A 288358-nucleotide genomic window follows, 5' to 3' on the forward strand; every position below is an offset into this window, starting at 1 on the left:
AACAACGATTTTATATTTGATTCTGGGCTTTCCCCCCTGCCATATGAAGTTAGTCCAGTCCTTCTTCCATTGTTTGAAGTGATTCATGTTTCCTAATACAGGTAGGTAATGCACACCTTTTTTGGCCAGATTACGTCACAAAAATTAGGGTGTGCATTAGAGTTGATGGTGCCAGCAAATACTTTTTGGGTTTCAAGGTTCTGAAAATTGAGGTGCACGTTAGATTTGATGGCACATTAGATTCAAGTAAATATGGTACATCATTAGGCAGCTCCATCCTAACAGGGTCTAGAGCAGATGCTGTCGCTCCTTCTGTAATGGATCACTAGACCTGTAGTTCACCTGCCACTAATGCCCCCAACTTAACATGGGTCTAATAGGGGTACTGTCTTAATTTCCCACAATGCTCCAGACAGCAAGGGCATTGTAATTAAAATGATAGCTGGGATGCTGCTGCTCAACATCTCCAGCAGGAAAGACTCCTTGGGGGGAAACTGATATGGGAAGGAGCCCGATAGAGGACAGTTTGAACTAGGATTTTTTTAGGGGGCGGAGGGGGAGTCCAAGGGTGGCACCCAGTGGTAGCAGAGCACAGTTAGCAGAAAATATGTTGCTTATCTAATAATTATAGTTGTTGTTGTTATTATTAGTTATTGCTGTTATTATTGTCATTATTATTTTTACTATAAGGTCTTAGGGCAAGTTACACCAATTTAAAATACAAAACATGTTAAGGGTACTGGGAATTGTAGCTCTCTGAGGGGTGAACTATGGTTCCCAGGATTCTTTGTGGGGAAACCCATGTGCTTTAAATAGATGACTGTGTACACAGCCAGAGAAAAAGAACAAAAATCTTGTTGGCACCCTGCCAGGAAGGAGAAAAGCAATTATGTGGAAAAGACCCACACATCCTGCCTCATTTATGCATAATTCACATGCAGCCCTTAGCTGTGTGAGTGTGTGTGTGCTTGTGTGCACATCACACTATATAAAAGGCTCCCACACAGATGAAGCTGCATGTGAAGGATATTGCAGAGAATTGTCACACAGAGAAGCGAATTAAGCAACTTGTTAAGCATCTTATAAGAAGGGGGGGGGAACCACCCTGTAAGAGAATTCTTCTTAAGACGATCCCAGTGGGATAAATAATAGTAATCAGCTGCAAATAATGTGCCTGAAAACAGCTCTCAAATAACCCCTTGTTGCTGCTGCTGTAAAGATCTGGTACTATGCATGTTTACTCAAAACAATGGAAGGTACCTTATATCAGATCAGACTACTTATCCATCTAACTCAGTATTGTCTATTCCTGTCCTATTTTCTCTCAGATTGGGGTCGAGGGTGTGGGGTGAAATGTTGCAGCTGTAGGGACTCACTTTTAGGATGGAGGTGTCACATCTCAAAGAGCAAGGGCATATTGTGCAACAGATCAGTCAAGGCTATTAGTAACATCCAACCCAATAGTTCTTTACAGACAGGTACTGATAGGTCAGGACCTTTGAGAGCTTCTGGTGGCCATTGTTAGTGAGAACAGGGACTGCTGTTACCTTAACAGCATGCTTAGGTGTTCTAAAGGCTGGCTATCCCATTAGTCCTGCCCCCCCCAGGAGTGGTGTGCTCATTTAAAGAGCTAGTAATCTGTTCCGTAACTCGTGGCTTCTACAGCCTGGAGGCAGCAAGTACTGCCTTGTCCTATGAACTGGAGGAGTTAAGCAAGGCCACATCTCTGGTCTAGATGGTCTGAGAAAGTAGGAGTGATGGCTCGGCACGTGATGCCCCTTTTCCCTTCAAGTCTGCCCCAATGGAGGATCTGGTCCTGAGAACAAAATAATTCCAACTGACATTGGATCTCCAGGGTCTCAGACAGAGTGCTCACCAATCACCTGGTACTTGATCCATATTTTAACTGATGATGCTTCACAATTTAGCTTTAGCACTTATCCTCCCCATTAAGTGAGTCAATTCAGTGTGGCTTACTCTCAAGTAAATTTATGCAATATTTCAGCATTAGCTGCATTTGACTGTCCTTTCAATCAGCAGCTGGGAAAATGGCATTAGCTGGGAAAATATACTAGTAGCATATATACTTATTCGGGAGCAAACCCCACTGAATGTTGTGCAACTTACTTCTGAGTAGACATGCACAGGAATATGTGGTTTTGTTATTGGATGGAGCTATTGGATGGAGCACTGGAAATGTTGAAATGTACCGTATATACATGTATGTGGTGCAGGACTTTCTGTTCAGCTGAGCAATTATTGTTTTGTTTGCCATTTGCCATTTGTTGTGGCTGGTGTGTGTGTGAATTTACAAAACAGCATTGAGGTCATTTCAGATGACACAATTAAAATGATAAGGGGATTCCTAAGGGAAATTTTGCTTTACATGTTTATCTTCCCTCACTTAAAAAAAAAAATTTTTTTAATACCTGCCACAAATTTCTTTATACTAATTGGGCTGTTTGCCAGCAGCAAGCTGAAAAGAGCATCTGGACATCTGCAGCAAACCTCTTTCAGTCAGTCTGCCAGGGCTGAGTCTTACATTGCTTCTGGCTATTTTCATTTTGACATGTGGTCACTCATTACTATCCTCAAAAACACATACACAAAACCAACCAGCAAAACAAAACATATACTTTCAAGTGTGTCCAAGTCTTGAGGCACATACAGCTTGTGCTTATCCAAAATGTATTATTATAGCTGGAATGATAGCAAGGGGCAAACCCTTCTCCCAATTAGAATTTATTCCTATGACGCAAGGCGGACTGGCAACAAAGTGTTGCAGCATAGAGTTCTTGAGTTGACAGTTCAGGCCAGCCAGCCATGTCTCCTTTAAGGCTCCTCCTTTCTCCATTTACCTGCCTCCCTGGGATGTTTTGGAGGCTCCTTTTTAGGTCTCCCCAAGGTAAAGGTAAAGGGACCCCTGACTGTTAAGTCCAGTCACGGATGACTCTGGGGTTGCGGCACTCATCTCGCTTTACTGGCCATGGGACCCGGCGTTTGTCAGCAGACAGCTTCTGGGTCATGTGGCCAGCATGACTAAACCACTTCTGGAAAACCAGATCAGCGCACGGAAACGCCATTTACCTTCCCGTCGGAGCGGAACCTATTTATCTACTTGCCCTTTGAACTGCTAGGTGGGCAGGAGCTGGGACCGAGGAATGGGAGCTCACCCCGTCGCGGGGATTCAAACTGCCAACCTTCTGATCGGCAAGCTCTAGGCTCTGTGATTTAGACTACAGCGCCACCCGCATCGCCCCAAGTTATTCTGCAAACCTTTACTTCTGAATGTGTTTTTTTTTTGTGTGTGTGTGTATGGAGTTTCTGGGCAAATGGAGGAGTGCTTGTGATTGCTCTACTTGATCACAAGTGTTTGTTTTGCTCCATAGTTAATGTTGGCTATAACTGGGATACTTTAATTTAAACGATTCTGATGGTTAATAAAACTAAAACAAGTGATACTATTTCTCCATTTCAATATGCCCTGTAATGAAATAAACCGTGAAGCTTTGGCACATCCATCTTTTACTTGCACACAGACACCAAGTGAGCCTTCAGGTATGATAATAAAACTTGCCCCTCTGTCCCCCCAGTGATCCAAGGAAAAGCGGCACCTTATAGGCATGCAGTCTTGGGCAAATCTTATTAAAATAATGAAATGGCAATAAAGTTCATTTTCTTTCATAAAAGCTATATTCATTGGCAAACAACGGAGCTGCCTTTGTCATTTAAAAGTCAAATTTCCCCTGCTTCTTGACAGTTTAAAATAGATCAGAGCAGTTACTCTTCAAACCTGGAGATTATTCAAGGTAAATATTAAGTCTGTAACAGAATAAGACTCAAGGCATGATTCATTGCCTCTGGCTGTGGCACTGCAGGGCACAATAGGAGCCCCTTCCTAACTATGTTTGCACAGAAGTGAGCCTCATTTATTTCAGCAGGATGTACATCAAAGGAAGGCTGCAATCCTATCGGCACTCACTAAGTAGTAAGTCCCACCAAATCCAGTTACTTTGCTAAGGATCAGGCTTCGTGTGCCTAAGATTGCAGCCTATGCTTGCAGAAACCTCTGAAGCAGGTATGCGGGTAAGTGAGGAGGATGTCACAGTAGATGCCAAGGTTCCTCCTGAGTGCAATAGGCCCGCACTGGCCCAAAGCCCAGAACAGTGCCAGCTCCAGATTTTGGACCATCCTTGGGCAAGAAAGACACCCTCTGTGGTGCCCTTCATGAACCTCTCCTCATTGCAGCAGATACATAATGGCTTCTGTCAGCCCCCCTGCTGGGTTAGGGTTGGGATCGGGAAGAAATCTGGATCGGTTCATGTTTAAAGGCAGGTTTGCCTCTGAATTTTGCAATACGGTTATCCAGCCAAGTACAAAAATGCATATACTAGGGTAAAGTGTGCATTAAAATGTACACATTTTTTTAAAAATGATTACTTTAAGAAAAACATTAAACTGATGTAGAAATGTGGAGAACTGAACATAAGACTAGGAGAAACAAAAATTGACATATTCAACACTGTAAGTGTGCACCATCAGAAGGTGCTCAACCAAGATGCTCCTTGATGTTAGCTCTGGACCAAAAGCTGGCTTAGCAAAAAAAGAAAAGAAAAAAAGAAAAAGATACCGAAGGAAGAGGTCAGACCCTTACCATAAGGTGTAGTAGAACAGTGCAAGATATCTCCCTAACCTACATGGAATCTAGGTCAGCTGCACTAGGTTAGCTGCACTCGATGTGCACAAAAATGGATTCAGGTATCTATAGAGAGCTGATTCCCAGTCCATTCAGTGTTAGACTGCAAGATATATAAAGTTGTTATAGAAAAAGATAGTGAAACGTGAAAAAACTACTGGTACTTCACGAGAATCCAGTGCAATAGGCAAAACATTTTAGCACACCAATTAGGCTTTGCAAAAACTCTTATTCTGCTTTAGAAAAAACGAGAAAAAAAAATCCTTCTAGTAGCACCTTAGAGACCAATTAAGTTTGTTATTGGTATGAGCTTTCATATGCATGCACACTTCTTCAGATTTACTTTAGACATTTAGGTAAGTGAGGTGTTAGTGTGAAGACTCAGGTCAAAGATGCTGTGATTGGGAAATGAACAGAAGAAGAATGGAATGGAATGGAAGCTGGCCCAAGCAAAGGAAGTTGCCTTATTCCGAGTCGTACCACTGACCCATCTAATGGATGGCAACAGTTCATCAGGGTTTCAGATAGGGGATTTTGCCAATCCAACTGGAAGATGCAAAGGATTGAGCCAGGGACCATCTTAATGCAACACATGCACTCTACTACTAAGCTATAGCCCTTCCCCTATGGGGATTTTAAGGTGTAAAAACATTTCATTTAAGAGGCAGGATAATTACCAATTCACTTAAGTATCAAAAAGCAGGGAAGTTAAAACACCTGGGCTTAGCTTACTAGGGCTTATCCTAGTTTGGTCCTAGTTAGATAAATTTTGCCCAGAGGATCTGACCTTTAGCTCACCTTAATAGGGGTTTTGTCATCTGCTCTGCCCTAAAGATTCCACCATCGTCTGTGCCTTTTTCCTGCTGTTAGCAAGCACCCACACAATGGTCTCTGGAAGTCTTGACTGTGCATATGATTTGTGGTTTGCTGATGAGACCATTAAGCTCATGGTCAAACAATTATGGTGCTTTGGGGTGGCGGGGGGAGGAGAGAGAAGAAGCAAAAATGATGCAATGCTGCATCAAAAACACAATTTAAAAAACCCCAACATCCCAGTGCACTGTATGTTGTAAATTCTAAATTTGTTAAAAGCAGGATGTGTTGTTTACAGCTGTTCAGTTCTACTAAATATTTGGATTTGCTTCCTCAGCGAGAGCAGGAACTGACTGGCTATAACTCCCTGCCTTGTTCAATAACTTCCAGTAATTATCAGGAAGAAAATGTAATAAATTTGTGTAATGGACTGCCCCTTTGCTATAATATACAATCAGAGACGATCAATGCTTCTTACAATAAGGAGAAGAATTACTACTGTGTTTTATTTTATAGCATTGGCAATACAGCTTTGGAAACCACAAGAGGGAGTAAAGGTAAACTCAAGTGGTCAAATTCCAGAACCATAAAGCACAGCCCAGGGCTGACAGTTTACAAAGTAGCTACACAACCAGGCATTAATGTACTACCTTTACTTGTTCACCCATCCAGCACATGCAAAATCCCTTGGTGACTGCTCTTTCACTTTCCCGTGCTTGGAAATCGGTATATAATTAATAACAATCAAGATCAACCTTTTGCCAGAAGCATTACAGGAAATATGTGGAAAGCTGAAGACAGATCAGAAAGAGTTCTCCAAAGGGGTTTGGAAACCAGATATTCTTCCATGGCCTTAATATATAGTTTTATACTTACTTAAATCAAAGGACATATTTGAGCCTTGCCTACTTATGCTTAAAGTATAATTACACGCCATATATATTGGTACATAAATGAAAGCTGTTTCTTGGTTACTTGTTATACTTTTTTTTTTTGCCTGTGGCCAAGAGAAGGCCAAGCCTCTGAAGTGTTTCAAGGATAGTGCACTGTGAACATAAAACAGTCAATTAATTGGGATAATAGGTCCCAGCATGTAATTGCATTGCTAAGGTATTATAGTTCCTGAGCTGAACTGAAATAGTATTTATTCAAGGCTGTTAGTCACCCATAGATAACTTTACTTGCCCACTGATGCTTAAATAAGTGCATCATCCATCAGTTATATTATATATGGAGGAATTTATAACAAAAAAAAATCATTATCGTGTCTCAACATTATGACAGAAAACAGTATATAAAAATTACTGAAGAGTCATACCTGCAAAACACCACTCAAGAGCATAATTCAGTGAGAAGTTTGCCCAGCTGCAGTACTTAGTCATGAGTTGCATAAATCCCAAGTTGTGCTAAAACAGATCATAAGGTTGGGTGTTCAGTTGTTACATTTTGTGTTGGATGTCTCTGCTGGAATCTAATATGTTGGGTCCAGAGAGCTCATGAGTGAAGTTCTGCTCATGGCATGTTCTAATTCACAGAAGGGTGAGGTGACTATTTCCCAAGATTCCCCCTGCACCACCAGCAAATTACTCTGGATGTTTGGAAGACCCTGTAGAACAGCTTGGGACAAGAGGGAAATTGACAAAAGCCAACTCTCTTCTCCTTCTGTGAGTGGAATATCACAGTTCCTTCAAGGCAAGGACCTTTTCTGAAGTTTAATTCTGAACTTGAGTTGGTTGGTGCATGGTCAATACATGCTACATGATGTAGTTATGGCAGCCAGCTTAGATGACTCTAAAAGGAGATTAGACAAAATGCAGGATAAGGCTATCCATGGCTACTAGATGGCTATATTGCCACCACTGTCAGCAGCCTCCGAATACTAATTTTGGGGGAACATGAGTAGGACAGTGCTGTTCCCCATAGCTTCTGACCATGGACTTCCATCGGCATCTGGCTGGCCAGTGTAACAAACTTAATGCCTCCATCATAACCACCTCATATTATAGACAAATTCTAGCCACAGAATAGGTGGCACTGTGGGTTAAACCACAGAGCCTAGGACTTGCTGATCAGAAGGTTGGCGGTTTGAAACCCTGCAACGGGGTGAGTTCCCGTTGCTCGGTCCCTGCTCCTGCCAACCTAGCAGTTCAAAAGCATGTCAAAGTGCAAGTAGATAAATAGGTACCGCTCTGGCGGGAAGGTAAATGGCGTGTCCGTGCGCTGCTCTGGTTCACCAGAAGCGGCTTAGTCATGCTGGCCACATGACCCGGAAGCTGTACGCCGGCTCCCTCGGCCAATAAAGCGAGATGAGTGCCGCAACCCCAGAGTCAGTCACGACTGGACTCTAATGGTCAGGGGTCCCTTTACCTTTACCTTATAGTGGTTAGAGTGGTGAATTTAGTTTTAGGAGACCTTGGTTTAAATTCTCTCTTATCTACAAAATGCTGCTCTGAGCTCATTGGATTAAGTATAAGCAAACAAACAATGGAAATGAAAGTTATGCATTTGAATCCACTTTTGTACAGCATAGAGGCAACCCATCACTATTAGACATTATGACTATTAGACACTGAGGGCTACTGTGGTATAGCAGCTGGAATGTTCGTTGGATCTGGGTGACCAGGGTTCAAATTTCCACTTAGCCATGAAATTCACTGTGGGAGTTTGAGCCAGTTACTATCCTTCAACCTAGTCTTCTTTGCAAGGTTGCTGTGAGGATGAAATGGACAGCGGGTAAGAAAACATGCCACCTTCAGTTGCTTGGAGGAAAGGTGAGATCTAATGCCTACACTACTACTATGACTTCTACTACTGCTACTAGAAATCATCTAGAAAGTGTAATTCAATAAGATCAATAAGTGAATGTGTATCATATACGATTTCAGCCTTAGTTTGATCCTATGAACTATAACACTTGAGGTACCATTATTATACTGAAAATTTCATGCAGAATATTGGGAATGTTGCCCCAAGTTCCTACACAGGAACACAGTTCTCTTAAGAGTACATTTTTTATGCAAGTTCATTATCATTTATCTACTGGATATGTGAGCTTTTGGTGCACTGGGCCGAATACTTAAATGCCTCAATCAACATACTTTTGTCTCCTCTCCCCTATTAAATCGATATGGACTGCTCTACACCAATGCATCATTTAACACTTAGATCCCTTACATTCCATATTATGCTCCTTGATGCTTTTCACAAATATGTCGGGGCTACACCATAAACCAGCCATGTCCTATTGAGCTTTACTGCTCTTCTGATTTTAGTAGCATCTGCAATATTTATCAGCATCTTACATGTGTTGAGTTTAACTAAATCAATAATTAAAGTATCGAGGGGTAAATGGCTGCAGGATAGAGAGCATGTGGAATTCCTCAACCTTTTAACCACAACACATGGCTTGCTTTTTCGTCTCCTGTAAAGTGTTTCATCAAATATATTCACCTCTTGCCTATATTTGGAAGGTTTATGCCATGGTCTATTTATGTGAGACATTATCTTAGCCTTCTGCTTTCACTGAATATTGAGCGCTGGTTCATATATATTAAGGAACAAATTGTATTTCCTTGACTAACTTTGTATTTCCAATTCCTTGGCTTGCTTTCTACAACTGATGCTGAAGTTTCTAAGAATACTAAATACCTGTAAAGATACCAAAGTTTTCTCAAGCTGCTGAACAAAGGAGGGGTAGTTGACATGGTACCCTTCAGAGGTTGCTGGACTGCAGCTCTGAACATCTTTGACAACTGGCCTTCCTGGATAAGGCTAATGGGAGTTGTTGTCCACAATAACTGGAAAATACCATGTTGGTTACTCCAGACATGGAGCATGGACACTGGCTAGCCCAGGACTGAAGGGCTTGCAGGGATTTGAGGAGTCTCTGGAGGCAACACTGGAAAGAAAAATATGTAGTAAACTTTATACACAAAGACAAAAGGAGACCCTCCCCCCACTAATATACAATATACAGAAAGAGTCTATGAGGCCCATAAACAAAGTAAAAAATTACTATCGCTATTTCCAATAACATTCACTGTACAGTGGTACCTTGGTTTGCAACCATAATCCGTTCTGGAGGTCCGGTTGTAAACCAAAACAGGTTGTAACCCAAGACGCGCTTTTGCCAATGGCCTCCCTACCCCCCAAAAAGGGTCGTAATAATAAAAAAAGGTTGTAATCCAAAAAAAGGAACACACACTTCCAGGTTTGACGTGGTTGTAATCCAAAATGGCTGCAAACCAAGTTAAGGTAAAGGTACCCCTGCCCGAACGGGCCAGTCTTGACAGACTCTGGGGTTTGTGCGCCCATCTCACTCAAGAGGCCGGGGGCCAGCGCTGTCCGGAGACACTTCCGGGTCACGTGGCCAGCGTGACAAAGCTGCATCTGGCGAGCCAGCGCAGCACACGGAACACCGTTTACCTTCCCGCTGGTAAGCGGTACCTATTTATCTACTTGCACCCGGGGGTGCTTTCGAACTGTAATCCAAAATGGCTGCAAACCAAGTTACCACTGTGTATATGTATGTATATTTATCATAGAATCATAGAGTTGGAATAGACCACAAGGGCCATCGAGTCCAACCCCCTGCCAAGCAGGAAACACCATCAGAGCACTCCTGACATATGGTTGTCAAGCCTCTGCTTAAAGACCTCCAAAGTAGGAGACTCCACCACACTCCTTGGCAGCAAATTCCACTGTTGAACAGCTCTTACTGTCAGGAAGTTCTTCTTAATGTTTAGGTGGAATCTTCTTTCTTGTAGTTTGGATCCATTGCTCCGTGTCCGCTTCTCTGGAGCAGCAGAAAACAACCTTTCTCCCTCCTCTATGTGACATCCTTTTATATATTTGAACATGGCTATCATATCACCCCTTAACCTCCTCTTCTCCAGGCTAAACATGCCCAGCTCCCTTAGCCGTTCCTCATAAGCCATCGTTTCCAGGCCTTTGACCATTTTGGTTGCCCTCCTCTGGACACGTTCCAGTTTGTCAGTGTCCTTCTTGAACTGTGGTGCCCAGAACTGGACACAGTACTCCAGGTGAGGTCTGACCAGAGCAGAATACAGTGGCACTATTACTTCCCTTGATCTAGATGCTATACTCCTATTGATGCAGCCCAGAATTGCATTGGCTTTTTTAGCTGCCGCGTCACACTGTTGGCTCATGTCAAGTTTGTGGTCAACCAAGACTCCTAGATCCTTTTCACATGTGCTGCTCTCAAGCCAGGTGTCACCCATCTTGTATTTGTGCCTCTCATTATTATTTTTTTGCCCAAGTGCAATACTTTACATTTCTCCCTGTTAAAGTTCATCTTGTTTGTTTTGGCTCAGTTCTTTAATCTGTCAAGGTCGTGTGTGTGTGTGTGTGTGTGTGTGTGTGTGTGTGTATAAAAGCAATCCCACAATATTCTCATCTAAGATTCAGCTTCATAGGGGAATTCTGTATATTCAGTTCATTCAGTGGCCTTTTGACTACAATATGAGTCTCTCTCGCATGTGTTTTTATGTAGCATTGTTGCAATTTATATCATACAGTACACACTTTTATGCATTCCTGTTACTATAGATTGTATTGCTATTTCCAGCAATAACGTCCACTGTTTATTATATTCTTCACGGTCCCCATTGACTTTCTGTGTGGTATTTTTGAATAGCTAACTTTATAAAAAGGAGCAAACACTCTGTATGAAGATAGAAAAACCTCAGCTCCCATTGCCCTCCTAACTAAAGTGAAAGTCCAGCAAAGAGTTACTCTTTCATCATGGTTACAGTTAAATCTTTGTAACACATGCAATAATGATTAGGAATGGTAAGCATATCTCATTAAAGGAAAAAGAAAAATCAAAGGCACACATCCTGACCATTGGACAAGCTTTAAAAACATTTGGAGAAGCTTGGTAGTTATCTTCTAGGAAGCTGAGATCAGGCTCCTTTTTATCATTTTCATCATTCTACTGCCAAGATCACATTGCAATGCCTGCATGTCAAACGATGAAACACTGGGCAATATGATGCCTCAGTGTTACGACTGCCAAGGGGGAAATTTCATCAACCTGCAACAGTTAGCCATCCCTCTCCTGGCTTTCCCTTTATTGTTCATCCCTTGGAACTAATGGGAACAGCACATGGTGCCATCATCACTTCCACAGGAAGAAAAGAAGCAAAGATAGTCATTAATAAAACAAACAAAAAACAAGACAAAACAACAACAACAACAACAACAATCATTAGAGAAAATAAAAACTGGAGACTTGAAGGCTTTCTTATCTCATTAGACAGCAGATCCGCAGAAAACTCAGAAAAATCTCGACTCCCCCTCTCTCCTGGAAGAACACGGTGGAGCAAACCATTTTTATGGATGTGAGCTGTATGGGGTGCAATCTCCAAAGCGGATCATGAGCAGCATGGCTGCTGCTGCTGCTGCTGCTGCTGCTAGAGACCTGAAGTCACATTGTGAATGTTATGCTGTTTTGCTTTCTTTCTTAATGTTAGTGGTTCAGATTTTTTTTTTCACAATCATGGAATATGAGTGGGCAACAATGGGCTGTGAGTAGGACCTTTCTCTTCCCCATTTTACTTTATCTGCTAGAAATTACTGGTCTGAAGATGATAGTATGGTATTGGACCCTGGAGGCAGCTGATCGTAGATAGATAGCTGGATAGGCAGGTAAGTACAGTAGGCAGGCAGGTACTGTATTTTTCGCTCTATGAGATGCACCAGACCACAAGACGCACCTAAGGTAGTTTTTGGAGGAGGAAAACAAGAAAAAAAATATTCTGAATCTCAGAAGCCAGAACAGCAAGAGGTGAAAGCAGCAATCCCTCTTGCTGTTCTGGCTTCTGGAATAGCTGCGCAGCCTGCATTCACTCCATAAGATGCACACACATTTCCCCTTACTTTTTAGGAGGGAAAAAGTGAGTCTTATAGAGCAAAAATTACGGTACTTCTTTGCATCAGCCACTGGCCTTTGAAATGTGAGTTAGAAGAAACAATACATACTCAAACAACTAAACAGGTAAAATTGCCAAACGAAATTAAAACACCAGTCACTGCAATCTGAGTAAAAATACAAGTGGAAGAACACTACTGAGAAACTAAAATTACCAAGCTCAATCAGAATTTTCAGATTAGCCACCTAATAAACTATAAGTAAGAATGGAGTAATTAACTCTTGAAGTTACTCACTCTGTACCAAGAGCAAAATGATGATACATGAGCAACAGTTCCAGCACTTCTGTTTCTCTCTATCTGGTATCTGAAGAAGTGTGCATGCACACGAAAGCTTATACGCAGAACAAACTTAGTTGGTCTCTAAGGTGCTACTGGACAATTTTTAAATTTATTTATTTATTTATTTTGCTGCATCAGGCCAACACGGCCTACCTGAATCGCTCTCTCTATGTCATGTACACATCTGGTTTTGCAATGTGATTCTCTTACAATGATCTTCCAGCCAGTGGCATAGTGTGTATGTGGGGGGGGGGGTACTAAAGGGGCCATTGCCCTGGGTGTATTTTTTGGAGGTGGAGCAACCAGGTGCCCCCACCATCAGAGCCTGGCTTCAGCGTGTGAGGGAGCTGTTGAGGCAGCTTCCTTGTATCCAACTGCTGCTCCACTCCCAGGTCATTTCTGACCTGGGGGCGAAGTGGAAAGTTGGCAACAGAGAGCTGCTGCCCCTCTCCTCTACTGGGCTGCGGCAAGCTGCAGTGGGCTTTTTCCATGCCTTGCGCCCCTTGGGGGTGCTCCCTGCGAATGCACCCAGGGTGGCAGAAGCATACGCTCCACCACTGCATCCAGTACTGCTGAAGGAAGTCCATTCAGTCATGCACATATATGATCAGTAGTGGTGCATTTGGTAGAATGATGCCACCCTCTCAACACCTGTGTCACCACTGTTTGCCTGGACTGGGGTGGCAGCGGGGAGGGGCATGTAGCTGCACTTGCTGTACTATCTGATTGACAGTGGCTTTCCCACTTGTGCAACCATGTTGCATTGGCTTCGCCATCACCATACTTTTTATTCAGGAAGCAAGAGCAATAAAATAAAATGCTGCCCTACTTCACCATGCACTGCTACTGTATACAATGCACCCAAAGAGGCTGTGAATCATAGGTGACAATGACACTCAAGTATAAGCTAAAGGAAAAAGCATAAGGCATTGTATAATCATTCTATTAATTTGTCTTGATGTCATTGTGGAAGTATCGTCTCAAGGATACGTTTAAGTGGGAAAAATCTTATAGCTGTGTTATAGAAATACTGTTTAGGAAGCTGATAACAATATACTTATGCCTGTATCTGCATCACCAACAACAACACAGCACATATTGAGGTCAATGAATGCAGTGTGTGTGTGTGTGTGTGTGTGTGTCTCCTGTTATCTCTCCCCCTCAAGCTTTCAACCATTTCAAATTCTGACCTTATATTGGTAAATTTAAGGTTACCTCTTCTCATTGTGCTTTCGGGTATTAATTTCCAACCTGCCTCAACTTCAGATCCAGCTTCAGAGACAGAAACTCTTTTTCCTGAAGAACATAACAATGAAAATGACATGTTGAGAGAGACTCTATAGTACCAGATTGCTTTCAAAGCATCTTTCAACACTGTAAAGTGAGAATTTGCAAAGTAGTTTGATTCTACAACAAGTGGGTCAGTAGCAAACTCTGTTGAATTCATTGGGCCTTATCCCTGGTAAATGAAGTTAGGATTGCAGTCTAAGTCAGCCTCCTCCACCCTGATGCCCTCCAAATGTTTTGAACTACAAGGTCAGTCAAACATCTGGAGGATACCAAGTTTGGGATGTATATCTAAATGTTAGGCAATGTACACATATATTTAGGCGGCACAAATGATAACAGCTTATTTTGTGTTTATTTAGAAAAAGAGGGAGTAGTCAGTCCGACTTCCATGCTGTGACCCTCCAGATACCAGCGGTTTCCAACTCCCATCAGCCACAACCAGCATGGCTAATGGCCAGGGAAGATGGGAATTGAACAATATTTGGAGGGTCACATGTTCCCCTTCCTGGCAAGATAATCAGGGAAGGGGTCAGATGGATCTTCCAGATCAGAATTCCATAGTCTGAGGACACTTCCAGACTTGCTACATTCAGATGGGATTCAGTCAAAACCAGAAAATTCACGCTGTAGAATTATTGGTGATTGGGAGGTCCTCTGCAACAAAACTACTTGCTCAAAAGTTTATATTTGTTGTGGTAAGGAAAGTGAAGGGAAAATGCATTGCAAAATGTGGGATTACCTATGTTATGAAGCAACATAATCTAACCTCCTTGCAAACAAATCAGAAGGAATGCTCATTATATAGCCAACATCATCTAATAGCCCTGCAAATAAATAAATATTTTCATGGCAAATGCTTACTAAATAGCCAACATCATTTAATCTCCCTATAAACAAATCAGGATGAATGCTCAATAAACAGGTCACCTGGAAGCATTCTGGGTGCTATAACTGAGGTACTCTGTCCTGCCTGCCAACAAACCATGCATTGGTGAGGCTCAGAACAGGGCCTGCGTTGAAGATCTGAGTAGGTGGGTAGGAACACACGGTTGGAGGTGAGCCTCAGTATGTTGACACCAACTACTTAAGGCTTCGAAGATAATGGATGGCAATTTGAATTGCAAACAGACTCAGAAACAGACCAGAGACTGGCATTAGTGTTCACCTTTAGACAATGTACACGTAATCTGAAATATTCTGGTAAGTGGGTCAAACAGCTTCCATCTGATGGCAAATCTGCTTCTTACTTTGTAACCATATATTCACAGTTTTTTAAAAATCAAAACCTTCCACATGGACTGGCTTACATAATGATTTGTAAAGTGTAAAAGGATGCACAAAGTGGTATCCATATTCAGACACTGAACAAGAACCCATTATTTGGGTCTGATGAACAGAGAGAGATAGACAAAGACAGAAAAAGTTGTGGCCTCATCACCAGCTAGCTGTCTAGAGCATAAATGGTGGAACACCAAACCCAAAGTTCCTACACATAGCATAGAGAATTATGTTTCAGCAACCCACTATGACATGTCTGCTAGGGATTTTTCAGATTGTCTGGAAACATCTGCTGTGTGCATAATTCTTTAACTATCTATCATCACCATCCTCTGTTACAATTATACCTGAGGATGCTGTGAGTAATAAAAAGGGGAGCTTTTAAAAGTGAGCTCTCGCTTTAATTGCTTATGGAGAGATGTGAGTTGAACACGGCTCGACCACAGGCTATAGGAAGAGCTCAAGCACAAGAAAAACCCAATAGGACCAAATCAAAGGTCTATCTAATTCAGCATTCTGCCCCCACAGAGGCTAGACAGATGGGAAGTCCAGAAGTAGGAGGTCAGTACAATGTGCTCTTGCTATTGTTCCCCAGCAACTGGCAGTCAAAGTCAAGCTATCTTTGACCCTGTAAATAACATACAATCATTGTTAGTAGTAGCCACTGGGCACTTCAAGTGCCCTCCATCACTTCCATAATAGCCTTTCCTTTTTGACCCCCTTCCCAATAAATTTCACAATGCAAACGAGGTGGGATTTTAATCTGTGACTATAATCAATGAAAGGTTTCATTGCCCCACTCCCAAATGCTGAACAGTTTTAATAATTGGCAATTCAACACAGGCACATTAAAATTAGGGGATCCTACACTTTACATTTTGGCATTCCTTAAGTGGGATCCATGAAGGATAAGGAGCCTGAAGTCAAGAGTGTGATCTTACGGTATTTCCATTGCAATGACTTTATCCCTTAGGCTACCAAGAATAAATTCACAAGTATGACAGATGGAAGGCAAGCTAGTCATACTGAATATATGTGTTTGATGATGTCAGCAATATAGATTATGGCTTCTATCCAGAATAAAAATGTGTGATAAAGAGGTTCATTTACAAAGGGAATTCAAGCAAGACCTTCTCAAGTCCACAATCACCTTCTGTCTGAATTGCTTTTCAGTTATACCTAATGTAGTTCATACATTCTTTCTTATTAAGTCACACAGAAAGAGGGAGATATTTCCCCCCCTCTTTTCTCGAAGGATGGTTAGTTGGAGGTGTAACTGTTGAGAAGAAGGTATTGGGACATTTAAACAAAGCTCAAGAATTCCTGGTCAGAGGTGTCATAAGTTAATGAAAATCACACAGTTGGACAAAATGACTTGGAAATGTGTCCTCGTGAATAGGTTGATAAAAGCCGGCCCTCAAGATGCTGTTGCGTGGCAATACTCCCCCCCCCATTGTGAAATGAAGACACGGGACACAGTATTTTCGGTTAATGGGCATAAAAAAGGCCACAACTTTATTGATTACAGAATTGAAAGGTATTGGCTTTAGGCATTGGCTCCTATCGACTACCCGGCATGGTGACCGGGAGGGTTGTCCACAAACCGTGGGGGGTCCTGATGGAGTACGCCAACTAGGATCCCACGGGTGTCACCGCTCGGGGGCGTGCCGGCGGCCCTTACCTCCGTAGGTTTCGGACAAGGCAACGCCCCCCGGAGTCCTCTACCGGACTACCCCTTTTATTTGGGGGAAGGTGATGGCGCTTCCTTCCCCCCCTCTCATTTGCGTATCAATTCCCCCTGCCAATGCCTAACCGCCAACACCGGGGAAGTTGTGACGTTTGCTACGAGGTAGGCGAAAAAACCAAAAGGCACGAAGTGGGCCAACTTGGAAAAATTCCTACCAGGCCCCTTGCGGCGACCAACCGAAGTCCATAGCAAGGCCAAGACTAGCTAAACCTACGGGTGGGTGGGATGGGAGAAAAAACCTCTCTGGGGTCCAGGTGGGAAGAGGGCGATCCCCGGGCGTGCCTGGCCTTAAATAGGCAAGGTCCCGCCTCCCCGGCCAGCCAATAGGCTGGCCGGTTCAGTGACACGCCCGGGGATTCCCTGTTCTCGCGCGGGGGAAGAGCCAGCCCCCGCGCGGGAGTGGGGGTGGAGCAAGCCCGCAACCCCATCTCCTTGAAGCCGGAAATGGCTTTGCGTGGCAATACTCCCCCCCCCATTGTGAAATGAAGACACGGGACACAGTATTTTCGGTTAATGGGCATAAAAAAGGCCACAACTTTATTGATTACAGAATTGAAAGGTATTGGCTTTAGGCATTGGCTCCTATCGACTACCCGGCATGGTGACCGGGAGGGTTGTCCACAAACCGTGGGGGGTCCTGATGGAGTACGCCAACTAGGATCCCACGGGTGTCACCGCTCGGGGGCGTGCCGGCGGCCCTTACCTCCGTAGGTTTCGGACAAGGCAACGCCCCCCGGAGTCCTCTACCGGACTACCCCTTTTATTTGGGGGAAGGTGATGGCGCTTCCTTCCCCCCCTCTCATTTGCGTATCAATTCCCCCTGCCAATGCCTAACCGCCACTCGAGCAAAGCTCGCCGCCAATACCTTTTAAACCTGCAACCAATCCCTAATCCCTGCAATAATGTCTCCCAACCACAAGTCATTTCCCTCATTGGAAAGATGCACGCCATCACATCTGTAGAGGGCCTCGTTGCTGTGCTGGATGCTTGGGTGGTCAATGACGCACCCGCCCAGAGCCGCCACTCTACGCTGCACTGCCCGCTCTAAAACCTTTCGAGCTTTATTGACCCCAGCCGGGTTCGCACAGTCCCTCCAAGTCCTTCTTTCCAGCAGTGAGGACCACAAAATTGTGATGCTCGGGTAAGCCACCAACAGTTCAGCCAGATCGTCAAATATGTGCCATCTCAGGTCAATCGCCTTGCGATAAGCTAAATCATTCTCCCCCAGCTGGATAACTAGTGCATCTGGGGGGCCGTCCACGGCAGCTCTCGCCATCACCAGGGGCCTGAATTCGCTCCAGCGCATCCCCCTTCTTGACAACCACTTCAGCTCGACATAAGCAGGCAAGTTTAAGTTAGGCCCCAGCCCGGTAGTCCTGGCTCGAACATTGGCCCAATGTACAATGCTGTGGCCCACTAACCAGATGTGTATCTTTTGTGATTCTGTAAGGAAACAAATAAGGAGATCGAGGTCAGGTTTGTCACCATTCTAAACTTACTTTCTTAAGTAGGCCCTGTATGCATTGGACTTCCACCGACCCAGCTCTTTTATCCTCTCCAGCGAGAGACCAAGGTGCACTGCAGTAGTTGCAGCACCAATCCTGAATGAATGAGCGGCAAATTCCCCCGCGGGCAGGCCGCAGGCAGACAAAGCTTTGCGCATAACTCTAGTAAACTGGTGTCGCGCCAAGGGGGACCCGTCGGCATGGATTAGGAAGGGGCCCTGACCACTTGGTCTTAAGCATAGGAAACGGCGTGTATCCCTAACCGGGCAGGGCCCAGTACCTTGGGCAGCTGGTAAGCGCAGTAAGGCCCCCCTACCCTGTTGATCCGTCTTGGAGCTGCGCACCTGGACTAACAATTCACTAGCCGCTAGGGTTATATCACTTATGTGGATGCCCCTCAAGCCGAGGGCGGCCCCGCCCTCGCAAACCACCTCCCCAACGCGGAGGGCCCCGAAGAAGGCTATGGAAAAGGCAGCTGAAAATAAGCGCGCTTCATACTTAGACCAGCAAATTTCGCGTAATTTTACGTGTATTTGAGCTAAAATATCATAAGTTATGGGCCTCCTCTTATCGGAGCAGGAAGGCTGGGCCCGACGCCAGCCCTCAAGGGTCTTCCGTACTATGAACTTGGCGCACGGGTCAGTGTCGAAAAAGCTTTTACAGAAATATGAAATCCCGGCGGACTGAATATTGAGGGTCCTGGGTGCCCGGCCCAATTCCTTCAGGTATGCCAAATAATGTAAGACCTCCCTCGTGGAGGGGATGGCCTTTTGGCTGACTTTAGATGATCTACTGCGAAATTTAAGGAAGTCAGCCCACGCTTTCTTGTAGGATCTCATAGTGGAGGGGGCAACTGCACCGAATACTCCCTTCAACACTTCCTGCTCCCAAGACTCCAGAGGTGTTCCGGGAAAGGCATCGATGACTGCTCCGCCTCCGGCGCTAACGAGCGGAAACGCTCCATCTGAAAGCGAGACAGAGCATCCGCAATATCGTTATTAATCCCGGGTACAAATTTGGCTGAGAAGTATATATTGTGCTCAAGACATTGGAGAATGAAGGACCGTAAAAGGTTCCCAACCCTAGGGGAACGGGCAGACTGCCTGGACAGAACCGCCACCACTGCCTGATTATCTGTGTTGAAGCAAACTCTGTGATTGCGGAATTGCTCGGTCCAAAGATGAACTGCCACCAAGATAGGGAAGAATTCCAGAAAGGTCATGTCCCGAGAAATGGGTTGACCCCGCCACTCTTCTGGCCACCTTTTTGCGCACCATTGCCCTCTGAAATAGACCCCAAAACCTAAGGACCCCGCAGCGTCCGATTGCACCTGGAACTCCGCGTTGAGTGTCATGGAATCCTGCCATAGTGATACACCGTTGTAATTTTCAAGGAATTGTAGCCAGATTTCCAGATCATTTTTGACCTCTTTGGGGAGGCGGACCCTATGCTGGGGTGCCCTTAGGCCTGCAGACAATCTGGCTAGCCGTCCGCAAAAGGGCCTGCCCGGTGCCACCACCCTGCAAGCGAAATTCAGGTGGCCCAATAGGGATTGGATCTGCCTTAGTGTAACCTTCTTTAGGGGCAGAAGCTGCTGAATCACCTCCTTGAGAGCTAACAACTTTTCTTTGGGTAGTTTGGAAGTTTGGGCCACGGTATCCAATTCAATGCCTAAGTAAATTAAGGTGGTGGCGGGACCCTCGGTTTTTTCAGCAGCCAGGGGCACCCCAAGCTCATCTGCTAAAGCCATGAAGGCGTCCAAGAGCGCTGTGCATCGTGGCTTGTCCTCTGCCACCAAAATAAAATCATCGAGGTAATGAGACACGCCCGATGACCCTGTCCTGGCGCGAAGGGCCCAATCGAGAAAGGTACTGAAGGTCTCAAAGGCAGAGCAGGCCACGGAGCATCCCATGGGCATCGCTTTGTCGATGAAATATGCCCCCTTAAATCGGAAACCCAACCAACGGAAGTCAGCCGGGTGAACCGGGAGTAGGCGGAATGCAGACTCAATGTCGCATTTGGCAAGGAGTGCCCCAGGCCCAAATCTGCGGATCATTTTAACAGCCTGATCAAAGGAGGCGTATTTCACCGTGCAAAGCTCTTGAGGGATCGAATCGTTAACGGAGCTTCCCCTTGGGAATGAGAGATTGTGGATCATACGAAACTCCCCTGGGGCCTTCTTCGGCACTATACCCAATGGGGACACGTGAAGACCCTCTACTGGAGGTTCTGTGAAAGGACCTGCCACCCTGCCTGCGCTAATTTCCTTCGCAATCTTTTTTTGGGCTATTTCAGGCCTCTCCCTAACAGATTTTTGATTTTGGGGGTCCCCGGTGGTAGGGGGGGTGGACACTGGGATTCTAAATCCCAGGGAGAACCCCTCCCACAGGTACTGTGCAGCCTTCCGGTCGGGGTACAGGTCCAGTAAGGTCTTAAGGGGCTGGAGTTTGATGGGGGAGGCGGCTAAACCCAGGTAGTGGTTATTGACGGTTAGCAGGTCCCTGATGTGCGGATCCGGGGGCACCCCTATTGCTGCTGTGGGAGAACCCCCTACCCCCCCGAAAGGGCTGTTGCTTGTTCTTGAAGCAGGCCGAGGCGGGGTGGCTACCCCAACACCGCTCGCACTCGTGCAAATACTTACAGGAGGGGCGCGAACAAACGCCCCTGTTGTATTCCCAGCATTGTCGGCGGCGCTTCGTCTCTGTCTTACCCGCCTTGGAGGGCTCCAGGTTTCTCTTCTCGATGTATGGGTTGACTTCTTGGCCCCAGAAGTTAGGATCCGTTAGATCCCAGCGGGTAGAAGGCAGGAGAGAAGCGTTTCTACGGAAATACTCATCGTACGTCAGGGCCGCGTTTTCCCCCGCGAGGGCGTGAGCCCTCCTGACGTGGGCCAAATAGGCGACTAAATCCATCGCACGCATAGGATAGGCTGCGCACACAACTCCCATAAATACTTGGTACCCGTCCAGCCAGTTCTCAAAGGTGCGCTCCGCCCTCGGCGTCCTGTACCTTCGCTTACCATAAGAACGCCTCTTCTCCCCTTTTCCCGTAAGCTTGGTTGGAGGGAGAAGGGTGAACATGTCTACGTAGTCCCCATTGAGGATCTTATTCCTCTTCTTATGGGACAAGTGGAACCCCAGTATGAAATCGGTGGATTGATGGGTGGCAACTTTAACGTCCTCCACCAATGCCCCATTCCTCCAAGACAATACGCCATTAAAGGCCTTACGATGTGAATTGGCCCTCCTTTCGTGTGCCCAAAGTGGGAGCCCATGATTCTCCTCCCCTAAAACCCAGTAGCCATCCATGGGTCCCTCTCCATCCGAGTCAGATGATGACGTACCTGAGTCATCCTCGGTCTCTGATTGTCTACTTCTCTTCTTCTTAGAGGACGTGTGCTTCTTCTTAGACTTTCTCTTCCCGCCTTGCACCTCGTCGCTAGCCGCGTTCGCGGTTACCACCGGCTGGGGGGTGCTCGGCTCAACGTGTTCTTCTTCCAGCGCGGATTCCGCGCTGTCCTCCGTAGAGCTGTAGTGTGCCTGCTGTTCCTGGAAGACACTAGGAATCCCTGGCGTTTTTGAGCCGCGGCTCCCCCTGGTGCCCTTGGCCGTGGCCGCCCCCCTGCTAGCACCCTTGGCCGGTGCCTTACCTTTGCCCAAGCTGTTGGTTGGTTTCTTAGCGGTAGCCGACCGGGAGCGGGTATTAGGGCGACACACGCTCACTGTTTCCGCCTGGCTACTGCAGCCTGCAATAGCGGGGGTGTCCTGCTGGCTGGGAGGAGTGTCGGGTATGACTTCCTGCGAAGGTTCTGGTGCTGAGGGCACCGAACCGCCGTTAGACTTATATCTTTTGTAGAACGTTTCAAAGGCCACGAACAATTGGGCAAAATCTTGGAGGTTGCCAGGCAGGGCAGGCGATTGGGCGCCACTATTGCCTGCAGGAGGAGCTGGCGGATTGGCTGAAGTAGATGCCTGCTGGTCTCCTCCAGAAGCCATTACCACTGGATGGGAAACGACTCACTAAATAAACTGGCGAGATTTGCGGACTGTGCGAACTGTGAATGCTGTAGTATCCTGTTGCCAAGTACCGCTGTCAGTTCAGTATTCTCAACCCTGGCTTAGCAGCTTACCGACTAAACTAGTTCAATAGCCTACTCACGTACCCCCGCCTCCTGGGTTTTATTTATTTATTTATTTATTTATTTATTTATTTATTATTTTTAAGTTATTATTGTATTTATTTATTTATTTATTTATTATTATTATTATTATTATTTTATTTATTTATTCTAATTTCTTTATTTATTTCTTTTATTTAAATATCTGAATTATATTTATTATCTATCTATCTGTATTTGTTTATGTATTCCAGTGTAATGCAAACACTATTGTTGAAACCAAATGGAGAATCCTATGCTGCTCTGCAAACAAACTAATTCTTTTTTTCTTTTTTTTTTAATTATATATATGCTTGCTTGGGGCAAAACTACTAAGGCCGCACAGAACAAGGAGGTGTGTCAAAGCGGGTGGGGCTGCGATGGGAGATGACCAACCTAAAATGGCCTCCGAGGCTCGAGGCTTGACACGTGGCCCCTACCGATATGGCGGCCGCTGCTACAGAAGGTCACGTCAAAAGGACACACTCAAAATGGCCGCCGAGCTTTGGCACGTGGCCCTTGCCAGTATGTTGCCCGCTCCCAGACCGCGGTAGCCCGCAATAGAGGCAAAGCGGTAAATTAGCAGGCAATAGAAATCCTCCCCGCGGCAAAAGCTAGATTTAAGGCAGGGTAGACTAGAGCCGAAAACAACAAAAGGGGGCACCTAAAATGGCCGCCAGGAGAGTGTGGACCTCCCCAAAATGGCCGAAAAATAAGCTAGGAAAATGGACTATCACTGTTCCTGAAGGCAGGCCAAACAGTGAAGCGGACACCTAAAATGGCCGCCGGGGCTAGACACGTGGCCCCTACCAATATGGCGGCTGCAGCGGCACAGGAAATCCCGGCCCCCGGACCTGCTCAAAATTGCTGCCGAGCTTGTACGCGGACTGGCCGCAAGACCGACGATCCCTATCACTCAAGGAACGCTCCTCCCTCAGCCCTCACTCCAGCAGTCCCGGGCAGGGGGCTGCGGCGCCAACGCGCACGCGCCGCAGGCGGTAGCCTCAGAATCCCGGGAAACCAAAATAAATGCCGCGAACGCACAGCCGAGAACAACGGAAGGGTACGGTAAGCAGGGACCAGGCTTTAGGCGGCCGATGAGGAGGAGGGGAAGCGGCAGGCAGACCGTTAGCAGAGCGGAGGAGAACGGGAGGACAGATGATGGTCGTGGGACGCTGGGGAGCACAGGACAACAAAGGCAGGCAGGGAAAGACACTTGCAATTAAGGGGGTGAATGAACGAAAGCGGGGAGGAGACGACCCGGGGCGGCACAAAGGGAGGAATTCAGGAGCGGAAAGAGGCTGCCGGGTGTACTTTACCCCTCTTCCTTTCCTGGAGCAAGGGCGATGTCGGGTCCCGGTGGCGCCCTGTCCTCTGTGCCCGGTCCTGGATGACTTGTCCGGCGCACCGATCACCCTGCCTCTCCTCCGCTTTCCGGATTGGAGCGATGCAAAGGGAAAAAATTCCTGCGCAGCTGCTGGCGCCTCACGACCTGCTTGCCGGTACACCCCCGCAGCACCAGTGATTTCAGCTCAGGAAGAGACCGTGGTCTCCTCAGTGATTTAGCTCAGGCGGGGGCAAGCACACGCGGCAGCCGGTAGGGTCCTCAGCAGCTGAACGCAGAAGCGAAGGCCAAACGTCCCGACGAAAAGCTCTCCAACGCTCAAAGAAAACCTCTAGAAAGAAAAAACCTCTCTGGGGTCCAGGTGGGAAGAGGGCGATCCCCGGGCGTGCCTGGCCTTAAATAGGCAAGGTCCCGCCTCCCCGGCCAGCCAATAGGCTGGCCGGTTCAGTGACACGCCCGGGGATTCCCTGTTCTCGCGCGGGGGAAGAGCCAGCCCCCGCGCGGGAGTGGGGGTGGAGCAAGCCCGCAACCCCATCTCCTTGAAGCCGGAAATGGCTTTGATGGAATACCTGTTCAAATCACAAAATGTTGTGTTAGAGGCTTCATATTTCTTCTGCTGCTGTCAGCACCACCATTAATGTATTAATGTTCCCATTTTGATAATAGTGTATAGAAATTGTAAAAGGAATTTTGCAGGGATGAACGAATCAGTCTATTACACATCTGTGCAATTTTCAGTTTTTAAAAAGCATACCCATCCCTTCCCATTTCTATATTAATCTGATTTTTTAAAAAACAACAACAACCCACACAAGCATTCACGTTTATATTTAAATAGGCATCCACACAGGCACTCACATTTAAATAGGCATTTTCCCCACCTCACCATATGCATTTCTAAACAAAAATCATCTCAAAATAATAGATTCTTAAAACATGTTGATACACTTTGTATCCAGGAACTGCATCACAACATTTGGAGAAATGTGATATGTTATGGACAGCTCCTTTCTGACCTACGCATTATGCTCAGAGTTGTAGTCAGATCAGCTTAATAATGATAATAATTACATTCCCACCCTTCACTATAAGGTCTCAGGATGACTTACAACAATGTAATAATAAAGTAATAGTCAGTTAAAACAATTTACAGTTCATTAGTATTGGAATTCACAAACAGCAAATTGCTCAAGCGTCATTAGAATTTTGCCGCTTTAACCACAGTCCGATGTTTAGCTGAAACCCACTTTCCTGCACTTTTCACCTAATAGTTTTGGTTAAGTAATCACATTTCATTCCTTTAAACACCACTTTTAATTGCACTAATTTTCTGATAAGTAGCTGCAATGTAATGGTGCCCTTTCCCATTTAAAACTTATTTCTGTGTTGCTTTGGCAGAGACTAGAGGAGTATTTTTCTTTTTACCAGATTACCCATCATTTAATAATAAATAACACTGGACACTCATTAAATATAATAATAAATAACACCGGACACTCATTAAATATTTACTGCCTTTAAAGCAAGAAATCAAGCATTTTTGAAGAAGACACCAAAAGATATTGTATTCACTGGTATTCCTCAGAGTGATGGAAGACTCTGTCATCCATTGGATGGCTCTATTTACAGAACAAAAGGGAAACAGATTCTGGCAATTGCCCCTCCAGCTAATACCCCCCCCTTCTGCCCCTCCTTCTCCAGAAAGTTGGGGGACCTGTCAGAACTGTGTGGGAGATGACATGAGGGAGGGAAGTTAGCAAGATTTGACTCCCCCTTCCTTTTAACGGAGGCTTCCCCTAGATAAAAGAGGCTTCTCTCAACACAGGAGACACTACCTGAGCTGGGCCTGTCATGAACTGCACTGAAGAACAAGACTCAAGGGCAGATTGATTGGGGCTGTGGAATAAATGTCTCCCATGTGCTTTGAGCCTAAACTGGTGGAATAAGTGTTGACTCATCACACAGTTACAGACACATTACTCAAGTTTTGAATGGCTAGCAGCAGCTGTCTGGCAGAGCTCTAAAGCAAAAAAAAAAAAAAAAGGAAAGGAAAAAAGGACCTTCTTGGTGGCTGCTCCCAGACTCTGGAATTCTCTCCCTAGAGAAGCTAGACTGGCTCCCTCCTTGCTGTCCTTTTGCTGGCAGGTGAAGACCTTCTTGTTCCAACTGCTTTTAATGAAAGAGCTGGTGCCACACTGTTTCTACTGTACTCATTTGTATGTTCTAAACAGATTTTATATATGTACCGTATTTTTCGCTCTATAGGATGCACCCGACCTTAGGATGCACGGAGCCCCTTCCATTTCTCCTGCCGCTTCGCTGAAGGGGCGCTGCGCAGAGAGGGGGAGATTTTTTTTTCTTGTTCTCCCCCTCTAAAACAAGATGCGTTCAGTGCATCCTTTCAACCTGCTCTTTGGGGCTGGCGGGGGGGGGGAGCCCGGCTTTCCCCCACCGCCAGCCCCAAAGAGCAGGTTGGGGAGCAGTGGAAAGGCTGCGAGCTTGTCGGACTGGCGGGGAAAGCCCAGGTCCCCCCCCAGCCCCAGGGACCACACATTCGCTCCATAAGACGCACAGACATTTCCCCTTAGATTTCAAGAGGGAAAAAGTGTGTCTTATGGAGCAAAAAATACTGTATGTAGGTTTGATTCTGTTAATAGGTTTGATTCTGGACAGGCGGAGTCCCCAGATCCTGCACGGTCCCCCCGTCATGTGGAATAACGACTCAAGACTGTGGGATGTAAACATAGGAGCAGTCAATGACAACATTCCTAGAGTGTACATGTTACAACATGGGGAGGGATGTCTGTCCAGCAAGCAGGTAAACTTCCTGGGGACGGACTTCCTCCGCATGTGACCAGAGGTGGGTGTGGTCTCACCTGTGCAGGTAATGACAAAAGCACAGGGCAGGCAGCCATCTCTCTCTCTCTGCCATCACCTTTCGAAGAAGCAGGATGCCCTCTTGGCTCTCAGCCAAGAGAGGAGAGGGCTATCTTCCTATAAGATAGATTCTAAGTGTATTTTATCTTTTTAAGCCTGTCTGCCGTCTGGGATCATATTGTGAACAGATCGTGAGTAAACTCTTTATACTTTTATAAAGACTGTGTTGTGTCTTGTATTTTAAGAGGGAACAAAGGGGAAATTACCAGAGTAATTATTATAGAGGTTCTAGCGAACCTGTGCACACGTTACCGTTGCGAACTTAAAGGGGAATGTCTATAAACTCTGCTGATATTTTGGGAACTTGTTAGCACAAGTTGGACAAGGATATAATTAGTCAATATATCCTCTCCTGCACCCCAGAACATTCCCACAAAGGGTTAGTGGCCCCAGTATTGCATATTTCTGCGTATTTTTGAAGGATTACATTGGATTGTGATTTTGAGTTGAGTAGTATTTTTCTGAGTTAACTTCCTGGTAAGCACATGGTCCTTTGTTCCATTGTGCAGTGGGGATTAAGCACCCCCCCTTCCCTCAGAGTTCACAGTGACCCAAGGCAGTGAAGAATTGTTTTGTATTTTGAGATTTTTGAGATTTTGATTTTAAAATTTTGAGAAATTTTGAAATTTTGAAGAATTTTCAAATTTTTGGATTTTAAGATGGCTAGAGCAGCTTTTGATAGTGATGCAAAGCTAGGAATGCCTGTGCTGAATGAGTACAATTTCATGCACTGGAAGCAGCGCTTGATAGCATGTTTAGATTATAAGCATATTTTGGAAGCTTTAAAGCCTCAACCCACAGGATCGACTGAGGAAGATTTAGCCGAGATAAGTGCTTGGAAACGCATGAACAGCGAAGCTAGACACATAATTTTGAGTGGACTTCGTGATGAGCAGCTATCATTAATAAATAGTACAGATGATGCATCTCAAATCTTAAGAGATATTGAGCGCGTGTATGGAGAATCTAGCATAAACAGCTTCAGAAACTTGGTGTGTAAATTAACCAGATTGAGGATGAATTCAAAAGAGGAATTCACAGAGCACATCAACAAGTTTACTGAGATTATTCAAAGAATTGATCTGACTCCCAAAGCTTTTGATGAGGATACAAAGATAGCATTTTTGTTATCATCACTTGGACCACGCTTTAGCGCATTTGTAAGTTTGATGGCTCATAGACAAGGTCTGACTTTTAAAGACTTGATTGGTTATTTAAAAGAAGAATGCAGAGATAGAGCTGAATCTCCAGTGAGAAATGCTAGAAGCATGGACAGCAGTTATGCATCTAGGCAATGTACAAAGTCCAAAGAGATGCCTAAGAAAGCAATTTGCTTCAATTGTAACAAAGAAGGACACATTGCAAAGAACTGCAGAGCTCCTAATGCGAAGAAACCCCACCCCTTTCGGCCAAAAGGGGAAAAGAAGGGGAAATGTGAATGCACATGGCTACTGCAAGAAAGGAATTTAGCTGTCCAGAATCGTGAAAATAAACGTAATAAATGGATTTTAGATTCAGGTGCCAGTTCGCATTTTTCATATAAAAAGGACTATTTTAATGAGATTAATGAAATAAATGATGAAGAAGGACCTGAAATTGAGATTGCAGATGGCAACATTGTTAAAGCAAAAGGTGCAGGTTCCATGAGCCTAAAATGCAATATAAACAATGAATGCATTGAGAACACAATCTCTAGAGTTTTGTACGTTCCAGAGCTGAGCTGCAATTTAATCAGCGTGTCCACTTTGGACAAGAAAGGTTTCCAGGTCACATTTGGAAATGAAGAATGTAAAGTGACTAGAAATGGCAAAGTGTTTGCTCAAGCAAAGCTAATAAATGGTGTATATGAGCTTGATCTTTCAGAGAACCAGTCTGCAAAAGTGGCACATTCCAGCCAGAAGGATGAAGCAGATCTGGACCTGTGGCACAGAAGGCTTGGACACAGGGACACCAACGTCATTCTGGATCTACAGAAAAGAAATCTTGTAAGAGGTTTGCAGGTAAAGCAGAGCAACAAAGCTCCAGCAAAGTGCATAAGCTGTATTACTGAGAAGGCTATAAAACCTTCATTTCCACGTTGTGCAGAACAAAGAAGCGACAAAGTGTTTGACATAGTGCACACTGACATATGTGGACCCATGAATGTTCCCTCACTGGGAAAGAATAGATATATTTTAATATTTCTGGATGACTTTTCAAGATTTTGTGTTGTATATTTCCTCAAAGAGAAGAGTGAAACAGTGGAGAAGCTCCAGGAATACATTGCCATGGTCAAGAACAAATTCCAGAGAGCTCCAGCTGTGTTAATGAGCGACAATGGAGGTGAGTACTGCTCAAATGAAATGCAGGCTCTCCTGGCCAAGGAAGGAATTGCACACGTAACCACAATTCCTTACACACCACAGCAGAATGCCATAGCTGAGAGAAAGTTTAGGTCCATTATGGACATGACAAGGTGCATGCTAAAGGATGCACGTTTGCCACAGAAGCTGTGGGCCGAAGGAGTATACACGTCGGTCTATTTGCAGAATAGACTGCCAACTAAAGGTGCAGAGCGCACACCGTTTGAACTTTGGCATGGGAAAGCTCCCAATCTGTCGCACATACGTGTGTTTGGAAGTCCGTGTTACTTCCACGTGCCCAAGGAACACAGACACAAGCTTGACTCCAGGGCAAAAGCAGGTATCCTTGTGGGATATGCTTCTGGAGGCAAAGGATACAGAATTATGGACTTACAAACTGGTAAGACAAATGCATACCATGCGGTTTATTTTGATGAATATGGAAAAGTAGACACTAAGAACACTGTTGTGGATTCTTCCAGTGAGTCAGAAAGGACTCAAGAATTTGTATATTTCCCTTTTGAGACCCCACAAAGTAATTATCTGCCTTCGAGTGTTACAGTGTCCCCTACAGGCGACGCACCAGAAGACGCAGAGGACCAGAACCCTGGCGGCACCAGAGACGAAGATGAGGACTCAGATGGGGACATGCCTGTGTTGGAGGAGGATGAGGAAGCTGATGCTGTCGCAGAACCAGAAGTCAGACGCTCATCCAGAACCAACAAAGGTGTCCCACCATTACGGTTGTCCTACCTTGCAGGGTCGGTGTTTCCACAGGAACCTTCCACTTGGGAAGAGATACAGGAGATGCCAGCTGCAGAAGCCAGTCTCTGGAGGAAGGCCGCGCAGGAGGAGATGGATGCACTGCATCAGAACAAGACCTGGACACTCACTGAGCTGCCTCCCGGTAAGAAGGCCATTGGCAGTAAATGGGTTTTCAAGGTTAAGAAGGGGTCAGAAGGAGAAGTGCAGCGCTACAAAGCTAGACTTGTAGCACAGGGATTTTCACAGCGTTTTGGTGAAGACTATGATGAAGTTTTTGCACCAACTGTGAGGTACAGCAGTGTAAGAATGCTTTTAAGCATTGCAGCCTCCAAGAAAATGAGGGTGAAACACATTGACATTGCTACCGCTTTTCTACATGGGCAGATTTCAGAGGAAATTTATATGAAACAGCCCAAAGGTTTTATAAAACCACATGAGGCACATCTAGTGTGCAAAATGCAGAAAGGACTTTATGGACTTAAACAGGCTGCCAGAGCCTGGAACCAGAAGTTGCATAAAATGCTGACGCAACTTGGGTACAAGCAAGGCAACGCTGACAAGTGCTTGTACAGTAAGTCAAATAATGGACAATTCTCATATATCCTAGCATTTGTTGATGACCTGATTATTGCCACAGCAAGTGAGAAAGACTATACACAGATAGTAAAACACCTTAGCAAAGAGGTGGAGGTCAAGGAGCTAGGAGATGTCCAGTACTACCTCGGGATCCAGGTGGAAAGAGAAGAGGATGGCTCATTTCTTCTCAGCCAAAGACAGAAGATCCACGAGCTAATTGAGCACATGCAGATGCAAGACGCACATCCAGTTGCTACACCGATGGCTACTGACTTCCTGAAGAATCAGCAGGATTCGAAGCAGTTGCCAGACAACAATGACTACAGGTCGGCAATTGGTAAACTTTTGTATTTAGTTACCACATGTAGACCTGACTTAGCTAATGCTGTGGGGATTCTTAGCAGAAAAGTGAATTCTCCCACTGAGCATGATTGGGCAGGTGTAAAGAGGGTGGTGCGATATTTGAAAGGTACCATGAATTGTAAATTAAGGTTACCAGCCGTCAGAGACCCTAAGTTGGTTGGGTATACTGATGCGGATTGGGCTGGGGATAATGCTGATTATAAATCAACAAGTGGTCATGTTTTTATGTTTGGGGATGGACCTGTTGCATGGGGCAGTTATAAACAGAGCTGTGTAGCATTATCTTCCACAGAATCAGAATACGTTGCAGCAACAGAAGCCTGCAGAGAGATCGCCTGGCTTGATCAACTCATAAAGGACTTTGGGTTGGTGAGAAAAGGGCCTGTCAGCTTGCTAGAGGACAATCAAAGTTGCCTGAAGCTGACGCAGAGTGAAAAGTTCCTGGCCAGAACAAAACACATTGGGGTTAAATACCACTACATTCGCCAGATGATCCAGGATGGACTTGTGGAGCTATCCTACTGCAGCACCCAAAAGATGACTGCTGACATCCTGACGAAACCCCTACCAAGAGAGAGTTTCCAGAATCTACGTGTCAAGCTGGGACTCTGGGTGGTTGAATAAAGTTGTTTATGTTTTGTATATGTTGTATTTCCTGAGAAGGGGTATGTGGGATGTAAACATAGGAGCAGTCAATGACAACATTCCTAGAGTGTACATGTTACAACATGGGGAGGGATGTCTGTCCAGCAAGCAGGTAAACTTCCTGGGGACGGACTTCCTCCGCATGTGACCAGAGGTGGGTGTGGTCTCACCTGTGCAGGTAATGACAAAAGCACAGGGCAGGCAGCCATCTCTCTCTCTCTGCCATCACCTTTCGAAGAAGCAGGATGCCCTCTTGGCTCTCAGCCAAGAGAGGAGAGGGCTATCTTCCTATAAGATAGATTCTAAGTGTATTTTATCTTTTTAAGCCTGTCTGCCGTCTGGGATCATATTGTGAACAGATCGTGAGTAAACTCTTTATACTTTTATAAAGACTGTGTTGTGTCTTGTATTTTAAGAGGGAACAAAGGGGAAATTACCAGAGTAATTATTATAGAGGTTCTAGCGAACCTGTGCACACGTTACCGTTGCGAACTTAAAGGGGAATGTCTATAAACTCTGCTGATATTTTGGGAACTCGTTAGCACAAGTTGGACAAGGATATAATTAGTCAATATATCCTCTCCTGCACCCCAGAACATTCCCACAAAGACAACGTGCTATGGGATTAAATTGGCCACAACTTTATTAAATTTCAAATGTGGGTAGACCTTGGCTCAGGCATTGGGCGTTCTCCCTCCCCGGTCCCCAGCCGGGGACCTAGGGAGCATCAGGCTTATCCAGTGTGTGTGTGTGGGGGGGGATGGGCCAGCTCTGGAGAACATATGTTCAAGCAGAGATGGCCGCCCCCGTAACGCTGCCGCCGCAGGAGAGAGCAATGACGATCTTTCGGTATACGGCCAAAGCCTCCCTTCAGAAAATCCCTTTAACAGGGAACCCTGGTATCGCCGCCGCAAGAGGAAGATGGACAAAAGGATTCCGCCCAAGGCCTGATACCGCCAAAGTTGTGACATTTTGCTACGGGAAAGGCGAAACCTGCCAATGCAGGGAAATTCCTTTCCGGCCCTTTAACAGCGACCTTAACGTAGCAGCGCCCGCATACCTGTGAAGATAAGTTAACCTGCAAAATAAGACATTAACTGAGGGTGGGTAGGGTGGGAGAAGCTCTGGAGCCAAGTGAGGATTCCTAGGTAAGATCCTCCCTCTATTGTGTGGGCAGGTAATCCCTCCCCTACCTGGCCTGGTCTCCTTGGCAACGCTTCCCCCAGGTGGGATTGGACAATTGACTGAGGTAGGCGGAGACCTCCAGGTATCCCACCTGAGGGAAGGCAAACCAAGCCTATGCTGTTGGGGCCGCTCCAGATCTAGGGGCTGCATGCGTCCACGCAAAGGCCTCCCCCCGTTTTAAGCGGGGAGCGGTCATTATTGATTTTCCTTTTCCTTTTCTTTTTATTGATTATTGTTTTTCTCTGTAAGCCATATTGAGTCCCATCAGGGAAAAAGTCAGAATATAAATAAATATTTAATAATAAAGTGAGGCCCCATCTACACTGTACATTTAAAGCACCATTATGCCACTTTAAACAGTCACAAGACAGTCTTTGAAACTGAAGTTTGCTAAGGGAAAGGGATTGGTTGTAAAATCAGTCTGGGAACTGAGCACCCCTTTCTGAAGTTTGTCTTCCTGGTATCTACCACCCACTGTAAACATTTCATGTTTCGAGTGAATGAGGAACAAAGCCCCTCTTCCAGCCCCAACTCTCCTTACATTTTTAGTCTTGTACTGGATTATAAGATCGAGGGTGAAATCCAAGACTGTAGGGGTGAGGAAATGATCTCCAATATAATTAGGAGCTGCTTCACTTCTGTGGTCTTCATGAGAATAAGTCACCATGATTCTGACAAGGTGAGAATTGGCTACCTTTCCTTCTTTTATTTGCTATCTGACATGCTGTCTCTTTCCCACCAACTGGGAATGGCCTGCAGTTATTGCTTAGTAGTGAAGTAACACCTGAAAGAGCACCTCAGCATGTCTTTCCATAGCTTCTAAGAGTGCAAGCAAGCCTTTAAGTGCCCTTACCAAACTCAGCCGTGGTGCTGTTCTTTTTCTTTAACAAACATTATGCACTTGCACAGCAAGTTTACATTTCCTATTAAGATAGCTGAGAGGAATAAGCCAGCATTCAGTGAACCACACACAAACATTGTGTTGTCTATTGCATTTAGAAGAGCAATGCAGCTTCTCAGATATACAATCTTAGAGCAATAGTAGCTCTGAGGAAGGTACGGATCTACTCCCCAGTCCTTCTGGAATAAATCTGTCAACACTTGAATCTGAACTCAATCCCCTGAAACTCAAGGAGGTGCCTCTGCCATTGGGCTCTGATTAAAGGATCTCAGTGGATCAGTAAAGCCTTCCGGAGTTTTCTCCAAAGACGTTTCTGCAGCTCAAAACCCTGTTGCATAGAAGGAACCAATGACTGCATAAATTGGCACTGGACATTTAACTATCCAGACATAGGACAGCACTTTGGTATTAACTTTCTAAGCCAGGCTATAAGATCCATGACTGTTAAAATGTTCCTCCTATCTCAGCTTCAGGGTTGCTAACTATGCTCCTGAGCCCTAGCTCCTGAACTCAGTACCTCTGTCCTAGCCTTGCCTCATTACTAAAAGAGGCTTTGGAACCCTGGGACTACTCATTTCCATATTGTTTCGGCCTCCCTGCAGTTATGGAAATTCAAATTTATTTGATTGAATGCTGAGTATATTGATATGGGAAAGACAGGAGTCTCTCTCATGCGCGCGTGCACACACACACACACACACTTCAGAATGGTAATATAACTAGAAACTTGGGGTGCTATCCAGTGTTAGTCATATACAGATTAGGTTTATTGAAATCAATTTACTTAAGTAATTGAGTTCAATGGTTCTATTCTGAGTACAGTCATACCTCGAGTTGAATGTGCTTCCGGTTGAGCGCATTCGAGTTGTACTCTGCAGCAACCCGGAAGTAACGGAGTGCGTTACTTCTGGGTTTCACCGCTCACGCATGCGCAGGTGCTCAAAATGACATCATGCGCATGCTCGGAAGCGGTGAAACGCGACCCATGCATGCGCAGATGCGCTGTCGCGTCTTGTGTTCCGTTCGGGATGCGAACGGGGCTCCGGAACAGATCTCATTCGCATCCCGAGGTACCACTGTACAACTTTGCTGAATATTACTTTTTTCAGTTGTCCACACCTGCGTTATCTGTAAATACTTCTGTATTTTTACATATAAAAACCATACCTAATTTATTTTTGTTAATAGGCTTCCAAATATTAGCCCCAAAAGTGTTGGAATGTTAAATTTTGAACAGATCTTGTGGCAGAACTCTGAAAGCAGTGGTTCAAGATGACACTAGGGGAAGTTGATGCTGCTCTTGGAGATTTTGATTAAAGAATCAGATTCAATTTTTAGAAACTTATATGTCTTGGTGTGTATAACTCACAGAAGTTGAAACAGCAAGAAGATAAACTGGAGAGCTCAATCGCTCTGTGATATCTTATCATAGCCAGCAGCATTATTAATGTCCCTCAAATTAAGTGATTTAGGAAACCTACAATTGCATTTCAGCTGGAAAATTTGACCAAAGAAATCAGACTTCTCAAGGCCCCTTGAGTGCCTTTGAATATTATTGCTATCTATCAACTTTCTGACAGTTTGCATATTAGTGTCAAATTTTAGTTACCAACAGCATCACATTTTAAAAACTGAAAGACACTATGGTTTCCATTTCTTTTGATGGACAGGATCTTAGCAAGGATATTTCTACCCCAACACAAAAAAATGTTTTCTACCTTTTTTAAGAAGAAGAAGAAGAAGAAGAAGAAGAAGAAGAAGAAGAAGAAGCAGCAATATCCCAATTCCAGCCATGCTTCATTTTTTGTAGCAGTGTGGTCGAAGAGGGTAGACTGTCAGTCATGGATATTAGAAACCGAGTTTCATATCTCATAAGCACAGTGACCCATAACAGATATTGGCAAATGACTATTCATTAATTTGGACATTTACACCATACCCTTGAAATAACTTTCACAAAGTGGCTTGCAACAAAATAAAACTCACAAAATTAATGCAGTAATAAGACAATCAAGCAGCAGATAAAATCAGTACATCAACCGTTAAGAATAAAAAGTCTTTGGGTCCAGAGGTCCCAAAACCCTGAGCAACAAGTCTAGAGAATCCCTTTTCATCACAATAGTGACTCGAGGACTACACATGTTAGTGGATCTATTCCAAACAGGACTTAGTAGCATACAACCCACTGAAATTAATAGACATTACACTATTTCAATGAATCTCCTCCAAGTAGAAATTAGATGGGTACAACTTTCCATTTGTATATGTTCCCACAATACCCTGCCACTGTGACCACCCTGCCTAATTATTCAGTGCCACTCAATATAAAATTCTTGTCCCATTGAATTAGTATGGTGTAATGAATTAGTATGGTTATGTCCATGAGCCGAACATTCCATAGATGACAAACTGCTGTACCTACTTTACCACTGTTGGATGGATGGATAGGTAAGTACCATGAAGAGGGCCAATGAAGGAATGGCTTGGATTCTTACAGCTCTTTGGCCCTGCCACATTTGCCAGCTTGTGTACAGATGAAATATGACTTCCACATGGTTTCAGATGCCCCTCCAGCATTGACACAAGTCTGTCCCGACCTGATGCTCTTGATTAACTGACTACTGACAATAATGGAAGCCACCAAGGTTGAAAAGGAGGACTTGCCATAGGTTATTTGTTTTCTACAGTGTACTTCTAGGTGCCAGTAACTTGACACTGTCTACAAATAACTATTGGTGGTTTCAAAATGAAAGAGCAAGTGTCAGAATAACCTGTATCAGTACTGCAAGCAACACGCATATATTTAATACCAAATTGTGCAACTCTTAAAAGTGATCTACAAATGTCTCTGTCCAGTTGGAAAATATTGGCTCTTGGTCTTTAACCAGTTTATTGCTAGCTTGGAAAATTACTGGCAATGGACTCATCTGTCTCCTTCTGTCGGAGAAGGTCTATTTATAATTACGGACTCATGGCCTTTAGTGGATGAAATATTCATGTAAACTCAACTGCCAAACTGCACTTAACAGCACTGTAAACTGCAAGCATTACCATATTAAAAGTGATTCAGCAACGCGCCCCATGCCAACTTCATAAAACTATCACTTTCAATGTTGTTTAGGAACACTAATTCTAACAACTCTTCAACAGAAAGACCACCAAAATATGTTTATTCATCCTGATATATTTGGTGACACTAGAGTTTAAATGGGAAAGAAAAGGTTGACGCCAAGCATATCACTTCCAAGTCATGAAAAGCAATAAGGGGAAAGCTGTTCTATATGGGGAGGACATCCCTCTCTTCAATTGCCCCTCAATGTAATACTGTATCTTCTTTGTTTATTTTTGAAGAGTTCTCTACTTGGCAGACATATGATAAGAATCGCTTGCCATTTTCTATGCACAATAAATTTAGACAATGTGGATCATCCAGGAGATATATCTACAATGTGTTGTTTACACGAAGCATTCATAAATCTGTATTTAGTCCACATGTCAACTGTCAAGATCTGCTATCTCTCTGAAAACCAACTAGGTATAGAGAAAATGGGTGAAAAGAGTGACATATCTGATGCCAGCTGAGCCTGCAGTGGAGGCATGTAAATAAGGATGAATGGCGCACTGACCCAGCAACCTTAGTCTGCCCTCAACCAGCACCTACCTGCTTACTTATGTCCAGCTCAGGGGGTGGCTTTGGCTGTTAGGTTCCTCCTCCTTAGTCTTGATGTTTCCCTTGTAGAAATAATTCGGGAGGTGGATGGAAACAAAACCAGAAATAGTCGGCTCTTCTTGTCATTGGCTCTTGGCTCTGTCTCTCACTGGCTCTGGCTCCACCTACTCTTGGCCTCTCTGGCTCCTGCCCTACCAGACCCAATGGTCGCCAACCACCGGTGTGTGCTCTATCCTGGGTTCTTTGTGTCAAGCAATACTGCCTTGCAGATTCAGGCTGTCATCCTACATACCAAGGCTAGGGAAACTTTATTCAGCCTGCGGCTCACAATATCATGTTCAAAACATTGGAATGGTTTTTGAACCTCCAGAATTACTATTTTTTGCTACCGTATCCAACAGTGGGATTTGTTTCTGAAGGTCCTTGTGATTTTTATTTTTTGTCAAGGAGCTGCACAATTGAATTATTGTGCAGGCGTAGAGGCAGCTTGCACCATAGGGAAGGTTGATAGCTTTGTGTGTTATCCCTGGTCCCAGTTCAATCCCCAGCATACTGAAATAGGACTGGGAGAGATCCCTGTCTGAAACGCTGGACAGGCGCTGCTGGTTAGTGTAAATAATACTGGGCTAGATGCAGAGACGTAGCTAGGTGATCTTGTGCCCCTGGCAGAACCGTCCAGACTGTGCCACCTAGCCATGAACAAATTAGCTCTTCTTTGTGCCTCTCCTCCAACCCGCCCCCCAATTCAATTCACCCTCTATTCAAAACCATTTCTTATGAGGCAATAATCAATATTTATATTTATGGACATATTTTTAGCCGATTTAGCCGACACCCCCTAGCTACATCCCTGGTTAGATGGACCCAGTTTGTCTCTGAATACCTGTTGTTCTGGATGGCTACTGTGGTGCTCAGACCCTGCTTTTGGGTCTCCAACATTTCTGGTGCCTGTATAAAACTTTATTGTTTAGGCAAGCCTATTCAGGCACATAGGTGCTGATGTTTTAATCTCTTTTTAGTCTACTGTTAATTTTAATTGTCTTTTAAACATATTAGTTATTTGTTTAAACCTTTTTTATTGACAATTTTAATATTTGTGGTAAATAGGTTATGTTAATTAATTAAAAAAACCACACAGAGAGACACAAAGAAGTTTCTGGGGAACACATGGGGAGGAGCTGGATGTGGGCACCCCGCAGGTATGTTTGGCCATTGTGAGAATAAGATGCTGGATTAGATGGGCCTTTGGCATCATCCAGCAGGGCTTTCTTTACATTGTTAACCTCAAAAGGAGACACTAGGGATTGAACCTTGACCTTTGATATCCAATGTGTGCACTCTAGCACTGAGTTTTTGCAGCATGGACTGGATATGGGTGCAAGTATATTTTCCCTTGTGCAGCTAATAGCAGCTTGAGGAGAGATAATTCACAATGGTGAGTAAGCATCAAGAAAAAATTAGATTGTCTTCTCATTATATAGTGGTGGATTTCGGGGCTTTCAAATTTCAGTGTTCCCCCGTGCAATGCCAAAATTCAGCAACCCTCACCTCTTGCCTTCCAGTCCACATCATTGCTGTGGTATACCCTGTGGCACCCTCTTGGCTTGCCGGGTGAACCTGTTGTGCTCCCCTAAATCTGCCTCTGTCCTCTACTTCAGATTACATCCACATCAGGGATCCTCATGGCTGCCTTTGGAATAAGTAAATTACATGTACTGTTTAGCTGGGCCCGTAGTTCTTGCCCTGTTTTTGGTGCTACTGTTAAAACTTCTATGCCTTGTTTTGGGGTGCATTGCCCTTGTGCACTGTTGATGTCCATATGCACAGGCATAATCAGAAACTTTTTCTCCCGGGTTGTTGCTTGAGTTTATTATTTCTGTGTGATGCAAGACCACTTCCAGCATCAAAGTTGTATGCCAAATAATTCCTTTGAGTGTCATCATGACTTTAATTTAATCACAGCAGTAATTGATTCGGATAGTAATCTTCATGTTCTTATCACTTAGCTGTTTTGGAGAAGCTCAGAAGGAACCCTTCCTGGCTTGTGACAATGAAACAAAAACACGCTCTGCTCTTAAATACCACATTCTGTTTCAGATGTTCCTGTGTTATTGGCATATTATGAGGCTCTGGAGTTGACTGCAGATGGCATTAAAAGTTGCCAAAAACCCATGACAATGAAAAAGAACCCTAGTTCAAAACTTTAAATGAACCTGCTCTGTTGTTCCATAAAGCTAGTTCGTGCAGCAGGGTCAAAAAGCGATAGCATTCCCACAGAAAAGTATTTTCATGTGATGGAGAACCGCTATCCATGATGAAAGATTTTGAGAACAAGCCTATCTTTTGATAATTGCAGTTCATGAAAATGGCAAAAATAGCAAAAAGAAAATAGAAACATATTTCAGATGCTGTTTATCTATAAATCTATAAATCTGTACTTACATACTTAGTTTGCATGCCAGCTGTCACTGTGTGCTGAATCTCCAAAAATACAGGTGAAATAGTTGAATTGTGCATTGTGTAGAACAATGCACTTATATTGATCCATCTATTAAAAAAATAATGTATTGCCCACCTTGCCTAGCAAGGACTGAAGCACAGGTCCCACTGGCAAAACAATAATAGTTGTAATAATAGTACTGAAATTTGGGAGGCTTCATACCATCTGAAGGGGTGACCATGCCTGTAAATTGTATCTCTCTCTGTGTGTGATATAGAAAGACATTTCCTTTTTAAAAAATCCTGATCAAAATCTATAGGTGACTTGCACACAAATCACCCAAAATATGTCTGTCTGCAATATGGCAGGCTTAATCCACTCTGGGGTGGCTCCTATACCTGCAAATTTCACCCACTTCTGTCAATAAGAGAAAAAGCTATAGCCATTATTGAGTCCCTATACTAGTAAACAATGGAAACAGATCTTCATTTTTAATGAAGCTGATTCAGACTCAAACTACAAGTTTAACCAACAGACGTCAGAACTCAGAAACTGATTGAACATTCTATGGCCTTTTAAATGTGTAATGGTAAGGCTGCTTGTTTTGAGAATGAATTTTTACCTGATGACCTGATTGCACTTGGGGTAGGAATGGATAAACTTGTCAATTTCAGTTTCTCTGAGTTTCTTGTTTTTCTAAGCTTATGATCAGTTAACCACATTCCCACGTCAGTTTGTGATTTATTTATTTTTAGGAAAAGACGTCTTCATATAAATTAATCAGCATTTTATTGCACATTTTATTACACAGTTTTCCCCAATATAATGCATGTTTTGTATTGTATTTTCATCAATATGTGTGTTTTTATGCACACTTCTTCCTAATATAAACAGTTCTTGACTGGAGCACTGTATCACAATATTTTCCAAGAAGTGCAGATTTTGAAAGACCGCAGGCATCGTGGTTTGCTTGTGGTTTTGGGAAGTGTAAGAGTTAATTAACTAGGTCACAATTTAGGCAGGGCCATAAAATGACTAAGCAGGGTAAGATGATCACCCAGAGGAACCTTTATAGTGATAGGGAAATTGCCCAGACTTACACCTCAGTGCAATAGGAGCCATAGGTAGTGGTGATGAAGAAACATATTAGAAGCCTACCCAGAGCACACAGCCAAAGTTGTGGAGGTTGGGGAAAATGATTTGTTAGATCCTCTCTCAACACCTGAAAAGTGACACATACTACTCAGGTCACATCCTACTCCTACAGATGCATTATTTGTGTGTTGGGCAATGCTATATTTACTTAGGAGCACAATTGTACTTTTTGGTCATGTCAACAACATCCCATCAGCTTCTTTAAACAATTAAATATTCCATGTGGACATCTGTAAAGCAGCACAAAGGCATCATTCCCTTCCAGTGGCTACATGCCAGTGAAGCAGGAGCAAAAGTGAGTGGATCAACCAATGGTAAATTTCACTTTTGTACAGTAGGTTAGCTTCTACGCCCCTCACACAATTCTCTTTAGTCTCCATCCAGGGAAGCAAGAAGCATCATCATAGTTCAAGGTTTAGCCAGGCAAAAACACTCCAGGAGTATGTGAAACAAGGTCAGTGAGTGGTGTGGTCTGTGAAGAGGGGGTATAGCTGGGGGGGGGGGTAGTAGCCTGAGGAGAGTCCCAACAGTCAGTTAAAGAAGAATGGGGAGATGCATTTGGCCCCCAGGCCTGAAATCCCCCATACCTCCATACCTAATCTTGGTCATGTTTAAAGGCTCCAGGTGATCCAGGCACCCAGTTGTGCAGGTATTGCCCCCCAAACTTTGGACAATGTCTTTCCTACACTGCACTGCCATACACCTGAAAAATGCATGTATCCCTTCTGGCTTGGGACAGAGCTAGGTTGACTCATTATACATATGTGAAGAGAAGATTGACCAATATATCCATCCCTAGTGATGAGCATAGGGATGCGGGTGGCGCTGTGGGTTAAACCACGGAGCCTAGGACCTGCCAATCAGAAGGTCAGTGGTTCGAATCCCCGTGACAGGGTGAGCTCCCGTTGCTCGGTCCCTGCTCCAGCCAACCTAGCAGTTCGAAAGCACGTCAAAGTGCAAGTAAATGAATAGGTACCGCTCTGGCGGGAAGGTAAACGGCGTTTCTGTGCGCTGCTCTGGTTCACCAGAAGCGGCTTAGTCATGCTGGCCACATGACCCGGAAGCTGTACACCAGCTCCCTCGGCCTATAAAGTGAGATGAGAGCTGCAACCCCAGAGTCGGCCACGACTGGACCTAATGGTCAGGGGTCCCTTTACCTTTACCTTATAGTGATGAGCATAAATGCATAGGTGAGTTATGTACTTATGGTGAGTTAGACTATTGGCAATGCATAATTCTTAAAATGGCTCTCCGTGGATTGAAGGAGGGGTCTTTCCTAGCCCTATCTGCAGATTCAGCCTGAGACTTTCTGCATGCAGGGAAAGTGCTCTACAACCCCCATGTTGAAAAGAGTGATATATGCCAGGCAACTAAGTAGTTTTTGCACGAACGTATCATTCTGGACTTCCGGCAGATTCAAACTTGCACCTGGGACAAAGCTGAAATCAGTCTCCCCTCCTCCTCTTCAATGTGGGATCAGTCAAAATAGTAACATCCCTTTGTCTCAACAGGGTGACTGTGACAAAATCTGAGAACTCTTTCTCTACTTATACCTAGCTGTCTAAGCTGTCAATTAAGTGAAGGGTAAAATAAATGAAGGAGGGAAAAAAGAGTTGTAGATATTTCTGAAGTGTTGGCGAAACGGCTTTCATTTGTTTGAGTTCACCAGAGGGTGCTAAGCATGATTCAATACCTCAGCTCAAATGCCCTGTAAAATGGCCTCGTCATCTCCCTCCATTACAGACTGTGAAATGGAGTCCTAGATTTTCCTAAGCTACTCTTAAAATTGTTCCAATCTTCTTTAGGACATATGTCAAATAGCATATTCAACCTCTGCCCAGAGCAGTGGGAGATTGAACTCATTACATACAGTATTGCTATATCCTCTGATCCTTTTAAGGTATTCATAGCCAAATAGATCAAAAACTGAATGCACATTCTCTCTCTCTTGGTCTGATTTGATCCTTGACAGCAAACAGTTATATTATGTGGACTGCCAACTAACCAGGATTTTTGCTCTGTAGTCTAACCAGCTGAAATAAATATTATAATATTGAGTTGTGGGTGATGCAATCAGAATGCTTAATCAGAATGAGAGCAGGGGGTTCCCTCTCCTTTAATGAGACAGGATTCAAAGGGACCCCCCCACACACCTTAAGCAATATTGTTGTTTTAATCATGAAAAGCATGGCTATTAGGCTAGCAAAGAAAGAAGTTATATTACTTCTGCTTGGATAGCTCAGTTGGTTAGAGCATGATGCTGATAATGCCAAAGTTGCAGGTTTGATCCTTGTATGGGACAACTGCATATCCTTGCATTGCAGGGGATTGGACTAGATGATCCTCAGGGTCCCTTACAACTCTGCAATTCTATTATTCTCCCAGGGCCTTTTAACTGGAGTTGCTGGGGACTGAACCTGGGACCTTCTGTTTGCTAAGCAGATGCTCTATCACTGAGCTATGGCCCCTTCCATAACCATGCCCCAAATTATTATTATTTCATTACATTTACACCCTACCATTCAAGGTGGGTTTATTCCATTTTATTCTCCAAACAACTCTATGTGTTAGATTGAGAATGTGTGACTGGACCCAAGTCACTTAATGAACACCATGACTGAGCATGTTCAAATCACCGTTGTTCTGGTTATAGTCTGACATTCCAACACAGCACACTGAGATAAATATTTTGTGCTCAGGGAACGCTATAGGCTTCTGGGAAACAGGATAGGGGGACACTGACAATTCTTGGGCTACAGATGTCCTATTCTCCACAAGATTGGACCAACAAATATGGGCAGTGTTCATGCTAACCGACACTATCTGAATCCCCAAAACAATGAAAAACTGGCCTTTGGAATTGCAGCTGCAATTTAAATACTTTCTTGTTTACACCCATCAAGTTGTGTTTTGTAAGTTTTATGATGGCAGTAACACTCTTTCATGAAGTATTTCAAACCCTCTATTCATGGGGTTAGGTCCATCTCTCATTTTATAATGTGACGGTTGGGACACATTGTAAATAAAATGATTCTGATTTGTGTGATTTACACAGTATAATCTGGATTTTGCAAATTTGTCTTTCCCAGTGTCGATATGAATCATATCACAAGGTGAGTGTGTGTACATTTACAGCATTGCTACATTAAACTCACTGATACTGCAAGAAGATTCAGATGAATGAATGTGTTTGTCCCTGAGACATTCTGCTGATCAACTACTTCAGTTTAAAGCTCTCTAGCTGTCGGATTTGCTTCCCTGGTTTTCTGAAAACAAAAAGACACTCTGGAAAGAAACTTAAGGGGAAATAAACATTTAGAGAGAAAGAAAACAGTGAGATTTGACTGAATTTAATTATATATATGGAAGTTGCTAGATTAATAGAAATGGTATGTTCTTCTTGTTGTAAGGGAAGGGGGCATAGCTAAGAGGTACAGCGTCTACCTTGCGTGCAGATTGTCTCTGGTCCAATCCCTGGCATCTCAATGAGTGGGTAGAAGAGAGCCCCTTCTCAAATCCTGGAGAGCTGCTACCAGTCGGTATAGATTATACTGAGCTAGGCAGATCAGTTGGTTTGACCTGGTCTAAGGTAGGTTTGAGGACGAGTTGGTTAGATAGTGTTCTTGAAGCTACGAGCATGAGTTTGATCAAACTGTGGGAGGCAGTGGAAAACAGGAGTGCCTGGCGTGCTCTGGTCCATGGGGTCACGAAGAGTCGGACACGACTAAACGACTAAACAACAACAAAGGTAGAGTTGGCAAAAACGGCACTACCAATATGGGCTGCCAAACATCCAGATTTTCCCAGACATATCTGAAATACTGCTGTCTGCAGCAGTATTCGGATATATCAGGCAAATGTCCGGGAAAATCTAGACATATGGCAGCCCATATCGGTAGTACCGTTTTTGCCAATCCCCGCTCCCCCCCGCCAAAGCTCAAAAATGGCAAAGTTTTCTTTTGCAAATTTGCTAGAAAAGCTCAACAGCTTTTGGCAAAAATAAAAGCTCAACAACTTTTCTGTCCAAATTGTCACTGTTTGAAATATGGCAACCCTATCTAAGGCAGCTTCCGAGGAAGCCCACAGATGACATCCAACGATGTCCTTTTGCAGCAGAATAGACTTCTACTTCCTCTCCTCCCTCTGACGCCCTCTGTTCAATGGCTTAGTTAGGAAGTCATGAAGAACTGATGGTTTGGTTGATTAGACCTCCCCTGGGATTTCATACTCCTTCCTCTCTCCTTTTTTTCTCCTCCCCTTCTTCATATGCTTCAGTTCCCTCCCTCTGTCCCTAGTTTGCAATAAGGATAAGTAGGGATGGAGGAGCAGTGTGTTTTAAATGGATTTATATATGGAATGTGAAAGTTCTGACCTAATCTAGTTTGACTGCATAGGACTACCTCTTCCATTGTGTGCCTACTTAAGTCCAAACTGCTCATGCACCACTTTTTTTAAAAAAGTCCAATTTTGTGCAAAATTATAAACAAAAAAATGCATTTTGTACATATAATATGTATGAAAAGTCAGTCCTGCTTTATTTCTGCTGCATAATATTATAAATTTTAATGCATAAGTATTTTTACAGAGTTGTATGCATTGCTCTCTGCATCTGTTTATGTGAGGGTTACTGTAGGAAATTTGTATATGTGCACAATATTATATGTATAATAATGGATACCATAGGCAAGAATTGTTCCTATTTTAAGCAGACCCAGTTAAAAAAAATTGAACTAGTGTTTTAAAGTTAAGAAGTGAAATGGAAACAAGGGAAAAAACAACCTGTGCTACAAGCTTAACATTGAGATTTTGAGCAAGGTCCTTCCCCAAGATATATTTTATCTTACTTGGGCAGACTATGCTTACTGCAAATCATAGCTCATCGCCAAACCTGAATTGGTAACCCAGCCCAAACTGCGTTTCAAGATTGCTTAAGACTGTGTATAGTTGTAAAATAATGACAATAGCATGGTATAATATACTTGGGAAGAAGAATGATCATGCTTAGTAGTCTTTGATTTCTCTATCTTAAAATTTAAGGAGTCAGTTTGGTGTAGTGCTTAGGGTGTTGAACTATGACCTGAGAGACCAGGGTTCAAATCCCCACTCAGCCATGAAGCTCAGTGGTTGACCTAAGGCCGGTCACTCCCTCTCAGTCTAACCTACCTCTCAGATTGCTCTGAGGATAAAATGGAGAGGAGGAAAACTACATATGCCTTCTTCAGCTTCTTGAAGGAAAGGTGGGATACAAACGCAATGAATCAAATCAAATGAACGCGAACATGAAAATTCCTATATACAGAAGACAATTCTGTGCATCTCAAAAATATAAATACCAACAAGGGAGACAAAGAATCAAGGGGATGTAAGGGGTCTTGCAAGAAATTCAGCATAGGAGTGTTCCTAACAGGTGGCTGCCCAATGGGGAACCTCTGTTGAGGGGTAGCCTTCCCTAAGTATTGTATTTCAAGGATACAAATATCTTAACTAAAACCCATCTCAACCTGTTAAGTTCACTTCTTCAGTACAAATGTTCAATTGGTGATCACATCAAAAATGTTATAATTACTTAAGAAATTAATTACTGTCGCTGCAGTGTTCAGGGACTTTGAGTATTCCCCAAACTAAGTAATGTGAATGCAAAAGGGAATCCAATCTAATTGCAAAGTCAAAACTGTTAAGATGTCAGGGCAACCATTCTATATACATCTGTTAATTTCCTATCTGCATTGCAAACATCAATTAATTAACACCAACCCTTGCAAGCATGCTCCAATTTTTGGCTTCAGTACTCAAACCATTTCCACTGAAGCAGGTCCACCAATTTAAGAGAGTTTCATCTTCAGCCAAACAGTGTTAAAGGTTCAGTGTAAAAGCAAGTTAATGCAAATATCTAACACTTAATGTTGCAACCCAAATCCCAAACCCACTGTTCTGGGTGGGGTGGAAGTCTCCTTCCACTAAGCCCAAACAACTCTGCCATTCCCCACGTGTAGAATCATCACCCATCCAGGGTGGAGTTCCTTGTTTCACCTGCTGAAAGTGCAGATGGGTGGAAGTACCACCAAGGAGATTCCAAATGGCAGTATCCTATGGAAAGCCCCCAAATGAGACATTCATTGGCAGGGAGGTGCTGAGCTAGCTCGGGTTCCACTGGATCCCAGGCCTGACCCATTGCCATAGCTTGATGGCACTGATCCTCATAGGGCCCTGATCACTCTGTCAGCTCCAGTATGGAACAGGCTTTTGCCTCCCTCCCTCCCTCCCCTTTTACCCCAGCTGGCATGAGTGGCATGGGTTCAGATGCAGTATTTGCTATGCTACACTTGCTGCTGCCTGACTAAGGTTATGTTTGCTGTGTTAGTCTGGTTTTCCCAAAAAGACCTATTGAGCCTATTATGCTTCATATTACCGACATTTTTTGCACCAAAATCTACCAGTATTTATTTATTTATGATGAGTTCAAGGTTCATTTAAGTTAGTGGGGAAGAAGTGAAATTCCTATAATTATTAAATAATTTGATTTTGTTTCCTCAATTTACTTCCTTGCAATTTCAATGACTTGATTGCTCAAATTATCTTGTTATGTTGAAGTTTGCTAGCGAATAGTAGGAACTGAATTAAAATTTGGATGGTGAGGAAAAAAAGGTGTTGCTTTTGGGGGGCAGCCAAGTTAACTTTAAAGCATAAGCAAATATGTGAAGTAATTCGTCAACAAAACATGGGGGGGGGGGGTGTTTCCTGCTGGCTTTGAAGTTCATTCTTCATAGGGCAAAATTGTCCCAGAAACCCTAGTGAAGGATTTGCTTTATCAGCTCTGCAACCTTTACAGATCAATGATCATTTTATTAGTTATATAATGTAGACTGCTTTCTTGTAGAGAAGAATTCCCCATCATATATCCTTTGCTCTTAATTGATTCTTGCAGCACTGCAACCAAAAGCTAAATGGATAACTTTTACTACATCCCTTGTCTGCAGGAGAGAGGCTGGGTATTAGAGGAACATTATCTACTTGGTGTCTCAATGTTGCAGGAACCATGTGTCTGCAGAGAGCCAGTGTGGTGTAGTGGTTAAGAGCGGTAGTCACGTAATCTGGGAAACCGGGTTCGTGTCTCCGCTCCTCCACATGCAGCTGCTGGGTGACCTTGGGCCAGTCACACTTCTCTGAAGTCTCTCAGCCCCACTCACCTCACAGAGTGTTTGTTGTGGGGGAGGAAGGGAAAGGAGAATGTTAGCCGCTTTGAGACTCCTGAAGGGGAGTGAAAGGCGGGATATCAAATCCAAACTCTTCTTCTTCTTCTTCTTCAATAGTAGTTTATGTTCCAAAAATAAATAACTGGCACCAGCAATGGTGCATTCTGGGCCAGAATGACAGTTTTGCCCCCCTGGTGGCAATGGCAAGATTCCAAGGGTTCCAGGCACTCACCCAGGGTCTGTGTTTCCTTTTGGAAATGTGGCACAGCCGAGACTGTGGTGTCTTTATGATATATGGTTTATGTGCACATATATACAACCTGAACATATGGTGGAGGTGTTCACAGTACAATGGTACCTCGGGTTACATACACTTCAAGTTACATACTCTTCAGGTTACAGCCTCCGCTAACCCAGAAATAGTGCTTCAGGTTAAGAACTTTGCTTCAGGATGAGAACAGAAATTATGCTCTGGTGGGGCGGCGGCAGCAGGAGGCCCCATTAGCTAAAGTGGTGATTCAGGTTAAGAACAGTTTCAGGTTAAGAACAGACCTCTGGAACGAATTAAGTACTTAACCCGAGGTACCACTGTATCAGCATTCCAATAGGGTCTTGCTTCCCCCATAGGCACAGCCTAGGATTCAAGCAGAGATCCAACATCACGCTCTGCCTCTTCCTCTCTAGTGCGCATCACAGCTCTCACCTTTGTTGTCCTAATAGCCTCTGTTGTCCTAATGGTCCTAAAGGAAACCTGGTTTAATTAGCTAATTAAAGCCTGGTTTAATTAGCTGTTAACACATGCTGATTCCAGAGGATTTAGAAGTGTCTAGTTCACAGCCTAATACACAGGATCTTGCTGCCATTTCACACAGTGTCAGGGACTGGACTGAGGAGGAATGGTGGGGGTCCTGAACCTTTCCCGAGAAGAGGGGGACAGTATAGATTTACAACAGTGATTTGCAGAAGATCATAGTTCTGAGGCTTCAGAGGGGAGAAATTGGGAAGAAGCAGCAGGTAGAAGACGCTCCCGGGGAGAGACAACTGACAGACTCAGTGTCTTTAGAAAGCATTCCTGACACCCCCTCTCCCAGGACTAGGCATGCATGAGAGTACAGCAGTGCCTCGCAAGACGAAATTAATCCGTTCGCGAGTCTCTTCGTCTTGTGGTTTTTTCGTCTTGCGAAGCACGGCTATTAGCGGCTTAGCGGCTATTAACGGCTTAGCGGCTTTAAGAAAAAGGAAACAAACTCGCAAGAAGCCCATAGGGAAATTCGTCTTGCGGAACGACCAAAAAAACGGAAAACTCTTTCGTCTAGTGAGTTTTTCGTCTTGCGAGGCATTCGTCTTGCGGGGCACCACTGTAATAGAACAGAAAGCTCAGAGGCAGAAAGCACAGATCATCCGATGCAGGGATGACATATAACAGGAGAGACGGAGGGGGTGGCACTTTACTCGGAGCAACGCCATTATCTAAGAGAGATGGCATTTTTACGTTCTCTGTGAATATCAAATAAAAGGCTTGGTAAGAAATCTTCTTGTTTATCTGCTTCTTGGCTGACACTGTGGGAGGGATCAAATTCCCTGAAGCCCACCACACAGGAGGCTAGGCTAGCTTAGCTTTTTGACACCCCAAGCCTTAATTAAATTATAGCACCTACTGGATCAGGAATTTAAGGGAGTTTAGCACCCGCACACTCCTAACAGCAGTACTGTACTGATGTTAACATCAAAGTTTGTAGCAGAAAACAAAATCTGAATCAGAGTTCATCATTCAGTGGGAACCAGGGCATTGAGATATACTCACCCTATACCATAACAGGATGAGCCTGGACTCTGGCTGAGTAGTATTTGTATGTAAAGGGGGCCCTGTTTCAATCTGTGGATTTTCCAGTCTGTTTATTATCTCCTTAATTTACAATCTGCCTGTCAGGGTTGGTCCTCTCAAGGTGGCTCCCAACATACGAAACAAATCTATAACATTACAAATCATCAAATAATAGACGCATCATCTAAAACAGGACAATACATCTACAAATCAACACGGCAGGAGCTGAAAACCATACCAATAGACAAAAACTGATAGAAACATCTAAAATAGCACATCCACAGATCCACCAGCAGAAAAGCACCAGCATAAATGCCAATTAAAAACACTTTGGAATACTACTGAGAGTCATTAGCAGAAGGGCTGATGTAGTGGGTGGGGAGTTCCACAGGCACAGGGTGTCAGGGTGAGTGCCAGGAGCAGGCCAGCAGTAACTCACAATGTGTCAGTGAAGGTAAATTTATTCAAAGAAACAAAACAGCTCAGGCCTGCTGAGCACAGCAGCTCCTCCCAGCAAATTTTGCCCCAATGAGGGACTTGAAGGTCCTTCTCCCCTGGGTCCTTCCCAAGTAATCTGAGATGGCGGGGTGGGGGAAGGAAAGCTGATCATAGCAGGAGGGGGGAAAACCCCTGACTTCTTCAGCAGCCTTCCTAATCTCTGCCTCTTAGTCTTACTCTGCTTCTGCCTCTGCCTCAGACTGCTCTCTGCCTCAGACTCTTCATGCTCACTAAACTATGTTACCACTTCTGACACCTCCTCCTCCTGGTCTTCTCCCTCTGACCACTCATTGTCATCCCACCACCAATCCCCTGGCTCTCGGCCTTCTTCCCCTGCAATCAGCCAGTCCATGACAGATGCTCAGTAAGGTGTGGTATAGCGGTTAGGGTGTTGGAAGAGAACCTCACTCACCCATGAAATGGACTGGGAGAACTTGGGATAATGGCTAGGGTTGTATTCAACAAACCTTTACTCAGAGTAGCCTCATTGACATTAATGGTCCTTTTTTAGTCATGGTCATTAATTTCAATAGGACTGCTCTGAGTAAACATCAGTTGTATACAACCCACTGCCTCTCTTAGCTTCATCTAGAGATAAAATGGGGAAGATGAGAATCCTGTATAACACCTTGAGTTCCTTATAGGAAGAATAAGTAAATGATTGGTGGCACTATTGCCAAATTAATGAAATGTTTAAAGAGGACTTAAAGAAGAAGGGATTAGGTTATACTAAGTTGAAATTTGAAATGGAAATTTTAAATAATAATTTTAAAACATTGTCTAAAATGTATAAATTGCTGTTGGAATGGCATTTGAAAGACGAAGAGGTTAAGTCGGTTATAATACATTGAGCCAAAGATTTTGGTTATAATATAGAGTTAAAAGACTGGGAGAAATTGTGGAAAGAAGGAATAAAATTTACTGTATGCAATACCTTGAAAGAAAATATGATGAAAATGATGTACAGATAGAATATTACACCAGTGAAATTAGCTAAAATGTATAAAATAAGTAACAAATGTTGGAAATGTAAGGAAAAAGATGGTACTTTTTATCATCTGTGGTGGGAATGTAAAAAGGTGAAAGGTTTCTGGGAAATGATTTACAATGAGATGAAAGAGATGTTGAAATATACATTTATAAAAAAGCCAGAAGCATTTTTACTTGGGATTGTAGATATGGATATTAATAGGCAAGATAAAAAACTGTTTTTATATGCGACAATGGCAGCAAGAGTATTATTGGCACAGAAGTGGAAGCAGGAAAAATTGCCAATGAAAGCCGAATGGCAGATGAAATTAATGGACTACACAGAATTGGATAAGATGACAGGAAGAATTTGAAACCAGCAGGACCAGAAATTCTTGAAGGATTGGAGTAAATTTGCGGGTTATTTTAAAAACAATTGTAATCAGCTGACTATGCTTGTAGGACTACAAGAAGTTTTGTAAGGAGAAATATATGAAATATTACAGGAAAAAAATTAGGAGAATGGACTTTAAAGTATGGATTATTAAAAGTAATTGTTAAGACTAGGAAATGCAAGGTTGAAAATCACTAGACATGGTTGATGGAAGTCTTAGGCTTATAGCCAAAATGTAGTATAAGATGAGAGATGTTATGTTTTATTTGGAAAATATATATAAAAACCAATTAAAATATTATTATTTTTAAAAAGAGTTCCTTATAGGAAAGTTGGGATATAAATGTTTTAATAATGACAGCTGCTTCCACTATGGGGAAATGAAGAGTTAAAATATGACTTTCTGTTGGATTTTCCTCATAAATAAAGCAATATAATAAACTAAAGAACTGATAAGTCTGAAAAGAGGGACATCCAAAGAGAACCACCATTACAGTTGCTATTTTTAAAAATCCAGCTTAGGTAATTGAATCTATTTTTTTTAATGAATTCCCAGTGGCTCCTTTTATTGATTCCTCTGTATGAATAACTGAATAATAACATTTTTTTCTGGTGCTTAAATTGCTGTAGAATTTGTATCCTACGCGGACACACCGAAACAGCAATTCCAATAATTGCTTTTTTGCCAATGATCATACAATTTGCGTATTTATGCTGTGTTTTAATAAAGCAGGAAGAAAACAGTTGGCAATTAATGTATAGATGGCACAGGAGTTTTTTTTTTAAAAGAACTACATTCTATTCATATAATGACAAAACCACATTCAAATATATAGTTATCTTTGTCAATGTCCCAAAATTCACAAAAAGCAAATGCATGAGGTGCATTAGTAATTTGAACTTTGCTGTAACTGTATAGCAATTTAAAGTATCATAACAGGGATCTATAATGTTAAGCAAGGATAGCCAATGCGAGCACTTGACTACAGCATCCCCAGTCAGGGATGACAGGTGTTGTGGAACAGCAGCATCTGGAGGGCACTGCATTGGCTACCCCTGCCGAAAAGCACTCAGGATTTTGTGGTGGTGATGAAGGCTCTAGCCAGTGGTGACTGGTGTTTACTGGGGCTGCTGGGGTGGACCAGCAAGTGGAGACAAAGCCAACAACAAGTGGAACAAACTAGCTATTGTCTTGTCCCTATCCTCTTCCCTGATTAGTTCTACAAAGGCAACTCAGAGACTAAGGATGAGGAAGCTGACAGACAGTGGCAACCTCTGGACAGGTTGTAAGTAAGAAGGCAGACAGGTAGGGGCAGGCTGAGGTTGCTGGGGAGACAACTGTCAATGTCTCTTGCAACAACTGGATGAAGTGTTATGATAGTATAAATGAGTTCCTTCGCATTAAGAGAGGAACTGAAACCAGTGTTACCAGAACTACTTATTACAGCCATTTTGGACTGCCTCATATACTAGAAATGTAAAACATTTTTGCCTGGGGAAATTACTTACTTAAGAAATACTATGGAGAAAATGAATGGATGAATTGGTCAATATATGGTCCATGCCGCTTTCCCATGTGTTCATTCATAAATTTGTTCTGTTCTGTTCTTTTCCAGCGTTAATGCGATTTTAAATAAATGCTTATTTTTTTAAAAAAAATCTGCATCAAAAGTATTTACATACATATTTTGGAGTGTGTTCCCCCACCCTTTTAAGTACGTTTGGATATTTATTTATTTATTTATTGCACTAAGAACTGTGTCACAAGATCTGGAGCAGCATAAAATCTGACAGGCAGCTATGTTTCAATGCTCACATTAGCCTAGCAGGCAGGGGATCAGGTCAGTTCATATCACGATTCGCAAATACTGAATTCCTCAAGCTTCCCTACTAAGAACTACAGGCCAACAGCACTCTATGTATTGTTAGAAGTGACATTTTACTCTGACACGAGCCCATTGTTATAATTACGACCTATTGCTGAATGGCTCGTTTTGCCTAGGATATGTCAACATGAGAGCAAGGCATAAAAGGAAATAAGATGAGTACACATTTTTAATTTTTTTTTTTGCAAGGCTGGGCTGACATTAGGAGTGGGGGGTCTCGGAGCCAGACTTCTCATCTGTTTCCCTTTCTTTGCTGCTGTTACCTGCAGTGACTTCAGTGCTCATTGTCGTGTGCAAGAGTCTCCATTTCTGCCTCTAGAATAACAATCTGTACATTGGGAGTTGCTTTATGCCAGGTCAAACCATTGGTCACTTTTGGCTCAGTATTGTCTACATTGGCTAGCACTGACTCTGCCACTGCCAGCTCAATGGTCCATCTAGTTCAGTACTGTCTACACTGACTGACAGCATCTCTCTAGGTTTTCAGGCAGGGAGTGCCTCCCATCTCTAACTGGAGACGCCAGGGATTGAACCTGGGACCTTCTAAGCAAAAAGCAGGTGCTCTGCCACAGAATCATAGCCCATCTGGGAGCTGCAGTTTGTTAAAGGTGCTGAGAGTTGTTTCCCTGTCCCAGAGATAAAATTCCTAGAGTTCCCTGAGAAGATGGATTGATTATTAAACCACTCTGAGGTCTCCTCTTAGCATGCTTAATGAATGAGAGCTCCCACGATTCATTGAGGAACATCAAGACTGTTTAAACTGGTTAACATACTGCTTTAAACGTATGGTGTGAATGTGGCCCAGGTGGTGCTGGGCAGAGAGATATTTGGTAAGAGAGCCACTGCTGGTTGGTACAGTGGTACCTCGGGTTACAAACACTTCGGGTTACAAACTCTGCTAACCCGGAAGTAGTACCTTGGGTTGATAACTTTGCCCCAGGATGAGAACGGAAATTGCATGGCGTCAGTGGGAGGCCCCATTAGCGAAAGCGCACCTCAGGTTAAGAATGGTTTTGGGTTAAGAACAGACCTCAGGAATTAATTAAGTTCGTAACCCGAGGTACCACTGTATAAGCAATGCTGCATTTAGGATCAGTATAGGACCAATGATCTGACTCAGTGTCATCTGAGTCTTGTGTTCTTAAATGTGACATTGATGGATGCATTTGTTTATTCATGTGTCTATCCCATTCACATGTAATGCCTAGCCAAGAAAGAGGGTAATCTTCTTCCCTGAAGAAAAAGGGAAGGGTGATTGGAACTGAACCCTCCGCTTCATCTAAACATGTCTTTCATCCCAGATAGAGAAGGATAGAGCTGTGCATAAATCATTTCTCCTATTCCTGGATTGATAATGTTTCTATTTTTCCAAAAACAAGACAAAACAAAAAACCTGCCCGAAAACATACAATCATAGAATCTTTGAGTTGGAATGGACCCCAAGGATCATCTAGTCCAACCCCCTGCAGTGCAGGAATTTCAGCTAAAGAATCCATGACAGATGGCCATCCAACCTCTGCTCAGAAACCTCCAAGGAAGGAGAGTCCATTCCACTGCTGAACAACTCTTATTCTTAGAAAGTTTTTCCTTATGTTTAGTCGGACTCTTTCTTGCAACTTGAAGTCATTGGTTCAAGTCCTACCCTCCAGAGCAGGAGAAAACAAGCATGCTTCCTCCTCCGTGTGACAAAGATATTTGAAGATGGCCGTCATATCTCCTCTCAGTCTCTTCTTTTCCAGGATAAACATACCCAGCTCCTCTAACCGCTCCTCATAAGGCTTGGTTTCCAGACCCATGATCATCTTGGTTGCCCTCCTCTGCACACATTCCAGCTTGTCAACATCCTTCTTAAATTGTGGTGCCCAGAATTGGACACAGTATTCCAAGTGTGGTCTGACTAAGGCAGAATAGAGTGGTACTATGAATTAATTAGGGACGTAGGTGGCGCTGTGGGTTAAACCTCAGAGCCTAGGGCTTGCCGATCAGAAGGTCGGCGGTTCGAATCCCCGTGACATGGTGAGCTCCCATTGCTCGGTCCCTGCTCCTGCCAACCTAGTAGTTCGAAAGCACATCAAAGTGCAAGTAGATAAATAGGTACCACTCTGGCGGGAAGGTAAATAGCAACCCCAGAGTCGGCCACGACTGGACCTAATGGTCAGGGATCCCTTTACCTTTATGAATTAACTAAAAAGTATTTAAATGTGTAGATCACTTTCATCCAAGTCCAGGTCACTTTTAGTAAAATGGCAGAGGGTCGTGAGGGCCTATTCTTTCTTCCTTTGTACTGTGTCTTTCAGGTTTTAAGTCAAATATTGTCACACATTTCTCTCTCTTTCTCTGTGTATATATTATGTACAGATTGTTATTCTAGAGGCAGAAAAAGCTCAACAACTTTTGCGGTGTTTTTATACCTACCTTCATCTGAAGATATAGTAGTTGCTTGGGAGAGCTCAGTCAACAAAGCATGAGACTCTTAATTCCAGGGTTGTGGGTCTGAGCCCCACCTTAAGTAAAATATCCCTGCATTACAAGGGGTTGGACTGGGTGACTCTCATGGCCCTTCCAGCTCTGTGATTCTGTGATCACAGGGTGGTTCCCAATATAAAAATACAAAACAAAAACACAAAATAAAATAATAATAAAACAAAACAAAACAATAACACCCCTCCCACAGACATATCATGTTAGTGGTGTGGGTTCTGTGCTGGCTGCCTATTAGCTATTGACCCAGTTTTAAGGTCCTGCTACTTACATAGAAAGCCCAAAATAACTCTTGACCAGGTTACCTGAAAAACTGTCTTGTGCTATCTGGTAAGGCCACTACAATCAGCTGATGGAACCTAATTAGTTTTGCCAAGGCCTGATCATTATCAGCTTGTGGTAACATAGAGAAGAGATCTTTCACTGATGGCAGCTAGTCTTGTTGAACACCCTTCCCTACTGGAAAATGAGAGGCCCTATCTAAGTTGGCATTTGGCTGGCTCCTATAGACCTGTTTAGGCAAGAAGTCCCCTGAACTTCTGGTTATACTGTTTTAACTCCCCCCCCCCAACTGTTTAATTCTTATGTTTTTTAACTGTCTGTCTTTTAATTAAGGATGTTTTATATGATCTCAGTGCTATAAAAAGGGGTGTCAAAACTCACCATGATGAACTTCTCCCTTGCTCTCTTAGAATGGCAATGGCACCCACCTGAGAGGTGCTAGAACTGAGTTCTGGCTGGAAAAAAAAGCCCTGATTGATCTTATAAGTTGTAAACTGCTTAGGAGCCATTTTGGCAGGTAATCAATATCTGAGGAGGATGGTATGTGCAGCCCACAGCTGGCATCAGTGATGGACCCTGAAGCAGCACTGTGGCATCAACAGAGGACGAGGGAAGCTGTGTGCTGCTGCTGGTGTGACAGATCCCAGGTGACTGCTTCCCACCATTGCTTCAGCCATTTAACAGAGAACTTCAAGAGGAAAACCATTTTGGTGCCCATTTAGGAATAAATGAATAGTGTGAATCTCAAGGGAATGTTGGGGGACTGCCAAGTCTGAATGTTATTTTGATGCCTGATATGAAAACCACCAACTCAGCCTAGCTTTGCATGCTTGAGTTCTAACTGAGATAGTAACCAAGGTGTTCAATGCCTTCATCAAAGCAAGGGGAGAGGGAGAGAGAAGGATTTGAAATATGAGACTGGAGGAAGCAACAGATGCGCATCTATTTGCTTACCTGCATTGTTATTAAGAAGATTGGATTTTATCAGAGAAGGGAAATTAATGAATGAATTAAATCAGCATAACTATTGACTTTTGATCTATTCTTGTATTTGACCTTTTGATCCTGCTTGTTTTATACAAGAAGAAAATGTTTTAAAATAAAAGGCTAAAGTAAATAGAACAGCCCCCATTCTTCTTTTCCTGGGCAATGCTATTTATTTCTGTTCTACTCAAGATTATAGCTTCCTTACTAGTGAAACTGGTAGCTGTTCGAAAGCACGTCAAAGTGCAAGTAGATAAATAGGTACCGCTCCGGCAGGAAGGTAAACGGCATTTCCATGCGCTGCTCTGGTTTGCCAGAAGCGGCTTAGTCAAGCTGGCCACATGACCTGGAAGCTGTACACCGGCTCTCTCGGCCAATAAAGCGAGATGAGCGCCGTAACCCCAGAGTCGGTCACGACTGGACCTAATGGTCAGGGGTCCCTTTACCTTTATAAAATAAGTAACAAATGTTGGAAATGTAAGGGAAAAGAAGGTACTTTTTATCATCTGTGGTGGGAATGTTAAAAGGTGAAAGGTTTCTGGGAAATGATTTATAACGAGATGAAAAAGATGTTCAAATACATTGGTACCTTGGGATGCGAACTGGATCCGTTCCGGAGCCCCATTCACATCCCAAACAGAACGTAAGATGCAACAGCATTTCGCTGCTTCCACGCATGCGCATGACGTCATTTTGACCATCTGTGCATGCGCGAGCAGCGAAACCAGGAAGTAATGCACTCTGTTACTTCCGGGTCGCCATGGAGCGCAACCCGAAAATACTTATTTAATACTGTTAATGCTGCATACTCCCCAACTTCTAGGAAAATGTTGTCACTCAGGTAGGAGGTTTTGGCCTTTTACACTGGCCCTGTGGGCGTGCAAATGTGCTTGCCTCCATCATGTGTCATTTGGCCTTAGATCAACACAACATGATTAAATCAAGGAATGCAATTTTAAAGTTAAATGTTCACTAGCTCAGATGTTCATCAGAGTTTTATGTCTTTGGTCTATCATTCAGTCTGTATCTATGCAGTCCATGTTCCTGTTCTTAAGCAAGCTTAGTTTAAAAGGAAGAACATTTGAGTTCTTAGGCACAGTTAGTTAAGGAAATTTTACTTTCCCATCTCTCTGTATCTTGATTCCAGGTCCAGTCAGGTGAAGCGGCAGAAACCTTCCTTTCCATTCCAATACCCATGCCTAATCTCTCCTCAGCAGGGACTTTAATTTTAAATTTGGTATAAGAACTAGTTCAAGATTAGAGGAAACTGTATATTCAGTTAGGCTGAATGTGTAAAGTAAAATGGAATTTACAATGTGGTCTTACTTTTCCCTTAAGCACAATTATGAGACCAATGAACCAGCATTTTCATAGAAGGCTTCAAGTGTGTGCTTATTGATTTATTTCAAAGATGTATATGCCACATTTCAAAACAAATGTTTTTTTCAAGGCCTTTTATAGTCAGTATCATAAAAACCCTTTAAAACAGTATCTGTAAATATTCTCCACTAGCTGAGGACTGAAGTTCAGTGGTAGAGCATCTGCTTTGTGTACAGAAAATCCCAGGTTCAATCCCCAACAGCTCCAGCTAGGGCTAGGAGAGGCACCTGTCTGAAACGCTGGAGAGCTTCTGGCAAACAGTGTAGGCAGGACTGAGCTAAATGGACCAATGGCCTGATCTGGTATAAGGCAGCTTCCAAGATTCCTATGCAACCATCTTTAAAGGAGTGTATTTAATAAACATCTCATGCAGTATGCTTCCTTACCAGGCTTGGATCTCTATTGCCTGCTTAATCTCTATTGGCATAGTGTTCCACAATACTAGCCCGATGAAACTTAAGACTTGGTTTTATCAAATGAGTCTCGCCAACTTGGGTAACACCAGTGGTGCTTCTGCAGACAATCTCAGTGATCGAGCTGGGATATAAGGGCTGAGGCAATCTCTGAGCTACCCTGGACCTAAGTTGTACAAGGCTTTGTAATTAATACAAGGACCTTGAGCTTGACTCGGTGGAAGATGGGAAGCCATTACACCTGTTTTAATCATGGTGTCACATGTTGTCAGCCAGTCTGGCCACTGCAGTCTGCGGCATCTTCCATAGAGATTTGCTCTTTTTCAGACCGTCTCTGCCCATTGTTTTTGTTGTTTGGGGGAATACATTTCCTTTACATCTATTTTGTTTTATTGCAATAGTTATTTGTGTTTCCAATTCTTGCTGTTATCTCATGAGATGTTATTCCGCCCAGTTTTCTGTCCTATGTAGGTGAATTATTGCCCTTTCCTCTGTGCACCTTGTTCTTGGCTTGCACTTCAGTTTTCTCTATTTCTACCTTCTTTCCTCACATCTGGACATTCCTTTACATCGGTACTGCACAATGCAACTAATTGGTTTTGACAACTATACCTGTAAGGTGAACAGCCATTCTTACCATTTGACAGATGAGTAAAACTAAGGAACAAAGATTATGCATCTTAACAAGACCACTGAGGAATTTGCTGCTGGTAGCCAAACACAGTGATTCTTAACACATTAGAGTTCCTCATTGGTATCTCTCCCTTCATTACTGTGGCTTAGCAAAGGAAAGTAGGGCTAACAAAGAATGCCAAATGCACTGTGCTGCTCACAACAGCTTTCTCCAATTTTCCAATGCTCTTAGCTGTTTTGAGAAGGCTAATTAGGTCCCACCAACACCACACCAAATGAACAAAACTGCACCTTAAGAACACTCCAGGAATTCAACATGGAAACCAACAAGGAAAAAATAGCTAACTGGAAACATTTGCTTATTATTTTCAGGCAAAAAAACTAGTAGAAAATGTAAATTGATCTTGTTGCTAATAGAGGTTAAAGCTCAGCGAACAATGGAGAAACCAAAGTGTAGTCTTAATGAAGTTTAAAAACTGGTTGCATAAGGTCCAGTTTGATCTGTAAAGCATTTTTGCACTTTTGTATGAGGCTTATATTTCCCAGGAAAAACAGACTCTCTAAGGGGGGTGGGGTGGAGTTTCTTAGCTTTCCATTTTTAGAGAAACAAATTCATCTGAATTCAGCAGTGGAACAGGATTGGGATATCATAAAGCAGAGGCTGGTGAACCTTTCTAGTCCAGCAGACCAAATTGTTATCTACCTATTGCTAAGGGCCACCTTTGGCAGGTGAACAGAGCCACTCATCTGTCAATCACTTTTATATTTTTATTTACTTATTAAAACACGTTTATTCAAAAGTTACACCAGCTTTGTCCACAGTTTGTCCTTTCTCACAGTTACACAGATTTTAAAAGCTTTAACTTTTTTCCCTTGAACTTTTTATCCACTCATGTTCACCCTTCCAAAACCTCTCAACGTTCCCCATTGCATTTTGTACATGGCTATAAACCACTCTGGGACCATGTTGACATGATGAAGGGCGGTCTACAAATTTGGTGGAACCAAAGTACAAAAGAGCAGTTTTGTTGTCAAGTTTTAACATTTTACCCTCAAAGACCCTGAAGGACAGATTAAGGGCTCGTTGACACTTCCTCTTGTCCTGTGCCTCGAATATTATGTTCTGCGCAACATTATGTGCTGCACAATTAGACTCCCTTGTCTCATGTAAAAATGAGAGTTTGTCATCAGCTGGCCGGCATAGCTCAGTATCTTTTGTTGAGAGCTGAAATTGGAATGGAATGAAATCTAGCTTCACGTATGTGAAGAGAAAGGAGGCTGTAAATTTGAAGGGAGTTCTTAGTCTCTGGAGACCGAACTGGAATTAATTATTCTAGCGCACTAATTTTTATTAAAGTTAAGATCTTTTTATGTACCTTCTTCAATTCTGGAGAAGTGAAGGGCCCCATATGATAAGCCCACAATTTTCTCAGGGGTGTAATGCTCAGTTGATCCTTATGCCCTCGTTTCCAATGGCCCATTAAAAGGCCATTCGAGAAGGGGGGTGGAATCATTTTTGTCCAGAGTTTAATGGAATACATTTTCCTCTGTTGTGAACAAACTGCCCTCTGGCACAAGAACCTCAAAAATATTTGGCAACAGCCCTTCTGAAACCCATCTGTTTTTGAAATTAATTTCTTGGTAATGGATACATTATATTTACATATTTGGTTTTTATTTCTCAATATCTAATTTAGGGAGGGAATAGTCTCTTAGGTAATTCATATAAAGCTCTCGACAGAGCCTTATATTTTTTTAAAAACAGAGCAATCTAGAAAGCATGCTAGTCTGTGTTAGACCTTTAGCACTAGAAATCTTTCAACTGAAGGTCAGCATTAAACCAACCAACCAACCAAACAACCAAACAACTTCTGTTATCAAACACTGCTGGGGATCCTGGAAAGCTGTCACTGTCCTTAAATCCCTGCCCCCATTTCAACCTTTTTTCTTTCTTTTTTGTAGTAGTTTGGGAGTTAAGTTCACACAGCACCAAACTATTTGTACTATTTCAATGGTGGGGAATCTTTAGGTCCAGGTACCAAATGCATGTTCAACTCTTGCGCCTCCCCAAAGAGAACACCTCAGCTGTCCTGCTCAACACCCTACTTTTGGCCTTATATTGGCTGAAATGTATCACTGAACTGTGATAATTCCTATTCTGCACCTTCTTACACCTCTAATTTTGAGTAATGGAAAAGCCCTCATCCAATCCACCCCCGAGTAGGAAAGGCTATGCTTGAGAAGGCAGCACGGTTGCACAAACAGAATACATTTTATTGCCTCTTCCAATATTAATGAAGGGAGCGCACGCGCGCGCGCACACACACACACACACACACACTGCCTTTGAAGAAGCATAAATGTTTAGGATAGTGACAAACAGGTGTTGCCACAGTATCCAGTAGAACAGAAAAATACAAAACTGAACAGCAGTTAAGATGTCACCCAGTGCTCTAAGTGGACAAGTGCAAGGCAGCAGTTCTGGCAAAAGGAAGAAAATGAATTTTGTGCTCTTGAATGCAGTGATAGGTCTTGATATTTAATTTATTTTCTGGATGCTTTAGAGAAAGGTTCACACATCATTATGGACAGCTCAATGCCAACATCTCAGTTTTTATACTGATGGTCAAGCAAATGGAATATCCTGTCATGTAGGCTTCATAAGGGGAATGGCAATGAGTAGACTGCTCAGCTATTTGTTTGTTTCTTTGATGTGGCTTATTGCAGTAGATGCCAAACATTGTCTCTACATACTATCAGTGGCTCTACATGGTTTCAAACAGTGGCTCTCCATGGTTTCATACAGGGGTCTTTCTCAGCCCTACCTGGAGATGACAAGAATGCAAAGCAGACGCTGTAATGCTGAGCTATGGCCCCCATTGCATCCTCTATTCATTTTCTGTCAGGGGCTGTTGCGTTCAAGGGAGCTTCCCGTTGCTGATTTCCTCCCACAAATGAAGTTCTCGGAGTGGGAGGTTTGTGCATGCCTGATGGTGTACTGTATGGTATTGTACTTTAGTGTGATTGTATTATCCCCCATGAGGAGATAAGAAGAGGGTCCTTCCTGGATCAGAACCTTAACCAAAGATATATTACCACCTGAGCTAAAGGATAAGACAGCATTCTCAGGCCCACCACCCTTCCATGTGCAGCTGGCAGCTGGTTGGCAACTGAATATTCAATTCTGACAACAGCACAGCATCATCCAGTGCAGATGTGGGCAGCGGTCTAGTTTAGGGGGTGACACACCTCTGAAACACATTATTCTAATCTCTGGCAAAGAGGAATGTGCTGGGAAATTATGAAGGGGACTGCCACTGCTACTCCACCTGACCCCGGAATCATAGCCAGCCCTCAGAACATAAATCCATCTAGTCCAAAATCCCCATTTCTCCACGTGACTAAGGCATGCTTCATATATATTTGAACTTTTAAATCTGTGATAGGGATTTATTATTATTATTATTATTATTATTATTACTCACCTTTGCATTGAAAAGACCAGAGATGATAACATTACATGGTTTATAGGGTGGCCAGAAGCACAGGTTGCACACAATACTAGTCCTACTCAGAGTAGACTCATCAAAATTAACAGGCATGGCTAACTTAGGCCCATTAATTTCAATGGGTCTGAGTAAGACTTACTTGGACCCCCTTGCTTTTGAAATCCCACTGAGCTCAACTGAGTTCTCTTCAAAAAATGTGCATATGATTGCAAACTTAATGTGCAATCCTATGCATGATTACTCAGAAGAAATACACATTGCATTCAGTGAAGTTTGCTCTCCAGAAAGTAAGGAATGCACACTTACCTGGGAATAATCAGTACTGAACATGGCGGGGCTTACTTCTGTGTAAACATGCATAGGCTTGCGCTGTCAAGCTGTCATCATCCATCTGTTAAGTTTGTTTTTAGCCCATATTCATAAGCTCTAGTTATAGCAGTGGTGTGTGTCTTTTGAGCACCTATGCAAATGAACCATATTTATCCCATCCCAGCTCTTCGCTATGCACTCACTCTAGCACATATAATAAGGATAATAAATACTTGAAGATGTCTATTTCTGCATTATTCATTCTGGCTCACTACAGTATCATCAAGGTATCAATGCTTGCACTTTTATCTCCCAATGTGACTGACAGTAATTTGATTTCTTTTGTTTCTGCTGTCCCCCCCCCCCCCACAAATATGCTTTTCCTTGCTGTTGTCAAATCCTTTTCATATCTACCACTTCACTCTTTCCTTTCCCTTTCTTTCTGTTATGTTAGCTTTAGTCCTTGGCTACAGTTAGACCATTCGTTAAGAAAAACTCATGAAGGAGAGGTATACCTGAAGAGGCGTCTCCACCCCCATCATTCAGCCCGGACACTGAGGTCCAGCTCCGAGGGCCTTTTGGCGGTTCCCGCACTGCAAGAAGAGAGGTTGCAGGGAATCAGGCAGAGGGCCTTCTTGGTAGTGGCACCTGCCCTGTGGAACGCCCTCCCATCAGATGTCAAGGAAATAAACAACTATCTGACTTTTAGAAGACATCTGAAGGCAGGGCCTTGCAGAGCCAGGCTGAGGCCCAGGCCAGGTAGATATGTGCCCCCCCTTTTTTTACCCTGGGGATAAACGCCTCCGCATTCACCCCAGTGCATCCCCTGCGATTGTGAATATGCTGACTGAGGCCCCCTTTGGAATCAGAGGCCCAAGCCAAGTGCCCCACATGCCCCCCCCCTCTGTCTGGGCCTGTCTGAAGGCAGCCCTGTTTAGGGAAGTCTTTAATGTTTGGTGTTTTATTGTGTTTTTAATATTCTGTTGAGAGCCACCCAGAGTGGCTGGGGAAACCCAGCCAGATGGGTGGGGTATAAATAAATTATTGTTGTTATATCAGTGGTGCACAATCATGGAACCTCCATGAGCAGAATTAGTCTATCTCTGAATACCAGTTGCAGTGCAGAGGCAACAGTGGGCAAGGATTAGTGACTTCACATCTTGCATATGTGATTCTTGGAAGCATCTGATTGTTGACAGCTGGAAAGAGAACATGTGACTTGATGGACCTTTTGATCTTATCCAGCACAGGCAACAACCAATTAATGTGCACCCAAAAGACACACAATTTCACACATGCACACAGTGCCGAACCCAGAAGTGACCGAAAACATCACAAAACAAGTCATTAAAAGGTTAGAATGGTGGCGGAATGGGAGCATGGCACACTTATATGCGCTCCACCAATGTGTGGGGGGGGGAGGGGGCAGGAACAGAACTCTCGCACAAAATGAACATTGACTGTAAGGATCTTCTTGTGCAGCATAAGGCCACTAACTGTTTTCCTTCAGGAGAGATATTTGAAGAAAGGTTAAGCATCCCCTTCCCCACTCCAAATTCCCAAATTTGGAAGTTGCTTTTTCCTAGGAAATGGGTTTGTCTGCCTCTTGAGTCTCTTAAGCCAATATTTTGAGTCCAGCTATTTTTTGGAAATCCATGGGCAGAGGGGTAAAAGGGATGGCGGGGAACATTCAGAGCATTTTACAAGATTGGATGAATGGCTTTTCCTTAGTTTATTGGATAACGTGGCCTTTTTGGGGGGGTGGGAGTCTAGCTTTAGGCCCCATCTACACTATACATTTAAAGCAATATCATACCACTTTAAACAGTCATGACTTTCCCCCAGAGAATCCTGGGAGCTTTAGTTTGTTAAGGGTTCTGGAAGTTCTTAGCTGGACCGTATTCATCTCACAGATCTACAATCTGCAGAGTGGTTTAACACTAGAAGATCATCTGAACCCTTATATATTTAGCTGATCACTATTCTTTGCAGGAAGGGGCCTCTAGCAAGATCCCATCTCATCAGAACTCTATATTATGTAGGAATTAGGCCTTTAGCATAGTGGTCCCTCCCCAGCACCAGAGTACAGTGCTGATAACACCAAGGTTGCAGGTTTGATCCCCATATAGGACAGCTGCATATTCCTGCCTTGCAGCTGGTTGGACTAGATGATCCTCAGGGTCCCTTCCAACTGTACATCTCCACTATTCTACAAATGCTAGATAGGTACTGCCCTTACTGTGTTTTTCAAGCTTATTTCTGTTTTCAACAAGTCTTAGTGGAGTTCTTTTTCTCAGTCTATATTGGAATTGGAATTGTTTTTACATATCAAATTGTTGCAATTGTTTTTATATATGAAATTGTTGTTTTTATTGTGAAATTGCTTTGAGATATTTTATGCAAATTCCTATAAAAACAAACAAACACATCTATATATATATATACACAAGCTCTTCACAAGCTCAAGAGGTCAAGACACGAAAGCTTTAGCAACTAATCTACACTTAATGACCCACCCAGTGGTATTCAGAATATCACTCATGAAATCACTCAAGATATCCCTCAAGTAATTAAGGAACAAAAGAAGAAAAGGCACACTAATCTAGGAACTTCCTCTCTGCCCAGAACGTTGGAGGCTATACACCACACCCCTCAACAGTATTTATAGGAACTCAAACACCAGATTCTGCTCTGTTCCAGTAACAAGAAGCCGAAAGCACCAGCCTGAAGATGACGAGTGAGACCTCGTCGAAACGTCGCACAGACACCCCGACTCTTACACGGGAAGACACCCGAAGACACCAAAACCTGCATTCCTGTACCCGTGAAAATCTACGAAAGCATATATATATATATAATCTACACACACACAAAATTTTGTTCTCTTGATAATGTTGCAGCTTTAACATTTTATGTTGATTTTTAATAACCTCTATCCACCTTATGGATTTTTTTTTTAATGGAAGGATGTTTCAAATAGATAAATAAACGTTCCTGTGCACACACAGAGGTGCAAATGGGCAATATGTGGCACATAAATCATGAAGCCTTATTCCATTAATGTATTATAGATGAAAAGAATGCAATATGAACTTCTGAAGTACAGCTTTCTCTTGTATGAACCTGCTGATTCCTTAAGATCTTCATCTAAGGCAGAGTGAGAAACCTTTGCCCCTCCAGATATTTCTAGACTACAAGCAAGCATGGCCAGTGACCAAGGATGAGGGCACTTACAGTTCAGCAACATATGGCAGGCCAAAGGTTCTCCATCCAAGTTTTAAGTCTGGAAATCCTACTTTCAGGAAGCTAGGCAAGTGGCAATGGGAGTAGAAGCTTTTCTGTGTAGGTGACCCACCCCACAGAAATGCCCCTCACCTACTTTCATTCACAATTACATCCTTACATCAGCAGCAAGCCCCAGTGAGTTCCATGGGACTTATTCCCATTTCATGTAGATGTGTGCACAGCTGCAATCTTTGATACTAAGTCAAAAGAATCTTGAGAATTCAGCAGGTATTTCTTCCTCTTCTTCTTTTTCCTATTATTATGTTGCTGCTGTTGATATTTCTCTTCCAGGATTATGGTACTTGGATAGATTTTAGTTTGGTTTCATTTGTATAATATCATGAATGGTTTTATTTTGGGTTCCTAAGCTGCCTTGAGTGGGACGCGAGTGGCGCTTTGGGTTAAACCACAGAGCCTAGGACTTGCCGATCAGAAGGTTGGTGGTTCGAATCACCGCGATGAGGTGAGCTCCCATTGCTTGGTCCCAGCTCCTGCCAACCTAGCAGTTCGACAGCACGTCAAAGTGCAAGTAGATAAATAGGTACTGCTCCGGCGGGAAGGTAAACAGCGTTTCCGTGCACTGCTCTGGTTCGCCAGAAGCGGCTTAGTCATGCTGGCCACATGACCTGGAAGCTGTACACCGGCTCCCTCGGCCAATAAAGCGAGATGAGTGCCGCAACCCCAGAGTCGGTCCCTTTACCTTTAAGCTGCCTTGAAGGCTCAACAGAGGAGAGGACCTTACCCACCTGTGCAACTTCCACACACATTCACTCATAGGTTTGCTGAATCCCATTTCCACATGCTCTTTTTTAAAAAAAACAAAACCTTTCACATAAATTTGCATTTAAATAGGGGTTTTTAATTAAATAGTTATTTTTATCATTCATTTTCTCTCAAGATATTTTAAATTCATCATGCTACTTGGGAGTGGGAGTTGAAACCCTTTGTTAAGGGTGGGGCTGAAACTGCTTTGAGGTTTTCCTTACCATATGAAATAAACGAAATAAAATAAACCTGAAAGAGAACATTCAGGAAGTATGAAAGAATGGATCACTAAGCATTGCATCCCATGTCAGTTTGTACAAGGCAGTGCACCAACTGAAGCCTTTCAGGTTTCTCCACAGATTGTGGAGCCTCATTCCCTGCTCTTCCATTGTCTCCTCTCTTCAACAGGTGATTCTGCAACCCATTAAAGATTCTGCAGCTGCTTTCCTTGCAGAAAGTTGCTTGTGGAATCCCCCCCCCCCATCATCCACTCCAAATAACTGCTTGCAGATTATCATCCCCATTGTCAGATCAATTGCTCAACTGGTGGGTCAATCCTGTGGTTGGTGGTGATGTTCCACAGGCAGATTTCGTAAAGGAATGTTGTTTGTGTGGCATGCCCACCCTGTCCCCAGGACTGTCTGAATAGTTAAGTAATTGATGGGTCGTGGTAGTGGTGGTGATGCTCCACAAGTAGGTTTATTTTATTTTATTTTTATTTTTAGGAAAGCTATTTGCAGAGCCTCACTCAGAACCTGCAGGATCACAGCTGCTATGGGGAGTGGGAAATGTGGGGGGAGAGATTCTCCTGGATCTCTCTGCTTATCAGCTGTTCAGCAAACTGGATTCTGATATGTAATCTTCCTTTCACACTGCAGTACCTGCTGGTGTGAATGAAATTTTGTGCAACATGGAGGTATACAGGAACTTACAGCTGTAAGTTCTGATCCACACATTACTCTGGAGGTGCAGGTCAGCACAGCTTGGCAATCTTTGTATCAGAACCAGAACTGTGGGGTGTGTTGACCTCTTCAAATCAATACAATCCAATGTATCTAATGTGAACTTAAAGCAACAGAGCTATCTCTCAACAGGCAAAACGAATATTACAGAGTGATACAAACACTATCTTAAGTATTCGTATGGGTCTTGCAAAAAGCCAATGCAATTCTGGGCTGCATCAATAGGAGTATAGCATCTAGATCAAGGGAAGTAATAGTGCCACTGTATTCTGCTCTGGTCAGACCTCACCTGGAGTACTGTGTCCAGTTCTGGGCACCACAATTCAAGAAGGACACTGACAAACTGGAACATGTCCAGAGGAGGGCAACCAAAATGGTCAAAGGCCTGGAAACGATGGCTTATGAGGAACGGCTAAGGGAGCTGGGCATGTTTAGCCTGGAGAAGAGGAGGTTAAGGGGTGATATGATAGCCATATTCAAATATATAAAAGGATGTCACATAGAGGAGGGAGAAAGGTTGTTTTCTGCTGCTTCAGAGAAGCGGACACGGAGCAATGGATCCAAACTACAAGAAAGAAGATTCCACCTAAAAATTAGGAAGAACTTCCTGACAGTAAGAGCTGTTTGACAGTGGAATTTGCTGCCAAGGAGTGTGGTGGAGTCTCCTACTTTGGAGGTCTTTAAGCAGAGGCTTGACAACCATATGTCAGGAGTGCTCTGATGGTGTTTCCTGCTTGGCACGGGGTTGGACTCGATGGCCCTTGTGGTCTCTTCCAACTCTATGATTCTATATTTTCTGTATTTCTAAAAGCAAACATCGTCACAATATTTTTTTTGGGGGGGTGGGAGGGAGTGATCAGGTTTTTTGTTTCAAAAGCCCCCTTTAAAAAACCTATCCGTCCATACAAATTGGTAAAGTCTGTGTTGAGGAATTCGGTCTTTCTCTCATCTGATTCACCGCACAGGCTTGAGAGACCATAGATTTAGTAGCAGTATTTGAAGAATCTCAACATATGAACTCGCCCAATGCCCAGAGGGATTTGTTTTTGAATGAACCAGATGCTCCCCTTCCTGTACTGTCAGAGACTATGAGCTTTGCAGGCCACTGCGCACAAAACTACACAAGATTCTGAATTGTTTTTAATTTTAGGAGGGCAGCTCTTATGGTTTTTTATAATCTTATGCTCCAGGAAATCTATTCTGCAAAGAAGTCCAGCAACAATTCACAAAAAATAGGTGTGTGTATGTATGCCTATTCCTGTAGTGGAATGCCCTCCCATCAGATAAGGAAATAAACAACTATCTGACTTCTAGAAGACATCTGAAGGCAGCACTGTTTAGGGAAGTTTTTAATGTTTGATGTTTTATTGTGCTTTTAATAATCTGTTGGGAGCCACTCAGAGTGGCTGGGGAAACCCAGCCAGATGGATGGGGTATAAATAAACTATTGTTGTTGTTGTTGTTGTTATTATTATTATAATTATTATATAGGGACACGGGTGGCGCTGTGGGTTAAACCACAGAGCCTAGGACTTGCCGATCAGAAGGTCGGCGGTTTGAATCCCCGTGACAGGGTGAGCTCCTGTTGCTTGGTCCCTGCTCCTGCCAACCTAACAGTTCAAAAGCACATCAAAGTGCAAGTAGATAAATAGGTACTGCTCTGGTGGGAAGGTAAACGGCGTTTCTGTGTGCTGCTCTGGTTCGCCAGAAGCGGCTTAGTCATGCTGGCCACATGACCTGGAAGCTGTCTATGGACAAATGCCGGCTCCCTCGGCCAATAAAGCGAGATGAGCACCACAACCCCAGAGTCGGTCACAACTGGACCTAATGGTCAGGGGTCCCTTTACCTTTTATTATTATTAGGCATAATGCACAACTACATCTTCAAATGTATTCGGTAATCAAGACATTACTCGACAACACATGTACTAAATTTTAGTTCTCTAAGTTATGGATGGGGAACCTCAGGCAAATGCAGCCCCCCAGATCCCTCTATCTGAACTCTCTCCAAGTCACTGGTCCTGCTTTGAACCCTGAGTGCCTTGCTGGAAAGTGCATTTAAACTCTAATAATGGTTCTTGCTTGCCTGCATGGAGGATGGATACATAAATGTTGCTCCATCCACTGTTGTGTACAACCCACTGACATGTGACTATCATGGGCAATTTCCACTCCTGTTTTTGTCAAACATCTCAGACATCTTTAGTTTTCCATTCCTGATTCTTGGCTGACCACACATGTGGAGGGAACTGAGACAGTCCACGTGTGTGCAGCACAAAGCCGGCAGCTTCAGCCACTTATTGCAGAGAATGGATTGACTACCCCAGATGCTGACATTGGCACTTATTTATGGTCTATTATCCTGAGATGACAAAAGAGCTGAGGACGCAGCTTCCAGTCACTGCCTTTTAACTCACATCAGTACTGGATTTATGTCCTTGATTGTGAAGCTAAATCAGATCTTGACATGAAGACTTCTCCCTCCAACCCCCAGGATATTAATGTCAAAAGGCTCTTATTGGGTCCATAACATAAGTGATGTTAATTTTCAAAGGCAAAGAGGTAAAGATGCAAAACTGTGAGGCTAGAACGGCAATCAGAAAAGGTAACTAGCGATGCTTGACGCTTTTGTGCCAAAGTTGGGGGATGGGAAGAAGACCACCTTATCACGAGCAACTCCACTCCAATCTCTAATCTCTAAAACATGTTGCTCCCTTTTCCTGATTTTTGTTGCTGCTCTTCTCCTGAGTTGCATAATAAACATTGTCATGACCTACAACCAGGGATGTAAAATGTTTTTTTGAATCAGCTTGCATTTAAAGGTGAACCCGCCTAATTCTCACTTTCTGAAACAATATGCGAACCAAAACAACTAACCTTCAAAATTCACACTCTTCCAAATTTTGCAATGCAGTTCTCCAGCCAAGTCATGTATACTAAAATGAATAAACTAGGGTGACAAGGGCATACAAATGCAAGTACAGTGGTACCTCTGGTTAAGAACTTAATTCGTTCCAGAGGTCTGTCTTTACCTGAAACTATTCTTAACCTGAGTACCACTTTAGCTAATGGGGCCTCCAGCTGCTGCTGCTGTGCTGCCACCGCACGATTTCTGTTCTTATCCTGAAGCAAAGTTCTTAACCCGAGGTACTATCTCTGGGTTAGCGGAGTCTGTAACCTGAAGTGTATGTAACCTGAAGCATCTGTAACCCGAGGTACCACTGTATTAGGGAGAAGAACATACACAAAAAAGGGCATTGTGTTAGGAAAAGCAGGATTGCAAGAATTTTGTATATTAGGTAAAATGGGTACATTTGGAGAAAATTGTGCTAAAATGTGGATAACTGAACATAAGATTGGCAATGCTGTTGGCAAGTTTTGAAATGCTGTTCTCCAGCCAAGTCACGTGTACTAAATTGCATAAACTAGGGTGATAAGGGCATACAAATTCAAGTATTAGGGGAAAGAACATACAAAAAAGGCATTGTGTTAAGGAAAGCAGGATTGCAAAAATTTTGTGTATTAGGCAAAATGGGTACATTTGGAGAAAATTGTGCTAAAATGTGGAGAACTGAACATAAGATTGGGATACCTACCTCTCTCTGGGATAGGCTTCTGGCTGCCGGGAACCTCATTGTTGCATGTAATTGGGTGAAATTGGATGACATGTTCCCTGGTAAGTCCCATGCATGTGCAGGGAAGTGGCAGCAATATTGTGCCTTTCCTTCATGCCTACCCATCTGACCTACCACACTGAATTGACTGCAAAAGCTGGGCCTATAACTGCAGGATTTCATATGTGTATGAACTACTGGAATCTTACAACCCTGAATGGACAGCTGATGATGTTGCAGATTGGGGAGGCATGTTGGGCAGATAGAGGGCAAGTGTGCATCTCACTCCTACATGAGTGATTGGCAACACTTGTGACTCAATCAGCTGTCTATGTGGATATGGCAAGCTATGTGTCTGCATGTGGTTACAGGCTCTCAGTGGTGATTGGTGCTCTTTCTGGGCACATGCAGACTTCCTTTTGCACTGCACTTTCCAGGCACAGGTTTGTGCTCTAAAGCTCTGTGTTCAAGCAATGCTTTTTTCTTTGTCTCAGTGCTTTCCTCAGCAAAACCCATGTCTTACTGCTGAATCAGAGCAAATCGCAATCAGAGATAAAATGTGGGTTTTCCCAGGGAAAGCACCAGTACAAAAAACAACAACCACCCAGACATGGAGCTTTAAATTTCAGCCCTGTGCCTGGAAACACAACAAAAAAGAAGTCTATGAGCCGGCAGAAATCAGGGAGGCAAGTGGTAGGTGGAGCTAGAGTCAGTGCTATTTTTCTAGAAAAAGAGGTGCCGGAACTCACCATGAACACATCCCTTGTTCTCTGAGAATAGCAACGGCGCCCACCTAAGCCTTAGCTGGAGTCAATGATAGCCAGAGGTGGAGCCAGTGACAGAGTTAACTAATTCTGGTTTTGTTTCCATCCTACTTCCTGCTGAGTTCTATAAGGGCTAAACTGAGACTTTAAGGAGCAGGAAGCTGAGAGCCAGGAACACACACTGGACTAGTGGTAAGTAAGAACGCAGGCAGGTGGGGGCTGTCTTAAGGCAGGGACGAAAGTAGGCTTTATTTCACCTGGGCCAAATACCCAGTTTGGCATATCCCCACACACGTGCTTTTGCATGCACACACACAGGCTGGGAGCCTCAATGGTGCTTCTCTGGAGGCAGGGCCAGATTTAGGTTTGATGAGTCCCTAAACTACTGAAGGTAATGGGGCCCTTTATATAGCAGGCGGGCCCATTACTTACATCACAGGAGCCTACTCAGCACAAAGCACTGTTGCTGTATGTAGGTTTTATTTTATTTGTTTTTTACCTTATATTTTGGAAATGTACATTCAGTTGTTGTTTTTCCTTTAATTTTTTTGCCCCCCCCCCAAGAGAGTGGGGCCCTAAGCTATAGCTTGTTAAGCTTATATGTAAATCCGGCACTGTCTGGAGGCTTCACCCAGGGCAAAAAAACAGCCACCACCCCCATCTCTGTAGCTACAGCACTGCTCAAGGAAAACTGAGATTGGTGGGGCAGTAACCCACCCGTCCTAATTGAACTGCCTCCACTGAACACTCAACCATTGCATAAAGAATATTCAAGGTGGTTAATAAAAAAAAAATCCATAATGGAAAATAACTTGTCCTCACAATGTATTAAGCAAAAACATAATAAAAATCTGATAAGAGATGATTAAAAGGTTTTTTTAAGCAGGCTTTTAAAAACATAATTAAATTAAAATGCAGATTAAAACACAGGGCAGAAGAAAAGAACAGTAGGCTAAATACCTATGTAAATTAAAAAGGAGGATGCCTGCTGGCAACATCCATGGACAGGGAGAGAAACCTCCTTCATGGAGAGTTCCAAAGCCTTCTTCAGCTTGCAGAGAATAAATAGGGAGATTTATGAAGGCTTTGGAGATGATGTTGATGATAATGATGACTTTGCAACTCAGCAAACAGCAATGAACCATGTAGTTCATGGGCAGGGGAACTGTGGTCCTGGACTGCAGCCCCATTATCCCTGACAATAGACCATGCTTGCTAGGGCAGTTGGGAACTATAGTTCAGCATCATCTGGTGGACCCCAAGGACTCCATGCCTGATACAGTACACCAGACCCAGACAGCTCACCAATAAAAACCTCTTAATTTTACTACACAGGCTTCCATCTAAGGTATTTCCTTCTTTGCACAACAAAGCGTGTTCTCCTTCATGGAGAGCACGTGTTGCGGTGGGGGCTGCCAGGACACTCCAAAGTTGGGGGGCGGGCTAATTGATTGTTGGCCACTGATACGATTGGGGCTTCCCTTGTTGTTGGGAAGAAGTTAATGTTGCCATTTTTTGATTGACAGCCAGAAATAGTAAAACTCCTTGCACGAGGCTAGAGCTTCCTCTTTTCGCCCGTGCATCAGATTGCCCGTCCCTCCCTCCCTAGAATAGGGTTGTTTGCTTTGACCTTGCTATGCCTGTCATGGGGTCGTCTGCTTTGGAGCGGGGGCCTGGTAGGAATTTTGTCCATCTGGCTGATTGGCTGGGGCCATTTGGTTTTTGCCTACTGCGTAGCAAATCGTCACAACTTGTAAGGTTCGCGGTTAGGCATTGGTTTATGGTTTGGTTGGTTGAGGGGCATGGATTGGCTGTGCCTGCCCCTCTAATGCTGCTGCTGCAAGGGATTCCGTTAAAGGAATTGGGGGCTAACTATTGCTTGTCCACTCTGTCAAGGGGGCTCGGGCCATAGCAATGAGCTCCTGGTTGCACTTGGGGTGAGGGCAGGTTCCCTGCTCCGCGTAACCCCCAAGTGTATTCCCCCATTCTGACTTCCGCATCGTGCGGAATGTCAGACTGTCCCCCATGGTAGGGGCAGATAGTCGCAACCAATGCCTACGCAACCACTCACAAATTTGTATTTTAATAAAGTTGTGGCCAAAATTATGCCAAAAATCTTAAACAAAAACTTCTGTGTGATGTGTGAGTTATTGGGGTGGACCTGGGGACCTCGACACGTAAAAACATAGCATAAGTTCCTCATCTTTTCCCATTAGCTTTTAATACATCTCGCTGCAATGGCGTCTGCGTTCCCCACCCTGTTGATTTCATTTGAATAGCAAGGCAAATGAAACACATTCCTATTTGGAGTGGCTCAGAATGATGCCTCCTTTTCTATAAATTCACGAAGAAAATGATTATCATTTGTTGCCTGATGGCTTGCAAATGAAACAAAAATAATAACGCTTAGCAAAATCCATTAGAATACTTTCAGCATGAGTCATACTGCCCTTGAAGGTGCAGCTTAAAAAAGCAGAGAAATAGATTTGACACCACTTGGACTTGAAGCTCGGACATGCTGCATTAAACTGTTCAAAATTAATTTAATCTGAGCATGGAGAATAATAGCCTCTCAGTTCAAGACTTCAGATAGCAGCAATTTGCACCTGAAAGTACTTCCAAAGGGAAAGAATAAATGAAGGACGACTCTCCAAAACCGAGTGAGCAAATGTATTCAACTCAATAAAAGCCACTTGATCACCCTGTAAAAAGATCAGCCGCCGAAGCATCTTTGGAGGGTTGGGTGGCTGTGTGACAGTGCATGAGCTGGGAAATATTCTCCTTCAAAGTCTGAATCATTCCTGAGGTGCATATATAACAGATCATTCAGGGAGTTTCTTTGAATATACCCTTTCAAAACCAGCCTTTCCAACAGGTAGAGTGATACGGCTTCCTGTAACCACCTAATTTGGGATTTCATAAAATGGAAGCAAAATCACTGCATTTTTACTGCCAGGCGAGGGAGAGGCACTTGTGCGCTTTTCTGGACCTGACCATCCTTGAGGTGCCATGCAGTTTGACTTGGGAGGAGGGTGCTATCTGTTGGGGCCAGCTCTAACAACAGGCAGAGTGAGTCAGCCATCTTAGGCAACTGATAGGCGGTGTCAATAAAATTCAATTTGTTGTTGTAATTTTACTTCCTGGGGGAAGACTATTTTTGTTTCCTCACCACCACCATCCCATCTCAGATGTCAGAACAACTTGTGTCAGAAGCCTACTGTACTATGTTGATAGACTTAAACAGGTGGGTAGAGAGTGGGATGCCATTTGCTATTGCACCTCAGGGACCAAAATGACTTTGGCTACCACTGCACACTCAGAAGCAGGGATGATGTGGGGCCTGACTTAACTGTGAGTCTAGCCACAGGCAAAGCTCCTATGGGGTGTGGAGAGGGCACTCCCCCAGGACAATTAGTTACAGATGGGCTTGCTGCTAGGGAAGAGGCTGGATCAACTGGGGTTGTCGTTGGGCATGTGAGTTAACTTGGCTTCTGAACGAGAATTGGAATGCTGATAAGCTGCACCTGGGATGAAAGCATGAGTGTGACTGGTGAGTATTTCATGATTTAGAAATTGGTACTTGAGTTTTGATTTTCCTCTTCCTTCCTTGTCCCCTTTCCCTTGTGTGCCATATTTTTTAGATTGTATGTCTTCAGGTAGGGACTGTCTTGTTTTGATCATTATATAAGCTGCTCTGGGAGCCTTTTTGGCTGAAGATGGGGTTACAAATGCTCCGGATAAATAAATATTTGCCCAGGCTTTTGAGTGACCACTAAAAAGATATGTTGACACATTGCTTGTATTGCCATGCTGCATTTAATTTCAGTTTTTAAAAAAATATTTATTTTTTCATTAATTTTCAGTAAAACACTGTTACAAATAATTTAATTTCTCATGTTTTAAATCTCTAGAACCTGATGAGCTATACTCAAGGGTACTAAAGGAGCTAGCAGGTGTAATCTCAGAGCCTCTGTCTACCATCTTTCAGAATTCGTGGAGAACAGGTGAGGTCCCTGCAAACCGAAGGTGGGCAAATGTTGTCCCCAGCTTCAACAAGGGGAACAAAGCAGACCCAGGTCTGCTGGACCAGTCTGCTTGACCTCAATACTAGGAAGGGCCCTCCATCAGATAAACAGTCTGCAAGCACTTAGAAAAGGATGCTGCGATTACTCACTCGGCATGGGTTTCTCAAAAACTTTTTTCTTTTATAGAGTTACAAACTTGGTGGATTAGGGGATTGCTGTTAGGTTTTTGATAAAATCCCCCTTGTTATTCTTTCAGAGAAGCTGACAAAGTGTGGGCTGGATGAGACAAGTGTTAGGTGGATTTGTTGCTGGGTTGACTCACTGAACCCAAAGAGTGCTCACTAATGGTTCCTCATCATCAGTGGGATGCCAAAGGGTTCTGTCCAGGGCCCATTGTTGTTCAATGTCTTAATAAACAAGCTGGATGAAGGAACTTTAGTGGATGATCACCCAATTTGCAGATGGCACCAAGCTGCAAGGGGTAGCTAAGACACAGAAGTCAGAATTGAGATTCAAAATGACCTTAACAGATTGGCGAACTGGGCCCAAACTAACAAAATGAATTTCAATAGGGACAAAGGTAAGGTTAGTCAGGAATAGCCAGCTGCACAACTACAGTGGTACCTCAGGTTACATATGCTTCAGGTGACAGGCTCTGCTAACCCAGAAATAGTGCTTCAGGTTAAGAACTTTGCTTCAGGATGAGAACAGAAATTGTGCAGCGGCGGCGCAGCAGCAGCAGGAGGCCCCATTAGCTAAAGTGGTGCTTCAGGTTAAGAACAGTTTCAGGTTAAGAATGGACCTCCGGAATGAATTAAGTACTTAACCCGAGGTACCACTGTATAAGATAGGAGACATCTAGTATGTAAATGGAATCTTAGTAGACTACAAGCTTAATATGAGTCAGCAGTGTGAAGAAGCAGCAAAAAAGGCTTATGCTATTCTAGGCAGCATCAATAGAAGTATAGCATCCCAATCAAGGAAAGTAATAGCATCATTCTACTCTGCCTTGGTCAGACAGCACATGGAGTGCTGTGTCCAGTTCTGGGGAACACGATTTAAGAAGGATTTTCACAAGCTAAGGTGTATGCAAAGGAGGTTTTACAACTATGATCAAGGGTGCATTGTGGGGGGTGGTTACTTGGTGCACAGTTTTATGGAACACACAGTATTTTTCTATAGAAAATAAAAAGAATGAGATTATGCAAATAAGCATTCACCAGCATTTTGATGAAATAGAATGATAAAAAGAGCTAACAGCAGTTCTTTCTCCCCTTTTTACCTATTCAGTGTATATGCAGAATGTTGATATATAGTTTTGGTATATTAATTGTGAAGGCTTTTCTTCTGTTCAGAGATATTATGACTCTGTGCAAATGCACAGCAGAAGTTCCATCAAGTGGCAAAGGGCACATATCATATCCACATTAAAGTTTCATTTCTAGTCCCTTACTTGCCTTTTCCTTTTTGCAAATTTGCAAGAAGGAAATGCAAAAGGTCTTTTAAATTCTCAAACACCACATAATTTCTTCCGAATTGCCTGCCACTTGCTGTTTGTTCTATAATAATTCAAAGAAGACTGGTTATGCCAAGAACCTAAGAAAAAGTGACTTTGGAACATATTAGAAAGTTAAAGGAAATTGAAAGCCTTCATGATGTTAAACTGCACAACACAGCTGGGGCTGAAGCAAACTGTCAATTACAAGTACTTGTAAAAGTACAGAAAGATTTAAAAGAAGAAGAAGAAGTATGATTGTGGTATTTCCTGCTAGGTCCAATCTAGAAGCTATATCACTAACTCTGCTGGTTTCTTTTTTGCTTATATCATAGCCATTTTCATAATGAAATATCAGGTTCACCAAAAGCATTGGGTGGGGGGAAGAGAGAAGCACCACACTTGTTGTGCCCCCCTCCCCACAACCTCCAAGTGCATAGTTTCTGTATGTGCTCTTGGGGACCTTGAGAGGCAATCAGCTATGTTTTACTCAGAGTAGACCCTTAAAAATAATAATTAATGTGACTAAGGCTGCATTCAGACATGTAGTTTAGTGTGTTACAGTGCTTTTCTTCTGGGGGTACTCAAGGGTTTGAGGGACCAGCACACAGAAGCAAGTGCTTCTGTCCCAATGTCTTATTGTTCCTTTTACACAGCAACGTTTGTTGCTTTATGGAACTGTGGAACACCAGGTCACACCAAATTTTAAATGGCAGGAAAGAACCGTATGCTGGGATTCTGCCCCAAAATTAATCCACGTGAAATTACAATGCTAAACTCCCATGCTCTTCTCAGTTGAAACAGTTTCCCCGCCCCTGGCAGCAAGCTGGATAGACATGGCAGGACAAGACAACACGATATGCAAACAGGACCATAAGGAAAGCAATGCCCTAGAGACTGTCACACCAGTCTCTACATCCTTGAACCAATGGGAGGGTGAATGACCCAGCAAATCCTACACTCAATCTCTGAACATCCAGAGGTGGGAGATATGCTAAGTCAAGACATGGAAGAAGTCATTGTTCACATTACACCAACAATGTGGAGGTTGGGAGTGGGTGCAGTCAGTGAAGTCTAGCCCATTAGGGTGGGTAGGATGGTACGTCACAGTATAAGCCTGCCAATTTTCCAGCCCCCAACCATCTGCCCTCTTATGCTGGTTCAATGGACAAGTTCACCCCATTGATCACAGAACAGAATATGGGGCATGTTCTTCACAGATGTTTCCCCCCCACTGCACTGTTGCACGGAAAAACAGGACTTTATGTTTCCCCATAGACATGAATGGTAATAATTCTCTATGGTGTTCACTGTGGTGAGGACTTTATCTGTTCCTGGGTGGTTTGCAGTATAAAAACATAAAAAATACATATCATAGTAACAAACGAAAACAATACCCCACCTAGATTTAAAAGGCCATGGATTGTTTAAGTAGCCAAAGGCTTAGGAGAAGAGGAATGTTTTGCCTAGTGCCTAAAGATATGTAATGAAGGTGCCAGGTGAGCCTTCCTGGGGGCAGCATCTCACAAGCATGGAGCCACTGCAGAAAAGGCCCATTCTCATTTTTCTGTCCTCCAGATGACAAGGAAACATTCAGTTGCATAATAACAGGACCGAGCTCCTGACCGAAGCTGAGACTATACATTTAGGCCTTTATAAGGTACTAAACTCACACACTGAAGTCCTGTATGCACTTCAGCTCACATTAAGGAGGATTTAAGCATCTGAGCCATATGCACAATGAACAGCCATAGGCTTTAAAATAAAAGCACTGTGTAGTTCTAAAATACTGCAGCATAACACTCCCTGTTCTATTCTGAAACGTGAAATTAGGAGCTACTTTTTTATAGGTTTGGAAACATTCTTCAGTCTTGGCTTTACCTTAAGTATTTATAGTTTAGAGAGGTAAAAATAGGTATGTTCCCACTGCTAGTCGTAACACCTTAATTTTGTTATACCATAAAATTTGATAGCCCTTGTACATTTAGAAACTAAATGCTGTAACACCAGTTGTCAGGGATTAAATGCTTTAAAGGGGTTTAGTCTAAACATCATAGCTCAGCCTTAAAAAGATAAGTGGGTGCAATTAACCCATTCAGTGACCTATGGCTCTAACATCTAAAAAAGGAATTCCCTCGTGGCTTCACGCAACCATCCCTCATTCTATTCAGGTTACAGTGGCTACATTAAAGCAAGCCGAGACCCAGAGTTCATCTAATGTATGGGTGCTCGAGTAGTTAATAATGCAGGTTGCTGTGGAGATTTATTTCTCCTTGTGGTAGCTGGTGGGGTGAGGTGTGTTTGGGGTGTGTGTGTGTGGAATTTGTACTCTCAGGGATTCTGCAAAATCGCCACCACATTTATACTCACTGGGGAACAAGATCTTGTAACAAGTTATTCCATGGGCAGGGCTATTTCAAGAGGTCTGGTATCCATGTTGTGAGTACCTTTGTTCCTGTAGTGACAACCACTGAACAGTTCAGTTTACGATTGTTTCTTAGGCACAGGATATTAACATGAATGCGCTCCAGCAGTTTCTTGTTGGATATAGTCTGAGGCATCACCCTGTACCCTGCCAGCCCCTCAAGTTCCTTCCCAGCACCTTCTGCCTTCTGTGCTTTGGTTCAATGGCGGACACATTGGCACTATACATTTAAAGCATTATCATGCCACTTCAAACTGCATCCCTCAAGCAACCCCCAAAGAATCCTGGGAAGTGTAGTTTGTTCAGACTGCTGAGAGTTGTTAAGGTACCCCTGTTTCTCTTTCAGAGCTACCATTCCCAGATTTTCCTGGGAAGAGATACACACTGTTAAATGACTCTGTAAACCATAGTTCCGTGAGAGGAATATCTTAACAAGGCCCTCTTTTTGTCTCATGCTTTCACTTCCCGCTTGGTTACAAGAAACTCTGATGTCTCACTGTCCACAGCTGCATCTCTCCCCAGCTGTTTCTTACCTGCCTTATCAGGCCTCCCTGCATGGAGGAGAAATAACATGGTTTCTCTAGCTGCAGGCTTGTCTGTATGTTTGGACATATGATTTATTAAATGATTTATGACAGCAGTAGCAGCAAAATACTGTATTTGTCTCTGGTGGTGATCAAGGAGGAGAGATTACTTACTTGGATCGTGGTTTAGGACCAAGCTTCACTTTATGCAGCTTGCCCATACCTCGATATCTTAATATACATGGGTGTAATTCAACATCTTGCTAACCTGATCGTTCCACATGCCTATGCAATATATTGTGAGGCTGGTTAAGCCCACACCCTGGTGGCCCATGCCCTCTCATGATTCGCTGATTAGGCTAGCAGGTGGGACCAATTACCGAGGCAACAAGCTCAGCCCAGACACTTCCTTTCCTTGGGAAACAGTCCCCGGGACTTCCCATGTCGGATTCCAGTGGGGGGGAGGGGAATGCCAGACTGTATTGGTGCCCACAAGAGAGGGTGAGTGGACTTACCAGATGGAAAACAAAACAATCCCCCCTCTCCTCCTGTCTCTCCAGAATGAATTTGGGGGAGGTGGGAGCAGGAGACAGAGAAACCCCCATTATATTTATGGGAGTGCTTCCACTAATGCACCATGTTAGTTAAACCTGGTCCATTATTTCTTTTCCTAAAATCAGCTGAGGGCACAGGTGCCATCTTGCACCGAATATTGTGGCTGCCCGCAACAAAGTGCTTCAACTTTGCACACTGACTTTGAGGAGGCCCAGCCCCAGCAAATATATTATTGTGGGTGTTGAATCACCCACGGCCCCCTGGAGTTGGCTCCAGTGGCTGAGGGAGGGGAGGTGAATTTAGGACTGTCACTTTCATGCCTCAAAAACAATAACCAGAACAAAGTAGATGCAGATTTGCATAAGCCTTGCATATGCTGATTTACATGTATAGATAAAATCTAGAAATATATACAATAATGCATATGGAGATGCAATATATCTCACTGCATTGGGGAGCTCTGTGACCAAATATGTCTACTCAGTTTGCTGTCCAGAGGCTCACTGTTGATGGGCAACATCAAGGCCCGTGTAGGCTCCATTCTCAACATCTATCATTTTATCTGGATTTACACTGGGCAGCCCATCAAACAGAGGATATCTTCAAATGATGAGCAGTCCTCCAACCACCCTTCAAATAGAGGATTGTCCTCTGTGAACTAGGGATGGGAGAAAAATCCCATTTGGCTGGCATTTTAATATGAACCCATGTAAATCTCATTGCCCGAAATAATACACAAACTGAAATGCAGCTAGCCTTTGAAATTCACATGATGCCAGATTTTGTGATGCAATTCACCAACTAAAAATGGGTATGTAAATTAGGGGGGAAGCTCATAAAAATCTATACATTGATGAAAACAATCTACATAAATGCATTTTATTAGGGAAAATTGTACAAAAAAAATGAATCTATTAGGATAAATGTCCACCAAGATGCTGAGTTCTCATGAAAGAAATATTAACAAACAGATGCAGGAATGTGGAAAACTGAACATAAGAATGAAAGAAACTGTAATTGACAGCTTTGTTCATCCTTAACTGTAAACTATGACACATAGCCACCCGGACCCTACATTTTGGATCAGGGCTGCAGTGTGAAAGGAGGGGATTTATTCTTTCTGCTTTTCCTGAATCTCCCTTGAGCCACAACAGGAAAATACAGAGCTATAGTAATGGGTACAGAAAAGCAGAGAACATATCAGTGAGGGTTGGGGTGTTTTGTTTTTGTTTTAGGGTGGAGGGAGCTTGTGTATCTTTGAAGGCTTCATTCACACACTTAAAGCCAGTAGGCAGAACCAGTTCTTAGATGGGATGACTGGGCAATTGAGAAATACATGCCAGAGTGAGCTATGCAGTAATAAAGCAATGGAGGATCTGCCTGTACTTTCTGGGTCACACAATGCAACCTCGCAGCCAGCTGGGAGAAGGAGACTGATCACGCTCATCTTCCATTACCCACTTCCTCTGTGAGTCTAGGGCATGAAAGCAATTGCCATTATACTCTGACTTCAAGGCCTAGAAGTTAAATATTGACTGTGTTGTTGTATACAACTGTAAAGGACAGGAGTCCATTTTGAATCAACTATCCACTCATCCAGTATCAACATGGTCTCAGAAACCAAGTTTGCAGCTTATCAGAGCCTTACAATGTAATGTGGAGTGTAGGGCAACCCAGAAAACAAGATGACATCTGGATAAGACCAAAGGCTTCTCTAGTCCAGCACCCTCTTTTCTCCAGACACATATGGGAAGCCCAGGAATCAAGAAAAGAGCACAACAGCACTCTCCCTACTGCGTTCTCCAGTGACTCGTATTCAGAGATTTACCACCTCCAATACTAAAGGTAAAACACAGCAATCCTAGCTAGAAGGCATTGAGAGCCTTATCTTCCATTAATTTGTCTAAAACTCTAAAGTCTTCTAAGGACTCATCCACACTTCCACTTGTCCCATGCCTAGAATGCATGAGTCCAAGCGGTTTTCCGCTTGACCAACACTTTCCAGGCATGGGTTTGAGTGGTTTTCACTTTGGCCTGCTCCTTTCTAAGGGAAAACCCACTTTCCAATCTGGAGAAAACCCAACTGACCTTTGCTAAAGATTGGGTTTCTCCAGGGGAAAGCAGTGGGGCAAACAGCCCTAGGTTTGTGGCCATCACTACATCTTGAGGAAGTAAATTCCATAGTTTAACTATGTAATATGGGAAGAAGTGCTTACTTTTGATTCTCCTGAATCTTCCATTACTGAGCTTCATTGGATGTCTCTGGGTTCTTACATTATGAGAGTAAAAGAACTCTCTAACCACTTTCTCCACACCAGGGATAAATGTCTGCACCTTTATCAAGTACCTGCTTACCTTTAAGAAAGCCCCAAATGTTGTAACCTTTCCTCATCTAGGAATCGTCCCAGCCCCTTGAAAATTTTGGTTTACCTTTTCTGAGCCCTTTCCAGCTCTACAATATCCGTTTGGAGATGCAGCAAGCAGACCTGAGCACAACAGTCAAATGCAATTGCTCCAGAGATTTGAATAACTATGTTTAATTTAAATTGGGTTAACTGGGATGCATAACCAAATAAACAATGACTCCTTCCCAGTCCCCATATAACTACAAAATCTAACTGTTACTTGAATCTGCACAGTTTGGATTTGCACAGTTTGGCTTGTCATGACCATGCGATCAGATTCACCTTCTTCAGGGAACTTCATCAGAAGAAGAATTGCACACAGGGCCACACCCAGAAGAACATCCACAAGATGAGTCGATAATACCAGTGCCCCTCTGTCCTTGCCATTCTCCAACTCAAAAGCTCTACTACAACCTGGGTCTCATGCACTGTGTTGATTAGCTGATCAGTGGTGCCTCAACCCTTCTTTTGCTCAGACGTTTCTCTGCCTGCTCCACATATAGCATCAGGTGTAGGGCAGGTGGGCTTGCCGTAGCATAAATGGCCTCATGTGCAAAATAAGGAAGTTCCTCACTCTTGCCTTGGCCAAAAGTGGTCAGGGGCCACATACCGATGGCAATGGATGGGGTCAAAGCAAAAAATATATGAATGGGACACTCCTTCTCTCCCTGCCTCCCTTTCATTAATCACCCATTATAATATTTTATCTCTTTCTCACACACAAATGTACATTCATACCAGGTAGAGGGCCTTTTTGGTGGTTGCACCTGCCCTGTGGAATGCCTTCCCAACAGATGTCATGCAGATAAACAGCTATGTGATTTTTTAAAGACATCTGAAGGGAAATTTTTAGTGTGTGATGTTGTATTGTGCTATTACTATTTTTTGTTGGGAACCACCCAAAGTGGCTGGGGCAACCCAAACAGATGGGAGGCATATAAATCATCATCTTCATTATACACACTTATTCATTCATCCAAATGAACCACAGTCATCCTCTCCAGTCATTTATCCATCACTTATTCATTCTTTCTTGGCTGGTGGTGGGGGTGAGGAGTGCACCAAAGTAAGTGGAAGGCTGTGCACTTTTATGTCATTTTTACTTTATAGGCTCCTGGGATGATGAAAAGCAAGGTACACTTTTTAAATGACTACAACACACCTTTTTATGGAATTGTGCGACATAGGGTGTATCTGGGCAGGTGTTCCAGCACTGATAGCCACTGTTATGAACAGTATGACCCCCAAACAAACATGGTGTGATACTTGATGTTATCTCTGAGTGAGGGATAAATCACAATGTAAGGCAGGAGATATCCAACAAACACCACAACAAAAACACAACTTGCTTCTTGCTTGCATAAAATCTAGTTGCTATTTTTGCTAGGTATTAATTGTTTTATGATAGCTTTTCAAACTGCTAAAGAGCTGAAATGATGGGCATACTCTGTCTCAGACAAGAGGCTTAATTGTAAAATTGCACAGTGTTTATTGATTCTCCCTGACCATGCCATGTAATTATTTGTCTGGCAAAAGCTCTTGTCCTAGTAGGCATCTGAAGAACCAGCTCTCCTTGAATATTAATATGAGGTCATCATTGCAAAAATAAAAATAAAGAATCCCACAGCAATAAACCTGTTTATGCACTGCCTGCAGAGAAAGGAATATAACCACAGCTTCCCACAGCTTCTTACTCAAAGCCTTAGATCACAAAGTGAGACCCTCTTGTGGGGGGTACATGTCCAGGAAGTATATTTAGTGTGATTCTATCCATTACTTTGGAATACACTCCCCTTGGAAATTCAGGTAGGACATCCTTTTCCCCCCAACCAGGCTTTTTCAGGGCAGCATTGTTAGATATGGTTCCTATAAGCTTTGCAAATGGATTTAATATTTTTATTTTTGTTTTAGCTCTTTAATTATTTCAATCCTTTTGTTGATGTTGTTGTACACTGCTACAATATTTTCAAATGATGGGTATAGAGGTGGATTTAGGGCAGTGTAACTGGTCCTCCCCGGGGCACAGAGGCCAACTGGGCAGGGCACCTTTCTGCTTCCTTCCCAAAGCCTAGTTGTGCGTGCTCTGCTTTGGGAAGGAAATAGAAGGGCTCTAGAACCCTGCCAGAGCCTCACACCTCTACGCCAAAGCCCAAAGCCTCTCTTACAGGCACCAAATTTTGGCCTTGCACATGGCACCTGGTAGGAAGCTTATAAACAATGGAAGGAAGGAAAAGGCAAGAAATTTGAGAATGTGGTAGTGCTGCAATTCTCAAAACACTGGGGATGAGCTTATTAGTAGCCTCATTCTTAACACTTATTCTTAACACTAAAACCCGGAGTTTTCCAAAGAAGCTCAATTTTGGAATATGAGCTCTGGAATTTATCACTGCAGGGTGTTCTGAGGGTCTTCAACCTGAATGACTTGAAGAGGATTAGACAAATGTGTTGGTTTATGTATGGATGAAGAAATATCTACTCAGAAATAAATCACACTGAGGGTGATTGGTCAGTCTTACACTTGGGTAAGTGGATAGAAGATTGCAGCCCAAATCTACTAGAGTTCTAATTGGAAACCACTGCTGGCTTGCATGAAAAATAGGGCAAGGAATGCCTAATTAGTCCTAATTAGTGAGATATTTGCCTAAAAGTCTCTAATTGGAAGCTTTCTGCAACAAGTGGTACAGTTGTTTACTTCCATGAAATACTCAGCAATCAACTGACAGTATGAAGGATAGAGCAGGTTTTTGTTGTTGTTTGTGCACAGTTCCATCACAAACCTATGAAAATATTTTCAGAAGGAGAATTAGATCATGTTGTAATTTCAAAAATAGCAGGGACCTTCTTGAACTTTTCTTACAGTAATTGGGCATGCATAGCACAAATTGGGGACTGTACTTTAATTCCTCATTGGGCCCTTTCTTGTTGTTGATAAAATGACCCAATAAATTAGCAAAAAATGATTTAGCATTCATATGGAAGGCATGCTACAGTATCCTGTCTATATAAAATAAAAATAAACATAGCATGCAAATGTGTTTCAGAATATAATGCATAATGCAAGGACAGAGAATATCTAGAAAGTGGTAATATTAAGATAAATAACTTTAAAAATCTGCTTTTTCGAAACAAAACAAAACCTGAGTGATATTGTGGCCTTGCATATCAATCAATTTCTCAAAAGCCTATCAAAGATGGTGTTCATGGTCTATTTCTGATCCCTGATTTCCCATTCTATGATTTCAAGAGAAAATTCTATTTCACCAGAGAAGACACCCCCCACACTTCCTCAAGGACCTTTAACGTTAGAGAAGTGTTTGCTCTTCTCTTTTTCCCTCCTAGGGAAAAGCTTTGATGCCCACGACACTTATAAATATTTGCAAGAGGCTTCAAAGAACAAATTCAACCCATAAAGTACTGCATGGAAGCCCTGGGTTTTAATGACTTCTTGGTCAAGATTACAACCAGTCTGCAACCGAAGCTCTCTTTTGAACTGTGCTGACACAAGGTGAATGCAAACTACAAATAACCAATTTTAAGACCTCTGCAGAGATACATTCCTTTGACAATTGACAGAAAGGCTGCAAAATTAGCATTGTGGTAAAACCTTTATTTGTATAAGATGCCTCTTTGCCAAGGAGAGTGTCTGTACAAAAGGATTAACCTATTGACAATGACTTTCAAAATCCAAACTCATTGAATAACAAGTACTGAATATGTTTACCTTTCTAACACCCACAATTCACAATGAAGCAAGCTTTCTCTAAAAGGTCAACTTCCATGAAGAGCTGAATCTCAATAGAAAAACACATACACATCCAAAAATTCACCGCCAGGGAAAGCATTTTAATTCAAGAGACGCAACAGTGGGACTAAATGAATTGTAACTCTCCAGACAGATGGAACATTTTCAAAATTGCAAGAAAATAAAACCCCAGACTTTTTCCTCTTTTGCAACTGTGCTGGCAACACATTAGAAGGAAACAAAGACAAACACTTAATCACCGAGGTCCACATTCATGGTGACCTGGAGGGCTTGATTTACATTTGCATAATCTGCACTTTTTATTTCCCCATCATAAAATCCATTTGCATAATATGTGTATGAATGTAGTAGAGTGCAGGTCAGTGGATTTGGTGGAGACCCAAGATTTTCAAGGTATGAAACTGGCCTCCCTAAGGAGTCCTAGGCAATTGCTAGGGGAAGCAAAAACAAACAAAAATCCTCCTCTCTGACACTTTCAAAGCTGATGCATACTCATGACATGCATATATATATATATATATATATATATATATATATATATATACACACACACACACACACACACACACACACACACAACACACACACACACACACACACACATATGCACTCACTTTGAGGAATATATACCTAGGCAATGGTATGCATTTCATCAATCAGATGTTTATTACAGTTGACCCTATCATTAAACTGTACTAAATATAAAGTACTGTAATTTTATATTTTATATATGTGTGTGTGTGTGTGTGTGTGTGTGTGTGTACTATAATAAATATAAAGTAGTAGAGAAGCAGAGTTGCAGTAAAAACAAGTATTAATTATTAAGACTGATAAGCTTAAGCACTAATAATCATGGCAGGTCTGGGAGATATTGCAACATTCAGATATATTCAGTAATAGATTTATTAGACCACCTCAAGGAAGATTCTCCAAATGCTCTCTAAGGAGGTATGAATCTCTTTTTTAAAAAAAGAAATTGACAAACAGAAGTGATGGTATAATTTCTTGTTTTGCTATGTGCTATAAAGATTCTACTTTAGGTTTCAGGGTTGTACCCAACCCCAAGCACCCAATACCACCAAGGTCTTCTCCCTTTGCAGTGGGACTACCTCTCCTTCCACTCCCCTGAAATCTGTTATGGGGGTTCTACAAATACCCCAAGGCAGATTGGTGGGGATGTTGGGGTGAACAGGGAGAGGAGAGGAAGTCCTTGGAATATTGGGAAAATTATACTGAATTCAACCCTCTGGGTTGTATTCAGCTAAGTCCTACTCAGAGTAGACTAACTGAAATTAATGAACTCAAGTTGGTCATGTTTATTACCTTCAATGGGACTATCCTGAGTAAGGCTAGCATTGAATACCATCCTCTGTTTCCAACTATTCTGATTTTCTTTTCTTTTTGGGCCCCAACACCTGGTACAGTGGTGCCTTGCAAGACGAAATTAATTCGTACCGCGAGTTTTTTCGTCTTGTGGTTTTTTTCGTCTTGCAAAGCAAGCCCATAGGGAAAATCGTCTTGCGAAGCAACTCAAAAAACCAAAAACCCTTTCGTTTTGCGAGTTTTCCGTCTTGTGAGGCATTCGTCTTGCGAGGTACCACTGTATTCGGAGAGCTCTTCTTATGCATGTGGAACTTCAAATTGGTTATCATCAGTAATACTAATTTAGGCTAGACCTGACCTCCAGGAAACAGCCTAAACTTGCCATGTCCCATCACCATCCAGGCATCACCAGCCCAGAGCTGCTTAAAATCTCAAAAGGAGCTACTGCCACCCTAAAAGGAGACTATAAGTGATTTTGTAATATGTGTATAATATATGTCCTCATATGTGTGTACACTTATTTTTGAGGAAAGGAATAAGCATTGGTCAGGGTGTAGCCTGCGAGCACTATACTACACCAGTGCTGCTCTCTGTTGCCTAAATAAGCTCTTTCTCTACACTTAATGACGACAATAAGTGGCTGAACGTCTTCACACAGCACGTAATTAAACTATGGGATTTGCAATATGTAATGATGGCCACCAACTTGGATTGCTTTAAAAAGAGCTTAGACAAATTCATGGAGGTTAAGGCTGTCAGTGGCTAGTAGCCATAGATGTGTTCTACCTCCACAGCTGGAGGCAGCATGCCTCATCGTTTGCTGGGAATCACACATGAGCAGAGTGCTATTGTACCCAATTCATGCTTTTGGTTTCTCACAGGCATCTGCTTGGTAACTGTGAGATCAGAAAGTTGGACTAAATGTGCCTTTGGTCTGATCCAGCAGGGCTAGTACATTCTTACGATAGCTACCAACTTGTATAGCTAGAAACTTTGTATACTCAACACTGGGAATGATTACAAAAGGGATTGAAAATCAAAATGACAAGTAACATCGTGCCATTATAAGAATCTATAGTTTTTCCAAAAATCACTTATGAAATTGCAGAACTGGAAAGCAATTTGCTGTGATTTGTACATAATGTGTCCTAAGATAATATTTTGTTATTTGTGAGTCATTAAAGGTCCTATTAATTGGTTCTACCACATTGCTTGAACAGTTTGCTTAACTTTATCTTATAATTCTGCCCCCCCCCAAAGTAATGAGATATCCCTCGAGCCAGCATCACTTCTAGGATTATATATTGCTACAGCCTGTTGACTATACAATAATATCATGATTGAGAAAACTGGGAAAGGTACAGGAAAGAGCAAGTTGAATGATGGAGTACTTTCTCAAGTGACATAAAAATTAGAGACCCAAGGTGTATATTTTTGATTTTAATAATGTTTCAGTGTTTCACTTATAATTGCATTGAAACTTTTAGATAGAATGCACAAAGGGAGAGGTTTGATTTCTGTATGAGGTCCTAGGTTTTTTTGTTATGGCCTAGAGAGTAAAAGGTTGTAAAATGCAGGCCCATATGGACCTCAGGAAAAAAGGCGAAAGTGTTTGTGGCATTCTAGTTTAGGAGGTTTTTTTCGTTTTTTTTAAGCAGATAGTGGAATGAGCAATCATACCAAGACTACTAAAGAGCATGGGAAAAAATGACATAATGCAACAAAAGCCACAGAGTGGCATTACTATGTGGTTTTATTCAAGTAGCCATTGCATTCTGTGCAGTGTAAGCAAGTTGCAGTCAAGTTCTTTTTTAATTGCTTAGGATTCTTTTTAATGAAGCATGTGGTGTTGATTAAAAACCCATACATGCCCCAATTTCAAAGGATGTGTGCGAATATTTATATACACACTAAATTTGGCATCTTCAATCTGCCTTTAATCTGATGTTCAAAAATAGCTGGCACATTCTCACAGATTTTAATGAAAAATACACATTTAAAGCACATTTAAATACTCATCTAAAACATACAATTCCTAGCACCCTTAACAAATTCCACTCCACAGGATGCTTTGCAGGAAAACATGTGCTTTGAATATATGGTGTCGATCTGCCCTTTCATCCGAAAGAGCTAAAGATTAGGGGAATTGCTGTATTTTTCGCCCTATAAGACGCACCGGCCCATAGGACGCACCTAGTTTTCTGGGGGGAGGAGTAAAGAAAAAATATATACCGTATTTTTCACTCTATAACACGCACCCGACCATAACACGCACGTAGTTTTTAGAGGAGGAATATCTGTAGGCATGCCACCCATAGGCATTCCCTCCATAACACACACAGACATTTCCCCTTACTTTTTAGGAGGAAAAAAGTGAGTGTTATGGTGCAAAAAATACGGTATATTCCCCCCCTCCCCAGCCGCGGCTTCAGCGCGTCCTGCGCTCCAGGCAGCAGGCTGCTATCCGCAGCCTAGGGAGCCCTGCGGGAACTCCCGCGGGCTCCCCAGGCTTGCTGATAGCTTCCTGAAGCCTGGAGAGCGAGAGGGGTCGATGCGCACCGACCCCTCTCGCTCTCCAAGCTTCAGCGAAAGCCTGCATTTGCCCCATAGGACGCACACAGATTTCCCTTTCATTTTTGGAGGGGGAAAAGTGCGTCCTATAGGGCGAAAAATACGGTACACATTTATGGCAATCCATTTCTGGTCAGGGATGTACTAAGTAGCCTAACTTAGTTTCATTTTGATAGATGCTCAATCATAGGTGCTCAGTCATAAAAGATAAAAATCTGTTTTATGCAGACTTTTATCTTTAAGAAAATATTCTAATGAAAAGTCTGAATTTAAATTGCAAATATTTTTGCATGTACGTTTTATAAAGTACAGTAGTACCTCGGGTTACGTACGCTTCAGGTTACATACGCTTCAGGTTACAGACTCCGCTAACCCAGAAACATTACCTCGGGTTAAGAACTTTGCTTCAGGATGAGAACAGAAATTGTGCTCTGGCAGCGCGGCAGCAGCAGGAGGCCCCATTAGCTAAAGTGGTGCTTCAGGTTAGGAACAGTTTCAGGTTAAGAACGGACCTCCGGAATGAATTAAGTACTTAACCCGAGGCACCACTGTACATATTTTCCTATAAAATATGCATTCTGATCACCTTAAAAAAACATACTTATGTGCACACTTCCTATTTTTGCACCAAAACTGTATTGTAAGATTGAGAGAAGTGCATAATCTGCCTGTGTTCTGACCCGCAAAGCATGTTCATCCCTAATGGATGGCCACAGGCAGTCATTGGGGAATTGAGTTTCTGGGGAGATGTTGCCAATTTGGGGGTGGGGCACAAAGGTTTTAAATACAGGACACGCAGCTTTGGGCATTCTCTTTTGCTGCGTGCACCGGATTACCTGCCCACACTCCCTGAACTGGGGGTTTTCGCTTTGACCTTGCTATGCCTGTCATGGGGTTGCCTGCTTTTGGGGCAGGGGCCTGGTAGGAATTTTGCCCATTTGGCTGATTGGCTGGTGCCGTTTGGTTTTTGCCTACTGCGTAGCAAATCGTCACAACTTGTAAAGTTTGCGGTTAGGCATTGGATAAAAAATTGGTTGGTGGAGGGGTAAGTGCCTACCCATCAAATGCTGGTGCTGCAAGGGAATTCCATGCTTTTGTCCAAATCCCTGGCATCGGGCTTGGGCCGTGCAAGCCCCTGGGAGCATGCGGGGAGAGGTGAGGGTCTGTTACCCAGCTTCATTTCTCCCCAATATTGTTTTCCCTGACTGACTTCCGCTGGAATCCGGAAGTCAGTTCTGACCCTGGGGCAAGGACAGATAGTCATAACCAATGCCTAAGCAACCACTCACATTTGTGTACTTAAATAAAGTTGTGGCCAAAATTACGCCAAAAAACCTTAAACAAAAATGTGTGAGTTAATTTTGGGGCGGCTTGGGGACCTTGACACACAAACAAATCTAAAGCTGTTGAATCAGGTTAGTCCACTGTGAAAAGCAAACCTAGGTTTGAGGGTCTTGTCACTTCAGTCCAGGCATGTCCAAAGTCCATTTCAGGGGCCTAATCTGGTCGGTTTAATCCAGCCCCTTTGGCATTTCCTGGGGTAAAATCCTAAAAACCCCCTCAAGAATTTCAACCTGTGGCCCTGTGGTTGGCCTTCACTGCCCTTCACTTCATCAAATCTGGCCCTCTTTGAAAAAAGTTTGGACATCACTGCAGTTTAGTCCTTACGAAATTCTTACTTTACTTTACTGTTGTTGGCACTTAAGCAGGAGATGCTGCGTGGATAGGAGCACATGAATGGGGTCCCCCCTCCAATATGTGACACATCACTCCCCCTCCAAAGACGGTCACCTGGCACCAGTTTTTGTAGAAAATGAGGTGTCAGTATTCCTTCAATGACAAAAGTGGCAGGGGGGCCAGCAGAAAATGGCTGCCATGAGCAGCAAAAAACCCCTGAGGTTCTGGTGAGTAGTGTCACAAAAATAGCCCTGATTATTATTAGATAGTTGAATGCTTTGCAGCAGTAACAAAATATAGCGACCTCTGCAAATTACATTTGAATGTCATTTGGAATGTACCTAAAAATACTCAAATACAAAAATACACAATTGGTTGATTGCTATTTAGATTTAGATTTCTCTGCATTCTGAATACTCTTGAGGGTATCAAAGCCAAACCCAGCCAAATGGAATAACAGTTCATCTAACTCAGTGAACTGTCGGCACTGTTTCCTAAGTAACCTATTCCCAATTCTAATGCCAAACGCCAGCTTTTAAGGTCTTAACAAAGCTCCCGAAAGGTGCTCAGGCTTGAATCTGCCCTGTGTGTGTGTGTTACGGGGAGGAGGTGGGATGCAAGCAACCCACTAAATATAAATCTTTGTACCGCTTGCTGATTAAGCCCTAAAGTGTGGATGGTATCATTAAAGCAATTTTAAAATACACCAGCTGAGTACAAAAAAGAGGAAAAAACCAGTTTCAGTAGTGTGAGGGAAAGCTATTTTACGTAAAAAGGCTTTCACATGTCAGATAATGCAGATGCTCTCAGCATATTATCTCATCAGTAAGAGCTGGGTTCTCACAAGGAACCAATTTCTTTATTACCTAGAGACCTGCAAGGAACCAAATCTTGGTCAAGAGGAAAACCTTTTCTTGGTAGGGGCGGCTTTCAAACAGCCCCACACTATTCCTTGAAACTCTGGTTTCCAGAGGTTTGAGGAGCAGCGTTGGGAGGCAGAAGTGGCTTCCAATAAATGGAAACTGCTTCCTGCTTCTGGAAACTGCTTCCCTCCCCCAGCTGATGGGTAGTGGAAGCAACTCCATTAAAGGGGCAACCGGGAGCTCACTTTTTGCCACCAATGCTGCCCTTGAAGCCTCTTCCTTACCTGCCCAATCCCTGGTGCCATCTTTAGTGGATGGGTGTGGCTTGCCCTTATGGTGCCATGAGCCAAATGGGGAGGTCTGGTGGGCCATGTTTGGCCTGTGGGTTGGAAGATCTGCAAATGTGCCACATACAAAGCTGAGCTAGGGTTACCAATGGTCTGTCTTGCTATAAAGCAGTCTCCTGTATCCCTGTGTCAGTAAGGCCACTTTGTCATAGCTCCATTGCAACAATAGTTTCCTAAGCAAATTATTCCTCATTGATTTGGGCTCATAACCCATAAAAGAAGCCATTCATGGGCCATTTCTGCTGCTACCAGATGAATTGATATGTGTGTGTGAGTGTGTGTGTACACACACACACACACACACACACACATTTTTAAGCAAACACACTTGGTGACATAACTAGTAATTAAAGCATTTCACAGCTTGGGAGGAATTTATTTCTTAACAGATGGCTGGATATTGTATTGAGACCCTCCCTCCCAAAAAGCAAACAGCCCTAAAACAATAACTATATGTCTTTCAAAGCAATTAAAGTCAACGCATATTTATTATGGAAATTAAGCAGCTGGGTTATATTTTATTATTAAAACAGATTTGGATATTATTTATCTTAATAGTTCTTCTACTTTGTGTTGTATTCTTTCATCCTTTGTGAAGCGTCATTTTACTAAATATTGCATGACAGGGTGAAATCTAAAGTCACCCCAATGTCAACATGCGTCAGTGAGAATGATTGATGGATCTTAACTATCCAGTGCAGTAGCTAGAACTTGAGATATGCAAAACTTATTTTGTGATCCTCCCCCCCCCCGCCAAACTCCTCACAAACGTTTTCCAGCATTTTAGTTCATATTTCCGCATATATACTTTTTTCACAATATTTTCTGTGTATATGTGTATTAACTGAAGTATGTGTTTTGATGCAAAGTTTCCCAATACATACTTTTTATTTTAAGTTGGAGAACAGCACTGCAAAATTCAGAGAAATCCAAATCTTGAAGGATAGAAAGCTGCATTCCAGTTCACCTTGCGTTTGGAGGTGAAATGTAGGTTCATATTTAAAAGTGAAATCAAATATCTCCCTTACCTCTACTTCTGATCAATGACCAACCCCTTGTCTGTTAGTAATGACCAATCCCCACATCAAATGGGGGACACCTTTTGCATGATCACACACAGCCCCTCAGATCCCAGTGCAGCTCCCGGTAGTTCGGGCTGGATACCTGGAGGTCTCCACCTATCTCAGCCAATCACCCAAACCCACCTGGGGAGGTGTTGCCAGGGGATCAGCCAGGTAGGGGGAGGGACCGCCCTGCCCACACAACAGAAGGTGAATCTTACCTGCGAAGCGTCAGTTGGCTCCAGAGCTTCTCCCACCCTGGCCTCCCTCAGTTAAGCCTTCTTTTGCAGGTTAACCTTTTCTCCACAGGTATGCGGGTACTGCTACGTCATGCTTGCTGTTGAAGGGCGAGAAAGGAATTTTCCTGCATTGGCAGGTTTTGCCTTTCCCGTAGCAAAACGTCACAACTTTGGTGGTTTCAGGCCTTGGGCGGAATCCTTTAGTCTATCTTCCCAAATGGGGGGTAGGTGGGCGTGAAGCGGTGATCCCAGGTTCCCTGTTAAAGGTGTCTTGAGGCGTACGGCATTGGCCGTATGCCTAGAGGTTGTCATTGCTCTCCCCTGCGACGGCAGTGAAACGGGGGGGGGGGGTATCTCTGCTTGAACATATGTTCTACAGAGCCAGCCCAATCCCCACACATTCTGGATAACCCTGATGTCTTCCAGATCCTGGGCTGGGGACTGAGAAGGATAAACGCCCAATGCCTGAGCCAAGGTCTCCCTACACCTGAAACTTAAGAAAGCTGTGGCCAATTTTAATCCCATAGCATGTTGTCTTGAGTCATTATTCTGCTCGGGGGTCGCCTGGGGTTGGGGGGACCCTGCCTGTCCACGCAAATGAGCCATCATTTTTATACTAAAGATAAAACAGTGCTCTAATATTTAATACCCCTTATACAGTGCTTTTTTCTGGGGGGACGCATACCCCTAAATATTTTGTGAATCTTTGCGCTTTTGTCCATTTACTGTATTTATTTTCCCCGATTTGAACTATAAAATGGTGGTTTTCTTGAGTCAAAATGAGAGTATGCCTAAATATATATTTTTTAGAAAAAAAATGTATCATAATATGTATCATAATAGGATAATCCTTCCACAAGAACATACGCAGCCCTATCCAGTACAATGGTTCACCCTCAGGCACCTTCTCTATACAGAGCAGTATGGGCAATATGAAAGCTAGAGCTCTCTCTCTAGCTGTCTTTGGCATATTCTTCTCTCTGTTGCTCTCCAGTGCCCTCAAGTCAACTGAAGACAGTGTGAGAAGGAGTGGTGGAAGTTTGTTCACACCAAGACAAAAGTGTGGTAGGTCCTTTTCCAAGAGATGTTGTTTGCAGATAACGTAGCCTTGACAGCACACACTGAGGGAGCTCATCAACTGTTTTGCCCAAACCTGCTTGGAGTTTGGCCTCACCATCAGCCTGGCAAAAACCAACATCCTGGGTCAGGACATCCCCAGCACTCCACATATCAGCATTGGTGACCACATGCTTGAGGTGGTAGACAATGGTTCTACCTGGGCACCACCTTTCTATCGACACTGAGGTAGATAAGTGTATCGGCAAGGCAGCTATGGCAATGGCTCGCCTCTCCAAAAGGGTATGGAAGAACAACTAATACCAAGATGAAAGTCTACTTTGTGGAAGTGAGTTCTGGACAACTTATAACCATCAAGAGTGTGGCCTCAATGCCTTCTATATGCACTGCATCAGGAAAATTTTGGGCATCGCATGCAGGGTAGAGTTTCAACGAAAGATATGCTCTCCCAAGCCCACATTCCCAACATGTTCATACTTCTATCTAAGCAACAGCTATACTGGCTTGGTCATGTACAGAGAATGGAAGGTGGCAGGATGTGCTCTATGGACAGCAGTCTTCAGGCACCAGGCCAATTGGAAGACCAACTCTGTGTTACAAAGATGTCTGCAAACATGACATGAAGGCTGGTAACATTAACCCCACTGTGTGGGAATCCCTTGCAGATGATCACAATGCCTGGAGAGAGACAGACAGACAGGTCATGTATCCATAACAGTGACTAGAGGATGAATGACTGCTGGGAGAAGCATAGAGAGAAGAAATGCCAGGGTATACCTTCATCTGCCCCAACTACAATAAAACATGTGGTAAGGTGGTAAGGGGACAGAAAAACCAAGATAATTTTTATACTGTATGGTATGATTTTATTAAATATACACATGAAACAATACATGAACAAGAAACGCCTACAACATATACTGCAGTATGGCATAGATAAACAGGCAATTGTTTTCCAAGATGATTTATTGAAGAATTCATTGAACTGGTTTATTGTAATCAGTTCATTATTATGTACTGTAAAGTAATATGTTTTGTATTTAGCACCCTAGTGATCCTTTTTTTCTGTCTTGTCAAGTTTTATGATTTATGTACAGTATGCACAAAGAAATGATAGCAATTGTTTTGTTACAGATTTTGTAACAGTAATCAATAAAAAAACTAAAAATACATATCAACATTTGCAGAGGAACCTTATTTTATTTATTTATTTAAAGTGGCAAATAAAGAAAAGACATGAAAAATCCTGTATAAATAAAATTAATATAGGAAGCAGAGTTGTGGAAAACCCTGAAGAAATAAGAAGTCAATTTGTGAGTTTCTATACAAAATTCTATCAAGCTAAACGGGTAATATAGAAGAAATACAAAAATATCTAGAGGACAGTGGAATATCTATAATATCAAAAGACAAACTGACCATCTTGAATGGACCAGTGACAGTGGTGGAATTACAGCAAGCAATCTCACAGGAAAAACTTGCAAAGGCACCTGGACCTGATGGACTCTCAGCAATATATAATAAGAAGTTACAAGATTACCTAATACAACCATTAAAGTACATTATGAATATGATTTTAAATACAGGTGTGCTCCCAGAATCTTGGAAGAATGCTTATATAACTCCACTTCCTAAACAAAATAGAGACCCTGAGCAGCTCAAAAATTATTGACCTATATCTTTGTTGAATAATGATTACAAACTTTTTGCAGATATATTAGCAAATAGGCTGAAAATGGTACAAAAAGAGATAATCCACTATGATGAGGCTGGATTCCTGCCAAGAAGACAAATGAAGGTCAATATTAGGGATATAACTGATATACAGTGGACGCTCGGGTTGCGAATGTGATCTGTGCGGGATGCATGTTCGCAACCCACAGCGTTCACAACCCACAGCAGTGCTTCTGCACATGGGCAAAGCGCGATTTAGCGCTTCTGCACATGCGCGGCCGCTGAAACCCAGAAGTAACCTGTTCCGGTACTTCCGGGTTTCGGCGCGTCCGTAACCTGAAAAAACGCAACCTGAAGCGTCTGTAACCTGAGGTATGACTGTAATAGAATAGAATGAGAAATGAAAAACAAGCAGCTTAAAAACAATTTAGATGCAGACAAAGCATTTGACAACGTCTCCTGGGATTTTATGTTTAAAGTTTTATAATAAATGAGCTGTGGAGACACTTTTATAAAAGGAGTCAGGGCAATACAGTGGTACCTCAGGTTACATACTCTTCAGGTTAAAGACTCCGCTAACCCATAAATAGTGCTTCAGGTTAAGAACTTTGCTTCAGAATGAGAACAGAAATCGGGCTCCAGTGGCACGGCAGCAGCAGGAGGCCCCATTAGCGAAAGTGGTGCTATAGGTTAAGAACAGTTTCAGGTTAAGTACGGACCTCCGGAACGAATTAAGTACTTAACCTGAGGTACCACTGTATATACTGAGCAGTCAGCCAAATTGATAGTAAATAATGTCCTGACTGAGAATTGCAAAATAACTAAAGGAATGAGACACCTGTTGTCTGTTGTCACCCTTGTTGTTTATATTAGTTTTAGAAGTATTGGTGCAAATAATAAGTTGTAATCAAGAAATTAAAGGTATCAGAGTGGGACAGAGACAATATAAATTAATTTTTATTGTAAATATAAATTTACAGACAACGTGGTGATATCTGTAGAAGAACCAACAGAGTCAATCCTGAAAGTATTATAAGAGATGGAAATGCAAATAGAAAGAAGGTATTTTTTATCATATGTGGTGGTCTTGCAGTAAGGTTAAAGCTTACTGGAAAATGATATATAATGAATTGAAAAAGATGTTTAAAGTAACATTTGTAAAACAAAAAACAAACAAATCAGAAGCTTTCCTTCTGGGAATTATAGGGGTAGAACTACCTAAACAGTATAGAAAATTATTAAGCAACAACAGCGGCAAGATTGTTATTTGCCCCCAAATGGAAAGAGATCCTGACTAAAGAAGATTGGATACAAAAACTCATGGATTATGCAGAAATGGCAAAACTTACCAGAAAAATAAGAACTCAAGGCAACAAACTGTTTCAAAAAGGCATGGAAGTGGTTTATTGAGTCTTTACAAACAAACTATCAACAGATTAATAATAATAATAATTTTTTATTTATACCCTGCCCTCCCCAGCCAAGGCTGGGCTCAGGGCAGCTAACACTGAATATAAATACAGTAAGAACATTTAAAATGAAACAAAAAACAAAAGATTAAGATATTGGCAGGATTATTGTAAAAACCTGCAGTTTCATAAGAGTAAATAATTAAAGTTGATGAATAAAAGAATGAGTTAAGTTAATTTAGAATATGCAGGAAATGATAAATATAAATTTAAGGAACAACTGTAAATGTAGGAAATAGGTCGAGTTTTGAAATATTAAAATGACTATTGAAATATATATAATTGAAAATCACAAATATCTTTTTTTAAAAATAAACATTTGCAGAGGAACTGCTCCCCAATGAAGCAGTGCTTTTTGATGAGAATCACACCATGGTTATGTGTGTGTGTGTGTGTGTGTGTGTGTGTGTGTGTATTTGAGTGAACTATTGAAGAAAACCCCATCCTTAATTACATCTTTATAGAAAAGAAGATCAAAAAGAAGGCTCAGGTTGCAAGCCACAAACAAGTCAAAACATGATGCCTGAGCTTAAATAAGCATACTCTCATTGGGACTAACCTACTTTAAAAACAAACGCAGAAGAGGAGTCTTGCACTCAACCTGCTACACCTGTGGTTTTCTATCCCTGTGTGCTTTTTTTTTAAAAAAAACTCCTTTCAGGAAGGTTAGTCTGCAGCATATAGATAGAGCATAGAAACAGTAGTCAAGCTTGTAAAAAGTCCTGTTTTCTTCAATGGTGTCTACACAAAGATCACTCTCTTCCTATATACTCAGGAAACAACATACAATTCACATGATTACAGACCTGAACACACTACTTTTTCCAGAGATTTGACTGTCAACAGTGTGTTATGAGAAACCACAAATGATGTTTCTATATAATACTGTATATCTGTGGGTATGCGTGCATACTTTTTTTAAAAAAATGGATCTCCCCCTCACCAGAACCCTGTGAGGTACATTAGGCTGAGATACAATGACTGACCCAAGGTCACCCAGCGAGTTTCATGGTTAAGTGGGTCCCTAAGTCCAACACTCTGACCACTGCACCATACTAGCTAGCTCTCACTGCGCCAGATACAGATAGTAAGCTGCATACAACTAAATTCTACCCAGAGGAGAGCCATTAAAATTAATGGACCTATGTTAGCTGTGTTTATTAATTTCAATGAGTCTATTATAAGTAGAATTTACACTGGATAGGACTCATTGGTCTACTCATTGCGCTTTGAGGCCCCCAAGCCCTTTCCCTGAAAATAACTTCACACTGACATGTAATTTTAGTTTACATTATTGGGCAAAATTTATTGATTACAGCAAAGTGAGCGTTGTTGGCTTAGGCATTGGCAACAGACTATAACTGACTCCTGCCTCTCTGGCTGGAAGTCTGAAAGGGTAAACACCAAACGAGGGAGCAACATTGATGAAGACCAACCAAAGCTCACCCTGGGGTTCCTGTGGTCCTGGCATGGCCCTAGCCCCTCAAGCGGACTGGACCAGACCCCAGATTCCTTTACTGGAATACCCTTATTCGTGGAGGGGCAGGTGTATACAGGTCGGAGCCAAACAGTACAAATTGAAAGCTTTTGCAGATGACTTAGTATTGATGTTACAGGAGCCAGAATCTAGTACTAAAAGAGTATTAGAATTAATTCAGGAATTTGGTCATGTGGCAGGATTCAAGTTGAACAAGTTTAAAACTAAGGTGCTTGAGAAAAATTTAACACCGATTGAGAAAGAGAGGTTTCAGAAGGAGACAGGTTTAACATTGGTTAAGAAAGTTAAATACTTGGGGGTTATTATGACCGCTAAGAACTTAAACCTATTTATAGACAATTATGAGAAATGTTGGTCAGAAGTGAAAAAGGACTTAGAGATATGGTCAAATTTGAAGCTTTCCTTGTTAGGTCGAATTGTTGTTATAAAGATGAATGTATTGCCAAGAATGTTATTTCTGTTTCAATCATTGCAAATTTTGGACAAAGTGGACTGTTTCAAGAAGTGGCAGAGAGACATTTCTAGATTTGTCTGGCAGGGCAAGAAGCCCAGAATAAAATTTAAAATATTAACTGATGCAAAGGACAGAGGTGGATTTGCCCTGCCAGAACTTAAACTTTATTATGAATCAGCAGCATTTTGCTGGCTGAAAGAATGGCTGCTTCTTGAGAACACAGACATTTTGGATTTAGAAGGTTTTAATAATGTTTTTGGGTGGCATGCATACTTGTGGTATGACAAGGTTAAAGCACATAAAGCATTCAAAAACCATATTGTCAGAAGAGCATTGTTTAATGTCTGGACAAGATATAAAGACTTAATTGAAAACAAAACCCCAAGGTGGCTATCACCAATGGAGGCGAAGGCTCAGAAAAAACTTAATAGGGAGGCTAAATGGCCAAAATATTGGGAAATTTTGGAACAAGGAGACAAATTGAAATTGCAGAGTTTTGAGAAATTAAAAGATGAAAGTGCGAGACTGGCTACATTACTATTAGATAATGGAGGCATATAATTTGGATAAGAAAATTGGCTTCCAGGGGAAAAAATCAAAATTAGAAACAGAACTGTTAGAACCTAAAACTAAGATTTTGTCAAAGATGTATAACTTGCTGTTGAAATGGAATACTCAGGATGAAACGGTCAAATCTGCTATGATTAAATGGGCACAAGATGTTGGACATAACATTATGTTTGCTGACTGGGAACAGTTGTGGACCACAGGTATGAAATTTACGGCATGTAATGCCCTAAGAGAGAATATTATGAAAATGATATACAGGTGGTACATGACACCAGTCAAGCTTGCAAAAATCTATCATCTGCCCGATAATAAATGTTGGAAATGTAAAGAAACTGAAGGTACATTCTTTCACCTTTGGTGGACGTGTCCAAGGATTAAGGCTTTCTGGGAGATGATATACAATGAATTGAAAAAGGTATTTAAATATACCTTCCTGAAGAAACCAGAGGCCTTTCTCCTGGGCATAGTCGGCCAATTGGTGCCAAAGAAAGATAGAACTTTTTTTATGTATGCCACAACAGCAGCAAGAATACTCATTGCAAAGTATTGGAAGACACAAGATCTACCCACCCTGGAAGAATGGCAGATGAAGGTGATGGACTACATGGAACTGGCGGAAATGACTGGCAGAATCCGAGACCAGGGAGAAGAGTCGGTGGAAGAAGATTGGAAGAAATTTAAAGACTATCTACAGAAATATTGTAAAATTAATGAATGCTAGAATGATGTTGGATAGAAACTAAGTGGTCTTTAGCTGTAATGCCATAAGAAAATATGAGAAAATGGTTATTAATTGGTAAAAACCTAATGTTATAATATTTTAAAATTGAAGATTAAGATGATTGAAGAGGGGGGGGGGATCTGCTGAATTAACAATTTGAATTGGAATACAGAAAAGGGAGGCGTGAGGAGGTCCGGGAAATAAGCAAATGAAAATATGTGATGGAAAGACTGAATTGTTTTTAACTATTTTTACTTTGTATCTTTCTTTTTTTCTTTTTTCTTTTTTCTTTTTCTTTTGTAATTTTTTGAAAATCTCAATAAATATTGTAAAAAAAAAAAAAAATCATGGAGGGGCAGGTGATGGCCGCACCTCCCCTCCCACACACTTCAATAAGCCAATGCCTAACTACCAAACCTTACAAAGTTGTGACAATTGCTAAGGGGGTAGGCAAAAACTAAACTGATACAGCCAATCTGCCAAATGGAAAAATTCCTACCCAGCCCCTGCTCCAAAGCAGGTGACCCAATCCAAAGCAAGGCCAAAGCAGCACTGACTAAAATTAGGGAGGAAGGGCGGGTGATTGCTAGCGCGAATCAAGTACCCCCAGTTACGTCACGCTGCCACTTTTACACGCCCCAGAAATTGCGCCAACTGCCCTGATTGGCCCAAACAGCCTGGTGTGATCCTGGGGCGTAACGGTTAAGCCTTGGGCCATGCCCAGCAACAACTCTCCCAGCAGGGGTGCCTTAGGGGCCCACGCGCAACCAGGACCCTCATTAAGGAGGATCCCATTTGTATGACCAACATACGATGCAACATACACACCAGAACATGATGCGTTCTCAGGAAATCATTTGCATAATGAGTCAACAATTTCCATTGGTTCCTATGGGAAAAACTATAATCTGTTCCCAACCATTGAATTTTGAACCCCAAATGTCCCCAAAACCACACACGAAAAAGGAAAACCCAAGGAAACCAAGGAGCTTGGTAAGCAAGGCACAGAGTTCAAAGCTCTTTTTGCGGCAGGAAGACCTGCTAGGTGTGTGGGATGAGAAAAAATAGAGAGTGAGGAATGGCTCCATTTATTTACCCTCCCTCTCCCCCTCCCCAGTATAAGACAGTGATCATGTAAATAAAGTGAGCACAAATTGCGAGCTCACTGTACTTAAGACTTTCAGAAAGCTTTTGGTGAAGTACTTTGCCATAGATCCTGGACTAAGTTTAGCAGTCATGGATTATTATTTTTTAAAGGTGTCCTCTTGCAAATCAGGAGCTCATTAAGAAACAGAAAGCAGAGAGAATTAATAAATGAACAGATCTCCCAATGGAAAGTTGGAAGAGCTGGAGACCTCCAAAAATTCCACCTTGGGACATTAGAAAAGGAATTGAAAATAAATTTGTTACTGTCTTAATGACATTATGCACAACTTGGTTCCAAGCTATCTAAAATACCACATTCCCTCATATGAACCTGCCATGGTTTTGAGATCTTCAGGGAAGGCTAATCTCTCGGTCCCACCACCCTCATAAGGCACATTTGGTGGGGGCATGGGATAGGGCCTTCTCAGTGGCGGCTCCCCAACTTTGGAACACCCTCCCTAGAGAAGCTAGACTGGCTCCCTCCTTGCTGTCCTTCCGATGGCAGGTGAAGGCTTTCTTGTTCCAAAGGAATTTTGGTAACTGACATCTTTTAATGAAAGTGCTGATACCACGCTGTTTTTTATTGTAATAATTGGTATGTTTTAAAGAGATTTTATAGATGTATATAGTTTTAACTCTATCAATTTTTAATTGTATTTTAAGGATTGGTTTTTCTGATTTTTAGTTCTTATTTTTATCTGTAATGGGAAAAGGTGGAGTGTAAATAAGTATATAAATAATATTCAAATCTATGGTATGTTCACACTTGGAATTCTGCATACAGTTCTGCTTAAGAAAAACGGATATAGTAGAGGTGGAAAAGATTCAGCAAACAGCAACCAAAATGCTCAAGGTCTTGGAGCAACTCCTCTGTGAAAAAACATTACAGCATTTGAGGTTTTTTAGTTTAGAGAAAAGGCGAGCAAGAAGAATAAAACTGTGAATGGTGTGAGAGAAAGTGAATAGAGAAAAGTGCTCCCCCCCCGTGAAGCCCCTAACTCTAGGCATTAGGGCAGCCAATTAAGCTGAATGTTGGAAGATTCAGAACAGACAAAAAGGTGTTCAGAATACTCATAGTTATACTATGGAAGTTGTTGCCACAAGATGCAATGAAGACCACCACCTTGGATGGCTTTAAAAGGGGATTAGATAAATTCATGTAGGATAGGACTATCAATGGCTACTAGCCATAACTGCCATATTCTGTCTCCACTGCTGTACACATTATGCCGCAGAAAACCAGTTGCGGGAAATCCAGTGGCGTAGCGTGGGGGTGCAGGGGGGGGCCGGTCGCACCGGGCACAACATCTGGGGGTTAGGGTTAGGGGGCGCAAATCCACGGGTTAGGGGGTGCAAATTACTTGCCTTGCCCCGGGTGCTGACAACCCACGCTACACCACTGGGGAAATCACAAGTGGAGCGAGCTAGTGAGTACTGTTGCACTCAGATCTAGCTTGAAGCCTTCCCTTCAGCCACTGTGAGAACAGGATGCTGGACCACATGGGCCATTGTCCCAGTTCAGCAGGATCTTTGTCTGTTCTGTTCTGTTGGGTTTCTTAGAGAAACAGAATGTTCCAAGTAAGCAATGTAAATAAATTGGCTTTTTGTTAAATTTCAGCAAAATTTCAAGAGGCTTCACTGTAGAAATGCCTCCATGTATCAAGAAAGGTTTAACAAAATATGGGAATTGCTTACATTGGTGAAAATATTGCCCAGTAATAACGTTTATATTGTGGTTTTTAAATGTGTATTATCAATTAAGTTGATCCCTGGCAATTCTGAAGAGAAAATATGTAAGTGAAAACTGGCCTTTGCATTTTAAACAAATGCTTAGGTGTAACCAGCGGCCCTTTAATAAACCCACTGAAAGCAATGAATCTAGTTTAGTCATGTCCATTAATTGCAATGGTTCTACTCTGAGTAGGCCTAACATTGGCTACAACCCATTGCTAGTTTGTTCTTGAAAAAACATAAAAATGTTTATACTGTAATAACAACAAAAACGCTGCCTAACAGTATAGGGAAGTGGAACAGCTCCACATTTTGTAAAATGTTCAAATATTGTCAAGCATGAAGTTCCAGGAATACACTTCTTTGATTGCCCATCTTCATTGAATGCACATCAATAAAGTTATAAAACCTCATTCACTTCTCAGTTTGCAGCGGTTAAAATGAGTAAGAGGCAGTGAGAGGGAGAAGAGAAACTCATTACAAGTGGGAAACTGTACCTAGCTATGGCAACAGGGATGGGTGGAGGGACAGGCGATAACACGAGCTGGTCAGGGCTCTCAATTGTCACAGGAGAAAACTGCCTGCACTGAAACCTTTATGATAGTCTTGGCAGTGCTTGCCATTTCCTAGGTGGAGGAAAAAAGAAGCTAATATTTGAGTGTTGGACATAGGTGAACAAAGTCAAGCAATGTTATTTCCTCTCGTTTTATGCAGGAAAGAATTTGAGCTTTCATTTTAGGGTTGCCTTGTCTTCTGAGTGCCATGTGCCAGTGGTGAGCAAGGCCAGAAGCAAAAGTGGGTGCAGCGATCAGTGGAAACATTACCTTTGTACAGTAGACAAATTTCTACACATATTCAAACACTGCTTTCCATCCTCCATCTAGGACACATTCTAGCCAAGCAAGGATGAAGTGAACCAAGACTGGTGAGGGATGCATGCTAGCAATGCAGTACCATTTTCTAAACTGCATTGGAATATGCATTCAAGATATGTACCTCTGGAAGTATAAAAGACAGGCTGTAAAAGAAAAAAAGTGTAAATCATATGATTGTTTTTGGATTGCTTTACAAAAATCTTCTATCCATATATTAGCTTTATGGGGGGTGGGGGAAGACATTTCCCTTTCATTGCCTTAACTAAATCTTAGCTTTATGCAAATAAACATCTGCTCTTTAAAACAATGCTGGATAAATAATCCAGATTTCCTGTGAAACAGTGAAGCATCCAAGGGTATTGCTATGTAAGTTCGGTTTTTAAATTATTTTCTCTGAGCGGCATCAAAGGTCTAATGGTGATTAATTTTATTGCTGTTCTCCTGACAATAAACATATTTCTTCAAAGGGTGAGAACCGTAATTAGAGTAAATGCATACGAAGGGCATGCTATGAGCACCACTCGGAATCTAAATGCGGCAGATCTAGTGAGAAAGAAGGGAGACATAGCTGAGTGTCAGAGCACATACTTTGCGTGCAAGAGCTTCTAAGTTTAGTCTCTAGCTTCTTCATGTAGGTCTCTGAAATCCATGTAGGCCTTAGATCTTGGAGACCTTCTGGTCAGAAAGAACAGATGGATGTGCCTATTTCTGGTTCATCTCAGTTGTGAGTGTGTTCACATCCTGTTTGTGCATCATTCTGGATCTTGCATAAAACAACAGCAAAGAAACACACAAAACCGTTGCCTCTCAAAATGTATTTTGCACAAAATACTCTTCTTTGCACAATTTTTATCCATGTACTTTTCCATGCAACTTCAAACATTCCAGTACATCTGTAGATGTGCTAAAAATCAAGGGATAACTGTCCCAACCTGCATTAGTCTAGGAAGTGTGAACGAAGCTGGTTCACTTCAAGGTGTGGACCAGGGGTCACCAACCTTTCTGGGACTTTTGGGCACATTTGCAAACCAGAGAAACTGTTGTGGGTACCACATGTGCACAACTGTCCCCTCCCAAGCTGTATTCTGCCCCAAGGAAACACTCCAACACCACACTTAGGCTTGCAAAGAAGAAGAAGAAGAAGAAGAAGAAGAAGAAGAAGAAGAAGCCATTTGCTTAAAAAGGACTTCTTTTGGTGGAGAGAGAGGCAAGAGAATGCAGCCATGTGGGCATGGGGAAATGCCTCTTAAGGGCACATGGGCTTCCATGGCTGCCACAGTGCTGCCACATGACCAGAATAGCCTTACTATTCTGTGTTAACAATACTGGAATTGATGGACCAGTGGCGACAGCTACTTAAATGCATAATACTTTTGAAAAAAGAATGCCTCAAGAAAGTGAATCTATATACAAAAACACAGCTTGGCTGCTCTTAGTTCAAGCAGAAGTTTGGGTAGGGGAAGTAAATAAGGGGAAATATGAAAGAGGATTATGAAATGATGCAGTCTGTGTTCTTCCTCAGTTGCTGAGGTCTTCTGTCGTGGACATGTCTGGAGGTCCCACATGCCCCTAAAGTCTGGCCAGCATTTCCCCTGGGTCTGAACATTTAGAGTGACAGGCCCTGTCCTGTGGAACTCCTTGCCCACAGAGATTCTGTAGGAGTCATCTCTACTGTTTTTTATAGGTTTTCTAAAAACTATTATTTAGACAGGGCTTTCAAACCACATTTGTTTTGTCTACCATCTTGTGCTAATGTGGCTCCCCTCCCCCCAATTATAATAAAATTTTAATTGAAAGTTTTCAACACAGAATACAATAAAAGCCAAACTAATCTAAATAAAAACAAAGAAGAGAAAAAAGATAGGAAAAGAAGAAGATAAAAAGCCCTCTATAGAGGTTGTATCTTAACTGTTATTTCACACAAAGAAGAGTCAGGTTTTTGTTGGAAGCCACCCAGAGTGGCTGGGGAAACCCAGCCAGATGGGTGGGGTATAAATAATTTATTATTATTATTATTATTATTATTATTATTATTATTATTATTATTATTATTATTTTATTGTTTCTTAAATTTGTATACCATCCTTTATCCAAAGATCCCAGGGTGGTTCACAACAGAAAAATACAAAAGGTGATGGGTTTGATCTTGTTCTTGTAATAGTGTGTTTTTAGTCTGTCTACTGCCTTGTGATATTTTATATAAAACTGTGGTTGAGTGGTATTTAAAATGGAAAGATTTAAAATAAAAAATGATAGAGGAAAAATTGATGTTTTGGGTACTCCACAGTGCCTTCATAGGAAGGATTTGGTTAGTTCAGATAGATTATTGGCAATGTAACACTGAACATGAACACTGAAGCATGTGGCAAGGGCATGTCTTTTGATGGTGTCTTATTTCTGGTCAGAAAGTATTGTTTGCATTAACTTTGTATTTGAGGAATCTTAGATATTTGTGGATGTCACACACTCTGAAATTATATCATTGCGGTGTGGGAATTAACAGATGTACAACAAAAGTGAACCCCGTGAGCCTCTGTGGTAGCTAAGAAACTTCTGTTGCAAAAGCTGGACAGATGAACACCCAACAGTGGTCTGCAGATGTCACTGCCCTTTCTGTTTTCGAACACATGGCTTATTATCACCAGTCTTGTTTACACTCCTGTTTGGACTGCTTTTATTAATCTATACATTTGAATAAGGATTCTTGGAGTGTTCGGGTTGTTAATGTAGGCAGGCAATGTTTTTGTTTTGTTTTTATTTTGTTCTGTTGTTCTGTTGCATTTTTAAAAAAAAGAAATTTAAAATAAAATTAAAAGAGAATTAAGGTTCTCTGAGCCTAAAAACTGCAAGTTCCTTCTAATCTTTACAAATATTTTTCATTACATTTATTAATACATTTCATTTACATTTATTAGCACAGCATGTTCAATCACAGCATTTTAATTATTTATTTTTTTAAAAAAGAAATGGGGCTCTGTTTTAAAGTTTTGTATGCTCAAGATTAGGCAAAGTTATACAACTCTTCTTGGGAAAAAATCGATGAGATATTTATTATCATTTATATTAATCTATTTGTGATATAATGAGGAGAACGGCTGACCTCATTGCCCAGCAATGCAGGATGTGTGTGAAGTGACAGACTAATTTGACTACTGGAAGTTTCACTGTAAGCTAATTACATGTGGTAATTTAGTCTGGAGGAAGACCAACTTGAAAGCGAATCCAATTTAACGGTGGGGAGATTGTTATAAGAAACATCTCATTGTGAACTCAGAAGGCCCTTAAAGTGCTAATTTTTCACTTCAATAACCAGATTGCTGCAACTAGGATTTGAAAATTGCTTAATATTCACAGTGTATTACTGGCACTAAGAGGAAACAGAAAGTAAGAGAGTGGGGACTTTTTAAATTCCAATTTTATGTGGGCTATTAAAATGGCTGAGAGGAATTAGTAATATGCATTTTAGAAATTTCGCATAGCTTGCATACCAAACTTAGGAGGATTAATAGTAATAGTAAATAAATTATATATAACATGTCATGATGGGCAGACTCCATCTATCATGTATAGATTTGAAAGAGTCCCATTAAACTGGATTAATTTGGAGAATGTCCACTGGACATTTGAAATCAATTCAATTTTATATACCTGTTATTTCAAATCAGAGAGGCTTCCAGGCTTTGGGGGATACCCATACTTAAAACCAAACCATTCTAGATTGACTCAGACATCAAGGAAGGGTGTGGAGTAGCTCCAAAATTGTTCTGGGAAATGGATGCATGAAATCTTGCATCAGACTGACCTTCACTCACTAACAGAAGATTTGTCTGTTTCATCAAACAGCAAATACACCTGTGATAGCATCATCTTAGGAGTTAGAGGTGTTTAGTTCAGGTGTGGGAAACCTGTGACCCTCCAGATGTTGCAGAACTTTGATCATCCCAAGCAAGCATAGCCAATGGTCAGGAACAATGGAAGTCGTAGTTCAGCAACAGCTGGAAGGACAAAGATTACCTACAACTGATCTAGTTAGCCACCCTTTTAGCTCAGTGACAGGGCTCATGCAGTGCTGAGATTCCAAAGAGAACAGGGATCTTGCATTTTTAATAGTTAACAGAACAGGGAATTATAGCAGACATAGTTTGTCATGAAAACTAGACCTGTTGAAATTCCCTCTTCTGCACATCTATTACAGATGCAGTAGCCTGATCTTCTTTTGCATCTGGCCCCCTTTGCATTGTACCCAAAAGATCTCAGTTACAATCCCTGGCATCTCTTGTTAAAATAATTAGGGAGCAGATGGAAAATATATTTGTCTGCTTGAGACCTTGTGGAGCTGCTGCCAGTCAGAGTAGGCAGAACTGGACTATGTTTTTAGAAGTTCTATTATGGACATGTGCACTGCATTGGGGTCTTTTGGGAGGAAAGTTAGGATAATAAAAAGATAAATTCAGGAGTCTCCCCACTTACGCAGGGGTTACATTCTGGGGTACCATGCGTATACAGTGGTACCTTGGGTTACAGACGCTTCAGGTTACAGACTCCGCTAACCCAGAAATAGTGCTTCAGGTTAAGAACTTTGCTTCAGGATGAGAACAGAAATCGCGTGACAGCAGCAGGAGGTCCCATTAGCTAAAGTGGTGCTTCAGGTTAAGAACAGTTTCAGGTTAAGAATGGACCTCCAGAACAAATTAAGTTCTTAACCTGAGGTACAACTGTACATGAAATCACATATAGTGGGGAATACTATCTAAAAAACCAATCTCCACCAAAAATCCACTACAATCACTCCCTCAAAACCTCCTTTCTCAAACCCCAACTCTCCACAGGCCTCAAAGGTTGGTGCAAAGGCTTATGGGATGGCAGTTGCAAGGGCTCCTGGAACTGCTAGCTGTTTCACCACTCTTTTCAGTCCACTTTTGTCCTTCTCAAACCTTTTTACAGTTTTAATCAATTTATTTAATTATTTCCCAACACCACATGTGTACGCAGACGATTGTGCATAAGTGGCGAGACACCTGTATATTTTTACACTTGTAAATTTTAACACTCCTCTATTTGAAGGGCTGTTCAGTCCAAGTATGGTATAAATATAACACTAAGAAGTGAGCAGTGGCGAAGCTTCATGCTCTGGCACCGGGGAGGTGGAGAGCAGGCGGGGGCAAGACTGGTGCACATCCCGGGGAATGGTGCACCACCCGCAGAGGTGCGGCGCGCGTCCTGGGGGTGGGGCATGCCGCCTGCAGGGGCATGGCGCCCAGTGTGGGTGGGGGCAGAGCCGCGATGGCACCCTACCAGGATTGCGCTGCCGGGAGCGGTGCACTCCCCCCGCACTCCTCTTCCTCTGCCAGTGGAAGGGAGAACAGGCTAGGCTGGGGTCTTGAGGTTGCCCATCAACAGGCAGGAGACTGAGCAGGCTCACAGATCACCTGCTCATAATCGTTCCCACTCTGGTGAGGTGTATTTCTATTTAAATTGCAATACACATAAAGCATATGCACATTTAATGACAAAACATTCTCTCCAGTGCTTTTTTCTTTCTTTCTGGGGGCACTCAAGGGTACATAGTAGCGGCACCCCCCCCCCCCAAAGAAAAGCACTGGTTAAAAATGTGCCACTTACCGAAATACCTTCACGGTGAGTGCTGGCACCTTTTTTTCCCCCTAGAAGAAAAACACTGGTTTTCTCTTTCCCTAGTGATGCTTCAATGGCCACCTACTCTATACTAGACTGAACCAATGGATTAAATTAAATTAATTAAATTAATTAATTAATTATTAAATGAATAAAAGTTCAACCTGGTACAAGGCATCTTCTTATTTTTCTTTCATTTTTTAAAAACAAAGAAGCAAACAAGTCTCACTTGCCCTGAATATCGTTAGAGCAGTGTGCCTTTTTTCCATAAAAAATGTTTAGGGGTACTCTCATTTTGACTCTAGAAAATCACCATTTTATAGTTCAAGTCAGGGGAAATAAATACAGAAAATGGACAAAAGTACAAAGATTAACAAAATGTTTAGGAGTATGCGTACCCCTGCGTACCCCCCAGAAAAAAGCACTGCTTTAGACTGAGTGTCATTCTTTGAAAGCTTAGCCCCAACAGAAAAGTAGCTAGAAATTAAAGTTTTAGAGCAGCTACATCATGTCAGTGTGCTGAGGCTACTATGAATGTTGCCGCATTTAAGTATGTAAGTACCCTCCCGGAAACCAACTGTGGAAGGACGTGTGGATCTAGAATTGGCCTCCACAGTCACTTACAGACTCATTGTTAAAACTGTGTTTATGGAAGACAATCTTACTTGGCTACGAGTGATCGCCAAAGAAGAAAGAGACCCTCTCTCAGTGGGCTATTGCAAACACTCATTTTTTTCCCTCTTGAGCAAATTCTTACTTCTGTGTGTTCCGTCTTTAACTTTCGTTTATGATCTCCAAGACATATTAAATTAATTTTAATAGCACAATATTTTCATTTGTACTCCCAGGCAATGCAGATTAAACTAATTTATTTAAAAGATACAGTTTAGTGTTTTTTGTTATTAGATGCTAGCACAGGACATATACAAAGTCATTTGTTCACACATAACGTTTTATCTTGATCGCTCCAACAAAAGGGCTTTGTTTCTCTTGGTGCAGAAGGCCTATAGAGCAATAGCCATGGCTGCACAAAGAATTCCATGGCGAGGGGGACACACTCACAGTTTCTTAATTATGAGTGTATATGGCGCCTACAGGGTTACATGGGCAGAAATTAAACGTCTCTGCTCTCAAGGAACCTGCAATCTGAAATAGTCAACTGGGGAAAACAATGGTGGTGGCTGCTGTATGGGGCAAATGGGGCACTGCTGCACCAAGCTCAGCCTGGTCTCAGAGAACCCCCATCTGTATGCTTCCTTCCTTTCATGAGACATTGCATGTGACATTGTTTGTCAGCCTCCTCATCCATCTGCCATTGGCTCTGCCTCCTCTTGGCCTCCCTGCCTTCTCACTGGGCACCAGTCTCGAGAGGGAGAAGCCAAGGGACTAAGTGGAGGAATGTGGGTAAATGCAGTCACAGGTGCTTAACAACTGCTTACAGTTTGAAATGAGGATTGAGAATTTTAGGCTATATGGGCCACATTCAGAAATTACATTAAACGTGTATGTATGGAGCAGGGCTGGTCCAAGACATTTTGCCACCTGAGGCAAACCACAAGATGGTGCCTCCCGACCAGGGAAGAAGGTGTGAATGAAGTTTTCCATCATGAACAAGGGAGGAATAAAGATCTACATCGGGAACAAGGGTGAGACTCTTGCCCAGCAGCACCTACTATTCATGAAGAGGCTGCTGTAGGGAAAACCATAGGCGGGATGCTGAGGAGGCAGCGGATCCAGCCTCCAAGGAGTGTGCCGCAGCTGTCGCTGCTACTACTGCTACAGCAATGGCAGCAGCAGTGGGTGATATATTCCTTGGTGGCTGGATCTTTTGCCCCTGTGGATCCTGCTGCCTGAGGCAGTCACCTCACCTTACCTCATTGGGCGGGCCAGCCCCAGGCTGCAGAATGAATGCACTCTCAAAGTTGCATGCCCCACAGACCACATTTCAAATGCCCATGCATAGAGCAGAGTGTCTGCAAAGCCAAGGGGAAGCAATGCATCAATAGAGGTTCGTACATTGGATCAAACTGGGTGCTTTTCCACCAACCTCATTCTGCCCACCTGCCTGGCTTCTTACAGCCACTGTTAGGGGTGGCATATTTGTCCTTAGTCTCAGTGTTATGATTTGTAGAACTCAACATGGAGGAGCAAGGGGACACACTAGGATTACAGGCAGGCAAGCATTGATTTACGCATGTCCAATTGCTTTCAACTGCAACCGCACACATTGTGGCGACCTGGAAGTGGCCGGAAAACTCTAAGTGGTATACAAACAGTATATCATTCAAATGTTAAACCTAAAACATAACCAAAAACCAGTAAAACAGCTGTATAAAAAGCCGGTGTGCTATAGTGGCAGCCATTCTCAACCTTGGGTCCCCGGAGGTTGTTGGACTACAACTCTCATCATCCCTAGCTAGCAGGACCAGTGGTTAGCATGTCTGACCAAGACCTGACCAAATCCCCACTCAGCCTTGAAGCTCACTGGGCAACATTGGGTCAGTCACTGCCTCTTAGCCTAACCTATCTCATAGGGTTGTTGCAAGGATAAGATGAGGACCAGGGCGGGGGGGGGGGGGACGACAACAACAACAATATGCCACCTTGAGTTCATTGGAGAAAATGGTGAGATATAAATGCAATAAATAGAACAATAAATAAATAAATAACATGGGGAAAGCAAGTTAAACAGAAACTCAGAGGAGTCAAATACATAAAACAGGGCATGAACATATGGGTCGGGGAAAGTCTGGGCAAAATGTGCAAGATTTCTGAAGCAACTGCAATGCATATGGGAGAGGGAAGGGAATTGACAGTGCAAAGGGGTAATGGCAGAACATGTTGATTCTTTGGTCCCTGTGAGATTCTGCAAGGTGTGGTACCATGAGTATTATAAACTACTTTGAGGTTTTTTTCAACAATCAAGTTGCACATAAACTTTATTGAACATTTATTTATTTATGTGCAGTGGTACCTCGGGTTACATATGCTTCAGGTTACATACGCTTCAGGTTACAGACTCTGCTAACCCATAAATAGTACCTCGGGTTAAGAACTTTGCTTCAGGATGAGAACAGAAATTGTGCTCCGGCGGTGCAGCGGCAGCAGGAGGCCCCATTAGCTAAAGTAGTGCTTCAGGTTAAGAACAGTTTCAGGTTAAGAACAGACCTCCAGAACGAGGTACCACTGTATTTATTTATTTAAATATTATTTCTCCAGATAATCTAGTCATCTTACAGGTCTATACAGGGGCAGGTAGTCTTCAGGTAACCTGGTCCTTAGTTGTCCAGAGCTTTGTATGTTAACAACACGGCTCAGTAGCTGACTGGTGGCCAGTGCTGTTGACTCTGGCTGCTTAGTCAAGGTTTCTGACAGAGGCCTTTCCCACCACTTATGCTAATGTCACTCCACAAGTGGTGGTTGGCAGAAGCCAGCAGGACAGTGAAGAGAGATACCTTCACCCAACCCTACAGCAGCCTGCCCTCCCCACTGCACAGAGAGGGTTTGGATTATGCCTCAGAAATTAAAACATTTCCTGCTCCTCTCGTTGTTATAAACAGCACTCTCCATTGGCTCCCATGAGATCAACATAAATGATGATCTGGATAAAATGAATACAGTGATCAAAAGCTATTATCTAATGGGGAAAGGAGAAAGAAAGATACCAAGGAGGTAGCAGTGTTAGTTTGCTGCAACAAAAACAGAGTCCTCTTGTGACACCTTAAAATACTAGAAACTTTTAATACGGCATAAGCTTTCATGGGCTAGACTCCATTTCATACCATAATAAAATTTGTTAGCCTTTAAGGTGCCACAAGCCTCTTGATTGTTTCTGTTGCAACGGAAATACATAACCTTAATCTCTGAGCCTGGATTTTCTTTTCTGTGAAATTCACCCAGCAGCTCCTGTCACCATGCAGTTAAAGAAAGATACCCCTTGGTAGCCAATTCACATCACGTTGGGAAAGCCACTAGCAAGCCTCCAATTCATTGCTTTCTAGTCTCCAGATCTATGCAATTTACTTGTGAGCACTGAACTATAACCACCTATCATCCATCCTGATTGTGTTATTGTGAATTCAATCATTGTATCACTTATATTTATCTTAGGGAAATTGTCACCTTCAAAAGCCGAGTGACTGGCAAGATCTATTACATTACACAAAACATCACCTGAAACTCTAAGCATTGTAATATATGTTATAGACTGCAAGTGCCCTGGGAAAAACATCTATGGACTCCTCCCCAGTTTATTGGTAGGGCACATGCTTGGCGTGCAGAATGTTCAGCATCCAGTTCCTGGTATCTCCACGTATAGCATTCTCATCTTCAGAGCAGCTGCCAGCCAGGGTAGGCAATACTGCACTCAATGAAGCAATTCAATTTAATAAAGCCATTTCAGATATCACGTCAGCAACTAAAATGTTGACAGTATATTGCAAGTTACTGTAATTTAGATGACCACAACCTGTTAGGTTTGGGGAAACTGTCTAATCCTGAGTTATCAGAAGAAGGAGAAACATTTTGGCTCATCCTAAGATGTAATGGCCTTAATTTTAAACTTTCCCCTATGATTTCAATCATCGGCAAGCAGAAATAATGAGTTGAGACACCCTATATGCGCAGAGCAGGGCCACAATTGAAATATGTGCAGGGTTGATATTATTTGCAAACTAACTGGTTTATGAGTTCCCAGAATTCTTTGGGGGAAGCCATGGCTGTTTAAAGTGGCATCCTAATGCTTTACATGTATGTTGTGAATGCAGCCTAGGACATGCTTCCTCTTGCCTCTGCCTGCAAATTTACTCACCAGACACTATACAGTAGGTTGGGGAGTGTATTAATGTTAATGATAGCCTCTCCTTTTTCAAGAATGAATCATATTTTGCATTCCATGCTTGTCTCAACTGTCTCCAAGTCACCGAAATTATGCTCTCGTTTTGAATATGATCTCATATTTATTATGAAGTATCTGGAAAGATTAAAACACAATAACTTGCAGGGAAACATAAAACTGTGCTGGCATTAACTCCTGCATATGATTACAGTGGTATACAAATTATTGTTTCCTTTGACAAAAGAATCAATGAAATGGATGTTTATGTAGTCTTATTTCTTCAGCATAACAATGTGATACTATCTATATTTTGCTTGGCTATTGTATTCGTTATTAAATTTTCAAACAGTAATACCCCCCCAAAAGTTAAAAATTCACAGGCGGTTGTAAATACAAAATAGCTGTAAGATGGAAACTCAAGGGATCACTAAATTATGCATTACTTACTGTGGGTTGTCCCCCCCCCCACTTTTGACCAGACTATTCAGTGCAGACTGTTAAGTGCAGTGCCGCCTATAAATAAGTAAACTTGATGGTCCCGTTTTATTCTATTTTCACTAGGAAAATAAATCCACATGCTCAAATTTAAAAATAATTTCCACTGGCTCTGAGAAGGGATGAGGAGCACTTCTGGCACTCCAGATGTCATTGGATGGCCAGCGATCATGGATGATGGGAACTGTAGTCCAACAACAAAGAGGAAGGGCTATTACAATAATGACAATCGGAACGGGGAGAAAATCACCCTTTGAGATTCACACATCTCGAAATTTTGCAATGCAGTTCTCCAGCCAAGTACATGCACTGTACTTTGTTAAAGTATGCACAAAAATGCATGCATAAGTGAAAATTACATATGAAAATACATTATACAGTGGTACCTTGGGTTACAGATGCTTCAGGTTACAGACTCCGCTAACCCAGAAATAGTACCTCGGGTTAAGAACTTTGCTTCAGGGTGAGAACAGAAATTCTCTGTTAATGGGAGGCCCCATTAGCTAAAGTGGTGCTTCAGGTTAAGAACAGTTTCAGGTTAAGAACGGACCTCCGGAATGAATTATGTTCTTAACCCGAGGTACCACTGTACTAGGGAAAATATGCTTTACAAAAATGTGAATATTAGAAGAACTTCACTTTTCATATTTTTTTACAAAATTGCAAACTTAAGTTGAAATCTATTATTGTTGTTGTTGTTGTTTGAATTTATATACCGCCCTATACCCAGAGGTCTCAGTGTGGTTCACAGAAATGTGTGTGTGTATGTATCTAGTGCTCTAAGTGAGTAGGTGGTGGCAGGCCCTGAACTCACACCTGCCTTTTTGTAAAACATCTGAGGCAGACCTGTGTGTGTGTGTGTGTGTGTGTGTGTCAACTGATTTTATTCTTGTTTCATCACCAATGTGTCTTTTCTCACTACATTAGCTTGCTTTAATGGCTTTCTAAAAAACATTTTGTTAGTTGTCTTTTTGTTTTTAAAGACAGAAAAGAGGGATGAAAAATATGCATTATTCGTTACCTCCTCTCCCCACTCCCAGAGCAGAATGTTGGGAAAGTATAGAAACCAGTATTAGTTGCATGTCAGTGGTGGTGAAATGGTAAGTGGCCAGCAGAGGGAGACAGGTAGGGCTATAGGGCCAGTCTAGGCCTTTGTCAAGGTCAGTGGGCCAGACACAGCTGTCCTTACAACAGATACACACATGTCAAACAGAGTGAAAAATTTAATGTGTGAACACTCAGTAATGTGAAGAACTGGACTTAGGACTGGAAGGTTGAGAAACTGAGAAAAACTGCAGTGGATTCTGTTGTGTATTGAGTCAAAGGATTTTATATCTGTATTATTATTGTCTGTATTTGCATTAGGGTAAAGTGACTGCCTTTTGGTTCCAGAGGGTACAGCTACTATTGGTTCATTTAAGCTGCTGTATTTGGATCCTCTGTCTTATTGGTTTCCTCCAAAAGGCAGGACTGTGATTGCCTGATATTGTTCCCTCCAAAATGTATCCTTTCTTGCTAGTTCCCTGTCCCTATAAATGTAGCTTTCCTCTCCCCAGTCTTTAGTCTTGTTGCTTTAATAAAGAAGTGTTACTAGAGAACTGTCTCCAGCATGTTATATCAAGAGAGCTGAAATCACAAACCCCACGTCACAACAGATTCATGTGTTCAGAATGGAGAAACATGTGCACTTCATTTGTAGCTCCAGAGAAGAAAGTAAATGATTTAAGGATCATGATCTGAGGATATCCCAGGACCCCAATCTGTGTTCCGAAGCTTTCAAAACAGCATAGGCAAATGTACATTGGCTTGAGATAGTTAAATTGGTTGAGCTTGAGGCTCTTAATCTCAGGGCTGTGGGTTCAAGCTTTGGGCTTTGGGCGAAAGATTCCTGCACTGCAGGGGGTTGGACTAGATGATCCTTGCGGTCCCTTCCAACTCTATGGTTCTATGATTGGATTATGATCAGTGTTATCCTCAGCTACAGGAATAAATGTTTCTGCAGTTCTGTATCAAGATATGCCGTGTACAATGTAGTTGAGATTCCTGCATTGCCAAAAGGTTGGACTAGATGACTCTCAGGCTCCCTTCCAAATTCTACAATTCTATGATTCTACATGGAAGCTCTTTGTGGCAAAAATCCTTCAATACAATGGTACCTCGGGTTACATACGCTTCAGGTTACAGACTCCGCTAACCCAGAAATAGTGCTTCAGGTTAAGAACTTTGCTTCAGGATGAGAACACAAATCGTGCTCCGGTGGCGCAGCAGCAGCAGGAGGCCCCATTAGCTAAAGTGGTGCTTCAGGTTAAGAACAGTTTCAGGTTAAGTACAGACCTCCGGAACGAATGAAGTACTTAATCCGAGGTACCACTGTATGTCTTATTATAGCATTGCTTGAAGGAGGGGATGTGTAAGAGGATAGGGGCAAGAGAGCATGAAACTTGCTAAATAATCAAACCAAATACATAGCAGTCTGGAAGGCGGAATTAAGGTCAAAAGTCTAAGAGGAATGGAACCACTGGCTGAAATGAAGAGTTCATCAAGTGTACTGTACCATATTTAGGCCCCATGATAGGGGAGGAGGAAAGAACTTCGATACAGGGGTCATGTGAGGGACACTTCACAGAAATATTGCATTAAGGTTGGGAAGTGGAGAAATATGTTCCTTTTAATGCATCACCCACAGTAATGGGCATATATAACGGCAACCTGTACTCCCCCCCAGTTCTTTCAGAGTCTGCTTTTCAGAGTGTAATATAATGGAGACTAAAATACATTTCACAGCAATCTTTTTTTGGTCTCACGCATCAGGATAACTGTGGTACCTTTTTGCTTCCCAATTCTCCGCCCCCACCCAACAGACAGTAAGAAAATCAGTGCACAGAACACTTTGGCCTTTAACCAATGCTAGTCCTACTGAGATTAGACCCGCTGAAGTTACTGTACATGGTCCACTTAGATCCATTAATTTCAGTGGGTCTACTATGAGTAGAGCTTTGTTATAAAGTGAAACTTATTAAGAATAAAGCCCAACAATGCTGTGCAGAATGTTGTTTAGAAGGGTTGCGTATGATATAGGTATCAGAAGTCTCAGACAGTGTGAACATCAATCAATTTTGACACAATTAAGTCCCCATTACATGAGGCTTGACTTGCCACTCTGAGAGGAAAACTTTTTTAAAAATCCACCCCCATATGGATGCAGGCCTTGACCATTCAACTGAGAGTGTGTAAAACCTCTCCAATTATTTTTGCAGATATTTTTTCCTTGCCTTGAAATAGGCATTTGTTTGGGGATCTTACTTCCAAAACAGGATATGTAGTTTTCACAAAAATAAGGGTTACCCCTCCCCCCCAATGGTTACTTACTGTGGTCTTTTGGTGTGTTTTTTTAAGTCAGAATGCAATAAATGGCTTGCCATTTCAATTAGTGCTGGGCTATTGCTCCTTACCATTTGACCTTCCAATATCTGACAATTCTCCTCACGGTGCAATAAAATCTTCCATAACCATTTGTGGGTGCATATATACAGACTAACAGCGCATTATTTTCTATGAAAGCCTGACATACATAATAAAATAAACAAACCTGTAGCTCTGTTTAGTCCCTAAAACTAGACATATGTGACTTTCACCCCCCCTTCTCCTCCCAAATATTTTTTTACATATCTGTCAATGGACTGTCCAAAGCACGTCAGCTCTGCAAAGGGAAATACCCACAAACAGAAATCTTATAATAACGATTTTACATTTGAAAAATAAATGTGAGAGTAGGCTATAACTACACTCTTTTTAATTTCTACACTTCTATTTTATTGTAGTATCCCTGGAGGTTTGGGGGGGGGGGTGTTAGGGGATGCTGCCATATAATGTTGCTATCTTTCAGCTATTATGCAATAATGTGCTCATAAAATCACTTTTTCTTACAACATTTCTGAAATATACGGTATGCATCCTCAGTATTTTCCATTTGTGTGGAATATGTTTGTGTATAGTCCCATTTTCTGTGTGGAGGGGTTGGCGGGCACTGCCCTATGAATTTTAATCTGTCAGACTCGGCGTTGCACTGAGAAACTACTCAGGCAGATACTGGTATTGTTTCAACATATTACCCATGGCAGCGATCAGTGACTGAAAGTAAAATGTAATCGTGATAACTTTTCATGTGCTTGTTGCAGTATTGTGAAATGAATTCTACTGCTTGGAGAATTCCTGGACCCTAGGAGGAGGGTTTTTTGATCAAGCGGTTTATACACTTTCTAAACAAATAAGTAAGAACAGAAGTATTGCTGTTCTGAGACACATGGATCCCTTTCACAGCTCAGCTGAATTGCTCACATGATGTCTGGGGGTTGTACCTCCCAGACTCACTTGCCAAATTCTGATTCTAAAACAGACTCACCAGATCAACACCTCCTGAATTAATGTGCAGGTCAGACTTGAGTGCTGCTTCACAATTCATAGCCCCAGATAATGTCTTACAAAGTGATGCAAGGGAAGGGCTAGTTCCTCCTTCTTTATTTTGCCACACATTGTGAAAATGGGGCACACATGCCCGCTGGAAGTCATAGGATAGAATGAAGTCCTCTTGTTGGCAAAGACCACCATAAGGATACTGCCCTCAAGGGACAGCCATATATTTCCTCCCCATACAGTGTTCCTGTGAGATTGTTTCAAGATGCACATGTTTGAATTCCCAGAGCATCCCAACACCCTACATCTCACTGCATTTTCTCATATGGATTGTACTTAAGGAGAGAGTATACCATTAATTCACTGCACCTGGATGCAACACAAACTGAAAGATGAAAGTGTATCTGAAGATGTGTGCATGCATACGAAAGCTTATACCCAGAACAAACTTAGTTGGTCTCTAAGATGCTACTGGACATTTTTTTAATTTATTTTGACTGTGTCAGACCAACACGGCTACCTACCTGAATCTTGAAAGATGAGATGTTATTTATTGTGTACCAATAGAAGCTTCTGCCTAAATCCCTCCAAACTCTTGTAAATTAATAAATATTTCTTGTAAATTAATAAATATTTCTAGTTTGTCAAAGAAGTGTATTAGGGGTGTTCTGCTCATCTCAATACAATATAAAATTTCAACTTGCACAATTATTCAGTGTGTGTGTGTGTGTGTGTCAAAAGGCTAAGAAGGAGTAGCATCAGTGATGTTAAGTTAACTGTGTATCATCTCTCCCTCCTCTCCTCTCTCTCTCTCTCTCTCTCTCTCTCTCTCTCTCTCTCGCCTTAATAGGAGATTCTCTTGGGATTATAAACATATTAGGCTATTAAATTCTCAGCAGTTTACTATAAATAGCTCACATTACAGTGGATTCAAGACCCATAAATCCATTTCTACTGGGATCCATAATACACAGCACTAAATTGGTGTGTTTTTACTTCCACAGCGCAGTCTAATAGATTCACATGTGTACTGAGAAAGTAGAACAAAAATAGTGCTCTATTACCAAAATTGGAGAAAATGTTCAAATCACACAGGAATTCGAACCCTCACTTTTTCACTTTTCAAAATTGCAGAAGCTTAAAACGGGAGCTGTTGGATACAATTTCCAAAATGGTACACATTTTTCCCCCCAGCAACAGAACAACCTTGTAAACTTGGCTGCTGGGAAAGATAATTCCCCAGCTGTTGATGTTTTGAAGCATTGTCAAGCCATTTCAGTTCACATTACATGGGAGACCAGGCATTTATAAACACATATGTATAAGGAAATGTAGTATTGTATACACACCAGGGCTAAATCAAACCCAGTGACCTCCTAGGCTGAACGCTGTCTACTTGCCATGTATTCTATAGTAGTCTGTCTTTTGCTTTGTTTTCACAGTCCCCAGGAGGAACCAAACATAGGCCGTTTATTGAACCACAAGTGCCCTAACATGGATTGAGCTTGCCTTCCTGGGTCACAGCTGTCACTTCCTGCAGATTTGTGAAGTAGAGGGGAGGGCCAAAGAGGCAGGTGAAAACATAGAATAGTAGAAATAAAAACCGAACAGCAACAGGAGACACAGAGCAAACTTTCTTCCTGAAAGACAGGAAGGAAGAAAAGAAAGTGCCCTGGTGCACATGGGAGAAATTGAAGGGAGTCCTTTATGCAAGTGGACAATTGCATACCTGCCAGATGCCCTGGAAAAAAATGAGACATCAGATTTTTTGTGTGCAAGACTGTGGTAGCCATTTTAGGTGTTGTACTCTTGCCCCCAAAATGCACTGTTTTCAGGGTGAGAGAGAGAAGCATGGGTCACATGACTCATCCGGGAGCACGTCCCGGAAGACGCGCATCCCAGTTTTGGTCTGAAAAAGTTGGATGGTATGCAATTCTGGCAGCCTTCTTCAAAGCTTTTAAAATGTGGATGGAGGGTGCCTCCCCTCCAGTTAAATGGATTTGGGGCAAGGGTACAGGCCTGTGGTGGGTGAGGCCAGAGGTAAAAATGGGAAGAGACAAACAAATGTAAGGCTAGTTTCTACACAAACATTCTCTATATTCACCACCTAGACCAGGGGTCTGCAACCTTTAAGACAAAAAGAGCCACTTGGACCAAAGAAAAAAACCTGGGAGCCGCAAAACCATTGCGACATTTAAAACAGTGGGGAGTGTCGGGGCACACAATGCGCCTCCTCCCCTTGCTAGTATCCGCCCCGGAGCCGCGGCAAAGGTGTAAAAGAGCCACATGCGGCTCCGGAGCCGCGGGTTGCTGACCCCTGACCTAGACAACCAAGATGCAATATCAGAATTCAAGGAACATCCCAGCTGGGCAAAAACATTCAGGAAATGAGGCAAAGCTAGTGACGGATGTCCTAAGAAAAAGAGGGACATTCTGGGATTGAATCAGAAACTGGGACGGCTGCTGTAAATCCAGGACTGTCCCTGGAAAATAGGGACACTTGGAAAGTCTGTTAATGTTTTATTATGTTTTTATATATGTTAGAAGCTGCCCAGAGTCTCGGGGCAACCCAGTCAGATGGGTGGGGTATAAATAATATAATTATTATTATTATTATTATTGAGTAGAACACCACTATTTTCGTTGGAGAAATGTTGGAGGGTATGTGATAATGCCTCTTGCTTGTCTGGCTAGAGGATGGAAATATGTGTGGGGTGTTGTGTATGAAGGATCCTCTGGTTTTTGTGCAGCTGGAATGCAGCCTGCTGAACAGAGGCAAAAATCACATCTATCGCTTCACTGATTCACTAAAATGTGGTCCCCAGAAAGCTTCCCTATAAAGGAATGGAGCCCTCAAACTGAAAATCCTTCCTTACCCAGGAGCTAAGGTGTGTACATGTGACATCCTATTGAAAGATTCCGTTCATTCCTAGGGGCAGGCCTTTCTCTCAGTCCCACCACCCTCACAGGAATGTTTGGCAGGGATGTGGGAGAGAGCCTTCTTGGTGGCTGGTCCCACACTTTGCAACTCCATTACTAGAGGTGCTAGCCTGTTTCTCTTCTTGTTGTCTTTATGCCAGCAGGGGAAGACCATTTTATTACAGCAGGCTTTTCGGAACTTACTGCTTTAAAGGAAAGGGCTTTTAATGGGGCTTTTAATCTATCTATCATCTACCTATCTGTCATCATCATCATCTATCATCTGTCTCTATTATCTCTCTCTATATCTATCTATCTATTTCACTTATAGTTTAATTACTTTTTATCTATTATTTTTTATATGTTTTAGCTATTTGTGTTCATCTGTGTTTGTTTTAATGTTTGTGAGGCACCTTGAGTCCTTGTCCTGGAAAAAAAAGGAGGGATATAAATAAAGTAAATAGAATCAATAAATCAATAAAACACCTACTTACCTGGAAGGAAGCGTCATTGAAATCAACGGGACTTACTTCTGTGTAGACATGGTCACTGTTATAATACATTTCATCCATTAAATATTTCTGAGGGTCAGTGATTATTTTCATTGTCAAGCCGTTTTTAAATTGCAAATGCCTCTGTCCAGATCCCATGCATGCAAGCAAATTCCACACACATAAATCAGATGCATGGTCTCATAATGTCCGTCTATCCACACCACATTGATTTCAGTGATATGTGCATCTGGATGCTTATCTGAGCGCATTTTTCCATCCTGGTCCTGATGTGATTCAGGAGGCATACTCAAATGAATATAGCACTAAAATCGATGCAGCATCTGAACTCAAACATTCCTATCCATGCGATTTACATGATGGAAAAACTAGAAACACTGCTCATGTCTTTTTCTGGGTCAAGGTGGCATTGTTTTAATTGGGACATATTTGTCATTTAATATGTTAGTTCTTACATTTGTAAAGGGGTCAGCAAACTTTTCAGCAGGGGGCCAGTCCACTGTCCCTCAGACCTTGTGGGGGGGGGGTTGGACTATATTTTGAAAAATAATAAGGATGCAAGAACACCACAAGCCCTGGTGGCTGCTTACCTGTGTCTTGCGAGTGGCAGGGGCTGGCAGTGGTGGCAGAGGGATGATGAGCGGCGCACGAAAGGGCTCCAGATAGAGGCTACTTAAAATGGTGGCCGCTCGAGTGCTACTGCTGCTGGCACCAACAAAGCCCAGCCCCCTTCCTCCTCTAGGCAGGGCGTGAAGAAGCCAGGAGGAGGGAGGGAGGAGCTACCGCCGCTGCTGTGTGAGGGAGGGAAAGAGAAAGAACGCCCGCGCTGGCGATCCATGCGGTGATCCCTGGACCGTCCGCGGGCAGGATCCAGGAGGTAATTGGGCCTGATCCGGCCCGTGGGCCTTAGTTTGCCTACCCATGCCTTAAGGTATGTATAAATAAACTGCTAAGTAAAGACTTGGACTACGTTTCTTTCAACAGCAGAACTGCGGGCTCATCCACCCATGCTTTCTAGGCACAGGTCCCTGCTTTAAAGTGCTGTCTGTGTCTGTGTGATTTTTTGTTATTATTGCCCTCTGTAACCGCTCTTTAATGCTGCATCAGAACAAACAGTAATTTGGGTTTTCTGTGGGTTGCCATTTGCTCCAAATCAGAGCTAAAGAGTGGGCTTCCCCAGGGAAAGCACTGGGGGGAAACAAAAAATGCTCTGATGTAGAGATTTAAAGCCTAGAAACACAGTCTGGATTAGTCTAGAGTCTCAAGCCGACTAAAGTCACTTCCTCCTTCCTTTGCTGAGCAGATATGATAAATTGAAGAAATTAATCAGATTTATTATGAGAAAAAAGTAATGGTATAGAAAATGTTCTTTTGCATAGTCACAGCTATCAGGGTATATAAAGCACCAGCCACCAGTAGATGTGCTGAAATAGATATGAAGTGGGTTTATGATATTTTCCTCCATTTTTGCACATTGTACATCCAGTTCTGCAGGGAAATGGGACTACACCTAGCAATGCTGCTTAAATGGAAGTGTCACGGATGCTGCTGTTATAGATGCTGGCCTCTCCAAGCCCTATCTTTTGTTAGGGATACTGCATTTAATGGCTCTGAATCTCAATGGGAGCTAGTGGTCAAGATGCACAGAGATCATCCCATGAATGCAAGAGCTCTTTTGGGAAGGTGACTCATCCTCCCTGGAGCCCCAGTGATGGGTCTTAAGGGCTTTGTGTAAAAGAAGCAGCAGTTTGGAGAGAGAGAGTATGAGACAGGAGCTGAAGGGGAGATAAGAAGTGAAGGTAGCTGCGAAAGCTGAATAGTGGGAGATTCATGATAGACAAAAGGAAGTACTTTTTCCACACACTACAGAGTTAAACTACTGAATTTACACCCATAAAATGTAGCTGGTCACTATTCTGGTCAGCTTCAAAAGGGATTAAACAATTAAGCAAGGAAAAGGTTATCAATGGCTATGAGTCATGATGGCTAGAATGTTGTTATGAATTTTGGGGCGGGGGCGGGGGGCGGGGCAGAGAGTTCCAAGCAACTCCAGACAAGAGATAATATTTGGGAAGGACAAAAATACTAAAGTATACAGGGGGTGGTGGTAATAGAGAACAATATTATTTCTAAAAATTGTCTTCATTAGTACTGCAGTTTCTACAAGGCTCTTAAAAGGAAAAAATGGAGACTATCAATTTATCCCAAAGAAAATCAAGTAAAGCAGACATGACAGAAAAAAATTAGTTTCAGTGAGAACCAAAATCCCATTAGAAATGAAATCCTTAGTGGAAAAAGAAAGGAAGAAAAGTCTTCACACTGACATTTCTGCATTAAAAACTGGTCACATTATATTCCATCTCACTCTTACATTATGCGATGTAGATGTTTCTGCAGCAATATTTAAAAGACAGAAGGAAAGGGTTCTCTTGGTACTTCTACCAGTGTCAGAAATGTAGGGAATTGTGGCCTTGAAGAGGGCTTTCTTTGAATTGTGAAACTCTCCCCACAGAGCTGTGTCTAGCATCCTCATTATACAGTTTCTGTCATATGTTGAAGATGGACCTCTGCACCCTAGCCCTTAGCAAATAAAGTATTTTTGTGGAACCCATAAGTCTTCTCTTCTCTTCTCTTCTCTTCTCTTCTCTTCTCTTCTCACCTCACCTCACCTCACCTCACCTCACCTCACCTCACCTCACCTCATCTTATCATCTTTACTGTGCTTTTTTTTGCTTGAAATTGTTTTACTTGCTTATATAATTGTGTATAAACTACTTGTATGGTTATAGTTACAGATAGGTAGCCGTGTTGGTCTGTGGAACAGATGCGGCTGTAACGTAGTGCCTGGCTATATACAATGGACTGTTTGGTATGTTTGGGATGGTAGCTAGACTTAGCTGGTACTTAACTTAGTTGGTCTTTAAGGTGCTACTGGAAGGATTTTTTTATTTTTGTATGGTTATATTGCTGTAATCTGCTCTGGGACGTTACACTGAAGGGCTGATGAGAAATCACACCTATAAACAAAAAAATGTTATCAAATGCACCCTCTTAGTAATGCCCTCAGAAGTGAATGCCTTTATCCAATATTTTGAAATTCTTGTTTAACACAAACCATAATTTTCTGCTTGCCCTCCAAGCCAGACTGGAAAACCATGAATCAATAAATAAAACTGATACAGTACAGTTAAAACTATAGGATTTGCTGCAAGTGGTAGTGATGACCATCAACTTGAATGGCTTTAAAACAAGACAATTCATGGAAGATATCTCTATCAGTGGCTACTAAGCATGATGCTTATGTTCTTCCACCACTATTGGAGACAGTATGCATCTCAGCACTAAGCGAGATGATTGTAGATCCACCAGAAAGAAGTGGGCTGCAATCCCACCACACTTTGACCGCTAGAACAAACAGATACTACAGAGATAATAGGCTGTATCTAATTGAGTTATAGTTATTAAAATTAACGGCCCTAAATTAGTTGTGTCTCTTAACTTCAGTAAGTCTACTCTGAGTAGAAATTGCATTGGCAACAAGCCAACAGCTGCAGGAAAAGAACCAGTGAAAAGTTATGGTAAAAAAATGTCACGAAATCTTCCACAAGTCATCCACCACATTTCAAGTTTACACAGTCCTTTCATCAACAAATGTTCGATACAATCAAAGGCAGATGTGTGTCCTTGTCTTTTCTCAAGTTCCGGAAAGCTTTAAGGCTTATGGAAGATTTCATTATAGACATTTTTAGACTACATAAAAGAGGCTTCTTGTTTTCAGGCTATGGTACTACAAACATTTCTTGAAAAAGCATTGTGAACTGGTTACAAACAATGCTTTAAAAATAGGGACAAAGAATCTATGTATCTTTTTTATTGAAATCCTGACATTTTCAAACTTTGACTTCACCATCAAAGCAACAAAGCTTCAAATGAAACCAAGGCTGTCTTGCTCTTAGCAATAATATTTTTCAACAAATAGACTTTTACAGCATGGCTAAACTTTGAGGATTGCAGTTTGATACTATTCATCAGTCTTGGCCATAGAAATGAACCTTTCATCATAGTTATGAGAAAGCACTTCTTTAGGAGGATGAAGGGGTTCCCTATTTCCTATAGATTGCAGCCCCCTTGTTTCTTCTCAGTCCTTGTGCAAACATGCCTTAGGAAGCAGGTCTAAGTAGAGATTTATGCTACTGAGAAAACCAGTCAACTACCATAGACAGAATAGTTTACAAGAACTACAAGAACCAGAAAGAGGTTGTGAATGCTCAGCAGCTTGGAAACAAACATTATAGATAGATAGATAGATAGATAGATAGATAGATAGATGATAGATAGATAGATAGATAGATTCTTTATTGTCATTACACAAGTGCAACATTGCACAAAGTGCAACGAAATTGGATGCCATCCCTTAAAACAACAAAAGCAAGACAACAACAACAACCAAACAAACCACATTCCAGCCACACCCACACCACACCCATCAAACTCCCAGGTCACACTAACGAGTTACAGCATTCAAAAGGGCCACAGCTCTTGGATAGAAACTGTTTTTCAGTCTATTTGTCTTTGACTTGATGTTTCTATATCTTCTGCCAGAAGGCAGTAGTGCAAACAGACAGTGTCCCGGGTGAGATGAATCCTGCAGGATGTTATTTGCTTTCCTAAGACAACGGGAACCGTACAGTTCTTCCAAAGATGGGAGAGGATGACCAATAATCCTTTGGGCTGTGGTTATGACCTTCTGGAGCGCCTTCCTCTCCCTAGCTGTACAACTGGAGAACCAAGCACAAATACAGTATGTAAGAATGCTCTCTATGGAGCCTCGGTAGAAGGACACCAGCAGTCTCTCACTCAGATTGTTCTTCTTTAAAAGTCTGAGGAAATAAATTCTCAGGGGCGGGGAATGGAATATTGCCATTTTAATTCAATCCTAAATCAAGGCAGGCTAAATCTGTCCATATTAAGTCCTGCTTTGCTAAGCGGGACCCATGACCTAACATTACAGCCTTAACACAGACCAGATCCAGGCACTCTTGGAGGAAACTGATTTTATATATCTTTTTCAATCAGGGTTTAGGCCTAGTTTTGGCCTAGCTTTGGTTGCCCTGTATGGTGACCTGTGTTGGGAAAGAGACATGGGAAAGGCATCCCTGTTAATTCTCCTTGAGCTCTCAGCAGCTTTCGATACCATCAAGCATGGTATCCTTCTGGAGCAGCAGTCTGAGTTAGGGGTAGGTGGAACCAATTTGCAATAGTTCTGGTCCAACTTGGATGGTCATTGGAGCCTTTAACATGGGATTCCTCAGGGTTTGATTTTACCCCCCATGTAATATCTACATGAAACTGCTGAGTGGGGTTATCTGGAGTTTTGGAGTATATTGTCAGCAATATGCTGATGACACACAAGTCTACTTCTCCTTTACATCTGGAGTTTATCTGTGGAGGTGCTGGACTGTTGTTGAAGTGTAGGTGGTTTCCCACAGAGCAAGATACAGTGTTAACAGCAAGAACCTTTATTGACTAACAGAACTGGACAACAGGGGCAAAGCAACTGCTTATATTCATTTCTGAAGGGCTGGGCCACTCCAACTCTCAATGTTATTGGCTGTCTAAACTCCTAAGCTACGAATCATAACTCAGAGTTTAAGGACCATTGACACTGGCCCAAATCCTGAAATGTTCTCTGATTGGATATCATGCATCAAATCAAAACAAAACAAAACAAAACACAGAGGCTCAGAATCCTTAATCCAGACTCAAGCTCAGGCAAACACAGACCACTGAATACATAACACCCCTCTCTCTTAGGTATGGATGCTTGACTGAGGTCCTTCTTCATGTGCCTCCTTCAGGAGAGACATAAAGGGTGGCAACATGAAAACAGGCCTTTTCTGCAGTGGCTCCCTGATTGTGGAATGCTCTCCCCAGAGAGGCTCGCCTAGCACCTTTGTTGCATATCTTTAGGTGACAGGCAAAAACATTACTCTTCTCCAAGGTTTTTGGCTAATTTTTAAAAAAACCTATGGCCTTTTAAACTATGTGTATGTTTTTGTTGGTTACTATGTTATGCATTTTTGTGGTTTTATATTTTTTATGGAGCATATTATAACTGAACAATATAAAGCAGAAATAAAAAGTGAATAAAGGGGAAGAATATTTTCAATCCATTGACTGAATGGGACCATAGATTTCTCTTTCGAGTTCACCAGTATCAGTCTTTTGGTCATAGTAAGGGCACAAAGAATCCAGTTATGTTGTTCAGTTGTCAAATTCCATATAGTAGGAACGTAATTCAAAAGAATATTTTCATCTGAAAATTTAAACTTTTTTCACACAGTCCTGTTTAAACAATCTAATACTTCCTCCCAATACTTAGTAAGCAAAGGACACTGTAAATCATGTGTTTCAAAGACGTCTTATCATTATAACATCTCCAACAACATGCTCTCTTGGACAGTCCTTTTCTATTTAAACGTAATGGAGTTCAGTAAATTCTAAATATTATTTTATGTTGTACAAGTCGTAGTTAGACACCTTTGCTACAGAAACTAAAACACTTTCCCACTGTCTAGATAGGAACCTCAAATTCTTTGTTCCACTTATTTCTTAAAATTAGTTGATGGTAAATATCTATAACAAGTAACTGCAGACCTTTTTTTAGCTTCAAAGGATTTGACCAATTGTTCTAATATCTCTGGTGTCTCAGAACCTTTAAAAGCTGCTGTTGTTACCAAGTATTGCAGCTGCAAAGATTGCCGTGGGGCTACATCTGAAGTAATAGTACCTCTCTGTTCTGCCTTGGTCAGAACCTACCTGGAGTACTGTGTCCAGTTCTGGGCACCACATTTAAGAAGGATAAAGACAAGCTGGATCATGTTCTGGAGGGTAGGACCCAAACCAATGGATTCAAGTTACATTAAAGGAAATTCTGACTAAACATCAGGAAGAGCTGATGTTCAACAGTGAAACAGACTCCCTTGGAAGGATGTAGACTCTTCTTCCTTGGATGTGTTTAAACAGAGGTAAGATGGCCATTGGTTATGGATGTTTTAGTTGACATTCCTGCATTAGAGGAGGTTGGAGTAGATGACCTTCAAGGTCCCTTCCAACTCTACATTTCTATGATTCTAAACAAAACCCCAAATCCTCTGGTATTAAAACCTGATGATTACAACATTCCAACACTCTCAAAGAAGCTGACATGCTCCTTTTTCTCTTTTATTTGCCTTCCTTGTACCTTCCTTGTGAACCCACAGTTAATAATAAAACTGATATTCTTGAAAACACAAGATATCATCAAAGCTTCTGCACAATTCCTATCATAGTACATCCAGGCTTTGTGCAAAATCAAAGAACTTTTGAATCTCACTCATCCACTGTGATTTGTCAGAAACGGCATAGGATTTTTAAAAAGACAAGGAGAAAATGTCAAGACTCACTTGAAGATTTCAACTGAGGGGTGCGCTTCTTATTCAGCTCCTGCTTTTGGCCAAAGTAAATGATACTGACTAGATATGGAAATAGTTCTGCGGGGGGAGGAGAGAGAAAGCAGTGGGGGAATCCAGAAATGATTTTCCTCCAGCCCCCAAATTTCCACACACCCTCTAACAATTCTCCATGAAAATAGGGATATCCTGTTCCATCATCATCACCATTTTATTATTTATGCCCCACCCATCTGACTGAGTTGGCCCAGTCCCTCTGGGCGGCTTCCAACACATTTAAAAGCATAATAAAACATCAAACATTAAGCTCATACCAAGAACTAACTTAGTTGGTCTTTAAGGTGCTACTGGAAGGAATTTTTTTATTTTGACTATGGCAGACCAGCACGGCTACCTATCTGTAACTGGAACCATGGAAGGCACCACATTGAGCTGCATGAAATGGAAGTCCATCAACCTCACCAAGAAACTTGCACAGGTACAGACTGATATCTTCTTTCTTACTAAATGCAAGAACCTGGACATTATACCCAAGGGTCTTAGAATTAAGAACCCTCTACAATCCACGTATCCTACTGAATATGCAAGAAAACTATGCCTTTGGGTGTCTTCTAAAGGTCATAGAGTTACTTATCTCCTTGGCTCGGGGGTCACATAACTCCATACCCTCCAACATTTCATCTTAAAGAAAAGTCAGACATTCTGGGATCAAATCAGAAACTGGGACCGCTTCTGTAAATCTGGGACTGTTTCTGGAAAACAAGGAAATTTGGAGGGGCTGTTTCCTTCTTCATTTCACACACACACACCCAACCCGGCTTCACCATGTCATTTGACTTCCCTGTTTCACAGTATCATACTTAATATATTTCCAGTGTTAGAAAAATATATTATGAAAAATGCTTTGCAAAAAGTGTATATTGGGAAAAATTTCATACAAACATGTGTAATAAGAATACATAAAATGCTAATGGATTTTGATAAGGACTTAACATTTTAAAAAGCTACAAACTGATGCAGAAATGTGAAGAACCAAACTTAAGAGTAGAACAATGAGAAACTAAAAGAAATCCAAATAAAAATGTTTTCTCATCCCTAGCAGATAATTAAACTATGGGACTCACTTCCAAAAGATACTGTTTATGATGGCCACCAACCTGGATGGCAAATTTGTGGAGGATAAGATTATCCATTACTCTAGATCATGATAGCCATGCACTACCTCTGGTATCAGAGGCAATACTCATCTGAATGCCACTTCTGAGGAATTATCAGTGAGATCTTATTTATTTATTTGAATGTTTATATATGCTGTCTCAGAAAAAATATATCACAGCAGTTGACACCTATATGAAAACATAAAATCAAACAATAAAATCATAAAAAGAAATTAAAAACAAACGTCAATGGACCCTTGTTGGGGGGATGTGTTCTTCTTAATTTCCCACATAGACCTGGCAGAATCGAAAAGTTTTCATCAGGCATTTAAAAGTTGGCACAGACGGTGCCCGCTGAATTGGCAGGGTGTTCCACAGAACTGGGCTGATGGCACTGAAGGCTCCATCTCTCATTGTTGTCCAATGAGCCTCACCAATTCAGGGAAAGACCAAAGATGCTCCTGCATATGATCTCAGTGAGTGGTTGACTTGGGATAGAAGGGTTCAGGTTATCCCCAAGTTCTTCAGGGCTTTGTCAATCAATACATGAACCTTGAACCTGGCTTGGTAGCAGATAAGACAGGCAGAGCTTGCAGGTTTCCCATAGGTATCTGGTTGGCCAATGTCAGAGCAGGGTGTCAGTCCTTTCCTGCAGGGCTCTTCTGTTGTCCTCAATTAATTGTTATAAAGGAAGCATTCTCATATGCCCCCATTAAAACCTGATTACACAGGCCCAGGAAGTGTTGATATTTCTGCCAAACGAAGAAAACATTTATCTTGAATAAGATAAATTTGACTAACCTACTCAACTAAATGAAAAATCCTTGGAGTCGGTGTTAAGAAAGCCCACTGGAGTTAAGGAAATTGATTTTTTATTTTTTTTGTTCCAAAGGGCAAAAACTAAGCCTCTTTATTATTGAACTAGAACCAAAGTAGCAAAGTAGCAGTATTGGAACATTCCTATTTTAAGCAAAACTAAGCCCCACTGTGGACATTTAACCAACAAATGAAAAATATTTATTGGTTTCCATAAGTTAACTACAACTCCACAAATTGCCCAGCTGTGTAATTAAATATTTTGAGTCTGTGGAGGGATGCTGCAGTGATAAAGAAGGGGAGAAAATGCTTCCATCAGACATCACTAGACAACTACAAGCATCCTCAGGTGAAATGAGACTTCCATGGTTTCCTTCTGCTGTTGCAATCTTTTTAAGGGTAAGGGGGAAATGTGGAAATATGTATCTCATAAAAATAGCTCTTTTGTTATTTCAAAGACAGATTGTTTGAAACATCCTGATGGCACATTCGTAGGGCTGATCCGTGAAGTGTTGGGATAATTAATACCTTTGCAGTTTCTGTGCATTGTTCCCCACCCCCCAAAGAATCTTTCTGTAACAAAAAAAAGTTGCAAGTTTTATGCCAATTATTATTTCCCTTCTAAGACTCAAACTTTCTGCTCTTTTGACAATAAATATATGTCTTCGGTTTCAGTCTAAAAATGAGTGTTTGAAAAGAACTTTGTCAATTTACCTAAATTGAATACCACTTTACAAAATGGGGTGAAAATAGACCTTAACTAAAAGCTATGCTCAATAGCTTGTCTTTATTTCATTTAACATGGCTGGCTCTCACTGTTATTCTTAGAGCACACAAACTGGGATGCCTTGTTCCTGCCTGTCAATAACTCCCTCTTTTTCCATTCTGAAAACTGTTAAATTGTAGGGATCTCAGTGTTTTGGTCGAAGATGATCAGGGGTTTCTAAGCTTTTCCTTTGAGTAATCACAGAAACCAGAGTTTTGGTGAGCGGTGGGGGCAGGAACTGCTCAGAGAACCTCAGGGTGCCCATTTAACTAAATGGAGAAACTAAATGTTTCTATTGATTTCAGATTGTAGGAACATGAGAAGCTGTTCAGCACCAGGCCGGGTGATTGGCTGATCTAGATTAGGAGTGGGGAAATGTTTTTAATACAAGAAGCACATTTCCTTCTGGGCAGCACTCTGGACAAAAGTGGGTGGAGCAACAAATATGAATTTTACCATTCTACACACACTCACACACCCTTCTGTATACTTCATCCAGGCAAGTAAGAGGCGCTATCAGAGATTCCAGCCAGGTAAAAGTGGCTATGGAGTGTAAGTGTCTAAGTGTCCCTATTTTCCAGGGACAGTCCTGGATTTACAGAAGCTGTCCTGGTTTCTGACTAGATACTGGAATGTCCCGCTTTTCCTTAGGACATCCCTATTTTCATTGGAGAAATGTTGGAAAGTATAGAGTTCTGTGACCTCCGAGACAAGGAGATAAGTATACACTCTTTAGAAGATATCGGAAGGCAGCTTTGTATAGGGAAGTTTTTAATGTTTAATGTTTTATTATGCTTTTATATATGTTGGAAGCCGCCTAGGGTGGCACCTCTCAGGTGGATACCATTGCTATTACAAGAGAACAAGGGAGGTGTTCATGGTGAGTTCTGGCATTCTTTTTCTAGGAAAACAGCATAAGTGTGGTTAGGGAGGGGCAATGGTGTGGGGAGAGTCTCAAGGGTAAGACAGAAAGGCTTGGGGTCTCACTTGGGCCCCATGCCTGAGGTTCCCCTCCCCTGATCTTGTTCAATTTTTCCCAATGCTAACTGGCAGCAGATCTTCAACATTATACTCCTTCCTAACTTTCCTTGGATATGTTGGTAATTGAACCTGGGGCCTTTAAGACACAAACTGCGCTCTGCCACTGAGTTACAACCTCTTCCCCCATTGTGATTTGTTTTGAATGGCTGGTGAGGAGGAAAATGTGACCTCTGGGCCAAGAGGGTCTCCAGGGAAAGATCGCTGCCACAAGTTTTCAGAGCTGCAGGCTTTGTAGCTGAAGATCAGGGTACGGACACCAATGTCAGCAGCTACTATACTGAGCTGCAACAGTCAGCTATCGAAGAGCTGTCTAAGGAAGAGGAAAAGAGGAATGGGGTACAAGAAGAATAAATTTGGGGGAGGCTACTCAAGGTGAACCGTGCTTGCTTTGATCAGGGTTGGCTCAAAATATTTTGCTGCCTGGTACAAGGGACAAGATGCACCACCATAACTCTGTACAGAAGACAGCTGAACCATGTTTGAATTCTTTCTTCACAACTGGGAAACCTCAGGCCTGGGGTGGGGTAGGGAATATTGGATAGTAAATGGTTAAAAAGTTGGCGCACACACCCTGTCAGGGGTTAATGTGTGACTGACATCACACCAATGCATAGCTGGTCAGAAGTGGCTACATGTGGCACTACTAAGGGCAAAAGAAGCAGTATAACATTTGCTCTCAATGTGTGAATGACTTCACATTGTTTTACTCAGTGAGGGGTGTGTCACCTCACCCAAAATGCCCATTTCCCATCCAATCCAACTTGCTTTTGTGTTTCCTAAAACTGCTTCAGTGGTTTTTTTCTAAAAACACAAACCAGTGACCACTGTGATGCATTTCATTAAATACACATCCACTTCCATCCGAATAAATTATTATAAGTTAGCATAAAAATAAACTGCTGAATGGGTTTTGTATCTCAAGGCAAAAAAGGAAAAAAGCCCAGGTCTGTTATCAATGCAGCTTAACTGACTCAAGTTAGAAAATACATTTTTAACAGTCTTATCCTTGTTCCCTCCAGGAATTGCTGTACAAGAAAAGATAAGGCTATATGCTTTTTAGGGGCTGCTAGCAATATTGGAAAGTGGTCATCTTTCTCATTAAAGGAGCCAAGCTTACCACTTTATAACCATAGTAGAGGTGTGTAGAGGCTTAAAGATTTGCCTTGCATCTCTCTGTGCGTATACACATACAAATATCTGATCCCTTTCTGGGTTGTTATACGCTCTCTCCACTTTAATCTGTGCTTTGGGTTCCAAACCACTCTTTATAATACAAAGCTCTGCCTTTCCCATTCACAGTAATAGGGGATCCATAACCTCCCGCTTTTTTTGACAAAAGTGGATGGAATTTACAGGCACGGGAGCCCCTTCAAAACAAAGAGTAAGTCTATAATGTTTTAAACCTCCGCCAGAATTATATAAATTTACAGAAGCGGTTATCCCTTCATTTGAGGAGATGGAGCCTGGCATATTTCATAACAATAGTTACAGTAATTCTCTTGTAAAGACAGACTTTAGTGGGGTCAATAGGTGGGGTCAATTATTCCTTTTGTTTGAGAACTTCTTGTGGGTATATTGTTAAGGGTAAACACAACTGCATTTCAAACACACACAACTCTAGCAAAAGATCCTATATCTCTTGAACTACCAAAAGTGTGTGAATAAATGTGAGTGGTGGGCATGCCTGTGGGTTCAGATACATTCACTGGAACAACTCCTTCCCTTGCTGTTGCTTAGATTATGTTAAGTTTTCCATGCATGGAATGGGCAGGAAAGATTCCAATGCAGCAGGGCTGACTAACCACACTTTGAAATAAGAGAAATAATACACACAATCATCTAATGCTGGTGTGGGGCTCCTTTGGCCCTCCAGCTGTTGCTGAACTGCAAGTGCATCAGCCCTAGCAAACTTGACCAATGGTATTTTTCTAGAAAAAGAGGTGCCTGCACTTACCATGACCATCTCCATTGTTCTCTTACAATGGCAATGGTGCCAACCTGAGAGGTGCTGGAACTGAGACCTGGTGAGACCTGGCAATGGTGCTGGCGAGTTTCAGCTGAAAAACAGTCCTTGCTACCAGCCAAAATGACTATGTTCCATATCCATTGTTAAAGGTAGTATGCCTCTAGATACAGGCACATCCAATCCCCAAGAGACTGCGACCTACTCCCAGTATAAACAAATCTAGCAGTGATCTATCCATTGTCATTGGAGGGAGGAGGAGCGTGGGTGGAAGGGGAGGACAGACCAGAGTTGTTGTTGAGCTTTTTTGTGAAGGATAGAAAAGAGTTGCTGAGATTTTTTATGGGGAAATGCTGTACATCACTCACTGAAAAATCCACAACTAACAAACGCACACACTGAAATAGACAATTATTGTATCCACAATCAACATCAACAAACGCCAAATGACCGCCCGCATGATGCGACGGAGGAACTGAGAAAGGGGGGAGGGGAGCAGAGACATTCAACCCTCTCCTTTTTAATCCCGTGATCAATAAGGATTCTGCGATTGACCACAATCACCCAGGGATCTACCTGTTGATCGCAGTCAACCAGTTGAACATGTCTGAACTAGATGATTCTCACAATCACTTCCAACTCTACAGTTCTATGATTCTATGATTCACATTTGAATGAGAAAGAAAATAGCAAGACTTGATTAATCCTTTCCATTCCAGATCACAAATCATTGTAGACTTGAATAGTTTTTTTGGGTTGCTTGTGTTTTTTAAGTTTCTTCACCTGGTATTTACTGAATTATTCAATCAGGTCTTTATTTTGAATCCATTTCCGTTAAGATGCCCACTGAGCTTAATTCTGCCACGAGTTGCTTTTTATGTTATGCTTGGTTAGCATTAGCTATTCCACATTGCTTAAAATAGCAAAAAGGCAATGGTGAGAAAAGTCTGTACTGACATTCTGGAATGTTTGATTCCAATTTACTTAAGTTCCTCTTCTAAAGCACCACATTGTTTCATGTGTATGTTAGTGTTGCCATATTGGCTAGAAGGATAAGGTCTGGTGACATTCAGAGAACCCATGCTTTCAAGGAGATCAGCTTGCCCTTTCCTTTGCAAAGCTTATCCAAAACACACATTAACACATTTTCGTAAAATATGCATTTTTGCATGCATTGTAATATAAAACACTCATGTTGGTGCACATTTCTGAGCTGAGCCTCAGAAATTTCAGAGCAATGTGAAAACCAAATAATAACTGCATTCCAACTCTCCTAGCAATTTTGAAAGTGTGAATCGTTTCGCCTAAGTTAAAAGGATGCAGAACCTTCAAATACTCCATCATATGAAGGTACTTTCCTCAAACCTCTGCTGTTGTTTAAAACCACAATTTTCTTCTCAGTTCCCTCTCTCATCCTTGCTTTACTGAAGCATCTGCCATTGTTTTAAGCCATCACTTTCTTTGGAGAGTTGGACTAGATGACCCTCGGGCCACATTCCAACTCTAGAATTCTATGATTCTCTCTTCTCACTCCTATGCCATGGCCATAGTGTTGTGCAACCTGCATTCTGTTTTACTCATTACTCTGCCCTGACTTCATGCAAATCCAGGATTGTGATGAAGCATTACAAATCCTCCAATTGGGGCTGCATGATGGCAGCCTTACACACTTATGTGCACATGCATGTGCAAACACACACACCTGCAACTCAGGCTAACATTTCATGTGTCAGTAGAAATCAACTGGTCAACATTTGTGCTATAATAAATGTGGTTTTCTTAAAAATAATAATGTCACAAACCCTCTGTTGTTTATAGTACTCAAATGCCACATATGATTCTTTTTAAAAGATACTGCATATTGCTTTTAAAGATATCTAGCTCATAAAAAAAATCTTTATACATATTATTGTACTGTTATTATCTTTGTGGTGTAACTGCCCCATTATCAGTCACCAGCTGTGAAAGAAATAACTGTTTCTGTCTTGTATATTTCCATTTTGTTTGTTTCATACCAAAGAGAAACAACTGGTTAAAGGGAGAAGGACAGAGGTTGTATTGCAATGCGTGCAGCAGGCTCTGCATCTCAGCTGGAAACTGGATTTGACAGTGAGTACCTGTGATTGTCTATTTCCTGCGGAGGATATCGCGAGGCAATGGGCTAGCATTCAAAGCAGCAGTTTCTCTAACGTATTTCTCTGGCTTCATTTATCTGTTCAGTGAATAGGAAATCTGCTTAAGCCGCTCTGCCAAGATATGCTATTCCTTTGGCCTCAAATACATTTTTCACTTTGCCATATAGGGACGAAAAAAGTGCTATAAACAACACGAATGTCTTTTATCACAAGGAATGCTTAATTCGTGCAGCAAAGTTTCTCTTTGCAGCATTTTAAGGAAGACCTTGAATACATCAAGCTTTTGGTTCTGGCAAAGCAGTTTCTCTGAATTATGTGGATTGTGGCCTTGCTAAATAAATTTGGTATCCCGTGAACATGGAAATTATCATATGCAAACAGTGTCTTCATTTGCTAACAATGCATATGGCTTTCATGCACTCTCCATTCATTTCCCCCATAACTTTTTCTGCACAGTGAAAAATGATTGAAGCATACAGAATAGAATCTCATTCCTTGTGCACATCTTTTTCTAGAACTGCCTACCTGTCACAAGGCTGGAACCAACCACCAGTGATTATACCTCTGTCAATTCATACTTGGCTACACTGTGCTTAAGCAAAACATCTTTTTCAGAAGCTACATAGATCAAAGATTTAAATTTCTTTACCTCAGTTGCATTTCTTTGGTTGCCTTATACCATTTAAGGGTTATAGTCTTTATGGCACTTAAGAAAAGATTTACCCTCTGTACTTGTATATTCAAAAGCCTTCATGGATTAAGAGGAGGAGAAATGACCTCTCCCCTCCCCCCGTTCTAAGAACAATAAGTTAGGATTTGCTTGTGCTATGAGAGTTTTATGATATTGATTCATTTTATTTATTCTCCCTCTGCTGTTCTTTGTTGTCTTTTATGCTGCATTTGCCTTTTTATTGTTTTAATATTGCATTTTCAAAAATAAAAAAATAATGGACACCACCCAGAAATCATTGGCTATGAGGTTACATTGAAATACACACACACACACACACACACACACACACACACACACACCTGTAAAAATAACAGAAAGTTGGGCTATTAGTGTAAATGTGTCTCTTTTAGAAACTCAGAGCCAAAGGATACTCCATAATACAAAGGGACAACCAATGCCAATGGTTGTCTGGTTTACGTAACCTATAAGATCAGGACATCTGAGCTGTTATTGTGGACCCATGTGTAGGAAGCATGCAGCATGGGCAGGGCCACTGAAGGGCAGAAATAAGGTGCAGGGCATTAGTGCAGGGTTGACATAGGCCCAACTATTATTGATTGCAGATGTAAGTAGGCTTTGGTGAAGGCATTGGGTATGTATCAGGTATCAATCCTGCTGGTTGATGGATCAACCCTAGATTGAGGGTCATGCATTAAATTGGAGTGTTCTGTCAGCGTTACCACCCAGAAGGCCAGTATGGCCCACCGGTCCCTGTGTGGACCACCAGATGGGAAACACCACCGAAATGCCTTATCCGCCAAAAGTTGTGACGATTGCTATGAGGTAGATGAAAACCTTCAGACTGGACAAATTCCTCTCTGGACCCAAATTCAGAGACCAAGTATACCATAGCAAGGTCCATACACAAACTGGCCCATTCAACTTTGGGGTGGACACTCAGAACAGGGCAAGTGGATGGGAAGTCCAACAAAGGTCTGAGCTGGGAGGCCCAGGCACAGCTTGGATTTATAGAAAACTCACAGGCCTGAGCGAAGTCAGGTCCACTGCCTCCCAGCTCCTCCCGGATTAGACAATTCAATTTGGTGCTTCCCACAAAAATCACACGACTATAGGGGAAGGCTCTGGTACCCCCCCCCCCCATGGCCGTGCTGAATACTGCATAGCTTTGAGACTAGGCCTTGGCCATAGAAACCACACTCCCCTGGAGAACCAGGCAAGTGGCAATTTAGCCGCTCCCCCAAACAGAGGCAATGCACTCAACTAGCATTTGAGTGGTGAATCTGCTGCCGGAGTGCACTCACTGTCTTATCTCTAGAATTGTAACCATTCTCTGCATATAAATTACAAATAAACAACAAACAAATTATGATTCCCCTCCACGCACTAGAATTTTAATTTTAAGTATTTTAAACTTTTTATTATTTTATTGTTCAGTTTTTATTTTATATTGTTGCAAACTGTTATATCTTTATGATCCAGTTGTATATTGTGTCCTCCCTAAAAGAGGGCATGTGCTGCAATGAGACCTGGAGACTGACCTCCTAGTTGTGCGTGGGTATATTGGACAGCCAAAACACCCGATTTGTAGGTCCCTTGTTGCTGGGTTTAATTTGGCCAATGGGGTGCAGTCTAAACGGATCAAGGGGCCTATACATACCTATGCATGTGACCCAGAGCTTCCTCTTTCGGCTCGTGCATCGGAACACCCGCCCACCTCTCCCTACTTTGGGGGCATTTTGCGATTGACCTAGCTATGCCATCATGTGTCATCTGACGTTGGGACAGGGGCACAGCAGGAATTTCCCCCACTTGGCTGATTGGCTGTTGCCATTTGGGTTTCGCCTGCCACGTAGCAAATCATCACAACTTGTAAGGTTGCGGATAGGCACTGGTTCAAGTGATAGGGATGGGAGAACGGTCTCGCCATCCCTATGTGAAGGGTATTCTGTTAAAGGAATCAAGGGACTCAACTTGGTTTGGTTATCCCCCATGAGGGGGCTGTGCCCATGCATGAGACCAGGGGAGCATCTGGGGAGTGAACAGAGTCTGTTCCTGAGCTTTTCACCTACCTCAGGTGTTCACCCTTGGCTGACCTATGCTGGTGCCCTGGGTCAGTGCTGCCTGCAAGGGTGCAGGGAGCTAGTCGAACCAGAGCTTATGCAACCACTCACTTTTCTGTAATCAATAAAGTTGTGGCCTAAATTCTGCCAAAAACTAAAACTAAAATGTGTGTTTATTTAGGGGGGAGTTCTCTGGGTCTGAACACGCAAATAAATACTTCTAAATAAGTAAACAAATGTATATATTAACTAGTGTCTCATCATATTTTACAGTCTTGATGAAAAACTGAGACAACACATAGCGTTTGGTAATTGTTTTTAACATTTTCAACAAAGTTTGTTAAAAAGGGGGGTGGAGGGTAGATATGTGCCCCACTTTGTAAATAACCTTATTTTTACGTTTTCATGTATGTTTCTTCTTTTTCTGTTTGTTTTTATAGGGTTGCCATATTTTGAAGAGCAAAAAAGAGGAGACATTTGCCAACTTTTACTTTCAACTATGGATCGCTATGACAACTCTACCCATGAAAATAATAATAATAATAATAATAATAATAATAATAATAATAATAATAATTTATTATTTATACCCCGCCCATCTGGCTGGGCTTCCCCGGCCACTCTGGGCGGCTTCCAAAAGAACATTAAAATACTATAATACATCAAACATTAAAAGCTTCCCGAAACAGGGCTGCCTTCAGATGTCTTCTAAAAGCCTGGTAGTTGTTGTTCTCTTTGACATCTGGTGGGAGGGTGTTCCACAGGGAAGGTGCCACTACCGAAAAGGCCCTCTGCTTGGTTCCCTGTAACTTGGCTTCTCGCAGTGAGGGAACCGCCAGAAGGCCCTCGGTGGTGGACCTCAGTGTCCGGGTAGAACGATGGGGGTGGAGATGCTCCTTCAGATATACTATAAAAAGGGCTTGTCATATGGCAACCCAAATAGAATCTATATCATCAGTCAGTCTGTCTGTCTGTCTATTGAGGGTGGGGGTAATACAGTGTAAAAAAAGTGTTATAATGCAGGATAGAACCACTAGTATTATAATCAGGACAAGTAACGCAATAATATTCACGATAATTCTGCCAGGGCTGGACTTTGGTCTTTCAAATTTCAGCAGCATCCTGTGCAAGGCCAAAATTTGGTGGCTCCCAGACTATCACCTTCCATTTTGCTCAATTCACTAAGTTATAAGCTGGTACACCCCACAGCACCTCTAGGCTCGGTGCCCAGTGTGACAGAACCGGTTGCCCTACCCTAAATCCATCTCTGATTGTGCATTCAGAAGTGGGAATATTCTGGTACTATTTCAAATTTAATGCTAGGGTTTCTGTCCCAGTTTTGAATGTTCTTTTTACATTGCATTGTGTTGTGGAATGGTGGCTTTTTGTCCTATGTGCTGCCATGTCTCACTAAATTTAATTCAGACTAATGGGCGTGGTATGGCATAACAACGAACATGGTTGGACAATTTCACTACTCCTTCACCCTTTCTGCCCCCCCCCCCGAATGAAATAACACAGAAATGAGAGCTAAACATGCACTATGATTCTTTAGTTTTCCAGAAGTGGTGCTTTATCATGTGAAAGCTCGAACGGAATGTGGAAATGAACAGTTAGGAAAACAGCTGGGAAATGAAATAAACTGCCTGTGAATGCAGCCTGAGTGTACTTGATGTCAGTTCTGCAGATATTTTGTATTCTCTACTACCAAGGAGTTACAATCTGGAGACTCACTACCTCCTGAGGATTTACGCTATAACCATGATTTTTGGTGGTCCAGGCTAAAAGTTATAATAGTCTTTTAAAAAAATAAATTAAAATAAAGACAGACTTCTTTTTTCTTTTTCTTTTTAAAAAAACTTCTGGGCAAATAGTATTTTGTTAAGGAAGATAATAGATTTCTCAGAAGTATTTATTGATAACCTCCAACACATGATTCACAACCCTATTATAAATATACTTGCTTAGGTCAATGATGTGATGGAGGTCAACTTGTTCCTCATTTTTAAAAATCATAGGTTTGCTTCTTTGTACCTGACTTCACATGGCTGCCTACATACAAAGCAAGTGTTCAGTGCATTATGGTCTGGCATCATAGATTGATTATGTATTTCAATTGAATAGTGGGGGAAATGAAAGCTCTCTCTCCCCCCCCCCCAATTATCTTATTGTGTATTCTCTACAATTAGGAACTGTTAGAGAGAGTTACTGTGGTAGTCATAGCAAACACAAAATGTGTTTCATTACTCATGCCCTGCGCAAATCACAAAAACTTATTTTATGGCATTCCAAGCTCTGGAAAGCAAAATGGGAAATAAAACCATTTAGCAGCTTGAACTGAATGAAGCTCCTTTCAATATTTCTTCAGAGGAATTCGACTTTCAACACTTCTTTCTTTTCTTTTGATAAAGTGCTATTCTGGTGCAACTACTGGAGAATGCAAGAGGGAGAAAAGTAGAAATGATTCAAACTCTTCAGACATTACATAGTGTTTCAGACAAAATGGGGAACACAAAATCATTACTTGGACCTTCAGCAGTGAATAAGGTTAACCAATAACACAATTTTCACGGGAGGTTTGCATGGGAGAACTTTTACTGTGGTGTGTACATTTGTTTTTCAGTGCTGCAGTCTAAATCCTATGGATGCTTCTCCTTGGGCTGACTCTTCCTTCCCAGCCAAAGTATACTCTTTCTTGATCCTCTCCTTGGCAGCCATGCTTCTAAGTTATGCTGCCAGCTACATGCTTAAGTTCATTTGCATGGATTAGCTCACTATAAACAGTTTGCTCTGCAGTTAGCAAAAATCAAGGTCCCACAGAAAATCAATGGCACTTGGAAATAACTTAACCTTGGCTGTGTTCTGCCCTTGATTTACAGATGGGGTATCTTAGTATGTGCTAATATGTACATTAGAGTATAAATGGCTATTTCTGTGGCTATTAGAAACAACAAGTGGACATATGGAACCAGCTGAGGTATGCCTTTCCAGCCCTCTGAACCAGGAAGTGGAAGCATCCAGCCATGTTAGCAGCAGAGCCACCAAAAGGAAGATACTGTACAAGGAGGTACTGATCCACAAGGTAACTATTTTCCTCCAATGACCTCAATGTGTCATACGTGGTTCTTGTTTTCTTTTTATCCTCACAAAAACCCTGTTAGGTAGATTAGGCCAAGAAACAGTGATTGGCCCTTATTTCCTATCATGTTTCTTCCTGTGCCCTCTGCTCTTCCAGCTTTAGCATTCTTCTGTTATCTTGCCCAATCTCTCCTTCTTCCCCTATGGATGTAATTTCCTCTTTGAACAGGTATGTGGTAGCACCCCTCCTCTTCTCTCTCTCTCTCTCTCTCTCTCTCTCTCTCTCTCTCTCTCCTTCCTTTCTTTGTCTCCATTAAAAAACTATTTTTACTACACAATCTTCAGCTTATCCCTCATAATTTTCAAAGGTCTTGCCAAAACAATCTTAGGAATTAGTGCTGCATTTGATAATTGTGCTATTATGCTAAAATGCAGAAAGCATCGTTTATGTATGTAAGTGCAGGGCGGAGAACTAAAATTTCTGATTAGACAGGTGGTCAAAACTTACTAATTAAATCAAATTGAGGAAAGAATGATAAAAATAAAACAGAGTTTTTTTACAGCTGGATATCATATATTGAACATATGAAAAACCAAATCATTCTTCAGTAGATCTTGCATGTATATTTAGCAGTGGTGTGCACCAGATTCACTTTGTATCCTGCTTGGGGAAAGAAGAAGAAGAGGAGGAGGAGGAGGAGTTTGGATTTGATACCCCGCTTTATCACTACCCGAAGGAGTCTCAAAGCGGTTAACATTCTCCTTTCCATTCCTCCCCCACAACAAACACTCTGGGAGGTGAGTGGGGCTGAGAGACTTCAAAGAAGTGTGACTAGCCCAAGGTCACACAGCAGCTGCATGTGGAGGAGCAGAGATATAAACCCAGTTCACCAGATTATGAGTCTACCACTCTTAACCACTACACCACACTAAAGCACTTTAGATGTTTCTGATTCAACATGAAGACAGAATCGGAATCCTGAGTGAGAAAAAATGAAGTTTTGTGCCTTTCCATTCACTATTTTGAGGGATTTAAAAAAAGAAAGCTGTAACTTTTTCATGTTAGCATATGTGAATGTGAATGAAATCTGAAGGCACAATAACTCCACCAGAGAAAAAACAAAGCCTTCCAAATTAAAGACAATGAACACTCACACTTTACATTGTGGGTGCCCTTTGTGGGATTGCATGCGGTGCTACAGTTCCCAGGGAGCTTAATGGCAAAGAGGGGCTGGCCTGCCTCTCAGTGTTAATATTTGGAGGTTCACGCCCAGCCTAGGTTGTCAAGTTTCATTGCTGGGAGGTGGGGCCAGTCCCATTAATATATAGGGGGTGCAGCCAACAGTAGCCAGGCAATAGGCTCAGGAGATTCACCCACCCTACCCTCCCTTAGTTTAATGTTTCCTTGTTTGCAGATCAACTTTTTCTTCCTGTTTAGCGGGCGCTGCTGCGGTCTTTGACTGGTTGCTGTTGAGGGACCAGGAAGAAATTTTCCTGCATTGACAGGTTTTGTCTTCCCCAAAGCAATTTGTCACAGCTTAGGTGGTTATGACCTTGGGTGGAATCCTTTAGTCTTTTCTTTCCTATAATGGGGTGCTGGTGGTGGTTTTGAAGTGGTGTCTCACCCCCATGCAGCGGTGATTCCAGGGTCCCCCTCTTAAAGGGGTTATATATATGGGTGTCACTGGTCATACACTGAAAGGTTGTCTGTGAATTACCCTGCGTGCAGGGATATGGGCTTGGCTGCCTGCTACACATACATCTCGCAGTGCACCCCCATATCCCATTTACCCTGATGTTTCCCAGTTCCCCCAGCTGGGGGGCTGGGAGGGGTACATACCCAAGGCCTAAGCCAAGGTCTTCCTACATTCAGAAGTTTAATAAAGTTGTGGCCTTATTTAATTCCATAACACGCTGTCAGAGTCAGTATTCCTTTCCTACGATCCCTGGGGCCTGTGGCTGTCGCGGCCTGGTCACACAAATAGATCCAATTTGTGTGTGTCCATGTGTGCCCTGGACACCTTTAAAAAGAAATCCTCCAAAAGTAGCCATCTATTTTTTATTATTATTTTTGGCAGAATTGTATGGCGTTTGTAGGCATGGCAGACCCTTTCGAGGGCATGAAACCTGTCGAATTTCAGAGTGCTAACTTTTGTGGTAGCCAAAAAAAATAATAATAATAAAATCATTTAATCTCCTTTATTCATTATGGGCAATTTGTATGAAAATGGCATACTTCAGATAAGTACCCGTACACAGTAAACCTGCCCAATTTCAGACAAATAGCTACAGGGGTTATTTGTGCTAGGGCCAGTTTTTTGTTTGTAAAAAAACATGACTGACATTGTTTTTATGTTAATTTTGCCTGAGAACTTTTCATTCTAAAAAAAGAAAACTCTGGGCACTTAAATCTGCATCACAGGAAACAGTGGATGGCAGTGAGGGGAAGCACCCCAACAGCAAAAAGGAGAAGACTACTTGGGATACTGCTTGCCCCAGGTGCTTTCTGTGCATTTTTTGTGCCTTTAAGAAAAAACAGTAACTTCAAAATAGTTGACTTTTGCAGCAGTGGGGTGAGGAGCGATTACTGCTGTGCTATTAGCAACACGCTAGAAGGACTGCATGCAGAATTACTTCTGTGTGAATTCTGTCATGAAATTCTGCAGCCAACAAATGCACCAAGGGGCCTAGGGTAGTTACATGGGCTCCTAATTCATCCTTGTGTGCACTTGGTGCCATTTTAGCAACATAAAGAAAACTGCATATTGGAAATAAAGGGACTCTTAACCCTGAGGATTCAGAAATACATGTCTGTTTGACCGCCCTGTCTGTTTGACCCAAGTTTTTCTTTCCTCCCAGCCAGCCATTAGCTTTATGCTATGAATAGAATCAGTATCCCCCACCCTGTCACTTGGTTACCTTTGCAACAACCAACTGGCTGGATCCCAATGGAATTAATCATTCACCTCACAATGGAATCCATTGTTATTGTAGTTTAGCACACTCTTGTAGTTGGCTGGAGGCTTGCTCAAAGTATGGTAACCATCAGTTCCCCCGAGTCTCTCTAAAAATGACCTAATGACACGAGAGTCCATGCATCTGGTGGCAGCAAAACTCAAAGAATTGAGCGTTCTAATCCCCGCCTTCTTGTTTCAGAAGGAATTCATTTTAGAGATGTTAAAGATGCTTCCAAAGGATTTGCGTAATGGATATTGCATTTGGGTAACACAGGAGTGGACAGCATTTATTTTTTCTGTTGAGGGCCACATTCCATTTGGGATAATATATTGAGGACTTCATATTTTCTCTCTTTTATACAAGGCAATACCAAAGTACTTCCTCCTTGAATGCACCCTCGAGAAAGTCACTATAATTTCCCAATACAAAATTATTAAAAGCAGCCACCACTCGCCAATTAAACCTTAATTATGAGTGAAAAGCAGCATGCTAAAAATTGTCCCTTTTATATTCTAGGACAACTCTAAAGTATGGATAATATTTAACCTTAGACAAGTGGATTTTCTCATTAATGTTCCTGTGTACTTATAAGAAATGTCGATTTTATTTATTTATTTAAACCTTTTTCTTTTTGCCCTGCTCTTCAGTGAAGAGGCTCCCAGGACATCTTACAAATCAATAAGAAAATGAGATAGTCACTGATCTCAGATATACAATCGAAATTACATAATGCAAAAGAGGGGGGGAAAGGATGAAGAACAAGGGGGAGGGCAGGGAATAAACTCAAGCACCAGCTGTTACAATCACAAAGTTCTCAATAAAGATGAGCTGGTATGGAAACAATGCTGGAATAAAAGGAATCAAATTGAGTTGGCTCTCAACAGAGCTGATTTCAGTTTGCAAAAAGACAACATCGAGACATTAATTAATTTTCTAACCTATGTCTTCTGTACCACCTGGTCTAATTCACAGTATGCACTATAATTTGATGGAAACATCATTGACTTGACATGGCAATCATGAATGCCTTTTTTAAAAAAGAAGACTTGCAGTAAAATAAAAGAAAGGGCAGTATAAACCAGGGATGAGGGACCTTTGACCTTTCCGATGGTTTGGATTACAGCTAGGGCTGTCTGAGAATTCTGAAGAAAACAAAAATTGGAGCAGAAACTGGCAGTGTTTGTTTATTCATTCCATGTCTGAAACAGAAATCATTTCAGCGAATATGATCAGTATTCACTGTTGCTGTTGTTGCTTTCAGTACACAAATAACATGTAACTGATTATATTCTCCCTCATTTGCATTGTTTTTCCTTAGCGCTGAAATGAATGGATTGCATAATGTAACAACAGCATGATTTTTAAATATAATTTAGCTACTTAATTATGTAAGTTACATAAGCTACACAATTTCTCTGCAACAGAAGTCAAACTGCAGTGGAATATAAACAGTGCTGCATGAGACGAAAACAAGGCAGAATGGAAAGTGATGCCTTCTTACATTTCTAGCTGCCAGTCTCATAATCTCTGACCTCCGGCAATTACAGCTGAGGCTGATATGAGTTGGATTCCAACAGCCACTCACTATATTTCTGCATATATATTTTTAAAGAGAAGCCCCCTGCAATTTTGTCAGCAATTCACACTGCAATTTTGTATGCAGTTTTGCCTAATATGCACACTTTTTTGCAAGCAATTTTACCTAATATAATATTCATTCATGTTTAGAAAAGTATTTCTGTACCTCCATATTATAAAATATCAAGGCAGTGGTACAACAAAACCATTAAAACAATGAAAATAATCACCAAAACGGTAAATGAATTAAAGCAACTGCAAGGGCCTGCCAGTGAAAAAAGGTCTTCAAGAGATGCCTGAAAGTCAAAAGCAAGCATGTTTGACAAAACAAGGCTGGAAGAGACAGTTCCACAGTACAGAACCAGCAACACCTAAATGCTGTAGAGGCTAGTGGAGACTAGTTGTTCTTCCGTAACATGGGATACAACTAAAAGCACTCATCTTGATGATCTCACTGATCAAACTGGGATATAAGGGCTCAGGTGGTTATTAAAGTATACTGAATCCAAGTTTTTCAGAGGTTTCTATATCAACACAAGAACCTCGAGCCTGCCCCAGTAGCATATGGGCAGCCATTGAAGAACTTTTTAGCAGATGTATCACATGTTGTTGGCTGCCATCATCATTCTAGCTGCTGCATTCTGCACCAGCTGGAGCTTCCAGCCCAGGCCCAAGGGCAGCCCCACACAGAACACATTGCAATAATCCAGCACGTGTGTATATGTAATTCACTCATATAAAGGCTTTTCCCACCACACTTTCTCCCCAGTGGGAAAAGGAGAAACCTTTTCAAAGGGGATGAAAGCTATTCAGAAAGTAAAAGGCAAATTTTGGCACAGCAATGCCAAAAACCCCCAGCATTTTACTGGCACAAAATATGGCACCAATGCATTGACCCCTGAGGCAATCCTTTATGAGCTGTTTCCATGGAAGAGCAGGGATTGTGCTTATCTGCAAACATATGTGCAAATTCTCCGAACTATGTATTGACATTTATTCTGCAACTGGTAATACTAATTAATACTGACCTGTAATTTTTCAGAAAACAGAATTCTGGATTTTGTGGTGAGGGGTTAATTTTCAAGCTTCTCCTGAGAAGTTGGAGAGTTTCAGTCCCTTCCTTCCTGGAAAACTTTGGTAGACCACTTTTGGCTCAGCCCTAATAGCAATGCAGAGTTAATATCTACACTTGCTAGCAATAAAAATAAGTGGGTGTCCAATTTTGTTTTATATTATCTCAGGAAAGAGCAAGATCTTGCTTTAAATATCTTTTCATTATAAACCCGCACTTTGGATCAATGAGATTTCTCTGAGATACCAGAAACGATCTTTGTCAGGAACAGTAATTCTTCCCGAACCTTGATATTAAATGTGATGCAAAGTAATGTATGCATTCACCTTGCTATCAACCATCTTGCCAGAATATGTGCTTATCAGGGTCGCATAGTACTGAATTAGGGCAAGAATGAGATGCATCTATGGAGAAAGTAACACAGAACTAAGTTCTGGATCCATGTGTCAGGAGTCCTGTTGAGACATTTGGGTGGGAGTAGTCAGATGGGGAGGAGAGGTGGGAGGAGATCAGAGACTTGGAGAATTCTGAAGGGTGCAGTGGGAGGAGAGGCAGTGATCTGGGGCCAACAGAATGGTTAGAGAAGCCAAACAGATTGAGAGGTTGTGATATGGACCCAGGGATCCAGCAAAGCAACAGCAACCAGCCAGCAAGGGAGCTAACATAATGACTCGGCTTCATTCATTGAAGCACTGCTATTTAGTTACCTGTCAGCCTGGATCTCTTAGGCCAATAAGTAATTCAAGACAATGGCATGCATATTTGTTGGCAGACCAGCTCTGCATTACGAAGATGTCTTCAACAGCAACATGAAGGCTGGCAACATTAACCCTGCCATATGGGAATCTCTTGCAGATAATTGCAGTGCCTGGAGACAGACAGTCAGGTTATGTATCCACAGCAGTGACCAGAGGAAGAATGACTGCTGGGAGGAGCGCAGGGAGAAGAAGCACCATGGTGCACCTGTAGCAGCAAAACCGGACGCCTTCATCTGCAACAACTGCAATAAAACATGTATCTCCCATATCTATTTCTACAGCAGCATGCGCTGTAACTCTCTAATGGTTTGACGTTATCCCCACAGGCGCATTCTTGCATTGTCTCCTGAGACAGATGGGTGCCCAAAACAATACACAATTGTTCGTCTCTCCACACTTTCCGCTTTTCTTAGTGATGACCATGGCCATGCCAGAGATTCTCTATTATTAAAATATACCATCCACTTCCTTCCCACTTCTCTGTTTGTATGTGCCATGCACAGCTGTCGCTGCACAGCTGTATGGCCTGCTTGTTCGCCTTTTTTCCATTCCTGCTTCATCTCAACCACATGAACTATGTTTCCTTTTCTGACACAACTAGCTAACTGTGCATCTCCCTCCTCCCCAAAACACCATCTGCCTAAGTCTGCAGTCTCATGCTACTGAAAGAAGTTACACATTTCTCCTACAAGACATTTTTTTTTTGTCTGTCATGTGAATATGTTCTATTCATGTTTACTCAGAAGACAGCTGCAATTATTTCATTGATTAGCTAGCAAGTAGGTTGTAAGGGTGCAGAGGACTGCAAAGTACAGCCACAGCTGTTCAGATGTTGCTGAACTCCAGCTCCCATAAGCCCTAGTTAATAGTCAGAGATGATGGACATTGTAGTCCAACAACATCTGGAGGGCAACAAGTTGCCCATCTCAGAATTCAAGCAACTCAATCCAGAATCTATTTTCTAGAGTATTCTGAGGAAGACATTTGCTAAACACACATTGGAATATCTATCATCTATCTATCTATCATCTATCCCACAGCTTACTCAAAGGAGAATCACTTTACACAAAGAAATTATAACTGGTAACTGTAAAATATTGTTATCCTTTCCTTGCTACTGTTTCTTCTTGTAAACTGCAATCTCTTTCTTGTAACTGTGGGTTATAAAATGTTTATGTTGCCATACCTTTGTATTTGTTCTTGCATTATACTATTGCATTCTACATCATTGGGTTGCCTATATAAATACAGTTAAAAACAATAACAACTGAAATATAAACTGTAAATTAAAATAAGGCTACAATCCTAAGCCACCCAATTAATCAGCCAGATGGTCATTACAATATAAATCACATACGCAAATAAAACAATGGAAGATTAAGTTAAAACATATAAATTCAAAACTGGAAATGATCAAAACTTAAAATGTTAAAGTTCCCCAAATCATTTAGATTATTATTTTTTAATCTCATTGGTGGTCAACATGAGTTAAAAAAAAGTGGGACGTGACTTTCTCATTATTAGAGAATGTAAAAGTACCCTATAGGCAACACATTTGATTACATCCGCCAGCCACCACCTAATTTTGAAATTTATTAATTTTGATTTATTTTCTAGGAAATGCTGAAAATAATAGAATAATTTTCTAGGAAATGCTGAAAATAATAGAATAATCTATTCCTTGGTGCAAGGTATAAAGGATGTAGTGCATGAAGTATTTGATCTGGCCTGATCCATATACGTACACAATAATTTGTTGCCCTATTGAAAGTATTTACTGGTTAAATATTCTGTGGGCATAGTTTGAAATCTAAGTCAAGTAAATGCATATGTAGCAAGGGGGAAAAGTTAATTCTCATAGATAATTAAGCAGTCCTTTAAATTAAATTTTATTTTGTATTATAATCTTTATAAACAGCTTGGAGCCAAAAAAGTTAAGTGGTATATAAATTGTTTAAATAAATAACATTATATATATATATGCGCCAAACTGAGGATTTAGAATTTGTCATATATTGCAGATCTTGTGGTCAGAAATATCAATGAGATAACATTATAGCTATCTTTAGGAAAATCCATCAAAATCAAGAGGATTTATTTGACCAAAAATATGTTTAGAATGGATGTGTTAATAAATACTTACACTTCCAAATACACTTTGCCATTCCCACCCCCCATTGCATTTCTTTGCTATCTAGCCTGATGAAGACTTCAGGAGAACTTGAAAGCTTACGCATCATTTTGTGACATTTTTGCTGACCTAATAAAGATAAAGGTTGTCTCCAACTAAGACAGGGCTAGCCTATACATTAGGCGGAGTGAGGTCACCTCCACCTGCTGATTTCAGGCAAGATCTAGGCAATTTCGGCCAAGATCTCACCTGAAATCAGTGCTGGCATCTTCGGCGGCAGCTGAGCAGGTGGTGCAGGTGGCAGTGGCAGGAGTAGGTATGGTGGAACTGGTGGAACAGCAAGGTATTGCTGTTACCTTTTTCATCTCAAGCGGCAAAACACCCTGAACTAAGTCATACTCATAGTAAAACCACCAAAATGAATAGTTATATCTATTAATGTCAGTGGGTCTACTCTGAATAGGGCATTGGATACAGTCCATTGCCTTAATATGTATATCTGTACATCTACATAGTGTCACCACAGGCTAAGGACATGTTATACCCAGACTTAAGTCAGGCTGGTAAACCCAATTTCCAAATGGAACTGTGGCAAGCTGCAACCAAACGGTGTCATGAAAGTCCTTTTTGTTTTTGTTGTTTAAAAGCAACAACAAACCTCTATCAATTTGCAGTAAAAGTGTTATAATGTGACATCAAGGACAATACATAGCATGATTCAGACAGGGATGTATTGAAAAAAAGAAAGGGAGAGAGTTTTATTTGCATGATTTAGAAACATCTGACAGGCACTGTAATTATTTGAGGTACTTATGACAAAGTAGCCTAATTTGTCAGTATTGCAAACATCCCTGCAATTGCAGTAGTCAAAATAATTGTGATTAAGCCACTTCTCCAATAGTGTTTGGAAGAAGATATAATGAGAAAGACAAGCACTCCAGAGGCTGACATTTGGAGCTCTTGGAAATACTTGTTCAAAAGCCCTCTGGGATAATTTGTATATGGGAAACGTTTTCCTATTCGTATATTGAAAAGTTTTTTCATAAGACAGTGTCATAATCTTACAGCAAAACCACATAAAACCATTTCCTGAAAAACGACAAAGATGAAAACAAGATGATAGCATCCACCTGGGAAGCCATTTTGTGGATTATTGGACTAAAATGTATGTTGCTTGCCTTGTACAAACTAATGAACTGATTGTGTATTTTATTATAAACTGCACATACTCTAATCCTGGAATGAATTTTGGAATGATTCCTTGAGGAGTAGAATGTAAGGTAAACTGAACCCATAGATAGAACAGTTCCCAACTTGTTGGCCTGTATATATCTTAGACTACAATTCCCATAATCCTTGATCATTGACAATGCTGTCTGGAACTGATGGGAGCTGTAGGACCAGATTTGGGAAAGCTGCCATAGCACATAGGCAGTGATGGCTTTTAAATTAGGATTGGGCAAATTCATGGCAGACAGGGCTATAAATGACACCTAGCCATAATGGTTTGATCTTCCTCTATGGCTCAAGGTGGTATGATTCTGTATACGAGTTGCTTGAAACTGCAGGAGGGAGAGTGCTCTAGTGTTCAGAAATGGTTTCCTAATCTAGGAATAAACAGATATTCCTGGCTTGTTCTTTCTTCTATGGCACCTTTCCCCAACCTGGTGCTACATCAGCCTCAGCCAGCATGGCCAAGAGTCAAGGAAGATTGAAATTATAGTTTGCAACATCTACAGGGCACTAGACTGATGGATGCTGTTCTATTTGTGGTTTCCATCTGCCTTGCATTCTACTCTTCATGGATTCGTCTAACAAGGAGAATTCCTAAAATTCATTCCAGAATTAAAACAGGTACAGTACTTCCCTCTCTTTGTGTGCAACCATTGTGTGTGCGCACATGAATAAAACACATCTCAAAAAAGGAAATAGCAGTTCTGATGTCATTGTACCCAGTAGCCCCATTCATACTTTGGGGGCAATGTAAGCAGGCTTTAAAGTGAGGGGGGCAATGGCACAGGTCCCCCCTAAAGTTTCAGCATGTGCTAGCTCCACTGCAGGCCACTGTTCCCAGTTGCAAGGAAGTGTCTAAGTATAGTCAGTTGAATGTGCTAGTGATCCCCTTTCAGGTCATTGTGCACAAAACATGGAAGGTGGAAATGGAGTTGGTACTTGAGTGTGGGGTTGCAAGGGCAGAGCTTGTGCACATGTGTGTTCTCTCCCCCTGCCCCTTGAAGTCCTCACTCATACATTTATCTGAGCATCTGCTTGCTTTACTGGTGCTTGTCTGTTTTTTAAAGAAAAAATAATGGGGTTTGATCTGCTTTCGTTGTTGTTGTTGTTTCAGTCTTTGCTCAAGTGCTGGATAATTGGCCACCTGTCTGCCATAAAAGTGTCTCATATATTTTGCCCCCTCGGCACACAAAATTTTTGCTTCAATATTTCAGAAAGTGCTATCTCCTAAATTACACTATACCATTTTTGTGCATTTAAACCCTTTGTGGCTTTCCAATTTTTAGCTATCAATATTTTTGCTGACAATTTGCACAATTAATTATGTAAATTGCATAAGTTACATAAGCCACAGCAGACAGAAAGTCAAATAATGTAGTTTCTTGCAGAAGACAACATGTATCTGAATGGAAACAGTGCTTGCTGCATGTGACAAATACAAGGGGGAACAGAAAATGATGGCTTCTTACATTCATAAATAAGGGTGTCTCCAAATGTGGTGTCTCCAGGTGCTGCTGAAGTACAACTGACTACTGACCATGGAAATTGGAACCCAACAACATCTAGAGGGCCTGACTTAGATTTTGCCATAGGCCAGAGATGGGGTAGCTATGGCATTTTCAGATGTTGATGGATTTCAACTCCCATCAGTCTGGGTCAGTATGGCCAATAGTCATGGATGATGGGAGTTGCAGTTCACCAACATCTAGAGCACTCTGTGCTGCCTGTCCCTGGACTAACCTTGTTTTGAACATGGAAGCATTGGGAAAGGGGGACAGAACTCACTAGTGCTTTCTCTCTCTTTACTTTATTTAGTCTGCAGTAGAGCTTTTAAGGTACATTCCTGCCTCTCATTGTGAATGTTGGTGCTTTTGTTGTATCTGTATCTCGTAGGAATGGTCTGATCCATGCTCATTGTTCACCACCATGGGATCCATTTAGAGGAAAAGCAATATTTAAAAATAAATAAATAGGTTATGTCAAACGCATGATGTCGCTCTCAGTCTACCACTAAAAAAGTGAATAGAGGTGCCTCAGTTCACAACTATGGCCATTTTCATGTCCCTTACAATTGTGCTCAGAAGACCACAAAGAAATTTTTAAGCCAAAGGTTTCTTAATGCACCTGAAAGAAAGAAACAAAATGCACTTAAAGTTAAAAGGTGTGCTTCTTATTTATTTATAACTTAGCTGGAAATATGAGATACAGGTGTTCATGGAAAAGATATTGGCTGGTGGTTCATTTTAGAAGGTCACGCCATCGTTTCAGCTCCATCAAAAGCATATATACAAATAGCCTGGTGGAAAGTGCATGCTACATTATCCAATTCCTAATGGAACTGCTGTGCTCACAAATCCTCAAATTCTAAGGAGAGCAGCAGAAGTCAGAAATGCATGTGCCATTTTAGGAACGGATATCTAGGCTCTTCAGCTCTAAATACCAGGCGGAGATACTATGAAGCTGTGTCAAAGGACTATCTTAAAAAAAGAGAGAGCGAGAGCTGTAATCACTCAGCTTTACACTAAGCTCAGACATCTTGGGTGCCTGCAATTTTTCAATAACTACATTGCCAGCACACTTTCAGAGCAGAATCATATTCAGAAAGAGATAATAACAGAACCCTGATAACAGATATAATGCTAGTTATTGAAATCCATCTGACATGATCCTTTCTGGCTCTGCCAAGAGCCTCTCACTAAACTTCCCATGTATATAGACATCATTAGCTATGTAATTTAATAGACATTGCTGAAAAAGGAAAGCAGTAGTTACCAAAACAACACTTTGATGTGTTTGTTTATTTTATTAAATATATTTGAACACCTACAGCAGAAATGGGGAACTTCTGGTCATGGGCAAATGTGGCCCTTCATGCTCCTGTATCTGGCCCTCAGGACTTTCCCTAGGACCACCTCCCTCAGTGGATTTGCTTTGCACCAGAAGTTTTTTTGCTTGACTAGGGTGTGTCATGAACTGGGATGTTTCCATTCAACGGAAACCACTTCTCCCTCCCAGGGCTACTCTTTGAAGCAATCCCACATGGCTCTTTTCCACCTCCGACATTGAAGGGGACCATGCAGAGGTGTTATGAAAGCTCTTTGCTTCCCTCCCCATTTCCTTTGTACCTCCAATATCAGGGAAGGGGGTTGGAAGCATTGGTAAGCAATACAAACCAGTGCACAGCCCCAAGTTGTTATATATTATCCTTGTCATGGGTACTTGGCTATACCCTGGAGAATGTGAGGAAGGGGGATGAGGCCAAACTGAGTGTCCCCTTCTCATTTGCACTTCCCTTCCTGTGACCTTTCCGCTGTCACCAGGTGGAAGTCTTTATTCAGCTACCATCCAGCTTCCTCCACCAAACAGCCTATGTTCCCTGGGTCACCCTGAGGTACCCTTTATGTAGTGTGGGCTCTTACGTGTGGGTGGATAAAATCACAGACAAGGAGACCACAACGGATTGTGAACCAAATTTAAGTTTAAATTTAATAAATAAATAAAATTTTAAAGAAATGGTTTTCACTTCTGAATTATTACACACACAACAAAACAATCCCAAAAGAGGAAAAGGTAATGAAAATAGACCGGGATAAACCCATCCGGCTAAAATTCTGCTAAGCCAAATTCATTCAGGGAGATTTTTTGGGAACTTAAATTAAATTAGAAGCCCTTTCTTCATCCTCCATGCTCTTTAGCTCCCTCCAAGATCCTCAGTCCTTTGTCTCCACAAGTAGCCTTCTTCCTCTATATTCCATGGGTCACCATTTTTGTTATGTCCCAATCCAGAAGCAAACCAAACATCAGACAAGTACTCTTTTCTTTTGTTACTTTCATGCTGTTAAATTTTGTTTTGCAATGGTCTGATGACTAGATGCAAAGAAATCTGAACTCTCGCCTCCAGCACAGAACTAACTAGAGCAACATTTTGTAAGTATGCTCTTTTCTTATAAGGTGCAGGCCACATTATTATTCCTAAGCAAAAAGGCACGTGAATTGGTGGGTTAATAAAGTCAATCTGCCGCCTCCCATGTGGCAAGGCATTCTTGCTGCTGGTGATTTAACAAGCACAGTTCAAAAGTGTAGCATATATTATTCATATTCAAATTCCTAGTTTGCAATCTGAATGTTCTTACACAAAAGTGAAGGGTGATTTAGGAGTCTGTTTGCTATAAAGGATATTCTGTGTTTTCTCTAACAACACTGTAACAAATAATAGGGGGGGGGGCACGATAGCTTCAATTCCTTTAGAACAGGGTTCATTGTGTTACCTGTGAGATTACATTGTCAGGACATAAATAGACCACTGTTGCTTTTGTCTTGGGTGTGTGTATTTTAAATTGAGAAAAGCAAAGACTTTAAGCTCTATTTGATGTGTTATTTCATCACTATGTATGGGTTCTTACACAACATCCTGAACATCTATGACAGCAGAGGCTATGAGAAGGTATAAAACCTGCACCATGAGTGGGAAGGAGGGCAACCTAATCATAACGACACACCTATTTCTTGCTAATTTCACAGCTAAAACCAAGTCAATATCTTTATTATCCTCTGGTTGCTTCCACTAAACAGCTCTTCAACCTTCTGAACTTTAACTGGCCCAACCTATTTCTAATACTGGGTAAAGTGGTATAGCAAGGCAGCAGACAAGTTTAATAAATGAAAACAGGGACATTCTAGGCCTGGGAGAACCAGTGTTCTGCCCTCCAGCTATTATAACTACAACTCACATCATCCTTGATCACTCAGCATGCTGACTGGAGCACATAGGAGTTGTAGTTAAAGATATTTAGAGGGTGCCATATTGCCTAAACCTATTCCAGACTGAGTCCTATTATCACATCAAGAACTGTTTGGCCATATACTTTTGCCCCATTTACACGTTGCTCTAGACTTGTCCCTGCCCAGGTGACATTATATTATGCTACTATTCAATAACCTGCCTTCACTGTACTCATTCTTGTTTAGACAAGCCTGCCTAGATGATTAGAAGCTGAGGTAATTTAATCTGTTTTAGTATTTTAATTTTTGTATGCTTTAAAGTATGGGACGCGGGTGGCACTGGGGTGTAAACCACTGAGCCTAGGACTTGCCGATCAGAAGGTCGGCGGTTCGAATCCCCATGACAGGGTGAGCTTCCATTGCTTGGTCCCTGCTCCTGCCAACCTAGCAGTTTGAAAGCACGTCAAAGTGCAAGTAGATAAATAGGTACCGCTCCAGTGGGAAGGTAAACGGCGTTTCCGTGCGCTGCTCTGGTTCGCCAGAAGCTGGCCACATGACCCGGAAGCTGTACGCCGGCTCCCTCGGCCAGTAAAGCGAGATGAGCACTGCAACCCCAGAGTCGGTCACGACTGGACCAACAGTCAGGGGTCCCTTTACCTTTACCTTTTATGCTTTAAAGTATAGTTGTGGTTTACTGTATTTTATTTTAAAGTTTTAACTTTTGTCAACCACTTTGAGGTTTTACAATAAACTGGTGTGTAAATTTTATGAATCATAGAATGGTAGAGTTGGAAGGGACCCTGAGGATCTTTTAGTCCAACTCCCTGCAATGCAGGAATATGCAGATGGCCCGTATGGGGATCAAACCCAAGTCCTTGGCGATCCTTCATTTTTTCTACCAGTGATCATGGATGTGCAGATAAACTTCCACAAACTACATTGGATATTTGGTCCAGGCATAACTGACTGTTGCAGAATTTACAGATGAAATTTCATAACTTGGATGTGTTTTCTGGTATCTGTCATTTGAAGTCATAAATCTCATACAATTCCAGGGCTTGCATATTGAATAACATTCTTATTGGAGAAGCACATTTTTGTTCTTGTATGCATATTGCTATGGGAAAAGGAGGAGGGAAGGTTTCATTATTCTTGTTGTTTTCCATTCTAATACGCTTTGTTATATTTTTCTTAATAAAAACATTTACCGTATTTTTCGCTCTATAACACGCACCCGACCATAACACGCACATAGTTTTTAGAGGAGGAAAACAAGAAAAAAAATATTCTAAATGAAACAGTGGATGTATGATTTTTGTGGTTCATGCTGTGGCCACAGACATGTGATCTGACGGTGAGTTTGGGGTAGCCCAATGCAAAAATCCTGAGGATCCATGTGGCTCCGTGCTTTGTAACCACGTTTTAAGTGGGGAGGGAAGGAAAAGCACTCAAAGGCCAAGGAACACGCGTGGGGTGGGTGGAGAAGGATGCTGTTAATAATGCAGAAGAGGGGTATAATAGGAGAAGGCTCCTCTCCTCTTCCGCTTTGCTCCTTTAAAGCAAGCAGGCTCTGCTTCTCTCTCTCCTCCTCAGCTCGCTGAAAAACTTTGCTGCTATTTAGCCAGCTGAGTGGGGAGGAGAGAGGGACAGAGACCCTGCTTGCTTTAAAGGAGCCAACCGGACAGGAGCCGCTTACACTCGTGTAAGCGGCTCCTCTCCTCTCCCGCTTTGCTCCTTTAAAGCAAGCATGCTCTCTGTCCCTCTCTCCTCCCCACTCAGCGGCTCTTCTCCCGCTGTGCTGTTTCAAAGCGAGCCACGGAGGAGGGAAGGAAGGGGAACCATGGATCCTCTGCTCATGACTGCAGCAGATCCCCCCCGCCATCCGTAGGCATTCACTCCATAACACGCACAGACATTTCCCCTTACTTTCTAGGAGGAAAAAAGTGAGTGTTATGGTGCAAAAAATACGGTATTTTTTTTTAAAGAATAGGCTGGATCCCAAGAACCACATCTACAAGAAAACTTATGCAAGGGAATTTTTCTGCATCTTATCCACTGCTACCACCTTAGGCACCTAAAAGTGATTGCTGATAATGTGAGGAGAAAAGTGGGGGGTGGGGTGTTTCTTTTAGAATTTTCCTTCCTGCATTGCTTTCACTATTATCTGGACCAACCTTTCTTAACCTTGGGTCCCAAATTGTGTTGGTCTACAACTGCCATCATCCCTGACCACTGATCCTGCTAACTAGGTTTGATGGGACTTGTAGTCCAACAACATCTGGAGACCCAAGATTGAGAAAGGCGGATCTTGACAAATAAGACTTGGCGCAAGGGAAGGAGGGTGTTTTGGGGCATGTTTGGTAGGGAGGGATGCTTTGGTGGTTGGGTTTGGCTCATGTAGAACTGAGAATTCTCTTCTGACTTGGATCTGAGCCAGACAAGGGCTTGGGGGACTCTGATCTGAGGTAGGCTTTTAAGAGCCCCCAGACACTGGGCTCACCCAGACTTCCTTTTGTGCTGCACTTTGCAGGCACATGCCTGCATTTTAATGTTCCATATCTGGGCATTTTTTGTTTCTCCCAGGCACTTTCCCCAGAAAAACCTATGTTTTACCATTGAATCAGGATTGATGTTAACCAGTGGAAAACCTGATTGCCGTTTAATCCAGTCCAGCAGTAAAACATGGGTTTTCCCAGGGAAAGAACTGGATATGGAGCAAGTCCAGACCTGTACTTAGAAACATGACACAAAATAAAAGTCTTGATGAGCTCATACTTTCTGAACCAAGCTGGGGGTAAGGACCAAAGCACATTGGTCAAGAACTTGCTTTGAACTAAAAAAAGGCACAATCCATGGTGTCCCTTGTTGTTAATCTGGGCCCTGCCAAATGTATCAAAATGGAAGACACTATCTTGATCATCAGAATAAGACAGATAGGGCTGGGAAAGACCCTTACCTGGAACCCTGGAGAGATGCTGCCCATTAGTGTGGACAGTTCTGAGCTAGGTAGACTTCAGTATAAGACAGCTCCCTGTGCCAGCATCCCTTGTTATGTTGTAACTGTTAAAGGAGCCTCAGTATGCATAGTCATTTTGTAAAATTATAGCAGCTGACAGGTATTCTAATTAAAAAGAGAGCACGAGAGATCCAAGATTGAAGTCAACCCACCTCCTGGGCTAAAAATTGAGGAAAATTTCCATAGCATATTTGCAGGCCACGTACTAATGAATGCTTACAATTTGATGCCTTCCTCTGCTGTTTTTATAACATGTTGTGGATTTATACTGCAATCACATTAACAAAAGGAGCCCATCACCATATTTGCTTATTACACTCCATTACAGTACCTGTGCTCCCTTGTTAAGGTATTCATTAACCTTTTCTGAGCTCATAATAAGAAATCTGAACTAATGGAGGTGATAAACTGCATTCTGAAAATGAGAACAGTTGTCATGTATAGAAAGTTTAATACACTTACTAAATTGGCCTATTTTTTTAAAAAAATGGAACAAGGTGCACCCCTTTTTAATCAGTGCTAGCTGTACAAAACAGAGATGTTTTCTGCTCATAAAGAACAATGAATATTTCTGAAGTTAAATGCCACAGAACATTTTAATTCTTTCTAATGAAAGGTTTCTCATTTATTATTTTTATGTCTCATTGTTCCCCCACCATCACATGAATTCAAACTTGATTATTGCTGAGTTCTAAGTATGTATACTTAGAATTAACAACTACAGTGTACCCTCGGGTTGCGAACGTGATCTGTGCGGTATGCACGTTCGCAACCCACAGCATTCACAACCCACATCTGCGCATCTGTACATGCGCGGGTTGCGATTTGGCACTTCTGCGCATGCGCGACTGCCGAAACCCAAAGGTAATCCATTCCGGTATGTCCGGGTTTCGGCGGTCCACAACCTGAAATAACGCAACCTGAAGCAGCTGTAACCTGAGGTATGGCTGTACTGCAATACATAATGCATATCCATCTAATAATATAGACATGGTCAAAGGAAAAGGGAATATAGGAAGAAGATAGCGCTTACAATCAGAGTATGAAATTTTGCCCACCAAGTGTGGGGCCATGTAGAAACATGGCTGCTTCCGTAGTAGAGAATTCACATACAAAGTTGGTCTCTGCAGCTGATGGGCAGTGAGTTCAAGCCTACTTGGTTTGGCTGTGTGAACAACCTTTCCATGAGGAAGTAATGTATGCAGCTGATCGTTGCAGAAACCAGCCTTGAACTATCTGCCTACCTGCTGATGGGCAGAGCATTTAAGCCCGATGATCAGCAGCTACAAAGAACTGTGCAGGGCTTCTTGCAAGCCTTGAGTGGTCTTGAAAGTGAAGTCACAATCTTCCACACACTTCCATGGACCACCTTTAAGAGGTAGGTAGTTTGTCTGATGTCAGACAATTGACATGTGGGTGGTCTCATCCATCTGTCTAAGTTGACCTATGAAGTATCTGGCCCACTGGGATAAAAATAACACCCACCCTTAATGTAGGAGGTACCAGATTCAATCCCCAGTATCTCCAGGTAGGGCTTGGAAAGCTTCTATCTAAAACCCTGGAGAGCAACCGCCGGCCTTTATAGGCCAGGTTGGAGGGACCTTGGACAAATGCAACCATCCAGGCCTCTCTCCAATTATTACTTTCTCCATAGCCACCAGGATGCATCCTCCATGAACTCTGATAGTGCCTTTTGCTTACCTGTAATGGAGGGTATAGAAGGGTATGTAAAGGCATATAGAAACTGGCCAACTGTAGTAAGGTAATATTTGCATTTGTTGCTCCACCCACTTTTGCTCAGTTCAGTAGGATTATAATTCAAACCTCTTTGTGATACAGGATAGGATTTGCATAGGAATCTTGTTAAATGAAGGGCTTTCAAATTTTCCAGCTCTCCTGTTTGAACCTCCCACTCAGCTGTCAAATTTGGTCTGCTAAGGGAGGGGAAATAAAAAAACCCTGCCCCCCCACCAAAAAGCTTCCCCACCTCTACTCTAGACTCATCCCCATGACACATTCCAATGCGTATTTTCACCATTTAGTGTGCATTCCACTATTAATAAAACCTTGATGGATATGTGATGGTTTGATGCTCTTATATCAAATTCCTAAAAGAGGCCTACAAGATAGCAACTGGTTAACCATTGCTAATTATTCAACAGATTATCTCACATACATAATTACAGGTTTTTGGTCCACTGATTCTATGTAAAATATTGGCCAATAAAAGCCCCAGTTAATCTGACCTTGCTGTAAAAGGTATTATGAAGTGTCTAAAGCTATTAGCGAGGACCAGGATATGAAAGGCAAGAACTACTTCTACGTTAAAATACTCCGATTATTTGATGACAGTGCATATGAAAGCAAGGTCAATTACTGGTTCCTGTTGGCAAATTCATTTTGAAACTCAGCTGTGGTTGAAAGATGCAGCTGGTACAATGGACGGACAGTTCCACTCTAAAGTGCTGGTGGGGATTATTATTATTTTTTTCTACTATCTTCTGTTTAAAAAGCTAGCTGGGAGAAGAAAACTGGCAACACAGCGAATAAGGTATTCAGGTTATTTATGAATTTGGGGAAGTGACCATTGGTCCATCTAGCACAGTATTATCCACAGAATGCAACAGCTCTCCTAGGTTTCAGATTCCCTGGAGATGCCAGGGTTTGAACCTGAGACTTTGAAGATGCAGGGTTTGAACCTGCATGTGAAGCAGGTGATCTACAACTGAGCTACAGACCTTCCCCAATATCTGCGCGCGCGCGCGCACACACACACACACACACACACACACACAGAGAGAGAGAGATGGGGAGAGGGAGAAGTCAATAATAATATCTCTATCTGCTTGTTGAGGTTGCGTGGTCTATTTTACTATCACAACCTATACAAAATCCAACGTCAGCTCTTAAGAGTTTTGCCCTGGGTAGATTCAAGGCACTAGATCTGCTCCATACCTTCTCGTCTATGCATGGAAGAGGACGAGGGCCACCCCAATATCCATGAGTTAGGTGAACTGCTGTTAGTTGCTCCATTAAAAATATATGCAATTGTGGAACCTGGCTAAGTAGAGAGTCTATACATGCACACAGCTGTAGGCACGTAGACTTGTTTTTTCTCAAGTGTGTAGACTTTCCACCTACAACTTTGGATCCTAGATGCTACTGGACAACAACTCCTGTCATCACTGTCTATTGGCTAAGCTGACTGGAGGTAATGGGAGTTGTACTCTAACATCAGCAGGGAGGGAGACAAGGTTGAAAAAACACTAGTGTGGACTATGTGTGTGAAGGTGAACATGAACATAAGTCTATTCTGTACAATTTTATATCATTATTATGCAAAGTTGAACATGATCCATGGGGTTTCCATTTGGATCCAACATTTGATGGACTTATCCCCCCCCAAGATATTTTCCCCACCAGGGATATATTGAACTAAAGTATGAGGGAATCTTCCTGCTCTTTGGCCCAGTGCTCTCCCAAAGAGATGTAACATATCCTCCAGCATGGTTTGTGGACTGGCCATTGCCACAACTCAAAAATACAAGAACTGGCTATGCTGGAAACCAGTGCTTTTTTTCTAGAAAAAGAAGTGCAGGAACCTTGTTGAGCTTTTTTGGGGAAGTGCCAAAAAATGGGGTGGGAGGACAGAAATAGCATACTGGTCCTTGCACCTACCTGTTGTTTTACCTTGATTCTTGAATGCCTGAAGAGGGCTATCATCTTCTAAAATAGTTCTACTCTACACATAGAGACATATATTCTCAATGCAACTTCTAAAAGGCTTCAAATGCATGCAGCCACATTATTTCTTATCCTGCAACTTACAAAACTCACTTTATTTCTTGTATTCCTTTTCACAAAGAGCAGTGAATGCAGAAAGCATATACTATAGTTAGTTTTAACAACATGTACCAGCTTGTAATACAACAGCCAGGTTCTTGTTTAAGGCATTTCAGCCTATTCCACTATTGCTGGGGTACAGACCCCCCCACTCCAAAGACCACATTCTCTTTTGAACAACATTTCTAGGGCCACATGTCAGAGGTTGGTAGGGCCAAAGGTAAAAGTGGGCAAAGCAACAGCAGGCTAGCTTCTACACGCACTCACACAGCCCTCTCTGTCCTCCATCCAGGCAAGTAAGAGGACACATTCAAGATAAGCAACAACACTCAGGAGGATGCAAATTGAAGCCAGTGAAGGACATGGCTTGGGGCAGTGTTATGTACTGAGTTGAATAGGATCCAAAATGCAGCAGTCTGATTGGTCCTAGAACAATGCTGCAGTATGATTGGTCTGCAGGAGCCACCCAATCCAGCTCCAGATGGAAGTGAATCCACAACCTGATTGGCCTACAGGAGAATCCCGGAATTAGCCAATCACGTGCAGCCCATTGTGTAAATAATGTATATAAAGCAGATACTTTGGAGAAACTTTCATTCCTCCTCATCACTATGAGCTGAATAAAGAGCATGTAATCCACTCTCGACTGAGTATATTTCAGGCAGGGTATGTGACCGAGGTGTAGACTGAGGAGTGGGTCTGGTCTAGGGAGAGTTCTGAGGGCAAGATAGAAAGGTATAGAGGGCCACATTCAGGCCTGCATATCCTCATTCCTGCCTTATTGTCCCCTACTCACACCCTCCCCCGCTACTCCTTTGCTCTTCAGTTTCCTGCCTACTTTCCCCTTCATTCCAGACTTGCATGCAAATTTCTCAGAACAAGCCCTGGCTTGCCACAGACTCTGTTTCCACAATTGACCTTCCTGGGTGTCTGTCCCAGCACTATATCTGGCTCTGATCCTAAACTCACTCTTTTGCTCTCATTGGTCATTAGACAGCTTTTGTATGCATGCTGAAACTCCTCTCTGTAGGAAGGCATTACGAGCATTAGTATAGTCACAGAGAGTGGAGTTTAATACCGCTGTTCCATCCTCCATCATTCTTAGAGGGGATAATGGCCATGGACACTTTTTATGTCTGAAAAGGAGCTCCATTAAAACTTAAAAGCTTGCATTTCCTTGCCAATGGCTGGTCCAACAAAGATATTGCCTTCTGTAGGATACTGAACCCTCTCAAAGCATCCTTCCCTGATTTCTGTCCAAACCATGGAAGGATATCAATTCCTCCCCCCCTCCACCATATGTCTCACTGTGAGCAATAACCCACTGTGTCCAAATTGGCAGTATCATCAGAAAGACGAGACCTTCTTCTCTCTTTCCAGTGTTTCCTATCTGTGGCCAAAAGCTCTGCCTTACCGAAATTGTCAATTCCATCTGCCAGTAGCCTCTCCGACTTGCATTGCCATCTGTCAGCTATTGACCTATTATTCCTCCTGGTTCTGATACCATTCTGCCTTGTATCCATGGCATTTCAAAACATTCCCTGCTGCCTAATTCTCCTCCCAGAAATAAAGGCTGACTGATAATGCCATGTTATATTCAAAAACTAAATCACAACACTGTTGCCTCTTTTGTATATGCAAAGCTCCCCAATGTATTCCAAGAGTCTCATGCAGCCGGTTTAATGTAACATCCAAATTGCAGGCTTTCTTATGTATTCCATTTCAGAACTGCAAATACCCACAGAGAAGGAGAATACGTGAATCACATTCACCCATGGCTCCTTTCCCTCCTTGGTTTTTGAAGTAGGTGAAGGTGCTCTTGGGACAATTAGAGTGGCTAAGCCAGGCATAGGCAAACTCGGCCCTCCAGATTTTTTGGGACCACAAATCCCATCATCCCTGACAACTGGGCCTGTTAGCTAGGGGTGATGGGAGTTGTAGTTCCCAAACATCTGGAGGGCCAAGTTTGCCTATGCCTGGGCTAAGCCATTCAGGAGAGATAGGTGATATTCAAAGTCAGATGTACTGATGCTGGTTTTGGTTGCATCAAACCAGGGATCACCAATACAACACCTGTAGGAACCAGGGTGACCACCAGTATGCTGCTCCTGAAAAGATCCACAATGCATCACAGATCGTTTGCTCTTTCCATTCACTTCCTATGTGCACTGGCCCGTTCCCTCCTACACTGAGCACCCACTATTAAACATTGTATATTTCACTGGATGCCTGGATTTAACACCTACCCTCCCTTCCATGATGAAAATACTTCTCTCTGTGAGCCTGGAGGTGGATGATATATTTTCCATGGGGGGGGGGTGTTTGGCTGACTGGAGGCATGCCCACACCATTTGTGTTTTGTGTTTTGTGTTTTTTTAGCTCTTTTAGATGTGGCAGCCATTTTGGGGTTTTTTGCCACGTTTCGTTTTGTTTTAAAATGAAAAGTCAGTTGAAAAAGTGCATTGTGTTCATGTGTTGTGAGCCTACCCTTTTGTTTTCTGAAGTAGATCTCATTTTGACGGAGGTGGAAGCCTTGACTGCTTTTCTGTCTGTGATCTGTGATCCTATTCAGTTAACAAAAATCACTGAAGTTCTCTGTTTGCCTCATCAGTTAAGAAGCAAACAAAGGACAAATGCATATGGGGGGATGTGCAAGGATATCAGTTTGTGCTCTGAACAATTAATTATGCAGACAGCATATTAAGAGGGGTCCTTTTCTTAATCGGAATGTGTTAAAGTAGAAGGAAAATATTCACCCTTTCTCCCAGCACCATTTTCCTTCCCTGAATTGCAAAGGTGCAAAACAGCAGCTCATGGGGGAGTGTCTGGGAAATGGCAATCACACACTGTGTTCCCAACCTGCCTCAAAGACCTATGCCATTGCTTTGTCTGGAAAAGAAAGAGAGGAAATGTTTGCTTTTGTTTTAACATAGACCAGCAGACGTCACAGAAGTGATGGTAACAATACAAAGAAGGCCTAGCCATAGGAGCTTTGTGGAGATCACATGAAATATAAGGATAACTCATTTAGTAATAGCCAACTGAATATTTAAAAAATTGTGTAGGTAGCACTGAATTTGGAAGTGAAAGGGCACTTGTGCTACTCGCAAATCCAGAAAAGCAGATAGATATTTTTGAAGCTGTCTTGTAAATGGTCTTGATAAGAAGCTCACAGGGCACAACAGGGCAATATAACTTCCAAGTAAATAACTTGCCACAATGAAGTCTAATCTGAGTGAAGGCTGTTATGCTTCCTGTTAAGTTGTGGGTTGACATAGCAGCCGGCACAGCGATTTCTTCAAGTAGCTCTTTTATTCTGGTAAGCTGGAAATAAACTGACAGCGAACAGCTCAGCCGGCCTGTATTTATAGTCAGCCGGCTGTCAACATTGTAACCATAACAGCTCAGAGTTCCCGCCTAAAATAACGGACGCGGACCTGAGTGAAAACTATCTACAGACCTGAGTGAAAACTATATACAGTATCCCCCTGTTGGCCCAGGGTGAAACTACACTACATAACACTTCCAGGGCCTCATCACCCATTCTAGGCTTCACTCTGTCCTTGAAGGCCTATTCACTGGAATTGAAGGCCTTAAAGGCATTTGAACTGTAGTCTAGCACTCCTGCTTTCCCCCAGACAATCCCCTCTAGGTGGGGTGGAAGATGCTTTGCCCAGTTGACACAAAGGGATAGGTCCCTGGCATGGTGGTTGGGGTAGATCTCAATTTAGGGACACCTGGATCAAAATCCTCTGACCCAAAGGGCTCAAACTGTGCCTTGGGCCTGATCCTTACGCTGGGGCCTGGGTATGCAAACTCAGAGCCCAGGGAAATGGAAATGGCAGCTCATACAAGGGAAATGGCAGCTCATACAAGGGAAATGGCAGCTCATACAAGTAGCTATTTTAGCACAGACTCCCAACCCATCTTTCCTTCAATATTAGCATTTATAGTATTAGAGCATCACACTGCCTTTACCCTACCTTGTTCTGATGTACTTTCTTTCGCACATAATCTAAGTAACCATCAGAGCATTTCCACCTTTTAAAAGCGCCTTTCCTTTGAGGCCTATTTCTGCACTCTCGCTGAAACAATTACTCCTCCTGTTGCCGAGATGAGTGTTCAAACGACTTTATTGTTGCCATTGATGAAGCATCCTCCAGATTTCATTAAAAATTAAATAAAGACCCAAGGGGACACAGGGAAATGGATTTTCCATTTTTCTCCCTTTTGCTCTTGAGAGTGATTTGTGAAGTACAAGTGCGTTCATAAACTGAGCTACTACACCCCAGAGAAAACAAACTAGGAATTATTCAGTTGTTAGTGGTTCAGGTTATGAAGTAGCCTCCACCAAAGCTGCATTGGGTGTTGAAAGCATTTTTATCTGTCTAAGAATATTTCAGTCCCTAAGAAAGTGGGTGGTCAGAAGTACTCCAGTCATCATTTCAAGAACAAACTTCTGCAGAGCAATTGAATTTATATATTCATTTCAAATTCCTACAGTGCAGTCATGTATGTCTGCTTAGAGAGCCAACTGAATTCAGTGGCACTTACACCCAGGTAAATGAGTTTAAATTTATACCCACTTATTTGGTACTGAGCCCAATTGATCTCAAAGGGAGTTATATCTGGATAGACATGTATAAACATTGCACAGAGCAGATATTGTGCTGATACACTTGCATTTATATCTCCTATATAGTTCTTTGTGCATAAAAGATGGCGATTTCATTCTCTCTCTCTCTCTCTCTCTCTCTCTCTCTCTCTCTCTCTCTCGTTTTTATTTTTGTAAAAGTCATATTCCATTTTTCAGAAACCAAATATCTACCTTACCCAGTAAAGATTCAGATGCACAGAAGTGGTGTAAGAAAAATCTGTTGCATCCCCTACACCAAAAAAAAATTTTCTTAAGACCCCAGGAAAACATTTTCCAGCCTGAGGGACACATTACTTCAACGGCAACCTTCTATGGGCCACATGTGGGTGCAGCCAGAGGCAAAGGTGCATGGAGCAACATGCATATGCACTAGGCTAATGCAAAAGCCATAGGTTGTTGTTGTGGTGGGGTTTTTTTTTTACGTATCTCCCATATTACACACACATCTCTCCATCTTCATCCATTATCAAGAATTCTAATTTAAGGACACATTCCAGTCAGGCAAAAACACCCAAAGACAGTGTGAAGCATGGCCTGGACTTAAGGGGTGTAGCCTAGTAAAAAGTCCCAAGGGCTAGATAGAGCAGCTTGAAGGGTTACATGTGGCCTCCAGGTCCCCCACTCCTGCCCTGCAATCCGTAAGACACTGATTTCCCTTCCTAGCTTGTTCTTAAATCCAAAACTTTTTAAAGTGTGGGCTAGAAGTGGGCTCTTACAGAAGGAAGTCCTCATGTGCAAAGTACAAGGAAGCTTCCTTCCAACATAATAAAATGTTAAAAGGGCTCAGCTGTTTGAGGCTCCATGTTTGCCATCAGCAGATGATGATACTAGCGAGGATGGCATGACTCTACATATTATGGTTCTGATTTAGAGAAAAGATAGTCATGCACTTGCCAGACAAATGGGAACAGAATCAAAGGAGGGCAATGGTGACAGTCAGGGATATGGGAAATAGGTCCTACAAGAAACATTTGAAGAAACTAGCCTGGGCAAGAGAAGGGTAGGGAAGGGCATGACAGCACTCTTCAACTACAACTACCTGGAGTGCATCACACAGGAGAAGGCAAAGACTTGTTATCTGCTTTGCTGCATGTCAGGAGTAGATCTAAAGAGTTTATGTTTGTTGGAGATTCCATTCCACCTTTTGTTGCAGATATGGGATTGTTGAATGTCACACGTCTGTTTACATTCCAGCACAGATTGCTGGGTCCCGTGAGTGGAACTTCAGCTCTGTGTATTGCTTTTGTTTTGAGTCTTTCTCTGAGAAGATGGCAAGAGAGACGACATGTTTCTTTGTCCTGATTTATGTAAAATAAATCCATAGTTTTAGTATGTATCCACAGCCTCTTCTGTTGTACAGTTTACTTTGCTATGTATAGTGTGCTCAAGTCAGCAAGCTTGATTCGCTGATTTACATCAGAGCCAGAGGTTGATGAATCTCCGCAGCATGAAGGCTGAGAGGGAGACGATCCAGCTGGGGCCTAGCCAGCTGGCCTTTTGACCCCCGGATGCTGACAATGTAACCAGAAGCTAGATTGCGGTTGAACATCAGGAGAAGCTTCGTAATGGTTAGAGCAGTTCAACAGTATAACCAGCTAGTTATTTTAAGGAGTCCTAGTTTCTTCTCACTGAGGGTTGTTGTTTTTTAGCAGGGAGTGGAGATCAATCTTTTGGAGAGTCTCTTGTCTGGATTTCTTGCATCCAAGAAATAGATTGAGAAGATGGCCTACAAATCTCATTCCAGCTCTATGACTCCATTAAAAATTGCACAGCAAGTTAACAAACTTAGTTCTGTTAATTTTAACAAGACTAAATTTCACCTACATGGGGAAAGGATTCTTAAGGGGCATAATTAATTGTTTGGGGGGTGGGTATAGACTAAATGAGAGATATACATTGTCTGGACATATAAAAGGATGATCAAAAGTAACAAAATAAACACAGAGAGGACTGGATCTAGAGAAAAGCAGGTAGAACTTTGCTCACCACCACCACCTGATGTTCTCCCAAACACATGAGCACTGACAGACCTTCTGAAATAGTCTGGAATGGGGCAGGGATTGCCAGTGTGGTGGCATTCAGATATTTTAGACTACAACGGTCCTCATCCCTGCTCATTGACCCATGCCGGATGGAACTGATGGGAGTTGGTGCCCACAACATCTGGAGGCCACCATATTTACTAAAGCTGAGATAGGGCATGGGATGGGACAGGAGCATGATGGGAAATTTTTGTGGGGCTGCCTTGTGCTAGCACCAGTTTCTTTCTCCTCCTCACATAAGAAACCTTTGGATTCAAGCTAGAGACAAAAACTGTTGATAAAACCTTACAGTTATTATAAGTAATAATGCCCGTCTTGGGAGGGAAAGCAGAAGTTCAAGTCACAACCTGTTCTGTCTTCCTACTTCATTTGTCTTTCATTTTCAGTTTTAAGTTGTATTTCCCCTCCTGAAATCGGCATCCTAATTAGCATACAAGATTTAAAAACAAGAACAATCTTAAACTAGTTCGACCCACTCCCCATTGCTCATATTTTAAGGGATAAAGTAGTATTAGGGATTGGTGGTAAATTAGATTTTGTCTGTATTTTAATGAGAATATCTAATTTGCACTTCTCAAATGTGTACATGAACCAAAGCAAGGCTATCCATTGAAATTCACACTGTACCTCAAACAATACGTACAAAAAATGAATATATTAAGGGGAAATGTGCATGAAACCACATACAGTATATTAGTGAAAATAATATGAAAAATGCACTATATCTAGGTAAATTGCTTGCACAAATGTGTATATTATTTTTTTAAAAAGCATTTGAAAATGTGTTTGTTAAGAGAAATGAGCACTAAAATACTGGCAAATTCTCATGAGGATTTTTAAAAAATGGCAAATTGCTATAGAAATGTTGAGGTCTGAATTTATGATTTAAAAAATGACAAACTCAGAAAATCAAAATCAACAGATTTGTACATCTATATTTTTGCAGAGATACAATCCTAGGTGTCTAAGATAGGACACTGTGCATATTAACACGCATTTATGGACATGTATGTGTATGGAAGGACACACATAGGCATGGGTGGGGGGAGCAAATTTGCCAGAATGTAAGATGCTCTAAACTTCCTGTAGTTTTTGGTTTGTTTGTTTTAATGCTAAGAATAAGGATACAAGGTCCTCCAGAAAACAGTTAACTGCTGTGAAGAATAGTTATAGCATAATGAACAGCAAGAAAAAGGCTAGGAAGCCTACCATTTAGATCATTCCATTGATCCAGGTATTGACCATTTTATGTGAGAGTTCTGCATTTTAATACCCCCTACTGCAATCCAAGTGAAATCACATTACCAGTTTCTTTCTCCATTTCCATTACAAGCTATCAATCAACAGCTGCCATTTCTCACTCTCCCCCTACAGCATTATGGAGATCATTATGGACACATGGCATTCACAGTGTGTTTATGGACATATATTTTCCTTTAACATTAATAAATATCAAAAAGATAAGGAAACGGTGAACCATCAGTGGCATATATCCCATTCCTAGTATGCTAACTTCTTTCCAGTTAATATTTTTAATGCACTGTTCCATGTACTACACTTAAGACGTATGCTTAAGATGCTTAAAATGGCTCTGGTGTTAAGAAAAGCTGCAATTAAAGCTAACAAATATCAGATGTGGTGCCAATTCTCACTTCCCCTACCCCCCCCCCACACCCCGGTACCCTTAACAGAAGAGTGAAGGGCAAATACCTGTACCAGCCTGCAGGGCTGTCTCCCCCAGGGTCAGGGAGGCAATGCTGGATAGATACTGTTAGTGACTTTTTATTATGTTACGGAGGCAAGCAATAACAAGAGATATTTTAATCAATCAATAAAATTAAAAAACAAACAAACAAACAAACTTCTATGCCACTTTTTCCTTTATAAATCTCCAAGAGATTCTCAAAACACATAAAGCCATTAAAAACAGCAACTAAAGGTAAAGGTAAAGGGACTCCTGACCATTAGGTCCAGTCGTGGCTGACTCTGGGGTTGTGGAGCTCATCTTGCTTTACTGGCCGAGGGAGCCAGCGTACAGCTTCCAGGTCATGTGGCCAACATGACTAAGCCACTTCTGGCGAACCAGAGCAGTGCATGGAAACGCCATTTACCTTCCCGCCAGAGTGGTACCTATTTATCTACTTGCACTTTGACGTGCTTTCGAACTGCTAGGTTGGCAGGAGCAGGGACCGAGCAATGGGAGCTCACCCCATCACGGGGATACAAACCGCCGACCTTCTGATCGGCAAGTCCTAGGCTCTGTAGTTTAACCCACAGTGCCACCCATGAAAACAACAACTAGCAACCATTTAAAAATCCAAGTAGACACACAACAGCCAGAACCACCACACCACCAAAATGAACTCAGCATCAACAGCCTGGAAACAGTGGGGAAGGTGGGAAGGATTTTAGTGGTCTGCAAAAGCAGCCCATTGTCAGTGCTTGCTGATCATATCACAAAATGGGGGCCACAAGAGATGAGGCCCTCCTTCAAACTCAGAAAACTGGACTTTTACGTTGTGGTACTGTCAGGAGTGTCCACCATAGATTATAGCTGAAATAAGACCCATCAGTTGGATCAAACAAAGTGCCTATCTAGTCCAGCAATTTGTTTTTGTAGTGACCAACCAGATGCTCATCCTGGGAAACCCACTATCAGAACATGAGTGCAATAGTACTCATCCACTTGTGATCTCCAGAAACTGGCACGCAGTTCAATGAACTGGCATTCAATGAACTTGGGTGTGCTACCACAATCACTGGTGATAGAACAAAAGGGGTACCCCCCTTTCCATGTGTACCCCACCCTATCCCCAAAACTGCTCTGGAGGACTTGGGGAACCCCCATATGCTTTACAGTGAAAGGCAGAAGAGAACATTCTGTTGCACAAGGATAAATCTTTGCACTACTTTCAATGCTACCTACTACCTCTGATGCTGTGCATAATATAGTCATTCACAATAAATAAGGACTGAGGGGGATGCAGTGAAATCCCAAGGCCATGATCAGTAACTGACACTACAGGGATGGTTAGCTGTGATTCCTGCATTGCAGGGGGTTGGACTAGAGAAGAGATGGCCAATTCCCAAGAAACTTCTCACAGAGTTAAAAACTGGCAGTGATCTACTGCCTTTTTGGGGTTCAGGTCAAAGTTGTTGAGAAGGAAAGCCCCACTCTTTGGTGGTGCAGGGGAAAATGTTGATCTTTTTTTAGGGGAGCCAAAGTTGTTGAGCTTCTTTGGGGGGAGCCAGTGATCTACAGTGATCTACCACAGGCGTCCAGTGATCTACCAGTAGATCACCATCTACCTGTTGGTCGTGCTTGGACTAGAGGATACTTTGGATGTCTTCCATCTCTACAATGATTATTAGTCCCAGTAAGCAGAAGCCTCCTATGGCCTGTCATCACCACATAATCTAAAACGGCCCAGACAGGCAGCAATTCACAAATGTTTCTTTGCAATACACTGATTATTAGCATTGATTGATAGATGCATCTGTGGATGGGATTGTGGTCTTGTTGTGAACAGTTTGCAAGAAAGAAAAAAGGGCAGCTTCTGTCCTCCCTTCATGTTGTAGTTTAAAGTTATTGGGAAATGTTAGGTTTATTTGTCCCAAGGACTCACTGTTTCGTTCTTTTCTTTTCTTCCTTTTAGGATTGTGATGCACTTTAATAGTGCATTTGGGTCTTTGAATTATTTTGTTCATTAGCTTCTCTGAGGAACACATGATGTATGAACAAAGGCCGCCACAATTCTGACATTAGCATTTCTTGCTAAAACCCTAGTGCACTAACATCCCCTTGACAGGCATGTAAGCAACACCTACTCACTGGGGTAATGGGGAAAGTTTGTGATTATGTATACCAAAGTGATGGAAAGAACAACTGCTCTAATGGAGGGAGAAAGCTTGATTAACAGCAAGTGCCATGGAGAGAACTGATTGTTTTATGGGGCGAATGAATCACACAGAAGGAAGATAGCAATTCAATATGTCTCTGCCCATTGGCAAAAGATGTAGGGAAGGAGAGAAATAGAGGAAATAAAATGCAGCTCTTCTGCAGCTACTAACTCAGAGATCTCAAAATATTAAGGTCCCATTGTAAATTACTGAGACCGGACAAGGAAAATATTGAAAATCCTTGCTGGCTGAGCAGATTATGCAGGCAAAATTATTAAGTATGATTATTGTACACTGTAATTTGTGCAGCTCTTATACATTTTTATTTATTAAATTTTATACTGCCCTTCGTTTGAAGGTGACAGGGTGGTCCACCACATAAAATATGAAATGAGATCTCAAAAAAAGCAAGTAAATATCTTCCCATAAACACATTTAAAAGGCCATAAATTGTTTAATTAGCCAAAGTCCTGGGACAAGAGGAATGGTGAGCCTCCCTGAAGAGAACATTCTACAAGTGGGGAGCCACCACAGAAAAGGTCCATTCTCAGGTTTCCATCCACTCATGGAGGGGACATATGAAAAAGGGCCTCAGATGATGATGCTTTGTTTCATTTCTTTCAAAGAGGTTTACACAGGGAACAGAACCCCCAAGTAAAATGCTCGTCCCCTGTAGATAAATAAATCAATTTGGTAAAATCTTTAGGGCAGTGGCAAGGAACCCTTTTCAGATTGAGGGCCAATTTTCCTCCAGGGGCCACATATCTTTATCAAGGGGATAAAGGTGAAAATGAGCAGAGTAATAGATGTGAATGTGTACCTTTGTACAGAAAACTACAGTGGTACCTCAGGTTAAGTACTTAATTCGTTCTGGAGGTCCGTACTTAACCTGAAACTGTTCTTAACTTGAATTACCACTTCAAGCTGCACCGCTGGAGCCTGATTTCTGTTCTCATCCTGAAGCAAAGTTCTTAACCTGAAGCACTATTTCTGGGTTAGCGGAGTCTGTAACCTGAAGCGTATGTAACCTGAAGCGTATGTAACCTGAGGTACCACTGTACTTTCCAACCATGCAATAGCTAAAAGCGTCCACACATGCGTAACTCTCCTTTCCCCTTCCAAGCAAGCAAGAAGCACTTTCACAGTTTAATGATACATTTGAGTCAGGCAAAAAAGCTCAAGGATATTATTATTATTATTATTATTATTAACGTTTCTATACCATTTTATATTTGTAAGAAAAAAATCTTGAAGTGTTATACAACCTCTTAAATCGTCAAAGAAAACAACTCAGATTACTGAATAAAGCCAAGTATACATTCAAAGCAACATGATTAAGAGAAAACTAAAATATTATCTTTAAATAAAATTATTATTATTATTATTATTATTATTATTATTATTATTAATACCCCACCCATCTGGCTGGGTTTCCCCAGCCACTCTGGTTGGGTGGCTTACAGCATATATAAAAAAATGTAACACATCGATCAGACATTAAAAATTAATAAAGGAAGGTGAATATAAAATGTACATTTAAAACAACATAATTAGCAGGAGAATAAAAACATAGAACATATCTGCAGTTGTTGTTGCTAATCCAGCCAGTTGTGGTTCATGGCAGGCGGTTGTGGAAACTCCATGACCTAGGTCTGTAATAAGAGATAGCCAAAATGGTCTCTGGCCATTTCAATAGGTTCAGCTTCTGTAACTGTTGCCAACCAGGGCCCTGCTCTCCCAGGCCAGGTGGAAAGAAAAGGCCTAACATGATGACTGCAGGGTCTGGGTCAGTTCATATGGCAAGAACTGGTCCTTGAGGTATTGCAGTCCTGAACTGTTAAAAATGTTATAGGTAAAAATCAGCACTTTGAATCAGGCCCTGAAATGGTTGGCAGCCATTGCAGTCGGGCCAGGATAAGTGTAATATGATCCTCAAACCGTCTCGTCCCAGTGAGCAACCTGGCTATTGAATTCTGTACTAGCTGAAGTTTCTGAACTGTATTAAGAGGCAGCCCCATGTATAACCCCCCGATCTACATACCTGCTCCTTCAAAGAGAGTGTAACCCCACTAAGAGCAGGCCACTTCCCATCCATCCAATCTAGGGAACCACCTCAGTCTTACCTGGATTGAGCTTCATTTTGTCAGCTCTCATCAAGTCCATTACTGAGGCAAGACATGGAACAATGAATCTGTTCCAAATTCATTTTAAATATACTAATGCTGACCCTAATCTTTCAGTTTAAAAAATGAAAGAGAACTTTTCAATGAGCCACACACAATTATAATTGCTTTGTCTAATATTTTTGAAAGTTACAATTCATTCCCACTTATTTTTGAAAGTTACAATTCATTACCACTTATTTTTTTAAAAAGTTAATTCCATTGTTTTTCAATACCAGTTAGCTAATTTGTTTTTGTAATTAGCACAAGTATCAATTCTATTGATTATTAGAATACTCTTTTGTTATCATAAAGTTAATGCTTCAGTTGTGCAATCTGATACATGTTTATTCATAATTATATCCAATTACATTTCTCAGACGCGTGTGCATAAGGTTGCAGCATCAAATATTTTTAGATCAATGTAATTTCCAACCTTGGCTCATCTTTAATTATTAGCATCCAGTGCCCAAAAGCATCTGGCTCAAGTGCATATATAATAAACTATTCACACAATAATTATCCAAATATTATAAGGAGTCAGAATATACTACCAGTCACTGAGTCATCCTCTCTATTCCTGTCACAAAGCCTTTGCATTTAAGCTTAGATTGAGGTTTAATTCTGGATCAGGATGTAAATGAGCTTCCTGAAGCTGCTACATTTGCCTCAATTCTTTCAATTTATCACTTTTTTCTGGAAAATAGTAAAATAAATTTATTTTCTCTCTTTCCATCTCTTTCTCTGCCTTTTTCAGTTTCCTTTTCTTTCCCCCTTCCTTAGAACCCTTCTGCAGTTAAACATTCCATTGACATCATACATTAAAGGAGGGGTTGAAACAGTCTGTAACTGAAGTGTTTTAAACAGAGCAGAGTTATAAAGTCACAGTGTCATGCGCAATCCCATTGTGTTCAGCATAAATTGAGAGGGGACATTTCATGAAACTGTTTCTCCTTGAACTACTGGGTCAATTCCCCCCCTCCTTTTTTTTACTTTAATCACGGTTTCTCGCTCGCTCTAACTCAAGGTAAGCTTATGCTTTAGTTCCTCCAGTATTGAGTTTAACCTGATAGGCCATTCATCAGAGAATTTCGCTGAGGATCAACAGCATTCCTTATAAGAATGTAAACCATTTATGATTTCATGAACTGCACTCATGATTTCTCTTGTGTTTACTGTATTCTTCCAGGTATGCCTGCTGTTAATAATGTCAAGATAACATTGTAGACTGGGATCTGCCACATTAACACATAACCTCTAAAACATTTTGTCATTTTAAATGAATACACAGTTGTTAGGAAGCAAATGTACTCCAGCAAACAGGGCCAAAGAACAGAGATAATTATGGAACAGCCTAGTCCTTTGAATGACTGAAATCTGCATCTCTAATTTTATGCCCATTATTTCCATATAATATGGAAATTATCTGTCTGTCTGTCTCTCTCTCTCTCTCTCTCTCTCTCTCTCTCTCTCTCTCTCGCACACACACACACACACACACACAATTTTAATATATAAAAAGGAGGAAAAGGAGAAACCAAAATAAAATCCAAGCATTAAAAAGTTTGCTTCTACTAGGCATTGACTCCTTTCAGAAATATTCAGTCACATAGGTTAGGTAGATAATGTTTGGCCTGTGATGCTCTATGTAATTGTGACCTCAAATCTCTGCTTACCTCTGTGCTGATAAATATCATTTCTGGGATATCTGCACCATTGCTTCCATCAGGACTTCATTCAAAGCCTGTTAACTGGCTCACTGAGAGTGATTGTAGTGAGTGTGTTGGAGTTACTAAATCACACTGAGAGTGGACCCACTCTTAAATGGGTGAGATTTGGATTTAAAATCCTGCTCAGCTACAAAGCTTACTTGGGCTAGTAACTAGTTACTTATCTGGGCTAGTATGTATCGACCTAACCAATCCATTTGCTCTCTGGGAAAGGGCTTCTGCAGATACCATTTCATCAGAAGGTCTGATCCATAAGATATAGGAACTGGGCTTTAAGTGTGATAGCACCTACACTTTGAAACTCTCTCCTGGTACATATCAGACAGCTGCCATTCTGTTCTGTTACTGGTGCCTACTGAAGACCTTCCTTTTTCAACAGGTCTTTTAAGCAAGGATTTTTATCCCAGTCTATTGGAGATAAAATTGTTTTTTTTACATACATGCAATTCTTTTTAACTGCCTTTATAGGTGGAGGTGTGTTTAATTGTTTTTTAACCATTGTCACAGCTGCTTTTATATAATAACTGGTGTAATTAGTTTTATTTCTGGTTTTAAAAATTGTGAAATCACTTCAGGATATTAGATGGGAAGCAATTCATATGTGGAAACAAACATTGCAGTTTGACTTAGATCACAGGGTTGTTGTGCGGATAAAAGCATATACATATTCCACCCTCAGCTCTTGGTAGGAAGGTTGGGAAAATGAAATGAATAAATTGGTAGGAACCTTACCCAATGAGTGTCAGGGAAGCCTTTAGAATGAACACTGGGCCCAGGACACCTGAAAGATCATGTCTCCTGTGTGGGTGCTAAGGTCTCCAAGTGAGCACCTTCTTTCAGTCTCATCAGCACCAGAAACCTGGTTGGTGGAGAGAGAGCCTTTTCTGTGGCTGCTCCCATGTTGTCCAATTACCTCCCAGGAGAGGTTAGATTGTCTCCTTCTTCGTTATCTTACTGTTGGCAGGCTTAGACCTTCCTCTTCAGATAGGCCTTGGGAAACTATGGCAGAGACAATGCTGATCATGAAGCTGCTGTCAAGGCAAACTATAGTTTAACACCAGAGCTTCAAGGCTCTGTCTCAGTGTATTTTAACTATTGGGTTTAACTAGCTTAGTTTTATCACTTTGCATTTTATAATGATGTTTTTTAAATCTTGTAAGCTGCCTTTAAGAGAGAGAAAGGCAGGATATAAATACATGAAATAAATAAACAGAATGAAAACAACAACAACAACAACAACAACATAATTTATTATTTGTACTCTGCCCATCTGGCTGGGTTTCCCCAGCCACTTTGGGCGGCTTCCAACAAAGATTAAAAATACATTAAAATGCCACACATTAAAAACTTCCCTAATCAGGGCTGCCTTCAGATGTCTTCTAAATGTCAGGTAGTTATTTATCTCTTTGACATCTGATGGGATGGCGTTCTACAGGTTGGGCATCACTACTGAGAAGGCCCTCTACCTGGTTCCCTGTAACTTGGCTTCTCGCAGTGAGGAAATCGCCAGAAGGCCCTCAGTGCTGGACTACAGTGTCCGGGCAGAATGATGGAGGTGGAGACGCTCCTTCAGGTATACTGGGCTGAGGCTGTTTAGGACTTTAAAGGTCAGCACCAACACTTTGAATTGTGCTCGGAAATGTACTGGGAGCCTTTCAGGACAGGTGTTATATGGTTTCGGTGTCCGCTCCCAGTCACCAGTCTAGCTGCCACATTCTGGATTAGTTGTAGTTTCCGGGTCACCTTCAAAGGTAGCCCTACGTAGAGCGCATTGCAGTAGTCCAAGTGGGAGATAACTAGAGCATGCACCACTCTAGCGAGACAGTCCACGGGCAGGTAGGGTCTCAGCCTGCATACCAGATGGAGCTGGTAAACAGCTGCCTTGGACACAAAATTGACCTGTGCCACCATGGACAGGTGTGAGTCTAAAATGACTCCCAGGCTGCGCACCTGGTCCTTCAGGGGCACAGTTACCCTATTCAGGATCAGGGAGTCATCCACACCAGCCCACACCCTGCCCCCCAAGAATAGTACTTCTGTCTTGTCAGGATTCAACGTCAATCCATTAGCCGCCATCCATCCTCCATCCGACTCCAGGCACTCACACAGGACCTTCACTGCCTTCACTGGTTCCGATTTAAAAGAAAGGTAGAGATGTCAGCATCGCCCTTGAGCCAGTGCCACCAACTGGACTCATCCACTTCAGCCCCGACTGGGCTAGGCGAGCTGGGTAGCACTTCCAGAGACCACCTTCTGCACAGGAACAGGTCAAAGTGCTGTGGACTCACAGCTTAGAGTTGTGAGCACCGGATTCACTCCCACAAGAAGACAGTCGTCGCACAGCAGAGTATAGCAGAGTCTAGCAGAGTATATAAACAACTCGGAGAGCAGCTCTGTAGAATATCTTCTTTATTCTATCTACAACTATACAAACTATATACAGAGCTTAATAAGCCTAAGCATAAATGAATGCTGCACTGCACTGAGTGTCTGCAGCTGCTCTTAGCAGCAACCTTATCTCTACACACGATCTCTAACACTCAGTCTGTCTCTCTCTCCGACACTGACTGACTGACTGACTGACTCTTTGATGTGGTGCTGGAGCAGAATAAGTAGAGAGCAGAACATGCCTCCTCCTCTCTGGAGAATCAGCAGACTCCTCAGGAGATTCTTGGATATGGGAGGGGTGAAATCTCCTCAAGAGCTGGGTATCATCCGCATATTGATGGATACCCAGCCCAACCCCCCTGATGATCTCTCCCAGCAGCTTCATGTAGACGTTAAAAAGCATGGGGGAGAGGCTGGAACCTTGAGGCACCCCACAAGTGAGAGCCCAGGGATCTGAACACTCAGCCCCCACCACCACTTTCTGGACACGGCCCAGGAGGAACATATTATCAACCCCCTTCTTTATATAGCACCTGAGATAAACCATCTTCCTCACTAAGTGCAGATTGCTTGAGATTTTCTAGGCTTTGTGCCAGCTCCTATAATCTATATATGTCGCGTGCACACAAATACACACACACACAGAGAATTTCCTACACAGCTCTCCTGCTAGAATCAGAATACATGACCGTAGCTCCTAAAACATTAACCACAGTGTCACACTATACAAAATCAATCCAAGTGTTTTATTTGTTGCTTGACCTTTTTCTTTTATTCAATAACATAGTATTGATAAAGGTATCACATACTGAATGTGCATTTTTCTCCAAAATCTTCACATCTGGAGAGCCATTCTAATCCTCCAAGCATTAACAATAAGAGGATATTGACCCTGGATTTATTGAGATTTGTTGCTTCAGAAGAACCTAGTTACAGCAGGTCAATACTTGAGTATGATAGCTACCAAAATCTGCAACAAGAACAAAATAAAAATGGAACTTACATATTCTTATTGCTTTTTGTTTCTATACTGAATACATTTTTATATTTAGTCTATTCATTTTTTATGAATTCTGTTTTTTATATATTGAAATTATTCTTCTTTGGCGATCACTCATAGCCGAGTAAGGTTTTAACAATGAGTCTGTAAGTGACTCTGGAGGCCAATTCTGGACCCACACATCCTTCCACAGTGGGGACATTGGTTCCCGGGCGGGAGTTGATCATGGTGTGGATTTGCCAAGCGTGCCTTCCTCTTAGCATGTTCCTCCCTTGCATTCTGAGTTCGAGTGTCTTCAAAGTCCATAACACCATTGGTAAAGGCTGTTTTCCAACTGAACATTGAAATTATTCACCCTATCTTTGGGAAAAGAAATAGCTGGGACCATTTCAATACATTTCTCCATGTGGGAGGAAAAATTATTGACATTGAAGCTTGCCATTAGCAGAGGCAAAGAGATGAGAATTCAAGTGACTGTACCAGACTTAGTAAAGAGTGAACTATAGTGGTATTAGATTCCTCACCATACTCACTGGCTACTGGAGTATATGAGACTGAACTAGGCTTGCCAGACTTCCAGGTCTGACCTGAATTCTCTCAAGTTTGCATGGTCCCCTCCAGGTAACAGGTAGAAGGCTTGAACCTCCAGGTGGGTGAGAGTGCCAAACCTACCCCAGAGGAGCATGTGTTTGCATTCCTGACATTTTTTCAAAGTGAGTTTTGGAAGTAAGTGTGTCACTTTTCCTCTTTGAAAGCTTGGCGAGTGGACTATCGAAACTGCTGGGGCAACTTCATTGCTTCTGTCCAGTTCTGAATCATTCCTGAACTTTTGAATTGTGATTCCTAAACCCCATGTCTACTGCCAAGCCTGTGCTTTTATTTACCAGAATAAAGATTTCCTTATTACTTACATGTAAGAGCTTCTGTCTTTGTGCATTGGGACTCAGCAGAATAGGTAGTTTCCCATGTTCTTAAATAAAATTGTGGCTATCTCATAGTTCTAGTGTCTCATCTCATTCTTCCAGAACATAGAAACAAATTAAAAAATTGTAGTAGGTGTGGAAATGAGTTAGGCTGCTCTGGAAAAAGCCCAGTGCCTGCTGCAGCCCACCCCATTTATGCAACAGATGATCAATCCTGCAGACTACAAAGCCTGCAAAGGGCCCATAATGGACTATCAAGGTCAGTTTTTGTTTGAACTTCCTTCTGTTGGGTATGTTCATCTGGATGTGATGTCCTCAACTTCCTGTGGGTTATTCTAAGCCAGAATAAAGGCTTTGTAGACCCCTGCCTACTCAGTGCCAACCTCTTCTCACATATAAAATCGAACAGGATTCATCCCCTTTCCTGTGATTGTTTAAAATAGCAATAGCACTTTTAGCTAGAGGAATAAAAAAAGCCCACAAAGGAAAACAAATTGCAAATGGGAAATAAAAGGAGATCACATATACTGATTCCAGCATATTATTAATATATGACCTGCTCTGAACTCGTTTTGTGTTATTAAAAAATAATGAACTACACTGTTAAGTGGATGATATACAAGTCTCAGATGAAAAATTGTAAATCAGTATTTTCATTTCTTTTTCATCCCCCCCACCCACATTTTAAGGTGGGGGGCTATATAAGGCTGATTTCACATTCCAGTCTTGCTTTGCTACTTGACCTTTTATCCAGTTTCAAAAGCAAGCTCTCTTAATGTAGAAAGTGTTCTGTGTGCTAATATAGAGGGTGCTCTGTGTGGGACTGCCTCTGATAAGCAGTTGGGAGATTCAGCTAGTGCAATAGTTCTGGAGCCTGCTTTGCTGATATAATTACCCAAGTCTTTGTTTCATGTGCATCATCTACATGGAGGAAGAGCCATAACTCAATGGTAGCATCCTTGCTTTGCATGAAGACTGTCCTAGGTTCAATCCCCAGGAGCTTCAGAACTGTGCTGGAAAGGATTCCCTGCCTGAAATCTCAGAGAGCCACTGCCTGTGAAATGATGATGATATTGAGCAAGATGGAACATAAGAAGAACCTGCTGGATTTGCCCAGTAACCCACCTAGTCCAGCATCCTGCTCTTACAGTGGCTAACCAGATGCCTGTGGAAAACTTGCAAGCAGGACCCGAGCACAGCAGCACACTCTCTTCTTGTGGTTTCCAGCTACATGGAAAACATGAAGTGCAGCTACTTGAAAACATGAAGTGCTCACCCCTTCTCAGTAGCATGGTGTTGACTCTGCAGCCATCCTCTGTCCTGTGCTGTGGTCTTAGGCTCCGGAAGCTGTTAGGAGAAGCTATGGCCTCTCATGTCAGCAACAGGATTCAAATTTGCCCACCTGAGATTTTAGACCAATTGCAGGCAGGCTTGGGGGTGCAGCCATGAGGGGTGGACCTGGGTCAGACTCCTGCAGTCTTCACTCTGGTCTACTCCCTGTGGATTTAAAGTCAGGCTAGCCCCAGCCTGAGACCGCAGCCAACTTCAAATCTCCCTCCCATAATGCATAATATATACCGTATTGGCCCAAATATAAGACGCGCCATCAAATAAGCCGCACCTTTAAAATTGAAGGGGGAGGGAGAAAAAAGGAAAACAACGGGGTTGCCTCCTGATGGGGGGGGGGAGCCGCGCCGCTTTGCTAGTGACCTTCCCCCCTTCCCTAGGTGGCTCAGGGGAGGCAGGAGCGGCGGGTGGGCACCGCGCCGTGTAAGGTCACGAATATAAGCTGCACTTATATTCTGCATGGGAGGAATTTGGCGGGAAAAGTGCTGCTTATATTTGGGCCAATATGGTACTCTTCTGCTCTGCAACTGTGTTGTTCCCAGATCAACCTTGCTTTGGTTCTTATGGTCACCGTATTTGGGGCCAGAGATGGATTTTTCCCCGCTGGATGAATGGGGCCTGCCTGAGGATTTTGCCTACCTCATAGTAATTGTCACAACTTTGGGTGGATAGGGCACTGAGTAAGTTTCTAGTTGTTGGTAGTCACTGGCCAAGCCTAAATCAAGCTTGAACCCCAGCAGGTGGGCTGGAGGAGTTGTTGGCTACCCAATGCCAAGCCAAAACTCACTTACAACTGTAATCAATAAAGTTGTGGTCTGATTTTTAATCCAATAATGTTGCCTGGGTGCTTGTTTACTGATATGGCCAATGGGGCAGGGCTCACAGCGCTTGGGCACAGCATGGCTAATAGTCATCAATAGCCCTCATCCCCCTGAATATATTTTTGGAGAAAAGTTGAAATCATTCCAAATGTTGTTCTCTTGTACTGGATGAATCTAAGTTTATTATTAAAAAAAGAGATGTGAGCTCATACTGGCTCAAACAATTTGAGAACAAAAAAAATACATATTTTAATGAAAAGTGACAAGGTTAATGATGCTTGCTCTCATTTCTTAGGGATGTCTAATTAAACATCATTACATTTTACAAGGCTAACTTACTGATGGTGTAATAAAGAAACAGAAATACTAAATTGCATATCAAGGCAGCTGGAAACATTCAGCATTAAGATCTTGAGGCAGAGTTTCTGTTTAGTGCCAAAGTAAAAAATGAAAACAGAACAAATAAGAAATGGGAAAGAAAAGGAAAAAAGGTGGGGGAATCTCACCAGACTTATTAGCCAAGGGACAGCTAGATGGGGAAAAAATACAGAGCACTTAAAAGATCTAGTTTGATTGTAGTGCATGCTGTCTGCCTCCTTACCCTGCTGTGCTTCAGATAGAAATCTAAATAAATGTCCAGTAATTAAATTAAGAGTTTAAGCAGGCTGCTTGCTGTGCTCTGGGAGACTTCAAAGTGAATGTGGTACTCAGGACTTAGGCAGCGTTGTGTAACATTTTCTGCACAAACTGACCACACTTTGATACAATATTGTGGGAGAGGGAAAGAATATTTGATGCAATATTGGGGAGGGAGCAATCCCACCAGGCCTATATGACATCCAGTGGCAGGAAGTGCTCCTGCAAGCACAGGCTCAAATTGATCACCATAAAGCAGCAAGCACTGAGAAATAAAAGAGGCAGAGGAAGGGAGTGAGAGAGGCAAGCAGAGAATTATCAATACAACAAATGCTTGGGTGTTGTTGTTTTTAAAAACAAGTTTCAAGCTGTTACTGAAATACATTAGATTTGAGGTGAGGCACAACTCCCTTGGAGGGGGTACTTTTAGAGGAAACTGGAGAAGAAATTGTCACCAGTTCAATTGTTTTTCTCATTTCCTCAAAGTAATATAGCTAGCTTTGCTCAGGGTAAGCATGTTGTCAGACCTTGAGCTACCACACAAACATGCTTGGACAGGTTCTGGAACCCAGGTGCATCCAACCCTCTCTTCCCTTCACAGAAGCCCACATGAAGGAAAGCATGATAACAACCTTACAATTTTATTATACAACAAGAAAGCATTGATCCACACTGCTTCACCTGCCATCCGATGCAATCGCTTCACCATCCCTCAGGGTAGACTGGCCCTGCTGGGAGGTGGGGACTGACTATGAGCCCCACCTCCCAACACCACTTCGGAAAAAAACCATTGCATTCCCTATCAACTGGAGCTTCTGGGCCATCTTCAGAGACTTCACGTATGGAACATATCAAGCCTAGAAATTACAGAAGCATCGATCTGCATAGACTCACTTTTCCTTACTTTTGACGCTTAGGTATTTTGTTTCATGGCACCCTCCTCTTTTTTTGAATTTATACTGCTGACCACAAAAGATCAAAGAGATCCAAATAATTGTAGAGTTGGAAGGGACCGCAAGGGTCACCTAGTCCAACCCCCTGCAATGCAGGAATCATTTTGCCCAATGTGGGGCTCAAACCCATGACCTTGAGATTAAGAGTCTCATGCTCTACCAACTGAGCCAGAATCCTGGGAACTATAATTTGTTAAGGGTGCTGGGAATTGTACCTTTGTTCTGGCTGGAATGGATTTTATAATTGTATAATCTATTGTAAAGTAAAATTTGTTGTTGTTACTGCTACTATATGACACATCTTAGGTAGGGGGAATTCTCTTGTCTGTCACAGATGAGAATTTTGGGTTCTACACAACTAAGTTATTCTCAAAGTAGAGGCACTGAAATTAATGGACCTAAGTTAGTTATCTCCATTGATTTAAATATGGTCTCTGAGTAGGACTAATACAGTCCCCTGTATTATATAAGAAATCTGATCTGCTTCTCTAGGAGCAGAACTGGGTTCATGAGCCACTTCTAGACCTTTTTCTAACAGCAGTTGTTAGAATGATGAACCTTACTTGATTTTGGCATAGCAACAAACCACTTGATACTTTCCAAAGACTAAAATACACAATTCCCAATTCTGCTCCCGAGGGTTGAGAGGAGAGAGGGGGGCATTTCTATTGTATGAGCAGAACTCATTTCACTTGGATACAACCTTTGTTTGCAGTGATGGCCCTTAAAGATCAAACAAAAAAGCAACTAAAAGTATTTTAGCAGCAAAATTCTCCAAGCTAAGAGAAATTACTCTGCTGACAGTAAAGGTGTTCCAGAACAAACCTGGCTCAAATTAATCGCAATATCAGAGTATTGTATTAATCTTTTCAAAGTAGTTAATTTTTCCCAAAATATGATTGGATAGTCAATTTGCTGATCGGCTGCAGCACATTGCTCCCCACAGAGGCTTTGATGAAGTGAGAAAAGATTTAAACAAAGAGCTGCTTCTTATAATTAAATAGAAAGACTCCAATAACTTTGTTCTTTGGGATGAAGATGGGGATAATTTTCATTCAAACAGAACCCTGTAAGCAGGTCCCATGTTCAAATTTCTAATTAAAGCTTAAATTAATGTCACTTGATAGGATTTCAAAGCAGAACTCGCTTTTTGACATTTAAGAACCTTCAAAACTATATTTCATCTAATTGCATTTCAGGGTTTCGATTTTAATTGATCCATATCTATGGCTTTAAACGGCTAAATATATTTCTGTATCTTCGTCGTTTTGTTGAAATAATAACCTACCCACCTTCAAAAGATGTATGTTACTATAATCTTCTATATTCGAGCCACCATTATTACTACAAGCCTCTGTAATTACTACTGCTTCAAGCCAGGAACACTATTGAAATTCTTACACTGCTTAGGGGACCTTTAAGGAAAGTTTCCTATGATGTAGGCAAGGAGTGCATGATGAACTGATGCAGAAGTCAGCACCACCTGCTCCAGTGGGACTGTGCTCCCTGCCACAGGGCTGCCACCAAGTGCCTTGTGGGGAAGGAGAGGAGAAAGTTGATGGGCAGGCAAAGAAGATATCAGGAGTCTGTTCCTGTCACTGCTGGATTCTCTCTGCAATTTACCTGGTGGGAAGGATTCTGGTGACTTGCTATGTGTTTGCTTGTGTGTGTTGCTGCTGTTACATATTGTTGCTGTTGTTGCTTAACAGCAGCAGCAACAACCCTGTATTCATATTACTTGTAAGCCACATTTGAAAGATCTGTATCATGAGAAAGTGAGAAATAAATAAATAAATTTTAGTTAAAGAATTTTGCTACTGGTTGTCTAGAGCAAATGGTGGGGTACCTCTGGCCTGCAGGTTTAAACAGGCTCTTCAAGGATCCTAATTTGGCTTGTGCAGATGGTTTACACAAACAACACATGCCTCCTTTCACATCTGCAATGGAACAATCAGGCTCCCAATTGTTCCCCAGAAAGCTGGGCTTCTAATAGGCACCTTTCAAATTTGATGAAAACTGTATGACCAATCCCAGTAGTATCTGCAGTGATCATTGATGTGGGGCCAAATGTATACCCATTAGCATTAAGTTCCAGGGAATGGACACTACCCTGAGAATCCCCTTTTCTAAAATCCTTATCAGTCTTTCTGTGCTAGGGCCTCATCATTAATGAGTTTCTGTGGTCAGAAAGATACATGGGGTGTGGTGGGGAGATAAATACTCTCTCAAGCTCTCTCTCTCTGTCTGTCTGTCTCTATACTGGATAAAGTCGAGGGAAGTTGTCATGAATGAGCCAGCCCCCATGGGAAGTTTGCAGCCAGCTCTCAGTGAAGGAAGCAGCCAGGGAGAGAGGGGGTTAACTGCAAGACAGGAGGTTTATAGCTGAGAGCCAACTCCTCCGCCCTTAGGAATGCCAACTGATAGCAGAGTTGAGGAGAGTCCTCTGGCTACATGCCAGCACGCCAGGGAAGGACAAAATGCAGGGGCTAGAAATGAAAGCAGCTCAGAGAGTGGGAAGAATCACAGAAGTACATTCTCAGAGAATGAGGAACAGAAGGGAGCTGACCCCCTAAGTTCATGGTCTAGGCCTATGGGGGGTCTTCAAGACAGAATACGTCACAAGAGGAAGTTTGGCTGTTTCTGGTCTCACCGGAAACACCCTCCTTAGAAGGGACATCTTTGATTTATGGACAGATGGCTGTGATCACTGCTCCGATGAACTCTGTTTGTTTTTGCAATGAATCCTCTTTTTAATTAACAATGCTCGTTTGTTATCAAGATTCCCTGACAGAAGTGTTACATAAGCCCTTCCTTATGAGCAGTACTCCCCGCCCCCTCTAAAACAATGTTTAGGGGTACTCTCATTTTCCGACTCATATTGAAATACTGCCCCTCAATGAGCCCAAACTTAGATTCACAAAATGTTTAGGGGTATGCATACCCCTGCGCCCCCCCCGAAAAAAGCACTGCTTATGAGTATCATATGACAAGTTCTCCAGGTTAGGGTTGTATGCAGGGCACGAGAAGCATTTTAGGATCTAGTGCTGTGGATGTGGGCTAGAGATAGTATTGCTCTTTCGTAGCTTCACCCCACTACTCTAGTCATGTCCCTCATCCCTGAAACTAGGAGGATATAACCTGGTCCCTCCAATGCTTTCTCAGAACCATCAGGTCCAGTCTCGGACTTGGGCCATGTACCTTGCTATCCCAACTACAGTGATCATTTGGACTAGGGGTAGCAAATGTGATGCTCTCCAGATGTTGCTGGACTACAGCTCCTATCATCTCTGACCCTTGGAGGCACTGGCAATGGGATTTGTAGTCCAACAACTGGCACAGTGGCCACCCATGAGTTAGACACACCTTAAAAATGAAGCACACCCAGAAGCTTTCCCATCTCACCTGGCATTCTGTTTTAGAACTGATTGAAGGCAAGAATCATATTTGCTTAATGCTTCCTTTCCTCCCCTCCCCTCCCCACTCCAGAAAATAAAATAAAATACAGTGATGAAAACTAGTCACTACTGCAAACAACATAAGAATCAACAACTCCACAGAATATGACAGATAATTAGCAGTAGCAACACATTAGCTGCTCTTAATAAGAAATATGCCACTTCCGTGCTGGAAAACCTTACTTATGAATGATTCAAATCTATGAGAGTCACCAAGTGATTCATCTTTTCTTATCAACAAGATTAATTCTTTGCTTTATTTTTTTTAAAAAAAACCTTCTATGCTCTGACTAACCTTCTTCAACAATACTTTTCCTTAACCTTCAACTGAGCTTCTTTAGATTTTCAACAGAAAGAGCTTATGTATGTTTTCTTTTAAGAATGACTTTCTCTTCAATCTAACATTTGCTTACTCCCTAATTTCACCTCATGAAACTGCAGGCTTAAAAAAAAAATTGTTGGAAAGTTTAGCTTGTTTCTTCAGTCACAGAATTAATCTGTGCCCAAGTTAGGCTCAGGAATCTCCAGTTCTACTACTACCACCACCCTTTCAATTTTCCACATGCCAAATGCAACTTTACGTGCAATTTCCTACATGTCCAGTGCAGTTCACTATGCAAGAACAGCAGCAAAAAAACACCCCCAACCATATTAATGCATCATTACAAGAAACAGTCAAATACAAATTCATTTCAAAGTGCAATATACCCATCTCAATAGAGAATTCATTTTGATTATATCGACATTATAGCATTTAAACTCATTACAGAGGATGCAATATCAATCCACCGATCCCACACCAATATTATTTATCAATTGTTAAAACATATAAATATGAAAACACCTCTCAGTTCAGTCAGGTATTACTAAATAATATAACCAGCAGTCATTTGTTTATTTATAGCTCACATTTCTGCTGGGATACTTCAAGATGGTTTACAATGGAAGCTATAAAAAAACCACAGCAGGTGTGGTGTAGGAATGTGTGAAGATATGTTGCAAATATATAGTATAACATTAAGGCTTAACCTCAATAAAAAAACAGCAAGAAAAACCTAGATCAGACTACTAAACTAGCAGATATAAACTCACAGAAGCAGAAAGAGAGAGAGAGAGAGAGAAGAGAGAGGAGGGGGTGATATAATTATGGCAGGGGGCTGAGACATGGACCTGTGGTTGTCAGGAGAGGATGTCAGGAGCACGTCAGCAATAACTTACACAGCTTCAGTGAAGCTAACCCTTAATTCAAAGAAACAAGACAGCTTGGGAGGCCAGGCCAGGCCAGGAGAACACAGCAACACTTCCTGCCCTATGAGGCAGTTGGTCCCCACCTTACCACAGCTGCCTAAGTCTCCCCTTCCGTTTCTGACAATTCCTCCTCCCAGTCTGCTCCCTCTTCTCACTCTGACCGCTCATCATCGTCCCACCACCAATCACCTGGCTCTCAGCCTTTTTCCCTTTGGGATTCCCCAGCTGGTGCCCCTACCACTCCTCTGAATCCAGCCAGTTGTTCTCCAGAGGTTGTTGCATGGCCAATGGTCAGAGATGATGGGAATTTCAGTCCAACAACATCTGGAGCGCCATAGGTTTCCTATCCCTGGCTTAGTATGATCCAAACGAGCATCTGTCTGAATGCTTAAGTTGAAATTTCTGCATTGCAGGGAGTTCCACAGGGGTCCCTTACAACTCTACAATTCTATGATCTCCAGTCAAAGATCTAATATGTAAACCAGTTTTTTTCTGTTAGCAGCTGTTTGTTTGACCATATCACATGGCTGAAAGGAGTCCTCAGTTTTTTATTTAACAATTTGGTTCAATAAAGCAATGTTTATCCTTATTTCTGTGGGAAGAATAACACATAAATTAAGGGTATCTTGGGGTGCAGCTAAACCTATGGATTTTGCCTCCATTTGACAACTATTTGTTATTTTTATGACAAGTCAATCACAGGGATGGCAAATCTTGATGAAATATGGCATTGTTTGGTATTCATAACATTTGTATCAGGGCCAGCCCACCCATGAGGCAAGGTGAGGCAACTGCCTCAGGTGGCAGGATCCACAGGGGCATCAGATCCTGATGTAGATATTTATTTCCATCCTTGTTGTTGATGTAGATTGTCACTTGCCCCTTCTTCCCTAGCGATGAGGGGGCACCATTTTGGCATTTGCTTCAGGAGCCAAAATGTTTTGGGCTGGCCATTTTGTATTCTCTTTGTCTCAGGTTGGTTTTTGTTGTAAAATCTGATTCATTGTGTTGTCTCTCAGGAATGTACTTCATTTTATGTGGTATAACAGCTGTGAGCTCAAGTTTGTTTGTTTTTTGGTACAGTTTTTCAATTTTTTTCTCCTTTTGTTATTTTATTTAAAGTTATATTTCTTGCTAGACTGTTATTTCAACTTCATAATAAAGCTTTGTGTGTTTTTTAATTTTCTTGGTGATCTCCCCCCAATACTTTATGAAAACTTATATTCCTGTACATACATACACCACAGCTAATAACAGTATACATCTGTAAATACTGTTCTTATTAAGGGATCCACAAGAACTAGTCTTTGGTTTCCTGAAGAATGTGTAAAGGAAACGATGTTCCACGATTCTGCCACAAATGTATCTATTTTGCTCTTCCTGCCAGTCTTAATTTGTGAGTCAGTTTTTTCTATAAGGGCAATACACCATGCTCTCTTGTACCAGGCATTCAGGTTTACACCTTACAATATGTAACTATAGCCATATGTGCAGCCACTAAGAGGAGTCCAATTATTAGTTTTTCCACCAAGTCCCAATTCTCATTTAAATACAAATTCAGTAATGCAAACCCAGATAGTTGCATTCTGGTTTTTTTGTTTTGTTTTGTTTTTAAATGATATTTATTAAGAATTTTAGAGTTACAGAAAAACCAAAAAAGAAAAAGAAAAACTAGAAAAAAGAACAAACCACAATCAAACAATACAACAACACAATCAAAAGACAAAAATAAGCCACAAACATTTAAAAACAAATCCAATATTCTCCAATCCTTAACTGTCACCAGATAGTTGCATTCTGAACCGATTGAAGCCTTCGGGTGGTCTTCAATTATCCCTCTTTTAGTAAGACTTTAGGGGATTCTATACCTTGTCCCTTCAAGTCATGCTTTTATCATGGGTCTGGCCAGCATAATTACCCCCAAAGGACTTCAGGTGTTTCGTCCTTTGCTTCCAGCAATGTGCAATGATGTCCCACCACTGAGGAAGCCCAGACCATGTAAGGAGGCAGCTGTTACGAAATAAAACTGTGGCTATAGTTCATAAGCTTTAGAAGCCGCAGCTGAATTATACAACCCACGATGGCAAATTGAAGAGCCAGCAAACAATGCATACTCCCCCCCCCACACACTCCAAAGAGCTTCTTCAAAACTCTTTTCAAACCTTAATTTGTGTATGAACATGTTCAAGAACTGAAAACATCTATGCCAAAGAACAAATGACTCACTTAGCACTACAGATTACCCTCACCCAGAATCAGCCTGGGCTTTTTTTGTATCCTCTCTGACTTCCAGAGTATCTGATTCTACATATAAGTAATCGGAACCCAGAATGCTTGGATCACTGTGGCAAACTCCAGTTTGTAAAAATTAGGATGCACCACATGAATACATTTATCACCCAACAAATAAAGTCTGAATGTCACTGATCTTGAATTCTTTACTATTATTACTATTACTATTATTATTACTATTACTACTACTATTACTATTATTATTATTATTACCGTATTTTTCGCTCTATAACACGCAGATTTTTTCTCCTAAAAAGGAAGGGGAAATGTCTGTGCGTGTTATGCAGCGAATGTGTGGTCCCTGGAGCCGAAAAATAAGGCAAAAATCAAACCGCGCTTCAGGGAGAAGGGAAGCCTGAAGAGAGGAAGTGGCAGCTTTCCTGCATTCTGCCTCAGGGTCTTACTGCCCGCCCTCTCTGTTTCCTTGCTGTGTTTGCTCAAACGGAACAAAGAGCAGGGGAAGCCCCTCCCCTCCAGGCAAGTAGAGAGGAAAGCAGAGCGTCGCTCTATCCTGTCCCTGCTCCGGAGGGAACAATGTATGTGAAGGGAAGAGAGATTACAGGTTCGGCTTAAAATTCTGATTTGACTTCCTGCTTTTTGTTTTTGGAGACACACAGCATTCAAATATGCTTTCTTCCATTTAAAAGGATGAAATCCTTAAACAGTGGCTGGCTTGTGTGGGTGGGTGGGGGGAAACTTTTGCCTTCCTTTCCTCACGTTATAGCCCTCTCCTGCATTCTTAGCCTTCTGTGTTTTTCCTTCCCTCCCCACTTAAAATGTGGTTACAAAGCATGGATCCACATGGATCCTCAGGATCTTTGCATTGGGTCACCCCAAATTCACCATCAGAGCACACAGCATGTCCATGGCTACAGCCTGCCCCCCCAAAAAAAATCACGCACCCACTGTTGCCTGGGGCTGCAATGGTGCAAAAACGTGGTTACAAAGCATGGATCCACATGGATCCTCAGGATCTTTGCATTGGGTCAGCCAAAATTCACCATCTGAGCACATAGCATGTCCATGGCTACAGCCTGCCCCCCCCCCCAAATCACGCACCGACTGTTGCCTGGGGCTGCAATGGTGCAAAAACGTGGTTACAAAGCATGGATCCACAGGGATTCTCAGGATTTTTGCATTGGGTCACCCCAAATTCACCATCAGATCACATGTCTGTGGCCACAGCATGAAGCACAAAAATGATACGTCCACTGTTTCATTCAGAATATTTTTTCCCTTGTTTTCCTCCTCTAAAAACGATGTGCGTGTTATGGTCAGGTGCGTGTTATAGAGCGAAAAATACGGTATATTTTCCGAAGCTACTCCCAGCTCTCTTTTGACAGATGTGTTATGCTGCATTTCATTACTTTCTGTCCTTACCTTGTTCTTCTTTTGTTTCAGATAAATGATGATGCTTTCAGGAAAGATTAAGCACTGCCAGGCAATAAAGCAATGGTCCAAACACAGCTTTAATTGGAACTTCAGATCCTGCAGGAAAAACCAGAAATTAAATCATTAATAATATGATTTTTACCAGCCGACACAATACTTCCACAGATCTGGAATTTTAAGCAAGCTTTTGTTGTTGTTGTTTCTTGATCTCAAATGCTGGTTACCACTATGTGCTCAACATTATCAAATCACACTGAAATCCTCACCAATAAGTCGTGTCCGTTGCTCTGGAAACTGATCACTGGCTCAGTTGGGTGGGACTACAGCTGCCTCCCCACCCTCTAACATCTGCTGCCTGAAGCAGCCATACCACCCTGCCCAACGATAGGACTGTCTCTGCCCTGCATACCAAAATGGTGTTTACTGCTGTCATCATGGTCAGAATAACTGCATGCACATCAGTGCCAAATGCAACCACTGTCAGCTACTATCTTTGTCCCTATCAATTACACATTGCTTCTCCCACCCAACCTCACTCAGCCCCAAGTTGTGATGACTGCAAAGCTGAAGCTCTAAATGCATGAAGGCTTTTTGTTTTGTAATAAAATGTGGGACAACCAGTGGATTAGGCATCTTCTTTTGATTTTGGGGTGTGTTGGGATGCATCTGCAGAAATATAGGCAGGCACTTTTGAATGGCACGTAGGAGCTATTCAGGGAGTGTTGGGGAAGGGCCTTAACTCTGTGATAGTTCATATGCTTAGCATGCAGAAAAACCAAGGTTCAGTCCCTAGCATCTCCAAGCAGGGCTGGAGATTGGAATAGGGAAATATTCCTGCCTAAACCCCAGGAATGTTGCTGCCAATCAGTGCCAACGCTACTGAACCTGGTGGATAAATGATATGACTTTCTTACATTGGCATACAGAACCTTTCATCTGAACACAACACTACATTAAAACATACAAAAGTTAAAATACTAAAACAGATTGAAATCCCTTCAACTTTCTAAGCATATTTATTTCTTTATTGATAAACAATAATTTTATAAATAATAAATCAAGATACACCAGGATGAGTGAATTGAAAAATAGGAAGATCTTGGACTGTCAGCGATCAGCTGGGACTATACTGACATAATTCCTTCAACCTGGATCAGCTGGGGCTATGCTGCTTTGGCCAGCAGAACTTAAACTGGTGGAGCTTATTGTATTTATTACAATTATATCCCATCTTTCCAAGGAGCTGAAGGTTGCGGCAGTAGTGGACCCTCAAGCTTGAACTGTTGTGGGGACCCCTTCACAACCAGCAGCAAGGTCTGGGTAACCACTGTTATCTTCCTCAGTAGGGTTGTTCCATGACAGACACCACAATTGTTTGGGTTTTCCGGTACCCTCTTAAGTAAGGGCCATGGCAGGTGGAGGGAAGGCCACAAGAATGACCCAGGAGAATGGTATTGGGTTGAAATAGGCCACAACTTTTTTGATTACAGGAAAGAGTAGGTTTGGCAAAGGCATTGGGCATGCATCCTGCATCAGGCAGCCTGCCTGCTACCTGATAGGAACCTGGTGGGGTCGAACTTGTGCTAGGGAGTTGCCCCCAACATGGAATGGAACCCACAACCCCACACAGACCACCTTTGGGAGAGCTGTACGGGCCCACGATCGGCCGAAAAGGTGGCCGACACTTGGCCACCCAATTAAATAGACTGGGGTGGGCTGCACACAACCCCAAGCTCCAGCCACTGACTCACAAACTTTGGGATTGTTGAAATTTATACAACAACAACAAAACCAATTTGAGTTTTGTGAATCAAATTTGGTCTAGTAAACCCAAATTTTTAAAGCAATGTGGACGAAAGTCACTTTTGGGGCCATACCATGACTAGGGACCCCAAAGCTAAAGCTTCATTAGTTTCATAGTAGATCTAGGTGGCACACATACTTCTCCCCCCCCCTACTTCTTGATTCCTGCACTGCAGGGGTTGGATGACCCTTGGGGTTCCTTCTAACTCTACAATTCTGCGGCTCTAACCCTGTGAGGAAGGTTAGGCTGAAAGTGAGTGACTGGCCCAATGTCTTTTTTTAAAAAAATAATTTTTATTAACCGGCCAATCAAATCAAATCACATAAATTCCAAATTACAAAGCCAAATTTTAAATTTTTGTTGGGGGTACCCATATTTCAAGTTCCGAAGGGGATCTAATCATCTTCTTGCTGCTGCTTTAATGTCCACAAATCTGTCCAAATAATGTTCACAATTCTATCCAATCCTTTCTTGTTGTTTTCCACATCGTTAATCTTCACAGGTCTGTCACTCCCTTTCTCAGTCCTCTGAGGAGGTTCGCCAGGAATCCAGTATAAAAACAAATCCATAGCTTCCTCCTCCCGGTCGTCAATCTTTCGTCAGAACCTGCCAACATGGCGACTCTGTTTTTATTGCTGCGTCATTCCAAAAGCCCTTGTTCTTTTCTTAATCTTCATAAGGCAGACTTTTGGTTAGTAATTCATTTCCAAACAGTTTTTAACCATCCTGCTTAGGTCAGTTACGCGACGGTTCTTTTTTGGGGAGGGGTTATTGGTTAATCACATAGAAGAAAAGAAAAAAAGTTCCCCCGCCCCCCACCCAGTCCTGCTGCCGACATACCGAACCTTTGATGTATCTTCTTCATGATATATTCCTTTTAAGTCCAACCCATCGCTCTACTTTCACAGAGGTCTCTTCAATTAGCAGTCTTCACTCCCGTTCTTCACTTGAAATATGTGCATATGCTTCTTTCTAATTGTTTATTTCAAGCTGCTGCAGCCAGTGTGCGATCAGAGACAGCGTCCAGGAGAGCCGGAGCCCACACAAGGGTTTTGTGCCTAGTGCCCTCACCCCCTTCTTTCGAATCCGGGGGTGATTTATGGGCATGGCAGGTAAGGCAGTGTTCCCCATTCCCTTGGGGCAACAAGGGAGGCTGCATACTCCCATAACAGCCTCTTAATTACCTCGTGTGAGCTGGAGAGATGGTATTGTCGGCCATCTTCCAATGCGCCCCTAGCAGCCCCCCGTGACTAGCCCAATGTCACCCAGTAAGCTTCATGGCTGAGTGGGAATTTGAACCCTGGTCTCTCAGGTCCTAGTCAAGCACTGCAACCACTACACCACACCTGCTCTCAAGCATAAGCCTCAAAAATGCTGAGGGTGGGATGGGGCAAGGAGAGACACTTATTCCAAACCTGTTTCAGCTCAACAAAGCCCGGCGAGAACAACACCAGCGAAAAGGATGGTGTAAGTGAAATGCTATTTTAAAGGTTTGTTTCCACTCTGCCAGCTCTGCCAGCGATACCCACACTTCTGAACACAGCTTGGAACTTACGCTGACTTTCTGTACATATGATTGCTCTGTTAATATCAGACAGTAAATTTGCAGTCAACCTGAGCTTCTTCCCTGGGCATAATGTGGCATGTTTATTTATCCCATCCTATCTCCCTGCTGGGCTAAACCAAGAGCTCTCAGGACTGCCTTATAAAAATATTGTTTATTTTTATAAGGTTATCACCCCCACCACCCCTCCCTTCCCCTGACCCAAGGAAGAATTTAATCAGTCTCCTGAGGGGGAGATTTCATTGTCTGAGTCATTGCTGTTCTTGCTGTCAGCATGCTTAATTGAGTTCTTTCATAGCTGCTGCACGTGTCCACTGGCACTAATTATACAGTGATCAATTCCTCTCACTAACAGTATTTGATCCATAGCCACTCCTTGACAAACTGAAAGTGAGTATTGGACTACACTGTTGTGTCACTCACCTTGATTGAAATGTAAAGATTGTTTTGAAAGGAATAACAAGAACAATTGCATCACCTGTTGCACATTGATTGGAATGGGGGAAATGTTAAATGACCATTTTTCTGGGTGTTTCGGAGAATGCATTTACCACTCTCCATGGCACTGGACAACAATGAAGTAGGCTTGTAATGTGACTGTTGAAGGGAGGACAAACTAACCCTTTCAAGAAAAACAGGTGACTACCCCCCCCCCAAAAAAAAAAGAAGGAAGGAAGGAAGGGAAAGGAAAGAGCTTCTGGTGATATATGAACTGTTACAGTGGAATCTACAGCTGTTAAACTGCATGTAAGAACTTTTCTTGATTGATTGATTGACTGATTGATTGATTGATCAAGAGGCGTTGGTCACCTCCCTGACCCAGCCAGCTGTTGCCTCCCTGCTGCAAGTGGTCACTCTGGGCAATCCGAGCGCCTTGTCTACATTCTCAAGCCTTACCAACTGAAACTCATCCAACACAACAGGACTATACTGTGCTATGGAAACCCCATGAGATCCATCTGCTATAATAGCAGAGTAAAGGTCTTGGTGGATACAAGCGATTTTAGTTTTGAGAAAAGGCAAGTAAGGGGTGACATGATAGAAGTTCATAAAATCATTCATGGCATGGAGAAAGTGACGAGAAAAAGGTTTTCCTTCCTCTCAGCTAAGACTAGAATTTGTGGACATCTCAATGAAGCTGAATATTTGAAGATTCAGGACAGACAATAGAAAGTACTTCGTGCAGCACATAACTAAACTATGGAATTCACTCCCACAGGAGGCCACCAACTTGGATGGCGTTAAAAAAAGGTTTAGACAAATTCATGGAGGATAAGTCCATCAATGGCGACTAGCCACGATGTAGGCTACATTCCATAGACCTTGGAGGCAATGATCTGCCTCCATGGTTGAAGGCAATATGCTTTTAGCTATTAGTTGCTGGAAACTACAAGAGTGGGGAGTGTTCTTCAGCTCATGTCCTGATTACAGATTTACTGCAGGCATCTGGCTGGCCACGGTGGAATCAGGATGCCGGGCTTCATGGGCCATTGGCCTGATCCAGTAGGGCTCTTCTTATATTCTTATTTAAGATTCTTTTGAGCTGCCAGGAGCTAAAAATGGACATGCAACACATAATGTGAACCACTAAGCTATGGCCTACTTCAGGCGAGATCTACCCACTCATGCAGCATCTTGGGTCCTGCGGCTTACTGCAAGAAGAATCAGCTAGAATAAGTGGCGTCTCAACAGACAACTACAGCTCGGTTGCTTTTGCCAGTGGTAGAAGATTGGCACTACACTGACCATCTAGGTCATCCACTTTTCACAACAAGTATAAGTAATGCACCTGTTGGGCAACACTACACACAATCAGAAAGTGAGAAAGTGTTCCAGGGCCAGCTCAGGTCTGAAAGATCTAGAGATAACAAATTCAACAATGGAAGGTCTTGAACAGTCCTAACTTACAAAATTGATGCCTCTTTTTCAACCTACTTCCCCACTCTTTTTTGATGCAGATCAGGAGTGAGGAAACTTTTTTCAGCCTGAGGACCACATTCCCTTCTGCGCAGCCTTCCAAAGGCCACATGGTGAGCAGGGCCAGAGGAAAATGCAGTAGGGGGGGGGAATCAAATTTCCTCTTTGTGCAGTATACTAGTGTCTCTCACACTCCTCTTTATCTTCAATCCACCCAAACAAGAGGCATGATCAAAGTTCAAATACAAAAAGCCTCTCTGAAGGGCCAAGAGTAGGGATGTCAGAGAATTGTACCAGAAACAGAAATGGGGAGTGGAAATTTCTGCCATTTGCATTTTCATCAAAGGCGAGGAATGGAAATCACACACATCATTTTTTTTATTTTTTTGCCCACATATGCTATGTGAATAATTATATTACTTTCTGTAAAGTTTTTGACATTTCCCTTCCATTGAAATGACATTAATTACATACATTTTGGCTATTGCAGATAGTGAGATGAATGATATAGGTTTTTGTCAGATGACCAACTGTATAGCTGAACAGAAACAGTATAGCTATTGATTGTGATCAACAGTGGATGGAACAGAAAATGCTGCCTCCTTACGTCCCTAGTCAAAGAGCACCACTAAACAATGCTTGATGGGGGTTGCTGGGGGAGGATGGATTTACCCAAAATCAGCATTGGACCATTGCACCCTAACAGAAGGATTGTTTCCTAGCCCATCCTTCACCTGAAGACCACTGCTCCATGACAAAGTTTTCATTGCTCACAGTAGGCTATGGTAGGAAGGAGGAGACAGGAAACATTCCTTCTGTTAAACTTTCATAGGTTATCTTAGGATCAAGCCCTGGTGAATAAAATACATTTTTTTGAACTAAATAAGCCACCTACTTTGTAAAAACAAGCACCATGCATTTAAATAATCTGCTTCACTTCTTCTTGTGATGGTGGTGGGGTATGCACAACTAAGACATCTGTCCCTTCATTGTTAATTAGCTGAAGATGCCTGAATCTTATAATAAATCAACATATAGACATTCCATCTGTCCTAGATACAATTTTGTTCAAAAATCTGTGTGAGAGAGACATCTACTACTTAAAAATGGTGTGCATCTCACAGTTTCTCCTTGCAGCACATGAACAGTCCTTCTCAGCTTGAAGCGAGACCATCACACTCATCAATATTATGATCCATATATTTTAGTGTATTTGCAATACAAACTCCTTTCATTAAAAAAAAACAAATCCTGGCTGTGCTCACATTTGTTCTACCGCAGACTTTGACTTATAAGCTTTTAGTTTAACTCTAGAAAGCCAAATATTGGAATAATAAACTCCTTTTGATGATCATGAATAAATATAATCTACAGAAATAGAATTAATGCGCACCTATCAAGCAGAGAATATTACCTTCTTCAGGCATTATAATTCCTTGTACTAGTGTCATCATATGGGGGAGAATGGGGATGATTCCAAAAGTTCCACCCTACTCCATTGCTGCCTACAAGTTGGGGGGTGACTGCCTTGAGAAGGGGCTGTTGTGGAGGTTTAAAGCCCAGGAAGATCAGAACTCATGGACTGTAAAACCTTAGAATCATAGAATCATAGAATCATAGAGTTGGAAGAGACCACAAGGGCCATCGAGTCCAACCCCCTGCCAAGCAGGAAACACCATCAGAGCACTCCTAGCATATGGTTGTCAAGCCTCTGCTTAAAGACCTCCAAAGAAGGAGACTCCACCACACTCTTTGGCAGCAAATTCCACTGTCCAACAGCTCTTACTGTCATGAAGTTCTTCCTAAGTTTAGGTGGAATCTTCTTTCTTGTAGTTTGGATCCATTGCTCCGTGCCCGCTTCTCTGGAGCAGCAGAAAACAACCTTTCTCCCTCCTCTATGTGACATCCTTTTATATATTTGAACATGGCTATCATATCACCCCTTAACCTCCTTGTAGGGAGCCTCCATCTTGCTCCCACAAAATGTTGTGATAGCCCCCAGATCAGACAGCATCTAGATAAGAAGTGAGGAGTGAATGGTCAGTGGTGAGATTACTAAGAAATATTTGATGGATTGATGCAGTTGTCATGCTCTTGAGGAAAGGGGGCATATACCATTCTGTACAAGTGTAATGGACAACATGTGAACCTCCAGATGAGGAGCCTGTGAGTCCTTAGCTCCAGATGGGGTCAAAAAATTGTCCAATAATTGTAAACTAACTGCATTGACTAGTTTAAGAATGCGGAACAGTCCTCCAAATGTCTCTGGGCTGCAGTTCCCACCACTCCTGACCATTGGCCATCCTGGCTGAGGCTGGTTGGAGTCAGAGTTTGGGAACATCTGCGGGGAGGGCAGAGGTTTGCTGTCACTGTATTTATTATTTACAATATCAGCACAACTATATTATCTACGCTATAGTGTGATATCATTCTGATAATTTACTGAGAAGCAAATTCCAATGAATTCAATTTGACTTTCATCTAAGCAAGTGTATTAAAAACTGCAGCCTGTGGTTTGTCATACATTTTAAGTGTTAGATAGAGTTGGCAACTGTACCTAAGGCATTGGGCAAATGCTTTAGGTTGCTAACTTTAAATGGGGCTCAGTGATTTCCAGTTGGAAGCTGAGATCAAACTTCTTTTGCAAACTAACCAATTTACCTAGATCAGGAATGGATAACCTGTGACCCTGAAGATGTTGTTGAATTACAATTGCCATTAGCCACAACTAGCATAGCCAATTGTCATGCAGGCGGTGGAGCCTGTGGGGAGATTGGGGAGGGAGGTTCAGGCACCAGAAGGAAAGGCTAGATAAAAGAAGGGTAAAAGAAGTGAGTAAATAAGGCAAAGAAAATTGTAAGCTTAATCATCTACGGCCTCAAACGATGCAGATGAGGAAGATCCCCAGCTCTGTTCAGCAGCGTGAAGCAGGTGCTTGGTACACATTGCGCTGTCGCTTTTATACCCCCCCCCAATCACCCCACTCAAAATGAATGGCCAATTGGTCTGGGGTGATTGTGGTGCCACCCAGGCGTGAGGGTATTACTCCGCCCATGCCAGGTTGGGGGGAACTGGGTTGAGAGCCTGCCCGCAACCCGGACCATCTTTTAAGATGATCCCACTTGTTGAAGTACAATTCCAATTAGCCACAACTAGCATATCCAATTGTCAGGAATGATGAGTGTTATGGTTCAACAACAGCTTGAAGGGCCACAGGTCCCCCATTCCTGGTCTAAAACTCCCATAATCTCTGAGTGTTGACCTTGCTTTCTGGAGATGACAGCAGTTCTAGTACAACATGTGGAGGGCCACATATTCCCCATCCCTCACTTTAGTGATAAGGAAAGGCAATATAACCTGTTAGGTAAGACTTGTGACATTGGTGGAGGGGATCACCTTCCATTAATGCCCAGAGCTTCATAGATTCTGGGTATAGTGCTCCAAATAAGGAATGTTTCAGATTAAATGGGTCCAGGAGACAGAGACTTTAGAAAACTGTAAAAAGAAATTGTCAGAAGTCTTAAAACCCATTAATAAATAAATGCAGAAGAAAGAACATTTAAATAGATCTTGTTAATTGTGTTTATCTCAGTGTGATGCCATGTCAAAGAGCCTGCAGCTAATGTAGTTTGTTAAAATCCCGATTTGCACAGCAGGAAGTGAACATTAGAAAGGAAACTCTTGTCATTACTGGCAGAAGCTGAAGAGGCTACTAACACTTGATTAAATCATTAATATATCTTTTAAAATTTGAAACACTGAATTAGAGATCTATTTGCATAGAACATCATTTTATAAAACTGCTTTCATCTTGCATTTGCTCCTCTGGTATAGCTCCATAAGCCACCATCTACGCAGAAGGAGCTCAATATGGCCCTTTTGAGGTTTATGACTTGTATTGTTGATTACTTCTTATTTAGTTGGGGAAACTCATGACTGCAGCTTAGAGCTCCAATATTTTTTTTTAAGCCAAAAAGCTCCACCCCCCCCCGAAGCAGAGGTTTCTATTTTGCCTGTCAATTTTTAGTATTATTAGGCTGCAATCCTACCCACCCACCATGTTGATAGCTGAGTGGTAGTGGTAGTGGTGGTAGGGTACAGTACAGCCACCTCTCCACCGGACTGGTAAAGAGGAGTGGCACTGGTGGAGATGGCTCCCCTCTAGGCATACTAACAGTGGTGGTCCTCCCACTGATGGTAGCCTGCAGAAAGTCCTAAAATAGGGAATTTGGGGTGCGTGCATACTTGTGTCTCTCAGGGGTAACAGCCAGGAGCTGACAAAGCACCTTGCACCTGCAACAGTCCATAGACGGCCCCATGCCTCTTAGGACCCTTCTTAGGAATGCTCTGTTACTAAATCATGTGGCAGAAAATAAAGACATCTGTTTAAAAGGTTTTTCTCAGTTGCTTGCAGCTATTTCAAGAAAGAGGAGGAGAATGGGAATTAAGAAATTATGCAGAAACATTCAATGCATAGGAGGTGTGTTAGAAGGAAGCTGCCAGTTTAGCTACTCACATATATAGGAACAACCAAGTTGTCACAGAGAACCTGGTTGTTGGTTGTTCCAGAGTTTAGAACATCAGCACTGGACATACATTTCTCAACATGCCAGAGTTTCTTTCTTTCTCTTTTCAAAATTAGCAATCCTGCTTGTAATTTCTGCAAAGCAGACTGGGTTGTACCCAGCTCTGAATCATCCACCATGGGTTTTAGTCCTGTCTAGTCATTCAGCCCCACTGAATCCACAGGACTCAATTTTGAGTAGACATGGTTAAGATCACACCAGCAAGTAGCACAGCTCTTTGGATTCCAGCCAAGGTACAGGGATGGCATTACTGTTTGTATGCAAAACTATGCATCTAATATAATTTTATCTTTTTAGCTGGCAGTACAAAATGCTTGACATTGATCTAAGATTTTCTAGGCCTGAAATAATTCAGCAAAATTGTCTGCTTACTGGAAAAGCAGCTCAAAGCTGTTTCCAGGAAGCAATCTCTTTAGCCTCCTTAGCAATAACAAAGCTCAAGGCTCATCACTGAAAATGTATTAGTTTGTACATTAGCCCTCTTCACAAGAATATGCCACTCTTGGGGGCATGGAGAGCTGGTCCTCATGAATGTTTGCACATTACATCAGAAGACTTCCTTCCCTCAGGTTTATCTTTCTGTTTTCAGGAATTTTGGGATGCAGTATGCCATCAGTCTGAGTATTTTTCCAGCATTCAAATCCCAGCAGTTAAGGGTGTAACAATACAGCCCCTTCTAACCTGAACTTGTCACAATCAGTGATGTAAGTTACATAACTTGCATTTGTTTCATTGTAAAGGAAACATCAAAACAAATGTTTAAAAAGTATTTAATTTCATTGCAGACTTCAGAATATTAGTGATGTGAATGAATACCAGTTATATTCACTTGACTGATTTTCGTTCCTGACCACAGACAAACATGCAAACAACAGCAATTTTCACTTCCCTTTCCATTTTTGGCAGAATCATCTGATATCCCTAACAGCATCATCTCCAATCTTGCAGGAATGCTCTCTAGTTCTCTTCATTTATTCAACTTCCCCACTAATTGTATTAGGGGAATGATTAGCTCATTTGCCCTATCTAGTCCTATAGACCTCCACAGCAGGATTTGCCACCTTCCATGTGTTTGGAAGGGAACTCCTGCTGTATAGACTCCCTATGCAACTCAGAACCATGATCTTCCAGAACACTGCCTTCAGAATTTCCATTTATAATGTAAGGAAGGCAATGCAGCTGGTGACAGGAATGTGGCAGAAGAGGTAGGAGCCATTTGGCTCATCCCTGCTCTCCTTCTCATTGCATGGAGCTTGAAAGAGGGTTAATTTCTAGAGCAGGTTTAGCCAACACAATGTCCACTGGATGTTGCTGGGCTAAAGCCACCATGCTTGACATTTCAATATGCTGGTTGAGGCTGATAAGAGTTGTATTCCAACTATATATGGAAGAGATCACATTAAGTACCTTTCTCTAGAGGTTTGGAATGGAGACAGCAGATGTGATCCCACTCTCAGCCCATGTGTTCATGACATACATATTTCTAAGTTCTTATAAAGGGTTCTTGGACCTTCTGCGGGGGGGGGGTGTTTCTTCAAGGCAAGGACTTGGCCTTTTGAGCTGCAGTGCCCAAGATCTGGAAAAGTATCCCCTCCACTGCTTGAGTTAAGACAGGAAGCAAGAGACAATCTTATCTCAATGGACTTTGTTTACCATTCTTAAGTTGTTCAATGCCCCTGCTGCTTTTTTCAAATTTTAAAGGTTGTCATTGGTTTTATTGATTTTTTTATATATATATTGTATATGCTTTTTACTAAATAACAGGTTACTGTTATTATTAAAACTACTCTGACAGACAAGAAAAAAACCACTCACAATTACAATATTAATTAGTCCAAAAACTAATATTTGTGTTTTTTACAGCCCTCTTTCCCCGCAGTTGCATTACAACATGCCTTCCATTGCCTCAGAAAGTTTCCCAAATGGAAGATGTATATACTTCTCTATTTGTTGCTTGCTTAGGCATCATTAGGGGAAAATGCAAGTTTGTGTGTGTGTGTGTGTGTGTGTGTGTCCTGAGGATACCCAGCCCAAGGAGGACATAAGGCTGGTAGTTTAATTCTTTGTTGCCAAAACACACACACTAGCTTTTAAGGCACACAGTACACACATACACACTTCTGGCAACTAAATAGTTTGCCTCCACTCCACAGGCTTGTGCTTGGAGCTGGACTGTTGGAGCAACAGCATCACCCTGCCTCCACCCAAACTTAAGTACCCCCATCTGACAGCATACATGTAAGCAATCTACAACTTCTCCTACATGGAAGTTGCTCTGTGTCTGTTGCTTCAAGCTTCTCCTGGTGCTAGGTGACAGCAGAGGAGAGGATTCTGCTGGCCTCCACCCCAGACACCATCTCTTCCTCTGCTCCTGATGTGTTCTTTCCTTCTTCCATCCCTGGCTCCTGCCCCATGTCCTGCATCCCCTTCCCCATCTCCTTCTGTTCAGACTCTTCCCCTCCCTCCAGACCTGGCTCCTGCCTCGTGGGAGGCACAAAACTCCATAAATTGCTGCCCCATTCCTCATGTCCCGTGGCTTCTGCCACCCACTCTTCCGCACCCTGCCAGTCCTTCGGATTATAACCTAGAACCAAGTATTCCAAAATTTCTTAAATATATTTTAGTAAGGAAAGCAAGCTTGGATAAATAAGAAGAAGAAAAAGGGAGAGATTTCTACGCATATTAAACATGCCAGTCAAGAGAGAAAGTGCTAAAAGTAGAATTTAGATATTTTAACAAATGGCCTAATAAGGCTCTGCTTCAATAGTCTCTGAAATGCAATCTATCTCAGTTCAATAACTACAGATCATGACCAGTTAACAGTCTATATTACCAGACTTAGTTTTAAAAGGTCATGCATTAATTAGCAGGCGGCAGTTCAGTAGCTGCTCTTGATATATCCCACGAGCTTTAGATCGTTGCTTGCATTTGTGCCTGGATTAATTATGCACCTTTAAATACTGATTTTCAGTATCATCACCTGAATGACCAAGTGTCCCCAAGAGACACATTTCAACCGTTTCTTTTCTCCCCCCCCTTTTTTTAAAAAAGGTTGATGTTCTTGCAATGGTGCCTTCCTTTAACCTCCCCCCCCCCGCAGGAACATTGTAAGCCCTGAGCACGTTACTCACTTGCGAGGCCTATGAGAGAACAGAATCCCACATTTATGCCCACATCCAATGTTCCGTCTCCTTGTTTTAGAAAAAGAACAACAGCCTTATATTGTTTCTCCACATCTGTAGGGGACTATGCTATCAGAACACCTGCTTTTTGGTGGGGGGTGGGGGCCTGATCCTATGGAACCCCTACAAGTGAGGAGGAGCTCATATGTTGATTTTTGTCTATTCAGACAACCATGCACAATGGGCAATCGTTAAAAAAAGGAGACCCTGTGATAGGCATGGGGCTAAAAGCATGGTCCCACTCTGCTCTGTTCATGCCCTTGTGTGTTTTTCAAGAAAATGTTAAGTATGTGGAGGACTGTGGTGGGGGCAAAGGTTGAATCCCCTGCATTAATTCACCGCCCCCCTGCCCCCGCAACTCATATTTATCATAACAAGCATGTACTAATGACATAAACAGTGTCTGGCCTTCAGATTTGCTGGCCACACAGATGACTTTATTACCTCCAAAACTTGATTTTTTGTCATGACAGCTCACAAAGCAAATTAACCTTATGTTGGTTAACTCTTTTCTCCTGACATATTGGTTTTACCTTTGCATCCTGCTGACAAACTCAATAAAGAATTATGAACGTAACAAAATAGGCTGAAATAGTTTGTCATATCTTGTCGCAGTGACCATATCTTGTAGCAGTGACCAGATGTTTGTGGTCCTTGCTCCAGATTATTTTCCTTGGCTTCTATCATTTAAATTTTATATCATAATGTGATGATGCATGAACTTAAACAGTAAGACCACCTAATTGCATCACACATAAAACATGAACCCCTTTCCAGTCTTCCAGACCATTAGCAAACTGAAAATAGATATACATTAGAATGTACTGTGACTTAGTCCAAGTTTTATATCTGAAGCTGTGCTAGCCCAGCCATATCCTACTGGCACATGTTGAATTTTAATAGACTTTATTATGGACCTTCAAATTAAAAGCTGTCAGTAGAGATAAAAGGTTGGGGATTTGGATATAAAAGTACTTTGATTAGACATAAAGGTCAGCCCGTGTGGCAAAAAGTCAATGCATCCAAATTAAGTGTAACCCTTTGTAAGGAAATATGCTAATCTCTCATGTAAAGTACTTGCATGGTTAATAGTTAGACTATTTTCTGTGATGAAATTTTAACAAGAAGATAATCCACATGTAATTTGCCTGTCAAGAATGTCTCATTTCTTGGGCTTCAGTTTATCTAGCATGATCCAAAAGTTCTATCAAATCCATTCTCAAACAAATTTGCCTCCTGTCCTGAACACAAATCTACTTTTTAAAAACAACAACAACAATAACACTGGTTCCTAGGTATTTGTAAAGGTTAAGTATAAATTACCCTTTAATTAAATTGCTGATGAAATTGCTGAGAGTTACAATATCATTTAGTATTTCTGGGAGTGATATTAAGATTCTGCAGAACTGCTGAAGAAGAAGAAAACTTATTAAAGACTTAAAAGGGTGGCAGGATGAAAAGGGGTTTACATTTGTAGAATCGCCTGTAAAATTATGGAAAGTGACAGATTCTGTTTTTTGATCTCTGAGTCAGGGCTGCATGCTTAAACCATTGTGACACTTCAGCTGAATCTGGCATAGCCGAGAACTAATACGAAATTAATAGAGTATAATAAAGGTCTATTGGATTCCAGACTAACTTTGCAGCTTTGAAGTGAAAGAACAGAAGGCATAATTTCAATCTTTGTTTAGTGCCTTGGACAGCCAGCTCGCTGGCATTAAAGTATGGTCAGGATTAAAAATCTGATGGATAGTAGCACAGCCCCTTCTTGACAGCTTTTCTGTTCAAATACAAATTACTGTCAGAGCTCCAGAATGTTTGAAGGCACATTCAGAGATGAAATATCATGACTGAAACAAGCACCGTGTGAAGCTATTATGTTTTGAAAGGAGAAATAATTACATACTGTACATCTCCTAGGCACAGATCTGAATTAATAATGCATAATAATAAGTACAATGAAAAGTATACTAATGAAATGCTACTGAACGTAACAATTTTGAAAACCATGGGATTATCAGCCTGCCATGGAAAATGTCAGTGCATGTATTTTTTATTTTAGATTTTGTCATTTTCCCCACCTTCTAAATAGATATAAGCAAATAAATGCTGCATTGACCTTATGATATATTATGAGGTATTTAAGCTTCTGCAGCATTTCATCGGGTATTTGTGTGTGTGGTTGTTGTTGCTGTCTTTTTAATATGGGATATATTTCTGAAATTTCTATTCATATGTTTGTCCTGTAGACAGTGTACCCCCTCCTCCCATAAAAAGGTATGTGTCTGTTAATCTAAAAATTGCATTGCTTGCTACAAACACAGTGCATGGGTTGTAGAAATGACCTGAAGTTGGAATGTTTTGATTATTGGTACAAGGGGAAAAATATAGGCCACATTTTATAGATCTGGCTTCAAAATGCCTCTCACAAAAGGGGCTGAGAAGTGTAATGGAATTACAAAAATTGAAGAGCTAATATACAGAGCACTGTATTCCCCATTGTAGCTGGTCTTTAATGGAAGAGAGGGCCATTTCCTTTTTCCATTATATTATGTTTTCAATCTCCTTGTATAAAAATCCAGCTGGCAAGCTCACACATTGTTCCCTTCGACACCGCTTCAGTTTGATTAGGAAGAATTTTCCAACACTTCCCTCTTGTGCAAAAGCGTCTATATATAGAATGGTTTCAGCTGAACTTCAGAACACAGATGTCTCATCCTTTTGGGACTTACACACTTTTAACATAAATAAATACAATAAAATGCCAAAATAGTAATCTGAGAGGCTCTCCCATCAAACTGCTTAATCTATTACTCTTAGTATTCAGATTAAAACTATAACAAAAATTTAAACTCAAAATCATGAGGCTGAATACTTTGCTACAGTGCAAAGATCTTTGGAGAAACTGCATGGCAAAATTATATTTTTGTCACAGATTTCCATTTTTGCCACATGTATTCAGGATTCCTACCATAGAGAATTTGGTAAGATTCTCCTTAGTGGTACATGGGGTTGTATCCAGTGTAAGTCCTACTGAGAGTAGACCCATTGAAAATAATGGACATGACCTACTTGGCTCCATTAATTTCAATTGATCTGTTCTGAGGAGGATTTAATTGGATACAACCCGTTTTACCTATTTCAGTTAACGCAACAATTCTAGGCTCACTTACTTGGGACTAAACTCAAATGAATTTATGGGATTAAAGTTAATAACAATGTAACCTGAAACAAGTCTACTCAAAACTGATGGTTTGATAGTCAATGTAAAGCGGCCAAGAAAGTTATGGCTAAGACAATTAGGAATTCTCATAAGAATCCAGTTGAGGAATCTATGGAAAATCAAATGTAGGTTGGAATACAAGAATAGGTTCAAAAACAATAAACCTGAAAACCCAGTATCTGGAATTGGGGACTAGCAATAATGGAACAGAGGGAAGACAAGTTCTGGGAACTGGTGTCCTGGGATTTAAATGAAATGAGATCAGCACAGGTAGCCTCAACTCCTGTCTCTGATAGGGTTAAATATTTATCCAGTATATTTGGTGGTCAATCAAGGCAAACACATGTACCAACAGTGTGTAAGGATTTTTTGAACCTACCTGAAAGGAAATCAATCTCCCATAATGAGAGGCCCTTGTTGTTGAACTTTTAACTTTTAAAAAACAAGAAACCCTACTGGCCACTTGTTATGTTATGCCTTATTTATATGCCACATATGGGTCAACCCCCCCCCCAGCAGTGAACAGTTTCTTTTTTATAAAAGAAACTAAATAAAACTACAATACATATGCAATCACTCAAAACAGTATAAAAACAAAAATGAAATCGCAAAGTACCCATTAATCACACTGGATATAGCCATTAGGAATTGTCATTAACCCTGTAACGTGGAAACTGAAAAACCATCAGTCAAGCCACCTTATATCTCCGCTAGGTACATACTCTCACCCAATATGTTCTCACCCTCTGGCACAAACTACTGCAGCCAGTCAGCAAGCCAGCAGACAACACTTAGTGTTGTGTTGTCTACAAAGGTTACATCACTCTCCATTGGGGTGGGGAGAAATTTGATCCAATTCACATTTGAAGGTGGACCTCAATTCAAACCAAAACACAGCAGTTCTTCAGCTAAGTAGTTTGTACAAAAATACATATACAAAGTTAAAATATGCCTATAAATGCATATATTGGTGAAAATAACATGCAGGAATGCATTATATGAGTGTTTCCCATACTTGCGTCTCCAGCTGTTTTGGGACTACACCTCCCATCATCCCTAGCTAGCAGGACCAGTGGTCAGGGATGATGGTCCAAAAACAGCTGCAGACACAAGTTTGGGAAACACTACATTATATTAAGAAAATAGCTTTCCAAAAATCAGTACAGCAAAATTGTATGCTGTACAATATTAGGTGAAATTTGCATGAAAATGCAAAATAATTTCCATTGTGACTTTTAAAGCAAACAAACAAATAAAAAGGGGGATATGAGAATCCAAGACAAATTGACATATCAATCTGTCCCTACCTTCAATGGGTATGCACACTGGTTTGGACCAGAAGTGAGAGACTGTACCTACCTTCAAAGCAGCCCAGTGAAAGAGTCACATGCTGCATCATAAAGAGAGCATCTGAGCTGTGTAGAACTAGATGGATAAGCCTGGCACATGGCTAGTACAGACATACCCCTCCCTCCCACTTTAGAAAGCTGCAGCTGCAGACCCCAATGAGCAACAGCAGCAAGCATTTGTCTTTCTTTTATATACTCCTGTTGTTCATCTCCCTCACACTTCCCTTCCCATATTTGTTATACTCAGAGGCTGATTTGCTAAATAAGCATAATTTCTTCCAGTGCTTCAGCTGCTTGCAAATTGCATCAGAAGCTTCCAGAAAACTGTTCCTCCTAGGCAGATGTTCATAATGTTTCGGTGTCATTTTCTGGCACTGCAGTATAATGTGTGCCGGGGAGAGGTGCTCCATGTCAGAGTCAATAAAACCTGATTTCTTAATAAAATATAAATATTAAAAAAGACAAAACCTGATTTCTTTTGGAAGCAGCTACCGGACCATCTTCACAGTCTCTATGCTACATAGAGATGCTTCATACACTACAAGTTTTCTGAACCCCCCCCAAAAAAAAAATTGCATAAGAGTTCTATATTACCCCTATCCACTCATCACACACATTTTCAGCCACCTGGCCAGCTAAATTCATGGGGCAAGGTGAGAGGCACAGGGTGGGGGGAGGAGTGGACACTCATTTAGGCTCTGAAAATTCACAACCCAAGGCTGTGCCACTCACCAGTCCTGCTCCATAGCCTCTCATGTGCTTTTGCTCACTGGGATGTGCCCTTTAATAATACTTCTTGCTTCCCTGGATGCAGAAATATAGATTTGGGTGGTGGAGTCGTCCCAGTCCTTGCTCTACTTATCAGCCACTTCTGCCCCTCCTACTCTTCTCACTCTGCTCCCTCTTCCCCCCTCCATGTAACTCAGCAATAAGGAATCTTTTGTGCCCCATGGCATCAGTGGGGTAGAGAAAAGCATAACACTTATATAAAGGTCTTATATTTGCAGCAGATTTTCTGGCTGTAACACCTTTCAAGGCAAAGGGTGAGCCCAGAGGTCTATTCCTGAATAGGATTTTTAAAAAATATATCTTATATTCACAAGGTCACAAGGTGATGTGGGAAGCATACAAAGACCTCCTAATTCTATGAATTGTTCTTTGTATTGCCTCTATATGCCCCCCTGAACTGAGGGGGCAGATAAAAATGGGGTTTATTTGAACCCTGTATGGATCTCTCTGTACTCAAGTGCTGTGCCTGTATCATACTGAATGAGTCATTTAAGGGTTTTCTCAAAGGTTCCCATGTCCAGCAGTAGGCTGAAATCCTGTGAACAGCCTGTGTTCTTTTAGATTAGGGAAAGGACATGCCAAGCCTAAATCTAATATCGTTTAGGAGAGAACTTCACAGTTTTGAATCCGAAATGACATAAAGAAAACAACAACAACACCCTGAACCAGTTATAATTGCCCAATCCTTAGGGAGATATTATCATTTCAGTTAATTACATCAAAATGTCAATGAATACAAAGGAAATTGAACTTTTCCTCTTAGATTTTTCCAGGGTCTGAAGGGGATTCTTTAAGTAAAAAAAAAGAAAAAAAAGGAAAAAAAAGAAAGAAAGCAATCACCTGTGTAAGGTATAATGTGCAAGATAGAAGATTAATTATACAAACCACTTAGTGTCATGTGTATACATATATATATGTGTGTGTGTGTGTGTATACACACACTACACACACACATGACACTAAGTGGTTTGCATATGTATATATATGCACTTGCTTATGAACAATATTAAAATATTCTCTTTTCTCCTTTTTTTTAAATGATATTTATTGGGAAAAAATTTTTTAGTTACAAAAAAAAAACCAAAAACTATACATATACAAATTCAAAATAAGAGAGAGAGGAAAAAAAAAACAAAAATACACCACAAACATTTAAAAACATTTAAAAACAAATCCATTATTCTCAACTGCTCAACTATCATTACCTTCTTTCCTTGACCTCCTCCTCCCCCCCTTCCTTGTATCCTGGTTGCTAATTGTCACAGCAAATCCTTTCCATATTTCATAATATTCTGTCATTACATTACCTTAAACTATTTTAATCTTATCTTACTATAAAAAACCTTGAAACTTAAAACTTAAATCTTATTTTTACCAACTTCTCATAACCATAATATTCTTGCATAATTCTTTAAACATTTTTACTAAAGCCAAATAATTTCATTCCAACATTTCTCTAACATTCATCAATTTTGTAAAACAGTCCTAGTAGTGAAAAAAGGAAATAAAAACAAATCCAATCTTCATCCAGCGTCCCTTCCTCCTGGTCCCGGGTTTTGTCAGTCCTCATTATCCCATCAATCTGGCGCATTAACCTGGTATCCTAATATCCGAGGCCCTTAAGTCTCTTCCATGTCCCTTCCGCAGCTCTTTTTCATATTTGTAACTGTATTTTCCTCTTTTCCTCTTTGTACAACAGTTTGGACTGAATTGAGATAATCTGCTGTGATCACGATATATTACCAGAGAATGTAATAAATGTAATACAGTGAGCCCGCAACTTATGTGGGGGTTACTGTCTGGGGATCACACCTAAAGCTCAAATTGCATATAGCCAAAACACAGTGGGTACAATGGCAGGTAGGATTGCCAAAGCCCTTTTCCCTCCCTTTCTAATTTGTTTTTCTTTCTTTGCCACCTGCTTAAAGCCGAATGCACACAAGTTAAATGTGTGTAAGGTTCAGGCTTAATGTATTACCATTATTCTACTCTGTTTCCTTTCATTCTTATAAATGTGAACTCTCACAACGTTAGATTAAGATTCAATGCTACATTAATGGAGTAATCCTACTGTATACAGTACTCGGATATAAAATATGGGAGCATAGGAAACTGCCTTATACCCAATCAAAGCATTTATCAATCTGGCTCATTATTGTATACCCTGACTGGCAGTAGCTCTCTAGGGTTTCAGGTGAGGGACATTCTTAGCCCCAACCTAAAGTTCCCAGGGAATGAAGTTGAGGCCTTCTCCACGCAAATCAGATGGTCTACCACTGAGCAACATTCCTCTGCACTGTTTTAAAGGTTACAAGATATGATTGAAGCCCTTCTACACCAAAGATACACAGAATATGCTTTGGAGATAACAGTTATACACTGGTGAACACTCCATGGAGACAGCTGTTCCACTATTGAAAATACACAAGTGGAGTTGCTATAACATTGTATAGCTGTTCATACCAAGGGCAGGACAATGGAGGACCCCACTTATGTTGCATCCAGAGGTGGAAAACATGTGCCCCTAAACAGATGTTCCTGGATTAGAACTCCTTTAATCCCTGACCATTGGCCAAGCACAGATTTTGATGGGACACAGGTTTCCCATCTCAAAATCACAGCCACATCCCCAACAATGATGGAACTCTGCATGGGCCCTAGAACTGAAGCAAATAACTTCCCTCCCATTGACCTCAGTGGGAAAGCAAAAAAGCTGTCCTCTGTTATGCTGACCACCCCACTATAACAAAATGGGGGCTGTCAAAAGCCACAATCATATCATAGCGCACAACTAGTGGTACATAAATGCCACACAGGGGCACCATTACACAGATCATTAGGGAAGCAACCTCTCTTTGGCCTTAGACCACACACTTCAGGCCACTCAGAGCTCAGAAAGGGGAAGCCTGGTAGGGGGGAAGAAAAGGTGCTTTGCACAAAAGAGAGCACATTGCTAACACTTCTCTGCCACAGAGGCATTCCAGACACAAAACAGCTAACAAGAACTCTCACTCTACTCCAATAGCAAAGGGAGCTGGAACTGAGTACCCCACCAGTAAGAGAAAGGGCCAAATGCTTTTAACTCTGTTTATTCCCAGGGATTCATGTGTGCAGGGAGGGAGGAACTCTATTTGCTGAACCCACCCTATCTCCACAAGTTCATCTGAAGCTGTGAACAGAGACTATAAATATAGTCCACACCAGTCTTCCTCATCCTGGTGCTTTCCGGATGTTTTAGACTATAACTCCCATAAACTGGCCACACTGGTTGGGGGTGATGAGAGTTGTAGTCCAACAGACAGAGGGTTCTGGGTTCTGGAAAGCTGATCTATGCACACTTTATCCAGCATTCTTCTTGATGTTTCTGTTCACTGATGTTGTCTCTGGGTGGATGGTCTTTAGATTGAATGAAAACAGTACATTCTCACACAAATCCTGTTATTCTGAGCAAATTAGTCTTGACACCAGACTCTCCCTCCCACCCCGACCTCTTGTAGCCAAACTGTGTTAAAAGTAACCTAGCTGGTTTTGATAACCACCTGCACCTAAAGCTGCACGTGTAATCCTTTTTAATCAGCCACATGCAATATTGGATATTTCGTTCTGGCTCCCATTTGAGGATGGTCTAATACTTTAATTAGCTATTTACACATAGTTAAAAATTACAGGCATAATTAAGGATATTCAGATTAATTAAAAGCATTAGGCAGTATTAAATGCAAAAGAACAGATTTTAATTAAATCTTTAGAGTGTTTTCCCCCCATAATCTCTTGGTGTTCAGGAATAAATGAACACTGAACAATCATATCTGAATCAGATATGCCACCCGAGCAGGGCTTCAGTTAAACAAAGGCCTTCTGGCTTGTTTTTTAAAAGTCTTTACTGTTATTGATTTAAAATTTTTGCCTCCGTGTATGTGTATGCATTTTTAAATCTTCACTGGTCTCGAAATGTGAAAGCAAACAGACTGCAGGCCAGGTTAAAAGATTTCTAGGTTGGGTTTCATCTCTGTTTACACTTTTCTGAAAACTGGTTCTTGAAAAATGAATTTGCTTCCCAAGATTCTCCTCGAAAAATAACCTTTAAAAATGATTATGTCTCTGGATACTCAAATATTTTATGTGATACCTCTGTTTGCAGCTTAATGGTGTTTGATTACAGTACTTGACATCTGATGGCTTTTAATCTGCAATAGTAGTTAATTGATAACCAATATGCAATGGTGTATCACAGCAATTTTCACAAAGATTGTCCCAATATATTTTTGGGGCTGGTCACAAGGGAAAAGTGAAAAGAAATCCTCCCGAGAATGGCTTTCATAAGTCTGTTTTTTGTTCCTATAGCAATAATTGAGGAACTTTAACCACTATGTAATGAAGCTATGCTTTACTACCTGTGCATCTTTAATAACTGATGTGTGGAAAAGCACATGAATCTGATCTTTAGAGAGTTTGTAGGTAAACCATTTTTAACTTACCAAACATGTGGTTTTTTCCTATGCTGGGGGGGAAGGGAAACTCACTTTAAAGGGCATATCTTAAATGTGTTGCAGCCTATACTTCCATATTTTACTTTACTGCCTGTTCTGTGATTTAAAATCTCCACTGGGGTTGTCTCACCAAAGAGTACTTGCCCCAAACTAGCATATTGGCATCCAAGAAAATTCTCCTTTCATATTTTATTGAACCAATGCTTAGCTCATTAATGTTACAAAGTGGCTGAGGGCTGTCAATGTTCTAGTTTTTAACTTAAAATGCTGTTCCCATACACCAACTTCAATTGGTCCCTCCCAAGGAAAGGGGTCTAGGGATCACAAGAGAACTTTAGTCCAAAGGAAAATGACATCTGGCCAACTATTTAAGCCAGTTCTGGCCCTAACAGCTCCTTCTTCTAATTCTTCCTTGCAGCACCCTCCCTTCCCATACAGTGTTAGGTTTCCTAGTTCCCTTGTTAGGAGCAGAGCAGGAATTTTGGGGGAAGTCTCTGACTGACCCTTGGTACTCTTGTTTTTCACTTACTAAGCACTGTCGGGCAATCCTGTTTATCTTTTGGTGTGTATTTATTAGCTTGGGTTGGAATTTAGTGAGGGCAGGTAAGGGAACTTAAGGATGTCATGGACAGGCACCCTGAGGCATTATTGAGTTATTTTCCATAGCCTTTACTTGAGGGTGCCCTTTAAGCCTGGAGTGCATGCCTTGATGAAGTGGCTCTGGGTGCACATGTTGGGATCAGCTATCCAAGGCTTACTTACCCAGAGGGAGCATTTTCTTCTAATCCAGGGCTGGGGAGAATGCAGCTCTTTAGCATGCCCAGGAATCTGAGAGATGTTCCCCTGTTAGATGTTAACTGAAACCCACCTGCCTATAATTTCATAATTTGATTAACTGGTTTTGCAGATTTTCTGTTGTTAAAGTTAATATTTATAACCATCCCACCATTACTTTATCTTAAGTCTTCTTCATGAGGGTTGTGGCAAATAACCTTCGTACTATTTCCCAGTGCTTTGCAACTTTTTCTGGGGTCTCACTTCTTGGAATGATCTCTCAAGGGCATAAAGCTGTTGTTGTTGTTTAGTCGTTTAGTTGTGTCCAACTCTTCGTGACTCCATGGACCAGAGCACGCCAGGCACTCCTGTCTTCCACTGTCTCCCACAGTTTGGCCAAACTCATGCTGGTAGCTTCGAGAACACTATCCAACCATCTCGTCCTCTGTCGTCCCCTTCTCCTTGTGCCCTCCATCTTTCCCAACATCAGGGTCTTTTCCTCGTGAGGTGGCCAAAGTATTGGAGCCTCAGCTTCACGATCTGTCCTTCCAGTGAGCACTCAGGGCTGATTTCCTTCAGAATGGATAGGTTTGATCTTCTTGCAGTCCATGGGACTCTCAAGAGTCTCCTCCAGCACCATAATTCAAAAGCACCAATTCTTTGGCGATCAGCCTTCTTTATGGTCTAGCTTTCACTTCCATACATCACTACTGGGAAAACCATAGCTTTTACTATACGGACCTTTGTTGGCAAGGTGATGTCTCTACTTTTTAAGATGCTGTCTAGGTTTGTCATTGCTTTTCTCCCAAGAAGCAATGTGCTTTGCAACTTTTTCTGGTGGTCTCACTTCTTGGAATGACCTCTCAAGGGCATGAAGCTACCTCTGCCATTATTCTGGGTTTGGGTGTCAACACACAACAAAACAAATGCAAATTGAAATGATTAAAACACATTATTGTAGGCAAAATACTGGAGTTGGAATTGAGATTCAGAAACATTCAAAATGTGCCACCTTCCATAGTTTCATTTGCAGCCATTAGCATTACTGAAGCACTGGAACTTTCCAGTAGTTATCTGCACATGGGACTTGATTGGCATACTACATACCTTTGCACACATCACCTCTGGCAAGAAACTTGGGTTCTAATGGTATGCACATGTGGAGTTTATCCAGTATTGTAGATCTTTCTCTGGTAGTTCATTCTAGTCAAACTCTTCCCTAGGTGACTGAACTTACAACATTTTTCTCTTATTACAGTGCAATTCAAATCTCAGCTTGGCAGCAGTACAGCATGATGGAGAAACAGCCATTGCCTCATTAGCAGCACTGTCACCCATGAGCAACTATTGGGCCAGGGCAGTGAACTCTCATAAGCCAGTGGACCCTGGCTCAGCTTGGGTCCTCCCCCTTCTCTTCCAGTGTAGCATATTTGTGATCTTTCCCCAAATATCTGAGTCTAAGCCCACATCTGCAATGCACATTTAAAGCAATAGACAACTCTAAACAGCCTCCCAATGAATTCTGGGAACTGTAGCTTGTTAAGGGTACAGAGACTTTTTTAGGCCATCTATATTCTTCTCACAGATCTACGGTCCCCAAGGTGGTTTAACCACCAATCCTTCTTCCTTGGGAAAACTCAAAGAGGTCTCCAAATATCAAGGTTGTGGTAGCGGGGGGGGGGGCAAGTAAAAAAAAATATTATTAGCTTAAATATACATGCCTATTCAATGGAATTTTTCAAGCTACAGCTAAGAGGATGTCAGCAAGCTTATGTGGGACACTGGAAATATACATTAATTTAAAACATTTCCACATACAAATGCTGCCTTTGCTACAAAGCAATTTCTAGAGGACCCTAACCCACTCCACACTTCCCCAAAGACCTTTCTCCACCTCAAAACAGCCTCAAGCATTCAGATGTTTAATATTACAGCAGACAGAACATTGTGAGTAAGTAGACAGATTTCCCCCCAGCTTTTGTTTTCTTTTGTTCTCCCAGTTACCACGTGATGGGAATTGAGCAGCACTGATGTCTGAAGGGGTCTTAGTGAACAACAGGCTCCACAGACAGTATTCGTCTGGAAAGCTTCAGGCAGCTTAGCTGCCCTCAATTCCCAGCAAAGAACAACTGCAAAAGCCAGCGGCCACTGGGAAATAAATGGTTGTCTGAATTTACCCTGTAAGGACCAGCTGATATGCCCTCATTCATCATGAGATAATTGCAAGTGTCAAGTGATAGGTAGAATAAAAAGAGCTCTCTTGGACAGAGTTTTATCATCATGGGAGAACAGAAACTGTGAACAAAGTAAAGCTCATGAAGTGATATGCTGCTTACCATTTCCTCAATGGCTACCTCAAATAATCCTATGTAGTGGGGTAGTGGGGATAGAGGAGATGTTTTGTTAAGCCTAAATACAGATCTCTGCAATCCATGTCCATGAGATGTAAATTGTATTTTTATCAGTTGCTGCTGCAACTTCCTGTTGGAACTAATGGGGTTCCAATTGCACCAGAGGTTTTATTTATACGTTGTATCCAATTCCAATCCTACTCAGAGTAGACCCATTGACATTACTAGCAGGTTCATTAATTTCTATGGATCTGCTCTGAATGGAAGGAAGTAAATGGGATGCAACCCAGTGATTCCCGCCCCCCCCCAATTATAAAATGAGATGTTCAAATGCAAATCTTGGGCGTGAAATTTTCAACTAAGAATATTGCATGCCCCCCCCCCAATTCTACCCCACTGACCCTCACCCTACCTCTTTTGTCTTCCTTGGCTCTGGTATTACATTGCAAGTCCATTGGGGCAGAGAACAATTATGCATATACATAGATAATTTGTTCATTATTATGTCCTCCTCCTCTAGTACTTCCACTAGTTCTACATATCTGTGTGTCAGATTTGGGTATCCCAGTCTGAAGAGGAATTAGAGCTGTTGCTTAGAAACCCTGGCTCAGGATTGGCCCAGCCATCCAAGTTGGCCATTGAAGCCTCTTGAACAAGAAAGACTATAAAAGGCTTGTCTGAGTCACTGCTTGCAGTCTGTTGAACTAAGTCCCTGCCCAACTCCTATCTTGCAGCTCAGTCCTCAGGCCGCATCTACACAATGCATTTAAAGCACTATTATACCATTTTGACACTCATGAAGAATCCCAGGAACTGTAGTTTGCTAAGGGCAATGGGAATTTCAGTTCTCTGAAGGACACACTCCCTAACAAACTAGGTTTCTCTGGGTTCTCCATGACTGTTAAAATGGTATAATGAGGCTTTGAATGTAAGGTGTGAATCCCCTGTGACACTGTGAAATACAAAAATTAAACAATAACATTTAAACATTTACTGATTAAAACAGTAAATTTCTGCAAACCAAACTGGAACTTTCCACTCAGGAAGCCCCTGCCAAAGGAAGATACTATCTTCCAACCTGTTATCAGCTGGCCTGAGAAGGACACTCTTGCAATCTGTAACAGCCTTTACTAATCTAGAGGCCTCAGGGTGTGTTGGACTAGCATGGCCATGTTGGCTGGGGTTGATAGATGCTGTAGTCGAAAAACCTCTGGAGAGCACCAGATAGGTAAAGCCTAATCTTATTATCCCAGCAATATGAGAGTTAATATTCCCTTCGCAGCTTTCTTGGCAGGAATATACATAATTTATTTTCAGATCAATTCCTGTTTTATTGCTTAAGATGGCCTAATCAATTGCTAATGTATTTTTAAACATGTTCATCATTATCGATTATATGCTGATTAATGCTTCCAGCATAATGTTTTTCCTAATTATGAAAATGTGTACAAAAAAATAAACTACACACTATAGTCATAATATAGTTCAATAAGGTGTTGAAACAAGCAATCATTTCCAAATTCACAAATCTACCTTGGCACTTCAAATGCTTTGATTAACATTAACTGTCACCTAATTTGAAAAAGATAAAAGACATTTCAGTGCCTCTCATTAACTCTACCTTCAAACATTCAAATGCATATCCATTTTCCCCTCCAGGAATACTAGGGCTACCTACACATTACTAATTTCTTAATTCTGGTTAGTAATATTCACAAGACTACATACACTGCAAGTGTCCTGGAAAAAACGGGACATCCTGTTTTATTGTGAGAGAACACAGTGGCCATTGAGGGTGCCATGATATCACACTGTTTTGTGCCGAGATCTCGTTCCTTAGTGGGGGAAAGCACTTTCCTTTGGAAAAAGCACTTTTCAGGGTCATGATTTCATGTGGTGCCCCAAAATGTGTGTTTTTGGGTGCTGTGCATGTACAGCTCACAGGCCCCCCACATGTATTTTGGGCTCTGTGATCTCACACAGGCCATGTGACTTGCACTGGCAGCAAGATCTGAGTCTCGGTTTGGGGACTCAAGATGTTTGAGGGTATGGGACTAGTTACAGTCAGCCAATGTGACAGTTTGCAGCAGTTACAACTAATATAATTAATCTACATGGGAGATTCAAGAATGGTGTATGGAGGTCACGAGGTTTCGCCATTTTTCTGGAAAACTTTTGACTCATAAGGCAATTATTTCCAATGATACCACATCACCCACAAGAGCATGTCATTTGTAGGTGTGAGGAACTTTTGACCCTCCAGATGTTGCTGAGCTTCTGTCAGCCCCAGCCAGCATTGCCAAAGGCCAAAGAGGGCCAGAGTTCAGAAACACCTGGAGGCCAAAAGATCCCCCACACCTGGTCAAAACCTGTAGTAGGAAAATTACTACATATTTTTTCCATCTGTTTAATTCAAAGACAAATATAGCTCAGTCAGTAGAGCATGAGACTCTTCATCTCAGGGTCACTGATTCTAGCCCCACTTGGGGCAAAAGATTACTGCATTGCAGGGAGTTGATTACCCTGGGGATCCCTTCCAACCCTACAATTCTATGAATCTACAATTGCAGTTTTTAGCACAGGAAAGGCCATGTTCCATCATGGACAGCCTTCCAGGGACAACATGCCAGTAGTGGATAGGATCAGGAGCAAAAGTGACTCCTCTTACCTTTATACAGCAAGCCACATTTAGCCAAAAGTGTTTGGTTTCGACACCAACACAGAGAGAATTTGAAAGCTATATGGAGCAGTGCCAATAAGGTGTGTGGCCTGGGGGTGTACAGCTAGGGGAGAGTCCTGAGGGCCTGATATAGGGGTCCAGAGAACAACATTAGCCTCGGGGCTGAAGTTCCTCACCCGGGTTTAAAGAGTCAAAACAGTGGAGTCATTTCTATGTTAAAACTGGCCCTTGGACTTAATATATGGTAAATATCTGGAGGAACAAAGCAGGTTTGCTTTCAATATCTGAATATTTCCTCACAGTTGAAGCTAAGATGTGCAGGAGTCGTCAGCTAAAATATAAATTAGCCCATTAAAATGATTCAGGCTGTAAAAATGTGAATGAGGCTTTGCAGCTGCATAGAAATATGTTTGAAAACCTAGGATTTCTATTTCTCAAAATGCAGGAGGATGTGAAAAAGTAAGGTCTGAAGTGGGGAGGAGGAGGAGGAGGAAGACAGCTGCAATGTATTGTTGGAAAGGAAAAAGTGACTGATGATGAAAAATTGGAGGGATAGATGGCTCCGTACACTGTAAAAAAAGAGGGGGGAAAGAGTTGCATGGAAATCAACAACTTCCAATGTTGGGTCTTCAAGTCTTGTGGAATGGCTTTTTACTAATGTACATGTGAGCACACACATATGGGCCCAGACTCTAAGTCAGGGGTGGAGAGCCTGTGATCCTTCACATGTTGGTGGACTGCAACTCCCATCATCCATTGTCCACGAGAGTTGTAGTGCAACAACATATTGGGGCGGGGCGCGACAGGATCCCCGCTTTAACTGTATCAAAAGATGCTCAGAGATTGGGGTGTGGGTAACAAGACTTCCCATGTGTAGGTACGCTTCAGGTTTTCAAGGCACTTCATACATAATATACAATTCCAGAGACAGCAGCAATTTTTTAAAATGTAAACTTTTAAATGCACAATAAATTAGCAGCATAATTGAGGCAGATAAAATCACAAATAACAATGTGTTAATTTTCCTGGTTAGTGATGTTAGTGATTCTGTCCAAGTTTCTAGCATTCCTTTCCCACTGCACTACCTGTTGTGTTACAGAACTGTGCCTTTTGGCTGATATATTGCCATATCACTCTACATTTTATTCACACCAGTAGTCATGGTAGGACACAACAGTGGATGGCATTGGACATACAGTCGTACCTTAAAAGTTGAATGGAATCCATTCCGGAAGTCTGTTCGACTTCCAAAAATGTTCAGAAACAAAAGCACGGCTTCCTGCAGCCAGTCGGAAGCTGCGGAAGCCCCATCGGATGTTCAGCTTCCAAAAATAGTTTGCAAACTGGAATAATCACTTCTGGGTTTGCAAAGTTTAGTAGCCAAAACATTCAGGAACTAAGCTGTTCCAAAACCAAGGTATGATTGTAGTTCCATCCTTTATAAAAAAAAAAAGCATTCTTCTGTTCTCCCATGAGTCTGGCATGAAAACAATGGTAAAGAACTGTGCACCAGGATACTATCCCGAATTTTGTTACATAACATGATCCATGAAAGCAGCAGAAAAATTCCAGTGCAAGATTTCAACAATTTCCAGGGTTAACAGGGTTGCAAATGGATTTTTTCTTTCTTTCTGGAAGCAATGAACATGAACATGAACACTAAACTTCTGCTAGATTTCCAGAAGTGGCTTAATGCCGTATGAAAGATCACACAAAACCCAGAAATTATCAGGTTAGGAAATTTTCGGGAAATGCAATAAAGTGCTGACTGAATGCCAGCTTTCAGGTTTTATTTATTAACTGAATCTACAAAGGCAAGTTCAGCCTTCAAGTCCATCTGCTTCAACAGGCATAGTATTGAGCCGGAGCATTTTCCAGTTAAACAAGCCAGTGAATACTTGAGCTGTTAAGGATACTTCAGGTGGATAAAAGCACAACATGATTATTATTATGACAGGTATAACAGAAAACAATAGCAACAAATGACCTTTCCATTTTTTATCAAGTGGGTGCTTCAAAGAAACAAACTACGCACAAAGATATGTAACAAAAGCAGGATTTGTTTCACATGAAATGCAGGCTTTGAAAGTTCTGACAATGATTGGAGGACCATAGAGGACCATTAAACCCTCCATTTATTATTATAATTTATTATTTGTACTCCGCCCATCTGGCTGGGTTTCCCCAGCCACTCTGGGCGGCTTCCAACAAAGATGAAAAATACACTAAAATACACTATTTATCCCTGTTTTTCCTCTCCCCCACCCTCAATCACTTATTTACCGCGTAGGGGTAAATAAGACACAAGGAAACATGTTTTTTAGGTTAATGGGCTAAAGACGGCTATAACTTTATTGGTTACAGCATGGTGGTATTGGCTTAGGCATTGGACCAAACAACCTATTGGGGGTCATTTGAAGGTTAACAACCAGTGGTAGGAGCTTGTTGATGCAAATACAACTGGAAGCTTCCCCTGATGTCACCGGGGGTCGTGTCATGGCCCTAGACACCAGCAAGGCATTGGATAGGATTCACGACCGCTGGATTCCTTTAAGGGAATACCCAACAAGGGGAGGGGTGGCTATTGGCCTCACCCTGCCCACCAACACACGGCACATATTCCAGTGCCACAACTCCAGAAAGCAGAATGATGCACAGGGCTGCCGCGGCCGCTTGAATGTAGCTGGACCCCGCCCCCAAGCCAACCCTATTGGCTGGCCTGATGGGCACGGTGCGGCAGCCGGGAAAATGACGCAGGGGACCGAATAGCCCCCCCCCCCCGCTGATGGAGGAATGGCTCCCGCTCACAACACCTCTCCTCTCGGAGGAGAGGCTTTCCAGAGCAATTAGGCAAAAGCAGCGATAGTGGCTTTTGGATAGAAAAAATTTGCACTGGGTAGAAAAAAACCTGCATGCAGTGTCAGGATTACATCGGTCAGAGGGTGGTCTGGGAGAGTAAACTGAGTCCTTATGCCTGGTAATCTAAGAGCCCTTAACCCCATGCCTATCCCCTTCTCAGGTATCTTTCCAGACCTTTCTGCAATTAGTGTAATGGCTCACAGCTGAGGTGTCAAAGAATAATTCCTGACTGGGGGAGAAGTCAAGCCCCTGAGTCCTGGTTGGTGGGTCCTGTCTCTGGTGTGCAAAAAAACCTTATTTGCCTCATGTTTGACACACACCTGTCTTTCTCTAATCCATCTTGATTTGTCTACTTTTACAACAAACCAATTTTTTGCCAGGCTGGTGAGCCGGTTTCTGGTAAGGCTAGCTAAGTCAGTCCTCTTTTTTTATTTTTATGTGTGTGTTTTTATACTCCAAATGCTCTTAAACTGTTGATTTATATTATTTGTGATCAAGTTGACACCCCTGACAAAGGTGACTGGTCATAGGAAGAAGAGACAGTAGAGTAGGAGGAGGAGGAGGAGGAGGTATTGGAAGCAGAAGAGGTAACAGGGTTTAGTGAGCTGAAAGAGTTTGTGGCAGAGAGCAGCCTAGTTGCTGTGCTCTCTAGCTTTGGCCTTCTGAGCTGTCTTGTTTATTTAGATAAAGAATGAACTTCACAGAATTATTCTCCCCAATATTTTTATTTTCACCAATAGAATACATTTTTATGTTGTTATTTTCACCAATATGTGAATTTTTAATGCGCAGGTTACTTTAGTATATGGAAGTACATATTTTTTGGCTGGAGAACTGCACTGAAAAAATTGGAGAAGTGCACATCTTGAAGGGCTGCTGTGTTTCAGTAAGTGCAAATTTAGTAGGTGTGCCTTTACGTCCAAACTGAAGCAAATTTCTTCCCCCGTGTTGCCAGTGGAACAGGCATACCACTAAGTGACTAAGATTGGATACACCCCAATCTTTCTAACATGAACATCTTTGCTTTGAATTAGGTGGCAAAGCTTACATTTTTCCTGTGTATGATAGAAATCAAGAAGAAATGTTGCTACGTGGTTGGCAGTGGGATTCACTAAGAAAACATCAATTTTTCATGCTTTCCCCAATAGTTCTACTAAGTTTTATGAATGACTGGCAAATGTAAACATTAGCCAGGTTTTCCAAGCTATAGAACAAGACTATAGTAGCAGTTTTGCCTCTTTTTTAAAAAAAAGTACTTAACACCCCCTCAATACATTATCTTGTAAGGTCTTATTAAAAAACAAAAAAGCCACCATTTAACTATCTATGTGGCATGATAATCACCATACAGAATGATTGAAATTTGACAGGTTTCACAAATGTCAATATTGATCAACAAGGGTGGTTGGGAAGCGGCAGGCTTCACAGTAGCAACCTATCAGTTTAATCCCCTTTACTCCATTGGCACTCACCATCTGATAAGATTTGACACTGCCAAGTCAGCTGCAAAGCACTGTTATGTCTTCCTGGAGGCCAATCACTTTATAATGAGTTTAGTGGAAAGTACCTATGCAATACATCATAGCTGACAGCTGCTCAAGGGAGAATCTAAGTCTTCAAAATTAGCAACCGAAGGATGTTCCATCTCATCCTTTTGATGAGAGAAAACAGATTTCCTTCTATAATGCAAGTCATTTAAAATACACATAACTCAGAGCCAGGCGAAGAAAAAACATTGTTGCCACAAGCTTGTGTGTCAGTTTTGGACCTCCTTCCCTGTGAGACAGACAATATACAGGCACTAGGGGATTCAAAATACGGGAGAATTATGCTGCATGATGATGGATCATTGCTTGCAATGCCTCTGGCACACAAGTTTAAAGAATGCATTCAGTAGCAAAGACTGTTATATGGTGACTACCAAGAGAGATGAAAATTGAAACTGAGTTCATTGGCATGTGGAGTAGCTTTTAAAACCAGTCTTGTTTCTGTGCCGAAATCCTGAACTCAGACCAGCTTCTCATGGTCTTCTTTAAGGTGTGGAGGCCCCTTAAAGAAGGATCCTCACTGAAAGGTGTGGAGAGTAGGGATGGATGAATCTGTTAAGTTTCTCATTTTTCCAGTCATCAGTTCTTCACATTTCTCCAGCAGTTTAAGATTGTCTTTGGGTTTTTAAAACTCCTCATAAAAATTAATCAGCAGACCAGTTTCTTTATTAAGGCAATCAATGCATCACAAAGTTTGAAATTGTGCAGATTTTGAAGTATACCTGTGTTTTGATTTGCATATACTCTTGGAAAGTTTAAATTAGGTAGGTTTGCATTAAAATCCTAACTGAACTTCTAGAAAACAATTGCTGTGTCTACAGGCTGAAAGTTGTTGTACTCAGGTAGCACACACAGAGAAAGAGAGAGAACACAAATAGGAGCAGATTCCCAACATCACTTTATTTCATGGAATCACCAGTCTCAGAGCAGCTCTGGAATGACTTGAAGTCACCATTTTAATTTCCCATAGTGCTTCCAAGGTAGTGATGCTCCAAGGCATTGTCAGGAATTAAAATGGCAGCCCCTAGTGAAAGCTACGATAATTGCACAGTGGAATAGAGGAAGTTGCTTTATGCTGAATCAGACGATTGGCCCATCTTCTTTCGTATTGCCTCCAATGACTGAAAAATTTATCTAGGATTTCAGATGGGGAGTCTCCTCTCCCTCCCTAGAGTTGCCTGGGATTGAAGACATTTTGTGTTCAAAGTAAGTGCTCTACCACCTTCTATAGCATGGTGGACAGCTTACAAGGACTCAGTAACAATGGTTACAGGAAAGAAGAAATGGAAATTACAAGGGGTATCTCCAGACTACCAATATTTTGTGGCATTCACATGGAAACAGGAATTTCAGGTTTCCTCACTGAGGCTGCATTCACATGGCAGTTTATTCCATTTCCCTAACGTTTCCGTTAATTTTCACAGTATATTTGAGCTTTCAGACAATGTAAAGGCCACTTTGAAGAAAACCTATTGAATACAGTGCATGTTTAGAATTCATCTCCATGTTACCTGAGATCAGAAAAAACTCTTTGCAGCCCACTTAAGCCTGAAAACCACAAGAGTAAAGTGAGGAAATTTGGGGCGGTATACTGGCATGTGGAAGTTATGGGGAATAGAAGAAAGCATGTACGAATGTGTGGAAGGCATGGGAGTGTTGAATGAAAATTAGGGTGATTTGCCAGTATATTGGTCAAAAATCCACAATTCCTTTCAAAAGAGACCTCCAGACACCTTAAAAATATGATTTGACATTCTCTTATGACATATTCAGAGAATCCATAATTTTCAAGACAAGCCTCACCACAAGCCTGGAAAATCTGGAACTATAGTTGATAACCTCATAGTTTTTACTTAGACCAGTGTTCCCTAAGCTTGGGTCTCCTGCTGTTTTTGGACTACAGTTCCCATCATCCCTGACCACGTGTCGTGCTAGCTTGTCCCAAGTTTGCGAAACACTATTTTAACCCATATGTTGTTTTTTCATCTTTTAATTTTCATCTGTTGTTTGAATTGTTCTCTCTCTTTTATAAACATTATAGAGTGAAATAAAAGACATTTTCCAAAAGAAAAGCCATAGTTCCATAACATAGCAGGTAAAGGTAAAGGGACCCCTGACCATTAGGTTCAGTAACGAACGACTCTGGGTTGCGGTGCTCATCTCGCTTTACTGGCCGAGGGAGCCAATGTACAGCTTCTGGGTCATGTGGCCAGCATGACTAAGCTGCTTCTGGCAAACCAGAGCAGCGCATGGAAATACCATTTACCTTCCCACCGGAGTGGTACCTATTTATCTACTTGCACTTTGACGTGCTTTCGAACTGCTAGGTTGGCAGGAGCAGGGACCGAGCAATGGAAGCTCACCCCATCGCGGGGATTCAAATTGTCAACCTTCTGATCGGCAAGCCCTAGGCTCTGTGGTTTAACCCACAGTGCCACCAACGTCCCGAACATAGGTACTGTATGAAAGGAACATTAGAAAATTGGACAGAAGCACTAGAAATATAACCAGGAAAATGAACACAATATTCCCCACACCTGAATGCACCATTTTAGTGGATTAAAGTACTCTGTTGCCATGGTGCTTTGTGAACTTTTTACAGTTTGGGTTGTGACAAGAAAATGGATTGCAAAGTGGGATGGACAACTGCTTAATGGATGATTTATAACCACCAGGGCTGGACACAGACCCACTCCAATCCAACTTAAAGCTCTGATTTGTAAATATAGATTAGGCCTGACCTGGTCCACATCTGAATATGGATTTTACAAATCTCCAAAAGTCCCATTGACTGAGATAGCGAAAGGAAAGTAGCCACAATTTTCTTGGTTTTTGACACAGAGACATGGAATTTGGGGATACCCCCTGCCAAATTCCAGATGAGTAGCATCAATGATTTAATTCTAGATACCTTTACATTTTTGGTTTTTATCTTAAAAAAGTAAATGATATAAAAAAAAGGCTGTGAGTGCTAAGTCACATCAATTCTCCTGCTTCTATGTTTGCCTAATAATGAAAAGAATGAATTCAGAAGGCTATACTTTGGCTGGATGGCTAAAAATTAATAAAATAAAACTATGTAACCCCATTAGGCTACAAAACTCCAACTGGGTCCCTCTTGTGTTTTGTGGTTAGCAATTGTAAATAATAATAATGAAAACAACAATAATAATTCTGAGCAATGGTAGAGGATGCTGGATACAGCTCCATATTTTTTTTAAAAAAAAACATTAATCAGAAGTTCTGTTTAACCTCTTTGCTAACATCTGTCAGGTATGTCTAGTGCTATGCAAGGAAAAAAGCATCAGACAAATCAGTTATTCTGGTTGGGTACTTAAATTTTCTGCTGCATTTAGATACAGGATTCTATTTGTCCCACTAGATAAAACAAAAACATCCAAGTCTCACAGGGTTAAATATAATGAAAACACCCTTTCCCATAAAATCAGTAATATGAAACTACCCTGCACTTTGCCTTACTGCTAAAGAGCCCATCATCATCCAACTGAACAATCAGTTCAGTTTAGATTAAATGAGTCACAGCAGGACTACTGGAAAGCTAACATATGATTTAACAGCAATTCTGGTGCTATTTGGACAGCTAGACAGCTGCATCATGTTTGAATGTGAAATTCTGGGATTTTTAGGAATTATCATAAAGGTTGGCAGTGGCCTCATAGTCCAGCTACATCTGTGTCAATCTTGATAAATCCCTTTAGCTTTTTGTTGTTGTTGTTGTTAAAGTGATGTGTGTTCACAGCTCTTGTAGCCCTCTCTTCAGCCCCCCCCCAACACCCCTCACTAAGCTACGTACAGTGTATTTAAAAAATACAGTCTCTGCCTGCAATCTCATCTACAATTTAAAAATTCAAGGCTCACAACTTCCATCATCTCTAGACAGCTGATTGGACTACAGGTTAGGGAAGCCCAGGTTACAATTTGTATTTCTTTCAAGCAACCCAAGGGGATTCAATGTACTTTTCTGAAGGACATTTATCCTTATTTATCCCACCCACTGGAGCTGCCTAGGTTTATATCTCATCTTTCCACCATTTCAAAGTGGCTAACACTGGAGGAAGGGATGCAGCTCAGCGGCAGACCATCAGCTTTGCAGGCCAAGGGTCCTACCTTTGATTCCATGGCATCTCTGGGTTGGACTGAGAGATACTCCAAAACACTGGAGAGCTACTGCCTGTCTGTAAAGGCAATGTAGATCTTGAGGAAGAAGTGGTCTGATTCTGTACAAGGCAGCTTTTGGTGTTCCTATGAAACATCACAGGACCATGGGGGTCCCAAGTTGAGATAGGGACTGCTTTTGAGGCCACCTGCCTCAGCCACCAGGAGTTATGGCCCCCTGGGGAGAGGTGGCTGGGAAAGGGGTAGGAGGTATCAGTGTATCCCATTTCCCACAGACGGGTATTGTTGCCCTCTTGGCTGCAGGCATCACCTAATATGTTTAGCATTTCCCCTATCACAGTTTGTGTGTGTGTGGGGGGGGGGGTTGGTTTAAACGTGAAACTGGCCCATAGCTCCACCCAGCCTAGACATCTGCCTCTTTATTCAGCTCTCAGATGGCAACTGGTATTCACTCTTGCCACTGCTTTCAGTTTACCAGTACAGTGGTACCTCGGGTTAAGTACTTAATTCGTTCCGGAGGTCTGTTCTTAACCTGAAACTGTTCTCTAGTCCAAGAGGTAGATGGTGATCTACTGGTAGATCACTGGACGTCTATGGTAGATCACTGTAGATCCCTGTCTGCCCCCCAAAAAGCTCAACAACTTTCTCCTGAACCTAAACCCCCAAAAAGGGAGTAGATCAATGCCAATTTTTAACTCTGTGAGTACAGTGGTACCTCATGTTAAGTACTTAATTCATTCCGGAGGTCCGTTCTTAACCTGAAACTGTTCTTAACCTGAAGCACCACTTTAGCTAATGGGGCCTCCTGCTGCCGCTGCACCGCTGGAGCCTGATTTCTGTTCTTATCCTGAAGCAAAATTCTTAACCTGAAGCACTATTTCTGGGTTGGCGGAGTCTGTAACCTGAAGCGTATGTAACCTGAAGCATATGTAACCTGAAGCGTATGTAACCTGAGGTACCACTGTAGTATGTAATTGATTGCATTTTCCCCAATTTACATTGTGTTTCCTTTGCATTGACATGATAGGATGGAAGAATATAATTCATGAAATTAATTATTAAGTTATGTGATTTCACCACCGTGGACATCAAGTTGAATAACGTAGTTCTTGGTGGAAAGTGAACCGAAGCTGAACGGAAACAGCAGTTCATGTGACAAAGGATGCTATGGAAACTGATGCCTTCTTATATTCCTACCTTTTTCTTTCTATCACCAAGTGCCCTGGGGCAAGGATCCTAATAAATTGTTATATTTTAACATCACTGTACAATTTTGTTAATTCATCTTAACACTGTATGTTGTAAGTCTCCTTGGAAGGATTTATAAGGCATGGTACGCTATGTAATTCACCCTCACAGGGATGGGGTGTGTGAAAGTAAGATAGTGGTGGCTACCAACCACAATGGCTTTAAACCTAGATTAGACAAATTAATGGAGGATGAGGCTATCAATGAATCCTAGGCACTATGGCTATGCTCCATCTGCACTGTCTGAATATCAATTGCAGGGAATTGCAGGTTGGCAGAGTGCTCTTGCACTCAGGGCTGTTTCTGAGTGTCTCACCTACTTGGCCATTGTGAAAACAGGATGCTGGACTAGATGGGTCATTCACCTGAACCAGCAAGGTCAATTTATAGTCTTAGGTAAATAAACATTATTTCCTCTCCTCCTTCTCCCCCTTCTCCTTCCAATACGAAGCTGGGTTAATAATCACAGGGGGCTGGGGGGGGTCTGAGGAAATGAAGGCCTTTCTTCCAAACATTCTAGTTATGGCAGGTATGAATTTTACATCCTAGCAAATCTGTCTAAGGTTCTGCATACATTTGAGATGTCAAATGTACTGCAAGAAGGGGTCAGGGTCGGCAAATAGCTTGGGAGAAATGCCAAACATGTCCATAGTCAGTTCTCTCTGAAAGTTTAAGTCAAGCCCTTGAAATTGACTTAGTGTGGAGTGATACTCCCCCTTTTGATTTTTGTATCTGAGAGCACAGGCAAAATTATTCAGCCTTCTTAATATTTCCTTGAATAAAACATTGTATAATGTTTGAAAAATCATCCATTACAAATTGCAGTGCAGAAAGTCAGTGCAGCAATGGTTACAATTTCTGCTATTGCCTTTCATTTTCTGACTAAGGAAATCACAATATTCTGACACCAAGGTGTGTTAGAAGGCAGGTTCAAAAACTCTTTGAGAATCTATTCAGGCTTCAGAAATGTGAATTTGTTAAAGGTGTTACACATCATCCTTAAAAAGTGCAAGATTTGCTTTGTAAAAAAAGAATATTCTGTGTTCTGATTTTTATGCACAAACTATAATTTATTTTTTAATGTGAGCAAATGAAGAAACAACAATGCTGGAGAAGTCAAATAACTAGCAGTTAAAAAAATATTATCAGCCCTATCTTTGTTTACAGGTGGAAAGAGATTATTTGAGCAATATCACATCTTTGTCAGAGATAACAGGCTGATTGATGAGGTAATATATGGAATGCGCTATCAAAGACTGGGAAAAAGCTATTTGGCATTTTCTTATTTTCTGTTGCTATGCTACTAAAACAAATAAGGTTAAATAAATAGAGGGATAGGAAGACAAAACTGTGACAATTATAATCCAAAGATAATAAAACACACATACTGCTTCATGAATGAACACACACACACACACATATATATATGAGATAAAATCTTCCCTTTTTACAGGCCACACATGCAGCAGTTCCCAGTGGGAACATAATCACAAGGAAGAAACAAGATTGTGCAGCCTCAGCAAAAATGGGGAAGTTTATGTACCACAAATCAGTTAGTTACACAGTCTCATTTCTTTTTTACTGGCAAGCAACGAACAAGCAGGTCAATGCATTTGGGCACCTCAACATCTCCCTCAGGACCAGATGTGGAAGATACTTGCTACGGTTCAGTCAGTTTTTGCCACAGAACACTAAGTTGCTTGTGCCTCTAAATATTGCATACATTTCCATGTCAAGAGGTCAAGAGAAGACCTTTCCTTCAAGTGATGCTGACTCAGTACAGTACTAGAGCCCCTTAAAGCCTCCTCGGCTTCTTGAAGGTTGTAGAAGAAGGATAAAATTAAAATAGTAGAGAGAAAGCAAACATTTGAATGCATGCCTGTGGTCACACATAGGGATGGGAGTTAAATTTGAATTGGTTCATATTTAAAAGTGAACCTACCAGATCTACACTTTACGCAACAATGTGATAATCGATGCAGAGACATGCTCTGAAATTTGCACTTTTCCAAATTTTGCAATGCCAAGACAATTTAAATATATGATAAAATCGAAGTACAGTAAGCCTAATCAGATAATATAAATAAATAAAAAATCACAATACTTTGTAAAGCATCCCATAATTTTAAACAGCAATTCAGCAACTGGGCAGGATAGCACTATTAAGCATTTAAATAGGCCAGAGTAAACAATTGAGTTTTTAGATGTTTGAAGGGATAGGGTTGATACCAAGCAGGGGACAATATTGTTGTGAATTTACTAGGTGGGGAGGAGTACCGTTCTTTTTAATGCCCCCCTTAAGTATGTACCCTGGTAGTTTGAAAGACAAAACCCAATAAATCAGTCTTTTACTGTCCCCATGCGAATCAGTCCCTGAGGACAGCCAGCCAGGTGTATCCACAGCAGTGTGTCATCTGCAAGGGATTCCCACACTAAAAGTCATTTCTTGCAAATATGGAACAAGTATAATGTGGCACCTGTTAAGAGTGTCAGTTTCGAAAATCGGAGGAGTCAAGTGGGAATATGTGAAGCTTTCTTTTTCCAGCCAGAGCTCACTGGAGCTCCGTTCCGACACCTCTCAGGTGGGTGCCATTGCCATTCTAAGAGAACAAGGGAGAAAGTTGTGGTGAGCTCCGGCACCTTCTTTTCTAGGAAAACAGCACTGCTCACAAGTATATATGGGAGGTATATTTGGATACTCAGGACATTCTACTTAGGTTACTTTTACCTATTTATAGCCCACTTTCCTTCCATGAAGCTCAAAGTTTTTATGGGGACCCCAGGAAACCCCATTAAAGTTTAACCAGAACCATACCTACTTAGCTTCAGCAAGGTCGATACATTATGTGCCTTTTCAGATATTATTCTGAGCCAGCTAGTCATTATATTCAATTACTTCATACACAAGCATTTGTACCGGGCTTATTAAAAAGATGCTTTTGTAAATGATGGGTGTCCTCCCCCCCTTTAATTTATCCATGGTACTACAGAGTTCTTTGCTATGTTGTCCCTTTCCCCCTTCACCTTTCGTCTTATCCCCCCCCCTTTATTATTTCTTTTCTTGAGAAACAAGGATATTTGATTATAATGGTTTTGGCTACAAATTGTAATAATATAACATTAATAAATTTATTTTTAAAAACGCTTTTGAAAACAGTGTACTGAAAAACATAGAATTAAATCAACAGATTTTACCCCTAAGGTTCCTCCTCCCCTGCCACAGGAATCAGATTTCAAACCTTCTCCTGACTATACCTACATGGGGGGGGGGATGTATAATATGGACATCATTGCTTGCTATAACACGAAAAATGTTTAAAGATTTAGATTTGCATTCTCATCAGAATTAAATGTTGCATCCTATTGAAATATTTATCACCAGAATCATCATGCAGAAGAGCAAGTGTGAGAGCAGGAGTCAGACATCATAAACCTGACCTTTGGGTCTTCTGTGGAATGGAAAATAATGCTGAAAGGCACTGAAGTATATTACAGTCATTCACATACTCTGTTGGACATCAACACTGCAATATGTTAAGACTCCAAGAAAAGCAAAAAAAACAGAAAATGGAACAGCATGATCCTGTTTCCTAGAGAAGAATGTCTAAGCATAAACAACAACAAAAATAAGAATCATGGGTGGGTATTGTCCTGTTGGGATTTTTCTCCCCTACACTGTTTCAAAGAGTTCAGCAAAAGTGGAAGTCTCTTGTACAGGTCCCAAGTGCTTCTAGGTTTAAGTCATCCAATGAAGAACAAAGAGGCATTGCTGGATCACACCAACATCCTGCTTCTCAGAAGGAGCCAATCAAATGCCTTTGGGGATATAAGAAGGGCATGAAGGAAATAGCCCTTCATTCATTCTCTCCCCCTCGGAACAACAATTCGTAACACACCGCCTCTATGACTAAAAGGCATTCATATATATATGTGTGTGTGTGTGTGTGTGTGTGTGTGTGAAGGAGTTACAGACTGCTTAATCACAAAATTCTTTAATTCTCTCCTCCTCTATGAATGTGTCTGATCCCTTCTTAAAACTTCAACTGAGACAAAAATAATTCTCAGAATACATTTTCTGAGATTTTCCACCCCCAATCTCCTGGGGTGAAATACAAGTGAAGATAGGAAAAGCCCACCTGGATCAGAGTAATGGCCTACCTAATCCAGCAACCTGTTCTCACAGTCACCAAACGGATGCTTTTGGGATGCTCACAAGCAGGGTTGGAGTGCAACAGCACTCTTTTCACTTATGATTCCCAGTAACCTGTATTAAGAGGCATATTGCCCCCAATACATTGTTCCATGTAGCCATTGTTAGTATTACCCCCTTTTAGAAGTCATTCAGGTTGGTGGCGAGCACTACAATTGCGGTAGTAAAGCCCATAGTGTAACTTTTCACTGTGTGAAGAAGTATGGGACCTCCCTTTTACAGACTTCTAACATTCATCTTCATTAGAGGGGTTCTAGCATTATGGTAAAGAAAAACCTTTCCATATCCATTTTATTCACAGCATACATAACCCTATACACCTTTATCATGTTCTCCATTACGCACCGTTTTTCTAAACAAAAAAATCCCTAAATGGTGCAACCATTCCTCATAAGGAAGTTGCATCAGCCCTCTAATAATTTTGGTTGCCCTTTTCTGAACCTTTTCCAGGTCTGCAATGTTTTGAGATTCAGCAACCAGAATTGTACACAGTATTCCGAATGTGGCTGTATCAGAGATAATGGCACTATGATACTGCCAGCTTTATTATATTCAATTTCTTTCTTTCTTTTTTGACAAAATAATAATCCTAAATAAATATGAATAATATTGTGCACCCTACCACTGAAACCATTCCATTATAACTATCCAACCTCCCAAAATTTCAACACCTTGTGTGATGGTTTGACCCCTTTCCGTTTTAACAGTACAAATTCTACAAACACCCTCCATATCTCATTAAAATCATTTCTCCTGCATATTCCCCATCTTACCTTAATGGCACATGTTAATTCATTATTAATAGCAGTTTCTTTCCTAAAGAACCCCTAGCATGACATTCACGTTCCCCCAAAGCTAGGAAAGCTAGACTAGGCTGTCCATAGAAAAAGGTAATGTACCAGCGCTTTCTCCTCTCTGCCTTCATTATTTGGGTGGGAGGGAAGCAGCTGCTATTAATGCTCCCAGAATGGCTCTAGACCTGGGACATCATGGAGGCTGCAAAATGATGGCCAGGTTAACAGTACACCATCCCTTTGCAGCTGCAGAATAACAGGACACCTTTAGGAAAGCAGAAAGAGATTATTGCCACTAATGGCTCCTTGTTAGAGCTTCACCTTCCTGCCTCTCTTTGCCAAGTCAGACATGCAACTATGGGGTGGGCCTGTTCAATGCAGTGCTGCTGCTGGAACTGTGCAACTTTAGGACAGAGTCTTTTCAGATTCCTTTCGGACAGGTAGGTATTCCTGCCACTCCACTTGGAAAGGAGCTCCCTTGAAATGCTCCCTTTATGTTCAGTTGTGCGTATGGGATGTGCTCAAGTCCTGCGGGTGATAACGTATAGGAGTTCAAAAGGTCCCTGGTGCTGATAAAGGAGTTCATTTCCTATGTTTGTAAGAAGCAATGCTAAAGCCTGTTAAAATAATTTTCTTTTTGTAGGGTTTTTTTCTTCTTCAAAAAAAGAAAGACAAGAAAGACAAATCTTCTCCCTGCTCTGTGGGGTGGTTAACTTGTACCAGCTGTTGAGGATCACTGCAGGTGGTAAACCCCCTTAAAAGTCTGATTAGATGAGAATTGAAAATGGAGGGATTAGCATGGTACTTAACTCACTCCATGGTGCTCAAGCCTTAATAAGAAGGAAGAGGCTGAGCAGTATTCTTACATTCCAGATGCATGCCAGCAGCATTTCAATATTTCAAAAACAACAAGGAGTCCTGTGGTACCAAAAGAAGCTGGCAAGCCTACTGCAATATACAGAAGGCTTTGTGATCTAGAGCCCAGTTGGGCACATCTTCAGTTGGGGTACTTGTGTGTGCGTATGTGTGCAGAGTATTTCCACCCCACCCCCACTGCATTATATGACAATTTCTAGAATTGTGTTTATGGCTGTTCTAACGTTATTGCACTCTTTTATGGGATTTTTGTGCTTCCAAAAGAATGAGGAGTCAGGCATGGACTATATGGAATTGGCAGAAATGACTGGCAGAATCTGAGACCAGGGAGAAGAAATGGTGGAAGAAGACTGGAAGAAATTTAAAGACTATCTGCAGAAATACTGTAAAATTAATGAATGTTAAATGATGTTGGACTGAAAATAAGTGGTTTTGGTATTAAGGCTAATAAGAATATGTAAATATAGATAGTTATTTGGATGAAAATATATAGTTTTAATAGGTTAAGATTATAAAGTAAATATAAATGAAAGAGGGTAAGGATTTGCTGAAAGGACTTTGTAAACGGGAATACAAAAGGGGAGGTGTGAGGAGGTCAAGGAAATAAGCAAATGAATTTAAAGATATTGAAAAATGGATTATTTCTTTTTAAGATATTGTTCCTTCTTTTTTTCCTCTTCTTTTATTTTTTCAACTACCGGTTTTTTTAGGTCTCTTTTTTGGTAATTTTCTTGTTAGCTGTTGTTCTTTTTTCTTTTTTGTATGTGTAATAGTTGGTTTAATTATTTTTTAACTTTAAAAAAACTTATGTTTTGTATGTTTTGTGTAAAATCTTAATAAATATTTTATAAGAAAAACACAAAAGAATGAGGAGTCAGACCAATTTGTCTATGCAGCTCGCTACTGTCTACACCAGAGGTCAATCACTGGTGTTATGATGATCATGAAGGTCTTCCTTGATGCCCCTGGTCAGACCTCACCTGGAGTACTGTGTCCAGTTCTGGGCACCACAGTTCAAGAAGGACACTGACAAACTGGAACGTGTCCAGAGGAGGGCAACCAAAATGGTCAAAGGCCTGGAAACGATGCCTTATGAGGAACGGCTAAGGGAGCTGGGCATGTTTAGCCTGGAGAAGAGGAGGTTAAGGGGTGATATGATAGCCATGTTCAAATATATAAAAGGATGTCATATAGAGGAGGGAGAAAGGTTGTTTTCTGCTGCTCCAGAGAAGCGGACACAGAGCAATGGATCCAAACTACAAGAAAGAAGATTCCACCTAAACATTAGGAAGAACTTCCTGACAGTAAGAGCTGTTCGACAGTGGAATTTGCTGCCAAGGAGTGTGGTGGAGTCTCCTATTTTGGAGGTCTTTAAGCAGAGGCTTGACAACCATATGTCAGGAGTGCTCTGATGGTGTTTCCTGCTTGGCAGGGGGTTGGACTCGATGGCCCTTGTGGTCTATTCCAACTCTATGATTCTATGATTCTAGGGCACTCAGACACTACTCTCTCTCTCTCTATCTCTCTCAACCTCTATCCCCTCTCTATAAAGTCATTTCTGAAGCAAAACATGCAAGTACTCATGTAAGTGATTGCTGAGAAATGAGCTGGCCTGCCTTCTCCTCCCTATCACTGTTTTTAGCCAGTTAGTGAAGTCAGAACACTAACTGATAATGAGTTGTTTGAATAGCCATCCATAGGAATACCTGGGGTCTTAAACAGCTGCTGTTCCCACCACCCTTTTTACATCTGCCCTTTATTATGAACCTTTATTATTCATTGGACATTCAATGAAGCTGAATGTCAAAAGGGCCCAGACAGATAATAGAAAGTATTCCTTCACAATGCATACCATTAAACTATGGAATGTTCTTTCACAAGAGGCAGTGATGGTTACCAACTTGAATTAGTCAGATTCATGAAGGGTGAGGCTATCAGTGGCTCCTAACCCTGATGGCTATGTTCAGCCGCCACTGGTGGAGGCAATATGCTCCTGAACACCAGTTGCTGAAAACTGCAGGAGAGGGGAGTCTTCCTTGCAGGCTTCCTTTAGGCAACTGGTTGGCCACTGTGAGAACAGGATGCTGATGGAAATAGGCTACTGGCCTGATCCACCAGGCTCTTCTTATTTTCTTTTTGACTGAAGAGTTGGATAAGAATGCTTCAGATAAATGAAGTTTTCATTGGAAATTTGTCATTATTACATCAAACTAACTTGGCTACCCTAGTGGAATACTGATAAAAAATAATAATGTTGAATGAACTCTAGTTAAGCGGTTGACAGTGACTTTATTTCATTTTCTCCCTTTCCTCTTGGAACAAACCCCCCTGCTGATGAGCCTTCTGCTTAATCTCCATTTCTTGTGGCCACAAAGTGTGGAATGAAAATAGTGATAATAAGCTAAGGCTATTATTACTTGTCAACTATCACTGACAAAACAATAAATTAGGTAATTATGCTAATGTGATCATATTCACAGTACATAAACCAAGGGATTATTATGTAAATCAAGCCATGAATAAGGAATGGAATAAATAAATAAATAAAGAGCAGACTCCCCACAGCATAGAGACAAGCAATATTTGGAGATGGGGGTCATTTTTTAAACATGAAAATGTTTAAGAACAAAGATGCATAAGAAATAAAATGCTGTCTATTCAATGGAGGCCATTACAATGCTTGCTTTGTTTCAGATACAGAATAGGCCTGTTCAGCAAACAGGACTAATGAAATAATAACACACACAGTAACACAACAACAAAGCATCCAAATTTTCAACACAAAATGTTCAGGTCAAACCACTGTGTCTTACATGCATAGGAGGAGAGATACATAAGAGTGGAACGTGGGAGGGAGGCTAGCAAGTTAGGATCAACTCTAAGGGGCCCAGAGACCTTCATGCCCCCCCCAATGGGGGCAGCCCTCCCAAATGGACCGAGCCAAGCGGCCCCAGCCTCCTTCTCTGCCACCACCACATGAGAGCACAGGTAAGGCACATAATCACCCACCCACCCTCTCTCTTGGGGAGTCCTCACGCCTCTTCCCTCCAGCGGCCTCAGCTTGGACCCAGCGCCCCATGAACTTCATGCCAGGGAGAGGACTTGGTCACTACCTACTGGCATATAGGTGGAAAGAGGAGGGGTGGTATCTGGGCTAGGCCTGCTGTCATCAGGGAAGCCTCCCCAGCTCAGCCTTCCACACCTGGAGCCCAGCTACCCAGGCCTCTGAAGCAATAGAAAAGAGAGGAAGGCAATACAGCCTCTGCCGGGCAAGGGAGGGTTCACCCTGGGTTGCGCTCGCTTGGCTCCGGCCTCCCTTCCTCCATCCTTCCTGCAACCTTCCGGTGCGGGGTGGCAGGCCCCCCAATATTTTATTAAAGTTGGTGGCACTGATTCTGTGAATCTCTGCAGAGTGAGACTTGCAACCCAGTGACAGGCCTGAGAGGGCACCTCTGAGGCCAATCTTAGGGCCCAGACAAGTTCATTTGGGTGTATGCCCTTCAAATATACTTTAGCTAAATAATGACATTATATATGTATGGGGGCTTAAATATACTTTGCACACTCCCACACATGATACCTAGGTATTATATTAGTATAAGTCATACACCCGAGGATGGAATGACGCATTATTAAGTCTGAATCAATATCAATCTTTCATGAAAGGAAATTCTGAAAAGATTTAGAGCTTCTTTAATGTATCTCCTAATGAGGAGGAGGGGATTGTGATATGATGGAAGCTTCTCTCATTAAGCTGTCAATTTTGCACCTTTTTAAAAAAAATATGAAAGGGAATATATCTACTGATGATCTTGTGAATTTCAAAAGCTTCAAGTCAATCACACCAACATGCTGGCAGACAATTACAGCAGGTGCATTTGGCCTAGCCCATTTGAATGAAACTGAGTGTTAACACAAGAGGAAGGAAAATAAGAGCCCAACACATATCTTCATGGAATGGATGTAGGGGGAGATTGAGGCAACCACCAACCTCCTAGGAATGATTTCTTTCTCAACCTATATTTCTCACAACCTGCATCCATTTTGTTCTGCTGCAGTACTTTGTTTCTGCCATATTCTACATTCGTTTTGCTGTCCACTATTTTATGAAAGTTATGCTCTGAATGTAAAAGGAAAGCCAAAACAATGTGAAACCCTCATAATTAAAAATGTATCATTTGCAGAATTTTAAAAACAACAATATGAATGAATACCAATCATTATTGCTGGGCTAATTTCTATTCCTGTCCGTTGGGGAACATGGAAACGCCAGCCATTTCCACTTCATTTTCAATTTTCGTTGGAATTCTCTGACATCCTTAACTTCTGGGCACTTATCTGTGTGTGCAAGCATGCCCCACACAATCAAGAATCCTGAAAAAAGTAGTCCCATTTAGAGATGACATACATATTGTTGCAAAGGCTTTGTTCAGAACTTCTTAAGACCGTTTGGAAGTTCGGAGCTGGATAAAGCCAAATTCTAGCAACACAGGGACATGATATGCAAGCTGGAAGCTAGGGTTGAACAGGTTTTTCCATCTTCTATACAGTCTTCTGACAGTCTTCTATACACACAGAATGTGTACATACATAGAAATACAAGTGTACAAAAGCTAAGGTACAAGGCTGTGTGCCCTTACACACACAGTGAAGCTGCTGAGGTTTATGTAGAACACTATTGTTAAATAGTTGTGTTTCTTTAGTATAGATTTGAAAGAAAAGTAGGGGTGCTTCAGATGCATTTAAAGCACTTGTGAGGGGGTTGAGCTTCTCCAAGTGCAGACATATTCTGAGTGGCAGAGGATCTACATGTGCACTCTACATGTGCACACATTAGTTTAGACTATACATTCAGGGACGTGGGTGGCGCTATGGGTTAAACCACAGAGCCTAGGCCTTGCCGATCAGAAGGTCAGCGGTTTGAATCCCATTGCTCGGTCCAAGCTCCTGCCAACCTAGAAGTTCAAAAGCAGGTCAAAGTGCAAGTAGATAAATAGGTACTGCTCCGGCGGGAAGGTAAACGGCGTTTCCATGCGCTGCTCTGGTTCGCCAGAAGCGGCTTAGTCATGCTGGCCACATGACCCGGAAGCTGTACGCCGGCTCCCTCGGCCAGTAAAGCGAGATGAGCTTCACAACCCCAGAGTCGGCCACGACTGGACCTAATGGTCAGGGATCTCTTTACCTTTACTTTTATACATGCAGGGGAGAGGGCAGAAAACTTGAGACATTGGGTTTAATGTTATGAAAACTGGGGAAAGCTACTTTCATCCGTGGAAATATCAGAGGGTATGCAGAACTAAAAAAAGGCTTTAAGTTTTGGAAGATTTTGAACTTCAGCAAGTCTCTAATGGGAGAGGCATCCCTCTGTGTGGGAAGCAAGGCAATCTCTGGAAATGTGATAGTGAAAGACAAATGGTTACGTTAAATGGATGTGAGCTGAACAAGAAGTCAAGGTTTCCATATTCTGTGGCAGCTGAAATGTCGAGGTAGCTGTTGTAGCTATGGGGGATATTATCATGTTGCTAGATCCCTGGGCCATAGTCCACGCTACAACATCTCCTTTGCATGCAAAAATCCCAGGTTCAATCCCTGGCATCTTCAAGTAGTGCTGGGAATGTCCCCTGTCTAAAACCCTGAAAGGCAACTGCCAGTCCCTGTTGGTGGGAAATGTTGGGACAAGGGACACCAAATACCTTTCTTTCTGGCCTTTGAGACTCCTCACAAAACTGTAATAAAAGCTGCTTCCCTGATTGGAAAGATGTATATGCAGATTTCTGACTTTTGAGTTTCTGGCCTGTAGCCTACTGTCTGCATCTATTGTCCCACTGGCACGTGCCCCCCCCCCAACATCAGAGGCATATTTATTCCACTGCACTGGGCGCAAAGCCTAGGGGGCAACGCAGGGCATTGTGACTATGAAGTAATTGTATGGCGCAGAATGGAAGGTGAGAGGTGGGGGGCATCAAATGTTGGTCTTGCACAGGCACAGCTGAAATTAGAAAGACTAAAGTCCACCCCTGCAGAAGTTCACCCCATGTGGCCCCCAGGCTGAAAATGTTTCTCCACCCTGGTGTAGACACTACTGAGCTACATAGACCAAAGTTCTGACTCTATATAAAGGGAGCTTGCTATCTTCCTAATAAAGGGAAGGATATTTTCTTGCAGTGTTAAGTTTGAATAAAACATAGTTGAGGTGGGGCAGAGCGGGGTGTGTGTGTTGATACCCCTTTCTCATAAAACAGCAGAATTAGCAGACAAAAGTTATAGAGAAATCTTCTATCAATGAGACCTTGATTTATGAAACACATCTTGTTAAATTTTATGGAGAACCTTTCCAGTTATAGCTAGGTTTACTTCTTCTTTTTGTTTTTGTAATAGACCATTTCTCATTTGAGATACCTCCATTGTAATAAAACCTTGATTTTGTTTGTCTACCTGGCAATAACAAGATTGTCTGAAGGATGAAATGTGTTTTACGGTTAGCATCTTCATTAGGTGAAAAATGAGATTCCCGTTACGATGAGAAAGGCATTTGTTTTAATGGGGCGTCCCTTTTTGTGCAACAATTGTATCAAATCACTATGTCAGGTGGATTTTTACTGGCTGGATACAAGTAATTTTGGACCAGGTTACTGCCTGGCGAATCATTGCCATGACTGTATCAATTTCAATCCTGTTTCATTATTCAACACAAATGTAAAAGATTTAATGAGAAGTCCTGGGGCAGAGTGCGGGAAAGACTCATGCTGCGTAACATATCCAGATTGAAACAAAAGTTGGATCTTGATACATTTCCCTGGTTTGATAAATAAGCATATGCAGACACACATTTTAAAATTTGATTTTGTCTTAAATAACACTGTGCCATCTTTTTCTATGAGACAGGCTAGATGTTGTGATAAAGTCAACACATCGTTATTAACATCTAATGTAAATACCCTGATAACATAAATATCATGACTAATGTGATTCCACTGTGAAAGGAAGAACATGTATGTTTATGTATGTAACGTGCATATTAAGCTTCACTAAGAAGAGCTGTATGGAAGCAGTGTGGTAAATGGGAAACATCCAAGATATTATCCACACACACAAGTATCCACACACACAAGTAGGGATCTCTGAGGATTTCTTTGTGAATTCCAGTGCCAACTAACAGGATCCACACCTCCTAAATCAACATCTGGACTAGAATGTAGTTATCCACTGGTCTTGCTTTTTACATTTGTTACTATATAATGTAGTATCATCTAGCAGAAGCTAGAGAACATTGTGGTCCTACTATAATGTTCACTCACGACGGTGGCCTATTCAGCAAAGGTCCCCTGAAACATTAATTAACAGTTTCCTCCTGGAAGGTTTAGCCTGCCTGTTGAGCACAGCTGGATAATTCATGATGAATTACACCTTCATTAGTCTGCTTCTATTCCCTATTGGTGATGATGGACTTTAATTACTGGTTTCCTTTATTTTGCAGAAATAGTTCCATTTTGCTGTAAAGTGGGGAGAAATCAAGGACACCAGTAATTAAAGTTTTGTCCCCTCTTGGATGGAAAACAGAAGTGAACTCATTAAGGGCATTTCATAACTAATACTCCTGACATGTTCCAGGCTAAACCAGCAAGTTTTGATTTAAAACAACAACAACAACAACAGTTTGTTTAAAATATTTTAAAGGCCAATTCTTAAGTTTATGCTTCACAAGGAAGTTTAGAAGTTATCAAACCAAGTAATCACAATTTTAAAACCCTGCAAGACTGTATACTATTCATTTTAAACAGGCATTTCTAAAACCAGCACAATATAAACAAATCCCCAACACACTATATATAATAATAGAGTAAAGGCATGCTAGCCCTTAAAGGTCTCAGCAGTGCATTACCAATTCCAGAAGCAGCTCACCAGCGCATAGTCAAACTTGCATGTTCTGGTTTCTGGTTTCCCATAGGCATCTGTTTCGCCACTGTGGGGAGAGGATGCTGGACTAGATAGGCTGTTGGCGTGATGCTGCAGGTTATTCTTCTGTTCTAAGGGGTGCAACAGCTTCTCTAGCTTCCCAGCAGGCAGGTCACTGTTGCTTACTAGCAGAGGGAGGAATGGAGAGATCAGCCCTGGATCCTGCCAGTGCATTTGCACCACACTGACCTCCCAGTTTCTCTGCCTGCTGGTAAGCAATGGTGACTTGCCTGCCAGGAAGCTAGAAATGAGAATCAGCACTGAGCACTGGACCTCCAAGTTCTGGAATCACCACCACTTACTGGGAGGGAGAGGCAGCAGGGAAGTTGCACTGGACAGGCTGGTGCTGCAAAGAGGCATGCTTGAGAAATTCAGTATCTGCAAATTCCAATATAAAGTTTCCTAATTCACCACCTCCCAGTCTAGTATTCAAATCAGAACACAATTTCCTTTGGAATTTTGCCCTTCTCTGAATTTTGCAATATAGTTCTCAGATAAAATAATAATGATCAAAATGTGTATGTTGTAGATGTATATTTAAATGAAGTTTCAGATGCACACACACACACACACACACACACACACACCCCTGTTGGGTGCTCAAATCTTCAGCATGATTCATTAGACATTAATCAGGTTGTGAAGTTTACAGCATTAGACTTCATTATAGTGTTTGCAGGCACATCAAGGTGTAAACTAAAACTCGATGAGTACCATTTACATGAGATGACAATTCAGCAGACTGCAAAGACCCTTCTTTTAAGATGGTGTTAATTGCAGTTGTTATTTTGTTTTTCTTTTGTTGCATTTATAGATTTTACTTTTTTAGACAATGTTTATTTTGCTGCTTTAGGATTTTTGTAATCACATTTTAGTGTTTTGATAGTTTAATAAAAAAGTATGTTGTCTTTGTTAGCCCCTATTTTTGGCAGCTATGAAAAGCATACCCATCTTTTAAAAATTTATTTATAAAACAAAGGTGTGAATAATCTAGCTACAATATTATTTGTGAAGTTTTCCTTCTCCCTGAGCCACAAATGCATCACTGAAGCCAAAACACAGTAGAGGGTCAGGAATAAGGAAGCTTCAGAAGTAATCAAAGCTAACCATGAGATAAAACTATTGAGCAAGTAAACCTTTTCTGCAGGAAGCAGTATTATTTTATGCCTTGTTTCAATATAATGTCCAAGTTTACTTTATTTGCTTTTAATTTCTACATAATTAAAACTCTCCAATCCTTTTACAGTCCAGCTAACTTTTCCACAGCCATTCAACATAGGAATTAATTAGTTAAACCTTTAATTGACTATTGTAATTGAACATTGCACAGCTTAGAATGCAGCCCTGCACAAAGTCAAATTGCTCATTCAGCTGTTGACTTTAAGGACTGGAAAATAATTTTGTGAATTTCAGCCTCCTGTTTATAAAGTAACATTTGCAAACTTGCTGATAAAGTTGAGTTGAAGTTTTTGACTCAGCTTTTCTTTTGATCCCAAGAGAGAAAGAGTAACTAGAAATGCACTGCTGGGAGCGGTGACTTTTTGAGGGTGGATGGGAGGGAGATCTTTTTAAGTTTTAACCCAGAGTTTTGGGAGTAAAAATCACACCACAGGTAAGGATGGAGGACACATGTGATTCAGTTTTCTTTCAAAAGTGCACTCACTTTATTCACTCTTTTTGAAGCAATACACAAACCTAGTCATCTTTCAAAATCTGCAGTTCTCCGGCCAAATAATGCATGGAAAAAGAAACATGTAAAAGTTCACATATAAATGCATGCTACTGAAAATAACATGCACAGATATGTTATGGAACATTGTTTTATAAAAATTTGTGTACTGGACAATATTGCTTGTGATCATGTGTATATTATGAGGGCTGGACGATGTTAGGTTTTCAACATGGTATTGTTTCACCGGCCAAAGAGCACAGTTTGGCGATAAACTGCAATATTGAAACAAGCTGCTTTGGCCCCAGCTGGCGAGGCATGGGGTGAAACTGTGTCAACTCTCACTGTGGACTGGAGCCAATGTAGCTGGCCCCAGCTTGCTGTCCAGCTGAGGGATAGAAAGTCTGCTGCCCCCAGCTGAGCAAGCCTTGACATCCCTGCCACTCTTGCATGAGCAGCAGGGTTCCTTTCTGGGGCTCCCTTCACCTTCACTTTTGGGGGTGGGGGTGAGCTACCTTGCCAGCTTGCCACCCACTCTATAAAGACGGATCAGGCGGCAGTAGCCAAGCACACCGAGCCTGTCAAGTGGCAGGTTGGGACTCCATAAAACTGCTTGGTTGAGGCAAGGGCAGTAGCGCACTCCTCAGCCAAACAGTTTAAAGAAGATCGGGCTCTCTTGTCTTTTCTATCCAGCTCAGTGCTGTCAGTCTAACTGGCAACAGGCTCTCCAGAGACCTCAGAAAGGGTCTTCCTCAGCCATGCTGCCTGAAATCTGTTTCACTATGGCAGCAATTAAATAAGCGTCCTTTGATGCGCAGATCATAAGCTATACATCTTTAATTTTTAAAAAAATCCTGCTTGATTGGAACAAAACCTAGGGATGGTCGAGTAAGTCTCCAAAAGACTGAATTCCTCAAGCATTCCTAGTTCTGTTCATGGGCTACAGACCCTTCCTTCAAAGCCAGAGGCTGTGTTCTGTAGCTGGGCTTGATCTGTTTTTGGGTTCCTGGAATCCCACACTGTGGAGCTGTGCATAGCTGTGTAGGGGGTTATGGTGTTGAGACTTTTAAAACAGGCTTTGCAGACCAAGTCACAGCTGTCCTGTAATGACCAGGAACATCACCAGGGAAGTGAAAACTTTGGTAAGAGATCTGGCGTAGTTGAAGCAAATACTAAGCAAAATAGACAAAGGCTGGAGCTTTTCAAATAAGAAGATAGTTAAGATGAAATAAGTGTTACTAAATAAAATGCTTGGAGAGGCTTTCCTAGTTCTCTCTTGTAATGTCTTTTCCTTGGAGAAGTCATCACAAAAAGTCATGCTGACTGATCAATAGCATTATTGAAGCACCTAGTCATCTCTTTGTTCTCCTTCTCATTGTACCTAACTTTCAAGGACTTGCTCTCTTCAGATAGCTTCTAATTGCTATGGCGGTAACTTGGGACTGAAAAACAAGGTCAGGTGGCTCTTTAACTCCCAACTCTGCTTCAAAGTGTGCCCAACCTCCCTTTGCTGTTGTGCATCTTACCCCTTAAAATGTCATCATAAATAACAGGAACACTTAGGTTCTAAATGAGAAATGAAAGAATGTATGAAAGGAATAAGTGAATAGTTGGGTTGCTATCTATCATGCCACAGAGCATTGTGACAGTATAGGCTGGGCTCACTTTAACTGGGCATTATCTTATATGTGTAAAACAAGGATAGAGAACCTGCAGGCCCTCCCCCCACTAATGTTGTACAACCACAATGCCAATCACAGGCTGTGTTGGCTGTGGCTGATAGGAGTTGGAGTTCCCTTGGAAGAGGAATTGATGGCTAAACCACTCTTTACAGGAAACTGACCATAAATAGTTGTGTGGCAAGACCCCCAAGCTGGCCTACCTTAGGATAAATAAATTCACACGGACGTGGATATTTTGTTTAAGGTTTTTGAGCAAAAATTTGGCCACAACTTTATTGATTACAGGAATGAGAGCAATATTGGCTTAGGCATTGGCAAGACTATATCTGACTCCTGCCCCCTTTGCAGGAAGTCTGTAAGGGTAAACCACCCAAAGGGAAATTGCTTCGCCTGCACCTGGTGTTCCCATAGGCCTGGCATGGCTCTCATCCTCAAGTGGACTTCAGACAGGATCCAGGTCCTGGATTCCTTTAATGGAATACCCTTGAAAATGGAGGCCTCCCCTCCCCTCCCCCATTCATCATAAGCCAATGCCTAACCACCAAACTTTACAAAGTTGTGACGATTGCTAAGAGGTAGGCAAAAACCAAGTGGCCCATGCCAATTTGCCAAATGGAGAAAATTCCTACCCAGCCCGTTCCAAAAAAGGCGACCAACCAAAGTCCAAAGCAAGGCCAAAGGATCTAAATTAAAGGGAGGGTGGGCGGGTGTTCAGCAGCGCGAAGCAGGAGCCTGGCACACATCGCGCTGCTGCTTTTATACTTTCCCCCACTATCACCCTTTGACATGATTGGGCAATAGCCCTGGGTGATTGTGGTGCCACCCAGGCGTGAGTGTGATAGCTCCACCCACGCCAGGATGGGGAAAACCAGGTTGAGAGGCTGCCCACAACCAGGACCATCTATTAAGATGATCCCATTTGCCCCCAGTTCTCTTGCAGAAGTCCCTTCTGTTCCCACACCTGGTTCTGTGGCTGGAGCAACTGCTTCACCTGCAAAAGGTTCCAGTTTCAGTCCCTGGCTTCCCCAGTTTAAAGGATGGCAGTAGAGCAAAGTACCGGCTCAGGATCCTATAACATTGCTGCCAATCAGAGTAGATGTTATTGAGCTGGATGGACTCAGTATAAGGCAGCTGCTTATGAACATAGGAAAGTTGGGTGCAGGCATAAGCTGAAATGGCTTGTAGCCTGGTTTCCAGGGTTCAGCCCCCAGTGGTGTTCTTGAGGGAGGTGCTGGGCAAGATGCCCTTCGTAGGTCCCCAAATGTGCCGACCTCCTCGCTGCTGTCACTGCTGCCCTCTCTCTGGGCATTTTGACCTGAGGAGAAGGCAAATAGCTCGTCCCTGATGCTGCCCCCCACCAGCTTAGCCGTCCAAGACCCAGCTGCTGCTCAACTCTGCATGGGACTGCCAACAGATATAGTGTAGAGAGCAGTAACTGACAGAGGCAATAGAATCTTAAGCTCTAGTCCACAAGACTCTCCCTTCAAACTCTCAACTCTTCAGGAAGGGGACAAACCCTGGAAACTCTTGGCAGTAGTCCAAGAGTCTCCATACTGCTCCAGATCTCATTAGAGCAAATTGCAACCTAGGAGCTATACATGGTGCTGGAACTTCAGCCTAACTGAAGTCTCTGGTCTTCAACTGATGAGTTGGGTCATGACCTGATCCAAGGTGAATCACAACAGGAGCACCATCACCATACAAATATATGGTAAAAGATTGTCATGAGAAAGATTAAGAAATGAGTCCACCAGTGCATGTTTAGGTTAAAAGCGGGTCCTGGGTCTGAGAAGGTTGAAGATACCTGAACTAAGTCATGTGTCAGACACTACTTGTAGTCAAGACAGGACAACTTATTTGACTTGTCAGTTCAGACTAGAGAAGACACCAAAGCTTTGTGTGCGTGTTTTTTTTTTATGTTGGCTCAGAAATAGGAGTCTTCATGGTTATTAACACTTTGATACAAGATTTGCACCCCTCCCCCATTATTCTCTGGCTTGAATTGTTATTTTCAAGATAATTGTGTGCCTGGAGTCCTGCTGCACAACATACCAAGCTCAAGCAACCATCAGAAATGCATCCCACACACCCCAAGGACTGCTGCGATGGCAGTAACCATCTTTGGGAAAACTGTACTTTCCAAAGGATTATTGTGCTTGGTACAAACTCTCAGAAATAACTCATGATAATACCCAATTATATTTTGGTTGTTTTGTTAACTTTTTGCCTCTTTACCTCTTCCTTTTCTTTGTTTGTCTTGTCATTTTCCCATATCCTCTCTTCCTTTGTTGAAATACTAGAATAGAATAGATTTGTGGGTGCACACCCTAAGGAATGTGTTGTGCATGCTTATGATGTGAACATTTTCAAAGGGTCATAATCATATAAGTACTTGATGTGCAGTCTACAGAAACCCAGATACCCTAAATGATTCAATGCCTAGCAATTATCCCTCAACAACTGCAAGGTTGGTAAACATTTGGAGCCATTTATGCAAAATACCAAACATGATTTAGTGCTATGTGAAACCCAATGCTTACACACTACCCTACTCTTCACTCTCCTTGCACACGTCCTCATTGGATCAAGCTTGATCATGTTTCAGTCAAACCATAGTTTGCTGTTACATCCAAATCAGAACATTTTATTTAGTGCTCTCTGCCATCCTCACACCCAAAAAAATCATAAATGTGCTTGCTCTGCAAAGTGGGTTGAAATGTTATTTTTGTTATTTAAGGCATTTATGTACCTCTGAATCATTTCCATTTCCAAGTGCTGAAAATCTTGGTTTTGAGGCTAGCACAAACCATGGTTACACATTTGCCATTAATGGCAAACATTGATTTGATCAAACCAAGATGTAACTAATTGCAGAGTATAAGAGGAGGAAGAAACATGAGCATGCACAACACATTCACATGGTAACAAAGCACTTTATGTTTGAACAGAGTCTTTGCGTCATCACGGAGTCATGAATAATGGCGGAAGTGAGACAAACAATAAGCAGCAGATTCAGGTCTTTCTGGAGTACAAGATAAAAAAAGTGTTATTGTTTCTTAAACAAAACAATATGATCTTTCTACTCTGCATTATGCTGTGCTTAATGCTTACCTCATTTCCATCAGCAACTCATCAGCATCTCCTGGAGCTCAGAGAGTTAGTAAATCACAGGCATTGTGGAGCCTGCTTTTCAGAACTTGCTGCTTTTGACACACACTCCCAACATGAATTAAAACAGTACTCTAGTTATAAACTTAATTCGTTCTGGAGGTCCGTTCTGAACCTGAAACTGTTCTAAACTGGAGGCGTGCTTTCGCTAATGGGGCCTCTTGCTGCTGCTGTGCCGCCGGCACACTATTTCTGTTCTCATCCTGGGGCAAAGTTGTCAACTCGAAGTGACTCTTCCAGGTTAGCAGAGTTTGTAACCTGAAGCGTTTGTAACCTGAGGCATTTGTAATTCAAGGTACCACTGTATTGAGCTCCCCTGCCCAGAGAAAGACAATAACTTTTTTTAAAAAAGAAACACATATTATTTTTAGGACACCATTGTCTGAATGTCTGGTATGTCCCCCCACCCCCCAATCAATTATTAATATTTCAATTTTTCCCCTTAGAATTAAATGGTAAATAAAAGGAGCACATCGTGGACATGGTAGTAGAGATACAGAAAAATTACTTGGCAGCATCTCTGCAAGGAAGGAGAATTAAAGTGAATTTTAAAGTAGCAGCAGACCTACTTAAAGGATGCAATCTAGTTTGCAAGATGCACAAAGTATGTCATGTCAGAGAGCCACCTGCCAGTTGTTCATGAAAGGCAAGCGAGCAGACAAGAGGTCTGAACAGTTGGATGTTTCATCTTAATCCTTCTGCTCAATGAGGATCCTTGAAATCTAAACTGTTCAAGCAGGCACTTCATTAATTGAGAAAGTAGTGTCTTGGCTGTGGCAGTTCTGCTATAATGCCCAGGTGTCCATGCACATCAAATCTTATTTTAGCTACTTTTTTTTTTGCAAAAAGTTATTGCTGCCGTCTGCCTGAACATTTGCAACCCACTTATACAACTCCAAGGAAAGGCAAACCTGGCAGCACATGGTGCCTAATGTCTCCCTTACTTCGGTCATGGGGCAAGCAGCTGGGATGACATAGAATGCCTGACCATCTCATCACTGACAAAGTCTGATGAACTTACTTAAAAATGCCTTCCATATATTGGAACTGAAATGTGCCCAAGTGGTTTGTGCATCTAAACTTGTGCTGTGCTGAACATTTCAACTGCTCCCCTACCAACCAATCTTCATCCAAAAATAAATAAATTAATATTATTATTATTTTGGGGGAAGAAATGCACTGGGGAATTATCAAAGAAGCGAGAAAATGTCCATGCCATTCTCATGGGTTGGGTGCAAGGTTGTTGATCCACTTTGTGGTAGCCTTGGAGGTGTTTGTGAGTGTTCTTTATTTCATTCTACAAGTAGAATTCTACAAGCGATACCAGAAATCCGCTTGTTGTCCTCAGCTGGTAAAAGGTAAAGGGACCCCTGACAGTTAGGTCCAGTCACAGATGACTCTGGGGTTGCATGCTCATCTCGCTCTATAGGCCGTGGGAGCCGGCGTTTGTCCACAGACAGCTTCTGGATCATGTGGCCAGCATGACTAAGCAGCTTCTGGTGAAGCAGAGCATGGAAATGCCATTTACCTTCCCACTGGAGTGGTACCTATTTATCTACTTGCACTTTGATGTGCTTTCGAACTACGTTGACAGGAGAAGGGACCGAGCAATGGGAGCTCACCCTGTTGTGGGGATTCGAACCACTGACCTTCTGATCGGCAAGCTCTGTGGTTTAACCCACAGCACTACCCATGTCCTGTCCTCAGCTGGACCCACATTAGCTCCTTCCACTCTCCACTGCTCTCACAGCACATTCAACTCCCCACCACTTCATCAGCTCCCCAATTCCCCCACCAGCTCATTTAACACCCAGTACCTCAACCCCCTGCCACACCTTCAACCCTGCCCACATTGCTCCAGTACAAAGCTGCACCCCCAGATGTTTTCCCCACAGCACCTTCCTCTCACCCCAACTCCACCTCATAGTTCTGTCCCACCAGCTCCTTTTCCCCTCTACCAGCTCCCCCCACAGCACCTTCAACTCCCTCAATAGCACCTTCAACTCCACCTTATCAACTCATTCAACCTCCCCAGCTTCTTCTGTTCGCCACCCCCCCCATCTCCTATTTCAGGAGTCCAGATCCCAGCTTGATAACACAGTAAGCATAGGTAATTAAAAAGGAGGATTTATTGCAAAAACATACAGATAGCTCCAGACAGCTCTGACAAAGCCTCCAGCATCATTACTCAAGTCAACCCTTCTGAAGACTCCTTCCAGCATTGACAGAAGATATTGAACTTACGACCCTTACGTCTCTTGTTTTGCTTCCTATCTAGCAGCCCTCCCATTTGCTGACTCTTCGGACTTAGTGAATCAGCTCCAACCTCTTCCTGTTCTGAGAGGCTGTCCCTGAGTCTATTCATGTCTATTTGTGCTTCCTGCGAGCTTTGGCTGTGTTCTAGCCTGCTCTCAGCTACTGCCCTATCAGCCTGCCTGTCAAGGTCAGGAAGAGCCGAAGTCTGCAGCTGCCACTCTCCCCTGCCTTACTAACATCAAAGCCTCTCTGTTCCTGGCTGCTTTCTGCAGTTGGCTGCAAACCTTCACTTGGAGCTGGCTCATTCCTGACATCTTGCAAACTCCCCATAACACTCCTTGAACTCCCCCTATCCACCACTGCCCCATCCACTCCCTGCCAATGATGAAGATGTTATCTCAAAAAGACTTTATCCAACCTGGTTTCCCTGCAGATATTTTTGGACTACAACTCCCATCAGCCTCAGCCAGAATGACCAATAGCCAGGTATAATGGGAGTTGTAGTCTGAAAACATCTGGAGGACAGCAAGTAGTGGAAGGGTGTCCTAAAACAATACTCAAGTAGGGATCTCTTTAAAGAGTTTTTCCAACCTCTCATTGGAGAAATTGAACATTTCTTAATTAATGGAATGAGATGTCCAGTATAAATGTTTATAAGACTAATCTTACAAGATACTGCACTTGAACAAAATAAAGAGAGATGTTTCCAAAGCAACAACTTTCAATCAGTCATGAGTTCTTTGCATTTTTTCCCCAGCAGTATAAATTCAATTAAAAAGATCTATTAAAATGAGATTTCCAGGGGATATTATCCGATAGCTGCTCATTTAAAAAGAAAAAGAGACTTTAGACTCTCTAGGCTGAATGTTTTTGTAAAATTAATGTCTTAAATAAAAAAAAGAGTAGAAGTAATAAACCCAGGAGATTAGCTGTACAGCATCTGCTAAGTAGTATATTTTTTATGCTAGCATAAAATCAGACAAGGAGGTCAGCCAGAGTAAGTGTGAGTCACAAGTTGCAAAACACAAATTTCAATACATTGTAAAATATTTACCATAATGTGGACTGTTGCCAGTATTAAATAATTCCATCAAAGTCAAATGATATAAATCCAGCTCTCTGCTCATTAGAGTTACAGCGGAAAGAGTATCCATCTCCCGAAACTCCATACATTTAAGCTTCTTTGGGGGGAAAAAAGAGGAAAAGAAAAAAGACCTGCAATGTATCTTTCAAATTAGTGCTTCCAAAAAACTTAGTAACAATTTGAAGATCTCTCTTTTTGTAAGTTTAAGTTTGTATAACTGAGCTAAAACTGCATCACTTTACAGCTGGGACCAAGGCAGGGAAATTGCAATTTGCCCAGTGTCATTTAATGCTTTCATGGCTAAGCCATGATTTGAAGCTAGGTCTTCCAGACCCATCTGTAGCAGCTCGTTCTGTTTTACACAGATATCAGATGCTCCAGATCTCCACGAAATCTACCCTAACAAGGCAGACTAAAATGCAGTGTTAAATTATTTATTTCAACTCTGTGATTCTCATTCCAAATGTCAGCTTATTTTGCTGGCATGTGATGACATAGCTTGTATATTAACGTGGCAGCATCTACCCCTTTGGAACTCCCTCCTGTTACATATCAGAAGGCGCCAACTCAATTTGTCTTTTATTTATTTATTATTTAAATTTTATATGCTGCTTTCCCATATAAATATGCTCAAAGTGGCTCATAACTGAACAACAAAATTGCTAATCAATACACCACAACAATAAAAACCAAATGCTAAATAAATTCAAAACGTAAACAAGACAATCCAACATATAACTCAATTTGATATTATGAACATTACAACATTAAGATTATTTTCAGTCCTTATTGAAGATCATTCTTTTCAACAAGGTTGTTGAGTGGCATTTTTTACCTACATACCCATACAGAAGACTCGAGAGACATAGCATTGGCTAGAAATGGTTCTATCTTTTAACATAACAAATAGAAGATCTGCAACCAATCAAACCAAATTACTGAAGTGTGGGAAAGTGGAATCTGGATAATTATTGCAGGGACACGGTGTTCCAATTCCCTGGACATGTTCACAACAGCAGTCTCTAGCTCCAAAGTGTTGGAAGCATAGCAAAATACTCCATCTCCGCAAAGGAAACACCAGGTACATGTACCTAACATGTAGTACCCAGCCCCTCTGTACAACATTTATCAAGATGCACGTGCAAGGAACCGTCCAATAGCCTACCCAAGTAAAGGCAATGAAAAGTGGTTGATGAGTGCTGTTAACCCGATGATGACTGAGAATGCCAATTCTTGAAATCCACTCACCTGCATGCACTAAATGCCAATCCAGGAAAACAACAGTGGTAAATGAACCACTCATTTCCAGAAAGGCAATTAAAATTCCAGGCAGTATGGAGTAGGTGGAAAGGGGGGAGTCCAAATGGTCAATCTAAGATGCCTCCCCCATTCCTACTCAGCCCTCTGTAGGATGAGTAGGAAGGTGGACACTGGAAGAGAAGGGGGCAATGGCCAAATTTAGAGGTAAGTAGCCAGATACTGTCAGGGATGTGTATACCTGTGAAGAGATCCAAGATTTAGATCCTCAAAGCCAAAGTGAGAGCATTTGGGTCAAAATTAAGGGAGAGAAGAATAACAGAGACCTCATTGTGGGAGTTTACTATAGATCCCCAAGCCAAACAGAGGACATAGATGATGCCTTCCTGGAACAGATGGCCAAGCATGCAAAAGGAAGGGAGATAGTAGTAATGGGGGACTTCAATTACCCGGATATTTGTTGGACGTCAAACTCAGCCAAGAGCATAAGGTCCAACAGATTCCTCACTGGCCTTGCAGACAACTTCATTGTCCAGAAAGTGGGAGAAGCAACAAGAGGAACAGCCATTTTAGATCTGGTCCTAACCAATGTTGATGACCTGGTTAGTGGGGTAGAGGTGGAAGGATCATTAGGCGCGAGTGATCATGCTCTTCTGAAGTTTACTATACAGCGGAAAGGAGCAACCAAACATACTAGGACTCAATTTCTTTACTTTAAGAAAGCCGACTTCATAAAACTTAGGGAAGTGCTGGGTGAGATCCCATGGACAGCAATACTAAAAGGAAAGGGAGTTCATGATGGCTGGGAGTTTGTTAAGAGGGAGATAGTAAAAGCACAACGTCAGGCAATACCAATGAGACGGAAACATGGAAGGTGCCTAAAGAAGCCAGGGTGGCTATCTAAAGAACTTTTAACTGAATTAAGATTAAAAAAGGATGTGTACAAAAAATGGAAAAGGGGGGAAACCACCAAAGAGGAATTCAAACAAATAGCCAGCACGTGTAGACACAAAGTCAGAAAAGCTAAAGCACAGAATGAACTGAGGCTTGCTAGAGAGGTTAAAAGCAACAAAAAAGGCTTTTATGGGTATGTCCGTAGCAAAAGGAAGAACAAAGAAACAGTGGGGTCACTCAGAGGAGAAGATGGTGAAATGCAAACAGGGGACACAGAAAGGGCTGAACTCCTCAATGCCTTCTTTGCCTCAGTCTTCTCCGATAAAGAAAACAATGCCCGACCTGAAGAATTTGGAGCAAATGATTCAGCAAAGGAAACACAGCCCAGAATAACTAAGGAGATAGTGCAAGAATATTTGGCTAGTTTAGATGTATTCAAGTCTCCAGGGCCAGATGAACTGCATCCAAGAGTATTAAAAGAACTGGCAGATGTGATCTCAGAACCACTGGCAGTCATCTTTGAGAATTCCTGGAGAACAGGCGAAGTCCCGGCAGACTGGAGGAGGGCAAATGTTGTCCCTATTTTCAAAAAGGGGAAAAGAGAGGACCCAAATAATTACCGCCCAGTCAGTCTGACATCAATAGCAGGAAAGATTCTGGAGCAGATCATTAAGCAAACAGTCTGTGAGCACCTGGAAAGGAATGCTGTGATCACCAATAGTCAGCATGGATTTCTGAAAAATAAGTCATGTCAGACTAACCTGATCTCGTTTTTTGACAGAATTACAAGCCTGGTAGATGAAGGGAACGCAGTGGATGTAGCCTACCTTGATTTCAGCAAGGCATTTGACAAGGTGCCCCATGATATTCTTGTAAAGAAGCTGGTAAAATGCGGTCTTGACTATGCTACCACTCAGTGGATTTGTAACTGGCTGACTGATCTGAAGGAATGGGTTTCCCAAACCCCAAAACTGACTGTGCAGGCAGTTTCTAAACTGCACCAAAATCCCCATTTCTCCTTAGCTAAAATGCATAAACTTTAGCCGTTGAACAAATGCAAAACAAGAACACAGCTCTCTCCCTTATCAGTTTGACGTCAAGACTGGCCTTGACTTTACCAGTAGAACAGACACAGACATATCTTATGTCCTGACCACAAATGACGCAGAGACCCAAGTCTGGGACTAACGCCAGAGCATGTTCTCGGAAGTAGTGACCTCTTGCTCCAAGATAGGAGTAGGAACAGGAATATCCTTTTATGGTCAGAAGTACAGGAAGGAAGATCCTTTTATGGTTGAGAGTACCAGAGCAGGAACATATGTGATGTCAACCTGTGTACGTACGCCAACGCGGTTGGGCTCCTAGGGGAGGAGGGAGAGGATGCCTGGAGGATATATAAACTGCATGAAACCTGTCATTTCTTTGGACTTGCTGTGGACTCACCACGCAAGTGCCTTCTGCTATCCGGAGAGCAGAATAAACTCTTTCTTTGAACCAACTCGGTGTCATTTTGACTTCCTTCCTCCTGTCACGGAGCAACGCAGACCCAATCGGTGAACTCCAATAAGGCTACAGACCGAACCCAAAGGGTGCTCATCAATGGTTCCTCTTCATCCTGGAGAAGAGTGACTAGTGGGGTGCCACAGGGTTCTGTCTTGGGCCCGGTCTTATTCAACATCTTTATCAAGGACTTGGATGATGGACTCAAGAGCATCCTGATCAAATTTGCAGATGACACTAAACTGGGAGGGGTGGCTAATACCCCAGAGGACAGGATCACACTTCAAAACGACCTTGACAGATTAGAGAACTGGGCAAAAACAAACAAGATGAATTTTAACAGGGAGAAATGTAAAGTATTGCACTTGGGCAAAAAAAATGAGAGGCACAAATACAAGATGGGTGACACCTGGCTTGAGAGCAGTACATGTGAAAAGGATCTAGGAGTCTTGGTTGACCACAAACTTGACATGAGCCAACAGTGTGACGTGGCAGCTAAAAAAGCCAATGCAATTCTGGGCTGCATCAATAGGAGTATAGCATCTAGATCAAGGGAAGTAATAGTGCCACTGTATTCTGCTCTGGTCAGACCACACCTGGAGTACTGTGTCCAGTTCTGGGCACCACAATTCAAGAAGGACACTGACAAACTGGAACGTGTCCAGAGGAGGGCAACCAAAATGGTCAAAGGCCTGGAAACGATGCCTTATGAGGAACGGCTAAGGGAGCTGGGCATGTTTAGCCTGGAGAAGAGGAGGTTAAGGGGTGATATGATAGCCATGTTCAAATATATAAAAGGATGTCACATAGAGGAGGGAGAAAGGTTGTTTTCTGCTGCTCCAGAGAAGCGGACACGGAGCAATGGATCCAAACTACAAGGAAGAAGATTCCACCTAAACATTAGGAAGAACTTCCTGACAGTAAGAGCTGTTCGACAGTGGAATTTGCTGCCAAGGAGTGTGGTGGAGTCTCCTATTTTGGAGGTCTTTAAGCAGAGGCTTGACAACCATATGTCAGGAATGCTCTGATGGTGTTTCCTGCTTGGCAGGGGGTTGGACTCGATGGCCCTTGTGGTCTCTTCCAACTCTATGATTCTATGATTCTATGATTCTATGGCCACTTATCTCTAGAGCCCTCCATGTCTGGCCCAAATGACCTATGAGGTCCTGTTCCACCCCTCCCTTTGGGAAGAGGTCTCTTGCAACTTTCTCTCACTTGGGGTAGGGCTGCCTCATCCTGCTTTTGAGAAAGACTGGCAAACAGACTTTCTTAATTTTAATTACTTAAATATCTATAAACACTTTCATAGAAAATATCTCATATATAAACTAAAACCACAGTATTGTAGTAAAACAAACACATCACATAAGAGCTTGTTGTTACCAATCATTAAGTTTCTGCACACTGAGCTTGAAATTGTTTCATTGTTAAATTGCTTGAGGGTCTTTTACAGGAAATGTTTCATAAAATAAAGCAGAGGACACCAACCTTTAAGGAACTGTCATGGATACCACACACACACACACACACACACACACACACACACACACAATTTAACAGACAAAAAACTGGCAATGCCCTTCACCCCTGCAAAAAGAAAAACCCAAGTAAGACCCCAACACCATCATATAACAGAAACAAAACACCCCCAGAAAGAGTTATGGAAGCTGTTCTCCACCCTGTAGTTTATAGTTACAATTGCTCCTAAGAAAATGTTTCCCATACAAACTGTGGCGAGTTTGAGAAGGGCTAAGCCTGAGCCCCCTTTTAATGGCCGGATTCAGCATGGGTTCAATTCCTGGAATAGCCAGATTAGCTTCCTGGTGAGGTAATGGCCAATATGGGTCATTATGGTAGCAAAGGTAGTGGCTCAGCATCAAAGGGCAAATAGCGAGGAATACCCTCAACTGTATGGTAGTTAGAAAGACAAAAGGCAAGGCCAGAGTTGAGTTGGCGGTAGAAGCTAGAGGCTAGAAGCAGGCTGGGCATCTGAGAGACATAGCTATGCTTGATCTCTGTTTGAATCCAAGGCTATGGGACAACCAAGGCGCTCTTGGGATGTTAATGCTTTGAGCCCCTCCACTGAAGGCTTGGCTTGTATATATGTGCCAGTAAACCATATACATGCTATAGACAGCACAGTCTCTGCTGTCCCTCCTTCTGAGAAAACCAAACTAAGTAAGCCCCTGGAACCCCTGGAACCTCACAGGGATTGTGGTGAACAACAAAACAATTCTTTTCCTCTTTACTTTGTATGGGTGGTGCTGGTGGTGTCCTCATAAAAATTCACCTGCTTTTTAGTGCTACTTTGTGCCAGTACAGTGGCACCTCGGGTTAAGAACTTAATTCGTTCTGGAGGTCTGTTCTTAACCTGAAACTGTTCTTAACCTGAAGCACCACTTTAGCTAATGGGGCCTCATGCTGCCGCTGTGCTGCTGGAGCACGATTTCTGTTCTCATCCTGAAGCAAAGTTCTTAACCCGAGGTACTATTTCTGGGTTAGCAGAGTCTGTAACCTGAAGCATCTGTAACCTGAAGCGTCTGTAACCCGAGGTACCACTGTATACATATTTTTGTATGAACTTTGTCTAATGCACACATTTTTGCAAATCAACCCTCCCCCCCGAAACAATGCATTTTTGTACAGTAATTCCACTAATATCATAACTGCCAAGTGCCCTGGGAAAAAAATGGGACATCCCATTTTTCCGCACAAGATTGCAGCAACCAGTTTGGGTGCTGTGCTCTTGTGTGCTCTCATGCTGCGCTCTCACCCCCCAAAAAGCCCTTTTGGAGAGGCCCTATCTTTCACCAAAAAAAATGTAAGGTGCAGTTCATGTGACTTGCCTGGAAGCACCCCAGAAGATGCACATCCTGGTTTTGGGGTCTGAAAAATTTGGAAGGTATGTAATTAATGATTTTTTTGTGTACACATTACCCTTGTAGTTCCTTAGCTGGAGAACGCTTCACAAAATTTGGAGAAGTCCAATTTTGAAGTCTCTGAAGTCATGTGTCATGTTTCAGTACTCATATTGTTTTGGAAAGGGCAAATCAGAGAGATTTTCCTTTCAATGCAGACTGAACAGAATTTCTCCACAACCCCAAGATTCCACCCCACCAGAAAGTAAAATAGTTATGTATTGTATCATAAAATTGGCATGGATGATAAGATGGCATGGGTGGTTTCATTTTGGCTTCTTTGATGGAATGAAAGAGAAACGTTTGAAAACTGAGCTCATCTTCCTTTCCCCATAGTGAATATCACCCTCAGCCCTCTCCCCATATGATTCCTTGCTATTTGAACAAGAGAAAAACAAAGGAAAAATACTCAAATTCAACAAAACTCTCCCCCCCTTGCTACAGGCTGATGGAGGAAGGGACATATATTACCAGTCAGTGCACAACCATTATTATTTGAGGGCCATTCAATTTGCTGCAAAATACAAGTTCCATAACCCTTCACGAAGCTTTTCATTAGAACATAAAGGAAATGCTGGCCAGATATTTGTGGGGACCGTAATCTGAATGTATGAATAGGAAGTAGATGCTCAAATGTGAACCTTATTATAAATGCTTGGCTTCAGATGCTCGACTGGTACAGATTTCACACAGCTTCAATAACAGTGCTACGTAATGGGAATTTCATTTAAATTATGCATCCGAAATAATACAGGGCAGAAGGGGGAACTGAACCAGACTTTACAAGCAGCTGAATGTTTTAGCAGAATATCTAATATTTAAAATAGTGATTTGTAAATCAAAAGGTCATTATTTCTATTATCAGCTTTGCAGATGAGGCACTCACACTGGTTAAATAATAGGCAAGCAATCATGCAGATTGGAATGCAACTTGAATGGCAGAGGAACTGAACACCAAAGCACCGGTACCAATGTAACAATGCTACTCCCTCACCCAATAGCTTCTTCAATGATTCCATTTCAGCCACTGATGAAATGCACAACACCATCCCTTAAAGAGTCAGAAATCTGAAGGTGTTAGAAACCACAGAATAGTGTTAATCTCATCCACAGGATGTGAATGAGAGCCCCTGCTGCAAATTTCACAACAAATGCCATGGCTTTTCTGGAGAGACATAAGAACCTAAGAAGAGCCTGCTGGATCAGGCCAACAGCCCATCTAATCCAACATCCTGTGCTTCCCTGTGGGAAGCCCACAAGCAGCATCTGAGTACAAGAGCAGTCTCCCCTCCAGCAACTGGCATTGCTGCCTTTAGTGGTGGAGGCCAAGCATAGCCATTGCGGCTAGTAGCCATCAATAGCCCTCTCTCCAGTGAATTTCTCCAATCATCTTTCTAAGTCGTGTAAGTTTGTGAACATCATTGACTCTACAGTTTAGCTATGAGCTGTGCATAGAAGTACTTTCTTTCTGCCCCGAATCTTCTAACTTCAGCTTCATTCAATGTCCACAATTTCTAGTGTTCTGAGAAAGAGAGAAGAAATTCTTCTCTATCCACTTTCTCCTAACGATTCATAATTGTAACCTATTATTATTTAGACATATTAATACCAGCTGCAGATCTGAGGGGCTCTCTGGCGACCACCGACCTACCTTGGTGTGCCCCTAGCTGCAGGCATCCCCAGTGGTAGCAGCGGCATTAGGCCACTTTAATATGCTACAATGCCATGGACTGCCCAGTGTAGGGTTGTTCTGGGACATTATGGGATATTTATACTGTTACCCAGCCTTATGTTGCATTTTAATGTCCCACAAGGTCCCAGAATAAGGCTACACCAGGACATTGTGGCTGCCCACTGTTGCTGTCACCAAAGTAGCCTGAGGCCAACAAAGCTTGAGGTCCAATTACAAGAAATCATGTGGTCGGCCCACTTATTTCCTGGTTTTAAGAAGCAACAAGAAAACTATGCTTTTTCTAAAATTCCAAGTAGTAAGGGAGTGGGCCTTGTAGATTTCATCACCCCCTCCCTAGGTTTCCCCCATAATTTGCACACTGGTGAGACTTTATCATTCTACTCACTATTTTACCATGCAGTTGTCTATAAAACGAGGGGGACTATTTTTCCTTCTTCACAACAATGTGATCACAAAAGACAACATGCACCAAATATGAGTTATTAAAAACAATCCGTTGAAAAAATAAAATTAAAGCAACAGTATGAAAACAATAAAATCAGAACGGTTCTGTTATGTAGTGTAGTTTCACCCTGGGCCAACAGGGGGATACTGTATATAGTTTTCACTCAGGTCTGTAGATAGTTTTCACTCAGGTCCGCGTCCATTATTTTAGGCGGGAACTCTGAGCTGTTATGGTTACAATGTTGACAGCCGGCTGACTATAAATACAGGCCGGCTGAGCTGTTCGCTGTCAGTTTATTTCCAGCTTACCAGAATAAAAGAGCTACTTGAAGAAATCGCTGTGCCGGCTGCTATGTCAACCCACCACTTAACACTGGTGACGAAGGTGGGATGGATGGACATCAGAGCACAGCCAGATGCGGCCAGCCTCTGAACTGAGCTGAATCACAGAGCGAAATCACTGAGCGAAATCACTGAGCGAAATCACTGGGCAGAACCAATTCAGAGCTGACTGTTCTGGCTGGAGCACTGTGTTCCATCCATCGCCCTTCACGCCGGCATCGGAATCATGGCTTCACTTGTGCCTCTACCGCCGTTTGCGCCAGCATCTGAATCATGGGACTCCTACCTCGCTCGGTTCGACTGCTACCTCCAAGCCAACGAGCTGACAGCAGTATCAAAGGATCGGAAGCGGGGCCTATTCCTCAGCCTCTGTGGGCCTGAGGTGTTTGAGACGGCCCGAGCATTGGTTGCGCCTGAAGCAGTCCAGGAAACACCATGGGACACGATCCAAGAGAAGCTCCGCAGCCACTACGCACCAAAGCCGTCCAAGATTGCTGCCCGCCATGCGTTCTACCACCGGAACCAGGCAGAGGGGGAGTCAATCAACAACTACACCACCGCCCTGCGACAGGCTGCAATGCACTGTGAGTTCTGAGACTTAGACGATGCCCTGATGGATCGAATCGTCTGCGGGGTCCGGGACATCCATCTGCAACGGCGTCTCCTAGCCAAGCCAGACCTCACGCTACAGAAAGCCATTGAGGAGGCTGTGGCCTCAGAAGCTGCTGAACGCTCCGCTCAGGAGATCCGCAAGTCCAGCAGCCCGCGTCTTGCTAGGGAGCCAGTTCCGGTGCATCATGAAGAGGCCAGCAGTGATGAGGCATCCTCCAGTGAAGACGATGATGTGCACCAGACAAAGCGGGAGCACAGGAAGTTCCAACAGAACTCCAAGGGCCAACCGGAATGTGCTGGCTGCGGAGGCAACCATTCCCGTGCCAAGTGTCGATTCAGAGACGCCATCTGTAGGAAGTGTTCCAGAAGGGGCCACATCGCTAAGGTCTGCCGATCGGCTCCGTCTGACACCCCCCCTTCATCGACTCACAAGTCCAAGTCTTCACTCCAGTCTGCCAAGGAAAGTTGTTTCGCTCTCACCAACTGCCGCTGCCCGTCTGGAACCACGATTGGCCAAACCGACTCGTCGACGCGACGCAAGCTGAATGTCACGGTGCTCATTGAAGGAGCTCCATGTGACATGGAGATCGACACCGGGTCTGCCCTGTCCATCGTGTCATGGAGCACCCTCAAAAGACTGGTACCCAGAGTGTCCAAAAGGCAACTCGACTCTCACCGCGTACACCTGAGAGACTACCAGGGAAATGACATTCCCGTGGTAGGCGTTGGCCGGTTCCGGATCGCCTTCAAGGATTTTTCGGGCCTGCTCCGGTTGGTGGTGGTCGAAGGTCAGCGGCCAAGCCTCCTAGGGCTAGACTGGTTTGATGCCCTCGGCCTGGAAATCACCGGCATCAACTGCATCTCTAACGCAGAGACTGAGGGTCTGGTCAAAGACTTTGCCGAGGTTTTTGACGGCACCTTGGGGCAATATACAGGTACGCCCATCTCCTTTAGCCTTGATCCACAAGTCGCCCCCATCAAGCTAAAGCCACGCCGGGTTCCCTTTGCTCTCAAGGCTAAGGTGGACGAACAACTGGACAAACTGATCGCCCAAGGAGTTTTGGAGCCGGTTGACCACGCAAAGTGGGAAACCCCCATCGTCACGCCTGTCAAGCCAGATGGGTCGGTGAGAATCTGCGCTGACTACAAGTGCACGATTAATAAGGCACTTCAGCAGCACGCTTATCCAGTTCCTGTTGTCCACCACCTGCTGCATTCCCTGGGTGAGGGTAAGGTCTTCGCTAAGCTGGACCTTGCCCAAGCCTATCAACAACTGCCTGTCGATGATGCCACTGCTGAGGCCCAGACGATCGTCACCCACCGGGGGGCATTCCGTTGCCGCCGGTTGCAGTTCGGGGTGAGTGTGGCTCCTGGCATCTTCCAAAGCCTTATGGAGCGTCTCCTGCAAGGGCTTCCGGGCGTGGTACCATATTTTGATGACGTCTTGGTGTCTGCAGACTCACACCAGCAGCTGTTCGAGCGCCTCCGTGCCGTGCTGACCAGGTTCCAGGAGGCCGGGCTCAAGGTAAAGAGGGAGAAGTGCCAGATTGCCGTTTCACAGGTAGAGTTCCTGGGCTATCTTATCGATGCCTCTGGCCTTCATCCAACCACATCCAAGATCCGCGCTATCCAGCAGGCCCCCACCCCAAAGAACAAAACGGAGTTACAGGCATTCCTGGGGCTGCTGAACTTTTATAACATGTTCCTGCCCCACAAAGCCACAGTGGCTGAGCCTCTTCACCGACTCCTTAGCACTAAGACGCCTTGGGCCTGGGGTCATCGGGAGACGGCGGCCTTCAACACGGTCAAGGCTCTCCTTTCTTCAGACAGTGTGCTGGTACAGTACAGTGAATCCAGGCCGCTGGTCCTTGCCTGCGACGCCTCACCTTTTGGCATCGGTGCTGTCCTTAGTCACCGTTTTCCAGATGGAAGAGAAGCACCACTCGCCTACTTTTCCAGGACACTATCTCCGACGGAACGGAATTACAGCCAGCTCGACAAGGAGGCATTGGCACTTGTGGCTGGAGTGAAGAGGTTCCATGAATACCTCTATGGCAGGACTTTTGACCTCATCACTGACCACAAGCCACTCCTGGGCCTCCTCGCCGGTGATCGTCCAACTCCACTGGTCCTCTCACCACGCATGCTGCGATGGACTGTGTTCCTGGCTGCCTACCACTACCGGCTCATCCATCGCCCGGGGAAATCGATGGGCCATGCCGACGCCCTCAGCCGTTGCCCTCTTCCAGCATTTGTGGAAGACCCGGCTCCAGCTTCATCGCTCCTTCTGATTGAGGATCTTCCGACAGCGCCTGTATCGGCTGCCACTGTGGCCTCTGCGTCTGCCCAGGATCGCACCATCAGCCGGGTGCTCAACTGGGTGTGGAGGGGGTGGCCACAAGGGCCTTTTGCATCGGAGTTCCAGCCCTTCGCAACCAGACAACATGAACTCTCAGCTCATCGCGGCTGTCTGCTGTGGGGAGACCGCGTCATGATTCCCCAGGGACTCCGTCAGCGCGTCCTGGAGGCTCTGCACGTGGGCCACCCGGGAATTGTCAAAATGAAGGCGTTGGCTCGGTGTTACGTCTGGTGGCCTAATATGGACGATGCCATCACTGCCTGGGTGTCCGCCTGCCAAGCGTGCCAAGAGTCGAGGCCTGCACCACCGGCAGCTAAGGGACACACCTGGGAGACGCCAAAGACACCCTGGTCGAGGGTGCACATCGATCTGGCTGGCCCCTTTCACGGCCGGACCTTTATGGTAGTGGTGGACGCCTATTCCAAATGGCTGGAGGTCGCCCTGATGCCCTCCACCACTACCGAAGCTGTCATCCGGGTGCTGCGAGGCCTGTTTGCAACGCATGGGTGTCCTGATGTCCTGGTCTCTGACAACGGACCGCAGTTCACGTCAGGCACGTTTGAGCGGTATCTTTTGGGACTGGGCATCCGCCATGCCCTAACGGCACCTTTTCATCCATCCAGCAACGGGCAAGCAGAAAGAATGGTGCGCTCGACAAAAGAGGCACTGGCGCGCCTGGACCGGGGAGACTGGCATGAGCGGGTCGCCGAATACTTGTTCGTGCAACACATCACCCCTCATGCGGCCACAGGGAGGAGCCCTGCTGAACTGCTTATGGGCCGCCGCCTCAGGTCACTGCTCGACCGGCTACATCCAGACTTTGCCGTGGCTGAACCCCCAGGCTGTGCCAACGCACCACGGTCATTTGTCCCAGGAAACCAGGTCTTTGCCCGGAACTATGTGGGGGACATCCCTTGGGTGCCAGCCACAGTAGTGGGAGTCACTGGACCTCGCTCATACCAGGTGGCACTCGAAGACGGACGCTTGTGGCGACGGCACATAGACCAGCTTAGGCGCAGGGTTGGGGACTTGGACACTACCGAGGTGCCCCCAACTGCGTTTGCGGCTCCAGAAGAGACACGTACAGATGGCGAGGCCCCACCTACACCTCCCTCGCAAATTGCCAGCGTGGAGCCGAACCAAGCCGTTTCAGAACAGACTCAGACCACTCCACTTGCGGAGGCTCCACCCACAGCAGCGGATCCAGGGGAGTTGGTTCCAACGCCACCTAGGGTCGCACCACAGCCTCAGCGAGAACTGTGTGGCCCTCCGGACTTGGCTACCAGTCCCTGGCGGTCTGGCAGAGTTTCCAAGCGCCCAACTTATTTAAAGGACTATGTTGTTGGACAGGTGTCACTGTTGGTCTAAGTAGGGGAAATGTAACCGATATGCTTTTGTGCCTAATTGAACCATTACGCGTAGTGCTGTATATAAGGAAACCATTACGATTGTAACTAACGCCTTATCTCGGTGGGGAGGGGTGTTATGTAGTGTAGTTTCACCCTGGGCCAACAGGGGGATACAGTATATAGTTTTCACTCAGGTCTGTAGATAGTTTTCACTCAGGTCCGCATCCGTTATTTTAGGCGGGAACTCTGAGCTGTTATGGTTACAATGTTGACAGCCGGCTGACTATAAATACAGGCCGGCTGAGCTGTTCGCTGTCAGTTTATTTCCAGCTTACCAGAATAAAAGAGCTACTTGAAGAAATCGCTGTGCCGGCTGCTATGTCAACCCACCACTTAACAGGTTCCTTATTTACTCCAAATGTCTGGGAGAATAAGATCTGTTGCACTTGACAGCAAAAACCCATCAACATCACAGCCATCCAAACTTCCAGTAGAAAAGCATTCCTGAGCTAAGAGACCACAACAGAATCACAAATAAAATCAAAGAATTGTAGAGTTGGAAGGAACCCTGAGGGTCATTGAGCCAACCCTGTGTGATGCAGGAATCTCAGCTAAAGCATCTGTAACAGATGGCCATCCAACCTCTCCTTAGAAACCTCCAAGGAAGGAGAGTCTACCACCTTCTGAGGAAATCTGTTCCACTGTCAAACAGCTCTTACTGTCACAAGTTCTTCCTGAGATATAGTCAGAATCTCCTTTCTTGAAACTTGAATCCATTGGTTTGGGTCCTACTCTCCTGTGCAGGAGAAAACAAGTCATCTTCATCTTCCATGTGACAGCCCTTTAGATATTTTAATATCTCCTCTTCTTCAGGTTAAACATACCCAATTCCTACAACCATTTCTCATAAGGCTTGGTTTGCAGACCCTTGATCACTTTGGTCACCCTCCTCTGCACACATTCCACCTTGTCCATATCCTTCTAAAACTGTGGTGCCCAGAACTGGACACAGTACTCCAGGTGGGGTCTGACCATTGTTCATTCTGCTATCACCAGTTTGGGCTCTGCTTTCTTTTTGAGTGAAGGCAGAGACAGAGTAGGTGTTGAGCCAATAGCATTTCTCCATCTTCTCCATGCAGCAGACCTACTACTTGCTCGTTATAAATAATAACTATTTACACATAATCAAAGAAGCAGCCAATGGAAATGACAAAGGAGGAGGTGGAGGAGGAGAAGAAAAGTTTGGATTTGATATCCCACTTTATCACTACCCGAAGGAGTCTTAAAGCAGCTAACATTCCCCTTTCCCTTCCTCCCCCACAACAAACACTCTGTGAGGTGAGTGGGTCTGAGAGACTTCAGAGAAGTGTGACTAACCCAAGGTCACCCAACTGCATGTGGAGGAGCGGAGACGCGAACCCAGTTCACTAGATTACGAGACTAGTGCTCTTAACCACTACACTACACTGGCTTTGAGAGCCAGTCTCAAAGTTGCTGAATAGTAATGCATGTTTTCTTAATATCCAGTGTGTTTTGGCCTTCTTCAGGGGCTTTATACACACACACACACACACACACACACACACACACACACACTCCAAAACACAGAAAGGACAGTTAATAAACCAAACTTTAAATTATATATTTGTAAAAAAAATAATTGAAGCACAGCTTCAAAAGTCACATATCTGTAAAATCCTCATTATTATCATTCTCACAGAAAACACTCAATACTAAAAAAAATCATTTTCTCATTTTCAGGCATAACAGCTTACATGATTCCTTGTAAACAACTCAAAAACATCTATTTTGAATTTAGTGCAAGGCAAGACTCCCAAGGAACACACAGAAAAATATACAGGAATATATACCTTAGGCAAACAATACTCAGGAGTCAAAGTTTTATAGTAAAAAGTTCAGGAATCATCATTAAATAGCAATATTTTTAGCATGGAGAACGCAGCAATATAGGGAGCTCCTCTACTTTGTCATTTACATCTTTAAAGTAGTTCCTATCCCCCTTTCTCAGCCATCCAGATTATGACTGTTCTCTAACTAGAGGGATACCAATCACCTTATTTCTATTCCCCACCCACCCATCTAGTAATAGTAATAGTAATTTATTATTTGTACCCCGCCCATCTGGCTGGGCTTCCCCAGCCACTCTGGGTGGCTTCCAACAAAGATTAAAAATACATTAAAATGCCACACATTAAAAACTTCCCTTAACAGGGCTGCCTTCAGATGTCTTCTAAATGTCAGGTAGTTGTTTATCTCTTTGACATCTGATGGGAGGGCATTCTACAGGGTGGGTGCCACTACTGAGAAGGCCCTCTGCCTGGTTCCTTGTAACTTGGCTTCTCGCAGCAAGGGAACCGCCAGAGGTCCCTCGGTGCTGGACCTCAGTGTCCAGGCTGAACAATGGGGGTGGAGACGCTCCTTCATGTATACTGGGCCAAGGCCATTTAAAGGTCAACACCAACATTTTGAATTGTGCTCGGAAACATACTGGGAGCCAGTGTAGGTCTTTCAGGACCAGCGTTATATGGTCTCTGTGGCTGCCCCCAGTCAGTAGCTGCCACATTCTGGATTAGTTGTAGTTTCCAGGTCACCTTCAAAGGTAGCCCCACGTAGAGCGTATTGCAGTAGTCCAAGCGGGAGAGCCAATTACCTAAGGCTAATTGTATGTTTATTTGATTTTTATTATTTGTTCTTGTTTAAAAAAACACCACTTAGAATACTCAGTAATTAAGTGGGGTTATAAACAACTAAAATAAATAAATAAATTATGTTGCAATCATTTTCTCCTTTTTAGCATTTTGCATGTTTTACTAACATAAAACTTCTTACAAATGCATTGGACAATATATAATAGTGATGATATTATACATAGTAAATGCTCTTAAATAAATAGTACCACTTGTTACAATGATCCCTGAAACTTGTCATTTTACATCTGCAATAGCCACATGCAGTGCTTTTTTTCTTTAAAAAAGATGTTTAGGGGTACTCTCATTTTCCTACTCATGTTGAAATATTGCCCCTCAGACTTAGATTCACAAAATGTTTAGGGGCATGCGTACCCCTGCGTTCCTCCCAGAAAAAAAAGCACTGGCCACGTGGATTATGAACCTTTGGAATCGTAGTTCAAGGTAAAAACCTGTTGGTGCATAAACTCCTTTCACTTAAACTCTTGGTTAACAAGAATCTGTCTTGCATTTGTAGTGCTTTTGATCACAACTAGTGCCCTCCCCCACTTGATAACTAGTATTCCTTTTAAAAGAACAATATCTTTGGCAGTTCCTTTGCAAAATATTGGTTATGTAATTTGCCTAGGGTATACAGTCCCGTATTTTTATGTGAGTTCCTTGAGAGTTTTGCCTTGCAGTAGTTCCAAAACAGATTCACTGTTTTTGAGGTGGTACATCAGATTGTCAGCTTTATCCTCCATAAATTTGGCTATAAGAACACTATGTCTGTATATGGGGGGAGGATATTGTTTAGTGTTACTAATAAGACATTTCTATAAGAATGACAATAAAGGTATGAGGACAATGAGGGTTTACAAAATGTGACTTTTGAGACTGTTTTCAATTTTTTAAAAGTATCTGTTAGGTGCGGTTTAATAATTTTCTTTTTGTAGGAAAGCCTTAAGGCAAGTTTGTATGATCCAAATGCATTGGACATTAATCAAAAGTGCATGTTGTTTTTATATTATTGTAAACTGCTGTGATACACTTTTGTGATAGAATGGTATATAAATATTTTTTATAAATAAATTACTCTTCAGCATTTTTGAGATTGGTGCTCCTTTTTTTTATTTAAATAACGAGCCACTATTACTTATTTTTTAAAAAGGAAATTGTTGGAAATGCTGAATGCCATATATGGTAACTTCTAGCAAAAACACAACCTTATATATTTGCTTGCCTATTTTAATCATTCATTTCTCCCTACTCTCCTGGAGTCTATATATACAAAAGAGCATTGTCAAGAAATTTCCGATTGCTTTATTAAATTCCTTTCCATGAGGATTGATCTGGTAAGTCCTGTGTTCAAATAAGAGCCTGGGTTAAATCTGCATGGATCAGTTATTGTGCTTGATCAGCATCCTGGCCATTTGCTCGAGTGTACATGATAAACAGTAAAAGCAATTTATGCAATCATAATAACTAATGTATTTCAACGTGTATTACCAAGCGTAGATGGAATACTGAAGCCATTAAACCCATTAAAATAAAGCTTTATGCTTTGAACTGAGAAACATAAGTATAACATTAAAAAACCCCACTCTTATTCTTCTTGCCTAATGAGCTTTTTTTTAATGTACTCATTTTATTTTCATGAATGTGTCTAACTTTAACTTTCTGTGTTCTCATTAAAGTGGCAAGGACTATTTTCAATCTTATCTCTCCTCTACCCCCATCAGTGCAAATGGCAGTGACTGAAACAGGTAGGGCAATATGCATTCATTAGAGACAGGAAAGCATTTTCAAATCCTGCCTGCACCTATTTCCCATAGCTTTTAATTTCATCTCTTAACACTTTGCAAAATTGCCCTTTCATCTGCACCCTCATAAAAGGTTTGGTTGATTATCAAGGCAAGGTTTTGTTTTGCTCTGCTCAATCTAGAACAGGTGGCAGCAGTGAAAATGGCTGCAAATCAGTTTGCTACAGAATCCCAAGAAAAATCTTAATTGACATCTGATATATTATTTACTTGCCTTGCATGGATATATTTTGGCTTCATAAACAAAACAATACTTTTTTCTCTAATTTCATGTCATGTAAGACCTGCTCTACTTATGCGACAAAATGAACTGGTGAAGTTCAATGCCAGATAGAATCAACTAATTCTCATTGTGTCCCTACCCTCCTTCCAGCTTAGTTCTACAAGACAACATCAAGGCCATGTATGCATTAGCAGCTTATAATGTAATAAGGCACTTTCTCCCGCAGCGCATTAACTAGAAGCTCAAGAGAAGGAAATGTATTTGCACACTGCTAAACTCACCAGAGAAGAGGGTGTGTCTTTGTTAGGAGAGCTTGCATCCAGCTTCAGTTTAACTAAATACAGTTTCCTCAAGGGAAACAGCTATGAATTCAAAGCAGAATGTTGATGCCAGTTACACAGTGCATCCCAAGCCTGTTTGGCATGTTGCAATCCTCTGATGTGTACAGGCAACTCTCCACTTGTGCACAATCTGGTTGCATGCGACCACGCATACATGCAGTGCCAGGAATCCCAAAGTGGAACCTGGAAGTGGGGAGCACCCTGGAGAGTCCTTGTGGCTCACAAGGAGACCCTCCCCAGAGCACAAAGAGGACATCTCTTCACAAGCCAAAAGCACAGTGGAGCTTTGATGGGGTTGTTCAGCTGAAGTGCGGGGAAGTGGCTGCTGATGGAGCAGGTCAATTCTGTGTCCAGGGTAGCTGTCTACCAGCTCCATCTGGTACGCAGGCTGAGACCCTACCTGCCCGCAGACTGTCTCGCTAGAGTGGCGCATGCTCTAGTTATCTCCCGCTTGGACTACTGCAATGTGCTCTACGTGGGGCTACCTTTGAAGGTGACCCGGAAACTGCAATTAATCCAGAATGCGGCAGCTAGACTGGTGACTGGGAGTGGCTGCCAAGACCATATAACACCTGTCCTGAAAGATCTTCATTGGCTCCCAGTACATTTCTGAGCACAATTCAAAGTGTTGGTGCTGACCTTTAAAGCCCTAAACGTCCTCAGCCCTGTATACCTGAAGGAGCATCCCCACCCCCATCGTCCAGCTCGAACACTGAAGTCCAGCGCTGAGGGCCTTCTGGCAGTTCCCTCGCTGCGAGAAGTGATGTTACTGGGAACCAGGCAGAGGGTCTTCTCGGTAGTGGTGCCTGCCCTGTGGAACGCCCTCCCAGCAGATGTCAAGGCAATAAACAACTATTTTACTTTTAAAAGACAACTGAAGGTGGCCCTGTTTAGGGAAGCTTTTAATGTCTGATGCTGTATTGTTTTAATATTCGGTTGGAAGCCACCCAGAGTGGCTGGGGAAACCCAGCCAGATGGGCAGGGTATAAATAATAAATTGTTGTTGTTGTTGTTGTTGTTGTTGTTGTTGTTGTTGTTGTTGTTATTCTCTATCCCACATGTCACTTCTTAGGCGGGGAGGCTGAGCAGTCTCAACAAAGCCCCACTGCCCTTCTGGCTCACAAGGAGATGTTCCCTGGAGCCCGAAGTGGATGTATACATTCCAGCCATGGTTCTCTATTTCTCTATAATGTCCTGTTCTCAGTAATACAACTGTCTTTCTTATGCTTATGCTTTTGCAGATTGTTCCTTGCAGCCTGCACTTTCTTTTTTGCCAAGTCCAACCTTTCCCCTTCACCACTTCTACTGTTTGCTTCCATTGAAATCCACTCTTCTTCTTGCTGGTTTTCTCACTGGAAAAGTGCAGCTGGGATTGGATGGCTTTAGGGAGGGAAATTCTGTTTGAGGTTCCAAATCAATGCCTGGGCCCATAACCTGTTAGAAGACCTTGCAGCTTACTGGATGAGTAGAGATGAAGTACAGAAAATAGCAGTGTGGCTCTCTAAGCTCTGTTGGAGACAAATTGTTTCTGTGAAGTGCTAACCAAGATAAAAACAATGCCCTTGTGTAGTTTAAAGTAACATATGCATTAACTATTAGCTCAAGAGAAGGAAATGTATTTGCTTTCCTCCAAACGTCTTCACCTGATTCATATTACCCATTTGTTTCCCCTGCCTCTGCCATTTCCCTCAGCTCCTATTCATGAAGCTGGCATCTGTGCATGTGCAATTGCTGTCTCAAATGCACACACCTCAGCTTAATTGTGACTTAAATTTCCCTTCTGGATAGAAGCTGGTTTGAGGGGAATGACATCAAACAGCAATACTTCTCAAGAAACTGTGGGACAGCTACCGGCAATGGCAGACTCCCTCTGAACTGGAGGGACTGGCTCCGTGGTAAACAGGGTATTCTCCACTGCGGCAAAGCGGAGACCCTTTTAAAATCACAGGCGGATGAAGCCTGTGACCATGGGACTAGGCGGGCACCTTTAGCGCCCCCCCCCAATCCGCTAAGGAACCCACCAACAGGCTCCGAAGTGAGGAGGGGGAAGTGGTGCGGTGCTGTGAGTCAATCGCTATTTCCGTGGAGCAAAGCCGCACAGCTGTTGCCGGAGAGCGCTGCCTTTTTTCCTGGGACAATTTGGACTCTAAAAATAAGCACCCGTGAGTACTTAGAATTTGAACAATTGGATATTAAACAAAGATTTTATGAGAAGGACAGAATCGGACTATTAAAAAAAAAATCTATCGAATTGGGTACGGAGCGGGAAGGGCTAAACAGGAAGTCACCCTTCCGTTCTTTTGTAAACAGAATAAAGCAAAGGCAATTTATACTAGAGCTCAGAAAATCGTCTTTAAAATATTGGATTTCAACATTTTAAATTGTGAACCTTTTTTTTTTTTTGGACTGTTTGAAGTGACTTTAAAGGGAAATAACTTTCCTCCGTCCTGATCCTGGTGCGGGGTGTCAAGACTGACGTGGAAGTACACTAAGACAATTGCTTTTTGACAGATAGCTAAAAGAAGAGAAACTTTGCGATTCCACTGTTCCCTTTCGCATTTTAAAGGAATATATATGGACAAAGTATCTAAAGCATCTAAAAAAAAAAAAGGAAACTCCGTAGCAAGAATAAACAGAAGTCTTCCCCCTAGGGGGAGCTTGTGAAACTGTAACTAACTCCAGGGAACTGACAGCTGTTACAGAATAATCTTGGGAAAGTATTTGACCTTGTAGGACAATGTATCCAGAAGCCTTGGTGTGTGCTTTTTACAAAACAAATGCTCTACTGGAAGAATTACACGAAAAGGTGAACTGGATGGTCATTTCGACTAGAAATCTCAAACAGGCAGTGGAATGTTTTGACCAGATAGCGGGAAAATATGTGGAGCATACTCAGGATTCAAACCAGGAGTGTGTTTTGACAGAACAGGAGTTTGTGGCATTTAATCAGGAGTGTGTTTTGACAGAACAGACCCAACAGGAGTATGATCTTTCGGATTGGACAAATGAATTTGGAAAAAGCCAGATTTGGAAAGGAAAAGTTTGGTGTGGTTTGGAAATGGGGGGCCGGTTTGACCCCCCTATGTTGGGATGTCTGGACTCTTCAAATATGATAATGGGCTGCGAAATGCTTGGGACTGTCGGGGCTCTCAACTTTGGAGGGCCCTTGAAATATGCTTTTAATTACCACATGGAATGCAGTGATGAACACGGAAAAGGGTCTGATCTGTCGAGAAGAGTTAAAAACATTGTTAAGTTGGAGCTACCACGAGCAAGAGATATTGTTAAGCTGGAGTTACCACGAGCAGGAGATAAGGGAAATTACAACTACAAATATGAAGAAGAGCCGCGGAAGGGCCATGGAAGTGACTTGAGGGCCTCGGACATAAGGTTACCGGGCTAGACTGATGGGAATAAGGACTGACAAATCCCGGAACCAGGAGGAAGGGGCGTTGGATAAAGATTGGACTTGTTTATACCTTTCTTTCTTTTTTTTCTTTATCGTTATCAGAATGTTTTATAAAGTTGATGAATGATAGAAAAATGTTGGAAGAAATCATCTGGCTTTAGCAAAGATGCTCAAAGAATTATGAAAGAATATTATGATTATAAGAAGCGGGCAAGGTTAAGACTTAAGCTTTAAATTTTTAAGGTTTATTTTATTATAGAAAGATAAGATTAAAATAGTCTAGGGTAATGTAATGATAGAATTTTATGAAACATGGAAAGGAAAGGATTTGCTGGGATAATTAACAACTAGGATACAAAGGAAGGGAGGAGGAGGAGGTCTAAGAAAGAAGGTAATGACAGTTAAGGGTCTGAAAATAATGAACTTGTTTTTAAATGTTTTTTTTCTTTTTTAAAGTTTGGGATTTTTGCAATTTTGTCACTTTTTTGGTTTTTTTATTTGGAATTTTCTTCTTTCTTCTTTTTTACATGGTGGGAAGGGGATTCTTTGTATTTTCTTTCGTTGCTATTTTCTCTGTTTTCTCTCTTTGTAACATTTTGAAAATTTTAATAATTTTTTTTTTAAAAAAAAATAAACTGTGGGACAGTTCTGCATCCGAGGTGGGGCTGCCATATGTCTGGACATGTCTGGGAACTGGACTGTCAAAATGGCATTCAGGCAACTAGAGCGATTTTTTATAAGAAAACCCCCCACAACTTTGACCCCTTCCCCCCCAAAATAGTCAACAACTTTGTCCAGATTTTCACTTTTGGGAATATGGCAACTCTAATTACAGGTAATGTGTGTACTGTACATGAATTCCAAATCCAACAGTGTTAGTGTGCTGGAGCAAAAGTAAATAGCCATGTATAAAGAACCTGAGACTAACAAGGAGGCAGAAACTGGCAAGCAATGGAATAGTTGTAAGAAGGCAGGCAGGTGGGTAGTTGGGGGCTGACTGAGGGCACAATGAGGTTGGTGGGGCAGTGACCCATTCACCTTGATGGAGTAGCCACCACTCACTTCAGGTAGAAACAATCAAACCTTACACATTACAAGTACCGTATTTTTCGCTCTATAACACGCAGATTTTTTCTCCTAAAAAGGAAGGGGAAATGTCTGTGCGTGTTATGCAGCGAATGTGTGGTCCCTGGAGCCGAAAAATGAGGCAAAAATCAAACCGCGCTTCAGGGAGAAGGGAGCTCCGTGAGAGAGGAAGCTGTTGCTTTCCTGCATTCTGCCTCAGGGTCTTACTGCCCACCCTCCTCTGTTTCGTTACTGTGTTTGCTCAAACGGAACAAAGAGCAGGGAAAGCCCCTCCCCTCCAGGCAAGAAGAGAGGAAAGCAGAGCGTCCTTCGTTCTATCCTCTCCCTGCTCCGGAGGGAACAATGTTTGTGAAGGGAAGAGAGATTACAGGTTCGGCTTAAAATTCTGATTTGACTTCCTGCTTTTTGTTTTTGGGGACACACAGCATTCAAATATGCTTTCTTCCATTTAAAAGGATGAAATCCTTAAACAGTGTTTTGCCTGTAAATTCATGTGATCTGGAAGATTACAGTGTCTGTACCTCTTAAGGGATGGCAAAGCTTAGGTTTCGCTGCTAAATAGTTCTTAATGCAGTTAAAATGCTTTCTTCTGTCATGCTGGTGGGAGGGAGAGGGAGAGGGAGAGGGAGAGGGAGAGGGAGAGAGAGAGAGAGAGAGAGAGAGAGAGAGAGAGAGCACGCTGGCTGGCTCGTGTGGGTGGGTGGGGGAAAACTTTTGCCTTCCTTTCCTCACGTTATAGCCCTCTCCTGCATTCTTAGCCTTCTGTGTTTTTCCTTCCCTCCCCACTTAAAATGTGGTTACAAAGCATGGATCCACATGGATCCTCAGGATCTTTGCATTGGGTCACCCCAAATTCACCATCAGAGCACACAGCATGTCCATGGCTACAGCCTGCCCCCCCAAAAAAATCACACACCCATTGTTGCCTGGGGCTGCAATGGTGCAAAAACGTGGTTACAAAGCATGGATCCACATGGATCCTCAGGATCTTTGCATTGGGTCAGCCAAAATTCACCATCAGAGCACATAGCATGTCTATGGCTACAGCCTGCCCCCCCCCAAAAAAAATCACGCACCCACTGTTGCCTGGGGCTGCAATGGTGCAAAAACGTGGTTAAAAAGTATGGGTCCACATGGATCCTCAGGATCTTTGCATTGGGTCAGCCAAAATTCACCATCAGAGCACATAGCATGTCCATGGCTACAGCCTGCCCCCCCCAAATCACGCACCCACTGTTGCCTGGGGCTGCAATGGTGCAAAAACGTGGTTACAAAGCATGGATCCACAGGGATTCTCAGGATTTTTGCATTGGGTCACCCCAAATTCACCATCAGATCACATGTCTGTGGCCACAGCATGAAGCACAAAAATGATACGTCCACTGTTTCATTCAGAATATTTTTTCCCTTGTTTTCCTCCTCTAAAAACGATGTGCGTGTTATGGTCAGGTGCGTGTTATAGAGCGAAAAATACGGTAAATCTTTTAGCCCAACCACTTCTTAGCTGTGCTTTTTTTTTAAAGTGAGAAATCTAATTTTGTTAGCATAAATGGGTCTTTATAAATATGATCTTTCACTTGCAGTTGGACACTGGTATGGCCCATCCAATTGCTTCATTCTGCTACACTGTTAAGAAGCCCAATCTTTTATTATAGTTGTTAACAGTTTATTGGAATTATCACATTTTTTAAAAGAGACATATTTCAGTCTCCTTCTCTGTGAACCCCCTAGCCTCTTTTTACAGTAATAATTTTATTTTCTGTAATTCAGTGATCTATCCATTCACAGGATTATTGTGTGTGGGAACTGGGCCTATAATTAAGAAAGATCAAAGCGTAAATGTAGCAGCCTTGTGTCATGCTGTTGATGAAGTAAACAATGGATGTGTAAGGTTTCTGTTTCCATATTGCGCTTCATGCTTCACATGGCATTCATTACTTGGGCTGTATTCAAATGGCAGTTTTCCATTTTAACTATTTCCCACTGTTAATTTCTACAATATAATTGAGCTTTCAAACAACGTAAAAGCCACTTTGGAACTATACTGGAATATAGTGGAACAATAGTGGAATGTATCTTCATCTGGCGACTAAATGATCGTGTGATCCTTTTTCCCAAACAAAAATGTGTCTGCCTTTAAAATAATGGAGAATGATGCAAACTCTTCAAATATCTGCTCAACCAGTGTAGTTATCCTGCAAAGTGTGTCTGGTCGCAGATATTTAAAAAGGGGTAAATACAAACAACTGGAATCCTTACAAATTATTATTTAATGAAATGCAATAGATTCTCCTGTAGAAGATGGCCACATAATTAATTGTATCACATATAATAATGAACAATGCAAGCAGACCTTCCATAAAACTACCTATGGGAATCTTGAACATAATAACTTAGGATGTAAACCTCATTTATCTCAGAACATTCTCATTAACACATATTACCATCATCTTCACGAGATGAATAATCTAGGTTTTGCTGAAATATTGAGCCCCGATAATTGCTTTTCAATATAAAGTCCTTAGCATTGGTTGTAAAGAAGAATTCTACTTCACCCACTATTCAGAGACATTGTAAGGTTTATTAATTTTTGTGTGATGACAAGAACCTATTATTAACACTGATAGTTTTGGAACAACGAGAAGTGGCGGAACTTCTGCACCTTCATTTCTGTTCATAGACAGTTCTAGTTTTAACACCCTAATCTATCATTCTTGAAATGAAAAATAGAAAGTTCTTAGTTAAAGGAACTGACCTCTTATCTGCTGCAACCTTTTCAGAATTTTCAGGTCTCAAATGATATAGCTTGGGTGACCTGAGATTAGTGATCAGTGAACAAAAGGCTACATATCAATTCTTCCTCTATTTAGGAGCAATTTGGGAAGGGGGGAAGGGGGAGAAGGTCTTTAATAGAATTTCAGGCGGGAGTGACAAAGTTCCCACCATTTGAAAATGCATCTTGAAGAATATCTGTCCTATGTGGAGTGAAAATTGAGCTTTTGCTATTTTAACTTTCTCCCAGTTTTTCCACATTTGTCTTTCTTTGGTATTAATAACAGCATTTGATCACTCATTTACTTCTGAGAATCCAGATGTTTCCCCTGTTTATCAAGAACTGCCAGAACTTAATAAGAACTGGATGAGGCCAAAGGTCAGTCTAGCCCAGCATCCTTTTCTCACAGTGGTCAATCAAATACCTATGTGAAGCCCACAAACAGGACCTGAGTATAATCACAATTTCCCTGTTTGAGATTCTAAGCTACTGGTATTCAGCTACTGATGTTCACGGGCATAATGGTTTTCACAGTACACAGCCACCATG

At 42.2% G+C, this 288358-nt stretch overlaps 1 protein-coding gene and 1 long non-coding RNA gene across 2 annotated transcripts; one reads left to right on the forward strand and one right to left on the reverse strand.

Annotated features, from left to right (window-relative positions):
* Positions 1 to 9168: 9168 nt before the first annotated feature.
* Positions 9169 to 217641, reverse strand: LOC309524129. Its single transcript, XR_014215811.1, has 4 exons — positions 217540 to 217641; positions 199893 to 200000; positions 13958 to 14038; positions 9169 to 9407 (listed from the first exon to the last, which is right to left on the reverse strand). It is a non-coding gene; the product is annotated as an uncharacterized lncRNA (long non-coding RNA).
* LOC309524245 (uncharacterized protein) lies at positions 75773 to 147058 on the forward strand (the record flags this gene model as incomplete). The annotated part of the gene is made up of 5 exons (XM_082208708.1): positions 75773 to 76738; positions 77100 to 77192; positions 141701 to 141789; positions 145010 to 145162; positions 146981 to 147058. The coding sequence occupies exons 1-5, from the start codon at positions 76696 to 76698 to the stop codon at positions 147056 to 147058; spliced, it is 456 nt and encodes a 151-aa protein (XP_082064834.1). The 5' UTR covers positions 75773 to 76695.
* Positions 217642 to 288358: the final 70717 nt, after the last annotated feature.

The sequence above is a fragment of the Podarcis vaucheri genome, assembly GCF_965113315.1.
Source record: "Podarcis vaucheri genome assembly, chromosome: Z".
Lineage (NCBI taxonomy): Eukaryota > Metazoa > Chordata > Lepidosauria > Squamata > Lacertidae > Podarcis > Podarcis vaucheri.